Source organism: Haematobia irritans, chromosome 2 (assembly GCF_050003625.1).
Source record: "Haematobia irritans isolate KBUSLIRL chromosome 2, ASM5000362v1, whole genome shotgun sequence".
NCBI lineage: Eukaryota > Metazoa > Arthropoda > Insecta > Diptera > Muscidae > Haematobia > Haematobia irritans.
This window is the reverse complement of record NC_134398.1, coordinates 84,868,162-85,132,800: the sequence shown is the minus strand read 5'-3', so window position 1 is coordinate 85,132,800 and position 264,639 is coordinate 84,868,162. Positions and strand designations below refer to the sequence as shown.

Below are 264,639 nucleotides of genomic sequence, written 5' to 3'. Positions count from 1 at the left end.
ACGTTAGCGGCATATATTTTTTTGACGGCGTGCAACACGGGCAGAAACATATTATTTTTATACCCTAAACAATATTTTGTTCAACATACAGATATATTTAATTCGTAATAATATGTAATGCACACATGAAATATCCTTTCTTAAGCTAAAATTACTTAGCAAAAAATGTGTTATGTTATAGTTTATTTTTTAAATTTTAAAGAAGTTTTTCTCATAACAATTTTTCCATTTCAATTAAGTCTCAATTATGAACAAACGTTGGTATAAATTTCAATTGCCATACAAGTAAGTTCAATCCTAACTAAAGCAGAATTTTGTGACAAGCTTTTGCTTCTTTAATTTTAGTTCAAATACTTTTTATTCCAAAATCACAGTCCATTTCGTTTATACCAAGCAATGTAACATATGACATTAATTCTTTAGTAAGACACATTTTGAAGTTTCATAGTAAAAATTTAATATAGTAGCATGTAGTGCCGAGCATATATTCGGAATCTTGCGAACACTTTTCAGTGACCAACTAATGGGTATGTTTCGATCAAATAAAGTTTCTTTGCATCGACTCGTGGGCGTCCAAAACTATGCTCTATAAATAGAACTGCTTGACTGTATGCGTAAACAGCTAAGTAGCCCAGTGGATAGTGAGTTGGCTTACAAACTGCATGGTTCGCGGTTCGATTCTTCGTCGGGGCGAATGGTAAAATTTTCAAAATTTTCAAAATCAAAAATTTTCCTCGATATTGTTTGTATTACAGAAAAAGGTGATAAGAACGATAAAAACTTCGTGTGAGTGTAATTATCCAGAAAATTAAAAATAAAATTGTGCTAATCTTTATGAAATTGTTTTTCTATCCTGTAAAAGGATCAACGTGTATCACAAAAAGTACATACTTTTCTTCTAAACAAAATTGCTTGCATCGCAAATTGTTAGCGATGCTTGTCTCAAATTTCGTTTGGGACGAAGGAATTATACTTTTGCGTGTACTTAAAAATCCAAAAATGTCTGTATATTTTGACCAAACGATTCATCGGTCTTCATATATTTATACCCTGCTCCACACTGTGGAACAGGGTATTATAAGTTAGTGCATATGTTTGCAACACCCAGAAGGAGACGAGATAGACACATGGTGTGTTTGGCAAAAATGCTCAGGGTGGTTTCCTGAGTCGATATACCGATGTCCGTCTGTCCGTCTGTCCGCGAACACATTTTTGTAATCAAAGTCTAGGTCGCAGTTTTAGTCCAATCGACTTCAAATTTGGCACAAGTATGTGTTTTGGCTCAGAATAGATCCCTATTGATTTTGGAAGAAATCGATTCAGATTTAGATATAGCTCCCATATATATATATTTCGCCAGATATGGACTTATATGGCCACAGAAGCCAGAGTTTTACCCTAATTTGCTTAAAATTTTGCACAAGAAGAACAATTAGTACTATAGTCAAGTGTGCCAAATTTTATTGAAATCGGTTCAGATTAAGATATAGCTCCCATATATATCTTTCGCCCGATATGCACTAATATGGACCCAGCAGCCAGAGTTTTATACGGATTTGCTTGAAATTTTGTATTGGCATAACACTTGGTCGTATAGTCAAGTGTGCAAAATTTGATTGAAATCGGTTCAGATTTAGATATAGCTCCCACATATATCTTTCGCCCGATATGGACTTATATGGCCCCAGAAGCCAGTTTTTTGGCCGAATTTGGTTGAACTTTTGCACTAGGAGTACAATTAGTAGTATAGTCAAGTGTGCAAAATTTGATTGAAATCGGTTCAGATTTAGATATAGCTTCCATATATATTTTTCGCCCGATATGGACTAATATGGTCCTAAAAGCTAGAGTTGTGACCCAATTTGGTTGAAATTTTGCACAGGGAGTAGATTTAGCATTCTAGCTATGCGTGCCAAATTTGATTGAAATCGGTTCAGATTTATATATAGCTCCCATATATAGCTTTCGCCCGATTTACACTCATGTGCCCACAGAGGCCAACTTTTTGCTCCGAATTAGTTGAAATTTTGCACAGGGAGTAGAATTAGCATTGTAGCTATGCGTGCCAAATTTGGATGACATCGGTTCAGATTTAGATATAGCTCCCATATATATGTTTTTCTGATTTCGACAAAAATGGTCAAAATACCAACATTTTCCTTGTAAAATCGCCACTGCTTAGTCGAAAAGTTGTAAAACTGACTCTAATTTTCCTAAACTTGTAATACATATATATCGAGCGATAAATCATAAATAAACTTTTGCGAAGTTTCCTTAAAATTGCTTCAGATTTAAATGTTTCCCATATTTTTTTACTAAAATTGTGTTCCACTCTAGTGCATTAGCCAACTTAAATTTTGAGTCTATAGATTTTGTAAAAGTCTATCAAATTCTGTCCAAATCAACTGATATTTAAATGTATGTATTTGGGACGAACCTTTATATAGCACCCAACACATTTGACGGATGTGATATGGTATCGAAAATTTAGATCTACAAAGTGGTGCAGGGTATAATATAGTCGGTCCCGCCCGACTTTAGACTTTCCTTACTTGTTATTTAGGCAAATACATCTGGCGATTTTAATAAATCGCAATGAAAACACTTCCAAAACCGTGCAACGTCCATTTGAATTAAAAAATGTGTCCAAATGTTAATAAAGTATGCAGTTATTTTTGTCATTAATTTTTTTGTGACAAAAACACTAGATTTTCCTTTCAAAATTACGAGTTTTTATAAAAACCGGTTCAACGGGTTATGGCGGTTATTTGTTTCAAAAAATACCGTCCAACAGTTTTGGAAAAAAGTGCGGTTTTTAAAAACGGTTGAAATAATCAAGATTTTTCATTTTTTGGAAGAGCAAACTGAAAAAACAGTGAATCCTTTTTCATTGCAAAATGAATTAAACTGTAGTAAAAATGACCATGATTTAGCCCTTAAAATTTTTTCTGCTTGTCCATATATATATATATATTCCCCTACCAAGGTAAAATACCTGTATTATTTGGGTTAACTTTTTTTGGAAAACCCGATAATAAAAGTTGGTTAAAATTCTCTTTAAAATGTCGACGAATAAACTATTTATAAATAAATCTTTCCAAAATACAGAGAAATTAAATAACTAAACAAACCGCTATACTATTATGAAAATCTTTATACTTCTTCATAGAAAGTTCTTAATACAATGGTTTTTGTGAATAAAAATTATGGCCACGTGGAACAAGACATCTTTTCAACTTTTCTTTGGTAAACATATCTCATAAAATTCGTACCTGAAACAATTAGAGAAATAATGATGAAATAGTGAAGCTATTTTAACTCAAAAAACTGTGTTGTTGTTGATGTGAAGGACATAAAAAAAAACTAAATATTCTAGTTAAAAGAAAGCCAAAATTTTAAAAGAAAACTTACCAATTCTCTGTTTAATTATACGCTGAGGGATATATAAAAATTTGTCCAAATTTATTTAGGGTTAGGTTAGGTGGCAGCCCGATGTATCAGGCTCACTTAGACTATTCAGTCCATTGTGATACCACATTGGTGAACTTCTCTCTTATCACTGAGTGCTGCCCGATTCCATGTTAAGCTCAATGACAAGGGACCTCCTTTTTATAGCCGAGTCCGAACGGCGTTCCACATTGCAGTGAAACCACTTAGAGAAGCTTTAAAACCCTCAGAAATGTCACCAGCATTACTGAGGTGGGATAATCCACCGCTGAAAAACTTTTTGGTGTTCGGTCGAAGCAGGAATCGAACCCACGACCTTGTGTACGCAAGGCGGGCATGCTAACCATTGCACCACGGTGGCTCATTTAGGGTTACTCTGAAATTAAATATATATTTTTTAACATTAAATAAAAACATTAAAATGGTTTGCAAAAAATTCTAAATAAATATATAATAAAATAAAAAAACTAAATATTCTGGTTAATAGAAAGTGAATTGGTAATCACTGTTAAATTAAGATAAGCAGAGGAGTAATAAAAATTATTCCAATTGTTCTGGGGTTATTCTGAAATTAAATATTTATTTTTTACATTAAAAATATTAAATTGTTTTGATTAAAGAAATAATAAAATATTAAAAACTGTGTTTTTTATATAAGGTCATAAAAGCGTAAATATTTTTGTTAAAAGAAAGCCAACTTTTTAAAAGAAAACTTACCAATTCTGTATTAAACTATACGCCGAAATACAAAAATTTGTCCGAATCCATCTGGGGTTGCTCTGAAATTAAATATTTTTTTTTACAATTAATATAATAATAATAATATGAATAATAACGTCTCTTACCAATTTACGATTACACTATAAGCTGAAGTGTAACAAAAAATGTTCCAAATTCATCTGGGATACTCTGATTTTTTTTTTTTTTTTACATGGAATAATATTAAATTATATTTCTATAAAACAATTTCAATATAATTTCTATTTTAGCATTTTTTCTTATATATTGAACATTCTTGACTTTTTTCTAAGCTTCCGATCACCATCGTACATCTCATCGCTAAAGTATTAATAACTCACTTAAAAGGTTTAATAAGCAAACGCTAATATATCTCAAAAAACCAAAATATTCCATACCTTTATATTCCCTTGTTGCATACCTGCTAAAAAGATACAACAGCCCACGCCAACGCCCATTATACCAAAGACAAGGAAGATAGGAAATTGGCTACTGAGGAGATCAAACCATTTACCGTGTAAGTTTCATACTCGAGCCAAACGCGTATACGACAAGTATTGACATAGCATTAAAATGCAAATAAAAATAAATTAAGTGCACGAAATAAATTTCCATAAAGGGGAAAATGTAATTTTTTTGTTGTAGCCTAAAATTTAACATTGTTTCATTAAGAAAATTAAGTTTTTCATTTAAAAAATAAAAACGAAAACTAAATAAAAAAATTACAAACATGTATGGAACTAACATGGTAAATGCCAATTTCCTATCTTCCTCAAGTTTATTGTCTTTGAATTATACAACTGAAGCATTCCAAACAAAACCGGGCAAAACCCAAACATTCCTACAACAACAAAAACACATATGCCTTCATTGAAAACAACACCTCATCCAGACAAATAAACCATCCGCGAATAACAAATCACTGAAAGAACAAAAGTAAAAACAACACATTATTGCATTTCTCTCACTCTCAAACAAAATTTAAGTATCATCATCTTTACATAAATCACATTTCACTTTGCCGAGAAAGATCTCTGTACTACGCATTAGTACATCGCATCTGCTGACAATTTACTCTTAGAACAATATTCGTAAAGGCACATCAGTTTAAGAACGATGAAAAGTTATCAACCCATTTTTGACAAAAATGTCTATAAATTTAATGACATGTGAACTAAAAATATTAAATTGAGAAATATTCTACCAACTATTATTAACTGTAGTATTTGCCAATAAGAAATTGCTCTCCCCTTTCAAGGTCATTTTTCGTTAAAAAAATATTTTCTCATACAAAAAAAATCTTATAGTAAATTGCACTTCTCATTTGGAAAGTGCTTTACATTTCACAACTAGTTTTATAGTATGTCAAGTTCTTCAACCGTCGAACTGAACGGACGTGTTTTTTAATAGCGGAGTATTTCATCGTAATAAGTACTTATTACGAATTTCACGTGTGGTGGAAATAATAAACCACCATGCAGCGAAATTCAAAGTCATCCACTGGGTTGCTAACTTCAGGGCCCAGTGGACGGGTAACGACTGAAGTTATAAATTTGGGCATCGACCAAGAGTCAGGCCCAATTAGTCGACCTGTAGACGGGTCGACTGGCGGTGACACTTTGGCAAGTCGAACCTTTTCTAAGGTGACGACATCAAAAGGAGGCAATCCCTCTCGAAAGAGATTCAAGGAACGAAGAAATGCTTTGTTTATCCTAAAGAAATTAGGATCAGTCGACCCAAGCACGTTGTCGGCTAAGCAAAGCGATTCCTTAAAATGGGCTCAAGGAATTCTTGAAGCTGGAAAAAGGGAACGATCACCGGATGAGCTGCCATCCTCTAAACGGGATCAAAGATCGTTTGCCTCAGTTGCAAAAGACAGCCTTGTGATGGCTATTATTAATAAAGGAGCATTGGACGGTATGATTCCAAGGCAAAAATGGGGGGAAATTGAGAACGCGATGTCTGGTGTCTACTCAGAGGTGCGAAAAAAGTTTCCCGGACCAAGTCCTCGACGGCAAGATGCTGGATGGTATCAAGGACGATATAAGTTAATAGCTTTTGCAGACCAGAGGTCTATGGATTGCTTTAAAGCTGCATTGATGCTAATTGGTGAAGTTTGGGAAGGAGCCGCTTTGGAGTTAGTCGATAAAAAAGACATACCGGCTAAACCTAGAGCACATGCATGGATACCGGCAAACCCTCCTGATCCTGAGTCAATACTAGAGAGACTAAAAGAATGTAACCCAGATCTTCCAACCGCCGATTGGAAGGTTGGTCGTTTGGATGAGGTGGATGGACCAAGACGGCATGCGGTGTTTATATTAAACATAGAGTCGCTGCCACATCTAGCCCAGACCCAAGGACGCGTAAGTTATGGCTTTCATGATATCCATATGAAGGTATACAAAAGCGATCAGCCAAAGGATTCCGAAACGGACAAGCCTCCGGTAGAGTCAGCAGTGGAAAAATCTCCTAGCGAAGCCAAAGGAGACATAAAACCTGCAGACTATGGCGAAAATCATATGCGGGAAGTTTCTACAGGCTCAAGCCTCACCAAAACTGAACCGCGGATTGTTGCGAGAGTCACCGAGATCTGTGAAGAGGAAGCCCTTGATGACTCAATTGAAGCGGCTGATGTGACGGTGGTTGAAAATTTGGATGGTTCTACGGTTCCTCCAGATAAATCTTCACCATTGTAAGGCCGCTTGTGCTGCCTTAAAAGTTCTCCTGATGAAAGGAGACATAGATATAGTTCTTATTCAAGAACCATACATATATAAGAACAAGATCTGTGAATTAAGCACTCCGGGTTTCAAACTTTTGCATAATACCGGTACCGATATAAATCGAGCATGTATAATTGCTAAAAACGAACTAAACTTGTTTCTGCTTCCTTCATTGAGCAATGCAGACACTGTCGTAGCCAGTCTAGAGATATCCACATGCAAATATTGGGTATCTTCGGTCTACATGGGACATGATAGGGAGATGCCACCCTGTGCCGTTAAGACCTTAGTTGAGGAGTCACTAAAAACAAAGACAAAACTCATTATGGGATGCGATGCAAATGCACATCATAGTATTTGGGGAAGTAGTGATACTAATACAAGGGGAGAGTCGCTAATAGAGTTTATTTTGCGTACTAACCTGGTAGTTTGCAATAAGGGAGATGCACCAACCTTCGTCACCAGGAACAGACAAGAGGTTTTGGACGTAACGTTGACCTCTCCGGAACTGAATGATAAGATATCTGAGTGGCAAGTTTTGAGGGAACATAGCTTCTCAGATCATCGCTACATCAGTTTCAGATTGGCTGTTCGTACTTCAAAGACCATATTTCCGCCAAATGTTAGGAAAGCTGATTGGAATAGGTATAGGGAATCGTTCAATTCGATGATACCGGAAATGCCGGAGACAAATATGAGCACTGTGCAAGATATCGAACACGCAGTGGAGCGGATTACTAAGGCCTTCAACATTTCACTGAAAGCTGCTTGCCCTAGAGGAAAGCCAAGGGGAAAAAATCGGCCGCCATGGTGGACTACGGAGTTAAGTAATATGAGGAAATCCTGCAGGAAGCTCTTTAACAAAGCAAAGTCCACAAGAGCTCCGGAGGATTGGGACACTTACAAGATGAATCTGAGAGAATATAAACGAGAACTGAGAAGGTCTCAACAAAACTCTTGGGATGATTACTGTAGCAGTATTGAGAATACGTCAGAGGCTTCCAGACTACGGAAGGTACTAGCATCCACTAACACCGCTCCAGGTTTCATTAAAACATCGGAGGGAAATTGGACAACGTCCAGTGAGGAGACGTTGGAGGTACTTTTGGACACACACTTCCCTGGAAATCAGACGGTTGAACCATGTTCCGGCGGTGTAACAGAGGCTCAGCGATCATTTCCTATCGAGGAAATTGTGTCGGAATCTAGAATACAATGGGCTTTAAATAGCTTTGGACCATTCAAATCCCCCGGACCTGATGGAATTACTCCGGCGGAGTTACAGGCAGTGGCTGAAAGAGTTATCCCCTGGTTGACGTTCATATATAAACGATGTGTAAACTTAGCATATATTCCAGAAAAGTGGAGGGAAACAAAAGTCGTCTTCATACCTAAAGCAGGAAAAGCCTCTCACTCGAGTGCGAAGGATTTCCGACCAATCAGCTTATCCTCATTCCTACTTAAGACCCTGGAGAGGATGATAGACATGTATCTTAGAACTAGCGTGGATTCAAGTTTGCTCTCGAAACGACAGCATGCATACTCGAAGGGCAGGTCTACTGAGACCGCATTGCATGAACTAGTCAGCTTTATTGAAAGCTCACTATCTGTCAAAGAATACACAATCGTGGCGTTTCTAGACATCGAAGGGGCGTTCAATAATGTCCATCCGAGCTCGATATTAAATGGACTGACAACTCTGAATGTTGATCCAGGTATACTTAGGCTGTTAGACGAACTTCTAATAAAGAGACGTATTTCAGCCACACTAGGGCAAGCAAACATACAAAGGTATGTGAACAGAGGCACTCCCCAAGGAGGAGTTCTATCACCTCTTCTTTGGAATGTTGCTATAAACAACCTTCTGGTTTCCCTAGAAAAAGAAAGGATAAAAGTGGTGGCATACGCAGATGATGTGGCGCTAGCAGTCAGGGGAAAATTCCCATCCACAATCAGAGATATTATACAGAGCTCTCCGGATGACTGAGAAATGGGCGAAAGATAATGGTCTTGGTGTAAATCCAGCAAAGACAGAACTAGTCATGTACTGCAAAGATCGTAAAACTCCCACGGTTAGGCCCATTTCCTTAGGGGGTACTGAAATTCCCTTTGGTGAGTGTGCAAAATACCTTGGCGTTATTTTGGACAGGAAGCTGAATTTTAGGCTTAATATTGAAGAGAGGGCGAGAAAAGCCACGGTAGCTTTGTACTCGTGCAAAAAGGCAATAGGGAAAAAGTGGGGACTAAAACCAAAAATTGTGCATTGGCTATACACTGCAGTAGTTAGACCTATAATGCTATATGGTGTTGTAGTCTGGTGGCCGGCACTTCAGAAACCGACTTGTTTAGATAAAGTTCAGCGTATGGCGAGCTTATGTATCTCAGGCGCATTTAGTAAGACAGGAACAGACTCCCTTAATGTCATGCTACATCTATTGCCTTTAGACATTTTGGCCAAACAGTCAGCTGCAGCAACGGCTGTGCGGTTGCGCGAGCTATCGCTGTGGTCGGAAAAAATGTACGGTCATAGTTCGGTCCTCAAAATAATGCCAGATGTGCCTAACGTAGTGGATTATACCCTGGCAAAACCACTTTTCGACAAAAAGTTTGAAACTCTAATTCCCAACAGTGAGGCGTGGTGTACACAGACCCCGGGGAATAAAAGATATATAGATTTCTATACTGATGGCTCCAAATTGGATGGACAAGTGAGTTTCGGAGTATATTTTAAAGGTATGTAACTTCGAATAGCGAAAAGATTACCTAATCACTGTAGTGTTTTTCAGGCTGAAATATTAGCAATAAGAGAGGTGGCGAATTGGCTGAGAAGTAATGTTCCAACAAATATTGGCATTAATATATACTCAGACAGTCAACCTGCAATAAAATCCTTGGACTCTGTGTTCCTCAACTCGAAAACGGCCATCGACTGCCGCAAATCTCTCAATGAGATGGCTGAGCAGTACAATATTCACCTAATATGGGTGCCTGGCCATAGGAACATACCGGGGAACTGCGAAGCGGATGAGTTGGCAAGGCTAGGGACTACCTTACATATTCCAGGGGAACTGGAATTTGTTGGTATGCCCCTAGCTACCTGATAGCTCATGCTGCGTGAGAAGGCTGTTAGGATGGCAAATGTTCGATGGGAGAATTGCAAGGGTTGTAACGACACCAAGCAAATATGGCCCCATTTCAACTTAAACCGCACACTAGATATGCTAATGTTCTCGAGACGTCAGATATCACTCCTGATATCTGCTATAACGGGTCGCTGCCTGATAGGCGATTTTGCAAAAACTATTGGCGCGAAGTATAATGACTATTGTATGAGCTGTCATGATGCGGAGGAAAAAGAATCAATTAAACACCTCTTGTGTGAGTGTCCTGCATTTTGTGTAAAGCGCAAGCAACTTTTAGGAGCATATAGCTTCAGATTACTGGCGGATCTGGAAAACATTAACTTAAGCAGTCTGCTAATGTTTTTGGAACAATCTGGTTGGTTCAACAAAGAAAAATAATCAAGAAGGTTCAGCGGTTAAAACTAGAAGTGCCCATATGTAATAGGTACTTTTAGTTAATGTGGTATCACAATGGACTGAATAGTCTAAGTGAGCCTGAATCTTAATCGGGCTGCCACTTTAACCTAACCTAGTATGTCAAACGAATTTTTAACTACCACTTAAAGGCCGGTATGCACCTCTAGCGAAAAATTTCATTCCCATAAGAAATGCATTGCTATTTATGCTAACGATATTTTCGGTAGCGTTCAATTTCGTAAGCTGGTACGCACCTCTAATGAAAATAACAGGGTTGTCAAAAGCATATTTTGGCAGCAATCATTTAATTTATTACAATCATTGCGTGCGTAAAAGTTTTAAAAGGTCTGTAAATAATAAACAATTTATTTGAGGAATATTTGGAACATATATTAACAATTTTTAAAAGCGATTAGCTGGTTTAAAATTTGTGTACACAGCCCTGTTTTTTTTGTTGTAGACTTAAATAAATTTTTGCTACCGAAAATTTCGCTAGAGGTGCATACCGGCCTTAAGAAAAATTTTAAGGAAATTTCCATCGAATTTTGTAGCCCATGAACTAAACGATTGCTACTTAAAATTTGTAAAATTTTCTTTGGAGAAGTTAGTTTTCGTTGAAGATACGAAAAATTAACTAAAATTCTTGTAATATATTATTGTAAAAATCTTCTTAAATTTACGAGACACTTTTTTTCTGTGTATGTTTTCTTTGTGTGTAGCAAAAACTTGCAACTTAAAACTTATTTCGTTGAGGAAAACGTGGTAGCATTTGCCGTAAACAATGGTTATTTCCCTTTAACGGAAGAGGTTTAACTGCAAAACAAAGTTTGCTAATCTAAATGTTACACCGAAAAAAATGTATATAATTAATGTACTTACACTCTTTCCAAATATTCCTGATACCCGGATAATTTAAACATTTTTTGGGAAACCTATATTAAGAAATTGGTTTCAAATAAACTATTTGTCAGTATAATTTTCAAAAAAGGAGAGAAATTGAGGATTCAAAGTTACAACAAGCCTGTATACAACTAAGAAATTTTTTGTACAAAACAAGTCAATTTTCTATAATCCTCAGTACTTTATTTCAAAAAATTGTTATTATATTACACAAAACTATGGCTTATGATATACAATAAAGGAAATATTTTTATTCGTACGTTGGACGCAGTTACTTGTCGGTAGTTAGTAATTGCTTCTTCAAAAGAGTAATATTCTATGTTATTAGGTCTAAACTAATTAATTTAAATTTCCACGTTTTCTATCCATATGACAGATATATGTTGCATAAATTGGTATATTCATTGAATTGTTGTCCAATTTCATCGATTTGGCTAATGTTTGTTGTGCGGATTTGGCTTATAAGCATCTAAAATTGCAAAGTCATACAAAATATAAGAAAAATATTATCAAATTCTATTGTACATATTGATTTTTAACTTACGTTTTTCAAGAGTATTTCTTAGAATCAATAAAGATATCAGCTTAGTTAGCATTAAACAGTAAGAATATTCCAAAAAATTACCATTAGAAGGCCTGCAAGTGAAAATAATTATTTTTAATAAATTGAAATTTTGGTTTTAATAAAAACGGACGAAATACCGTTTATAGAAAAACTTACCACATTGAAAAATCCATCCAGTACGTTTTTGAAATTATTTTCAGAACATATTTGAAATATAAAATATTATAAAAATAGACATTATTTACATTTGCCAGTATACCATTTTGTATGTAAGGTGGTTATTAAATTCGATTTTAGCCGCTAAAATCTCCATTTCACGACTACTTTACTTTAATAATCCATTTTAAAGAATATAAACTTTATAAATAAACTTGCTTTGAGTATAAACTTTATAATAAACTTGCTAAGGTAAAATATACTCCAAATTTACGAGGAATATATAAAAAATCATATACACCTGTCAAGGATTATATTAACTACTTTTTTTTTATTCTATTTTACCTAAAATTTTTAATGTGAGGAAAACTACTCCAACTTATAATAAAAAGGGGAATAAGCTGTAGGAAGCCATCATACGAATCGGTAGTGTGGTTAAGTTACTTTTTACTACAATCATTTTTTTCATACAAACTTTTTTCTTAGTAAATTGTCCACATTTCGTACTAAGACTTTTATATTGCCTATGTAGTTTTATAATACAATCAACGATGCATTAACTATCTTACTGTGTTAGAAATTTAATTAAGGAAAAATCCTTCCCATTTCGTAGGTAATGAACTAAAAAACATTTACTGAAATTTTATAAGTTTTCCTTTAAGGCCGGTATGCACCTCAGCGAGGAATTTTTTAGATTTGGGAACAAGTAAAAGCCACTGGTAGCTAAATCAGGAGAATAAGGTGGGTGGTCAAGCAACTTGTACTTTAATTCGTTGATTTTAGCCATTGTTAAAACACTCTTGTGCGCTGGTGCGTTGTCTTGATGAAAAATTATTTTTTGGTTTTGTAAGCCAGGACGTTTTTCTCGAATTACATTTAATTGATCCAAAAGGTTGCAATAGTACTCTGAATTTATTGTTTTACCCTTTTGCAGATAGTCAATCAATAAAATACCTTTGAAGTCCCAAAAACCCGGTGCCATAACCTTACCAGCCGATTGAATTGTTTACGCCTTCTTTGGGCCACTTGTTCCAATTTCAGTCCATTGTTTGGATTGTTTTTTTGTCTCTGGTGAATCCATGTCTCATCAACAGTTATGAAACGACGCTTAAAATCCATTTTATTTCGCTTAAAACGATCCAAACAAGCTTGAGAAATGTTCATTCTTATGCGTTTTTGATCGACTGTTAACAAATGCGGCACCCATCTTGCAGAAAGCTTTTTCATCTGTAGTTCTTCATGCAAAATTAAATGGACTGGATCATTTGAGATGCCCATGATATTAGCAATTTCACGCACTTTTATTCGTCGATCATTTAATACCATATCATGCACTTTGGCTACAATTTCTGTTGTTGTTGCTGTTTTTGGACGTCCACTACGTGGTTCATCTTCAATGCTTGTACGACCACGTTTAAATTTAGCAACCCAATTTTTACAGTTGCATATGAAAGAGCACTTTCACCTAACACATTCACCATATCATTATGAATTTCTTATCCCGATAACCCGTTTTTATGTAAATATTTAATTAGAAGTAGTTTACCTACGTATTGTGGTGCTACCGCACAATTTGACGTTAGCCTGAATTTTCCCATATTGTTATATATTCTTTTTTGAAAAGTTCTTGTACAATATTGTTATTTTTCCTTTGTAGTTTTGAGGTTGGATCTTCTCGTACTTGTTATTGTTAATATATTTTCCTGTCTTTTGGTTAAAAAATATTGGTTTTAGTTTGACTAAGTGGAATATGTGGGGGGCACAACGACATCGATAAAGCGTTTGGGGTGCGCAAAAAAAAATTGGTTTGGCAAGGTCTGAGCTAAGCTGATTAATTTATTGTTCTTTGTTTTAATGAATACGTCAACACAACCTCTCAACACCTTAGAGTTATGTTATGAGTTGACGATTTTTTTTAAATGCTCGACACAAGTGTTTTCCTTTAACGTTTTTAAGACGATTTGATGATTTTTCAAAGTGATGTAGTTATATGTTGACGATTTTCAAAAGTTGTAATGTAAACAAGCTTTTTTAATCTCAATAATATGACTATATGTATGTAGCTTGCTCTCAACCGTCTCCAATGTAGAAAGAAATTTCAAAATAATCAATATAAATAAACCGAAAATGCGGAATTCCTTTTAAACATAAACATAGCTACACAGAAAAAACGTGTCTCGTAAATTTAAGAAGATTTTTACAATAATTTATTACAAGAATTTTCCAGAATTTTAGTTCAGCTTTCGTATCTTCAACGAAAATTAACTACTCGAAAGGAAATTTTACAAATTCTAAGTAGCAATCGTTTTGTTCATGGCCTACAAAATACGATGGAAATTTCCTTACAAAATGTCGTAACTGGCAGTTAAAAATTCGTTTGTCATGTTATAAAACTACTTGTGAAATGTAAAGTACTTTCTAAATAATACGTGCAATTTACTATAAGATTTTTTTGTATGAGAAAATATTTTTTTACGAAAAATGAAATTGAAAGTGGATAGCAATTTCTTACTGACAATTCCTATAGTTAATAATTGTTGGTAGAAAATTACCCAATGAAATATTTTTAGTTCACATGTAATTAAATTTATAGACATTTTCGTCAAAAATTATAGATAACATTTCATGAAGTTTTTGCAAATATTAAGTTAAACATTTCATCGTTCATAAACTGGTGTGCCTTTACGAATATTATTCTTAGAGTAAATTGTCAGCAGATGCGATGAACTAATGCATAGTACAGAGATCTTTGTCGGAATAGTGGAATGTGATTAATGTAAAGATGATGTTACTTGAGTTTTGTTGTGTATACATGAGCGTGGGGTTGTTTTTATTTTTGTTCATTTAGTGGTTTCTGTGTGTGTGTGTTTGTTATTCGCGGATGGTTTATTTGGCTGGATGAGGTGTTGTTTTCAATAAAGGCACATGTGTTTTTGTTGTTGTAGGAATGTTTTGGCTTTGCTTGGTTTTGTTTGGCATGCTTCAGTTGTATAGTTGGCGTCGGCGTGGGTTGTTGCATCTTTTAAGCAGGTATGCAACAAGGGAATATAAAGGCATGGAATATTTTGGATTTTTGGTGTTTGTTTACTAAACCTTTTAAATGAAAGTTATTAATATATTATCGGTAGTTTAGAAAAAAATTATTAAGAATATTTAGGAAAATATGTTGAAATTGAAAGTGTATTTAAATTTTTATTATTCAATGTAAAAAATAATATTCAATTCCAGATGAATTTGGAAAATTTTTGTTATATCTCAGCGTTCAGTTTAGTCATAAATTGGTAAGTATTTTTTAATATGGCTTTCTTTTAAAAATGATATTTTTTATGTATATTATTATTAATTATTTTTTTTTTTTTTTTGGATACCAGTTTAATATTTTTCTTTGTTGTAAAAGCAATATTTAATTTCAGAGCAACTCCAGAGGGATTGGAACAAATTTAAAAAATAGAGAATTGGTAAGTTTTCTTTTACAAATTGGCTTTCTTTCAACTAGAATATTTACCTTTTTATCATAAAAATTACAGGTTTTTAATACCTTATTTTAGTATTTCTTTAATCAAATTTTTTGGAAACGAATGTAATATTTTTAATGTAAAAAACAAATATTTAATTTCAGAATAACCCCTTAAAAATTTGGAAACATTTTTAATACTCCTTTGCTTGCACTCAAAAAAAAGTGAACTCTCTATTTCACTAAAGCCAATTTAACTTTAATTTAGTTCATGGAATTATTATGTCTGAAGAAAGTTTCATTTACTCTAATAATTTTTTGCGTATGTTAGTTAAATGGACTAAAAACCGGGAAAAAATTATCCTCAAATTAAGCAAAAAGATTTACTAAATTCGCACTTCCCACAAAATAGTCCATTATTTCTTAAAATTTGTAAATTTTACCAAAAATGTGTTCATCATGAACTTCGTATGTCACTAAAGACATTCTTGCATTTTTGAACTCAAAGTTTTTCCTTCAAACTACAAAATTTTCTTTGACAAATGAAAAAAATTAATTATGTCTAATAAATTTTCTTGCATTTGTCGAAAAATATTTACTTATTTTTGTGATATCGGGGTAATGTCAGCGTTTGTAATACTGTTTAGTTAAAATTTTCTAAAAATATCCAAAATTTTCTAAAATTAACAAAATGTTTTCATCCTGGTGGGTTCACTGTTTTTTCAGTGTGTAATTTAATAGTGAATTGGTAAGGATTCTTTAACTTTCTTTTAACCCTGGACAGCCATTCTTAGTTTTTGTACATTAACGTCATCCTTCGTCATTTTGATATCGATGCTATAATTTTCATCGTGAGCGAAACTTGATTTTATTTTATTTTCTTATTCAATTTGGTTTTAATTAGTATAAAACAAAAATTCATAAAACGGTCGAATTAGTATAACTTAAATTTACCATTTCCTAATAGACTAAAATGCATTTTAAATCGAAAATGAAATTACGTGTCGTCATTTTGACGAATGATGACTGTCTAGGGTTAACCAGAATATTTGGTTTTTTTTATGCATATTATTATTTTTTTCATTAGATTTTTTGGAAACCTATTTAATAATTTTATTTAATGTAAAAAACAAATATTTAATTTCAGAGTAACCCAAATAAATTTGGACTCTCTGTTCCACGAGGTCATAGTTTTTATTCATAAAAAACATTGTATTAAGAATTTTCATCATAAGTTTTTATAATAAAGTATTTTTGCTTAAAGAAAGTTTAATTTTAATGTATAAAAACTTTCATAATAGTAAAACGGTTTGTTGTTCCTTTAATTATTTAATTTCTCTCTACTGTGGAATGATTGATTTAAAAATAGTTTAGTCGTCGACATTTTAAAGAGACTGTTAACCAATTTTTATTACCGGGTTTCCCAAAAAATAAGCAAGTAAACCAAAATAATACTGACTTTTTAACTTTGTAGGGGTATATAAATCTTATGGTGTTGTAAAAATGAACTAAAATACAATGTTATAGATGAACTAAAATTTAAGAGAATTATAAACTAGACAAGTTGAAAAAATCTTAAGGGCTAAATCATGGTCAATATTACTACAGTTTAGTTAATTTTGCAATGGAAAAGGGTTCACTGTTTTTTCAGTGTAGGTATTCTTTTGTCTAAAAACTATTTAAAACTAAATAATTCTGATTTATATGAAGCCAGTTTAGTTAAATTCCTTTTATTCATTTATTCATTACCGATAATAGTAATAATAATAACAAGTATATTCGGCCAGGCCGAAGCTTATGTACCCTCCACCATGGATTGCGTAGAAACTTCTTCTAAACAATGTCATCCACAATCGAATTACTTGGATTGCGGTAACGTTTGCCGATGGCAAGGTATCTTAAAACCTAACACCGTCTTCTAAATTGTAAGTAAGTCCATACGTAGTATATATTAAAAAAAGACCGATAAAATACGTATATAATTCAGTTTGACAAAATTTTCTATAGAAATTAAATTTTAACAAAATTTTCTATAGAAGTAAAATTTTGGTAGATTATTTTTGGCTCGAGTGGCAACCATGATTATGAACCGATATGGAACAATTTTTGTGTGATTGAGGATCGGCTATATATAACTATAGACCGATTTGGACCAATTTTGGTATGGTTGTTAGCGGCCATATACTAACACCACGTTCCAAATTTGAACCGGATCGGATGTTAGAGACCATATACTAACACCATGTTCCAAATTTCAACCGTATCGGATGAAATTTGCTTCTCTTAGAGGATCCGCAAGCCAAATCTGGGGATCGGTTTATATGGAGGCTATATATAATTATGAATCGATGTGGACAAATTTTTGCACGGTTGTTAGAGACCATATACCAACATTATGCACCAAATTTCAGCCGGATCGAATGAAATTTGTTTCTCTTTGAACCTCCGCAAGCCAAACCTGGGGATCGGTTTATATGGGGGCTAAATATTATTATGAACCGATGTGGACCAATTTTTGCATGGTTGTCAGAGACCATATACCACCATCATGCACCAAATTTCAGCCGGATCGGATGAAATTTGCTTCTCTTTGAGGCTCCGCAAGCCAAATCTGGGGATCGGTTTATATGGGGGCTATATATAATTATGGGCCGATGTGGACCAATTTTTTCACGGTTGTTAGAGACCATATACCAACACCATGTACCAAATTTCAGCCGGATCGGATGAAATATGCTTCTCTTTGAGGCTCCGCAAGCCAAATCTGGGGATCGGTTTATATGGGGGCTATATATAATTATGGACCGATGTGGACCAATTTTTGCACGGTTGTTAGAGACCATATACCAACACCATGTACCAAATTTCAGCCGGATCGGATGAAATATGCTTCTCTTAGAGGCTCCGCAAGCCAAATCTGAGGGTCCGTTTATATGGGGGCTATACGTAAAAGTGGACCGATATGGCCCATTTGCAATACCATCCGACCTACATCAATAACAACTACTTGTGCCAAGTTTGAAGTCGATAGCTTGTTTCGTTCGAAAGTTAGAGTGTTACCACAACTCAGAATATATGTACAGTATGTCAAGAAAGTGTTTTGACAATAGGTTAAAAATTATGTTTTGTTTCAAAATTAAATATAATGAAATTTAAAAAAATATTTTATTATGTATTTTGCAAAGTATACATACGTACACAGCATTGCTGCAAAAAATAAAATATTTAATATTTCAATAATTTCTGGAATTTGAAATATTTGGCAATGTCAAAAGACTTTTTTGACATACTGTATATACTTTATGGGGTCTTAGAGCAATATTTCGATGTGCTACAAACGGAATGACAAAGTTAATATACCCCCCATCCTATGGTGGAGGGTATAAAAAATATACATGAGCAAGTAATAAGGATTTAAATTCGCTTGGAGAATAGGAAATTTTTCTGTCAGGAAAATTTTGTTAAATAATGTTGTAGTCACAATCAGAAATATTAATTTAAATTAATTAAAAATTGAATTCAATTAATCTTCGTTAAAAAAAAAAAAAATGGAAACAAGATGACCTTGTTAGAGAGTTAAACGACATTATTCATGTAAATGTAGATCCTTTTCTTATGTTTTTGTTTGAATAAAACTTTTAATTTGTTCCTAAATATTTTTTTAAGCTGTTTTATAGGTGACGATTTTTTTGGGACGAATTGACGATTTTGACGAAAAATATTTTAAAAATTGATTTTTAGCCCAAAACAGTTGACACCACTGTACGCAAGCCCTTGGCGATGACAATATTTATCTTTGGTAGACGGGCTAACTATTTAGTAGGATATCGATTGGAATACACAACAACGACATCTATTGGAATACACAACAACGTATGTGTGAAATCCTTAGACATTATTGTGTTGGGTTTTGGTCTTCACTATTATTTTAATAACAACCGTTGCCAACTAAACCAAAGAATTATACCCAAAGATGTATATAACAAGATGTCGCACTCACATTGCAGCCAAATCGCAATAGAGGTCGTTGTTGAATATTAGCCCAATCTTCCACTCATTGAAAAATTTATTTCTGAACTTGCACTCAAAATAGCACAGGCACATTTTTAAAGTACAGTAGAATTCGGTTAAAGCGACCGCCAAGGGACCGAAATTATACGTGTTATAACCGAACGTCGTTGTATCCAAATAAGAGTACACAATATTTTTAAGTTTTTTTTTTTATCATGTATATTCATAATTATTGAGATTGCACGGATGAAAAAGACTGTTTTTCATATGTTTGGCTATAAACATTATATGTTTGGAACACAAATTTTTAAACACAATATTTTTGAGTGCAAGCATATAATGTTCATAAACTAGCATAACATGTTTGGGACATATATGTTAATATGTTAGAACATATTATGTTTGGGACATAAAATGTTTGTAAATATAATATGCTTGGATGCAAACATATATTAATTTAGAAATAGCCTATAAACATATATGTGTTTAGTAGCTTGGAGCGCTATTTAACAGGGAGCGATATTGAATTAAGTTGGTGGTTGTTGCTTGTTGTTACAAAATTAACATTTTATTTTTCCTTGGGCAATTGATCAGCTACTTCTTTGATCCTTACAAACTGTGTGGTCCGCTGTTCGAATCCCCGTCCGGCAAAAGATAAAATTAAAATAAAAAAAATCATAAAATTGGATAATTTCTTCTACAATGTTTGTATTACAGAAAAAGGTGCTAAGAACTAAAAAATCTCGTGGAAGTGAGAAAGATGTGTGGGAATATACAATTAGGCAGAAACAAAATTTTGAGCATTCAGGTCGAAAACCTATGTTGTTAGCACCTATATTACCTGTTTATTTTCATAATTCATTATGATTGTAAATATATAAATAAATAAATAAAATTTTGAGCACAATATTGTTTGGGAGAATTTTGTTTAAGCATATAATATTTTTGGGTGCAAAATGCTTCCAAACATATTATATGTTCACATAATAACATATTGTGTTTTGGAAGACAACATTATTGAATTTGGATGCAAAAATACAAAATGTTTGGAACTTAGACTACCCAAACATATATTGTTAAACCAATATGCTTTCAAACATATTATATATTGGAAGAGATCAAACATATAAATGTTTGGGCAATACCCAAAAATGTATATGCTTGAAGCAAAATATGTTTGGGAGTATATGTTACAGAAGCGATTTTTTGTGAGGGTGTAGTTACGAGAGTTTCTATAGAAGTAAAATGGTGAAACATCGATTTATAAATGGTCTATTAGTTACACGCAGAGAAGAAACATGATTGTCACAATCATATTCGAAGAGCAAAATAATATGATAGGAGCTATTTTTGCGGCGACCATGTAACATTTTCACCTACAAGCATGTTGCCTCAATGAACATGGTTCTAAGAAAAATAAAATTGTCCTCATCTAAAATGTTAAAAGACAATGGTCACGACCTAAAATGTTATGGTATTCGTCAAAAATGTTTTTCTTCCAATTAAAGAACATGGTCACAACCAAAAATGTTTTGATCTTTATGAAAAAACTTTTTTCGTCGTCGAAAGAAGGACGCCACGTGAGAAAAGAAAACACAAAATTAACTTTATTTATTTATTTATAAACTAATTCATTGTTTATTTGTATTTATAATGTTGTACAAGCAAACATCACATATTTTTACACGCTATTTTTGTTCATATTCAATAATAAGTAATCATTCCATATTTATTTCGTGCTCATCAAATCAAACTGCAAGCAAATATAAATGATACCATATAGCAAAATGCAGAACAAAAAGCAGGTAAATTTTTTCAATTACACTTCCCTTTTTTGCGTTCACGTGCCACTTCTGAATAAATAAATTAACACAAAACACAATAATTCCGTATTCTCCGTCCATTCCAAGCAACAATCAAAACACGACTGACGTGCAAAATGAAAATCGTGTGTACCTGTTCAATGTTTTTATAAAATTCTTTTCGCTGCAAAAAAGTTGAAAAATTTTCTGTGCGTGTATGGGCATTGGAGACCATTAATTTAATGTAAAGAATTTTAAGTGGCTTTGATGAAACAAACTTTCTCCCAAAAGACCGGCTCAGATGGCACTTTGGCAGAGGTTTTATTTAAAATTACAGCTTCCGCATTTATTTATGGATCTCAAATAACTCTAAATTCGAAATTTCTGACAAATCTTAAGAAAATTTTAGACTGGGAAAAATTCCTTAAAACAAATCGGAAGTTGGGTTTATATGTAGGTGCTATATCACAAAATTTTCCGGTATGACCCATCTTCGAACTCGACATGCCTGCCAAAAAAGAAAAGAACTTTAGGTTCTACTGCTATATTGCCTTAAAGTTATACCTTTATCAAGAGTATATACAGGGTCAAAAATCTATATCTTAATATGTTAAAAATGGACAATACAAGTGATCTATTAAGCCCATATTCTAGTAAAACCTAATTTTTATATCACCGTGAAATTTCACCCATATAAATACAGTTTGAATGGCCTGAAATCCAGTACTTCGTTTTTCGTTGTTCGATTAAAAATCCTAATGGAATCTAATTTGTCGAAATATTTCTTTAGTTACAACGATATGAAGTGTTTTTCAAATTTTGACTCCGGCTCCGACACCGACACCGACTCCAGCAAAATCTTCAGACTCCGGCTCCGACTCCACAGCCCTGGTTCCAAAGTCTTGGCGTCATCCATTTATGTCCCACAAACAAATTCTTAAGTTCTTACTGCACTGAAAAAAAACCGTAGTTAAACTGACGCTTAATTTTACTTATTATACCCACCACCATAGAATGGTGACGGGGGTATAATAAGTTTGTCATTCCGTTTGTAACACATCGAAATATCGATTTTCGACTATATAAAGTATATATATTCTTGATCAGGGGGAAATTCTAAGACGATATAACCATGTCCGTCAGTCTGTTGTAATCACGCTACAGTCTTCAATAATGAAGCAATCGTGCTGAAATTTCGCACAAACTCGTCTTTTGTCTGCAGGCAGGTAAAGTTCGAAGATGGGCTATACCGGTTCAGGTTTTGATATAGTCCCATATAAACCGACCTCCCGATTTCGGGTCTTGGGCTTATAGAAACTTTAGTTTTTATCCTATTTTCCTGAAATTGGAAATCTAGAGGTATTTTAGGACCACAAAGAGGTCTGCCAAAAATGGTGAGTATCGGTCCATGTTTTTATATAGCCCCATTTAAACCGATCTCCAAATTTTACTTCTTGGGCTTATAGAAACGGTAGTTTTTATCCCATAGGTTTTATCCAATTCGCCTGAAATTGGAATCTGATACAGTCTTTGTAGGTAAAATTTTTAGATTTATCTTCGGAGAGTGTACTACACGGACGAAAAAGACTGTTTTTCATATGTTTGGGTATAAACATTATATGTTTGTAACTCAAATTTTTAAACACAATATTTTTGAGTGCAAACATATAATGTTCATAGACTAGCATAATATGTTTGGGACATATATGTTAATATGTTAGAACATATTATGTTTGGGACATAAAATGTTTGTAAATATAATATGCTTGGATGCAAACATATATTAATTTAGAAATAGCCCATAAACATATATGTGTTTACAAAGAGAGACAAAGTGTATGCTGGAAGTAAAATAATGAAAGTAACCAATTGGCGCATTACACATATATATACACAAAGAAAATTTCATTAAATATAGGAAAAATACTATGTGTGAATATAAACAAGTATAAATTTACATATTATGAGTAAAAATATATATGTTGTGATATAAGACTTCGCCAAAAATTGTATATGCTTAAGTAAAATATTAAAATGAGTATTCGGAGAGAAAATTCATTCGGAACCAAGATAAAATATATTTGAAAAAAAGAGCATGAGTTTTGTTTTTCATTTTCGCATTACAGGCACAATTTTTTTGTTTCGTCAAAACAAATCAGAACGTAGGACGAGTAAGTCAAAATATTCAAGCAAAGGTAATTAAAGGGATCTTCATAAAAACTAACGAAAGGGCACTATACACTGAACAAAAAGCATGTCCAGTTCCAAAGATTGTGTCTCCACTTTAACAATTTTGATATTGATTCCGAACCAAAGAAGCGGAGAATACAAGTAAGGATGCTTTTAAGACACAATTCTCTTTTAAATGGGGTTTTGTGTACTTGACTCTACGAAGCACATTTCAATTTTTCGCTTTTTCAGCTTTTTTTCATATGCTATAAAATGTCCGTTAAAAACAAGACTTCCAGTAGAAATTATGCTATGTTTCAAGTAAAAAATGTCTTTAAAATAAAGTATTGAAAAACATATCCTATATTTGAATGATTTTTGCCTTGTAGTCAAGATGCAAATATGCAACAAATTTAAAGATAGTTTCATTAATTTTAAAGAATTTTTCTGAATTATTAAAGTCAAGTTGACCTTAGTCCAAAATTTGTTCTTTCGTGTTATGATACCCATTTTTAAGTCAAATCACTTAATTATAACGACAACACGACTTCATTGAAAGTATCGACCTTTGAAGATCTATAAAAACTAAGATTAGTTCCTCTTTATTAATGAGTAGTCCAAGAGGAGTTGACGGGTTTTTTCGAAAATAAAAGTGGGCATTGAGTTCGAGTTTTGCCGCTAAAATTATTTCTCATTTTAGCGGCAAAACCAGAATAACATTACAACTTTTTCCAGTAAATTGTATTATAACATGGTGGGGAAAGATCCAAAGCAACAATTGAATAAGTTTATTTTCTTTAAAAGAAATTATTAAAGAAAAGTTAAAGGGTAAACATGGCCATTTTAACGTGATAATGTCAATAAGGCCTTAAGAATTAAATTAAGTACAAAATTATTCGTTAATAAAAATTCATATTTATTTGTATTTCTAAATTAATGGTGTTACATGCTAGCAAACAATTGTTCACACCAAAATAAATGTATGTGCTGTTTTTGAATGGTTTTTGAATGGTTATCGTTAACCTTAGGATTCGATGGAAAAATATTTATATATACTCGACTTCACGTTCTTCTTTTGTAAGAGTTTTTGAATTTCTTCGAAAATTTTAAACTTGTATACAAAAACCTTTATTTGTTACACAATTTTTATTGTTGCAATAAAAAAATAATATTTGATGTGAACTCAGTCCAATTCGTTTATATCAAGCACTTCTCTTTTCTGACTTTAAGTCTTTTATAAAACATACTTTACAATTTCGTAGTAAAAATTTAATATAATAGTATGTAATGCTGAACACCTTTTCGGGAACTTCCGAACGTACCTGGAATATATGTTAAAAAATATATTTAAAAAAAAATGGTGTTGCTCGAAGCAGGGATCGAACCCAGGTCCCCTGTCACGCAAGGCGGACGACCAACCACTGCTCCACGCTGCCAACAAATGTATGTTTAAGAATGTTATGTTGTTAAACAATGTTATGTTTGCATCGGCTCGTGGGCGCCGCAAGCTATGCTATATAAATATAACTTATAACGATAATTATCTCTTGATGACCATAACAGCTACGTAGGCCAGTGGTTAGTGTGCTAGCTTACAAACTGTGTAGTCCGCTGTTCGAATCCCCGCCCGACAAAAGGTAAAATTAAAAAAAATTATAAAATATAATAATTTGCTAAAAACTCGTGGAAGTGAGAAAATTGTGAGGGAATATACAATTAGGCAGAAAAAAACATTTGAGCACAATCTTCTTTGGGAGAAAATTCTTCTAAGCATATAATATTTTTGGGTTCAAAATGTTTCCAAACATATTATATGTTCACATAAGAACATATAGTTTTTTGGAAGACAACATTGTTGAATTTGGATGGAAAAATACAAAATGTTTGGAACATAGACTACCCAAACATATTATATTGTTTAGACCAATATGCTTTCAAACATATTATATATTGGAAGAAATCAAACATATAAATGTTTGGGCAATACCCAAAAATTTATATGCTTGAAGCAAAATATGTTTGGGAGTATATGTTACAGAAGCGATTTTTTTTGGAGGGTGTGAAAATAGTTTAGAATTGTGGTTTGTTTTCTATTTACAAGAATTTCTTTTAATAAATTACTTTTAATAATTTCAACGGAACTATATAATAGAGGTGGAGAACTATCGATAGCACTATCGGCACTATCGATTGTTGGGCACTATCGAGCTACTATCGATAGCAACCAGACATTTTCGATAGTACTATCGATAGTTAGTCGATAGTTCGGCTTTCACATCACCAAATATTTTCCTTTTTTGTGACGTCTGCTGCAGCATTAAAAGGAATGGATCGCTTTCTCCAAAGAGGTGTAATATTTACTTTTAAAGTAATTCTGAGTTTTGACTATGTGTTGAATTTCAGCTAAACTTCGGAGCTCCATGACAGTCAGTGAGTCGACCATGTCAGGCATGTGATTACAACAGCACAGACTCAGAGAGAAATTTGGCTACCGAGAGAAAAAAGAAAAATAAAATCTTTCCAGAATGGAAATATTTTAAAAGGTCAGAGGACAAATAATTTTCAAAGTGCCTTAATTGCGGGAAGGAGTATAAAACGAGCAGAAACACATCGAATTTTCACGACCATCTAAAAAGTTACCATTCTGGCTTGGAAATTCTAGCCTCTGATTCCAGCTATTTCGGCGGATACTGCCAATATTGCACCGACAAGCAGAAGTTGTAGATCGTCAATACATTCAGTAGCTTCTTACTTTAAAAGAGCCGTTTTGTACGACACAAAATCCCTGCAACAAAGCGGGACAAATTGTTTTCGAGAGGCAAAAAATGTTACGATAATTTTATTTTTAAACCAAACCTTTTGGATCAAATAACATTAATATCGTAAAATATTCATATTAAAATATTAAACAAATTTTAAATATGAACCAAATATGTATGTTATTGTGGACGATACTATCGTCGAATATCGATAGTACTATCGTCAACTATCGATGGTTGTGAAATTACTATCGTCGACTATCGATGGCGCCGACTATCGATAGTTCTCCACCTCTACTATATAAACTCTCTGATATATCAGAACTCCCTCTCTGATATATCAGTATTTATCCAAGTAAAAGTGCAGCTCGCAACCTTATCTGCGTTTGGTTGAGCCTGGATTACAGAATCTTATGTAAATAAAAAATTTATATAACACCGCTGGTAATTAAAAAGTGAATGTTTATGCGTCCATCAGCTTTTATGACTCAAACTGGTTTGAATATTTCTTCTTTGTCATTTGCACCCCTGCTTGGGATAGTCGATATATGTTTCTTTATTTAGTATTGGCTGACGACAAAAAATGGAATGAAAAAAATAAAAATTAGTACACAGAACTTACATCGTCGTTATAACCGAATGTTCATTCCAAAGCAGACGTGCAAATTGGTCGTTAAAAGCAGATGGTCGCTAAAACCGGAGTCGTTCTAAGCGAATGCTTGCGCATGTACAAACTATTAAGAACCAAACTTGCTCTGAAAATCCGTCGTTATAAACGGATGGTCGTTATAACCGAGGTCGCTATAAATGAATTCTACTGTATTTTTGGGTGATTTTACCTAACACCTGTTTCAATTTTGGTATTCCCTTATTGAGACCACTCGAGATAAATGATCGAAAAATATCAAACATATCATGAAATTGGTTCTACCGTGTTTCCTCAACCATAATAAATAATCTGGTTTACGTGTACATCCTGAAAGTAGAGAGTACAACTTATTGAAACTGTAATTGGATTATCCCACGGTTAAAGGTGAGTATTAATTTCGAGTTTAGCCGCTAAAATCACAATTTTTCCCGATTACTTTTCTTAAATATTCCGTTTTAAAGAATATAAACTTTATGAAAAATTGTTTTGGGCTATGCCCCATCAAGTTATAATAAAATTTACAACAAATATGTATAATGTTATGCCTTTTTTTATTGATTTAGTTTTCACTTTAGCGGCTCAACTAGAACTTAATACTCACCTTTAAATAATAAACCAACCTTGAATAATAAACTTTTAGATGGGCATCAACACTGGTTGAGTGTAATTCGCTAGGGGACACCACCACAATTTGGGCGACCGTGAGTGTCCAACGTATTTGGCGCACTATTTTTTTATTTATTCATGTCTATGGATATAAATTTCCTTACAGACAAACAATAAATGCTTAAAAATAGAAATATTAGTATGTCCAAGAAAGTAGAATTGCCATTTTCGAATTTCGAAAATTGGAAAGTGCTGGATTGTGCTAGGTTTGTGCCGATTTGTGCTGCAATTTGTTTTTTTTTTTTAATTTTATCAAATAGCCGAGATATTTGGAAAAAACATTTTTCAACAAAATTTTTGCCAGAATCGCCATTTTCGAAATTCGACATTTTGACAGTTGTGCTGAGTTGTGCTAGCCGAGTACATTATTGTGCCGTTTAAATAAAAATTCTATCTCTTATAGTTTTCTAAAATTTCGAAAAATTTCCAGAATCGCCATTTTCGAATTTCGAAAATTTTAATATTGTATTAAACCGTTATCGACTTGTGCTAAGTTGTGCCGTTGAGATCACCTTTCTATCTCAAGCCGTTTCCGAGAAACAGCCAAATTAAATTTTTTAAAAAGTTCAAAAATATGTGTTTGAAAAACGCCAAAATTTAAAATTTTCGAATTTCAAAAAACTGAACGTTGTGCCAATTTGTGCTAGGTTAGTACTCATTCGTGCCGTTTGAATCAACTTTCTATCTCAAACCGTTTTTGAGATATTCTTTTCTTTCTTTCTTTCTTCTTTTTTTAAAAATGTCAATTTGTGATTGAAAAACGAAGTTGCTGAAAACGCCAAAAGGGAGTATATGGATATCGACTATGACCTTAATTGATACATGCTTCCCGACTTCGCTATGAAGTTAAAAAATTAATGATGTATTTTCCAATATTTACCGAAATTATGCGTGGTCTTCGTGGAGAAGGAAGAGTAAATGCAACGTCTGCAACGTATTTTAACGATCTGAAGCACAGGCAGTTTCGGGCGGTAGGTCTTCCGCTTCGTGTGGATAAATTCGCCGCAATACACATACGTGAAATTCAAAAAACGTTGTATGAGTCTACAACCGGATGCTTCAAATTAACACAGAAAAAAAAGTGTCTTGTAAATTTAAGGACCATTGTAACTTTCACATAGTTCAACAAATTTACTGTAATATAGTTCATTTTTCGTAACCACAACGAAAATTAACTTAGCTAAAGGAAAACTTATAAAAATTCAGTAAATGTTTTTTAGTTCACTAACTAAGAAATGGGAAAGATTTTTCCTTAAATAAATTTCCAACACAGTAGTTAATGCATCGTTGATTCTATTATAAAAATACATGGACAATATAAAAATCTTACTACGAAATGTGGACAATTTACTAAGAAAAAATTTTGTATGGAAAAACATTTTTGTAGTAAAAATTAACTTAACGACATTACCGATTCGTATGATGGCTTCCTACAGATTATTTCCCTTTTTATTATAAGTTGGAGTGTTTTTCCTCACATTGAACATTTTAGATAAAGTAGAATAAAAAGTAGTTAATATAATCTTTAACGGGTGTATATAATTTTTTATAGATTCCTCATCGATTTGGTATATATTTTACCTTAACTTATAGATAGAATTCCAACTAATCAATAAACGTGCTACTGGAACATGTGAGTGCATCATGTGAGGGAGTTTTTAGAGACATTTTGTGTATATCTCGTATGATTGTTTGTGTTTGTTATTGCGTCATTTATGCTGTTGTTGGTTGTTTTGATTCTAGAGACAATGGAATGTTCCTTGTGTGTTGTTTGTATCTTTTGTGGTGAGAGTTGTTTTCTTGCAATAGCGAGATCAGAAAGGGATCGTGTGTGTGTGTGTGTGTGGAGTTGTTTTTCTTTACGGAATGTATCCTTTATGACTATTTGTGTCTTTGAGTTTTATTGCTGCATTCAGTTCTGTTGATGCATTTATGAAGTGCACACGTGGATTTAATTTTGCAAAATTGTACGTGCGGTATTGGTGTTTATTATTGAAAATATATTTTAGAAACTGAGAAGTGAATGATGTGATATTAGAGTAATCAAAAACGCTTTTTATTTATAAAAAACAAATAACAGATTAAGGAACTGTATATTTCTGTTAATAGCTTAAAATTAGTGCGGATTTTTAATTGATTTACATAAAAAATATACAACATGAGTGGTAATAGGATGATTTATATTTATTCTACATCTGGATCACAGGTTGGAGATGTAACAATTGTTTTTGAATCTATATTTTTTATGTTACAGCAATTCCTACAGGTGAGTACTAAGTTCGAGTTTAGCCGCTAAAATTAAAAAAAATCACTAAGAAAAGTATAAAACTATACGTCTTCGATACAAATTTACATAAAACTTGATGGAGAATAGCCCAAACCAAGTTTTTTATAAAGATTATTTTTTTATAATGGATTATCATGAAAATTTCGATTTTAGCCGCTAAACTCGAAATTAATATCCACCTCAAATATTAAATGCTATACTGAAAAGTGGAAATTATGTCTAATTTTATAATATTTTTTATTTCAAATATATTCTGAGAATAATTTCAATAACGCCCCATTAGTCCATGGATGTGATTCTAATAATGTACCTACTGGATGGATTTTTCAATGTGGTAAGTTTTTCTATAAACCGTATTTTGTCCGTTTTTAATAAAACCAAAATTTCAATTTATTAAAAATAATTATTTTTATTTGCAGGTAGACAGGCCTTGTAATGGTAATTTTTTACTGTTTAATGCTAACTAAGCTGACATCTTTATTGGCTCTAGAAAAACTCTTGACAAATCCGCCCAACAAAAGTTAGCCAAAATCGATGAAATTGGACAACAATTCAATGAATATAGCAACTTATGCCGCATATATCTTTCATATGGATAGAAAACATGGAAATTTAAATTAATTAGCTAGTCCTAATAACATTGAATATTACTCTTTTGAATAAGCAATTACTAACTACCGACAAGTAACTGCATCCAACGTACGAATAAAAATATTTCCTTTATTGTATATCATAAGCCATAGTTTTGTGTAATATAATAATAATTTTTTGAAATAAAATACTGGTGGTTATAGAAAATTGACTTGTTTTGTACGAAAAATTTCTTAGTTGTATACAGGCTTGTTGTACCTTTGATTCCTCAATTTCTCTACTTTTTTGAAAATTATACCGACAAACAGTTTATTTCAAACCAATTTCTTAATACAAGTTTCCCAAAAAATTGTTCATATTCCTGCTATCCTGCTATATAGTTTAACTATATTCTTCCCACAGCATAGTAATAATGAACTAAAATACGATGCAATACATGAACTAATTTATAAGAAAATCATGAACTTATCTAGATGAAAAAAATCTTTGGCGCCAAATCATGGTCATTCTTACTATGGGTTAGTTCATTTTTCATAAAAAATAGTTAACTTTTTTTTTCGGTGTTAAACAAAGATGGAGACGTCGACTATATAGCAAAATCTACCGACATCGAAGGGAAAATAATATTGGAGAATACATCAAAAACATGCCCATCACAACCTAAGCGAATTCAACAAAATGTAAATATTGAGAATGAACTTTCTTTGGAGTTAGATTGGCTGAAGAAAAACAACAAAAGAAATATAAATGAAGCAGAATTTGCAGTTTTGCCGGACGATATGTTTGCCATTTCCTTTCCATTGACACAACATTCAGTTTTTTTTTTTTTTGAAATTCAAAAATTAAAATTTTGGCGTTTTTCAATCACAATGACATTTTTAAAAAAAAGTTTTTGTGAATATCTCCAAAACGGTTTGAGATAGAAAGTTGATTAAATTTTGACTATTTTCAATCATAAATTGGCATTTTTTAAAAAAAGTTTTTGCGAATATCTCCAAAACGGTTTGAGATAGAAAGTTGATTCAAACGGCACAAATGAGTACTAATCTAGCACAAATTGGCACAACATTCAGTTTTTTGAAATTCGAAATTTAAATGTTGGCGTTTTTCAAACACATATTTTTGAACTTTTTAAACTTTTTAATTTGGCTGTTTCTCGGAAACGGCTTGAGATAGAAAGGTGATCTCAACGGCACAACTTAGCACAAGTCGATAACGGTTTAATACAATATTAAAATTTTCGAAATTCGAAAATGGCGATTTTGGACATTTTTCGAAATTTTAGAATTTCTCGAAAACTATAAGAGATAGAATTTTTATTTAAACGGCACAATAATGTACTCGGCTAGCACAACTCAGCACAACTGTCAAAATGTCGAATTTCGAAAATGGCGATTCTGGCAAAAATTTTGTTGAAAAATGTTTTTTCCAAATATCTCGGCTATTTGATAAAATTAAAAAAAAAAACAAATTGCAGCACAAATCGGCACAAACCTAGCACAATCCAGCACAACTTTCAAATTTTCGAAATTCGAAAATGGCAATTCTACTTTCTTGGACATAATATTAGTTGCGGTTTAAAAAGTTTTTCGTTCCTATTTTGTGCAACATTTCTTCGACAGAAGCTTAGAATGCAACTCTAATTGACTTTTCACTCAACAGTCTCTTTTGGTATAATTTATATTGTGCAGTTGTTTCTACAATAGCATAAAATGCAACTCTAAAATGACATTTCACTCAGTTATCTCTTTTGAAATAAAATGGATTTCCCGCTACGACAAAAAGCGACATCTAAACAACCAAAATTATTCCTATTGGAAAATGAATTTGCCTCATCTTTAAAATAAACATCTTTGTATATACCAAAGATGTCTATAACAAGATATCCCAGGCAATACCCAATAGAGGTCATCGTTGAATATTGGTCCAAACTTACTAATGGAAAAGTTCATTTCTGATCTTGCACTCATCGGCAGTATTACCGTTTTCGCAAGTTCTTTACAAAATTGGGCAAACATATTTGTAAATCGAGATAGCAATTTTAAGAAATTTTCTAGAATTGATTTCTGCAAATTAAATGTTAAATGCATATTAAGAATACTCAAGGAGTGCAAACTTTTCTTCAGATTGTCAATTCCTCATACTTGATATAGGTTTACCATCTGCGGTAATACAATGGTTTGTAAGATTCTGGGAAAATTTTGCGTATGAAATACTAAACTTTTATTTGTCGTTATTGATTATCGTTTATTACGAAAGATTACGTATATTAGTGAATTAATATTGCGGTTGTTGAAGAAGAAACAATATAATATCCTAATGGGAACGTATATTGTTCCCAGATTTGAATAAATAACAAAAACTTTTAATTGGCTTAGATTTAATCCACATACTAAATACAAAACTGTTAACCCTAGCTTTGACACTATACACAAATGTAAATATTTCATTTTTGACACTCTTGCCATTTCAACAATATTTATCCAATTTTTATGAAATTTGGACTCAGTGACCAATTTTTCGTGCTCTTTCATAATATGTAAAAATTTAACAATATTTTTTACAATATGGCAACTTTTCAATAAATTTTTGTATTTTTCTTCAAAATCTGCCCCTATTTACAAATGTAAATATTGTGCTTTAAGACACTTTTAGTTGATTTGTTTTGAATTATTTCATATGAAAATAATACAAATAAAAGAGGAGGAAATACAAACTTAAAATATATATATTTTGGGCAACTGTAGCATTTGGTTTGCACCCAGCTGTGCTCCACACAGACTGGTTTTTAACATTGCCCACATTTTTACCTTGAAGGACGCTTCCTTGTTTTCTCACCATGGTATATGTGCTACCATGGTGGTGAGCAAGCGGTTTTTACTTTTGAATATCCTCTATCACCTTCATCAGGCATAAAAGAAATAGCCAACGATTGTATAGGTTCACCGATAATGTGTCTACAATGCTCAATCTGTTTTTTGTAATTGGTTTAGAGCCGTTAAAACAAGATTCACGAAAATTTTCATGTTTTCGCCCCATTGAGGATTTTTATCCAATTGAAATCCGTTTCTACTAACCAAAAATTGCTACCTGTCTAATTCAGATAGTTCACCGTCGTTTTCCATATGATATTCCCACACTTCATTCTCATGTAAATCAGAGTAAAATTTGGCCTCTGTGGTCATATGTGTACACTGTTAGAAAAATATGTTTTTCATATGTTCCGATATAAACAAAATGTGTGTTCGGGCACAATTTTAAAACACAATATATTTAAGTGCAAACATGTAATGTTCCTAAACTAACACTTAATGTTTGGGACATCTATGTTAATATGTTAGAATATATTATGTTTGGGACATGAATGTTTCATAAAAATCATATGTGTGAATGCAAACGTATATAAATTTACAAATTTCGACTAAACATACATATGTTGTGATATTTTATTCAAAGCGACAGAGAGAAATAGAGATGGAAACCGGGAGAGTTGACGAAAGATATCAACATAACACAGCGAGAGAATCAAAAGAGAGCGATTTCTGTGAAACCGCTTGTATGTTGTTTCGGAAAACTGTTTTATGATAAGGCCAAAAATTTGATATGCTTAAGTCTAAATATTATTTAATTTGAATAAAGAGAATGGACATTCGGAACCAAGAAAATAGACATTTGAAAAACAAACAGCATATGTTTTCGCCTTGAGAGCAGCATTTTATGTATGTGTGGACATGTGTTTTGTTTATCATTTTGGCATTATGGGCACAATTTTTTTCTTGGTTCGTTAAAAGGAATCAGGGGTCTTCATAAAAATAACGAAAGGGCACTATACTCTTTTTAGAGTTAGGACAGTAAAATGAAATAAGGAGGAAATAGTGAAAAATTACACAGTAAAATGTATAAAAACAAAGCTTAGTTCCTCTTAATTAATAAGTAGTCCACGAGGAGTTGACGGACACCTTCAAATATAAAAGCGGGCATTAAGTTCGAATTTTGCAGCTAAACAATTTAAAAAGTTTATTTTCTTTAAAATGAATTATTAAAGAAAAATAAAAGGCATTTTAGAGCGATGGTGTTAAATGCTAGTAAAAAACTGTTCACGCCTAAATAAATTTATGTTTATATTATAAAATTATTTATGTACGTTTATACTCGACTCCACGTTCTTCTTTTGTTAGAGTTTTTGAATTCCTTCCAAATTTTAAAGTTTTGTACCAAAAACAGTTTTTTGTTAAAAAATTTTTATTTTTGCAAAAAAAAAAATATTTTATCCAAAAATCAGAATTTAATATAGTATAAATATAAACGTGTAAATTAAAAAAAAAAAAGTTTTCGGTCGGAGCAGGGATTGAACCCACGACCCTTTGCATGCAAGGCTGACTTGCTAACCACTGCTCCACGTGGCAAACAAATGTATGTTTCTGTTAAATAATGTTATGTTTGCATGGGCTCGTGGGCGCTGCAAACTATGCTATATAAATGTAACTTATAACGATAATTATCTGCTGGTGACCATAACAGCTACGTAGCCCAGTGGATAGTGTGTTGGCTTACAAACTGTATGGTCCTCGGTTCGATTCTCCGTGCAGGCGAAAGGTAAAATTTAAAAAATTTATAAAATCTTTAACATTATTTGTATTACAGAAAAAGGTGCCAAGAACTAAAAAATTCGTGGAAGTGAAAATTACGAGTATGTTAGGGAATGAGCACAATCGTCTTTGGGAAAAATTCTTCCAAGCATATAATATTTTTGGGCTCAAAATGCTTCCAAACATATAATATGTTCACATAAAACAAACATATTAATGTTTCGGCAGTATCCAATAATATATGTGCTTCCTGCAAAATATGTTTGGAACATATGTTAAAGAAGCGATTTTTTTTGAGGGTGTATAAATCAGACTAAAGATATACATGAGAGTTATATCTAAATTTGAACCGATTTAAACCAAATTTGGCATGCATAGTAAGAATGTTAAGTCTACATCTTGTGCAAAATTTCACGTAAATCGGAGTAAAATTTAAGCTTCTGTGGCCATATATAAATCGGGGGAAAGAAATATATGTGGGAGCTATATCTAAATCTGAACCGATTTCAACCAAATTTGGCAAGCATAGTAAGAATATTAATTCTACTCTCTGTGCAAAATTTCACGTAGATCGGAGCAAAACTTTGGCGTCTTTTGTAATATGGGTGTATATCGGGCGAAAGATATATATGGGAGCTATATCTAACTCTGAACCGATTTCAATAATGTCGAACAGATAATGTTCAAAAACAACACTATTTTTTCTGTAGCGAATATCAGAATGCAAAACAAACATAAAAAAGCGGTTATGAAATTAAAAATAACAAAGGAAACAAAATATTTACATTTATAAATAGTGGCAGATAATGTAGAAAAACATTGGTGCCTAAGCTAGGGTTAAACATACCATTGGCCAATGTGGTTGATTTTTTAAATTACTTTATACCAAGGCAACACTTTTCATTCAAAAGTTCATTTCAATTTGAGTATTTTAGAATCCAGACCTTCTCTGTTAGATGTTGAAAGAGTTGGTTCCAACCATCTCCCTTTCTCATCTACAAAGCAACATTTTTTTTGCAAATCGTCGTGTTTATTTTATCGCGATTCTTTTATTTTACAAATTACTTCGTCTATTTGGCAATAAATGTCATATCGCGTATCAATCGAGCTATAAATATATATTTTTTAGATGTCGAATATGCCAAGGAGGCCGTGCGCAGAGGATCAAATAAAATGTGAACTGTGTTGTTTTGGGAGTAGAAAAGTCTTTAGGAAAACTTCATGAAGTAGTGTACTGTAATTTCATTTTAATTTAATTATTTATTTTCATTAAAGGGTGATACGGTCAAAATTTGGTCAAGGGAAAACGCGTGTAAATCGGTGAAATCGTTTATTTAAAAAATCAAATTAAATTTCTTTTTCAAGTTCAATTAGTATAAAATTCAGGAAAAATATTCAGTTAGGCTTTCGCTTTTCCAAATCCGAATTGCCGGGCCTCACGCTTGACACCTGCCATCAGATTTTGTACAGCCACCTTGTCCACCTTCTTCGCCGCAGAAAGCCAGTTTGCCTTGAACTGCTGCTCGTCCTTAGCAGTTTTTTGGTCTTCTTTAGGTTCCGCTTGACAATAGCCCAGTGTTTCTCAATTGGGCTGAGCTCTGGCGTGTTGGGAGGGTTCTTGTCCTTGGGAACCACCTGCACGTTGTTGGCGGCGTACCACTCCATGGCCTTTTTACCGTAATGGCAAGATGCCAAATCCGGCCAAAACAGAACGGAACAACCGTGTTTCTTCAGGAAAGACAGCAGACGTTTATTATTTATTCAAACACTCTTTCACGTAAATTTCTTGGTTGACAGTTCCGGAAGCTATGAAAATGCTGCTTTTCAAGCCACAGGTACAGATGGCTTGCCACACCAGATATTTCTTTGCGAACTTTGACAGTTTTATGTGCTTGAACATATCTGCCACCTTTCCCCTTCCTTTTGCCGTATAAAACTCCTGTCCCGGAAGCTGCTTGTAGTCGGCTTTGACGTAGGTTTCGTCGTCCATTACCACGCAGTCAAACTTTGTCAGCATCATCGTGTACAGCCTCCGGGATCGCGCTTTGGCCATCGTATTTTGTTTATCATCGCAATTTGGAGTCACTACCTTCTTGTAAGTCGATAGTCCGGCTCGTTTTTTGGCTCGATGCACGGTTGTAGACGATGCATCCAGCTTATGTGCGGCATCTCGGAGAGAGAGGTTAGGGTTTCGCTTGAAACTACCGGCAACTCTCTTTGTCGCCTCAGCGGCTTCCGGATTTCGATTTCCCCCCGATCCAGACTTCCTGGCTGTCGACAAACGTTCCCCAAACACTTTAATTACATTTGTAACGGTTGATTTGGCAACTTTTAGCGATTTTGCCAGCTTTGCGTGCGAGTAGCCCGGATTTTCGCGATGCGCGAGCAAAATTTTGATACGCTGCTCTTCTTGCTTGGACGGCATTTTGACAACTGAAGAGTGAATTCCAAAATCAAAATAGGAACAACATTCAAAATGAGAGGTGCAAAATTGAAAGAAATACGTCAAGTTTATATTGACCAAATTTTGACCGTATCACCCTTTAACAGGGCTTAAGCGGAATGTCAAAGCCATAAACTCAATGAAAATCTAGTGACATTGGAGTAAATAACGTGATATACCGCCTAATTAATTGGCGATTTCGATATGATTGTACAGTGCATCTATATAAAACTGAATCGAAAACAAACGTGAAGTTGCTAGGGAAAATGGTGGCGTAAAAACTGTATTCTGCTGTGCTCCAGTAGAAAAGTAGTATCTGGATTTCGCTAGATTGTTTGCCGTTCGTTTTTATGAGCCTCTGAAGGTATAATCACATTTGTATGACAAAACACGTATTGTTGCGAATTTAATATTCCTAGATTTGAGTGTATTTAAATTAGTTTCCGATAATTTCAAATTGTAACGATAAAATTACGTCATCACTTGTTAGAATAATCTTTATTTTCTAGTACTTTCGTTAAAATCGTTTGTGTTCTTAGTTTCTCAATCATTGTACAGTAACCCTTTTCGTTTTGTCATCTTCATTGCTTATATAACCATCTGCAGATAAATTACGAGATGCTTGATGGTTGTAGGCAAGGCTATGAGCGACAGCGCGACGATGTGATTGTTCTAGATAGTTGTAGGCAAGACTAGCCAGAATGGTCGAAATTGTCATACTTCGGAGACAGAGGGAGATGTCAGTCGTAAACTAAAAGTTAAAGAGGACACATCGTAGAGAATATAAGTGAAACCTATCAGTTAAGCAAATAAATTGCAGATTGTCGTTATTTGACAAGAATTGTGTTTTAATTATCGGGTTATTAAACACGCCTCAATATAAACACGTAACAATTGGTGTCAGAAGTGAAATAACGAAATAAAAATCTACAATGAAGTTTAATGAGCTTCGAGTGGAAGACCTGAAAATTGAGAAAACTGGAACAGTCTACTACAGGAAACAAGGCTCAATTGCAAAAGCGACTACTGGAAGAATTCGAACGGCGATAAATGGATATCGAGACGCATGAGTTTGATTATAAAGGTTGAGTTACATACCATGCGTTAATGCGTCCGTTGATTGAAGAGTTGAATTTTCTCTTTGAAAGCAACTGTTTTGTTAGAGTGCTTCAAACTGAAAAATGTCAACCCTTCCATCAACGGACGGATTAACACATGATATGTAAAGGGCACCTTATACGGTCGGATAAACCCTACGACACAACACGTTGCAGCGACAAATCCGCTAGTATAAGGCCATGTTCGCGTGTTGCGGGGACGTGTTGGCATAAAATCAAAACAACTTTGATTTTTTCCGGTTGGGAGACACAAATCTTCACGTGTAAGGGGATGTTCGCCAAACATTAGCAAAAACAAATTTATTTTCATAATTAAAACAAGCATTTCTGCAACGAAATTAATGAGGGATCGCTAATTCAGCTTGGAATTTTTATTGTTTCTTCCATTTTTACTGAAAAAATGGCTTTAAACCTAACTTTTCGTCCATCTTCATTGTTTGTGTTTATGCTTCTTCTTATTTCTTCATGTTGTTATCATAATTGTTCGTGCAGTGTGAGGGTAAAACTTTAACGAACACACAACAAATAGGCGAACCTCTGTCGTAGTGTTTATCCGACCGTCTAAGGTCCGCTTAACTCAACCTTAAGGAAGACATGATGATTCAATGCTCGTTAATACCAGCAGCGTAGAAAGTCCATCTGTGGCTTCGAATGTTGTGGATTACACATCAATGCTCAATGTGTTGAGCCAAATTATGGAAGAAAATTCTCGTAAAATGGAAGAAAATTCTAAAAAAATGATGGAAGAAAATTCTAGAAAAATTATGGAAGAGAATTCTTTAAAAATGGAAGAAAATTCTAGAAGAACGGAGGAGAATTCTAGAAAAATAATGGAAGAAAAATTTGACGAAAATTCAAGAAAAATGGATGTAAATTCTAGAATTCTTAATGAAAAATTTCAAGAAATTTCTGAAAGCTTGGAAAAACGTGTGGACCATATAGAAAACCAGATTGGCGAAATGGATAAGAAAATTCTTTCCGTGGATGAGAAAATTATGGTTCATGATGTGATGTTTATACACATCGAGAAAAAAATTTCATAACTAGAAATTAAAGGTGGCCCAGTGCTCAACTTCATTTGATGTATTCAAATCCAATTCGAAATGGTTGCTTGTAGAAATTTGTGGAATGATGGTGACAAAGTAATTGAACTTCTATTGGCATTAAAGGGAAATGCCGCAAAGCATTTCTGCTTCCTCTAGAAATAATTATAATGAAGTAATAGTGGCACTTCAACGTAAGTACGGTGGAGAACATAACCAAGACATCTTTAGAATGGAATTAAGAATAAGAGTTCAGAAATCAAATGAGACTCTACAAGACTTTGCAATGGAAGGTGAGCGGTTGGTGCTATCGGCATACCCTGGAGAGAATCATCTTCTTATAGATCGTATCAAGATTGACCCTTTTGTGAATGGCATTGGAGATCCTGATATAAAATATGCAACATATGCCGCATAAAAAGCTACATTCACAGAAACAGTAACATTTGTACTTGTACAAGAGACTGCGAGAGTGCTTGTACAGCCACAGATGCAGAGTGTATGTAAGGCGGAGACCGATTGTGAAGAATCGAAATCCGTGATTGAGTTGGTAAAAGAGGCTCTGAGCCAGATAATGCAAGAAATTAAGTAGCAGGCAAATAAATCTCGAATAAAATGCTGTAACTGTGATAAGACTGGACATATTGACACGACGGCATTGCAATCTAGAAAGCACACAGTTCTCGAAAGCTGAACCAAGGGAGAAAGTTGCAAATATCAGGCAGTTACACATCGAATCTGGCATAGACTGGTCAATAGAGCAATGTAAAGATCCCATTCTGAGGAAAATTATTTCGACAAAAAAAAAAAAAAATAAGAAACTCAGCAAGAAAGACGTCGCAGCCGAAAGTACACTTATGAAATCATATTTCTGGTCAATGGAACCCTGCATCGTAAATGGGAAAGCGAAGATGGCAACAGCAACCGAAAATTGATCATAGTACCGGATTCCAAAATAAAGGATGTTTTGACGGAATTCCACAATGGTCCCAGTGGAGGTCATCTGGGAATAAATAAAATTGGCTAGAAAGTGAAGAAACGATTTTACTGGATTGGATGTCAGAAATCAATTGCTGAATAGGTAGCAAATTGCGATAAATGCATGAAGGCGAAAGGTCCAAGACGAAAAAGTAGAGGTACATGCAAGAGTATAGGCCAGGAGCTCGATTTGAAAGAATAGAAATAGACGTGGAAGGCCCTTTCCCACACGCAAAGAAAAAAAAACGTTTGGAAAACGTGTACCGAAAACGTTTTTCTTTTGTTAGAGTTTTTTGAATTGCTTCGAAAAGTATACACTTTTATCACCAAAAAAATTCGTTTGTTACAAAATGTTAATTTTTTTAATAAAAAAAGTTATTTTTGAACCAAAAACACAGTCCATTTCGTTTATATCAAACACTGTTCTTTTCTGACTTTAGGTCTTTAATAAGACACATTTTACAGTTCAAAATTTAATATACTACAATGTAATGTTGAACATTTTTTCGGAATCTTCCTAATATAGAATAGAATATATGTAAAAAAAAAAAAAAAAACTTTGGTCGAAGCAGGGATCGAACCCACGACCCTTGGCATGCAAGTCAGACGTAGCAACCACTGCTCCATGGTGCCCAACTAAATGTATTTTTCTGTGAAATAAACTTTGTTTAATCGGCTCGTGGGCGCCGCAAGCTATGCTATATAAATATAACTTATATGGGTAATTGTCTATTGATGACAATAACGGCTACATAGCTCAGTTGGTAGTGTGTTGGCTTACAAATTGCACGGTCCGCGGTTCGATTCTCCGTCCAGGCGAAAGGTAAAAAAAATTTAAGATTTATAAAATCGTATAATTTCTTCTACATTGTTTGTATTACAGAAAAAGGTGCTAAAGAACTAAAAAACTTCGGGGAAGTGAGGAAGATGTGAGGGAAAATGCAATTAGCCAGAAAAAATTTTTTTCAATTAGTCTTTATGAAATTGTTTTTACATCCTGGAAAAGAATAAACGTTTATCACAAAAAGTATATACTTTTCTTCCAAATACACTTCCTTTCAACGAAAAGCAAATGAGAAACGAACTTTGTTTGTCTAAAATTTCGTTTGGGAGGAAAGAATTATTTTTTTGCGTGCAGTAAGTGATTCTGGAAACCGATATGTCCTGGTAGTCATGGATTATTTCAGCAAGTGGCCGGAGGTTTATGCAATTCCAAACCAAGAGGTAAAGACGATTGTGTTTGTTGTCAACAGAAACTGGATGTGTCGCTACACGCAAAAAAATAATTCTTTCCTCCCAAACGAAATTTTAGACAAACAAAGTTCGTTTCTCATTTGCTTTTCGCTGTAAGGAAGTGTCTTTGGAAGAAAAGTATATACTTTTTGTGATAAACGTTTATTCTTTTCCAGGATGTAAAAACAATTTCATAAAGACTAGCTCAAAAAAAAAAACATTATTTTCTTGGTAATTGCATTGTCCCTCACATCTTTCTCACATCCACGAGGATTTTTAGTTCTTAACACCTTTTCCTGTAATACCAACAATGTAGAAGAAATTATACGATTTTATAAATTTTTAAAATTTTTTTTACCTTTCGCCTGGACGGAGAATCGAACCGCGGACCATGCACATTGTAAGCCAACACACTAACCACTGAGCTATGTACCTGTTATGGTCATCAATAGATAAATATCCATATAAGTTATATTTATATAGCATAGCTTGCGGCGCCCACGAACCGAATAAACAAAGTTTATTTAACAGAAACAAACATTTAGTTTGGCACCGTGGAGCAGTGGTAGCTACGTCCGACTCTCATGCCAAGGGTCATGGGTTCGATCCCTGCTTCGGCCAAAGTTTTTTTTTTTTTGCTTTTGTTTTTTTACATATATTCCAGATATATTCGGAAGATTCCGAAAAAATGTTCAACATTACATTGTACTATATTAAATTTTGAACTGTAAAATGTGTCTTATTAAAGACCTAAAGTCAGAAAAGAACAGTGTTTGATATAAACGAAATGGACTGTGTTGTTATTTCAAAAATAACTTTTTTTATTAAAAAAATAAAAATTTTGTAACAAACGAATTTTGTTGGTGATAAAAGTTTAAAATTTTCGAAGCAATTCAAAAAACTCTAACAAAAGAAAAACGTTTTCGGTACACGTTTTCCAAACGTTTTTTTTCTTTGCGTGTACGGGGTGCCGTATGAGATTCACTCTGACCAAGGAAGAAATTTTGAATCGGCCATATTCAAAGAGATGTGTGACTCCCTTGGTATCAAGAATCCAAAGACTACGCCATTGCATCCACAGTCTGATGGCATGGAAGAAAGATTTAATCGCACTCTGGAAGAACATCTTCCAATTGTAGTGGACAACGGCCAGCGAGACTGGGAGGATATACCAACGTATTTGCTGTCCTGGAGATTTGATATTCGGCGTCAAACCTAATCAGCTCGCCATGGATGAAAACAGTAACGATATACCAAACACGTTTGGCGAACAAAATAAAAATGGTCAGCAACAGGATGAAGGCGAAATATAATCGTGCTGCACATACTGAGGGCTTCCAAGAAGGAGAATTGGTTCTGCTTTTTAACCCGTACCGAAAGAAAGGATTGTGTCCCAAGCTGCAAACATAGTGGGAAGGCCCCTACAAAGTCATCAAGAAGATCAATGTTGTATACCTGTTCGGAACAGGCTTAAGCGGTATGCAGTGTTACGAATTTTATAATTTTAGATTTAAGTGTATTGAAATTAGTTTCCGTTAATGTAAAATCTCAAATTGTAACGATAAAATTAAGTCATCACTTGTTAGAGTCATCTCTTTATTTTCTAGTACTTTCCTAAACTTCTTTTATGTTCTTTGTTTCTCAACCGCTCATTGTAAAGTAACCCACTGTTGCCAAATTTTTTCGAGAGAGATCCCCAAAATTTCGACATTATATCCCCAAAAAAATCCTCAACTGAAATATTTTTCCCCATGAAAAATCCCCAAAAGGAAAATTCATATAAATATTGTATGTATGTATATTTAATTCTATAAAAAACAAAAACAATCTCGCATTATCGAATTCTTTAAGGTACGGACTTCAGCAATTCTGTCAGGTGGTCAACAGAAAGATGTCAGAAAGAGGTTAAGGACAATTTTGCGAATTCGTCAGAACTAAAACATGGGGGTATATTTTATTGAAAACATTTATACTAAAATTATGTTATTCCCATTTTAAATTGTTATTTTCTGATAACCGATCGTAGAAAAAAAGTGAAAAAATATCCTCAACCACGAGAAAAATCCCCAGTTTGGGGAAAAATCCCCTAATGTGACAACACTGAAGTTACGCCTTTTGGTTTCTTATTTTCATTGCCTATTTTTATTGTTGTAGTACTAGATGAATATGTGCGATATCTGCCAGATGAATTACGAGATGTTTGTAGATTATTCTAGATGGTTGTAGGCAAGACTATGAGCATAACCAGATGAATACGTGCGACATCTGCCAGATGAATAACGAGATGCTCGTAGATTATTCTAAATGGTTGTACACACACGCAAAAAAATAATTCTTTCCTCCCAAACGAAATTTTAGACAAACAAATTTCGTTTCTCATTTGCTTTTCGCTGTAAGGAAGTGTATTTGGAAGAAAAGTATATACTGTTTGTGATAAACGTTTATTCTTTTCCAGGATGTAAAAACAAGTCCATAAAGACAAAAAAAACATTTTTTCTTGCTAATTGCATTTGCCCTCACATCCTTCTCACATCCACGAGGTTTTTTAGTTCTTAACACCTTTTCCTGTAATACCAACAATGTAGAAGAAATTATACGATTTTATAAATTTTTAAAATTTTTTACCTTTCGCCTGGACGGAGAATCGAACCGCGGACCATGCACTTTGTATGCCAACACACTAACCACTGAGCTATGTACCTGTTATGGTCATCAATAGATAAATATCCATATAAGTTATATTTATATAGCATATCTTGCGGCGCCCACGAACCGAATAAACAAAGTTTATTTGACAGAAACAAACATTTAGTTTGGCACCGTGGAGCAGTGGTTGCTACGTCCGACTTACATGCCAAGGGTAGTGGGTTCGATCCCTGCTTCGACCAAAGTTTTTTTTTTGTTTTTTTTTTTTTGTTTACATATATTCCAGATATGTTCGGAAGATTCCGAAAAAATGCTCAACATTACATTGTAGTATATTAAATTTTGAACTGTAAAATGTGTCTTTTTAAAGACCTAAAGTCAGAAAAGAACAGTGTTTGATATAAACGAAATGGACTGTGTTGTTGTTTCAAAAATAACTTTTTTTATTGAAAAAAATAAAAATTTTGTAACAAACGAATTTTTTTTGTGATAAAAGTTTAAAATTTTCGAAGCAATTCAAAAAACTCTAACAAAAGAAAAACGTTTTCGGTACACGTTTTCCAAACGTTTTTTTTCTTTGCGTGCAAGAGTAGACAAGGCATACAAGATGGATGTAGTCTATTCTACAAATATCTTGCTAGAATATTCAAAATCGTTATGTCTTGGCTATAAAACCTCTGGCAGAAGGAGCTAGTAAGTCAGTCGTAAGCTAAAAGTCAAACAGTACACGTCGTAGAGCAAATAAGTGAAACCTATCAGTTAATAAATCGCAAATAAATTGTAGATTTCCGTTTTTTAAAAGCTCAAAACTAACATATTGTTACGAATTTGATATCTGTACATTTAAGATTATTTAGATTAGTTTCCGTTAATTTAAAATTTCAAATTGTAGCGATAAAATTACGTCATCACATCTATTCATTTTCTGGTACATTCCTACATTTCTTATATGTTCTTTTAATTTTCTTATATCCATATCGAAATGTTGGTTTCTCACTCTTTCATAGTAAAACAATCCTTTTTGTTTTGTTATTCTCATTGTATATTGTTATTGTTGTAGTAATGTGACCATAATTAGATGTATCTCTGTAGTAGCATAGATAACCTAACTAATAGACGGCCCGTCGCTCTCCGACCAGAAAATGTTGAAGAAGCGTAAATGAATTTTCTACCATTTCGTTTTGTGTTTTTCGTAATGAGAAAATTTGCTCAAAATTAAATTTTTTATTTTCGCGGTTTTAGTCGCAATTTTTTGTTCAAATATACACTTTTGAATATTTAATTTGATTATAAATCATCTAGTGTATCAAAAATGTTCAAATTTTGGATAAAATAGGAAAATTCTAAAAACGAATCTATGAGAGAATTTGTAATTCCCCCTATTTTCTTCGTTCATTCCTCATTTTGGGAACTGTCAGACTGCGTTTGATACCGATGGGTCATCTATTACTTAGTTATCTTTAGTAGTAGTAGTACATATTAGTAGTAGTACATACGTTTAGTATTAGTAGTAGTACATACGTTCCACAGCTGCCAGACGAATGACTATATGAGGTCTGTTCGCGTACTTTTCCAGTAAAAAAATATTCAGTAAAAATTGTATATCACTCTCTTTGCTTAGAATTGCTGAAAAGTAAGCGAACCGCATCCAGTAACTATTTGTACATTCAAAATTTCAGCTACTGAAACATTAAAAACGAATCCTGTTTTTTTATACCCTCCACCATAGGATGGGGGTATATTAACTTTGTCATTCCGTTTGTAACACATCGAAATATTGCTCTAAGACCCCATAAAGTATATATATTCTGGGTCGTGGTGAAATTCTGAGTCGATCTAAGCATGTCCGTCCGTCCGTCCGTCTGTCCGTCTGTCCGTCCGTCCGTCTGTCCGGCTGTCCGTCCGTCTGTGGAAATCATGCTAACTTCCGAACGAAACAAGCTATCGACTTGAAACTTGGCACAAGTAGTTGTTATTGATGTAGGTCGGATGGTATTGAAAATGGGCCATATCGGACCACGTTTACGTATAGCCCCCATATAAACCGATCCCCAAATTTGGCTTGGGGAGCCTCCCGGAGCAGCAAAATTCATCCGATCCGGTTGAAATTTGGTACGTGGTCTTAGTATACGGTCTCTAACAACCATGCAAAAATTGGTCCATATCGGTCCATAATTATATATAGCCCCCATATAAACCGATCCCCAGATTTGACCTCCGGAGCCTCTTGGAGGGGCAAAATTCATCCGATCCGATTGAAATTTGGTACCTGATGTAAGTATATGGTCTCTAACAACCATGCAAAAATTGGTCCATATCGGTCCATAATTATATATAGCCCCCATATAAACCGATCCCCAGATTTGACCTCCGGAGACTTTTGGAGGGGCAAAATTCATCCGATCCGGTTGAAATTTGGTACCTGATGTTAGTATACGGCCTCTAACTACCACGCAAAAATTGGTCCATATCGGTCCATAATTATATATAGCTCCCATATAAACCGATCCCCAGATTTGACCACCGGAGCCTCTTGGAGGAGCAAAATTCATCCGATCCGGTTGAAATTTAGTACATGGTCTTAGTATACGGTTTTTAACAACCATGGGAAAATTGGTCCATATCGGTCCATAATTATATATAGCCCCCATATAAACCGATCCCCAGATTTGACCTCCGGAGCCTCTTGGTGGGGCAAAATTCATCCGATCCGGTTGAAATTTGGTACCTGATGTTAGTTTACGGCCTCTAATAACCATGCAAAAATTTGTCCATATAGGTCCATAATTATATATATCACCCATATAAACCGATCCCCAGATTTGACCTCCGGAGCCTCTTGGAAGAGCAAAATTCATCCGATCCAGTTGAAATTTGGTACATGGTGTTAGTATATGGTCTCTAACAACCATGCACAAATTGGTCCATATCGGTCCATAATTATATATAGTTCCCATATAAACCGTCCCCAGATTTGACGTCCGGAACCTCTTGGAGGAGCAAAAGTCATCCGATACGGTTGAAATTTGGTACATTTTGTCAATATATGGCCTCTAACAGCCATGTAAAAATTGGTCCATATCGGTCTTTAGTTATATATAGCCGATGACTTATTACACCGAAAGAATTTTCTTCGTAAAAAGAACGAAAAATTTCGTTAAAAGTACGAAATTTGTCATTGTTTTACAACCAAAGAAACTTTTCATTAAAAGTACGAAATATTTCGTACTTTTTAAGAAGAAAAGTTCTTCCAAAATTTTCGTAGTTTGTAAGAAAAAAATTCGTACTTTTTATGAAAAATCTTCGTACTTTTTATGAAACAATTTCGTTCTTTTTATGAAAATGTTTCGTACTTTTTATGAAAAATTTTCGTAGTTTTTATGAAAAATGTTCGTACTTTTTATGAAAAACTTTCGTCCTTTTTTCTGAAAAATGTTCGAACTTTTAGAAAAAAAATTTATAGTCGAAAGTGCATTTGGTTGTAGTTGCAAGTGTGAAAAATGACATCACTACTTTACATCTTAAGTTTTTGAATAATTTTTAGTTTTATTGCTTCACTTTTATTCATAGCACGCTATCACCCAAATGAGAAGTAGCATAGACTTGCATAAAAAATAGAATAAAGCACACTCAAGCACACTATAAAAGACAATTTAATGCCGCGAACGAAAATTTTACAACTTCAATGAAAATTCTTCGTTATTTCAAAGAAAATGTTTCGTACTTTTTATGAAGAAATTTTAACGCAGAATATTTCGTAAAATATTCGTAAAAACTTCTTCACAAAATTCATGAAATGTGAAGAAAGTTTCGTTAAAAGTACGAACTTTTTACGAAGAAAAGTTAATGTAGAATGTTTCGTAGAAGTTTCGTATGTTCGTAAAATGTTCTTCGTAAAATTTACGAAAATGAATGAAAATTTCGTTATTTTAATGAAGAATTCAGGAAGAATAGTTAATGAAGAATTCTTCGTAAAATTAACGAAGAGAATTCTTTCGGTGTACACAAAAATTGGTCCATATCGCCAAAAATAATCTACCAAAACTTTATTTCCATAGAAAATTTAGTCAAATTTTATTACTATAGAAAGTTTTGTCAAAATTTCATTTCTATAGAAAGTTTTGTCAAAAGTTTATTTCTATACAAATGTTTGTCAAAATTTTATTTCCATAGAAAATTTTGTCAAAATTTTATTTCTATAGAAAATTTTGTAATCTACCAAAACTTTATTTCCATAGAAAATTTTGTCAAATTTTATTACTATAGAAAGTTTTGTTAAAATTTCATTTCTATAGAAAGTTTTGTCAAAAGTTTATTTCTATAGAAATGTTTGTCAAAATTTTATTTCTATAGAAAATTTTGTAAAAAAATTATTTCTGTAGAAAATTTTGTCAAAATTTTATTTCTATACAAAATTTTGTCAAAATTTTATTTCTATACAAAATTTTGTCAACATTTTATTTCTATAGAAATTTTTGTCAAAATTGTATTGCTATAGAAAATTTTGTCAACATTTTACTTCCATAGAAAATTTTGTCAACATTTTATTTCTATAGAAAATTTTGTCAAGTTTTTATTTCTATAGAAAATTTTGTCAAATTTTTATTTCTATAGAAAATTTTGTCAAAATTTTATTTCTATAGAAATTTTTGTCAAGGTTTCATTTCTATAGAAAATTTTGTCAAAATGTTATTTCTATAGAAAATTTTGTCAAACTAGATTATATACGTATTTAATCGGCCTTTTTTTGTTTAATATATACCCCGTATGGGCTAACTTACAATTTAGAAGACAGTGTTAAAAAGTTTTACGATACCTTGCCATCGGCAAGTGTTATCGCAACCCAAGTAATTCGATTGTGGATGACAGCCTTTAGTAGAAGTTCCTACGCAATCCATGGTGGAGGGTACATAAGATTCGGCCTGGCCGAACTTACGGCCGTATATACTTGTTTTAACTTCCAATTGTAGTTGCGGAACATGTACATTGTACTGGTACTTTGTTTGTTATCAACTACCTACTACCTACGTATGCTATGGTTTGCAAGATTTTACTGGGGAAAAAATCTCTAGCAAAAACTTGCAACTTCTCTATCTCATAACTGTCAAATGTGGTCTCTCTCCGGCTCTCTTTTGCTGGCTGTTTGGTGTAAACGAACGACTTCCAGTACAAAATTGTGATAATTATCAAACAATTTCGAGTTCTCGAACGGAGCTATGGTCGTAGATTATTCTAGCGTTGTCAAAGAATGTTCTGGTGTAGCCAGAATATTCCAAAATCGTCATAAAACAAAAGTCAAGCTAACAACATCGAAGTGTGAACTAATAAAATCTAAGTCTAAGTAAAAACGATTATTGTTATAGAAAATAACAGTATTTCAATTGTCGGGTAATTAAAAAAGGTAGGCTTATATTACTTAATGATACATATTTTTTTATTATTTATTAATCGCACATTAAAAAGAACCTCTCGTAAAGGGACACCAAAATTTGGCGGACCGTGAGTGTCCAATTCTAACGTATTTGGTGTACAAATTACTGTAAGATGAATTTGCCTCATATTAATAATGAACATCTCTGATACATATTTTTTTTTAATTTACTTTCCTTTATACAAGAAGCATATCTCTAGAGACAAAATCACAAATTTTTTACCTCCCATATTAGACATTAAATACCATATTTTCAAAAACAATATGGGGATATCAACACCCAGAAAAAAGTGCCTTCGAAACTAAAGGAAAAAAATTTCATCAATATAGTTTATCCATTTTATTTCCATCAAGGTAAATTTTTGTGAAAAATAATAAAATTTACTCGTTTCAGTAAAAAAAATCCTAAACTGTAAGCAGTTAGGAATAGTTCATTAACTAGAATAAGGCATGGAATTTTACTCATACTATTTTCTTCGCTGGGTATAAGAATTTACAACTGAAAAAGAAAATTTTATTCACCGATAACAAAGCATTCGTAAAAATAAACAAAAACCGAACTAAAACCAAGTTTCCTCAAAATTAGTAAAATTTCTTATAAAATGATAATTGCGACTTCCTTTATAATACACGCAAAAAATAATTCTTTCCTCCCAAACGAAATTTTAGACAAACAAAGTTCGTTTCTCATATGCTTTTCGCTGTAAGGAAGTGTATTTGGAAGAAAAGTATATACTTTTTGTGATAAACGTTTATTCTTTTCCAGGATGTAAAAACAATTTCATAAAGACAAACTCACAAAAAAAAAACATAGTTTTCTTGCTAATTGGATTTTCCCTCACATCTTTCTCACATCCACGAGGTTTTTCAGTTCTTAACACCTTTTCCTGTAATACCAACAATGTAGAAGAAATTATACGATTTTATAAATTTTTAAAATTTTTTTACCTTTTGCCTGGACGGAGAATCGAACCGCGGACCATGCACTTTGTAAGCCAACACACTAACCACTGAGCTATGTACCTGTTATGGTCATCAATAGATAAATATCCATATAAGTTATATTTATATAGCATAGCTTGCGGCGCCCACGAACCGAATAAACAAAGTTTATTTAACAGAAACAAACAATTAGTTTGGCATCGTGGAGCAGTGGTTACTACGTCCGACTTGCATGCCAAGGGTCGTGGGTTCGATCCCTGCTTCGACCAAAGTTTTTTTTTGTTTTTTTCTTTTTTTTTACATACATATTTTCCAGATATGTTCGGAAGATTCCGAAAAAATTTTCAACATTACATTGTAGTATATTAAATTTTGAAGTGTAAAATGTGTCTTATTAACGACCTAAAGTCAGAAAAGAACAGTGTTTGATATAAACGAAATGGACTGTGTTGTTGTTTCAAAAATAACTTTTTTTATTGAAAAAATACACATTTTGTAACAAACGAATTTTTTTGGTGATAAAAGTTTAAAATTTTCGACGCAATTCAAAAAACTCTAACAAAAGAAAAACGTTTTCGGTACACGTTTTCCAAACGTTTTTTTTTCTTTGCGTGTAGAAAGTTTTTCATACATACGAACAACACTTGGCATAGAAAAATATTTTAGTTCATTCGTACTAAGAAGTATGCAATCCTTTCAAAACTTAAGGAAACACACTTGTTAGAATATAGGAAATTTTCCTAAATTTCTATTGTCTACCTGTAATCGATACCTGTCATCGTAATCGATGTGTTTGCGCGTGGGTGTAATCGATATGTTTGCGCGTCGGTTGTTTTTTCTAGTTGGAATCGCGTTGTTTTGGTATACGGAGAGATTGTTAAAAAATAATATGGTAAAATAATATAATAAATAACAAATAAAATATATAAAATATTTGTTATTTTAAATTAGTGAGAAAAATTTTCGTTTTTAAAAATAAATCTATCAATGTTCGTGATAGTGTATAAAGGAAGAAAACACCAGCAGAATAACAACCATTTCATTTGTCTTCATTTTGGAATCTTCAATTATCTTCAATATTCAGTGACGCTAACCTTTTGGAACAAAAATGTTTTATGATTTTTTATATTTGTAGGTATTGAAATTGTAAAAGGAGGACAAAATCGTTAGGCAGCAACTTATTAAAAGTGAAAAGTACAAGAAGAAGAAAAAGTGCGTTTTACAGTTGATAATATCACACGGAAATTGGAAATAGTGGAATAATAAACTAATATTTCAAAGAGATTCGATGCTGTTGATTCTTAATAAATATATTCAATATATTAATAAAACATGTCTTTTATTGAAGATAAAGTTGCTTATAGAAATAAGTAAAATTGTATTTAAAAACGAAGGTAAGCAGTTCTAATTATGAAGTAAAAGTTTTACCACAAATGTGTAAGATTTGTCCAAATGAATGAAAAAATTTCAATAAAATCATTCCATATATGAATTCAAATTAGTTAAATTTTTTCATTCTGTAGTATAGTGGTACATAAATATAGGAAAATGTTAACTAATATATGGAATACATTATTCCTAATTTCTACGAAAATCACATCGTTCAAACAAATAAAAATGGCTTTGGCGCTATACGAAGTTCAACTTTCTTCACAATGAGTTCATTTTAACTTAAAGAAGGGGTCACTTTTTTCTGGGTGAATAGTAACATTTCATGATAATGCAGTACTATTGTACTTTTTTTAATACTTTTTTTCCCTGGTTAGTACCGTTGTATCCCCGAATGATTTTGTACCTTTTGTGGATACTGAACTTTTACAAATTAGGCAAAACAATCATATTCATGTGGTAAGAAAATCTCAATCAAATCACGATTTCACGAATATCATAAATAGTTTAGTTCGAAACGCATGTTATCCTATGTTACGTTTCTACACGAACACTTTTTAGAAAATAAGTTATCGAACAATGTAAATCCTCTTTAAAAAAAATTTTTCGGAGGGGGAAAAACATGGAAATAGATTTTTTTTTATTTTAAAGTGTTAAACCAATAAAATCATAATGGCGTTTATAATTTTTGCAGAATGCCAACCTTGTTAAAAATGAATTAGACTAACTCATGGTCATAGTATGCTTTTGTTGAATAAAATCCGAAATTTAGTGAAAAATAGTTTTTCGTTCAAAAAAAGTACCTTTTTGTACTTTCTGAAAAATTTCATTTTCCATCCCTGAGATCTACTGTTAGTTGTTTCTCATTTCTACGTTAAGCTATGTTGGTGAATTGTAGGTGGCAATCTAATTTTTTAAAAAAGAAACGATATTAGTTTTAATCAACCCAAAATACAATTCTGTATACATAATGTTACGGGATCCAATGTTGGACGGAGCTCGCAAATTTCGAATTTTCGATTCAAACTTGATGCAATCTCTTTCTTTTCGCTTCCCAAAAAATACATGTTATATAAACAGTAGTTCGCGTACCGACAGTAGTTGTGATTGTGTTTAAGTAGGTTAGCGAATAAGAACGCATGAAAGCGATTTGAAATCATATAATTCCTAGACTCATTACATTTTAAAATGTGAGTCAAGACGTTAACCACATTGGGCGGATACAGCAATCCCTCGATTTACGTCGTCGATTTTTTGCCAACTTTATCAGAAACGCCTTCCATAAGTGAAAAAAATACCAACGATGATGACATCGAAACATTTATTTCTGAAATTCGTACCGAAAATTTGTCAAATTCTGATTGATATTGCATGTATAACGCAATTGTCGAAGTTGCGATGTTTGTATACCCTGCGCCACACTGTGGAACAGGGTATTATAAGTTAGTGCATATGTTTGCAACACCCAGAAAGAGACGAGATAGACACATGGTGTCTTTGGCAAAAATGCTCTGGTTGGGCTCTTGAGTCTATGTAGCGATGTCCGTCTGTCCGTGAACACATTTTTGTAATCAAAGTCTAGGTCGCAGTTTTAGTCCAATCGACTTCAAATTTGGCACAAGTATGTGTTTTAGCTCAGAATAGATCCCTATTGATTTTGGAAGAAATCGGTTCAGATTTAGATATAGCTCCCATATATATATTTCGCCCGATATGGACTTATATGGCCCCAGAAGCCAGAGTTTTTCCCTAATTTGCTTAAAATTTTGCACAAGAAGAACAATTAGTACTATAGTCAAGTGTGCCAAATTTTATTGAAATCTATTCAGATTTAGATATAGCTCCCAAATATATCTTTCGCCCGATATGGACTAATACGGTCCCAGAAGCCAGAGTTTTACCCCAATTTGGTTGAAATTTTGCACTAGGAGTACCTTTAGTAGTGTGGTCAAGTGTGACAAATTTTATTGAAATCGGTTCAGATTTAGATATAGCTCCCATATATATCGTTCACCCGATTTACACTCATATGACCACAGTGGCCAATCTTTTACTCCGATTTAATTGAAATTTTGCACAGGGAGTAGAATTAGCATTGTAGCAATGCGTGCCAAATTTGGTTGAAATCGGTTCAGATTTATACATAGCTCCCGTATATAGCTTTCGGCCGATTTACACACATATGACCACAGAGGCCAATTTTTAACTCCGATTTAGTTGAAATTTTGCACAGGGAGTAGAATTAGCATTGTAGCTATGCGTGCCAAATTTGGTTGAAATCGGTTCAGATTTATATATATCTCCCATATATAGCTTTCGCCCGATTTACACTCATATGACCACAGAGGCCAATTTTTTGCTCATAAATAAACTTTTGCGAAGTTTCCTTAAAATTGCTTCAGATTTAAATGTTCCCATATTTATACCCTTCACCACTACTGTGGTACAGGGTATAATAAATTTGTGCATTTGTATGTAACGCCAAGAAGGAGTAATCATAGACCAACCTTTTAGTATACGGATCCGCTTAGAATTAAATTCTGAGTCGATTTAGCGATGTCCGTCTGTCTGTCCGTCTGTCTGTTGGCGTATTTTTGTGTGCAAAGTACAGCTCGCAGTTTTAGTCCGATTGTCCTAAAATTTGGTATAGGGTCCTGTTTCGGCTCAAACGATCCCTATTGATTTTGGATATAGCTGCCATAGTAGGAAATAATATATTTTTTACCGATCTGGTCATAATTGGCGTGTATATCAACCGATCTTCCTCAAATTCCGTACATCTGAATATTTTATGAGTCTCGAAAAATTTGCCAAATATCAGCCAAATCGGTTCAGATTTAGATATAGCTCCCATATATAGCTTTCGCCCGATTTACACTCATTTGCCCACAGAGGCCAATTTTTTGCTCCGATTTAGTTGAAATTTTGCATAGGTAGTAGAATTAGCATTGTAACTATGCGTGCCAAATTTGGTTGAAATCGGTTCAGATTTGGATATATCCCCCATATATAGCTTTCGCCCGATTTACACTCATATGACCACAGAGGCCAATTTTTAACTCCGATTTAGTTGAAATTTTGCACAGGGAGTAGAATTAGCATTGTAGCTATGCGTGCCAAATTTGGTTGACATCGGTTCAGATTTAGATATAGCTCCCATATTCGACAAAAATGGTCAAAATACCAACATTTTCCTTGTTAAATCGCCACTGCTTAGTCGAAACTTCTAATACATATATATCGAGCGATAAATCATAAATAAACTTTTGCGAAGTTTCCTTAAAATTGCTTCAGATTTAAATGTTTCCCATATTTATTTTTTACTAAAATTGTGTTCCACCCTAGTGCATTAGCCAACTTAAATTTTGAGTCTATAGATTTTGTAAAAGTCTATCAAATTCTGTCCAGATCGAGTGATATTTAAATGTGTGTATTTGGGACAAACCTTTATATATAGCCCCCAACACATTTGACGGATATGATATGGTATCGAAAATTTAGATCTACAAAGTGGTGCAAGGTATAATATAGTCGGCCCCGCCCGACTTTAGACTTTCCTTACTTGTTTTAATATGTATACAACGTAACGGGTTTTCATTTCTTTATGAACTTAATTTTTAAACTCTTATATTTTTTTAATAATTGTTATTTTTTTGTTTATATGTTTGCTTTATGTACATATATTTATTTTTTTATGAATAAAAGACTGAATTACCTTTATTTTCTAGTTTTTTTTATGTACACGCACATACACCCTCAAAAAAAATCGCTTCTTTAACATATGTTCCAAACATATTTTGCAGGAAGCACATATATTATTGCATACTGCCGAAACATTAATATGTTTGTTTTATGTGAACATATTATATGTTTGGAAGCATTTTGAACCAAAAATATTATATGCTTGGAAGAATTTTTCCCAAACACGATTGTGCTCATTCCCTAACATACTCGTAATTTTCACTTCCACGGAATTTTTTAGTTATTGGCACCTTTCTCTGTAATACAAATAATGTTGAAGAAATTATTCACTTTTATAATTTTTTTAAATTTTACCTTTCGCCTGCACGGAGAATCGAACCGAGGACCATACAGTTTGTAAGCCAACACACTATCCACTGGGCTACGTAGCTGTTATAGTCACCAGTAGATAATTATCGTTTTAAGTTACATTTATATAGCATAGTTTGCAGCGCCCACGAGCCCATGCAAACATAACATTATTTAACAGAAACATACATTTGTTTGCCACGTGGAGCAGTGGTTAGCAAGTCTGCCTTGCATGCAAAGGGTCGTGGGTTCAATCCCTGCTCCGACCGAACATTTTTTTTTTGTTTTTTTTTTTTTTTTTTAATTTACACATTTATATTTATACTATATTAATTTTTTAAATGAAACATCGAAATGTGCGTTATTAAAGATTTATAGTCAGTAACAGTGCTTGATATAAACGAAATTGAATGATTTTTGGATAAAATATTATTTTTTATTTCAAAAATAACAATCTTGTAATAAAAAACTGTTTTTGTACAAAACTTTAAAATTTGGAAGGAATTCAAAAACTAACAAAAGAAGACCATGGAGTCGAGTATAAACATACATACATAATTTTATAATATAAACATAAATTTATTTAGGAGTGAACAGTTTTTTACTAGCATTTAACACCATCGCTCTAAAATTCCTTTTATTTTTCTTTAATAATTCATTTTAAAGAAAATAAACTTTTTAAATTGTTTTAGCTGTAAAAGTCGAACTTAATGCCCGCTTTTATATTTGATGGTGTCCGTCAACTCCTCGTGGACTACTTTTTAATAAAGAGAAACTAAACTTTGTTTTTTTACATTTTACTGTGTAATTTTTCACTATTTCCTCCTTATTTCATTTTACCGTCCCAACTCTAAAAAGAGTATAGTGCCCTTTCGTTATTTTTATGAAGACCCCTGATTTCTTTTAAAGAACCAAGAAAAAAATAATGCCAAAATGATAAACAAAACACATGTCCACACATACATAAAATGCTGCTCTCAAGGCGAAAACATAAGCTGTTTGTTTTTCAAATGTCTATTCTCTTGGTTCAGAATGTATATTCTCTTTATTCAAATTAAATAATATTTAGACTTAAACATATCAAATTTTTGGCCTTATCATACAACAGTTTTCCGAAACAACATACAAGCGGTTGTTCTCTTTTGACTCTTTTGCTGTGTTATATTGATATCTTTCGTCAACTCTCCCGGTTTCCATCTCTATTTCTCTCTATACTCTCCTGTCGCTTTGAATAAAATATCACAACATATGTATGTTTAGTTGAAATTTGTAAATTTATATATGTTTGTATTCACACATATGATTTTTATGAAACATTCATGCCCCAAACATAATATATTCTAACATATTAACATAGATGTCCCAAACATTTAGTGTTAGTTTAGGAAAATTACATGTTCGCACTTAAATATATTGTGGTTTAAAATCGTGCCCGAAACACATTTTGTTTATATCGGAACATATGAAAAACATATTTTTCTAACAGTGTACAAACATAATTAAATGGACTTAGGAGTAAGTATGATGAATTTAATTCGGTTTACGTCGTCAAATTCCGGAACCAATCACGACGTAAATCGAGTGATTACTGTATAATACTACAATGATTTGGTTCCGTTTGGTAGACGCATCTCCAAAATTGATATGGATATGTCTTTTAATGGCTACGTTGAAGTAATAAAATTATTCACGAAAACCAAACTTTAATTACTCATTTCAAAATAAGTTGTGATGTTCTTGTGTACCGGATTTGATTTTATAAAAAAATACAAGAATGTTTGCAACCGAACACATTCACCGGGAATGTCATCTGAAAAATATGAATTAATTTGCGTAATTTATTTGTTCTAACCTGCTCTAAATACATGTACGAAGAATCGGGCCAAATGGCTACCCTGCGAAACCCCTGACTTAACTTAAATTTTCTTAGGGCCGATTTATCAATGTTGTGTTATTATTTATCGTGTCGATAAAACACAAAAAATTTACTAACCGGTGGACTATCCTCTGGCTAAGTATTAACCGGAGAATGAGAAAATAGTCATTGTATAGCGTGTTGCCAAATTTAACATGTTGTATACGTCCAGTTAAGTAAGATCTAATCCAGCTTAATAACGAAGGGCAGAAGCCAAATTTATCAAGTTTCAACATGAGGAACTTTGATTAGCTTTATTAAACGCTTTGCTAAAATCGGTGTATATAGCGTCAGTATATGTTCTCTGTCTGAAGCCATCATTAACTACACGGATAAAAAAGACTGTTTTTCATATGTTTGGCTATAAACAGTATATGTTTGGAACACAAATTTGTAAACACAATATTTTTGAGTGTAAGCATATAATGTTCATAAACTAGCATAACATGTTTGGGACATATATGTTAATATGGTAGAACATATTATGTTTGGGACATAAAATGTTTGTAAATATAATATGCTTGGATGCAAACATATATTAATTTAGAAATAGCCTATAAACATATATGTGTTTAGTAGCTTGGAGCGCTATTTAACAAGAGCGATATTGAATTAAGTTGGTGGTTGTTGCTTGTTATTACAAAATTAACATTTTATTTTCCCTTGGGCAATTGATCAGCTACTTCTTTGATCCTTACAAACTGTGTGGTCCGCTGTTCGAATCCCCGTCCGGCAAAAGGTAAAATTAAAATAAAAAAATCATAAAATTGAATAATTTCTTCTACAATGTTTGTATTACAGAAAAAGGTGCTAAGAACTAAAAAATCTCGTGGAAGTGAGAAAGATGTCGGGGAATATACAATTGGGCAGGAACAAAATTTTGAGCATTCAGGTCGAAAACCTATGTTGTTAGCACCTATATTACCTGTTTATTTTCATAATTCATTATGATTGTAAATATATAAATAAATAAATAAAATTTTGAGCACAATATTGTTTTGGAGAATTTTTTTTAAGCATATAATATTTTTGGGTGCAAAATGCTTCCAAACATATTATATGGTCACATAATAACATATTGTTTTTTGGAAGACACCATTATTGAATTTGGATGCAAAAATACAAAATGTTTGGAACTTAGACTACCCAAACATATATTGTTTAGACCAATATGCTTTCAAACATATTATATATTGGAAGAGATCAAACATATAAATGTTTGGGCAATACCCAAAAATGTATATGCTTGACAAAATATGTTTGGGAGTATATGTTACAGAAGCGATTTTTTGTGAGGGTGTAGAGTTGTTAAATCCTGAATGTTGGTTACAGTGGAACGGGCTTTACGAAATCTATTTGTGAACCTTTATTGCTTTAATTTCATCTTATAGGTGAGTATTAAGTTCGAGTTTAGCCGCTAAAGTCGTCATTTTTACACGATTACTTTTCTGTAATAAACTATTTTAAGGAATACAAACTTTGTAAAAATTTTCTTTGGGCTTTTCCCCATCAAAATTTGCAACAAATATGTATAATTTTATGCCTGTTTCTTACTGATTTAGTTTTCGCTCTAGCGATTTTAGCGGCTAAACTCGAACTTAGTACCCACCTTATTGGACAAATTAAGCACAATAAATAGCTATTAGCAATCAAAGAAGCGTCACTTTATATAACTTCAACCTGGCTACACTAGCTGTTTTTGACAAGTTCAAAAATCGTCATTTCGATTTTTCCAATAAAGGAAATTTTCAGTTTTTCCACCAAAGCACTAAATTAAAAGTGCAAAAATATATACACGCAAAAATATAATTCTTTCTTCCCAAACAAAATTTTAGACAAACAAAGATCGATTCTCATATGCATTTCGCTGTAAGGAAGTTTATTTGGAAGAAAAGTGTGTACTTTTTGTGATAAAAGTTTATTCTTGTCCAGGACAATTTCATAAAGACTAACTCAAAAAAAACCGAGGACCATTGTAATCCAACACACTATCCACTCGGCTACGTAGCTGTTATAGTCATCACTAGCAAATTATCGTTACAAGTTCCCTACGGGAAATTGGTGCAAATAACTACTGACGGACATATCACAGGACTGGTACCGGTACTCCAGTTTGTCGCAATTTTTAAATAGTCATAATTTATTGATTTCCATACTCGCTTGAAATTACATTCTTATTGAATATACACATTTAGTGAAATACGATTATCAGAATAATCTATTATTCAAGATAGTTCGAAAGGTTTTCACTATTGATACGATTCGTTCCAAAAAGGAAACAGATTCTCAATAGTTTGTCCGAGACTGGTTCATGAGTACCTGCCTATGGAGTGCTCCTACTAAATTGTCTCAGGACGTGCCCTTTGGAATGAGTCCAAGACGTGTCCTAAATTGTAAATTTACCCGTCAATGACAAACCCATGTTAAAGTGACCGGTCCCTTCCATACGTTTTGACCAGAACTGGGACTGGGTCCATACACACCAGGGACTAGTCCTGTACCGGTCCTGTGGATGATCCATTTCCCGTAGGGTTACATTTATATATCATAGCTTGCGGCGCCCACGAGCTGTTTAAACAAATTTTATTTAAGAGAAACATACATTTATTTGGGCACCGTAGAGCAGTGGTTGGTACGTCCGCCTTGCTTCGACCGAACACCAAAAAGTTTCTCTATACCCTCCACCATATGAGGGGGGGGGGTATATTAACTTTGTCCTTCCGTTTGTAACACATCGAAATATTGCTCTAAGACCCCATAAAGTATATATATTCTGGGTCGTGGTGAAATTCTGAGTCGATCTGAGCATGTCCGTCCGTCTGTTGAAATCACTCTAACTTCCGAACGAAACAAGCTATCGTCCGATCCGGCTGAAATTTGGTACATGGTGTAAGTAAAGGGTGATACGGTCAAAATTTGGTCAATATAAACTTGACGTATTTCTTTCAATTTCTTCGTAAAAAGAACGAAAAATTTCGTTAAAAGTACGAAATTTGTCATTGTTTTACAACCAAAGAAACTTTTCATTAAAAGTACGAAATATTTCGTACTTTTTAAGAAGAAAAGTTCTTCCAAAATTTTCGTAGTTTGTAAGAAAAAAATTCGTACTTTTTATGAAAAATCTTCGTACTTTTTATGAAACAATTTCGTTCTTTTTATGAAAATGTTTCGTACTTTTTATGAAAAATTTTCGTAGTTTTTATGAAAAATGTTCGTACTTTTTATGAAAAACTTTCGTCCTTTTTTCTGAAAAATGTTCGAACTTTTAGAAAAAAAATTTATAGTCGAAAGTGCATTTGGTTGTAGTTGCAAGTGTGAAAAATGACATCACTACTTTACATCTTAAGTTTTTGAATAATTTTTAGTTTTATTGCTTCACTTTTATTCATAGCACGCTATCACCCAAATGAGAAGTAGCATAGACTTGCATAAAAAATAGAATAAAGGAATACACTCAAGCACACTATAAAAGACAATTTAATGCCGCGAACGAAAATTTTACAACTTCAATGAAAATTCTTCGTTATTTCAAAGAAAATGTTTCGTACTTTTTATGAAGAAATTTTAACGCAGAATATTTCGTAAAATATTCGTAAAAACTTCTTCACAAAATTCATGAAATGTGAAGAAAGTTTCGTTAAAAGTACGAACTTTTTACGAAGAAAAGTTAATGTAGAATGTTTCGTAGAAGTTTCGTATGTTCGTAAAATGTTCTTCGTAAAATTTACGAAAATGAATGAAAATTTCGTTATTTTAATGAAGAATTCAGGAAGAATAGTTAATGAAGAATTCTTCGTAAAATTAACGAAGAGAATTCTTTCGGTGTATCCGCTGAGACGACAAAGAGAGTTGCCGGTAGTTTCAAGCGAAACCCTAACCTCTCTCTCCGAGATGCCGCAACTAAGCTGGGTGTATCGTATACAACCGTGCATCGAGCCAAAAAACGAGCCGGACTATCCGCTGAGACGACAAAGAGAGTTGCCGGTAGTTTCAAGCGAAACCTAACCTCTCTCTCCGAGATGCCGCAAATAAGCTGGGTGTATCGTATACAACCGTGCATCGAGCCAAAAAATGAGCCGGACTATCGACTTACAAGAAGGTAGTGACTCCAAATCGCGATGATAAACAAAATACGACGGCCAAAGCGCGATCCCGGAGGCTGTACACGACGATGCTGACGAAGTTTGACTGCGTGGTAATGGACGACGAAACCTACGTCAAAGCCGACTACAAGCAGCTTCCGGGACAGGAGTTTTATACGGCAAAAGGAAGGGGAAAGGTAGCAGATATTTTCAAGCACATAAAACTGTCAAAGTTCGCAAAGAAATATCTGGTTTGACATGCCATCTGTACCTGTGGCTTGAAAAGCAGCATTTTCATAGCTTCCGGGAAATTTAAGTGAAAGGCAAACTGGCTTTCTGCGGCGAAGAAGGTGGACAAGGTGGCTGTACAAAATCTGATGGCAGGCAATTCGGATTTGGAAAAGCGAAAGCCTAACTAAATGTTTTTCCTGAATTTTATACTAATTGAACTTGAAAAAGAAATTTAATTTGATTTTTTAAATAAACGATTTCACCGATTTACACGCGTTTTCCCTTGACCAAATTTTGACGGTATCACCCTTTATATGGTCTCTAAGGACCATGCAAAAATTGGTCAACATCGGTCCATAATTATATATAGCCGCCATATAAATCGATCGCCAGATTTGACCTCCGCAGCCCCTTGGAAGAGCAAAATTCATCCGATTCGGCTGAAATTTGGTATTTGATGTTAGTATATTGTATCCAACAACCATGCAGGAATTGGTTCATATCAGTCCATAATTATATAGAGCTCCCATATAAACCGATTCCCAGATTTGACCTCCGTTGCCTTATGGAGAAGCAAAATTCATCCGATCTGGTTGAAATTTGGTACGTGGTGGTAGTATGTGATATTTAACAACCATGACAAAAGTGGTCCATATCAGTCCATAATCATATATAGCCGCCATATAAATCGATCGCCAGATTTGACCTCCGGAGCTTCTTGGAAGATTAAAATTCATCTGATTCAGTTCAAATTTGGTACGTGGTGTTAATATATGGCCCCAAACACCCATGCAAAAATTGGTCGAAATCGGTCCATAATTATATATAGGCCCCATATAAACCGATCCCCAGATTTGACCTCCGCAGCCCCTTGGAAGAGCAAAATTCATCCGATTCGGCTGAAATTTGGTATTTGATGTTAGTATACTGTATCCAACAACCATGCAGGAATTGGTTCATATCAGTCCATAATTATATATAGCTCCCATATAAACCGATTCCCAGATTTGACCTCCGTTGCCTTATGGAGAAGCAAAATTCATCCGATCTGGTTGAAATTTGGTACGTGGTGGTAGTATGTGATATTTAACAGCCATGCCAAAAGTGGTCCATATCAGTCCATAATCATATATAGCCCCCATATAAACCGATCCCGAGATTTGGTTTTGGAGCCTCGTGGAGGAGCAAATTTCATCCGAGTCAGTTGAAATTTGGTACATTGTGCTAGTAACTATATGACCGTTAACAACCATGCTTAACTAGGTCCATATCGGTCTATAGTTATATATAGCCCTCAGATAAATCGATGCCCAATCACACAAAAATTGGTCCATATCAAGTTCATAATTGTATATAGCCCCCACATAAGCGACCCTCATATTACAATTCTGGTAGAAGTTTCTACTCAATGCATGGTGGAGGGTACACAAGATTCGGCCTGGCCGAACTTACGGTCGTATATACTTGTTTATTTTATATATATATATATATATATATATATATATATATATATATATATATATATATATATATATATATATATATATATATATATATATATATATATATATATATATATATATATATATATATATATATATATATATATATATATTCAATTTTTACTATGAAACTGTAAAGTGTGTCTTATTAAAGACTTAGTCAGAAAATAACAGTGGTTGATATAAACGAAATGGATAAATATTTTTTTATTGCAAAAATAAAAATTTTGTAACAAACGAATTTTTTGGTGATAAAAGTTTAAAATTTTCGAAGAAATTCAAAAAAACTCTAATAAAAGAAAAATGTTTTCGGTACCCGTTTTCAAAACGTTTTTTTTCTTTGCGTGTTCGAAGACGATTATATTTTTATCATGCCTTGATTCATAAAAGTAACCGTGAAAACAAGCTGGTTTTCAGATTGAAAACTGAACATAGTACTTACCTTAAGATGGGTATTTATTTCGAGTTAAAGGTAAGTACTATGTTCGCATTTTGAGTTGAAATTTTCCCGGTTACTTTATTAAAACAGTTCAATATAAAGCAGATAAATTAACCACAATTGGTGCGCTGTTTCTTATTCCTCGAGATTTTATTATTTCAGTAAAAGAAATTGCGAGATATAGTGATTTTCAATTCGAAAACCAAACTCGTATCCACCTTAAAATCGAACAAAAATCCGCAAAAACAGAATAAAATCATATTTTTTTTTGGCAAATTTTATTATAACTTGGTTGGGAATGACCTAAAGGTGAGTACTCAATTCGAATTTAACCGCTAAAGTGAAAACTAAATCAGTAAAATTATACATATTTGTTGCAAATTTTGTTATAACTTGATGGGGAATAGCCCAAAGCAATTTTAGCGGCTAAACTCGAACTTAATACGCATCTTAAAGCAATAACTGAAAACAGTTCAAGGTTTTTAAGCTGGGTTATTAATGAAAAGTAACCATGATAAAGTGGCTATTTTAGCGCGATAATACCAACCGGCCAATGTGCATTAGGAAGTTTATGTTCGACTTTTTCTAAACTCGACTTTTCGATTTATCAACTTTAATCCCTTATCTCCTATAATATAATATTGTATATTCGAGATAAATTTATTGAAAATTGCAATTCTTTAACACTGCATGTTAGTTTTATCATCCCCATCTTGAAAAACCAAAATACCCTGTTTCGAAAAACCAATAGCAATCTGGCAGCACTAGAAGTTATATGAGGGAGATTGCGAGAGTATGAGAGATATATTGAGAGCGATTCGCTCTCAATATCTCGCTCTGAGCGACGAAACTGCCGGCGCCAAGCACATATCAGCGCCGCTAGAAATACGTAGTCAGTTCAGCTCGGGCCGCAGAATAAGGAGGACGCGTATATGGTGGTTCGGAGTATTGTCGAGATACACCACCAGTATAACAATAACAACAGTATATACTATTGTTTTCATTTGCATTGTATAAAAGAAAAGAACTACAATAACAAATAGTCGAATATCATCTGTTTCTCTGTGTATGTATCTCAAAGGTACACCATAAAATATCTGTAATTTACATCAGCAACACGGGGGATGCATGTAAAATAAAAATAAAATCATCTCCATCGATGCCGCACCATGGTGAATCGCCATACTACAGTATCTTAATTGTCAACAAAGAAATCTACGAAATTATCTGACGATGTGTGCGTGTGTGTTTGGTGTGCATTCTATGTACAAAGATGTGTTAAATTTACCTCACAAATATTAAATGGGCACTTGTAATAAAGTGCAAAAATGATATGGAATTTATGAGTTTGGCCTATAATCGAAACATAAATAAATAAAACGGCTAACTAGAGGGTCATCTCTGATGTCTTGTCAGCAGAGAGGTCAGTCACCTGTTTTCATGTGCGTGTGATGTGTGCCAGAGTATGTGTCTGTGAAAACAAAGAAAAAATCTCATCACCCCCTGCGTCGCGTGAAGGGAATGCGGATTTAGGCAATTATGTTTTTTGCTCATTCTCAATGCAAAAAAAATATATAAATATATATAAATAAATGATTGAAAAAGTAATAAGGTTATTTATACTTATGTACTTGTATAGCTCAACGACGCTCTAACAACTTAGTTTGAATCATGGATACAAAGATTTGCACTCGTGTTTTTGGCCCCCACCTGTCGTTGCCATAAACCATGCAGAGAGAATACCATGAACAACAATGCCAACATCACCAATAACGTAACTCTTTCTTGTTGTTGTTGTTGTCTGCTCTTCTATCTTTCTCCTTCTTCGGATGTGTCACCACCGCTAATGGTGGAGATGGATGATGAATGATTACCAAACAAACATTCACCGCAGCTTTTTACAAAAGAAAGATTGAAAGAATAAAACAGACGGACACCATTGATCGGTCTTTTGAAAAGATACAAAAAATTTGTATGTATGTATATCCATATGCACGTGTGTAAGCCCCAGCATAACTCAAATACGAACACCCATACAATGGCAAAGTAAACACAATTTTGCCATAGTTGTTATTTAATATTAGTGCTATTATTATCCAACCCAGTTTGGAATCGGCTCCCCAGTTTTGGACATGCTTGTCTCCATGGCAACGTTGCACCTATTCTTGCAGAGCTACGTCTCTGCCAATGTAGTTGAAATTGACAAACAGTGCTCATCTGTGTCGATGCTTGTGGTTTTATTTACTTCTTTCCATCTCATCGTGGCGAGTTTAGACTTGCCAGATGGCTGTGGTGTGAAAACCCAGAGAGTTTAAATTTCAATTGCCAATATGGATAGCAATACCCTATGTCAACATAATGGAATATATGCATTTAACACGTGGTGGTAACAGGCACATACTCGATGCAACGGTTGATTTTGTTATTCCACACACTTCAGTACAAAATAAAACAAATTTATGATTTTTTTCAACTGTTCTACACCCACAAAAAAAAAAATCGCTTCTGTAACATATACTCCCAAACACATTTTGCTTCAAGCATATACATTTTTGGGTATTGCCCAAACATTTATATATTTGATTTCTTCCAATATATAATATATTTGAAAGCATATTGGTCTAAACAACATAATATGTTTGGGTAGTCCAAGTTCCAAACATTATGTATTTTTCCATCCTAATTCAATAATGTTGTCTTCCAAAAAACTATATGTTATTATGTGAACATATAATATGTTTGGAAACATTTTGAACCCAAAAATATTATATGCTTAAAAGAATTTTCTCCCAAAGAAGATTGTGCTCCAAAATTTTTTTCTGTCTAATGTATATTCCCTCACATTTTTCTCACTTCCACGAGTTTTTTTAGTTCTTAGCACCTTTTTCTGTAATACAAACATTGTAGAAGAAATTATTCAATTTTATAATTTTTTTAAATTTTACCTTTTCCCGGACGGGGATTCGAACAGCGGACCACACAGTTTGTACACTATCAACTGGGCTACGTAGCTGTTATGGTCATCAAGAGATAATTATCGTTATAAGTTATATTTATATAGCATAGCTTGCGGCGCCCACGAGCCGATGAAAACATAACATTGTTAAACACACATTTGTTGGCGACTTGGAGCAGTTGTTGGTACGTCCCCCTTGCATGCCAAGTGTCCTGAGTTCGATCCCTGCTTCGACCGACACTAATTTTTTAAAATTTTTTTTTACATATATTCCAGATACGTTCGGAATATAGCGAAAAGGTGTTCAACATTACATACTACTATATTAAATTTTTACTACGAAACTGTAAAGTGTGTCTTATAAAATACTTAAAGTCAGAAAAGAACAGTGCTTGATATAAATGAAATGGACTGAGTTCAAATCATATATTATTTTTTTATTGCAAAAATAAAAATTTTGTAACAAAAAAAGGTTTTTGTATACAAGTTTGAAATATTCGAAGAAATTCAAAAACTCTTACAAGAGTAGAACTTGAAGTCGAGTATATATATATAAATATTTTTCCATCGAATCCTAAAGTTAACGATAACCATTCAGAAGCACGTTATATTTAAATTCTAAACAACAATTTTACAACCAACACAAATTTATTTAGGTTTGAACAATTGCTTGCTTTCATTAATAATTTATTTTAAAGAAAATAAACTTATTCAATTGTTGCTTTGGATCATTTCCCACCAAGTTATAATACAATTTGCCGAAAAAATTATAAAGTTATTCTGGTTTTACCGATTCGAGTTTTGCCGCTAAAATGAGAAATAATTTTAGTGGCAAAACCCGAACTCAGTGTCCGCTTTTATTTTCGAAATTATCCGTCAACTCCTCTTGGACTACTCATTAATAAAGAGGAACCAAACTTTGTTTTTATAGATCTTACTGTTTAATTTTTCACTGTTTCCCCAATGTTTTCATTTCACTGTCACAACTCTAAAAAGAGTACACTGAAAAAATATTGTCGTAAGACCAAAGATTTCATGTTCTTAAAATATGAATACAAATTTTGCTTAGCTTAGAAGACGCATGTCTCTAATATAAAATTTTTTTCCATGTGCAAAATCGAAAAACTTTTCAATGAAGTCGTGTTGTCCTTATAATTAAGTGATTTGACTTGAAAATTGCTATCATAACATGAAAGAAAAAAATTCTGGACTAAGCTCAACTTGACACGATATCTCGTGAACTGCAGAAGAAAAATTGAACAAAAAGTAAAGAAGAAAATCATTGACGCCAAATCATGACCATTTTAACCATACAGTATTTCATTATTACTATTTTTGGAAACCGTACGAAAATGTTCATTTGCTTGAGTTCTTATTAAACTTATGTGCACGTTAATTGAACTTTACACCCATGTTTAGTTAATAAAATGTTTGAGGTATACTTAAAAAATGAAAATTTCATTGGGGTGTGGAAAACTTCGCAGAAAATAATTAAATTTAGCGTTAGTTCAACCATGGAATTTTTTTCTGTGTAACGAATGGCTGAAAAAATTTACGGTCGATTTTAGATTTAAAAAATTTACGTTCTGGTGACCCAAGAAGAACTACTTAAAGAGAGAGGATGATCAAGGGCATTAGACAGGGTGAACCATTCGAAATTAATTCAAATACTTCGAACTCAGTTTCATTTCTCTGATACTGCCTGCAGACTTATCTCAAGGTATTTATCTGGGCGATCACAATTTGTCTCTGTGCGTGGTGTTAATTCAGAAATTAGACATATTTCTAGTGGTGTCCCACAAGTATCTGTTCTTGGACCTTTGCTATTTATATTATATGTGAATGATATTTTTGTTTCGTTTCCAATTGAATGAATGTTTTCCGTTTCTTTATGCGGATGATATCCACTTTACAACTTGAGATAAATACTAATCATGTTTTGGAGCATGTTATTCGGTGGGTTTGTGATAATGATTTTGCTATAAATAACTCTAAATCCAGAGCTATGTTCTTTTATCATACAAATGATGAAGAAGAGTTGAATACAAAAGTCAATGGTTATAGAATCTCCTTCGTTACTGAAATGAGATGTCTTGGTCTTGAGTAGGAAACTCGATTTTGATCACCATGTTGACTCTAGTTTTTCGAAAACACACACTTCGTTTTTGATGTTGTTTCATACACACAAAAAAATAACTGCAAATAAATATTAACAACTTTATTTGTATGTAAAATCTGCTGATGCTCAACAAATTTGTCTATTGAATATGAGGCATTTGTTGTTGAAATGTGTGTTGTAGATGCTTGACAGAGGAAATAATAGAAATATTCTGAATTTTCAACAAATTGTTTTGTTGCGAAAATAGTTGACTCTATCGACATGAAAACAAAAACAAAAATACAAGACTGGTTACGCACATCGCTGAGAATATGTACGAAAGCTAAAAGAAGTATGCGAAGAATACCGTTAGAACAAAATGAGTATGAGCACGCAGAGAAGAAACATGATTGCCACAATCATATTCGAAGAGCAAAATAATATGATAGCAGCTATTTTTGCGGCGACCATGTAACATTTTAACCTGCAACCATGTTGGCTCTGTGAACATGGTTCTAAGAAAAATACAATTGTCCTCATCTAAAATGTTATTATATTGATAAAAAGAATTTTGTTTCCATTAAAAGACAATGGTCACGATCTAAAATGTTATGTTATTCGTCAAAAATGTTTTTCTTCTAGTTAAAAGAACATGGTCACAACCTAAAATGTTTTGATTTTTATGAAAAAACTTTTTTCGTCGTCGAAAAAAGGACGCCACTTGAGAAAAGAAAACACAAAATCAACTTTATTTATTTGTTTTTATTTATTTATAAACTAATTCATTGTTTATTTGTATTTATAATGTTGTGCAAGCAAACTTCACATATTTTTACACACTCTAGTTTGGTTCAATTTCAACAATAAGAAATCATTCCATATTTACTTCGTGCCCATCAAATGTACAAACACAGACATCATATAACTGCAAATAAAAATAAATTATACCATATGTCAAAATGCAGAACAAAAACCAGGTACATTTTTTCAATTACACTTTCCTTTTTTGTCTTCACATAAAACCAAGTGTCACTTCTGAATAAATAAATTAACACAAAACACAGTAAATCCGTATTCTCCGTCCATTCCAAGAAACAATCAACACACGACTGACGCGCAAAATGAAAATCGTGTGTACCTGCTCAATGTTTTTATAAAATTCTTGTCGCTGCAAAAAAATTAAAAAATTAAATGGTCACGAAAACAATGTACATGGTCTTTATGGCCATGTAATGCTTGTAGACATATCTATACGTAAACTATAAAAATACTTTTTTCTTTGCAAAAAAGTAAAAAAAATTGAATGGTCAGGTACATGATTTTCCTGACCATATAATGGTCTCAAATTCTATCATTTAAATAATAGAACATGTTTGCGGCATTTGAGAACCATTTAAATGCTTATTGCCAACATATATTTTTCTCCGCTCGAAAATTATTTTTACAAAGACAAAATACATGGTTTTCGCGACAATTAAATACTCTAAATAAGCATTAAATGGATGCGGCAACCATGTCCAAACATGTTTTTTCTGTGCGTGAGCACATACACGTGTATGATAGCAAGCAAAGAGCTCATTCATTAGAGAATACTGAAAAGCGTCTATAAATGTCTGTGAAAAATTTATATTTCTCAATTTGGTAGTTTCTTATATGTTTGTTGTATTAGATAATTAATAAAACCATATTAATATCGGGATTGGAGTTATTACAATTCTAATTAACTAGAATATATATCACTGGGCAAAAAGTTGTCAAAATGCTTGCTAGACCCTGGAATACTCAAATTTAAAATCGTCATACATTTACAAAACTGAGTATAGGATTTTCGACACAAAAATGTTACATGTTCCCCGTCCAAAAATAGCATTTTGATCATATTCCTTCTATGTTTTTTTTTTTTTTCAATACACCAATTTTTTGTCAATACACCAATAAATTTGTTACAGGTCATTGATAGACTCCAACAAACCACACACAATTTTTTTCGTTCAAATTCAAAAATATTTGTTGAGGATTAAACGTAACGTTCAACAACAAATATTTTGTACTGTTGGATGCTCAACAAATTACTTACAAATTATGTTATTGAGAACACAAATTATTTGTTGCCTTCTGATGGTAACGATTGCTAACAACTTTTTTGTAATAATGGTTATAAAAAGTACAAATTAGTTTGTTGCAGGAAAATTAACAAATTTTGTTATTGGTTTTCCAACAAAAGTTATTGGTTCTCAAACTTATTTTTATCTGTGTAGGCTGGGAAATACGGGTTCTCCACCTCTGCTCCGAAGCCGCTTCATTTTTCAAGGTCAATCCTCATCAATCATTTTTCAAGAAATCCGCGGATTTTCTCGAAGACATTTACTTCATTTGAAAGAGATATTTCCTTGATAAAAAATCATTTCTTTCGTTAGTCATCAATAATGGACCATACTTACACACATTTATTTATTTCTTTATTGTTGAAGACTGGGGATACAAAGTTCTTGTTTTTTTTTAATTTTAAATTTATAATTTTTTTATGTTAATTTAAATATTTTAATTTTATATTTATTTATTAGGTTAATTGTTATTAAATCACACTATTACAAAAAGTACTTAGTTTACGTATGTTCGTCGAGTCACAGTTTGCAAATAGTTCACATTAATTACTAAGCAATGTAAACATGAAAAGTTTATGCTGGATAAAAGCTTAAGACCCTAGCAGTCAAATCCTACAATTATATTTATAATTATACCCTAAACCACATAGTGGTCAGGGTATAATAACTTTGATCTGCCAAAAAATGTGCCTACCAGAAATATTGATTTTAGACCTCATAAAATATATATCGATTGACTCAGAATCACCTCCTTAGTCGATCTAGCCCTTGGTGCAAAATTTCATCAAAACCGTTTCGGATGTAGATATAGTTTCCATATACAGTGCTGTTCAAAACATTTGCAACTAGCCCTACCATGAACTTAATCTAGGTATATCTCCCATAGTAATAACTTTTTTGTTTCACTTAAAAATAATCGTTATTGAGTGGTATTTCCAAATTCTAATTGGGAAAATGAATGGGATGTTATTAAAAATTTATATTTCACGAAAGGTAAAGAATCGTATGATTCGACCTGTTCAAAACCTTTATTATTTTCTTCTTTAAGGGCATTATTTTTTGTATTTTTTACCTGTAATAGTTATAAGGACCTATAAGAAGATGGATTAAACGTACAAAAATGGCATTGTAGGAATATCGTTAAGTTCATTGCTAAATTTGGTCACAAACTGATCGCCATAGGCCTTTATGTCCTATTTTTTTAATAATTCGATAAAATTACCGGCAATAAGCATAATCAACATAATAAAAAGCAAAATATCGATGATTTTAAAGTTGAGGTATCACAAAAACGAATTTCGGAAGAGTACAATGTGCAAAAACCAACTGCGTCTCGAGTTATAAACATTGGATGCACCAAAACTGTACACTGGGGTAGAAAAAACCTAAGACTACGCCAAAAGAAGATCAAAAGAACTATGCAACAATTCAATCAAATATCATCGAAAGAAGTCAAAAATTAAATTCAACTGGGTATATCTACCATAACGATCAGAGATAGAGCATTGGAAATCGGAGTGCCATTATACAAAAATGTCAAAAATCACTTATTAGGTTATCGCGCCTTCAATGTTCACAAAAATGTCTTAAATGACCTCAGGAGCAAAATTTAACTTGCATTGATTGGATGATAGAAATTTAGTACGAAGACTGCAAGGAAAGCCGTAATCCAAGAAATACGAAAAGTTACGTCAATCATGGTGGGGCCAATATTAGGGTCTGGAGGTATTTTTCTGGACAAGTTGTTGGCCGCGAAATTTTTGCAAAAGGCTTACGAAATCTATTTGAACCATAACCATAGGATATCATTGACCATTTGATCCTAACCAATGGAAAAAAAATTGCGCACAAGTAATCAAACGGTATGGCTATAGTATCAACTATTAACATTTATCGTTAATATTAGTTGCAAATGTTTTGAAAAGGCGAAAACTCTCATTTTTTAAAAAAATATATAAATTATCAAAAATCTTTATAGTTAGTTCCGTTATTTCTTCGAATCTTTAAAATTGACTTAATAAGCAACAGCACTGCATTAAAATTTTGTTTTTAATATTTTTATTTTCATTATAAATACGGTTTATTTTCAACAGGGAATGTGGTTGCAAATGTTTTGAACATCACTGTATATGTATCGCCCTTTTTTCCCACTTTTGGCCATAACTCCCTTATTTATCAATCGATCTAAATCAAAATTGGCCAAATCTAATTTTCTATAGTACTTACTATATGTGCGAAAAATTATCGAAATCTGTCCAGATTTACCTATAGCTCCCATAAACCATATTTATCAACCGATCTTACTCAAATCTGGCTTACTCGAATCTTCTACAGTACTAACTATGTGTGCAAAAAATCATGGAAAGCTGCTCCGATTTAAATATAGCTCCCATATATATTTATCGCCCGATTTTCCTAAAATAGTCTTATTTATTAACCGATCTTACTCAAATTTAGCACAAAGTAATCTTCTGTGGTATCAACCAAATCTGGAAAATATCATCAAAATCGGTTCAGATTTTATATATTCATCGATCGATTTTCCCAAATTGGGCCATAATACTCTTATTAACCAATGTTGCTCAAATTTCAAATGTACATGTATTAGCCGATCGTATTTAGACTTACATGTAGCTCTTACATAAATATATTGCCATATTTTCACAAATTTGGATTTATTACCCACATTAATTGAACGATTTTTTTTTAATAATGGAATCAATATTAATTAATTATTAACGTATATTAACGTAGGGTATGATATAGTCGGCCTCGCCCGACATTCTACATTACTCACTTGTTTGTTATACCCTCCACCATAGGATGGGGGTATACACGCAAAAAAATAATTCTTTCCTCCCAAACGAAATTTTAGACAAACAAAGTTCGTTTCTCATTTGCTTTTCGCTGTAAGGAAGTGTATTTGGAAGAAAAGTATATACTTTTTGTGATAAACGTTTATTCTTTTCCAGGATGTAAAAACAATTTCATAAAGACTAACTCAAAAAAAAAAAAATTTCTGGCTAATTGCATTTTCCCTCACATCTTTCTCACTTCCACGAAGATTTTTAGTTCTTAACACCTTTTTCTGTAATACAAACAATGTAGAAGAAATTATACGATTTTATAAATTTTTAAAATTTTTTTACCTTTCGCCTGGACGGAGAATCGAACCGCGGACCATGCACTTTGTAAGCCAACACACTAACCACTGAGCTATGTACCTGTTATGGTCATCAATAGATAAATATCCATATAAGTTATATTTATATAGCATAGCTTGCGGCGCCCACGAACCGAATAAACAAAGTTTATTTAACAGAAACAAACATTTAGTTTGGCACCGTGGAGCAGTGGTTGCTACGTCTGACTCTCATGCCAAGGGTCGTGGGTTCGATCCCTGCTTCGACCAAAGTTTTTTTTTTTTACATACATTCTACATATGTTCGGAAGATTCCGAAAAAAATGTTCAACATTACATTGTACTAAAGGGTGATTTGTTAAGAGCTTGATAACTTTTTTTAAAAAAAAAACGCATAAAATTTGCAAAATCTCATCGGTTCTTTATTTGAAACGTTAGATTGGTCCATGACATTTACTTTTTGAAGATAATTTCATTTAAATGTTGACCGCGGCTGCGTCTTAGGTGGTCCATTCGGAAAGTCCAATTTTGGGCAACTTTTTCGAGCATTTCGGCCGGAATAGCCCGAATTTCTTCGGAAATGTTGTCTTCCAAAGCTGGAATAGTTGCTGGCTTATTTCTGTAGACTTTAGACTTGACGTAGCCCCACAAAAAATAGTCTAAAGGCGTCAAATCGCATGATCTTGGTGGCCAACTTACCGGTCCATTTCTTGAGATGAATTGTTCTCCGAAGTTTTCCCTCAAGATGGCCATAGAATCGCGAGCTGTGTGGCATGTAGCGCCATCTTGTTGAAACCACATGTCAACCAAGTTCAGTTCTTCCATTTTTGGCAACAAAAAGTTTGTTAGCATCGAACGATAGCGATCGCCATTCACCGTAACGTTGCGTCCAACAGCATCTTTGAAAAAATACGGTCCAATGATTCCACCAGCGTACAAACCACACCAAACAGTGCATTTTTCGGGATGCATGGGCAGTTCTTGAACGGCTTCTGGTTGCTCTTCACTCCAAATGCGGCAATTTTGCTTATTTACGTAGCCATTCAACCAGAAATGAGCCTCATCGCTGAACAAAATTTGTCGATAAAAAAGCGGATTTTCTGCCACTGATTTTGGTAATAAAATTCAATGATTTGCAAGCGTTGCTCGTTAGTAAGTCTATTCATGATGAAATGTCAAAGCATACTGAGCATCTTTCTCTTTGACACCATGTCTGAAATCCCACGTGATCTGTCAAATACTAATGCATGAAAATCCTAACCTCAAAAGAATCACCCTTTATATTAAATTTTGAACTGTAAAATGTGTTTTATTAAAGACCAAAAGTCAGAAAAGAACAGTGTTTGATATAAACGAAATGGACTCTGTTGTTGTTTCAAAAATAACTTTTTTTATTGAAAAAATAAAAACTTTGTAACAAACGAATTTTTTTGGTGATAAAAGTTTAAAATTTTCGAAGCAATTCAAAAAACTCTAACAAAAGAAAAACGTTTTCGGTACACGTTTTCCAAACGTTTTTTTTCTTTGCGTGTATTAACTTTGTCATTCCGTTTGTAACACATCGAAATATTGCTCTAAGACCCCATAAAGTATATATATTCTGGGTCGTGGTGAAATTCTGAGTCGATCTAAGCATGTCCGTCCGTCTGTCCGGCTGTCCGTCCGTCTGTGGAAATCACGCTAACTTCCGAACGAAACTAGCTATCGACTTGAAACTTGGCACAAGTAGTTGTTATTCATGTAGGTCGGATGGTATTGAAATTGGGCCATATAGGTCCACTTTTACATATAGCCCCAATATAAACGGATCCCCAAATTTGGCTTGCGGAGCCTTCCGGAGCAGCAAAATTCATCCGATCCGGTTGAAATTTGGTACGTGGTCTAAGTATACGGTCTCTAACAACCATGCAAAAATTGGTCCATATCGGTCCATAAATATATATAGCTCCCATATAAACCGATCCCCAGATTTGACCTCCGGAGCCTCTTGGAGGAGCAAACTTCATCCTACCCGATTGAAATTTGGTACGTGGTATTAGTATATGGTCTCTAACAACCATGCAAAAACTGGTCCATATCGGTCCATAATTATATATAGCTCCCATATAAACCGATCCCCAGATTTGACCTCCGGAGCCTCTTGGAGGGGCAAAATTCATCCGATCCATTTGAAATTGGGTACCTGATGTTAGTATACGGTCTCTAACAAGCATGCAAAAATTGGCCCATATCGGTCCATAATTATATATAGCTCCCATATAAACCGATCCCCAGATTTGACCTCCGGAGCCTCTTGGAGGAGCAAATGTCATCCGATGCGGTTGAAATTTGGTACATTTCGTTAGTATATGGCCTCTAACAGCCATGTAAAAATTGTCAAATTTTATTACTATAGAAAGTTTTGTCAAAATTTCATTTCTATAGAAAGTTTTGTAAAAAGTTTATTTCTATAGCAATGTTTGTCAACATTTTATTTCCATAGAAAATTTTGTCAAAATTTTATTTCTATAGAAAATTTTGTAAAAAATTTATTTCTGTAGAAAATTTTGTCAACATTTTAGTTCTATAGACAATTTTGTCAACATTTTATTTCTATAGAACATTTTGTCAACATTTTATTTCTATAGAAAATTTTGTCAACATTTTATTTCTATAGAAAATTTTGTCAAAATTTTATTGCTATAGAAAATTTTGTCAACATTTTACTTCCATAGAAAATTTTGTCAACATTGTATTTCTATAGAAAATTTTGTCAAGTTTTTATTTCTATAGAGAATTTTGTCAAAATTTTATTTCTATAGAAAATTTTGTCAAACTGAATTATATACGTATTTAATCGGCCCCTTATGGACTAACTTACAATTTAGAAGACAGTGTTAAAAAGTTTTACGATACCTTGCCATCGGCAAGTGTTATCGCAACCCAAGTAATTCGATTGTGGATGACAGCCTTTAGTAGAAGTTCCTACGCAATCCATGGTGGAGGGTACATAAGATTCGGCCTGGCCGAACTTACGGCCGTATATACTTGTTTTTATATATACACGCAAAAAAATAATTCTTTCCTCCCAAACGAAATTTTAGATAAACAAACGTTTCTCATTTGCTTTTCGCTGTAAGGAGGTGTATTTGGAAGAAAAGTATATACTTTTTGTGATAAACGTTTATTCTTTTCCAGGCTGTAAAAACAATTTCATAACGACAAACTCAAAAAAAAAAAAAAAAACATTGTTTTCTTGATAATTGCATTTTCCCTCACATCTTTCTCACATCCACGAGGTTTTTTAGTTCTTAACACCTTTTCCTGTAATACCAACAATGTAGAAGAAATTATACGATTTTATAAATTTTTAAAATTTGTTTACCTTTCGCCTGGACGGAGAATCGAACCGCGGAGCATGCACTTTGTAAGCCAACACACTAACCACTGAGCTATGTACCTGTTATGGTCATCAATAGATAAATATCCATATAAGTTATATTTATATAGCATAGCTTGCGGCGCCCACGAACCGAATAAACAAAGTTTATTTAACAGAAGCAAACGTTTAGTTTGGCACCGTGGAGCAGTGGTTGCTACGTCCGACTTGCATGTCAAGGGTCGTGGGTTCGATACCTGCTTCGACCAAAATTTTTTTTTTAACATTATTCCAGATATATTCGGAAGATTCCGAAAAAATGTTCAACATTACACTGTAGTATATTAAATTTTTAACTTTAAAATGTGTCTTATTAAAGACCTAAAGTCAGAAAAGAACAGTGTTTGATATAAACGAAATGGACTGTGTTGTTGTTTCAAAAATAACTTTTTTTTATTGAAAAAATAAAAATTTTTTAACAAACGAATTTTTTTGGTGATAAAAGTTTAAAATTTTCGAAGCAATTCAAAAAACTCTAACAACAGAAAAACGTTTTCGATACACGTTTTCCAAACGTTTTTTTTCTTTGCGTGTATGTTTACATGTACACATATTATATTTATGAACATTTGATGTCCTAAACGTAATATATTTTAAGATATTAACATATGTCTCCCAAACATTTCAAAGTAATTTATGAACATTATAAGTTTTAACTTAAAAATATCGCGTTAAAAATTAACCCCAAATACATATTTTTTGCACCGGAATATATGAAAAAAAAAATAATTTTGTTGTCCGTTCATCTACCAACGAGCAGTTTAATTTTTATCTAAAAGAGACATAACTCATTACACCGAAAAAAGTAAACTGTTTTATAGGAAGAATAAACTACCTCATTGAACTTTATACCCACGTTTAGTTCATTAAACGTTTGAGACATACCTAAAAAAGTAAGATTTCATTAAACCGTGGAAAATTTAGCGTTAGTTTAACTACGGATTTTTTTCTGTGTAATTTCAAAGTAAGCTCATTTTTCAATGAACACACCTTTTTATAATGAAGAGTCCACCAGATTTTGTTATAAATGAAATAAATAGTTTATGTTTTTCTTAAAAAAAAAAAACAATTCCGGCTATATTGATTAAAATTAAGCTTTAACTACAATTGTGCCAATACGCAATAGCTGCGGGTCAACTCACCTTGAAATCAAACATTTCTCCGACAATTTGTCAGTGTCAATTAGGGCACATCGTTATTGCCGAAATATCTTGTCTTTATTTATTTTTGTGATTTTCAACATTTATTAATAGACAACATTTGTATGTACATCAAGGCGATTCGATTTGTATGAAAAGCAAATTTGTATTGACATGCGACTCTCAAGATAAAATTTTACAAATAAATACAGGTGAAAGCTCGGCCAGGCCTAATATTAGCCACCCTCCACCATGGATCGCACCATCATATCATGTGGATGAACATGGAATCGGGCAGCAACCATTGATACGAGATGAATTCAACACCTGCGGTATAACAATAGTGCTGACTCGTTCAATGACAAGGGAAAGGTTGTTGAGTAATCGGTGAAGAGATGTGTATTCTAATTTCAATTTTATAGTGCCCAAATTTAAAGTTAGTTAGGTTCTTTAAATATGTCCTTATTTTGAAAAGTCAGCTTGGGATTAACGTCAAAATTCTTAAGTGAAAGTCAAAATCTTTGGGTTCAAGTAAACTTCTATTGAGCATGTTACATGGTCACCATCCAAAAATAACATTTTGCTCTTGAAACATGTGTGAGGTGATTATATTGCTTCACTCAAAAAAAGTGAACTCTCTATTTCACTAAAGTCAATTTAACTTTATTTAAGTTCATGGAATTATTATGTTTGGAGAAAGTTTCCTTTAATTTTTTACGTACATTAGTTAAATTTACTAAAAAACTGGGAAAAATTATACACAAATTAAGCATAAATATATACATATATATAAATTCGTATTTCTCACAAAATAGTTGATTATTTCTTTAATTTTGTAAATTTTACTACTAACGGATTCATCATGACCTTCGTATGTCACTAAAGATATTCTTGGAATTTTGAACACCAATTTTTTCCTTCAAACTACAAAATTTTCTTTAAGAACCCAGCAAAAAAAGTTGGGTTGTTTGTGGAAGTTGTTATATAAACATTTCTTTTAAAGCCCATCCCAGAACCCCCCAACGATTTTTTTTTTCAACTTCCGATGCAGTCCTTTTGGACAAGTCCACAAACATTTCTTCTAAAGCGCATCATGGGATCCCCCAATGATTTTTTTTCCACTCCCGATGCAGTCCTTTTGGACAAGTATTAGAAAACCTATTTTAAGTGCAAATTTTTAACAATTAATTTTACAAAAAAAAAAAAAAAAAATAGAAAATTAATAAAAAAAAAATAGAAAATTAATAAAAAAGTAAAAAAAAAATAATAATAAACAAAAAATAAATTTCATCCCCGATGGGATTTGAACCTATGCCGTTTGACTTTTTTTGCTTCCATGGAAGTTCTTTTGAGAAGCTTTTGCAAATTACGAGAATTTTTAATTTTTTGTTGATTTTTAATAGAAAAAAATATATTTATACGACAATATATGCCAAAAAAAAAAAAATAATAAAAACGATGCATAATATAAAAAATATTTTTTAGAAAAATATTTGATAAAAAATTTGCCGCTGGTGAGATTTGAACGTGCGTTTCTTATTTTTTCGTTCATACTAATAAAGAACATGTCGAGAAGCAATTAGAATGTTATTCCTTGGTGTCGTATTACGATCATATCACAAACATTTGAATTAACCTTTCGATGGCGTTTGTGGCTGAGTGTGCTAAGGCGTTCTGTTATGGTGCCATCAAACCCAGGTTCAACCCCTGGTCGAAGCGAAAAAGTTTTTCAAATTGTAAAAAATTAGATAAAAATATGGTTGAAATAAAATGAAATTGGTTAAAATTTTTTTTTTTTCGCTTTTTAAATTTCTTCATTCAAATTAACTTCCAGGGCACAACTTCTAAAGCAATGCAAAGGATCCAAAAAGGGAGTACTTCCGTCCTATGACAAGCCCATGTACGATTCATTGGAGATGATCCAAGTTTGCACTACTTCCGGACCACAGATTGGGGATATAAACTACTTTTTTGGAAGCTCTTTTTTTGCTGGGAGCCACCATGGTGCAATGGTTAGCATGCCCGCCTTGCATACACAAGGTCGTGGGTTCGATTCCTGCTTCGGCCGAACACCAAAAAGTTTTTCAGCGGTGGATTATCCCACCTCAGTAATGCTGGTGACATTTCTGAGGGTTTCAAGCTTCTCTAAGTGGTTTCACTGCAATGTGGAACGCCGTTCGGACTCGGTTATAAAAAGGAGGTCCCTTGTCATTGAGCTTAACATGGAATCGGGCAGCACTCAGTAATAAGAGAGAAGTTCACCAATGTGGTATCACAATGGACTGAATAGTCTAAGTGAGCCTGATACGTCGGGCTGCCACCTAACCTAACCTTTGCTGGGAAGTGAAAAAAATTAATTATGTCTAATAAATTTAATTGAATTTGTCGAAAAATATTTACTTATTTTTGTGATATCTGGGTTATGCCAGCGTTTGTAATACTGTTCAGTTAAAATTTTCTAAAAATATTCAAAATTTTCTAAGATTAACCAAAAGTTTTCTTCCTGGTGGGAATCGCTTTCATGTCTTTCATTTTTTACATTTTCTACGACACTGTATGCCTTTAATAAAGGTTTTCCTAATACTCATGACAACTAGAACATGTGGTATAACCCAATTATCTGCATTGGTTGACAGGCAACAATTTGGCAAAATGGCAGCGACAGATGAAACCAAACAAAGATATTCTTCTTTTTTTTTAATTTGTAGTAACTATAAAAAATATTTGGTCTAATTTGCGAATGAGATTTCTTTGTGACATAAAATACTAGTCTTTCTCCTATTTATACACTCGATTTGATAACATTATTAAATTGCCATACCCTGAGTTTTCCCTTTATTCCCCTTGTTCAAAAGTCCTTATAGTTAGAGAGATTCGACTTAAAAATCGGTATCTTATCATGAAGAAAAATTTTACGTTGCTGATAACACATTTTAAAGGACTTTGATAGTACATGAACAAGAAAACAGCTTAAAAACGAACTCAAAACTCAAATTTAAAAAAGAATTGTGTCATAAAAGTATTTTCTTGCATACACTGAAAAACAACATGCCGGTTTCCAAAGATTTTGAATTTATTCGTTTTTTTCAGCCTTTTCTTCATGAGCTATCAAAGTCTTTAAAAACGTGTTAACGACACCTTAAATTTCCAAATTCAGACTCGACTCCAAGAAAACTTTATTCTGGTAGCAAGGGTTAGATGAAAACGCCGTTTTGTCCACATTTCAATAGAAACACGTCGAACATGCCAGAGCAGACCTGAATGTAACTTTAGTTCCATATTTGACATATAGGAATCGCTCGTGTTGTGTTTTTATAACCAGATTAGGGCTGTCACCCGGGATAAATCCCGTCCCGAAATCCCGCGATTTTCGGGACGGAATTAATCCCGAATGCCGGGATTTTTTATTTTGAATCCCGGGATTTTTTTGGGATCTCGAAAAACTAATTTGAAATCGTTAAATTTATGACTTTTTAGCATAATTTATTAATAAATTGAAGTCTTCATTCAGTGCAAACGGTCCTTAGATTTCATACCAGACAAATTGAGTTAATAATCATTTATGGTACACGTCGAGTAAATATTTATTATATATGAGGTATAACATAATCGTTGTATCGCTCTTGAAGGGAACTATGTTGAATAATAAAAACGAATTTTGACCAAAAAATGTGTTTTTCTTTGTTAGATCGGGGACTTATCAGCCAACCTGTTACATAGAAATTGGAAATAGTGGAATAATAAACTAATATTTCAAGGCCAGTCGATGCTGTTAATTTTTAATAAATATATTTAATATATTAATAAAACATGTCTTTATTGAAGGAAAACTGCCTATATAAATAATTAAAACTGTATTTAAAAACGAAGGTAAGCAGTTCTAATTTTGAAGTAAAAGGTTTACCACAAATATGTAAGATTTGTCCAAATGAATGAAAAAAGTTCAATAAAATCATTCCATATATGAATTCAATTCAGTTAAATTTTTTCATTCTGTAGTATAGCGGTACGTAAATATAGGAAAATGTTAACTTATATATGGAATACATTCTACCTGATTTCTATGAAAATCACATCGTTCAAACAAACAAAAAAATGTCTTTGGCGCTATACGAAGTTCAACTTTCTTCACAATGAGTTAATTTTAACTAAAAGAAGTGGTCACTTTTTTCTGGGTGATTATAATTTATTTTCACATACATTTAATACGATTGGATCTGGAAAAGACAGTAAATATGTCATTTCCTATAGGCCGTATTAGACGAACAAGTATCAACTAATGTACACTCAAAAAAAAGTGAACTCTCTATTTCACTAAAGCCATATTAACTTTATATTAGTTCATAGAATCATTATGTTGGAAAAAGTTTATTTTAGTCAAATAATTTTTTGCGTATGTTAGTTAAATGAACTAAAAAATGGGAAAAAGTTATACACAAATAAAGCATAAAGATTTCCTAATTTCGTATTTCTTACAAAATAGTTTATTATTTCTTTAAATTTGTAAATTTTACCAAAAATGTGTCCATCGTGAACTTCGTATGTCACTAAAGACATTCTTGCAATTTTGAACTCCAAGATTTCTCTTAAAACTACAAAATTTTCTTTAACTACTGAAAAAATTTAGTTATGTCTAATAAATTTTCTTGAATTTGTCGAAAAATATTTACTTATTTTTGCCATATCGGAGTGATGCCAGCGCTTGTAATACCGTTTAGTTAAATTTTTCTTAAAAAGTTCCAAATTTTCTAAAATTAATCGAAAGTTATCTTTCCTGGTGGGTTCACTGTTTTTTCAGTGTAAATAAAATTGAATTTAAATTTTATACATAATGTAATTCCCAGCAAAAAATGGAGCACTATTTCAACAGGATTGTAAGGGAGAGAGGCGGTACCGACTGCACTGAAAAAACAGTGAACCCACCAGTAAGAAAACATGTAGTTAATTTTAGAAAATTTTTAATTTTTTTTTTTGAAAATTTTAACTAAACCTTATTATAAACGCTGACATCACGCCGATATCACAAAAGTAAGTAAACAATTTTCAACAAATTCAAGAAAATTTATTGGATATAATTAATTTTTTTCTTTAACAAGTGAAAAAAAATTGTAGTTTGAAAGAAAAAATTGGAGTTCAAAATTGCAAGAATGTCTTTAGTGATATACGAAGTTCATGATGGATACATTTGTAGTAAAATTTACAAATTTAGTGAAATAATAAACTATTTTGTGAGAAGTACGAAATTATGTTAGTAAATATTTTTACTTCATTTATGTATAATTTTTTTCCGTTTTTTAGTTCATTTAACTAACGTACGCAAAAAATATTAGAGTAAAGGAAACTTTCTCCATATGTAATAATTCCATGAACTAATATAAAGTTAAATTGGCTTTAGTGAAATAGAGAGTTCACTTTTTTTTGGAGTGTCCTTACAAAACAACCGAATCAGCGCTGATTTGTGTGGGCGATGTCCCGATTTAGAGCAGCTTCTACATAGCGCTGATATAATTGCTCATTTTAATATAAATATTGCTCAGAAGTGATATAAAGGGTGATTCTTTTGAGGTTAGGATTTTCATGCATTAGTATTTGACAGATCACGTGGGATTTCAGACATGGTGTCAAAGAGAAAGATGCTCAGTATGCTTTGACATTTCATCATGAATAGACTTATTAACGAGCAACGCTTGCAAATCATTGAATTTTATTACCAAAATCAGTGGCAGAAAATCCGCTTTTTTATCGACAAATTTTGTTCAGCGATGAGGCTCATTTCTGGTTGAATGGCTACGTAAATAAGCAAAATTGCCGCATTTGGAGTGAAGAGCAACCAGAAGCCGTTCAAGAACTGCCCATGCATCCTGAAAAATGCACTGTTTGGTGTGGTTTGTACGCTGGTGGAATCATTGGACCGTATTTTTTCAAAGATGCTGTTGGACGCAACGTTACGGTGAATGGCGATCGCTATCGTTCGATGCTAACAAACTTTTTGTTGCCAAAAATGGAAGAACTGAACTTGGTTGACATGTGGTTTCAACAAGATGGCGCTACATGCCACACAGCTCGCGATTCTATGGCCATTTTGAGGGAAAACTTCGGAGAACAATTCATCTCAAGAAATGGACCGGTAAGTTGGCCACCAAGATCATGCGATTTGACGCCTTTAGACTATTTTTTGTGGGGCTACGTCAAGTCTAAAGTCTACAGAAATAAGCCAGCAACTATTCCAGCTTTGGAAGACAACATTTCCGAAGAAATTCGGGCTATTCCGGCCGAAATGCTCGAAAAAGTTGCCCAAAATTGGACTTTCCGAATGGACCACCTAAGACGCAGCCGCGGTCAACATTTAAATGAAATTATCTTCAAAAAGTAAATGTCATGGACCAATCTAACGTTTCAAATAAAGAACCGATGAGATTTTGCAAATTTTATGCGTTTTTTTAAAAAAAAAAAGTTATCAAGCTCTTAACAAATCACCCTATATAATCTTGAGTATAGCATTGTTTGCTTGAAGGAAAACAGCACTACCTTTCATGCATCTATACTGCATCAATTGGTTGCAATAACGTAAACGAATGATCATAAACTAGTTAGATTACTCGTTTACGTTATTGCCACCGATTCATGCAGTGTGAATGCACTGCCTACTTTATTGTATACCAAAAAGCGCAACTAAACTCGTACTGCTGAAGTATTTTTTGCTGGGTTATCGGTATTTGATACGAAAATATTCTAAAAACAGACATTTGCTTTCAAAGGCCTTTTGTATTCAATGCCCCCAGTATGGGTTCGTTCCCTTGCTTGGCTATCAGATGTTTGTATTGTTGTTAGCAAAAAAAAAAAAACAAAAATAGAAATAGAAATAAAGACAAAAAACGCTTACTTTTGTTGAATTGAACAAGGTTTACTCGTTATTAATGTTTGCGGAAAGGTTGCTGGCTGGAAGTCTGGTTTTTGGACTGGTCTAAAACAGGCGGTTGGTTGGATGACTGTTAGCATGGCTTGCACGCTGGTTGTTAGTAGTGTTTTTCTGTGTATGTGTGTGTGTGACGTCTACTTATATTTTTGACAGTTATTTTCTTCTAAGATTCGACGATGGTGTGGGGGCTGATTTGGTGGCTGGTTAATGGCTAACACGGAATTAAAAACCAAAACAAAGTCGACAACATGAAGTGCTTCTTTGTGCTACTTACCACTTACCCCACATATCAAAAACTGCTTACATATGCAGACATCACGATATAAAAAAGGGGCGAAATAGGGGGTATAATGGGTATATTAGAGAAATGTATTTTTTGGAACATACATTTACTCGTGTGTGCCGTGGAGGCATTACAGAAAAATAAATCATTGTTCTTAGATGTTTCAATTCTCTTTTACTAATATCTGCATTTATTGTTTCGTTTTGTTTCTTTACAGTGCTTTTTGTAAAAATAAAGTTAAGAAAAAAATACGGATATCCGCATGTTCTTCATTCCCTTGGCATGAACTACTATATGAAAAAGTTAAATCAATAAAGATTTTCGAAGAAGAGCAAAAGTGATTATTGTGAAATTGAAAGAAATAAGCGAAAAATATAAAAGAGAAAAATAGTGAAATATGGAACAGCCTAAAAGGGGATAAAAGTATATTGCGACATAATTCAAAAGTAAAGAAAACTGGAAAATAAAAAAAATAATAAATAAAAAACAGTAAAAGCTAAACAATAATCTGGTAACCAGCTGAACATTTGATATTTTCCTACAGACGTATCGGAAATTGCAACATCGAAACAAAACCCCAACATTGCTCTATGACATTTGCGTGTGTTTGTGAGGGAGAGAGAGAGATTGACTGAGGTAAGTTTTTTTGAGATTTCATCTCAGTGCCTAGCTACCAGATTTACCGAATTACACAAAAACGGTATTATTACTAGGAATTTAATGAATTACAAACAACAACTGTATGTTAATTTTCCAAAAATGTTGTGTTTCATTTTCTTTTAAAATGGCAAGTGAATTTAATCAATTAACCACAAAACTGGTATTATTACTAGGAATTTAATTAATTACTAACAACAACTTTAATTTTCCAAAAATGTTGTGCTTCATTTTCTTTTGAAATGGCAAGTGAATTTAACCAAAAATTTAGTGCAATTGTACCTATTTTTCAATAATATGATAAAAATTGTTCACATAAGATGTTCAAGTGCAGAGTTACATTTTCGAGGAAAAAAATTCTGAATTAAGTATATTTACTTGCAGATAATTCTTTGGAAGTTTATCAACTTTTGAACTATTATTGTACAATCTGTAACTACAAAAAAAGTATGCCAGATTCCAAAGATGTTCCGTCTTGTTCTGGTTTACGAATTGTCAAAACGCAAACTTTTCCTCAATCGCTAGTTTCCGAACCACAATAATATATTAAGGTGTGTACTATGTTCGGTTTCTTCACCAAAACACTAAATTAAAAGTACAAATATATTTATGAAGACGATTATATTTTGATCGAGTCTTGGCAAATAATGCATGAAAAAGAAATGATTGCAAATAGTTTTATATTTCTAAATTAGTTAATTAAAAAAAGTAACCGTGAATACAAGCTGGTTTTCAGCTTGAAAACTGAACATAGTACTCAGCTTAATACGAAATGTTTACATACTGTTCTTATGGATTAGGAAATTAAATGGAAGAAATTTCTTGGCAAAGTATGAAATGGTTCAAATTTTATTGACATTTTAAAATTTGCGTTTTGGGAATTCGTAAACCAGAACATGGGGGGTAGACTTTACAATAATGATTTTGGTATTGATTCCGAGTCAATGAAGCGGAGAATTGCAGTAATGATACCTTTAAGATACAATTTTCTTTTAGGTTTGAGTTTTGCGCACTTGAAGCATGCCCGCCTTGCATACACAAGGTCATGGGTTCGATTCCTGCTTCGACCAAACACCAAAAAGTTTTTCAGCGGTGAATTATCCCACCTCAGTAATGCTGATGACATTTCTGAGGGTTTCAAAGCTTCTCTAAGTGGCTTCACTGCAATGTGGAACGCCGTTCGGACTCGGCTATAAAACGGAGGTCCCTTGTCATTGAGCTTAACATGGAATCGGGCAGCACTGATAAGAGAGAAGTTCACCAATGTGGTATCACAACCTAACCCCTTTACTATCGATGTCCTAGGAGGACATTCGGAAACGACTCCAAACTCTATTTCCCCATTTAGTTTCGATTTATTTCTCGATGTTGTTTTAAAGAAGAGGCTTTAATCTAAATCAGCTATAAATATTTTCCATAATGGCGAACACACCCAGAGAAGGAATATGATCACCTCAAACATGTTTCAAGAGCAAAATGTTATGTTTGGATGGTGACCATGTAACATTTTTATCGCAACCATGTTATTTTCTCGGAAATTATGTATCTGTTCTCGGAAAGCATTTTTGGTGAGAAAACAACATTTTTGCGATTAACATGTTACATGGTCATCATCAAAAAAAAAAAAAAAAACTTTTGCTCTTGAAACATGGTTGAGGTGATCAAATTCCTTCTCTGCATTTTTATAAACTTATTTAACAATAAACGAAAAATACGAAATTTTTGGGACAAATTTTCTACTCTTTTTCTCCGAAGTTTTGAGACAATTTCTTTCTACTCTACTCTCTAGTAAATGGACATTCATAGAAAAATATAGCTGATATTTTTTCGGGTTATTTTTTGTATTTTTGCACACTCTTCGAAAGATATTATAAGGCAATTTGGTATTATAAGACAATTCAAGAATCAAGTTTTCAGAAAAAAATCATATAGTTCTTGATGTAATAGAGGTAGGTCTTCAAAATTAATATTTTTGTTCTACACGCTGTTATTACAAGTAAAAATACAAGAACATTTAAAGTTTTTAACATTAAGTTTATTTCGGCAGTGAAAGAGTTAATGTGCTATCAAATTCCTTTAAACCCGTTTTAACGACAATTGAAATTTCTAAATTTAAACTTCAAGCAAAAATTATGCTACGTTTCAAGTAAAAAATGAAGCATTAAAACAGTCAAGATGCAAAAAGTCATCAAATTTAAAGACAATTTTATTAATTTGAAAGAATTTTTCAGAATTATTAAAGCCAAGTCGAATTTACTCAAACAAGTTTTTCTTTCATGTAAATATACTCACTTTTAAGATGAATCACTTTATAGTAAGGACAAAATTACTACATCGAAAAGTTTATTGACTTTTTGCAGTCTTGACGACAAAATTTTTTTCGTGTAGTACGGCCAGACATAAAACATTCTTGCAGCTAAATCAGCATTAAAATAACGCTGAAAGAAGTATAAAAATTCCAAAAAAATGAACAGTTTAAAAACGATTTCGATAAACTGATCATAAAAAAGCGTTTATTTTTATTAAGTTTATATAAATTATTTTGTAATTTTATTTAAGTGCTGGAGCACACATGAAGCTGAAATAGAGCCAGTTGACATGACAGCTCCGCTAACTAGTGCCGATGAAATGAGCAGCACATTTTTGAAAACTCTATAGAGTGGGGTTGTTTTGAATTTTCTATTCATAACAGAGCTATATATAATTCGGCAAGTAACATTTTTTTCTTCAAAGTTGATTTTATATTCTTAGATTAGATGATCAAAGTTGTAAACTAAGTGAGGGGTAGAAGGCGGGATTTCCACACGCAAAAAATAATTCTTTCCTCCCAAACGAAATTTTAGACAAACAAATATCGTTTCCTATTTGCTTTTCGCTGTAATGAAGTTTGTTTGATGAAAAGTACACTGACAAAACAGTGAACCCACCAGGAAGAAAACTTTCGGTTGAATTTAGAAAATTTTGAATATTTGTAGAAAATTTTAACTAAACAGTATTACAAACGTTGGCATCACACCGATGTCATAAAAATAAGTAAATATTTTTCGAAAAATTCAAGAAAATTTATTAGACATAACTAAGGGCGTTTTCGTTTCGCAAAAAATATGTTGCCCTGGTGTTACACTACTTTTTCCCTCATTGTATTTTCGCTCAAATAATAGTGTCATTCCAAAGTTATTGTTAATTCATAATATTGTGAGGGATACAGGATTCAAAATCTATGACAGTGTCTTTAATATTTGGCAATCAATTTCGAGAATGTTGCACCTTTTTCCCCAATCGAAATCGCCATAAGTTTTTTCACTAGTTAAAGAAAATTTTGTAGTTTGAAGGAAAAACTTCAAAATTGCAAGAATGTCTGTAGTGACATATGAAGTTCATGATGGACGCATTTTTGGTAAAATTTACAAATGTAAAGAAATTCTGAACTATTTTGTGGAAGACACGAATTTAGTAAATCTTTATGCTTCATTTGAGTATATTTTTTCCTCGGGTTTAGTTAATTTAACTAACGTACACAAAAAATTATTTGAGTAAAGGAAACTTCCTCCAAACATAATAATTCCATGAACTAAAATAAAGTTAAATTGGCCTTAGTGAAATAGAGAGTTCACTTTTTTTTGAGTATATATACTTTTTGCGATAAACGTTGATGTACAAACAATTTCATAAAGACTAACTCAATTTTTTTTATTTTTATGGCTAATTGCGTCTTCCTCACATCTTTCTCAGTTCCACGAGGTATATTAAGTTTTTGCCAACTGATTAAATATTCAATGTTAACGAAACAAAAGCAAGAAAATTAGACATGAAAAATGTATACGGTAAAATTCAGTATATGCTACAAAACCTCTTGAACAGCTTTAACTACCACATTGGTGGACTTCTCTCGTATCACTGAGTGCTGCCCGATTCCATGTTAAGCTCAATGACAACGGGCCTCCTTTTTATAGCCGAGTCCGAACGGCGTTCCACATTGCAGTGAAACCACTTAGGGAAGCTTTGAAACCCTCAGAAATGTCACCAGCATTACTGAGGTGGGATAATCCACCGCTGAAAAACTTTTTGGTGTTCGGTCGAAGCAGGATTCGAACCACGGTGGCTCCCTTACACTTACTAAAACACCTCACACTTACTAAAAGCTTCCTGATTTTATGAAGCACGCCTAAAGGCGGGATTGGGCATTGGATGGTTGAGTTCTAAGCAGTAGAAGAAGTTATTTGCATTTATATATATTTAAATGTTATCTTTTGCCAGGACGGAGAATCGAACCGTGGACCAGAGAACGGCTGCGATCTACCGCAACCGACCAGTGTATTTAGTAAACACCAATATTTGCAATCTTAAAACACCAATTGGTAAAAAAATTTCAACCACCAATATCCAATGCAACCGACGACTGTCGGTGTTTGTTAGTATGAGTGTTGGTCTCTCGAAAACACCGTAATAAAGCAATTACACAAATTGGTTACCCATATCTCAGCAGTTTGGTATTCTCTAATTTGGTACTCTCTCAATTCTCTTCAGCTAATGCCAACTGCTAGTAATTGTTGTTGTTGATTGCAATCATACTTAAGTGCTACACTGGTTTTTTGTTTACCGAGCGTTGTTACGATGTCGATTGGTTTAAGATTGCAAGACACTGCATACGAACTGTTGACGTAGAATGCTTTATTTCAACTTCCAGAAAAATTATACATAATTTCATTAAAAAGAATTTCTAAATCTATGTCTACTTCGTTTAAATTTTGTATAAATGCCACAGTCGTTTTCGACAAAGTGGATTTTTAAGTAATACATACTAAAGAACAGAATAAACACATAACATTCTCCCCCCCGTGAATCAGGCTGATTCACCATCATTCGTAGCAAATACAGCTAATTTTGAAACAGGACGTCGTTTAATTCCACACGACGTCTTTACTTCGGCGGAACGTACTTGTCCATCTTTGGCTGGAAATACTTTTATAATTCGTCCCTTTAACCATTGACTTCTTGGCATTGTTGCATCCACTATGATTACAAAATCATCTATTTTCACGGGTTTTGATTTATCTCTCCATTTTGATATTTGAAGAAGTTGGGGCAGGAATTCGGTCACCCATTGTCTCCAAAAACGATCCTTTAAATTTTGGGCTATTCTCCACTGTTTGCGAAGACATAGATTTTCTTCAGAACTGGTTGGAGTTTGGGTCGAGTTTAAACACCCCAGCAAAAAATGATTAGGTGTAAGCGGTTCATCATCCTCAGAAGATAGTTGAATTTCTGTAAGAGGTCGGGAATTGATTATGTTTTCTGCTTCAATTAATAAACTATTAAGCGTCTCCAATCTGGGAGCATCATTTTGAAGCGTTTTAGACAAAATCCTCTTTATTATTCTTATAAGACGTTCCCAAGCACCTCCAGAGCTTGGATTTTCAGGGCAATTAAAAATCCATTCGATATTCTTGTTAGCAACTTCGTCGTTGATTCTGTCAATATCAATAAGCCGTTCATGTCGCTTCAAAAGTTTTTGGGCACCAATGAAGTTCGTCCCGTTGTCACTTCTTAGTCTTATGGGAATTCCTCGTCTATTAATGAAATTCCTTAGACACAAAATTAAGGCATCGGTTGACAAATCGTGTGCCAGTTCAATGTGGGCAGCTCTGACCGTTAAGCACGTAAAGACTACTGCCCACCTTTTCTCCCTTCTACGACCAATTGAGACATTGAACGGACCACAGAGGTCAACTCCTGTATACGTAAATGGTCTAACATATGGTGTTATTCGATCTGGTGGCAGCTGGCCCATTTGAGGAATTGTTGGTTTCGCTGCATCCATCCTGCAGACAGAGCAGTTTCTTCTGACTCTATTATATAAGGTCTTGATTCGTGGAATCCAGTACCTCTGACGTAATTCATTTATTGTGAGACACATATTCTGGTGATGGTTTTTGATATGATAATGTGTCATTATTAATTGTGAGACCCAATGGCTGTGAGGCAGTATTATGGGTCTGCGTGCACCATATGGCAAATAAAGTGCTTCATCAAGACGTCCTTTAACGCGTAGTAAACCATCCACATCCAGGTAAGGAACTAGCTTGTATATGGAGCTTCTTTTGGAAATTGGCTTACCATGTCTTAAGCAATTGATCTCATCTGAAAAATGTTCCAGTTGAACCCATTTACAAATTTCTCTATCTGCTTGATCAATTTCCGTGGCGATTAAATACGTGGTTTTCTTCGGCGCTAGTTTGGCAAATCGTAGTATCCATGCTACAGTCCTTTTTAATTTGATGTAGGAAGAAAATTTTTGATAATTTACCAATGAATCCTTTTGATTCGTGGATATAAGATAGTTTGGCTTAATTTCTTCTTCTAAAGAAGGGTTGCATAGCACGATATTTTTAGGCGGCCAGTAACTTTCGTTCTCTCTCAAAAATTCCGGACCTTTTATCCACAGACTTTCATTCGTGAACTTCGGTGGATAAACAGTTCTTGTACCAGAATCTGCTGGATTTTGGTTGGTTGGTACATACCTCCACTGATTTGGTTGGGAAAGATTCAAAATTTCTGCAATGCGATGGCTAACAAAGGATTTGAATCGCCTATTGGACGAATTTATCCATTGGAGAACCGTTTGGGAATCAGACCAAAAAGTTACGGATGTTATCTCACATTCATGTCCATCAACAACAGCTTTACTTAGGCGTGCTCCTAGTACAGCAGCCTGCAGTTCAAGACGCGGAATACTCATATGTTTCAGAGGAGCACATCTAATTTTTCCCATAACGAAAGAAATGTCATTTCCAATTTTAAAGTAACAGACAGCTGCATATGCCTCCTGGCTTGCATCAACAAAAACATGTAGCTGTACTTTCATGGTGGATAACGTTGGTGACAAACAGCGTTTTATATGGAAACATTCTATGTTCTTAAATTCTTTCCACCACATATCCCATTTGTTATAGATATGATTTGGAATCGGGTCATCCCAATCGATTTTAAATTTCCATGTCTCTTGAACAAGAGTTTTCGAATACAATAAAAAGTCTGCTATCAGACCATAAGGATCGAATACAGACATCGTGATTTTCAAAAGTTCACGCTTTGTTGGAGGTCGTTCCCCAACGAGAACTTCTTGGGGAAGTGAGTGGAACTTTGTTTTGAACTCGAAGACGTCTCTTGATTTGTTCCAATACATTCCCAAAATTTTGCTTGTCAATATTTGTTTTTCCATATTGACTTCTTCCATACTAGGTGAGGATTGACCGTTCATAATCTCTTCCAGGTTTTGGCTATTTGATATAAAACCTCTTAGTTCAAACCCCGCCATTGAGTGTATTTTAACGACTTGTTGAGAAATCTTGATAGCTTCGTCTTCAGTTTGAAAACTGGCCACAAAATCGTCCACGTAATGTTTCTCTAAAATAGCTGCACATGCTTCTGGATATTCATGCGCATATTCTTCTGCATTAATATTCTTTACGTATTCTGCACTACATGGGGAGCATATAGCACCAAAGGTCATGGAAGTCATTGCGTAATGTTTTATGGGCTGTTTGGTATCGCCATTTCTCCATAGAAACCTTTGCGAATGTTGGTCTTCTTTGCGGATTTTAACTTGACTAAACATTTCACGAATATCTGCGGCAACGGCAATATTTCCTTCACGAAATTTCAACAGAATTTCAAGTAAGGGCTTCACCTGCTCTGGTCCTTTTAATAGAAATGAATTCAATGACGCTCCAGAAGATTTAGCTGCAGCATCAAAAACAACACGTAATTTTTCAGGTTTTTGGGGATTGACCACCCCAAAATGTGGGAGGTACCATACAGGAGAATTTTTGTTAGAAACTTCCTCGCTGCTAAGTTCTTGGGCGTATCCTTTTTCGATATATTTTCGAATCTCATTTTTATATCTTTCTGCATAATGTACATCGTGGGACATCTTTCTTTCAGTTGCCTCTAGCCGTTTATATGCCATTTCATAACTAGGTGGCATTTTCGGTGGAAAACTTTTCCATAAGAGCCCAGTTTCAAACCGATTTCCTATCCTCTTCGTAGTTTTCTCCAATATATCTTTAGCGATTTGTTCCTCAACTGACAAAAGTGGGGGTAAACTCGGGTTTACACCAAAGTTCTCCGTTGCAAGAAATTCTTGAACAATGTTACTAAGATCATCTTCTCTTATATGCAAAACAATAGGCTGGTCAGAATCATTACCTATCGTTCCGTAGGTAAGCCATCCAAGTTTACATTGCATTGCAATCAAACATCCCGCCTGCTGGACTGTGGACGGCACTCCAAGTATGGCGTTGTCCAAACCAAGCAGCAGCATTGGGGTTACGTTCATGTAATCGTTAATCGGTAAGGTTGACAATTCAGGGTGATGTGATTTGAAAAAGGATTGCTGTGGTAAATTTAATGACTTCACTGTGTGTAAGTTCCGCAATGAGTACTTGGCTGTACCACTACCCACACCTTCAATTTCACAATTTACAAGAAAAGACTTTTCTTTGACAACCTTCTCCCCGTACCATTGTAGAGTCAGATTGGATGATTTTCCTTTTAGTCCCAAGAGACGAGCGGTATTTTCTTCAATTAAGGAAAGTGACGATCCTTCATCGAACATAGCATACACTGTAAGAGAACCAGAAGGGCCAGACAATTTTACGGGTAAAATTTTAAAAAGTTTACTCGCCTGCAACTGTTGGTGTCTGCAATTTAGCAACTGATTTGATGCATTTGCTTCGGGAAGATCGGTTTCGTCGTGAAGCGTCTTATGATGGTATAATTTGCAATTATTTATACCGCAAACTTTCTTAAACCGACATTTATTGGAGCTATGACCTTTGTACAGGCAGCAAAAGCATAGTTTCAGCTGTTTAGCATTTTTCCACCGTGAAGATAACGACATTTCTTCGGCAAATCGCTTGCATTTTGCGACTGCATGCTCACCACTGCAAATGTCACACCTAGACTTCGGATTCTTCGATTTGTCAAGCACCATCATTTGGTTTGTTTGTTGTGTAATCGGGTTAGAATTATTCGGCATCATACTTATTACTTTTGCCAAATCTGCAAGCCATGTAGAAAAGTCGCCGACATTTGGAAAAGGTCTAATATTTGCAGCTACCTTTGTCCATTCAAACTGTTGCTCTATAGGAAGCTTGGAAATCATTTCCTCTAATAAAGTTGGGCTCATAAGATGCTGTTGACATCCAGCAGACGTAAGAAATGCGACCACATTACGAACCATCGAGGAAAATGTAATAACTTGTTCCATCTTCCTTTTCGTGATGTTTGGAAATAGTTTAACTTTGTTTAATTGCGAACGTACCAATATATCCGGTCGACCGAACCGGAATTCCAATTCCTCAATTACCTTTGGTACGTCGTTGGGATATATAAGCATGGAAGAGACTGCTTCTCTCGCTGGACCACAAAGGCATTTTTGGAGACGCATCAAATTTTGCCGAAAACTGTATTTAAATGCGTCCGTTGTGTCCTTAAAATTGGCTATAAACAGTGGCCATTCGTCGGCATTGCCTGAGAATAGCGGCAAATCATACAGCTTACAAACCGAATCTGCATTCACTAAAAACTCAGGATTTGGCAAATCCTGTCCGGATACTCTCTCATTTTGTATCAATTGAGGATTTATATTACCTTGGGGTGCAGCTGCGGATTCCTCTTCTCTGTTGGCAATAACGTTTTCCTTTGCATTTTGGATATTGTTCTGGTCAATTCTGACCTCGACTTGATGGAGTTGGTTTTTCAATACTGCAATGTCGCCACGACTTGCCACAACTGCTCTTGTCAATTCTTGAAGGCCCTCCACAATGTCTTTCAGTTGGCTTTCCACAGAGGCTTCCGCAGAGACTTCCACCATCGTAGTATTAAACGCACCATCTCCAATAGGAATGGGAATGGGAGATATCGGTTCCTCCCGATTTGACCGTAAATTATATGGACGAGACATATTTTATTAAAAAACTCCAATTGAAAGCAATCACAAATTATTGGAAAAAATTGTTCCACACAAAATTGACTGCGACAAGAAAATTTAAAACTGTTGACGTAGAATGCTTTATTTCAACTTCCAGAAAAATTATACATAATTTCATTAAAAAGAATTTCTAAATCTATGTCTACTTCGTTTAAATTTTGTATAAATGCCACAGTCGTTTTCGACAAAGTGGATTTTTAAATAATACATACTAAAGAACAGAATAAACACATAACACGAACATTGTTATATATTTACTCACTGCCACCGACATTTTGTGACGAAAAAAGACACCGGTTGCAGTTCTCTGCCGTGGACCGTACAGTTAGTAAGCCAACACACTATCTACGGGTCTACGTAGCTGTTATTATCATCAACAGACAATTATCGCTATAGCCATTAACGCGTAAGCAACGCACACAGTTCAGCAGTTATATTTATAGAGCATAGTTTTGGGCGCCCATGAACCGATATAAAGAAGCTTTTTAACAGAAACATGCCTCTATTAAAAACTTTATGTCACAAAAGAACTGTGCTTGATATAAACGAAATGGACTGAGATTTTGGAGCAAAAATATTTTTTTATTGGAATAATTAAAAATTTGCAACAAATAATTTTTTAGTTACAAAAGTTTGAAATTTTCGAAGCCATTCATAAACCTCTAAAAAAAAAGAAAAAAAGATACACGTTTCCAAACGGGTTTTTTCTTTGCGTTCATATTTTACTTCTTGTACTCATTCGAATAATGGTGGTGAAAAACTACAGAATTTATTTTTTAAATCAATATAATATTTTATCATTTTATTGCAAAGTTACACCAGATGTTTTGGATTTCTATATAACTTACACGAAATTTGTTCAAATCCAGAATTTTAAGTAGCCTGCTTCGACGAGGGGTTTTCAGAGGAAACTATTATATTTTATGCATGGTGGATTCGGCCCAGCTGAACTGTATATACTTGTTTTTATAAAAAAAAAAAACGTGATAAAATAGTTGAAATTTGGTGGATAGAATAAGTAATGAAAATGTTCTTTTTGGATCTGGAAGTGGTGCAAAATTGACTCAGAAGCGATGAATTTAATATGGGCTTGTCATAGGACGGAAGTCCTCCATTTCGACAGCCGTTGCACTGAATTTGAATTACTTTATTAGGTGTGATCCGAATTCAATGTTTTGGATGTAAATTAAAAAATTCTGTGATATTTTGTCAAATAAATTATTTTTATAATTTTTTATAATTTTGGATGTAAATTAAAAAATTCTGTGATATTTTGTTAAATAAATTATTTTTATAATTTTGTATAATTTTTAATGAATTCTAACATTTGGCCTCAAATATTTTCATTTTTTGCATTTTTTCGACAAAATTTAAATGATTTGTACCATTTTATGAATTCTTACTCTGTTTTTAACCTACACTCAAAAAAAAAGTGAACTCTCTATTTCACTAAAGCCAATTTAACTTTATTTTAGTTCATGGAATTATTATGTTTGGAGGAAGTTTCCTTTACTCAAATAATTTTTTGTTTACCTTAGTTAAATTAACTAAAACCGAGGAAAAAAATGAAGCATAATGATTAACTAAATTCGTACCTTCCACAAAATAGTTCAGAATTTCTTTAAATTTGTAAATTTTACCAAAAATGCGTCCATCATGAACTTCGTATATCACTAAAGACATTCTTGCAATTTTGAACTCCAAGTTTTTGCTTCAAACTACAAAATTTTCTTTAACAAGTGAAAAAACTTAGTTATGTCTAAAAAATTTTCTTGAATTTGTCGAAAAATATTTACTTATTTTTATGACATCGGCGTGATGCCAACGTTTGTAATACTGTTTAGTTAAAATTTTCTACAAATGTTCAAAATTTTCTAAAATTAACCGAAACTTTTCTTCCTGGTGGGTTCACTGTTTTTTCAGTGTATTTGAAACAAAAAAAGTTAAAATTACCCATTAAAAATATGAAAAAACTAAGTTCTAAAAAATTGATTTAAAAGAGCTTCCTGGGTAGTTAAAATAAAGAATATCATTGGGAGTGCATCTTCTGGAAGTACTTTTAAAGTTGTGCCTTTGGAAGAACTTCCAATTTTTTTCTGGGTAAGAAAACTGCCAAAATATAGTTTGTGGCTATATACAAAAAATAAATGCTAAAATTAGCTGCAAAAATGCTTATATGGTCACACTGACTGTATTCGTTTTCATTGTTGCAAAGAAAAATGCGCAATGAGAATTAGCGCTCGTCTCTTACACTCTTTTATTATAACGATAGAAACAAGAGTGGTAATGGTATGTTTTCTCTTGCCAACTCACGGCTCTCCGTTGTATGTTTTTGCCGCGCCACTTGCTTGTGCCTCGTGTTTCGTAAATATTTTTGTGATGGTTTTGTTTTCGTTTGCCCAATCTCTGTCGGGTCATTGTTGTCAACAACACGGATTTCCCTCTGGCTGAGACCGTCATTCCGCATAGCGACGATTAATGGCATTTGAAATAAAAATAAAACTTAATATTTTCGGATTTAAGTGAGCATAATTTACATAATTGTCTATGTGTGTGTGTGTATGTGACCAAGTCTATCGAGAATTAGAAGAAGTGAACCAAAAAAGTGAATGCGGCAATACCAAAACACCTCAAACCAGCAACTGTAATGGCTCTGAGTTATATAAACAGAAAACACAGAAAGACGAGTCACTATATGTATTGCATGTGCGTGAGTAGTGACGTTTATTGAGACGGGGAGGAGGGTGCGTGTCTGCCCTTTTATGTGGAGGTGGGTGTCATTTTCCATTTCTGAAAGTTGTGAAAAAGTGTCTGTGTCCCACAAAAGTAAAGTAAACAGCAAGATAGGTACACGCTGTTGGATTGTCGACCAACATTTGAAAAAATTCACCGATTTCCCCCAAGGTAAGAAAGAGTGCCATTGTTCTTGTCCGCTCATTCTCACATCTGAGTTACACGGAAACTTTCACCGAAAAAAAAACTTACCCAAAACAAAAGCCACTTTTGCAAAAAAAAAAAGCAAAAACCGCAAATACATCGCATATGCAAAGGAATTCCTTACACTGAACACAATATTCTTTCCTAGTGCCGATATAAAATAGTTGAATTTATAAAGAAAAATTTGTTGTTTTTGGCGTTTTAGTCGAACGAAAGTGTTGGTTTCGGATATGAGAATTGTCTGCTGAGAAAGGGAAAAGCTATTTTAAGGCTTTATTATACTGGGGAGATATCAATACAATAAAAACATACTTAATACGAACACGACTTTCATTCACGCAGAGAAGGAATATGGTCACCTCAAATATGTTTTAAGAGCAAAATGTTATTTTTGGAAGGGGAACATGGTTTTATTTTATCAATTTTTGGAGCATTATATTTTTGCACTTACATATATTGTGGTTAAACAGTTAAGCCCGAAACATATTTTGTTTTCATATGAAAACCATATTTTTCTATCCGTGTAGTAAATTAATTATTTTTTTTTTTAATTTAATTAATTTTCGAGTGTATTCATGATTTTGTGATGATGTATGAGGTGATATTTATGAATTTAGATTTATAAAAATATATCCAAATGCTTTCATTATACAATTCCAGTTAACATGCTGGTTATGAAAAAGGTCCATAAATAGCGTTTCGATGAATGAATGCCCTTATTAAGCGAATGAAATTGAAAGTGTTCCTCCATGTGAGGAATACCACGCAGTTCGCATGTTAACAAATTTTGCAATTGTCCAACCGACAGATATATTCATATATTTAATTTGGATATTTGTAATCAGATTCGGCAATAATATGATATTTGTGAGATGAAATATCACTAGGAAAATTTCTATTTGATCTTTTTGATACCCTCAAAAATCTTTACACAGATCGAATAATGTACACCCAGAGAAGGAATATGATCACCTCAAACATGTTTTAAGAGCAAAATGTAATTTTTGGATGGTGACCATGTAACATGGTTTTCGCAACCATGTTATTTTCTCGGAAATCATGTATCTAAATTCGGCAAGCAGGTTATATTTGATGAGAAAATAACATTTTAGTGACAAACATGTTACGTGGTCACCACACAAAAATAACATTTTGCTCTTGAAACATGTTTGAGGTGATCATATTCCTTCTCTGCGTGTACTTTCTGTTGATTGTGCCCATTAAATTTTTAATAAAAATTAAACATTTTTTATCTGATTTACGGCCATTTTCATGTATCTCCGTTAGACTTTAACTCCCAGTTAACAGAAAGTAAAATCGAAATATCTTTTCTCCGGATAACTTTAACTGAAACATTTTTAGCAGTTAAGTTCCTAACTGGCATATGGAATATATAGACAAGATGACAGACATGTCCATAGTATGGTTTAAAAGTTCGTTAGCTAACGTAGTACTAACGGAGCTTTCTGAAAATGGTATCAATTATTTTTGTTTTAATTAAAAAAGTTTTCAGCTTAAACCAATCTTTTAATTGAAAATGTTTTGGTGATATTTTTTTGTGTGTATGGAAATTACTTTTCAAAAATTCTTTGTCAGGGCATAATCCACTGCAGTTGGTACATCTGACAAACAAATCGGAGTGATTCTATAATTGAAATACCAAAATACCTTCCTCCCTAACGAAAATTGCTATATAATTTTTAATTTTATTTTATTTTTCTCGCTAATTTCATCTTCCCTACATCTCTCACTTCAACATGATTTATTTAGGTCTCACCATACAACGAATGTAGATGCAAATATCAGATGTTTATAAATTTTTCCTTTTACCCGGATGGAAATACAACCAACGGGTCATGTAGCTTTTATCAAAGACAACAAACGCACATTGATAAGAGAGAAGTTCACCATTTTTGGTATAATAATGGCCTGAATAGTCTAAATAAGACCAAAGCGACGGATTGCAATCATACGTAACCTAACTTAACCTACGCGGTCTCGCATACCTTGAATAACCTGCAAAATCCATACAACACCAAAAAAAAAAAAGTGAACCCACCGTGGAAGAAAATATAGGTTTATTTTAGAAAATTTTAACTAAAATAGTTTTCTAATTGCAACATGTTATAAATAAGTTAATACTTTTTGTCAAACTGAAGAAATTTTTTTTTTAAATATTTAATTTTTTCTGTTGTTTAAGAAAATTTCATATGTTGAAAGAAAAAATTGGATTTAAAAATTGTTCAAATGTCTTTAGCGCTATACGAAGTTCAAGACAGGTACAATTTTAGTAAACTTTACTCATTTGAGTGACTTATGAACTCAATTTAAGCAAACTTCTGCCATTTTAGGAAAATATGAACTATTTTATTTTGTAGTAAAATTGTGCACTATATTTGTATACAACTTTTTTTTTCTTATTTTTAGTTCACGTCATTAAAGTTAGGAAAAAATTATTCAAATAAGGAACATTTACTCACATTGTGCAAAATTTAACTAAAATCAACTAACCTTCATGAACTAAAATAAAGTTCAGTTGGCATTGGAGCCCCTTTTTTCTGGGTGAACGGGACTCAAAAGGCTATGCAAAACTAGTTTTCCAAAATTGCAAATTTTTTTTTTTTTAATATTCACTTTTATTACGACTGAGTTTAACTCATCTAGTAACTTATAGATAATTTACAATATAGTACTAGTAAGTTAATCTAGTATTAAGATATATAGTTGAGAAATAGTACATTAACTACACTCTAATTTAAGTTAATTTCATTAGCTGACTAAGTCCATTGGAGTAGTCCGTTTGATACTTCTTCCAATGGAATAACTGGTAAAGATTTCGTTCAGTTCAGAATTTGAATGATGCTGAAGCTTGGTGGCATGTATTCTAGCATGGAGAGAGATTTCATCTGCTATAGTTCTCACTCCTAAATCACGATGTAAATCACTGTTTCTAATGTACCAGGGTGCGTTAACAATAGTACGTAATATCAAGTTCTGAGTCTTCTGTATGGTATCTATTTCTTTCTTTGCAGCACAGCCCCACAGCTGTATACCGTAACTCCATATTGGTTTTATTACTTGGTTGTATATAAGCATTTTATTTTTCAATGATATCCTGTTGTCGACAAACATCCAGTACAATTGACTGAATTTTAGTTTGATTTTTTTATTCTTTTTCTTCACGTGTTCCTTCCATCTTATTTTAGCGTCCAGTGTCATGCCCAAGTATTTAGCGGTGTTTGCGAATGGAACTATTGAACCATTAAGATACAATGGAATACATTTGGTGTCTTTGTTAGAAAATACCATATGAATAGATTTGTTTTCATTTATGTTCATCCTCCATTTATTTATCCAATCCATGAGAGTGGATAGAACGTGTTGGAGCTTTTTGGTAGCTTCCATTTCTGTTTTAGCAACGGCAAGAACTGCCGTGTCATCAGCAAACGTAGCAATTGTTGCTTCAGGTGGATTTGGAATGTCCCTGGTATATAGGAGGTACAGAACTGGCCCTAGGATACTTCCCTGTGGCACACCTGCTTTTATTGGACGAAGTGTGGAGTGTACGTTTTCGATTTTCACTCTAAAGTGGCGGTATTTTAAATATGATTCTAGTAATTCATAGTATTCAATTGGGAGATCATTGTATAGTTTACAAAGGAGACCATCATACCAGACTTTGTCAAATGCTTGCCCAATGTCCAAAAATATTGCGGAACAAACACTTTTGTTTTCAGTAGCTCTTTCTGCTACATCAACGATACGGTGTACTTGTTGAATTGTTGACTGCTCAGTTCTAAAACCAAATTAATGGTTTGGAATAAGACATCTTCTATTAATAATAGGCTGTAGTCGTTTTAATATTAACTTTTCGAAGATTTTCGACATGATTGGAAGTAGTGATATTGGTCGATATGATGTTAGTTTATTTTCAGGTTTACCTTGCTTTTGTATTATTATTATTTCTGCAACTTTCCATTCTAAAGGAACGTAACGTAGTCTAAAGCATGCATTTATGATGTAAAGCAGTTTCTTTACTGCAATATGTGGTAGATTTTTTAATATCTTGCCAGTTATCAAATCATAACCAGGAGATTTTTTAGTGCTTAAGTCTTTTGAAATTATATTTTTTAGCTCTTTGAGTTTAGCTGGTTTGATTGGAAGACTGTCATTTCTTTCAATTTTAGAAGTCACTTCGTTATTAACTCTGCTCTCTGGGGGTTTAAATATATTTTGGAAATGGTCAGCAAATAGCTCTACTTTGTCCTCGGCTTTCCGGATCAAACATCCACTATCGTTTCTGATTGGAGGAATTTTGGGCGAAGTGTGGTTAAATTGTTTAGTTGCTTTCCATAGGTTATAGTTAGTGGTTTTGGTTGCTGATAAGTTTCCTAGGTACAAAGACATCTCATTATTCTTAGTTTCTCTTGTTAGCACTTTTAGTTCATTATTGAGCTTGTTTAGGATAGCTTTATTTTCAGGTGTTCTTTCTTTTTGCCATTTTTTTTCTTGCTCTCCTCTTTTTTGATACCAAGTCTCTGATTTCCATCGTATATGTAGTATGTTTGTATGTTCCAGTTTCGGATGCATTAGGTGTACTTTCCCATGCGGAAGTTTGTATAGCTTGAATAAACTTATCTAACTCTTCATCGACATTTTCCACAGTTTTAAGTGGAGATTTTAATAGTATTTTTTCAGATAAGGTATACTTAAAAAAGTACCAGTTTGTGCGAATATTAGTTAGGTAGCTAGGGGGTTCAATTTTTATAACGGTGTCACTCACCGTCATTATTATCGCAGAATGATCAGACGATGATAATGCTGCAGAATTTTCTATGTATACATAGTTTTGCGGAATATTTTTTGTAATAAAAAAGTCTATTAAGTCAGGTGAACATGATTGGTTCGATGGCCAGTAGGTAGGTTCGTTTCCGGAATATATTTCACATTTGAGAGCTCTACATGCCTGATAAAGTTGTCTACCCTTTGTTGTGGTGAGTCTCGAGCCCCATAGTTTATTTTTTGCATTAAAGTCTCCCCCTATGATGAAGTGATTGTCCAAAGATTTTAACATATCTGCATACTGATCGCTTTTAAGGTTATGTCTCGGCGGAGAATAGATCGCGGCTATCTTAAACATTTTATTGTGTTTTAGGTGCACTGATACACAAGCTATCTGAAATATTTCCTCTTCGACTTTTTGCTCTTCATAATGTGCTATATTGCAAATGCAACGTGAACTTGTGCTTTAATCCTCAAAAAATTGTTTTGTGTACCACCAAATCTAAATTGAAATAGTAAAATAAATAAACGGCATTTGGAAAAAATCAACTTGTATTTAAATTTATAACATCATTACCTAATGTTGCATGTACGCAACATTCTGAAGCTTTTCAACCAGGACATCTAGGACAATGAAATTTTTGTCAGTTGATATTGAGATTAATTATATTATATATATATATATATATATGCCAGAGAAGATATATGCTTGAAAATGCATATTGCATATGCATTCTGCATATTTGGCACATTAACTCATATTTTGCACTTTCTTACTTATAAAAGCATATATTTGGGGATTGCCAAAACTAAAAGAAAACATGTCCAAATTTTCTACAAAAATTGTACTAATATTGAAAACAAAAAAATCTGGCAACGATTTTTAATACTCAGGCAGAGAGAATAAAAACACAAGAGGACGAAAAGTTCTCTTCTGCGAAGAAAATAAATGTCAACCGTATAGATGTCGCACAATGCCTGCAGCTTTGGTATTACCGACGTTGCGGTCGAAGCGCTGTTTTGATAAATACTTTATAAAGGCATCGGCCCTTGTAATTTCAAATTGTCTGCCATAAATTTTTTAATGGAATGAAAACATTTGTTATAACAAAGTAGGTTCTAAATCCTATTTTTCTTACGTTTCGTATAGCCGGCAGAGAACTGAACTGGGTGACGCCGACGAAAACTGTATGATCTTTGAGAGTAGCGCGCTTTGAGAGTATGATCTTTCCTCATGTCTGCCACCTACTGACGCAGTTTCGCTTCACAGTTTCGTTCTCTTTTATATTCATTCTCTCTGACTTAAAAAGCAACATTTTTTGATCCTGATGAACACAATTGTAAAATTTGAAACTCGAGGATTAGAGCTTAAAGAATCTATTCATATTGTAGAAGAAATTCGAACTTCTGTATCTTCTTTGGAAAACAAAGATTACTCTTAAAACTCAAAGCCATTTTCGGAAGAAATAAGGGGTACGAACCTCATTAAGAAATTAATCAAATTTTTCGTTTTGGTATATATTCCAAGGATCCATATGTCAAAAAACTTTCGCCAACAGAGCTGACAATTTTGTCATCCTGCCCCGCATCGTCTGCAGACGTTGAAAGAAGTTTTTCAGCATATGGAAGTATATTGACAGAAAAAAGGAATACATTTTCTTTTGACAACTTAAAACAACTTATTATAATAGTAAAAACGATAAGAATTGAATTAAATAAAAAACGAATTTCAAAAACTTTTATGTATTTTGCTTATTTTTAATGCATATTTTACAGTTTTAAGAGCATATTCAAAGCACTTATTTTGTCTTTTTTCGTGCTTGAAAATATCTTCTTTGATGTATGCATAATTAAAAAAAAATTGACATGTCAATTTTAATTCGACCATGAGAGGTTTAATGAAAGGATCTTCGTAATGTGTACAGAAACAAATTTCCTTTCATTAATGAAGAATTTATGAAGAAACGTTAACGAAGTAAAAATAGCAAAGGGAGATTTTTCGTTGTGGCCTTAGAACATAAGACCCATTTCCCGGGAATGTAAAAGATATGAAAAGCATATCTTAATAAACCATTTCGAAAGTTATTTGTCGTGATAGATTATATCCATACCCTTTGGGATGTAGTTGTTTTTTAGAATAATTAATCCCCATTTTCATGCATTTTTCAACTGTACGATTTTTAACGATTTTTTAGACCGTACAATGGACATGTCTGTCATCTTGCCTACACCAGTCAGGAACTTAGATGCTAACAATTAAAGTTTGCAGCTAAAGTTAACCAGAGAAAATATATGTGCAATTTAACATTTGCTAACTGACAGTTACAGCCTAACTTAGTTACATGAAAATGGCTCTAAGTGGATTTTCGTTGAAACTAATAAAAAAAAATGTTCCTGTCTTTTGGGAAAATTCCATCACCTCAACTACAAACATCCATTTTTATTATGCATTCTTTTATATATCCCAATGTGTTACTATCGTCTATATTTAACTGACGATGGTTTATTCAATTAGAGAAATGGTAGTCGCCTATCTTTGCTGAATTATTATCATAATTATAACCAGAGATTTCAATGTTTACTTAGTCGATTGCGCAAAGGGAAAATTGACTTTCATGCATTCTCGAGTTTTCTCAGTGGGCTTCTGTTTCATATTAGTTTTTAATTTATTATGAACTTGTCTTGTCTGTCTGTTTGCGACATCTTTTAGATAAGAGCAGATATATGTACATCCGGTAACAATCGGTTCTGTGCTCAAAGACCAGAGTCAGAGTTTATAATTTTCATTTATCAGAAGAACACAAATTCTATTGCCACATTAGTTCCTTACATCTAAGTGTAGAGCTCGCATAGAAAGACTTCTTATCAACGTTTTCAGAAAACAAAATAAAAAAAAAAAAACAAATACATAAAAACAAAGAAAAACAAATACGAAAAAACAACATCGATGTCGATGATGAGAAAGAACAATAAAGAGAAGTCCCATAAGATAGGTTCAAGTAAAAATTAGAAAACGAAAGATAGACCAATTGAAACATTGTGTTTGACGTTATTTATTCCCCATCACTAAATTTGAGAATATAGTTTTCTAAGTTGGACATATTTTTTTTTTCAAGATTCAAAATATCGCGTTGTTGGTATAATTTTGTAAAATAGAAAAAAAGTCTACTAACGATTCAAAAAGATGCGTTGTACTTAAGTCACGGGTTCCATTTTTTAGTAAATAATATATAGAGGACACATTTATTTTCATATAAAGATTTCTTAATCAACTTTTCAGTGGGGAAATTTTATATTTGGTGTGTTTGAGTGAATCAAAATGAACTAAAATGAACTTCATTTTAATCTTGTAAAACAATAGTATTAGTATAGAAGGACTTACACTAGTCCTTCCGTACCATATTCATATAACCGTAAGTAAGTATTTCAAATTTTGTATAATTAAGTTGAAATTTTTCATAAAATTTGCAATAATTTTTTTTACAATACGTATGTGGTGGTTGTAGGCGCAACACCACTCTAACATTTTATTTGAAGGAACGGTTGTGAAATAAAATATTAAATAATTCCCTTTTTGTACCCTTCACCACTACTGTGGTACAGGGTATAATAAGTTTGTGCATTTGTATGTAACGCCAAGATACCCATCGTTTAGTATACCGATCGCCTTAGAATTAAATTCTGAGTCGATTTAGCGATATCCGTCTGTCTGTCTGTATATGTAATTTTGTGTGCAAAGTACAGCTCGCAGTTTAAGTCCGATCGTCCTCAAATTTGGCACAGAGTTTTACTTTGGCTCAAAGAAAATGGCTATTGATTTAGAAATTGATTTTAGGGCTCTCGAAAATTTTGCAAAATATCAGCCAAATCGGTTCAGATTTAGATGTAGCTCCCATATATATTTGTCGTCCGATTTGCACTTATATGGCCTCGAAGCCAGAGTTTTGCCTGATTTGATTCAAATTTTGCACAAGGAATACGTTTAATAGCATCATTAAGTGTGCCAAATTTGGTTGAAATCGGTTCAGACTTAGATATAGCTACCATATATCTTTCGCCCGATTTACTCTCATATGACCACGGAGGCCAAAGATATTCTCCTGTTTGCGGAGAAAGCAGAATTATTATTCTAACTATACATGTCATGGTCGAGTTTTAAATAAAGCTGCGACTTGTGGAAATATCGTCCGACTTGGCCAAATAATATATCACAACCCACAATTGACCAGATACCTTGGTGAGATCTGCTAACTAGGGTTTTTTCTCGGACTTTTTTCATTCCCGGGAAAGCGGGAATTTTTTTCGAATTTCCCGGGATCCCGGTCAAAGGGAAACTTGCTTCGATGTGTCATATATTTGGACACGGTTTAAGTGGCTGTCTGGACAACTAGCAATGTATATTATGTTAATCTCTTATATCAGCCATAAATCACACTAAAATAAGAAATATTTTGTAATAACAAAATACAAGAAGCTTTTACAATGGTCAGTCTCTTCCGATATTATGGGAGTTTTTTGTAACATTAAAAATTGCATGGAAATCAAAGAAACTTATTTCGATGTCACCATCGTAAAACAGTGTCACTATATTTCACTATGATATATGCACATGTTCGCTCAATAATTATGAAAATATTTGAAATTATGCAATTGCAAAAGTGGTTATATAAAATGAAATGACCCATTGTATATAAAAGATTACTTAGTCTACCAGTCTATTGGAATTGCGATTTACGGAAATATGACGATAAAAATTAAGAAGAGCAATCTTCTTTTAACCTATTAGGAGGCCGTTGGAATCTGGACTAGAACCCACGACTATATATGTCGGACAAGGCAACTATTACTACTTGGTACTCAACAAGGAGAATACAATTTCCAAAGTAATTGAAAATGTTTACTTAAATTATTTAATTTCATAGTTTATTTTATCTAAACAAAAATATCAAAAACAATTAAATTATATTACATATTGTTCTCTACACTGAAAAAAATATTGTCGTGAGGTCAAAGATTTCATGTCTTTAAAATACGAATACAAATTTTGCTTACCATAGAAGACGTATTTCTCTAAAATAAAGTTATTTTCCTTATCCAAAAGTCGATAAACTTTTCAATGAAGTCGTATTGTCCTTATAATTAAGCGATTTGACTTAAAAATGGGTATCTTAACATGAAAGAAAAACTTTATAAGCTAAGGTCAACTTGACTTTAATAATTCAGAAAAAATCTTTAAATTTAATGAAATTGTCTTTAAATTTGTTGTCTTTTTGCATCTTGACTACAAAGCAAAAATCGTTCAAATATAGGACATGTTTTTCAAAACTTTATTTTAAAGAAGTTTTTTACTTCAAACATAGCATAATTTCTACTGGAAGTCGAGTCTTAATTTGGAAAATAAAGTTGCCGTTAACTCGTTTTTAAAGGACTTTGATAGCATATGAAGAAAAAAAGCTGAGAAAGCGAAAAATTAAAATTTGCTTCCTAGAAGCAAGTACACAAAACCTAAATTTAAAAGAGAATTGTGTCTTAAAAGTATCCTTACTTGTATTCTCCGCTTCTTTGGCTCGGAATCAATACCAAATTTTTTACAGTAAAGACAAAATCTTTGGAACCGAGTATGCTTTTTTTTCAGTGTACTTAGGTTAAATTATACCCCATTCACATGAGACTGTAACTATATTTGAAGTCCCTTATTTACAATGAAAATAGTTGAAGTAGATTTTGGAAGTGTAATGCGAATGATGATTTACCCAATGGTACTAAAAATAAAATTTGTATAGTAGTTATCCCTGCATTTTGTATAAAAAAATCCCGGGAATAGGTGCGGGAATTCCCGGGAAAGCGGGAGCGAAAAATAGCGAAACCCTACGACTAACCAATATTCGTAAAATCGCCACTGCTAAGTAGCAACAACTGTAAAAATTATTCAAATTGCCCTATATCTCGAGTACATATGTTATGTATCGCCCGATATATCATAAGAGATCTTTTGTACAATTGCATTAAAATTGTTCTAGCTTTATATCTCCCATATTTTTATACCCTCCACCATAGGATGGGGGTATATTATCTTTGTCATTCCGTTTGTAACACATCGAAATATTGCTCTAACACCCCATAAAGTATATATAATCTGGGTCGTGGTGAAATTCTGAGTCGGTCTGAGCATGTCCGTCCGTCCGTCCGTCTGTTGAAATCACGCTAACTTCCGAACGAAACAAGCTATCGACTTGAAACTTGGCACAAGTAGTTGTTATTCATGTAGGTAGGATGGTATTGAAATTGGGCCATATAGGTCCACTTTTACATATAGCCCCAATATAAACGGACCCCCAAATTTGTCTTAAGATTGCTCTAAGAGAAGCAAATTTCATCCGATCCGGCTGAAATTTGGTATATGGTGCTAGTATATGGTCTCTAACAACTATGCAAAAATTGGTCCATATCGGTCTACTTTTACGTATAGCCCCCATATAAATGGACCCCCAAATTTGGCTTGCGATTGCTCTAAGAGAAGCAAATTTCATCCGATCCATAATTACATATAGCCCCCCATATAAACCGATCCCCCGATTTGGCTTGCGGAGCCTCTAAGAGAACCAAATTTCATCCGATCCGGCTGAAATTTGTTACATGGTGTTAGAATATGGTCTCTAATGACCATGCAAAAATTGGTCCACATCGGCCCATAATTATATATAGCCCCCATATAAACCGATCCCCAGATTTGACCTCCGGAGCCTCTTAGAGGAGCAAAAGTCATCCGATCCGATTGAAATTTGGTCCGTGGTGTTAGTATATTGTCTCTAATAACCATGCCAAAATTGGTCCATGTCGGTCCATAATTATATATAGCCCCCATATAAGCCGATCCCCAGATTTGACCTCCGGAGCCTCTTAGAGGAGCAAAATTCATCCGATCCGGTTGAAATTGGGTACGTGATGTTAGTATATGATCTCTAATAACCATGCAAGAATTGGTCCATATCGGTCCATAATTATATATAGCCCCCATATAAATCGATCCCCAGATTTGTCCTCCGGAGCCTCTTGGAGGAGCAAAATTCATCCGATCCGGTTGAAGTTTGGAACGTGGTGTTAGAATGTGGTCTCCAACAAACACGCAAGAATTGGTCCATATCGGTCCATAATTATATATAGCCCCCATATAAACCGTTCCCCAGATTTGATCTCCGGAGCCTCTTAGAGGAGTAAAATTCACCCGATCCGGTTGAAATTTTCAACGTGGTGTTAGTATAAGGCCGCTAATACCCATGCCAAAATTGGTCTATATCGGTCTATAGTTATATATAGCCGATCCCCAATCACACAAAAATTGGTCCTTATCGGTTCATAATCATGGTTGCCACTCGAGCCAAAAATAATCTACCAAAATTTTATTTTTTTAGAAAACATTGTCAAAATGTTATTTCTATAGAAAATTTTGTCAAGATTTTATTTCTATAGAAAATTTTGTCAAAATTTTATTTCTATAGAACATTTTGTCAAAATTTTATTTCTATAGAAAATTTTGTCAAAATTTTATTTCTATAGAAAATTTTATCCAAATTTTATTTCTATAGAAATTTTTTTCCAAATTTTACTTCTATAGCAAATGTTGTCAATATTTTATTTTGTCAAAATTTTATTTCTATAGAAACTTTAAACTTAATTATATACATATTTAATCGGCCTTTGTGGTGTATATTACGGTGTTAGGAAATTTTAAGATACTTTGCCATCGGCAAGTGTTACCGCAACCCAAGTAATTCGATTGTGGATGACAGTCTTCAGTAGAAGTTTCTACGCAATCCATGGTGGAGGGTACATAAGCTTCGACGTGGCCGAACTTACGGCCGTATATACTTGTTATGTAGATCCCTTTGTAATTTTTGTATATTTTACGCCGTTTTTTTGTTTAATTTCCTTTGCCTGAATATTTTGACTTACTCCTCGTACGTTCCGATTTCTTTTAACGAAGCAAAAAAATGCCATATTTTATGTATACTGCTCTCAAGGCGAAAACACATGCTGTTTTCTTTTTTCAAATGTCTATTCTCTTGGTTCCGAATGTCTATTCTCTTTACTTTACTAAAGGGTTAAAAAAATAACCTATATAAATTATTATCTTCCTTATCATGTTAACGATGTCAGCATGTTCCTTCTAATATTTAGGTGCGCCTAGATTTCCAATAAATCAGCAGTCTGTAAGCTAAATTAGTTTTTCTGAACAGAATAATTCGAATTTAATTTTGTTCAATTAAAAGTTAATTTTGTTAAACATTACCTGCATATAATATCAAGTTCAGGGTTGCATATTTATAATCTTCTTTTGCAGTTGTACTCGTTTAGCATAAAAATGTGTATTAAGGAGCTCGGTAATTTAATTTTAGCCAATTCCTTTCCAAAATTTCCACACATTGAAATCGTCTATAAAATTGGAACCAATCAGAGAGAAAAATAATGGCAAAACAATGTAATATTTGGTATTATATTGATGATACTTTGCAAATGCTATATATCAGATATACTGCTCTCTACTTGGGTTCAAACTGAAAAAAAAAACAGGTAAAATAAAAATGCAATTTAATGCCAACGCTACTTCGAAACTTCAAGGTTAATTTTGCAACAGACCCATACCGCTCTTGGTTTTGAGAAAACTAGAAGTGAAAAAAAATTATATTCTTTTATTCTTATATATTTGATAAAATGACGGAGTTGGTCAATTTCACGAAATAAAATTGGACACTAAAAGAAATGAATAAATAATATATTATTTTAGTCCGTTTAATGTAAACAGCTTAGCTTCAATAAACGTAGATTGTTTTACATTTTTACAACACCACAAAACACAAACACAGGTAATTTCAAATACATTCTGTCATATATTTTTTCACACCTTTACCACGTGGCCATTTGTTGTTGCACACTTTATTTATTTCAAATATTTATGCACACATTTTGAATGCAGCAGACAGAATGTCGCCAATCATGTTTTTCAATTTACGCGAAAAACAAAAACACAACCGTTCGTTACGAGTTACTTCAACAGACTGGTCTCTCCATCATACATTGTTGAATAAATACCCATTCTTTTGTTCTCTTTTCGCTCTTTCTATTGCTCAAAGTTATTCAATTTCAATCACAAAGGTGATTGGATCAATCACATGTGTAATTGGAAACCGAAAAATTTTCAATCACGTTTGTAATTGAAAATTATTTTCGAATTGATTAACAATTTGATTGAATCAGTTAATATTTTAATTGGAAACGTAACAAATATCAATTATTTTTTTAATTGGTTTTTATTTGGATTTGATTAAATAATTAATTGAATTAATTAACATATTATTTGAATTAATTAACATATATTTAATTGAAACAAATTCAATTAAGTGATTAATTGAAAAAATTTCGGTAATATTTTTTTGTGTGTACGAGTAGTACAAACAATTTTTGTTTGAAGAAATTCTGAAAATATATGTTCCAGAGACGATTTTTGTTTTGAGGGTCCGTGAAAAATGTGTGGATATTTGTACTAGCGGAAATTGCGTGCGGCATTGTTAATGATTGTTTGGATTTTCCTCTCATACGAAATATATGGCAACACTGTATTAGTGTTCTTTGACACTGAATCAATTTTAAAATCAATAGTGGAAAAATGAAATCTTTGCAAGATGTTTTTTTTTTTCAGTGTACCGGCCTTAAAGGTAGAAGCCATTCCAACCTTAAAACATGGAATTTCTATATATGAATTCAAGTTCGAATTCGGAGTTTTCTGTTATGGTTAACACATTTATAAAAACAATTGTAATTTTATGAAAAAAGGGAAAAGGCCGAAACTTCAAATAAATTTAGAAATGCGTTAAAAAAATTTGATGCGTGTATGGGTTTTATTCGTCCTCATGGAAAATCCAACATTTTGCCATTCAATACGCTGAAAAAGTAAACTGTTTACTAAGTTTTTTCAACTTTCATATATTTATTCGAAATCACAATTTATATTAATTAATTCTTGTTAATTATTAGCTTTTGTTTTTTAATGGGCTTTCAAGGTCACTTTAAAATGCGAATAAAGTAAGAATTGAATTATTCCATTATTTCCATCGAACGTTTCGCTGGGATTATTTCCAGCCTCATCAGGGATGATTTATTTATTGGATCTGGCAACAACATATGGAATTACATTAGAGCTTAGCCTATATTCTGTTAATTTCCATAAAAGTTTAACTTACATTCAATTTTCGTCAATTACTTATGCAAAAAAATATATACGTCTATTAATACGACACTATTACAGCACGACATTGTTAATATTTATTTAAATATTATTTTAATAAAATTAATGTTATTAAATAATACATCATCTTCTAAATTTATGCGTCATAGCCAAATAGGAAATATATGCTATGTTATACACTCAAAAAAAGTGAACTCTCTATTTCACTAAAGCCAATTTAACTTTATTTTAGATATTATGTTTGGAGAAAGTTTCCTTTCCTCTAATAACACTAGTTTACACTCAAAATGTACACTTGGTGAAAATCAACTTTTCTTATGTATTTTGAGCTGCTGAATTCGAAAAAAATGTTTAAAAATTTTTTATGGAACAGTTTTTGAGATATCCCGTTATTTTTAAATTTTCGCTCTTTTTTTACTAAACACAATATATTTCCGATATAAACAAAATGTGTTTCGGGCACAATTTTTAAACACAATATATTTAAGTGCAAACATGTAATGTTCCTCAACTAACTCTAAATGTTTGGGACACATATGTTAGTATGCTAGAATATATTATGTTTGGGGCATGAATGTTTCATAAAACTAATATGTGTGAATGTAAACATATATACATTTACAAATTTCGAGTAAACATATTTATGTTGTGATATTTTATTCAGAGAGCGGAAGAGAGAGAGAGAGATACTATAGAGAAAGAAATAGAGATGGAAACCGGGAGGGTTGACGAAAGATATCAACATAACACAGCGAGAGAATCAAAAGAGAGCAACTTGTGTGAAACCGCTTGTATGTTGTTTCGGAAAACTGTTTTATGACAAGGCCAAAAATTTGATATGCTTAAGTCTAAATATTATTTAATTTATTAGAATGAGTATTCGGAGTAAAGAGAATAGACATTTGAAAAAAAAACAGCATGTGCTTTCGCCTTGAGAGCAGCATTTTATGTATGCGTGGACATGTGTTTTGTTTATCATTTTGGCATTATGGGCACAATTTTTTTCTTGGTTCGTTAAAAGAAATCGGAACGTACGAGGTGTAAGTCAAAAATATTCAGACAAAGGAAATTAAAAAGAAACGGAGAAAAATATACAAAAATTACAAAGGGATCTTCATAAAAATAACGAAAGTGCACTATACTCTTTTTAGAGTTGGGACAGTAAAATTAAAAAAGGAGGAAACAGTGAAAAATTAAACAGTAAAATGTATAAAAACAAAGTTTAGTTCCCCTTTATTAATAAGTAGTCCAAGAGGACTTGACGGACACCTTCAAATATAAAAGCGGACATTAAGTTCGAGTTTTGCAGCTACAACAATTGAACAAGTTTATTTTCTTTAAAATGAATTATTAAAGAAAAGTAAAAGGCATTATTGGTCATTTTAGACCAATAATGCCAACTTAATACCGGCCTTAAAGGTAAAAATGAAATTAAGAGCAAAACACGATAAGTTTTAAATGCATTTAAAATGGTGTTAAATGCTAGTAAAAAACTGTACACGCCTAAATAAATTTATCTGTATATTATAAAATTATTTATGTATGTTTATACTCGACTCCACGTTCTTCTTTTGTTAAGGTTTTTGGATCCCTTCCAAAATTTCAAACTTTTATACCAAAAACAGTTTTTATTACAAAATTGTTATTTCTCCAATAAAAAAAAATAATATTTTATCCAAAAGCTCAGTCCATTTCGTTTATATCAAGCACTGTTTCTGACTGTAAATCTTTAATAACCCACATTTCGAAGTTTCATTATAAAAATTTTATATAGTATAAATATAAATGTGTAAATTTAAAAAAATTGGTGTACGGTCGCAGGGATTGAACCCACGACCCTTTGCATGAAAGGCGGACATGCTAACCATTGCTCCACGTGGCAAATAAATGTGTGTTTCTGTTAAATAATGTTTTGTTTGCATCGGCTCGTGGGCGCTGCAGACTATGCTACATAAATATAACTTATAACGGTAATTGTCTATTGATGGCCATAACTGCTACGTAGCCCAGTGGATAGTGTGATGGCTTACAAACTGTATGGTCCTCGGTTCGATTCTCCGTCCAGGAGAATGGTAAAATTTAAAAAATTTATAAAATTGAATAATTTCTTCAACATTATTTGTATTACAGAAAAAGGTGCCAAGAACTAAAAAATTTTCGTGGAAATAAAAATTATGTGAGGGAATGACCACAATCTTCTTTGGGGAGAATTCTTCCAAGCATATAATATTTTTGGGCTCAAAATGCTTCCAAACATATAATATCTTCACATAAAACAAACATATTAATGTTTCGGCAGTATCCAATAATATATATGCTTCCTGCAAAATATGTTTGGAACATATGTTAGAGAAGCGATTTTTTTTTGAGGGTGCGATTATAGCGTTCTTGGTACTTAACTGAAAGGTAATAAGATGATGAATAATCATATGTTATTGGATCTGTGATAAGTTAAGTGGTTCGAAAAATTTTTTTTAATGTTATTTTACAATGGACCTTTTCCGCCAGAAAAGTATAAACATAATAGCATTTGTAATACTGTTTAGTTAAAATTTTCTAAAAATAATCTAAATTTTGTATAATTAACCAACATTTTTTTCTGGTGGGTTCACTGTTTTTTCAGTGTAAATAAAAAATCGTACTTTAAATTATATCGACATTTGATTCTTAACACAAAAACTTATATTTGTCGGTGAATAATCTTTATTCTCAAGATTTACCAGATAATTATCATTGTCTTCGATGATCACGTATATACTTCCCTGAGGCAAATATGGTTTTATAAAATGGCCATAAAATATCATAGTTGCGATGCCAGCATGATGGCGATTGATATGCATCAGCTATCTTTGTGTAATGAAAATGCTTCCTCTTAATCAGAACTATGATGAGTTATTGCCGAAGAATGAGTTGTAATGAGTTGTAATGTCATTGTACTCTATACTGGGCAAAATATTGGTCTAATATGGAAGATTATATTAGTTTAATATTAAGGAAAATTTTCTTGAAAATAATGCAATTTTTTAATTAAATTTAGGACACAAATCTTCGAAATTTGCGTCCGTCACTCTGTTAAAGTTTGAAGTTATACAAATTTTCCTTAAAGTAAAGAAAATCATTTTTAATTTAAAGAAATCTTTCTTTCTTTAAATTAAAAAATTAAATTAACTGATATATTGAATCTTTAGTTCTAATTATTTTGAAGGTTTTACATATTTGGTTTACCGTTTTTTTGGAATTAATCAATGTACAAAATATTGAAGCCTCCGTTATGATTTGGATATTTTAACAGGAAATTTATTTGCAAGTCAATTAGTTGCAAGAAGAGAATTAAAATTCGATAAATGGATCTGAATCCAAATTATAATTTTATTGATCCCACACTAAAAAAAAAAAATAACCCTATATGAGACTAAAGCCAATTTAATTCTAGTGTTCTTTTAATAATTTTTTGTGTACGTTAGTTAAATTAACTAAAAAACTGAAGCATAAAGACTTACTAAATTCGTGTCTCACACAAAATAGTTTATAATTTCTTAAAATTTGTTTATTTTGCTAATAATACGCCCATCATGAGCATCGTATGGCACTAAAGATATTTTTGCAATTTTAAACTCCAATTTTATGTATAATACATTTTATTTAATTTGCCAAAAAATATTTACTAATTTGTATTAAATCATCGTGATATCTGTGTTTGTAATACAATTTAGTTAAACCTTTCTAATATTACCTTAAATTTTCTAAAATTAAACAAATATTTCCTTCCTGGTGGGTTTACTGGCGTTTGAGATTTGAAGCCAGGAAAGTGTCTTTATTTTAAAGATACCGCAGCTGCGGCTCGGAATCAATACCAGTTATTGTACTACAATAATTATATTAGTTTTGCTAAATTATAATAACACTGAAAAAAAATATACCTTGTTCTAAAGATTTTGTCTGTACATTAATGATTTTGGTATGGATTCCGTAGAAGCCGTAAAAGCGGAGAACTGGAGTAAGTATACACAGATAAAAATAAGTTTGAGAACCAATAACTTTTGTTGGAAAACCAATAACAAAATTTGTTAATTTTCCTGCAACAAACTAATTTGTACTTTTAATAACCATTATTACAAAAAAGTTGTTAGCAATCGTTACCATCATCAGAAGACAACAAATAATTTGTGTTCTCAGTAACATAATTTGTAAGTAATTTGTTGAGCATCCAACAGTACAAAATATTTGTTGTTGAACGTTACGTTTAATCCTTAACAAATATTTTTGAGTTTGAACGAAAAAATTTGTATGTGGTTTGTTGGAGTCTATCAATGACTGTAACAAATTTATTGGTGTATTGACAAAAAAAAAAAATTAATTGAAATTGACAGAATTATTGCACCAAAATTGCCGGAACAATTTTGGAGATATTTTGTTAAGTACACACAGATAAGGAATATGATCAAAATGCTATTTTTGGACGGGGAACATGTAACATTTTTGTGTCGAAAATCCTATACTCAGTTTTGTAAATGTAAGACGATTTTAAATTTGAGTAGTCCAGGGTCTAGCAAGCATGTTGACAACTTTTTGCCCAGTGCTATATATTCTAGTTAATTAGAATTGTAATAACTCTAATCCCAATATTAATATGGGTTTATTAACTATCTCATACAACAAACACATTAAGGAAACTACCAAATTGAAAAATATAAATTTTTCTCAAACATTTATAAATTCTCTGATGAATGAGCTCTTTGCTTGCTATCATACACGTGTATGTGCTCATACTCATTTTGTTCTAACGGTATTCTTCGCATACTTCTTTTAGCTTTCGTACATATTCTCAGCGATGTGCGCGTAACCAGTCTTGTATTTTTATACCCACCACCATAGGATGGGGGATATATTAACTTTGTCATTCCGTTTGTAACACATCGAAATATTGCTCTAAGACCCCATAAAGTATATATATTCTGGGTCGTGGTGAAATTCTGAGTCGATCTGAGCATGTCCGTCCGTCCGTCCGTCCGTCTGTTGAAATCACGCTAACTTCCGAAAGAAACAAGCGACTTGAAACTTGGCACAAGTAGTTGTTATTGATGTAGGTCGGATGGTATTGCAAATGGGCCATATCGGTCCACTTTTACGTATAGCCCCCATATAAACGGACCCCAAAATTTGGCTTGCGAGGCCTCTAAGAGAAGCAAATTTCATCCGATCCGGCTGAAATTTGGTACATGGTGTTAGTATATGGTCTCTAACAACCATGCAAAAATTGATCCACATCGGTCCATAATTATATATAGCCCCCATATAAACCGATCCCCCGATTTGTCTTGCGAGGCCCCTAAGAGAAGCAAATTTCATCCGATCCGACTGAAATTTGGTACATGGTGTCAGTATATGGTCTCTAACAACCAAGCAGAAATTGGTCCACATCGGTCCATAATTATATATAGCCCCCATATAAACCGATCCCCCGATTTGTCTTGCGAGGCCCCTAAGAGAAGCAAATTTCATCCGATCCGACTGAAATTTGGTACATGGTGTCAGTATATGGTCTCTAACAACCAAGCAGAAATTGGTCGACATCGGTCCATAATTATATATAGCCCCCATATAAACCGATCCCCCGATTTGGCTTGCGAGGCCGCTAAGAGAAGCAAATTTCGTCCGATCCGGCTGAAATTTTGTACGTTATGTTAGTATATGGTCTATAGCAACCATGCACAAATTGGTCCACATCGGTTCATAATTATATATAGCCCCCATATAAACCGATCACCAGATTTGACCTCCGGAACCTCTTGGAAGACCAAAATTCATCTGATTCAGTTGAAATTTGGTATGTGGTGTTAATATATGGCCTCAAACTCCCATGCTAAAATTGGTCGATATCGGTCCATAATTATATATAGGCCCCATATAAACCGATCCTCAGATTTGACCTCCAGAGCCCCTTGGAAGAGCAAAATTCTTGCCATTCGGTTGAAATTTGGTACGTGATGTTAGTATATGGTATCCAACAACCATGCAGGAATTGGTTCCTATCAGTCCATAATTATATATAGCTCCCATATAAACCGATCCCCAGATTTGACCTCCGGTGCCTTTTGGAGAAGCAAAATTCATCCGATCTGCTTGAAATTTGGTACGTGGTGGTAGTATATGATATTTAACAACCATGCCAAAAGTGGTCCATATCAGTCCATAATCGTACATAGCCCCATATAAACCGATCCCGAGATTTGGTTTTGGAACCTCTTGGAGGAGCAAATTTCATCCGAGTGAGTTGAAATTTGGTACATTGTGCTAGTATATGGTCGTTAACAACCATGCCTAACTAGGTCCATATCGGTCTATAGTTATATATGGCCCTTAGATAAATCGATCCCCAATTACACAAAAATTGGTCCATATCAAGTTCATAATTGTATATAGCTCCCAAATAAGCGACCCCCATATTTATTTGTAGACTTAACTATACATAACTTTTTTGTCTAATATATACCATGTATGGACTAAATCACAGTCTTTCGTAGAAGTTTCTACGCAATCCATGGTGGTGGGTACATAAGATTCGGCCTGGCCGAACTTGCGGCCGTATGTACTTGTTGTTTTTGTTTTCATATCGATAGCAGTCAATTATTTTCGCAACAAAACAATTTGTTGAAAATTCAGAATATTTCTATTATTTCCTCTGTCAAGCATCTACAAACACATTTCAACAACAAATGCCTCATATTCAATAGACAAATTTGTTGAGCATCAGCAGATTTTACATACAAATAAAGTTGTTAATATATATTTGCAGTTATTTTTGTGTGTGTACTTTTAAGGCACAATTCTCTTTTAAATTTATGGTTTGTGTACTTGTTTCTAGGAAACAACGTTTAGTTTATTTGTTCAGCTTTTTGCTTCATGTGCTATAACAGTCATTTAAAATGTGTTAATGATAGCTTAAATTTCCAATTTGAGTTTCGACTTCAAGTAGAAATTATGCTATGTCAAAAACATCTCCTATTTTTAAACACTTTTTAGCTTTATGGTCAAGGCACAAAACGTCAACCAATTTAAAGATTTCACAAATTTTTCAGAATTATTAAAGACAAGTTGACCGTAGTCAAACAAAATTTTCTTCCAGAGTATGCTGCAAGCAAAAGAATGGAAGTAACCAATTGGCGCCTTAAAAGTATATATATACACAAAGAAAATTTCATTAAATTTTTTTTCTACCAGTGTATGCCTAAAGTGAAACATAATATGTTTGAACAATACAAACAATATTTTGTTCGAACCAATCCTGGAAATATATATGATTGAAGCAAAATGTGTTTAGGGTATATGTTATAGAAGCGATTATTTTTGTGGGTGTACAGTATTTAAATAAATTATAATTCCATCCAATGAATATATAAATTTACTTTTCGTATATTTTTAAGAATATTAATGTAATCAGACCATACATTATAAAACTTAATGCATAACAATTATTACACAACTTATATACATTTGGCAATAGGCTAAATTTTATACCCATTGATGAATAATCACTCTTCTCACGATTCACCACAGTACTCAAAAAATATTAAGAAAAAATTGTATCAAAGTGAATAATTGAAATGAAATTTGAAAATTATCTGTAGTTAAATTACGCGAGCCGTGGTGCAAAAACAGTCTTTTTCGTCTGTGCACTGAAAAAAATATTGTCGTGAGGTCAAAGATTTCATGTCTTTAAAATACGAATACAAATTTTGCTTAGCAAAGAATACGCATTTCTCTAAAATAAAGTTATTTTCCTTGTCCAAAAGTCGATAAACTTTTCAATGAAGTCGTATTGTCCTTATAATTAAGTGATTTGACTTAAAAATGGGTATCTTAACATAAAAGAAAAAATTTATAAGCTAAGGTCAACTTGACTTTAATAATTCAGAAAAATTCTTTAAATTTAATGAAATTGTCTTTAAATTTGTTGTCTTTTTGCATCTTGACTACAAAGCAAAAAATCGTTCAAATATAGGACATGTTTTTCAAAACTTTATTTTCAAGAAGTTTTTTACTTCAAACATAGCATAATTTCTACTGGAAGTCGAGTCCTAATTTGGAAAATAAAGTGGCCGTTAAATCGTTTTTAAAGGACTTTGATAGCATATGAACAAAAAAAAAGCTGAGAAAGCGAAAAATTAAAATTTGCTTCCTAGAAGCAAGTACACAAAACCTAAATTTAAAAGAAAATTGTGTCTTAAAAGTATCCTTACTTGTATTCTCCGCTTCTTTGGCTCGGAATCAATACCAAATTTTTTAAAGTAAAGACAAAATCTTTGGAACCGAGTATGCTTTTTTTCAGTGTGTAGAGATTCGACTGAAACGTCATGTTTCCTTTAGATATTGTTTTTTAAGTTTCCTAAGGACAATGCTAAATAATACTTCTTGCCCTCTGAGTGAAAATGATTAATTTAAGTTTCATATGAACCTATATCATATCGCGTTTTCAATCTTCTGCTTGTTTTGGTATTTTTACTGGATTTGTGATCATAAAATGTTCCATGTCTGGATTATTTCTTTCAGTAAGCAAATTTTAATCACTTAAACCACTTTTTGTGTCAAATTACGGGTATCCTGGCTGTGCTATACGTTGTTTTTCATTATTTCAACGATTTGATTTTGTAGAGAATAAATGTTCTAATTTTTATGAAATATTAAAAATTAATGTAAGAACCACGAAAATTGTCCACTTTTGAGAAGTGTCCGCTTTTCAAAGTGACCAAGTTCTAGAGGTTTCACTGTATATGCTCCTAATTTAAACATTTTCATTTGCAGTTCCAATATTAAATTGTTTTCACCCACCGAGAGTTAGTATATTTTTGGATGGAAGTTATTTATAGCAGATTTTTGCCCATCATCATCATCATTGTAATACTCAGAATGATGGTGAGATTTTTATTATATTTAAGCTGTAGGTATTTGTGACGGTGGGTCGTTGGTCATTTAGGCTTCATTATCTTTAGGGAAACGCTTTTATTTTTGCAATAAATTTCTTATTTTTGGTTGGCAAGTATGGTTTCCTCCAAAAACTTGCCCGTGTTAAGCACTTGTCTGTAATTATACTTAAAAAGTGTTTTTGAGCTACTAAAGGGTGATACGGTCAACATTTGGTCAAGGGAAAACGTGTAAATCGGTGAAATCGTTTATTTAAAAAAAATCAAATTAAATTTCTTTTTCAAGTTCAATTAGTATAAAATTCAGGAAAAATATTCAGTTAGGCTTTCGCTTTTCCAAATCCGAATTACCGGGCCTCACGCTTGACACCTGCCATCAGATTTTGTACAGCCACCTTGTCCACCTTCTTCGCCGCAGAAAGCCAGTTTGCCTTGAACTGCTGCTCGTCCTTAGCAGTTTTTTTGGTCTTCTTTAGGTTCCGCTTGACAATAGCCCAGTATTTCTCAATTGGGCGGAGCTCTGGCGTGTTGGGAGGGTTCTTGTCCTTGGGACCCCCTGCACGTTGTTGGCGGCGTACCACTCCATGGCCTTTTTACCGTAATCGCAAGATGCCAAATCCGGCCAAAACAGTATGGAACATCCGTGTTCTTCAGGAAAGGCAGCAGACGTTTATTCAAACACTCTTTCACGTAAATTTCTTGGTTGACAGTCCCGGAAGCTATGAAAATACTGCTTTTCAAGCCACAGGTACAGATGGCTTGCCAAACCAGATATTTCTTTGCGAACTTTGACAGTTTTATGTGCTTGAAAATATCTTCTACCTTTCCCCTTCCTTTTGCCGTATAAAACGCGGAAGCTGCTTGTAGGCGGCTTTGACGTAGGTTTCGTCGTCCATTACCACGCAGTCAAACTTCGTCAGCATCATCGTGTACAGCCTCCGGGATCGCGCTTTGGCCATCGTATTTTGTTTATCATCGCGATTTGTAGTCACTACCTTCTTGTAAGTCGATAGTCCGGCTCGTTTTTTGGCTCGATGCACGGTTGTAGACGATACACCCAGCTTATTTGCGGCATCTCGGAGAGAGAGGTTAGGGTTTCGCTTGAAACTACCGGCAACTCTCTTTGTCGTCTCAGCGGCTTCCGGATTTCGATTTCCCCCCGATCCAGACTTCCTGGCTGTCGACAAACGTTCCCCAAACACTTTAATTACATTTGTAACGGTTGATTTGGCAACTTTTAGCGATTTTGCCAGCTTTGCGTGCGAGTAGCTCGGATTTTCGCGATGCGCGATACGCTGCTCTTCTTGCTTGGACGGCATTTTGACAACTGATGAGTGAATTCCAAAATCAAAATAGGAGCAACATTCTACACACACACACCTTCAAATTGAGGGGTGTTCAGGTTTTTTAAATGCAAAATTGAAAGAAATACGTCAAGTTTATATTGACCAAATTTTGACCGTATCACCCTTTATCTTTTTGGCAACACTGAATGCTTTCTCTGTTAAGAAAGTTCATTACACGCTTCTTATTTTCAGCGGCCAGTTTTGGCTCAATGGGTACACAGAAAAAAATTTCACGAAAATTTTTCCAATTAAACACTTAATTGAGTTTTGAAAAATATTCAATTAAAAATTTAAATAACAATCAATCACTAACAAAAGCCAATCACAAAATTTAATAGTATTAAAAATACTTTTAATTGGATCTATTAATTTTTTAATTGACTTTCAATTAATTTTTAAATTGATTTCTGTGATTGAAAATATTTCAATTCTTATGTTGAGAGGCGAGTTCGGTGAACATTTTATTTCCCGTTCGGGACCGGTCAATTAGCTGCCAAGATCGTACGATTTAACGTTCATGTTCAGAGAATGAAACCGACCCATTTTTGTCGGCGGCGGCTTGACGGCTAAGCCGATATAAATTTATCCACTCGGCGGCGTCAATCATCCATTATAAAATCGACAGAGCGCCAGAGAGAGAGAGAGAGAGAGTATGGAGAAAGAAAGAGATGGAAACCGGGAGGGTTGACGAAAGATATTAACATAACACAGCGAGAGAATCAAAAGAAACCGCTTGTAACATACAAGCGGTTTCGGAAAACTGTTTTATGATAAGGCCAAACATTTGATATGCTTAAGTCTAAATATTATTTAATTTGAATATTAGAATGAGCAAAGAGGATAGACATTCGGAACCAAGAGAATAGACATAAAAACTGCATGTGTTTTCGCCTTGAGAGCAGCATTTTATTTATGTACGTGTTTTGTTTATCATTATGGGTACAACTTTTTCTTGGTTCGTTAAAAGAAATCGGAACGTACACTGTTAGAAAAATATGTTTTTCATATGTTCCGATATAAACAAAATGTGTGTTCGGGCACAATTTTTAAACACAATATACTTAAGTGCAAACATGTAATGTTCCTAAACTAACACAAAATGTTTGGGACACATATGTTAATATGTTCGAATATATTATGTTTGGGGCATGAATGTTTCATAAAAATAATATGCGTGAATGTAAACATATATAAATTTACAAATTTCGAGTAAACATATATATGTTGTGATACTTTATTCAGAGAGCGACAGAGAGAGAGAGAGAGAGTTAGTATAGAGAAAGAAATAGAGATGGAAACCGGGAGGGTTGAATAAAAAGATATCAACATAACACAGCGAGAGAATGAAATGAGAGCAATTTCTGTGAAACCGCTTGTATGTTGTTTCGGAAAACTGTTTTATAATATGGCCAAAAATTTGGTATGCTTAAGTCTAAATATTATTTAATTTGAATAGTAGATTGAGTATTCGGAATAAAGAGAATAGACATTCGGAACCAAGAAAACAGACATTTGAAAAAAAACAGCGTATTTGTATTACAGAAAAAGATGCGAAGAACTCAAAAATTTCGTGGAAGTTAAAAATATGTGAGGGAATGAACACAATCTTCTTTGGGGAATTCTTCCAAGCATATACTATTTTTGGACTCAAAATGCTTCCAAACATATACTATGCTCACATAAAACAAACATATTAATGTTTCGGCGGTATCCAGTAATATATGTGCTTCCTGCAAAATATGTTTGGAACATATGTTAGAGAAGCGATTTTTTTTGAGGGTGTACGAGAATCAAAATATTCATATTCTTTTTAGAGTTGGGACAGTAAAATGAAAAAAGGAGGAAACAGTGAAAAATGTATAAAAACAAAGTTTAGTTCCTCTTTATTAATAAGTAGCCCAAGAGAGTCGACGGATACCTTCTAATATTAAAGCGAGCATTAATTTCGAGTTTTGCAGCTAAAACAATTGAAAAAGTTTATTTTCTTTCAAATGAATTATTAAAGAAAAGTAAAATGTAAAACATTTTAGAGCGATAATGCTAACTTAATACCGGCCTTAAAGGTAAAAATGAAATTAAGTACAAAACACGATAAGTTTTAAATGCATTTAAAATTGTGTTAAATGCTAGTAAAAAAACTGTTCAAGCCTAAATAAATTTATGTGTATATTATAAAATTATTTATGTATGTTTATACGTTCTTCTTTTGTTAGAGTTTTTGAATTCTTTCCAAAATTTCAAACTTTTATCCCAAAAATAGTTTTTTTTTACAAAATTGTTATTTTTGCAATAAAAAAATAATATTTTATCCAAAAGCTCAGTCCATTTCGTTTATATGAAGCACTGTTCTTTTCTGACTGTAAATATTTAATAACCTACATTTCGAAGTTTCATTATAAAAATTTAATATAGTACAAATGTAAATGTGTGTTCGGTCGGAGCAGGAATTGAACCCACCACCCTTTGCATGCAAGGCGTCTGCCTCCACGTGGCAAACAAATGTATGTTTCTGTTAAATAATATTTTGTTTGCATCGGCTCGTGGGCGCCGCAGACTATGCTATATAAACTTATAACGATAATTGTCTATTGATGACCATAACAGTACCCAGTGGATAGTGTGTTGGCTTACAAACTATATGGTCCTCGGTTCGATTCTCCGTTGAAAGAAATTTCTTCAACATTATTTGTATTACAGAACTAAAAAATTTCGTGGAAGTGAAAATTATGTGAGCGAATGTGCACTCTTCTTCCAAGCATATAATATTTTTGGGCTCAAAATGCTTCCAAACATATAATATGTTCACATAAAACAAACATATTAATGTTTCGGCAGTATCCAATAATATATGTGCTTCCTGCAAAATATGTTTGGAACATATTTTAGAGAGGCGATTTTTTTTTGAGGTGTGGATGGAAGCTTCAAAATTTTGAAAAAAATATGAAAATTAATAATATATTTTTCTGTGGTAAATCGATATTTTGGATTAATTGGCGGCTAGATTTGAGTCGATATAGTCGACATATTCGGCGGCGGCGTCGACTGGCAAAAAATGGTCGGCGGCGACTGAAATCAGCGGCGCGACTCGGCGGCTTCATTCTCCAGTCGAGATGTGTCGACATATTCTGCGGCGGCTTCGAATGGCAAAAACTGGTCGGCGGCGGCGCAACTAGGCGGCTTCATTCTCTGTTCATGTTTATACAGACAATTCCACTTCAATTGAACATTGAAGCATTTGTGTTGTGAGATTCAGGCGGAAATGTCAATGTATGTTAAAATTGAACTAAGCGGTTGAACCATTTGAGGCGCAGTCGTGTTCAACATTTGCATGAAATAATTTTCAAACATGATGGATTCAAATAAAGATTTCATGCATTTTTCTGCGAATTTTTTACATTTTCTTATAGCTTATATATGTAAGCTACATATATAAATATATAGCTTTCTATGTAAGTCTATAGTCTATGACAAGTGCTGCCCGATTCTATGTTTAGTTCAACAACAAGGGACATGCGTTTTTACTTGACTTTGGAGGCGTTCTTTTAAGAGTTAACTTAGCATTAAAAATAGCTATATTTACCTGGAAAATGAATAGATCTGAAACAATTATCTAATACTCGTATTAAATAAAAAACAAATACATGCAAATGTGTCTCCCTGTATCTAGTAAACCCTAAATGAAAAAGTGAATTACATCTTAAAAGCGTCCTTCGAGTAATTGCTCGCATCTTTGGTACCAAAATCATAAAAGTAACGACAAAATAATATTTATGTTAGCCTGATATCAATGCTGGCTGGGTTTTCGTCCATATTAATTACATTAAATACACTGGAAAAACAGTGAACCTACCAGGAAGAAAACTTTCGGTTAATTTTAAAAAATTTTGAATATTTTAACTAAACATTATTACAAACGTTGACATCACGCCGATGTCATAAAAATAAGTAAATATTTTTCGACAAATTCAAGAAAATTTATTAGACATAACTAAGTTTTTCACTTGTTAAAGAAAATTTTGTAGTTTGAAGGAAAAACTTGGAGTTCAAAATTGCAAGAATGTCGTTAGTGATATACGAAGTTCATGGTGGACGCATTTTTGGTAAAATTTACAAATTTAAAGAAATTCTGAACTATTTTGTGGAAGACACGAATTTAGTTCATCTTTATGCTTCATTTGAGTATATTTTTTCGTCGGTTTTAGTTAATTTAACTAAAGTACACAAAAAGTTATTAGAGTAAAGGAAACTTTCTCCAAACATAATAATTCCATGAACTAAAATAAAGTTAAATTGGCTTTAGTGAAATAGAGAGTTCATTTTTTTTTTGAGTGTATTATTACAATTTTAGTATGAGTTTATTGGACATGAATATTAAAGAATTGGTATTATTAAGTTATTGAAAAGCAAATACCAGATACCAATCTTTTGACTATACACACTGAAAAAAACATGCCCAGTTCCAAAGATTTTGTCTTTATTGATATATATTATGGTATTGATTCCGATCCAAAGAAGCAGAGAATTCAAGTAAGAATACTTTTAAAACACAATTCTCTTTGATATTAGAGTTTTGCGTACTTGATTCTAGGAAACAAATTTTAATTTATTCGTTTTTTCAGCTTTTGTCTTCATGTGCTATCAAAGTCCTTTAAAAACGTGTTAACAACAACTTCAACAACTTTCCAAATTCGGGGTCAACTTCAAGTAGAAATTGTGCTATGGGTCAGTGTTGAACAATTTTTCTATTTTTAAACGCTTAAAAAAATACTTTACACCAGAGAAATATGCATATTCTATACTAAGCAAAATTTGCATTCGTATTTTAAAGACACAAAATTTTTGGCCTCACGACAATATTTTTTCAGTGCACATGTTTCATCGCTGGCTAAGACGAATTTCCATAGTCTTTAGTGTATATCTGACGGGAGCTTATATCCTTGGATTCTCTATCTCCCTCTTTGCATATTTATAAAAAATAGGTTTTATTTTATCTTCTCCGAAGATAATTCATTTGACTATTTTTGTTTCACATTTGCTTAGTGTAACATTTTATTCGCGCAATACATATGGCAACAACTATAGTATTTCTTTTGTGCGTCTGTTCAAAAGTATGACAAGGAAACTATTATGAAATTCAATCAGCATTCGATGATAACATTGTGGTCTGACTTTAAAAAGGTTGGAAGAAATATAAACCTTGAGTACAACAGTGCGCAGTCAAATAGTGTCTGCGATAAAATAAATTTTAGAAATTTTTATTACGAACTGTAACTTACAGAAATTGCTACATGTAGAAAAAAAAAAACAAACAAATATTTCAGAATGTTTGGTTTCCAAAACAAGTGAGTAAAGTAGAAAGTCGGGCGGGGCCGACAAAATTATACCCTAAACCATCCCTACTGAAGTAGTCACCGTAAGCAATTGTCGGGTATCATTGACCTACACCCTCAAAAAAAAAAAAATCGCTTCTGTAACATATACTCCCAAACACATTTTGCTTCAAGCATATAAATTTTTGGGTATTGCCCAAACATTTATATATTTGATTGTTATTCTGGTTTTACCGATTCGAATTTTGACGCTAAAACGAGAAAAAATTTTAGTGCAAAACTCGAACTCAATGTCCGCTTTTATTTTCGAAAGTATCCGTCAACTCCTCTTGGACTACTCATTAATAAAGAGGAACCAAACTTTGTTTTTATATATCTTACTGTTTAATTTGTCACTGTTTCCCCCTGTTTTCATTTTACTGTCACAACTCTAAAAAGAGTACATTGAAAAAAATATTGTTGTGAGGCCAAAGAGTTCATGTCCTTAAAATAAGAATACAAATTTTGCTTAGCTTAGAAGACGCATTTCTCTAATATAGTTTTTTCCATGTTCAAAAGTCGATAAACTTTTCAATGAAGTTGTGTTGTCCTTATAATTAGGTGATTTAACTTAAAATGGGTATTATAACATGAAAGAAAGCAAAAAATCGTTCAAAAAATCTACAAAGCAAACAATCGTTCAAATATGGGACATGTTTTTTAACACTTTATTTTAAAGGCGTGTTTTACTTGAAACATAACATAATTTCTACTGGAAGTCGAGTCTTAATTTTGAAAATAAAGTTGTCGTTAACTCGTTTTTAAAGGACTTTGATAGCATATGAAGAAAAAAAAAGACGAAAAATTAAAATTAGCTTCCTAGAAGCAAATACACAAAACCCAAATTTAAAAGAGAATTGTGTCCTAAAAATATCGTTACTTGTATTCTGCGATTCTTTGGCTCGGAATCAATACCAAAAATTCTAAAATAAAGACAAAATCTTTGGAACCGGGCATGCTTTTTGTTCATTGTAACAAACGTCGGGTGGGGGGTGTTCCCTTTCAACCAATTTTTTGTTTTTTAGTTGATCTGTATTCAAATCATTGGACAATCTTCTACATTTCCAAGGAATTTCAAGCGTGGTTTGTCAAGGGGAGGTATACTTCTCATCAACATAGATTTTTCTTTACTTTTTGAAAAGGGACGTCACTTTCTTTTCAAATTCCAAGAAAATCTGTAAACTTTCCTTAAAGTTTTTTAGTGTGGGGCAAGGAGAAGGTTCCCGTCGAAATACCCAAAAATCAAGAACACCATATTGATTTTATAACCAATATCGAAAAATGATATAGCATGTATTGTGTAGACGTCTCAGAAAATCTCAAGCAAAATATATGCCCAATTATTGGACAGCAGGGCAAGGGAAGGCCCCTCTTCCCTTCCGAATATCACAAAATCAGATATCCATATAACCTACCCCGGCATGTACTTGAGGACCAAATATTAAAAAATCATATACCTCATATAAATTACATAATCTCCCCCGAAGTTCTCCGTTTTTTTCACTGTACTTTAAAAAAGTCGGACAAAAGGTAGTCCCCCCTCCCCGACCAAATATCAAAAAATAAAGTAGCTAGATGTCCCCTTCCACCTTTCCTGAATATTTCAAGCAAATCGGATAATTTTGTTCCAATTTTCAAAAAGTCGGGCAAGGGGGAGGCCCTCTTCCCGTCCAAATATTAAAAAATCAGGTAGCCTATAATAAATTCATAACCTCACGTCCAGTTCTCTGTAAATCTCAAGTAAATCAGAGAATTTTTGTTTTTGTAGTGTACTTTAAACATAAATCGTATAAAGGGGTGGTACACCTCCGTGACCAAATATCGAAAAATAAAGTAGCAGGTCTTTGTATAGACATTACCCCTAATATTCCTTGAAAATTTCACCCAAATCGGAGAACTTTGGCCCAATTTTGAAAAAGTCGGGCAAGGGGGACATCCTCCCCCACCAGATATCAAAAAATGAGGTACCCTATTTTCATCACATGATTACCCTCTACGTTCTCCGAACATTTCTCATGTGAAACAGGTAAGGAAAGTCTAAAGTCGGGCGGGGCCGACTATATTATACCCTGCACCACTTTGTAAATCCACATTTTCGATACTATATCAAATCCGTCAAATATGTTGGCTGCTATATACAGTAGAATTCATTTATAGCGACCTCGGTTATAACGACCATCCGTTAATAACGACGGATTTTCAAAGCAAGTTTGGTTCTTAATAGTTTGTACATGCGCAAGCATTCGCTTAGAACGACTCCGGTTTTAGCGACCATCTGCTTTTAACGACCAAGTTGCACGTCTGCTTTGGAATGGACATTCGGTTATAACGACGATGTAAGTTCTGTGTACTAATTTTTATCTCAACTATCTCAAACAGAGGTGCAAATGACAAAGAAGAAATATTGAAACCAGTTTGGGATGAGTTCGAGTTCAAACCAGGACTGGGATGAGTTCGTAAATGTCGATGACAACGTCGTGACATCAGAAGAGCCATCATTGAGAGAAATAGTGGAGAACACAAAAGAAAATGATGAAACTCACAGCGATAATGAACCAGATGACGAAGATGAGTCAATCAAAATTCCAACTAGGACAGAAACCTTGAGTGCGGTGCACACATTAAAACAGTATTTACGATTTGCGGGTTCTGATATATCAGAGAGTTTATATAGTTCCGTTGAAATTATTGAAAGTAAATTATTTAAAGAAATTCTTGTAAATAGAAAACAAACCACAATTCTAAACTATTTGCAATCTCAATAAATATGAATATACATGATAAAAAAAACTTAAAAATATTGTGTACACTTATTTGGATACAACGTCGTTCGGATATAACGACGTATAATTTCGCCCCTTGACCGTCGCTATAACCGAATTCTACTGTATATAAAGGTTTATGTCCCAAATACATTCATTTCAATCTGACTCCATCTGAACAAAATTTGTAATCTATAGACTTAAAATTTAAGTCGGCTAATGCCCTGGGATGTTACACTACGTTAGTAAAAAATATGGGAAACATTTTAATCTGAACCAATTTTGAGGCAACTTCGCAAAAGTGTGTTTATGATTTATCGGTCGATAGATATGTATTAGAAATAAAGGCAAATTTGAGTCACTTTTACAAGTTTTCGACTTAGAAGTGGCGATTTTATAAGGAAAATGTGGGTATTTTGGTAATTTTTGCCGAAATCGGAAAATCATATATGTGGAAGCTATATAGAAATCTGAACCGATTTCAACCAAATTTGACATGCATACTTAGTATTTTAATTCTACTCCCTGTGCAAAATTTCACGTATCGGGTGAAAGATGTATATGGGGGCTATATCTAAATCTGAACCGATTTCAATCAAATTTTGCACACTTGACTATACGACCAAGTGTTATGTTTGTGCAAAATTGCAAGCAAATCAGGGTAAAACTCTGGCTTCAGGGCCCATATAAGTGCATGTCGGGCGAAAGATATATATGGGAGCTATATCTAAATCTGAACCGATTTCTTCCAAAATCAATAGGGTTCTATTCTGACCCAAAACAGGAACTTGCGCCTATTTTGGAGGTGATTGGACTTAAACTGCGACTTAGACTTTGATCACAAAAATGTGTTCACAGACAGACGCACTGAAAAAAAAGCATAGTCGATTCCAAAGATTTTGTCTTTACTTTAAAAAATTTAGTATTGATTCCGAGCCAAAGAAGCGGAGAATACAAGTAAGGATACTTTTAAGACACAATTCTCTTTTAAATTTAGGTTTTGTGTACTTGCTTCTAGGAAGCAAATTTTAATTTTTCGCTTTCTCAGCTTTTTTTCTTCATATGCTATCAAAGTCCTTTAAAAACGAGTTAACGACAACTTTATTTTCCAAATTAAGACCCGACTTCCAGTAGAAATTATGCTATGTTTCAAGTAAAAACTTCTTTAAAATAAAGTTTTCAAAAACATGTCCTATATCTGAACGATTTTTGCTTTGTAGTCAAGATGCAAAAAGACAACAAATTTAAAGACAATTTCATTAAATTTAAAGAATTTTTCTGAATTATTAAAGTCAAGTTGACCTTAGCCTATAAATGTTTTCTTTCATGTTAAGATACCCATTTTTAAGTCAAATCACTTTATTATAAGGACAATACGACTTCATTGAAAAGTTTATCGACTTTTGGACAAGGAAAATAACTTTATTGTAGAGAAATGCGCCTTCTATGCTAAGCATTTGTATTCGTATTTTAAAGACATGAAATCTTCGACCTCACGACAATATTTTTTTCAGTGCGGACATGGCTAGATCGACTCAGGGACCCATCCTGAGCATTATTGCCAAAAACACCATGTGTCTATCTCGTCTCCTGCTGGGTCTTGCAAACATATGCACTAACTTATAATACCCTGTTCCACAGTGTGGCGCAGGGTATACAAATAAAATTATTTTATAAAAAAAAACAACTGCGATGAATTCAAATTATATTTTTTTCTAATGTACGTTCTGGAGTTATTGCGTCAGGAAGGAAACCCGACTTATTTTTATATAGTAGAAGATAAGCCAGAATAATTTAAAGTTTTTTTTTGGGTAATAATGGTAATGTGTTGGTTGATAATTTTTCTCACCCTAGGCGAGGAATGGGACACATATGTTCCTTTTTAGAAAAACTATGTAACCGAATTAGTTCATTTAAACCTGTATCGATAGAGGATGAGTTGATACACATTATACCAAAAATACAGCCACCTCAGACAAACAATACTTGAAATATAAAAAAAAAATATTTAGTGAAAAAATCCATATTTTTCATGTTTATAACTTTCCCACACACAAAGTACGCACAAATACCCCAATTTTGATTTACAACTTCATAGCTACATGTGTCCTACGTCGATAGAATCTATTTTTTGTAAATTGGTTGATAAATGCAGATTTTACAACGGAAATACGAATGGGACATATATGTCAAAGGGTTAAGAAAATTAAGTGGACATGTTTATAGGAGCTTTATTTTAATCTCAATCAGAAATTCATGATAACAACAAATACATGGATAGACGGACACCTAGTGGTATGGTAGATCGACTCTGCAGGTGATTCTGTGTCGATCGGTATATATGTTATGGTGTCTAAAATCAATATTTTTGGTAGGCATATTTTTTTGGCAGATCAAAGTTATTATTGCCTGTGGTTTAGCGTATAAATATAGGTTGCCACGTTTGTCTCCAGATCGATAATAAATTCGTTGTCAGGGAATCAAATGTGAAAGAATTTAATTCTTTTCAGTTGCAATGGTTAGCATGTCTGCTATTGGTGATTTACATTCGGTTTTTGGTAGTAGAATTTGTCTATGTCACCGACTTAATTCTAATAATTCAAAGGACTGCTTTGCAGTACAGTGTATTTTTACTTTTAAGAACCATCTTTATTAGGAAATTGTTTTATTAGGAAATCCTTAATCTGATATCTTTTGCCTCTAATGAAAAATTGGTGTGACTTTAATTCTTTAAAAAAGAGGAAACAGGCCCGTTTAAGTACAAACAAGTATATACGGCCGTAAGTTCGGCCAGGCCGAAGCTTATGTACCCTCCACCATGGATTGCGTAGAAACTTCTACTGAAGACTGTCATCCACAATCGAATTACTTGGGTTGCGGTAACACTTGCTGATGGCAAGGTATCTTAAAACTTCCTAACACCGTAATATACACCACATACTCCATACGTGGTATATATTAAACTAAAAAAGGCCGATTAAATACGTATATAATTAAGTTTAAAGTTTCTGTAGAAATAAAATTTTGACAAAATAAAATTTTGACAACATTTTCTATAGAAGTAAAATTTGGAAAAAAAATTCTATAGAAATAAAATTTGGATAAAATATTCTATAGAAATAAAATTCTGACAAAATTTTCTATAGAAATAAAATTTTGACAAAATTTTCTATAGAAATAAAATTTTGACAAAATGTTCTATAGAAATAAAAATTTGACAAAATTTTCTATACACCCTCACAAAAAATCGCTTCTGTAACATATACTCCCAAACATATTTTGCTTCAAGCATATACATTTTTGGGTATTGCCCAAACATTTATATGTTTGATCTCTACCAATATATAATATGTTTGAAAGCATATTGGTCTAAACAATATATGTTTGGGTAGTCTAAGTTCCAAACATTTTGTATTTTTGCATCCAAATTCAATAATGTTGTCTTCCAAAAAACAATATGTTATTATGTGGACCATATAATATGTTTGGAAGCATTTTGCACCCAAAAATATTATATGCTTAAAAAAAATTCTCCCAAACAATATTGTGCTCAAAATTTTATTTATTTATTTATATATTTACAATCATAATGAATTATGAATATAAACAGGTAATATAGGTGCTAACAACATAGGTTTTCGACCTGAATGCTCAAAATTTTGTTTCTGCCCAATTGTATATTCCCCGACATCTTTCTTACTTCCACTAGATTTTTTAGTTCTTAGCACCTTTTTCTGTAATACAAACATTGTAGAAGAAATTATTCAATTTAATTTTACCTTTTGCCGGACGGGGGTTCGAACAGCGGACCACACAGTTTGTAAGGATCAAAGAAGCAGCTGATCAATTGCCCAAGGAAAAATAAAATATTAATTTTGTAATAACAAGCAACAACCACCATCTTAATTCAATATCGCTCCCTGTTAAATAGCGCTCCAAGCTACTAAACACATATATGTTTATAGGCTATTTCTAAATTAATATATGTTTGCATCCAAGCATATTATATTTGCAAACATTTTATGTCCCAAACATAATATGTTCTAACATATATGTTCCAAACATGTTATGCTAGTTTATGAACATTATATGCTTGCACTCAAAAATATTGTGTTTAAAAATTTGTGTTCCAAACATATAATGTTTATAGCCAAACATATGAAAAACAGTCTTTTTCATCCGTGTAGAAATAAAATGTTGACAAAATTTATAGAAATAACATTTTGACAATGTTTTCTATAAAAATAAAATTTTCGTAGATTATTTTTGGCTCGAGTGGCAACCATGATTATGAACCGATAAGGACCAATTTTTGTGTGAATGGGGATCGGCTATATATAACTATAGACCGATATAGACCAATTTTGGCATGGGTATTAGCGGCCTTATACTAACACCACGTTGCAAATTTCAACCGGATCGGATGAATTTTGCTCCTCCAAGAGGCTCCGGAGGACAAATCTAGGGATCGATTTATATGGGGCTATATATAATTATGGACCGATATGGACCAATTCTTGCATGATTGTTAGAGATCGTATACTAACACCACGTACCCAATTTCAACCGGATCGGATGAATTTTGCTCCTCTAAGAGGCTCCGGAGGTCAAATCTGGGGATCGGCTTATATGGGGGATATATATAATTATGGACCGATATGGACCAATTTTGTCATGGTTATTAGAGACAATATACTAACACCACGGACCAAATTTCAATCGGATCGGATGACTTTTGCTCCTCTAAGAGGATCCGGAGGTCAAATCTGGGATCGGTTTATATGGGGGCTATATATAATTATGGGCCGATGTGGACCAATTTTTGCATGGTCATTAGAGACCATATACTAACACCATGTACCAAATTTCAGCCGGATCGGATGAAATTAGAGGCTCCGCAAGCCAAATCGGGGGATCAGATTATATGGGGGCTATACGTAAAAGTGGACCGATATGGCCCATTTTCAATACCATCTGACCTACATCAATAACAACTACTTGTGCCAAGTTTCAAGTCGATAGCTTCTTTCGTTCGGAATTTAGCGTGATTTCAACAGACGGACGGACGGATGGACATGCTCAGATCGACTCAGAATTTCACCACGACCCAGAATATATATACTTTATGGGGTCTTAGAGCAATATTTCGATGTGTTACAAACGGAATGCAAAGTTAATATACCCCCATCCTATGGTGGAGGGTATAAAAATAATATAATATCCATCTTTGAATACAAAATTTACAACTTCATAGCGCAAAAAAATATGTTGGAAACAAGCGTATCAAATTTTTTTGGACATGTGTTTTGTATTACAGATTTATATATTTGTTATACCAACCACCATAGGATGGGGGGTATATTAACTTTGTCATTCCGTTTGTAACACATCGAAATATTGCTCTAAGACCCCATAAAGTATATATATTCTGGGTCGTGGTGAAATTCTGAGTCGATCTGAGCATGTCCGTCCGTCTGTTGAAATCACGCTAACTTCCGAACGAAACAAGCTATCGACTTGAAACTTGGCACAAGTAGTTGTTATTGATGTAGGTCGGATGGTATTGCAAATGGGCCATATCGGTCCACTTTTACGTATAGCCCCCATATTAACGGACCCCAAAATTTGACTTGCGAGGCCTATAAGAGAAGCAAATTTCATCCGATCCGGCTGAAATTTGGTACATGGTGTTAGTATATGGTCTCTAACAACCATGCAAAAATTGGTCCACATCGGTCCATAATTATATATAGCCCCCATATAAACCGATCCCCCGATTTTGCTTGCGAGGCCCCTAAGAGAAGCAAATTTCATCCGATCCGGCTGAAATTTGGTACATGGTGTTAGTATATGGTCTCTAACAACCATGCAGAAATTGGTCCACATCGGTCCATAATTATATATAGCCCCCATATAAACCAATCCCCCGATTTTGCTTGCGAGGCCCCTAAGAGAAGCAAATTTCATCCGATCCGGCTGAAATTTGGTACATGGTGTCAGTATATGGTCTCTAAGAACCATGCAAAAATTGGTCCACATCGGTCCATAATTATATATAGCCCCCATATAAACCGATCCCCCGATTTTGCTTGCGAAGCCCCTAAGAGAAGCAAATTTCATCCGATCCGGCTGAAATTTGGTGCATGGTGTCAGTATATGGTCTCTAAGAACCATGCAAAAATTGGTCCACATCGGTCCATAATTATATATAGCCTCCATATAAACCGATCCACCGATTTGGCTTGCGAGGCCTCTAAGAGAAGCAAATTTCATCCGATCCGGCTGAAATTTGGTACATGGTGTTGGTATATGGTCTCGAACAACCATGCAAAAATTGGTCCACATCGGTCCATAATTATATATAGGCCCCATATAAACCGATCCCCAGATTTGACCTCCAGAGCCCCTTGGAAGAGCAAAATTCTTCCCATTCGGTTGAAATTTGGTACGTGATGTTAGTATATGGTATCCAACAACCATGCAGGAATAAGAAGTTTTAAGATACCACAACCCAAGTAATTCGATTGTGGATGACAGTCTTTCGTAGAAGTTTCTACGCAATCCATGGTGGTGGGTACATAAGATTCGGCCTGGCCGAACTTGCGGCCGTATATACTTTTTTTTTTTTTTTATTTTTTTATTTTATATAGTTGCAGAGAAGAATTACTATTATTGTGACCATATTTGTGTGGGAATATTCTATATATACTTAGGCACATTTTCACTGCAATCATGTTAAAAAAAGGTATAAATAAAACAACATCCTAACCATAAAATGCATATATTTGAATGCATATACACTCAAAAAACAGTTTACTTGGATCCAAAGATTTTGACCTTCCCTTAAGGATTTTGGTATTGATTCTGAGCCAAAGATGAGGCTTCTTTAAAATAAAGACATTTTTTACGGACCTCCCTGTCTTTAAATCTAGGATCAATAAAATTAAAATTGAATACAGATATCATTCATTTTTATTTTATTTTCCTTTTGCGATATATTAATAAAGGTATTTATGTACAACCAAATTCGAGTTTCAAAATCCAAATTATGCCCGGTACTTCAAAGTGAAAACAGTTTTCTGAATGCCAAAAAAAAATTTTAACCAAAGATTCAAATCCTTAAAATAAGTCTTAGCCTATATTTGAAGCGTGTTTATCTTAAATTTAAAAATTCAATATGTCAGTTGAGTTAAAGACGATTTCTTTAAATTAAAAATGTTTTTCTTTATTTTAAGGAAAATTTGCCTTACTTCAAAGATCTACAACTTCAGCAGAGGGACACAAAATTTCAAGATTTGTGTCCTAAATTTAATGAAAAAAATTTTTGAATCAAGGATTATAATCTTTTCTTTTAATTAAAATGTCATTGTTTTAAAGAATTTTGTCCTTAGCATTGCGTAAATTTTGAGTCCTAAAATTTAAGTTGCATAATCTTCCATATTAGGTCAATATTTTTTTCAGTGTATACATCTATGAAGATTTCCAAGTATCTGAAGTAGTTAACGTCGTCATTCGGTATTGAATCACTGACAGCAATTACAGTGTACGAGAAAGTCGAATTTAATTCTTTAAGGAATAATTAAAAACGCCATTAAAATTAGTCATAGCACAAGTCATCAAGGCAATAACTTCAGCATAAGAGTTCATTTTAATGCATTTCATCTTTCATATTTGGGTTATTGTATAATAAAACAAAGCAAGAACTAAAGGAAGTAGGACGATGACAGTGAAGTAATGCATTGATGTTGGATGACTCTGAGTTGACATCACGAAATTTCTCTGAAAAATTGCTTACGCATATTTGTCAGATGATTTGTTTTACTTTTGATACAAATGGCGAGGAAAATATGAATAAATCTTTTCCTTAAAATGCGAATGAGACATTTGCTTAGCCTATAGTGGAAAAACATCTTGACCCAACATTGAAGATTACACAACCTAAAATTTAGGCAAAAAAAAATTACACAGTAATAAACACAACTAGTTTTGTTTGTATATTGCAAAAAAAAATAAAAATTCAGGAAATGAGCTCTTATCCAAAATTTCTATTTACGGTAGGCTTCGAAAAAAAAATGACTTTATTTTAAAGTCTTTGGCTCGAAATAAGTGATGGTCAAAAACTATGATTTGAAGTAAACTTTTTTCTTTGAGTGTAGAGATTCATTTCGCATTTGAATGAAAGCGATTTTTCCCTTAAAGTTAGGCAATTCGACTTCAAAATGAACTTTAATTTAAAGACGCTGTTTTCTTTAATCACGGCATCATCTATACTTGAAATCGAGTCTAAATTTCGAAATCCAATAATCCGAAAAAACGAATTATTTAAAATTTGAGTATGCAAAACTCAAATTCTGAACCATACTGGTTGTCTCTTAAATGTACCATTAGTGCAATTCCCCCTTCTTTGCCACGGAATCAATAATAAAATCATTGGAATAAAGACAAAATAATTGGAACAAGACAAGTTTTTTTTTTTCAGTGTTGAAAAATCGTTTTTTTTGAGTGATTCATCAAATATATTCAAAAGTATAATATCTTTTTTTGTTTTTAAATGTCCTCATTATTTGCATTTAAATTGGACTCTGATTCTTTCATTGTCCTGTTGATGACGTCATTCATTGGGGTCATTAAAGTTGATATTGGACAATGGAGCTTTGGCAATGTTTTGTTTAATTTAATACAGTGAGAAGAGGATACAGGATATTTGTAAGACAATGCCTTTATTTAGAATATGGCGAGTTCAACGCGGTTGCGTGAAATTTACAAACATTCAATATTCCCATTGTTTTGAGGCATTTGATTGATATTTATGATGCTTTATTTCCCATTTTATGCAGACAAAAACGAAGGCAAAAAAAGTGTGCCATTATAAATTTTTACAGATTCAAAGAATTAATTCACAATGCAAGTTTAAAAGACTCAAGCCGAACATTTCGACCTCTTAAACTTGGCCACCTTCTAAACATTGACGAAATTTAGAGCCTTGCAATTTGGTATGAGAGAGTCTCGTAACAGGTTGGCTGATAAGTCCTCGGTCTAACATAGAAAAACACATTTTTTGTCAAAATTCGTTTTTATTATTCAACATAGTTCCATTCAAGAGCGATACAACGATTATAACGACCTTCCAATTTTTTGATACCATTTTGGTAGTACTCGTTCGGTTTTGCCTCAAAATAGGCCTCAGTTTCGGCGATCGCCTCTTCATTGCAGCCAAATTTTTTCCCTGCGAGCATCCTTTTGAGGTCTGAGAACATGAAAACGTCGCTGGGGGCCAGATCTGGAGAATACGGTAGGTGGGGAAGTAATTCGAAACCCAATTCATGAATTTTTGCCATTGTTCTCAATGACTTGTGGCACGGTGCGTTGTCTTGGTGGAACAACACTTATTTCTTCTTCATATGGGGCCGCACAGTGTGTCCTTCCCATACATTCGATGGCCAAAAATAGAAGGAGTTGTACGAGAGTAATGAAATTTGGCACGAGTTCCTAATATAATAGAATTAAGAAAATTTCAAAGTATCGACAAAATTGACCACGCCCATCGCCCACCGCCCATACAAACTAAAATCATTTTTGGCTGTTAAAAATTAACTATTGCTACAAATTTCCTGAAAATTGCTGGAAGAACATATCTATGCAACACCTTTTAAAAAAAAAAATTATTTCTTCAACATTGACCACGCCCATCGCCCACATCCCATACAAATGATATTTCAAAAATGCCATATCTTCTGTAAATTTATAACTAGAATGTTTATTTTTCGCAAAAATGCATACAGCATCTATTAAATGCTGTTTTGAAAATATGAAGAAAATCAGCCCACTGTAACACCCGTCCCCCATACAACCCCCATATAAAAATTGTACAGTTCACTCTATTTAATTTATTAACAACATTTTCACATCTTCGTGATAATCTAATTTTTTAAGCTTCAATTTCGTTCTTAATGAATTGATGTATGGGTCGGAGGATATCAACAAATGATGCATTACGTCTTCGTTAGTAGAACAGCGCCCAGTCTTGCGCGAGTTATATAGCCTATAACGTTTATATTCCTTTATTCCTCGCTTCCTGCGCTTCTTCTGATAACATTTCTTTGAAAAATAAACCATATGTTAATTCAAAATGTATGAAACAAATCGTATCTTTAACCTACCTATAGGTAGAATGGCCTCAGATACAATTTTGCTACCATGTATCAAAACTTTATGCACTGTGATAGGCATGTAGTACCATCCATACAAATCAATGTACAATTTTGCCGTGTCTAAACAATATATATATGGAACTTCTCAGAGTCTATTGCCTGACTGCAACTTATTGTGGATAATATAATTTTTAACCTATTGAACTTTGTAATATAGTTTAACCAACTGTGCAAAAATCATCAAAATCGGAGAGCAGGTCCAAAATGATTTATTGCCGCAGCGGACACAGTGTGGGCCGCTTTGCCGCGATTTCGACCTTCAAACGCTCCAATAACGCCATATAATAGTCACTTTTGATGGTTTTTCCGTTCTCAAGATAATCGATAAAAATTATTCCATGCGCATCCCAAAAAACAGAGGCCATTACTTTGCCAGCGGACTTTTGAGTCTTTCCACGCTTCGGAGACGGTTCACCGGTCGCTGTCCACTCAGCCGACTGTCGATTGGACTCAGGAGTGTAGTGATGGAGCCATGTTTCATCCATTGTCACATATCGACGGAAAAACTCGGATGTATTACGAGTTAACAGCTGCAAACACCGCTCAGAATCATCAACACGTTGTTGTTTTTGGTCAAATGTGAGCTCGCGCGGCACCCATTTTGCACAGAGCTTCCGCATATCCATATTTATTATTTATTTTGATGAATGATATGACCAACACGTTCCTTTGATATCTTTAAGGCCTCTGCTATCTCGATCAACTTAATTTTACGGTCATTCAAAATCATTTTGTGGATTTTTTTGATGTTTTCGTCGGTAACCACCTCTTTCGGGCGTCCACTGCGTTCACCGTCCTCCGTGCTCATTTCACCACGCTTGAATTTTGCATATCAATCAATTAATGTTGATTTCCCTGGGGCAGAGTCCGGAAACTCATTATCAAGCCAAGTTTTTGTTTCCACCGTATTTTTTCCCTTCAGAAAACAGTATTTGATCAAAACACGAAATTAATTTTTTTCCATTTTTTCACAATAACAAAACTTGCTTCACAAAAGACGCTCTATCTCACAAACTAATTGACTTACAGACGTCAAATTTTAACACGAATCATTTGAAGGTTGGTACTATATAAAAACAAGTATATACGGCCGTAAGTTCGGCCAGGCCGAATCTTATGTACCCTCCACCATGGATTGCGTAGGAACTTCTACTAAAGGCTGTCATCCACAATCGAATTACTTGGGTTGCGATAACACTTGCCGATGGCAAGGTATCGTAAAACTTTTTAACACTGTCTTCTAAATTGTAAGTTAGTCCATAAGGGGTATATATTAAACAAAAAAAAAAGGCCGATTAAATACGTATATAATTCAGTTTGACAAAATTTTCTATAGAAATAAAATTTTGACAAAATTCTCTATAGAAATAAAAACTTGACAAAATTTTCTATAGAAATACAATGTTGACAAAATTTTCTATGGAAGTAAAATGTTGACAAAATTTTCTATAGCAATAAAATTTTGACAAAATTTTCTATAGAAATAAAATGTTGACAAAATTTTCTATAGAAATAAAATGTTGACAAAATGTTCTATAGAAATAAAATGTTGACAAAATTGTCTATAGAACTAAAATGTTGACAAAATTTTCTACAGAAATAAATTTTTTACAAAATTTTCTATAGAAATAAAATTTTGACAAAATTTTCTATGGAAATAAAATGTTGACAAACATTGCCAAGAGGCTCCGGAGGTCAAATCTGGGGATCGGTTTATATGGGAGCTATATATAATTATGGACCGATATGGACCAATTTTTGCATGCTTGTTAGAGACCGTATACTAACATCAGGTACCCAATTTCAAACGGATCGGATGAATTTTGCCCCTCCAAGAGGCTCCGGAGGTCAAATCTGGGGATCGGTTTATATGGGAGCTATATATAATTATGGACCGATATGGACCAGTTTTTGCATGGTTGTTAGAGACCATATACTAATACCACGTACCAAATTTCAATCGGGTAGGATGAAGTTTGCTCCTCCAAGAGGCTCCGGAGGTCAAATCTGGGGATCGGTTTATATGGGAGCTATATATATTTATGGACCGATATGGACCAATTTTTGCAGGGTTGTTAGAGACCGTATACTAACATCAGGTACCAAATTTCAACCGGATCGGATGAATTTTGCCCCTCCAAGAGGCTCCGGAGGTCAAATCTGGGGATCGGTTTATATGGGGGCTATATATAATTATGGACCGATATGGACCAATTTTTGCATGGTTGTTAGAGACCGTATACATAGACCACGTACCAAATTTCAACCGAATCGGATGAATTTTGCTGCTCCGGAAGGCTCCGCAAGCCAAATTTGGGGATCGGTTTATATGGGGGCTATACGTAAACGTGGGCCGATATGGCCCATTTTCAATACCATCCGACCTACATCAATAACAACTACTTGTGCCAAGTTTCAAGTCGATAGCTAGTTTCGTTCGGAAGTTAGCGTGATTTCCACAGACGGACGGACAGCCGGACAGACGGACAGACGGACGGACGGACGGACATGCTTAGATCGACTCAGAATTTCACCACGACCCAGAATATATATACTTTATGGTGTCTTAGAGCAATATTTCGATGTGTTACAAACGGAATGACAAAGTTAATATACCCCCATCCTATGGTGGAGGGTATAATAATATGCATTTAATACTAGCGACGCATCTATGTGTCAGACCGGGGACTTATCAGGCAACCTGTTAATATTATAAAATAAATGCTGCATATAATATTTTGTACGGATGGAGATTCGTCCTCATACGTACTTTTGCGGACGGAGACCTTGATATAGGTTAACGCGTAACGTTATTGCGTTTATTTTTATTTCATTGTGTTTCAAGTTTAGATTTATTTCGTAATATTATTTTTCCTAATACATGTATTCTAATATTCAATAAATTCTTCAATTGATTTTATTTTTAGATAACATCAACATCGATAGAGTGATTGCGACTATCATCAGTTTCAGCACACCATTTGACACAATTGTTACAAAGTGAGTGAAATTTATAATGCATGCTGTACTCGTATATTCATATTCCAATATGAGTCATTCTAAATAAAAATGTAATCACTCTGTTTTTCAAATTTGAAATACAGTCGAAGCTCTGTTTAACGAATAAACCATTTAGCGAAAATCCAATTTAACGAACGTCCAAATTCCTAACATTGGGTATTCTAAATAATGAACGGTTGAACAAAATTTACGTTCGATTTATCGAAAACACTTTTAGTCTTAAGAAAATTGACAACTAAAAACCAGCAATATTTCACGATTGTGAGAGTGGCTTAAGTCCTTCGGAAATGTCCACAAAGTACGGCATTCCCAAGATATTTAGATTCCATCAAATGTTTGGAAACACAAATTCAATGGCCGGATAACTAGGTAAACTTAGGTTAGATAGAGAGACAGCTCCGCTACGGAAAATGGATATATCCCAGAACTGGTACAGGACTACTCTCTGATGTGAATGGACCAGTCCCAGACCTGGTCGAAACGTATGGACGGGACCGATCATTTTAACACGGTTTTGTCATTGACGGTGTACATTTACACTGTAGGACACGGCTTGAACTCATTCCAAAGGACATGACCTAGGAAAACTTAGTAGGACTAGACAGGTCCTCATTAACCAGTCTGGACCAAACCCTTATTTTGCGCATCCCAATTGCACAAGGAAGGAAAAAATTTGGAATATGCTGACCCATTGTTAAATGTCTAGATCCAATAAGATTTTAAAATCAATAGAGAATATAAATCAATAAATTATATGCAAATTTAAAACCTGCGACAAACTGGAGCACTGGTACTAGTCCTGTGATAGGTGGTAATATGCACCAAATTTTCGTAGGAACGCCAGTTGGGCAGGTGGTTCATTTTCCTCTTATTAATGAGTGCTACCCGATTGTATATTTATCTCAATGACAAAGTACCTCCTTCTTATAGCTGAAGAGAAACTATGAAATGCACAGGAATATCATCATAATTACATAGAGGGATAAATTACCGCTGAAAAACTTTCTTGGTGTTCGGCCGAAACTGTAATCTAGCGTTGAGAGTACATCTATGCCGACAGGAGCAGCAGAGTAATAGTGTAATAGACATGCCTGGCCCATCTTGAAACTGGGGACTGGAAACAAATCAGGGAATTCGTCTAAGAAGGTATTTTCATGGGTGTATACACGCTCTCCTGAGACAGCGAATCTTGGATCCTCTTTTCAACCTAACCTAACCTAGATATGTATATCAAGCTCATCAGTTTTTAAAGATTATTTAAAGTAATATTTTTTAAATGCCTGTGTAGTTTAATTTTGCCACATGCTTCTGAATTTTTACTCATCTGGTAAAAAAACTACGATTTTCAATAAAAGTTAACATTTAATATTCCCGTTCGATTTAACGAATATTTCTAAATAACGAAAGGGCCTGACAATATATCGTTCGTTAAACCGAGCTTCAACTGTATTTTGAAATATTTTCATTTTATTTTATACAGCTTTAAGGGATTAGGTAGGTATGATTATCCTTCCTCTTTTCCTAATGTTGTTGATGTTAGCATTCTATATTTCAACTAGAGGTGTGCGCGTGACACGAAATTGTCGTGACACGCGTGAATCACGTGAGTCGTGAATAAAATCTAAAACAACTTTCGTGAATATGCGTGAATGGTACTAAAAATAATATGTTGTGCGTGAGTGTGCGTGAGTAATAAAATCGGTTCGTGAATGTGCGTGAATAAAATTTCTGCAAAATCACGCTCACGAAAAAAATCAAGATTTAATTCTTACTCGTATGTTAACTGAAATTGATTTATCTGTCGAACTATATTTTATTTATGAATTTTGTTACCTTGCTCATTCCCGGTTGGAAAATGTCGTGAGTCTCGTGAATTTGTCGTGAATTGTCGTGATTCGTGCGTGAACGTGAGTCTTTAAAAGTAGTTCGTGCGTGAATACTGGTTTTCATTTCGTGAATGTGTGTGAGTGGGATTGGCTACCACACGTATCGTGCGTAAATAAATATTTGTCTTCGTGAATGTGCGTGAGTGTGAGTGAAATTTCACTCACGCGCACACCTCTAATTTCAACTGAATAAAAATATGAAATTTCTGGTTATTTGAATTTAAAATTAATTTCACGCCTAGTGGCATTGTTGCCGATGTCAATTTTCAATATTATCTATACCGATATTTTGGTATTGTTATTTACACTTTATGCCATGCCATAGGGTCGGAACGGTCTACGGTCCATATTGCTTTAGCATTCAATTCAATATGTCCAATAATTACGATTTTCCCATATGCTCTATACCACATAATAGTTTGATTCATTCGTTGTGGGTCATGCAGAATGTTGGCTTTATTCCATATCTTTTTGGTGGATATCAAATATCATATTTTTGAAGACATCTCGCCAAGGAAAGTCTTTATGAAATTTTATTGATTTAATTTTTTGTACCTACAACCGTGGTTGCACTGCCCACAATTATGGCTTAGAGTAAAAGTAAATATTTCCATCACGTTTTCTCTTTATTGCCACCACCTGAAGCAAAAAATGATTCCTTTTACTTTGGAGGTTAGACGGCACTTGGCATCGGGTATTGTTTTGGCATTTTCAATGTTGCGGAATAATAGGCGACTATCTCACATCATGTGCACTGTCATTGGAATGTCAAGGACGGAATTTTCATAGGTGCTAGGTTGCAATGCAGAAGAATTTCATGGACACAGTATTTCATCTGTTGGAATCTGCATAGTACATGTGTAATGGGCGGTTCATACGAAATGAGATAGGTCGTGCGAATGTGTTTGCCAAGCCCACGAACTTTGTGGCAATGAGTGTTGATGTCCTTCCTTTGCATTGGTTTCAATATTTCAACTTTTGACGACATTGCATTGGCCTTTAAGATATTTAAGACATTGGGACATTTGTATACCCTTCCCTGTCATTTAATACACTGGTGAAATCCTTTGTGAGATCGAATGATTTTTGTCTGTATTAGTGATTATAATCAGAAGCAAAAATACCACTTTTGGTCTGTTTTGGGAAAGTTGATTTTTTTGAAAATTCCATTCGAAAGTTTTTCACTTGGGGTATCGTTTGCTTGCATGACTTTCGCGATTTTCGATTTGTAAGTTCTGATCTCTGTGCAATCTGGCGAAACGTTGGTGAAGTGAAAAATACGTAGACGGGTAGAAAATATGTTTTTTCATTATATGCTCGGATATAAACATGTTGTTCGGATATAAATATGTTATTCATCGGGATGAATTTTTTAAACACAATCTATTTAAGTGCAAACATATAATTTTCCTAAATTAGCATAAAATGTTTAGGACACATATGTTAATATGTTAGAATATATTATATTTGGGACTTCAATGTTTCATAAAAATAATATATGTGAATGTAAACATATGTTAATTTAGAAATTTCTGAGATGTTGCGATATTTTATTCAGCGAGAGAGATGGTAAAGAGAAAGAAATAGAAATGAAAATCGGGAGAGTTCAAAAGTTTCTTATTTCGGATGCGATTCGGTTGTCCAAAATGAAACAGATTTCTAAGAGTTTGTCCGGGACTGGTTCCTCAGGACCTGTCTATGGAATGCTCCTGCTAAATTATCCCAGGACGTGTCCTTTGGAATGAGTCCAAGCCGTGTCCTAAAGTGTAAATTTACACCGTCAATGACAAACCCATGTTAAAGTGACTGGTCCCTTCCATAAGTTTTGACCAAAACTGGGACTGGTCCATACACACCAAGGACTAGTCCTGTACCGATCCTGTGGTTGATCCATTTCCCGTAGGGAATATTATGAATTAATAATAACTTTGGAATGACACTATCATTTGGGCGAAAATACAATGAGCGAGAAAGTAGTGTAACACCTACGCCACATATTTTTTGTGAAACGAAATCGTCCTAAGTAAACGCTATAAACAGTGGTTCATTTTAGCTTACATATGTGCCCTATGTTTGTATTTATTTGTTTATTTAGTCTATAGAATACATATCCTTACAGACATTTTTGATTTAAAGTAACAATCTTTAAATCAAAAAAGATATTGAACCTTTGCACTAAAGATTAAAAAATGGATTTTTAAACTGAAATTTTTTTATACATTAATACCGTTGTTGATATGTCGCAGAAATGAGTCCAAGCCGTGTCCTAAAGTGTAAATTTACCCCGTCAATGACAAACCCATGTTAAAGTGACTGGTACCTTCCATAAGTTTTGACCAGAACTGGGACTGGTCCATACAAACCAGGGACTAGTCCTGTACCGATCCTGTGGTTGATCCATTTCCCGTAGGGAATATTATGAATTAAGAATAACTTTGGAATGACACTATCATTTGGGCGAAAATACAATGAGTGAGAAAGTAGTGTAACACCTACGGCACATATTTTTTGCGAAACGAAATCGTCCTAAGTAAACGCTATAAACAGTGGTTCATTTTAGCTTACATATGTGCCCTATGTTTGTATTTATTTGTTTATTTAGTCTATAGAATACATATCCTTACAAACATTTTTGATTTAAAGTAATAATCTTTAAATCAAAAAAGATATTGAATCTTTGCACTAAAGATTAAAAAATGGATTTTTAAACTGAAATTTTTTTATACATTAATACCGTTGTTGATATGTCGCAAAAAGAGAACGAAAATTGAATAAATGAGATCAGAATCCTAAGTTTAAATTTAAAGAGCCTACACTGACAGTGAACCCACCAGGAAAGAAGATTTGAGTAAATTATAGAAAAAGTAAATTAATTTTAGAATTTTTTTTTTACAATATTTTTTTTACAATATTTTTTTTACAATATTAAATATTGAACAATTTTTTTTAGTTTTTAAAGAAAATTTCCAAGCTTGGATGAAAAAATTAAAGTTCTAAATTGCAAAAATGTCGTTAGTGTCATACGAAGTTCAAGATGGATACATTATTGGTAAAACTTATAAATTTTAAGAAATTCTGAACTATTTTGTGGTTGACGCGAATCTAGTTAATCTTTATGCTTCATTTGTGTATAATGTTTTCCTCTGTTTTAGTTCATTTAACTAACGTACACAAAAATTTATTAGAGTAAATAAAATAGGCTCCAAACATAATAATTCCATGAACTAAAATAAAGTTAAATTGGCTTTAGTGAAATAGGAACTATCAAAGCTACATAGTTTCCTAAAAAAATATCTTTCTCTGGTTTAAACTTATTTCCTTATCCAAAAGTCGAAAACTTTTCAATGAAGTCGTTTTATCCTTATTGCTTAATAATTCGACTTAAAAATGGGTATCTTTGGATGAAAGAAAATTTGGTTATACTATGTTCAACTTAGCTTTAATAATTCTAACAAATTCTTCAAAGTTAATTAAATCATCTTTAAATTTGTTGACTTTTTCTTTTCTTGACTACAAAGCAAAAACAGCATTCCAAAATAGCAAGTGTCTTTCAACACTTTATTTCAAAGACTTTTGGTACTTCAAACATAGCTTCATTTGTACTTGAATTCGAGTCTGAATTTGAATATTTAAATTGTCGTTAAACCATATTTAAAGAACTCTGAAAAATTTTCAAATTTGTCTCCCAATATCAAGTATTTAAAAATCAAATTTCAAAGAGAACTGCACCTTAAATGTCCCCTCGCTACAATTCTACGCTTCATAGTCTAGGAACCATTATCACAAATCATTGGACAAAATCTTTGGAACCGGGCAAGCTTTTTTCAGTGAATATTGCGATAACTTTATATCAGATGTGAGTGTCCCAAGCAAGGCCGTATTCAGGGGGGGGGTGAGGGGGATCAAACCCCCCCCGAAATGAAAGAATATTTTTATATAAATAAATATATATTTTTAGCTGCATAGAAAAATCTTATCGAAGATGTTGAAGGAAAGCTGAAGGTTTTATTTTGAAAACGCTTACCTATAAAACTTGCACAAATCCTAGAATACTAAAGGGTGATTCTTTTGAGGTTAGGATTTTCATGCATTAGTATTTGACAGATCACGTGGGATTTCAGACATGGTGTCAAAGAGAAAGATGCTCAGTATGCTTTGACATTTCATCATGAATAGACTTACGATCTGCCACAACGTCGAATTTTCAGTGAATGGGCCCTAGAAAAGTTGGCAGAAAATCCGCTTTTTTATCGACAAATTTTGTTCAGCGATGAGGCTCATTTCTGGTTGAATGGCTACGTAAATAAGCAAAATTGCCGCATTTGGAGTGAAGAGCAACCAGAAGCCGTTCAAGAACTGCCCATGCATCCTGAAAAATGCACTGTTTGGTGTGGTTTGTACGCTGGTGGAATCATTGGACCGTATTTTTTCAAAGATGCTGTTGGACGCAACGTTACGGTGAATGGCGATCGCTATCGTTCGATGCTAACAAACTTTTTGTTGCCAAAAATGGAAGAACTGAACTTGGTTGACATGTGGTTTCAACAAGATGGCGCTACATGCCACACAGCTCGCGATTCTATGGCCATTTTGAGGGAAACTTCGGAGAACAATTCATCTCAAGAAATGGACCGGTAAGTTGGCCACCAAGATCATGCGATTTGACGCCTTTAGACTATTTTTTGTGGGGCTACGTCAAGTCTAAAGTCTACAGAAATAAGCCAGCAACTATTCCAGCTTTGGAAGACAACATTTCCGAAGAAATTCGGGCTATTCCGGCCGAAATGCTCGAAAAAGTTGCCCAAAATTGGACTTTCCGAATGGACCACCTAAGACGCAGCCGCGGTCAACATTTAAATGAAATTATCTTCAAAAAGTAAATGTCATGGACCAATCTAACGTTTCAAATAAAGAACCGATGAGATTTTGCAAATTTTATGCGTTTTTTTTTTTTAAAAAAGTTATCAAGCTCTTAACAAATCACCCTTTAGTTGAAAAACCCGTCAAACGACGGTCGAAAAAAACAAATTGTTTTTGTTCTCGCACCACAAATTTCAATTTTGGAAAATGTATTTCTGCTTTTTATGTGTGTTTGTTGTTCTTTTTGTGAACATGACTCGCTTTGTTTGGCCATAGCAACAACAACGAAACAGCCAAACACATATGTGTAAATGAAAGGCGCAAAACCTGCGAAAAGAACCTGCCTAATTCAGCGATGGAAGCACTTGGAGAGTGCAATAAAGAGATATTTCCAAACGTGCATATTCTTTAAAAAATTTGGTCACTTTGACAGTAACTCAGGGATGGAAAATACAATTTTTAAGAAAGTACAAAAAAGGTATTTTTTGAGCGGAAAGGTACTTTTTACTAAATTTCAACAAACTTTTCACTGGAAGATTATTGTCAAGAGACTGAATTTTAAAGATTTAAAGAAAAATTTTGAAAAAATTTTCTATATAAATAAAATTTTGCAAAAATTTTCTATAGCCGGCTATCATACAAAAACCTTTTTATCGGAAGGTTCAAGTGTGGTTTATTGTTGGGTTTAATGATCTGCCTGAATTTATTCTTATAATTGGTTGATAGTTTTGCTGCAAGTAGGGGATGCTGATGAGGAATGTGGTAATGCCGAAACGTTCGTCCATCCAATCATCTTACAGTCTATAGGGCTTTGCCCAAATAAATTTGACAAACATTCTTTTCCTCTGTTGGTTAAGCTGCACTTGTAGTTTAGTCAATGTATGGTTCTAAGCTGCAATAAAAAACAACAACAATGCTTAAAGAACAAAATCAACAATAACAAAACAAAACGAAGGGAAATAAAATTTTGCAAAAAAAAATCTATATAAAAAAAATTTTGCAAAATTTTTTCTATAGAAATAAAGTTTTGCCAAAATTTTCTATAGAAATAACATTTTTACAAAATTTTCAATTGAAATAAAATTTTGACAAAATTATCTATAAAAATAAAATTTTGCAAAAATTCTATATAGAAATAAAATGTAGACAACATTTTCTACCGAAATAAAAAATTGATAATATAGAATCGCATTCTTTTTTCGACTAAAACATTCTTGAAGTTTAAAAAAATCCTGTTTTTGACTATATCTTTTACAAAATCGAGATTTTCTTCCCACATGAACATGTCTGTTTTGCATTTTTGTAAAAGACTATTAGCAAATAAGGTTGATAAAGACTTTCTCCAAATATTAAAATATTTTGTCAAAGCTATTGTACCATAAATCTGATATCGACTCAAAAATGTCTACACAAAAGGTACTAAATCATTCGCGGGGGTACTACGGTACTGACCGGGGTGAAAAAGTATTGAAAAAAGTAATTTAGTACTGCATTTTCCATCCCTGCAGTTACTACGAACGTTCAAATGAAGAGATTAAAGACGTATCTTAGAAATTCGACTGGCGAGAGTAGACTCAATGGATTGGCATTAATGTTGGTTCATTGCCGAATAAATGTGCCGACTGAAGAAGTCATTGATTTATTTGCTGCCCAAAAAGCCCGTCGGCTCAATTTAATATTATAAAAATATTGTATATTTACCTTTGCATAAATAAAATTTTCTACACATGAGATTATATGAATATTTTTTTTAAAGTTCTTTGCCCACATTCAGGTCTTGGAAACACACGATACCGCTTTGAGACTCTCCAGTGATTAGGTGAAACTGAGATAAGTAATTTAAAATTAATATGGGTCATATCCGTTAATTGCGCCTATGCATTGGGACAATGATTCATATTTATTGTATATTAGGAATGTTCGAATCTGAAATAAAAGTTAAAAGTACTATTTTGTATATTTAATAATAATCAATTATTGTTATTATTAAAAGGAATACCAAGTTTCGAAATCCCATAAAGTATATATTCAGCACTTCAAAAATATTTACGTGATATTAAAGATTACGTAACCTAAATTGTAGGAAGCGAAATTTACAAAATATTAAGGACAAATTTCTTTAAAAAAATGAAATTTTTATTAAAATAAAGTTTATAATCTTTGCTTCAAAACTTGTTTCCATTAAATTTAGGACACACATTTTGTAAATTAGGCGTACCTGCGTTAAAGTCGCATGTCTTTGAACTAAGGGTTATTTTCCTTAAAGTAAAGAAACACATTTTTGACTTAAAGAAATCGTCCTTAAATTAAGTGAAATATTGAAACTTTAGATTTAAGATAAAAGCGCTTCAAATATAGGCTAAGACTTATTTTGAGGATTTAGCGTCTTCGGTTCAAAGTTTTTTTGGAATTAAGAAAACATTTTTTACTTTTAAGTATCCGTTATAATTTGGATTTTTAAACTGACATATGTTTGTACGTGAGTACCTTTATTCAAAATTGCAAAAATGTCTTTAGTGCCATACGAAGTTCAAGATGAGCGCAATATTGGTAAAATTTACAAATTTTAAGAAGGTTTAAACTATTTTAGTAAATCTTTTAGGGAAACCCATGCACAAGCATCGCGAGTCCTAAATTCAAATCTACATCTAAGGGAAAAAAGTTTGTAAAACGTTGTTCTTCAGTTGGAGTTTTTGAATTTCTTCCTAAATGTTAAACTTTTATAACCAAGAAAATTTTGTTACATAATTTTTATTTTTTCAATTCGATTCAATTATATTAGGCACAGTTACTTTCAGAATTTAAGTTTTTTCTAAGACACATTTGTGAGTTTCATTGTAAAAATTTAATATAGTATGTTAGTATGTAGTGTTGAACATATTTTCGAACTCTTGCGATCTTTTTTTTTTTGGAATATAATGAAAATTTCGTTATTTCCAAAATTTCATTTCCAAAAGTTGTATTTTTGAAAAATGGGTTTCTTTTTTAAACTATTTATTTATACTTAAAGGGTAGAGACAATATTAGTAAAAAAAATTTTTGTTACTATCACAGAAAAAAATATCACCAAAATATTTCCAATTAAAAAGTTAATTGAAGTTGAAAATGTTTTCAATTAATAAATTAATTGATACAATTAACTTTTTAATCAAGGTAGAAACATTAAGTTAATTAAGTAAATGATTGAAAATTTTAAAATGCTTAATTAAAAAATTAATTGATACAATTAACTTTTTAATCAAGTTCGAAAGACAAAGTCAGTTAAAAAAAGTGATGAACATTTTTTTTTATTTTATAATGAAAAATGTATTTCAAACAATCGTTTGTTATTCCAAATAAAAACTCTAAGCCAGTTCAGAAAGTAATTGAAAATATTGACCTTTTGTAATTAAAAAACTAATTGAGTTTTGCAATCAACATCAATTAAATTTTTAATTGAATCGATTAAAAAATTAATTGAAATTTGCTAATGAAATCAATTATTTTTTTAATCAAGAATTTTTTCTATGGCCAATTAAAACTGTGATTGATTCTATTATTTTCGTGATTGAAGACATTTCAATTAAAAAATTAATTGGATCAATTAATTTCGTGATTGAATCAGATTTTTTTTTTTGTGTGATTGTACGAGTAATTCGATATTTTTGTTATTTGTTCTAAATTGACATGATTTACGTGTGAAAAAAATAAGGAAACTTCATGAAAGTTTAAACGTATTACCATATTAAATAAAGCTATATACACCGAAAAAAATATTGTCATGTCTTTAAAATACGAATGGAAATTTTGCTTAGCATAGAGGACGCATTTCTTTAATATAAAGTTTGTTTCTTTGTCCAAAAGTCGATAAGCTTTTCAATGAAGTCGTATTGTCCTTACAATTAAGTGATTTGACTTAAAAATGGGTATCATAACATGAAAGAAAATGTTTGGGCTAAGGTCAACTTGATTTTAATAATTCAGAAAAATTCTTTAAATTTAATGAAATTGTCTTTAAATTTGTTGTATTTTTGCATCTTGACTACAAAGCAAAAAATCGGTCAAATATAGGACATGTTTTTCAAAAGAAGTTTTTTACTTGAAACCTAGCATATGAAGAAAAAAAAAAGCTGAAAAAGCGAAAAATTAAAATTTGCTTCCTAGAAGCAAGTACACCAAACCCAAATTTAAAAGAGAATTGTGTCTTAAAAGTATCCTTACTTGTATTCTCCGCTTCTTTGGCTCGGAATCAATACCAAATTTTTTAAAGTAAAGACAAAATCTTTGAAACCGGACATGCTTTTTTTCAGTGTAGATATTTATACTGAATATTATTCCATAAAGACGTAGTGTTACATTAGTACATATTTGCGGATCCTTTGTTATCCAGAAAAGTAGCACATCTTCTAGGTATTGAACCGACCAAATTTTGGAAAAAAATATATTTCGTTGCACGAATCCTGTATTAGATTCAAGAGCTCAAATTGATGTATTGATGATTGCTTGTTTAACTTCGTTGCACAAATTTTCTATAGGGTTCAATTTTGGGGACTGTACCGCTCATTCTGGCACATTGATTTTATTTATTTATTTATTTACAAAATTAGACTTATAGTAAAATATAAGAATAATATTAGAATAATATTAAAATAGTAGCATTGGCTACAGAGGCCATCAGCTGGAACCACTTCTTTTTGTATCTTACTGTATGTTTTGGGTTATTATCCTCATGGAAGATCTATTTGAGTGGCATATTTTCTTCGGCATAAGGCAACATTGTTTTTTTGCAAAATATCTTTGAAATCAGCTAATTTCATTGTATTCTGTATATGATAAAGTGGGCCCACACTATAATCCGAGAATGACCTCTATACCATGATGCTGTCACCACCGTTTTGGACTGTCTTTAACAAAATATTTGAGATTGAATTCTTGGTGGATGGGATACAGAAGTGCAAATTTATTTAGCAATTAATGTGAAGATATGAATATGAGTATGAATTTATGGATTTACTTACAAAAAGAAAAGGGTTATTAATTTTTAGTATCGTTGTTTTACAAAAAAGCAAAACTGTTTTTTTTTCACAGCAGAAATCACTCATTTTGCAAAAGGAAGAGAAATGAAATTTCTAACAATATTATTATCGTCTACAAGCATTGCATGCCATTAATCTTAATTTTTCAAAAATTCTTTAATTTTATATGAATTCGTAAACACAAAAGACGGCGAATGCGACTGTCCTTATTATTTTTCACACAACTGTATATGTGAATGTGCGTGAGTGTGAGTGGCTACCACACATATCGCGCTTGGGCGTGCGTGAATATTTTGCTTCGTGAATGTGCGTAAGTGATATTTCACTCACGGAAACACCTCTAGTACCTATAAAACCACACTCAATTTTTTGTTTTTCATTTTGCACGTTACGCACAGAAAAAATGTGTCTTGTAAATTTGCGGACCATTTTAACTTCCAACCAGTTCAAAAAAAAAAATACTGTAAAGGGTGATACGGTCAAAATTTGGTCAAGGGAAAACGCATGTAAATCGGTGAAATCGTTTATTTAAAAACTCAAATTAAATTTCTTTTTCAAGTTCAATTAGTAAAATAGAAAAATATGTTTTTCATATGTTCCGATATAAACAAAATGTGTTTCGGGCACAATTTTAAAACACAATATATTTAAGTGCAAACATGTAATGTTCCTAAACTAACACTAAATGTTTGGGACATCTATGTTAATATGTTAGAATATATTATGTTTGGGACATGAATGTTTCATAAAAATCATATGTGTGAATGCAAACATGTATAAATTTACAAAGTTCGACTAAACATACATATGTTGTGATATTTTATTCAAAGCAAAAACAATGGAAGATGAAGATGAAGATGGGAAAATGGGCGACGTCATACCAAAAGTTGCATTTACGGTGTTCGATACATACACGTTCGTTCATTTTTAATTTGCAATATTTTTTGTTAAAAACTCACAAATGATGTTACATTTTGTGTAAATAATAATGAGAAACTTTTGACCGATTGTTCTACGTCTTTCCCTGATATAAATTTCTTTTTATTCTTAGTTTAATTTGTGGAACAAAAAATCATAAACGACACGTTTGATACCCTCTGCTGCCATTTTCCCATCTTCATCTTCCATTTGCTTCAAGCATATACATTTTTGGGTATTGGCCAAACATTTATATGTTTGATCTCTTCCAATATATAATATGTTTGAAAGCATATTAGTCTAAACAATATATGTTTGGGTAGTCTAAGTTCCAGACATTTTGCACCCAAAAATATTACATGCTTAAAAAAAATTCTCCCAAACAATATTGTGCTCAAAATTTTATTTATTTATTTATATATTTACAATCATAATGAATTATGAAAATAAACAGGTAATATAGGTGCTAACAACATAGGTTTTCGACCTGATTGCTCAAAATTTTGTTTCTGCCCAATTGTATATTCCCCGACATCTTTCTTACTTCCACGAGATTTTTTAGTTCTTAGCACCTTTTTCTGTAATACAAACATTGTAGAAGAAATTATTCAATTTTATGATTTTTTTTATTTTAATTTTACCTTTTGCCGGACGGGGATTCGAACAGCGGACCACACAGTTTGTAAGGATCAAAGAAGTAGCTGATCAATTGCCCAAGGAAAAATAAAATGTTAATTTTGTAATAACAAGCAACAACCACCAACTTAATTCAATATCGCTCCCTGTTAAATAGCGCTCCAAGCTACTAAACACATATATGTTTATAGGCTATTTCTAAATTAATATATGTTTGCATCCAAGCATATTATATTTACAAACATTTTATGTCCCAAACATAATATGTTCTAACATATTAACATATATGTCCCAAACATGTTATGCTGGTTTATGAACATTATATGCTTGCACTCAAAAATATTGTGTTTAAAAATTTGTGTTCCAAACATATAATGTTTATAGCCAAACATATGAAAAACAGTCTTTTTCATCCGTGTGGAAACCGGGAGAGTTGACAAAAGATATCAACATAACACAGCGAAAGCATCAAAAGAGAACAATTTCTATGAAACCGCTTGTATGTTGTTTCGGAAAACTGGTTTATGATAACGCCAAAAATTTGATATGCTTAAGTCTAAATATTATTTAATTTGAATAAAGAGAATAGACATTCGGAACCAAGAGAATAGACATTAAAAAAAACAGCATGTGTTTTCGCCGTGAGAGCAGCATTATATGTATGTGTGGACATGTGTTTTGTTTATCATTTTGGCATTATGGGCACAATTTTTTTTCTTGGTTCGTTAAAAGGAATCAGGGGTCTTCATAAAAATAACGAAAGGGCACTATACTCTTTTTACAGTTGGACCAGTAAAATGAAATAAGGAGGAAATAGTGAAAAATTACACAGTAAAATGTATAAAAACAAAGTTTAGTTCCTCTTTATTAATAAGTAGTCCACGAGGAGTTGACGGACACCTTCAAATATAAAAACGAGCATTAAGTTCGAGTTTTGCAGCTAAAACAATTTAAAAAGTTTATTTTTTTTTAATGAATTATTAAAGAAAAATAAAAGGCATTTTAGAGCGATGGTGTTAAATGCTAGTAAAAAAACTGTTCACGCCTAAATAAATTTATGTTTATATTATAAAATTATATATGTATGTTTATACTCGACTCCACATTCTTCTTTTGTTAGAGTTTTTGAATTCCTTCCAAATTTTAAAGCTTTGTACCAAAAACAGGTTTTTGTTACAAAATTGTTATTTTGCAATAAAAAAATAATATGTTATCCACAAATCAGTCAATTTCGTTTATATCAAGCACTGTTACTGACTATAAATCTTTAATAACCCACATTTCGAAGTTTCATTATAAAAATTTAATATAGTATAAATATAAATGCGTAAATTAAAAAAAACCAATGGTGTTCGGTCGGAGCAGGGATTGAACCCACGACCCTTTGCATGCAAGGCAGACATGCTAACCACTGCTCCACGTGGCAAACAAATGTATGTTTCTGTTAAATAATATTATGTTTGCATGGGCTCGTGGGCGCTGCAAACTATGCTATATAAATGTAACTTATAACGATATTTATCTGCTGGTGACTATAACAGCTACGTAGCCCAGTGGATAGTGTGTTGGCTTACACACTGTATGGTCCTCGGTTCGATTCTCCGTGCGGGCGAAAGGTAAAATTTAAATAGTTTATAAAAGTGAATAATTTCTTCAACATTATTTGTATTACAGAAAAAGGTGCCAAGAACTAAAATATTTCGTGGAAGTGAGAATTACGAGTATGTTAGGGAATGAGCACAATCGTCTTTGGGAAAAATTCTTCCAAGCATATAATATTTTTGGGCTCAAAATGCTTCCAAACATATAATATGTTCACATAAAACAAATATGTTAATGTTTCGGCAGTATCCAATAATATATGTGCTTCCTGCAAAATATGTTTGGAACATATGTTAAAGAGGCGTTTTTTTTTTGAGGGTGTAGGCTTTCGCTTTTCCAAATCCGAATTGCCGGGCCTCACGCTTGACACCTGCCATCAGATTTTGTACAGCCACCTTCTTCGCCGCAGAAAGCCAGTTTGCCTTGAACTGCTGCTCGTCCTTAGCAGTTTTTTTGGTCTTCTTTAGGCGGAGCTCTGGCGTGTTGGGAGGGTTCTTGTCCTTGGGAACCACCTGCACGTTGTTGGCGGCGTACCACTCCATGGCCTTTTTACCGTAATGGCAAGATGCCAAATCCGGCCAAAACAGTACGGAACAACCGTGTTTCTTAAGGAAAGGCAGCAGACGTTTATTCAAACACTCTTTCACGTAAATTTCTTGGTTGACAGTCCCGGAAGCTATGAAAATGCTACTTTTCAAGTCACAGGTACAGATGGCTTGCCAAACCAGATATTTCTTTGCGAACTTTGACAGTTTTATGTGCTTGAAAATATCTGCTACCTTTCCCCTTCCTTTTGCCGTATAAAACTCCTGTCCCGGAAGCTGCTTGTAGTCGGCTTTGACGTAGGTTTCGTCGTCCATTACCACGCAGTCAAACTTCGTCAGCATCGTCGTGAACAGCCTCCGGGATCGCGCTTTGGCCGTCGTATTTTGTTTATCATCGCGATTTGGAATCACTACCTTCTTGTAAGTCGGTAGTCCGGCTCGTTTTTTGGCTCGATGCACGGTTGTGGACGATACACCCAGCTTATTTGCGGCATCTCGGAGAGAGAGGTTAGGGTTTCGCTTGAAACTACCGGCAACTCTCTTTGTCGTCTCAGCGGCTTCCGGTTTTCGATTGCCCCCCGATCCAGACTTCCTGGCTGTCGACAAACGTTCCCCAAACACTTTAATTACATTTGTAACGGTTGATTTGGCAACTTTTAGCGATTTTGCCAGCTTTGCGTGCGAGTAGCTCGGATTTTCGCGATGCGCGAGCAAAATTTTGATACGCTGCTCTTCTTGCTTGGACGGCATTTTGACAACTGAAGAGTGAATTCCAAAATCAAAATAGGAGTAACATTCTACACACACACACCTTCAAAATGAGGGTTGTTCAGGTTTTTTAAATGCAAAATTGAAAGAAATACGTCAAGTTTATATTGACCAAATTTTGACCGTATCACCCTTTAATATGGTTCATTTTTCGTAACCACAACGAAAATTAATTTAGCTAAAGGAAAACTTATAAAATTTCAGTAAATGTTTTTTAGTTCACTAACTGCGTAATGGAAAGGATTTTTCCTTAATTAAATTTCCAACACAGTAGTTAATGCATCGTTGATTGTAAAGGGTGATTTGTTAAGAGCTTGATAACTTAAAAAAAAAAAAACGCATAAAATTTGCAAAATCTCATCGGTTCTTTATTTGAAACGTTAGATTGGTCCATGACATTTACTTTTTGAAGATAATTTCATTTAAATGTTGACCGCGGCTGCGTCTTAGGTGGTCCATTCGGAAAGTCCAATTTTGGGCAACTTTTTCGAGCATTTCGGCCGGAATAGCCCGAATTTCTTCGGAAATGTTGTCTTCCAAAGCTGGAATAGTTGCTGGCTTATTTCTGTAGACTTTAGACTTGACGTAGCCCTACAAAAAATAGTCTAAAGGCGTCAAATCGCATGATCTTGGTGGCCAACTTACCGGTCCATTTCTTGAGATGAATTGTTCTCCGAAGTTTTCCCTCAAAATGGCCATAGAATCGCGAGCTGTGTGGCATGTAGCGCCATCTTGTTGAAACCACATGTCAACCAAGTTCAGTTCTTCCATTTTTGGCAACAAAAAGTTTGTTAGCATCGAACGATAGCGATCGCCATTCACCGTAACGTTGCGTCCAACAGCATCTTTGAAAAAATACGGTCCAATGATTCCACCAGCGTACAAACCACACCAAACAGTGCATTTTTCAGGATGCATGGGCAGTTCTTGAACGGCTTCTGGTTGCTCTTCACTCCAATTTTGCTTATTTACGTAGCCGTTCAACCAGAAATGAGCCTCATCGCTGAACAAAATTTGTCGATAAAAAAGCGGATTTTCTGCCAACTTTTCTAGGGCCCATTCACTGAAAATTCGACGTTGTGGCAGATCGTAAGTCTATTCATGATGAAATGTCAAAGCATACTGAGCATCTTTCTCTTTGACACCATGTCTGAAATCCCACGTGATCTGTCAAATACTAATGCATGAAAATCCTAACCTCAAAAGAATCACCCTTTATTATAAAAATACATAGGCAATATAAAAATTCGTATAGCGCCAAAGACATTTTTATTTGTTTGAACGATGTGATTTTCGTAGAAATTAGGTAGAATGCATTCCATATATTAGTTAACATTTCCCTATATTTATGTACCCTTATACTACAGAATGAAAAAATTTAACTGAATTGAATTCATATGTGGATTGATTTTATTGAACGTTTTTCATTCAGTTGGACAAATCTTACATATTTGTGGTAAACCTTTTACTTCAAAATTAGAACTGCTTACCTTCGTTTTGAATACAATTTATTTATTTATATAAGCAATTTTTTCTTCTATAAAATACATGTTTTATTAATATATTAAATATACTTATTTAAAATCAACAGCATCGACTGGTCTTGAAATATTAGTTTATTATTCCACTATTTCCAATTTCCATGTAATGTTATCAACTGTAAACCTCATATTTCTTCTTCTTGTACCTTTCACTTTTAATAAGTTGCTGCCTAACGATTTTGTCCTCCTCTTACAATTTCAATACAAATATAAAAAATCATAAACCAACTTTTGTCACAAAAGGTTAGCGTCACTGACTATTACCTGATAATTGAACACTAATTAAGGGGTTGTTCTTCTGGTATTTTCTTACTAATTTAAAATAACAAATATTTTATATAACAGGTTGGCTGATAAGTCCCCGGTCTAACAAAGAAAAATAATTTTTTTTTGTCAAAATTCGTTTTTATTATTCAACTTAGTTCCCTTCAAGAGCGATACAACGATTATAACGATCTTCAAATTTTTTGATACCATTTTGGTAGTACTCCTTCGGTTTTGCCTCAAAATAGGCCTCAGTTTCGGCGGTCACCTTTTCATTGAAGCCAAATTTTTTCCCTGCGAGCATCCTTTTGAGGTCTGAGAACAAGAAAAAGTCGCTCGGGGCCAGATCTGGAGAATACGGTGGGTGGGGAAGCAATTGGAAGCCCAATTCATGAATTTTTGCCATCGTTCTCAATGACTTGTGGCACGGTCTTGGTGAAACAACACTTTTTTCTTCTTCACATGGGGCCGTTTTGCCGCGATTTCGACCTTCAAACGCTCCAATAAAGCCTTATAATAGCCACTGTTGATGGTTTTTCCCTTCTCAAGATAATCGATAAAAATTATTCCATGCGCATCCCAAAAAACAAGGGCCATTACTTTGCCAGCGGACTTTTGAGTCTTTCCACGCTTCGGAGACGGTTCACCGGTCGCTGTCCACTCAGCCGACTGTCGATTGGACTCAGTGATGGAGCCAAGTTTCATCCATTGTCACATATCGACGGAAAAACTCGGGTGCATTACGAGTTAATAGCTGCAAACACCGCTCAGAATCATCAACACGTTGTTGTTGTTGGTCAAATGTGAGCTCGCGCGCCACCCATTTTGCACAGAGCTTCCGCATATCCATATTTATTATTTATTTTGATGAATGATATGACCAACACGTTCCTTTGATATCATTAAGGCCTCTGCTATCTCGGTCAACTTCATTTTACGGTCATTCAAAATCATTTTGTGGATTTTTTTGATGTTTTCGTCGGTAACCACCTCTTTCGGGCGTCCACCGTCCTCCGTGCTCATTTCACCACGCTTGAATTTTGCATACCAATCAATTATTGTTGATTTCCCTGGGGCAGAGTCCGGAAACTCATTATCAAGCCAAGTTTTTGCTTCCACTGTATATTTTCCCTTCAGAAAACAGTATTTTATCAAAACACGAAATTCCTGTTTTTCCATTTTTTCACAATAACAAAAGTGCTTCACAAAACACGCTCTATCTCACAAACTAATTGACTTACACGCGTCAAATTTTGACACGAATCATTTGAAGGTTGGTACTATATAAAAATAATATGCATTTAATACTAGCGACGCCATCTATGTATCAGACCGGGGACTTATCAGCCAACCTGTTATTTTAGTTGTTATTTATTATTTTACTAAATTATTTTTTTAGCTATCTCTCCGTTTATCATAACAACACGATTCCAACTAAACAAACAACCCACGCGCAAACATATCGATTACATCGATGACAGGTATCGATTAAAGGTAGATACAAGAAATATAGGAAAATTTCCTATATTCTAATAAGTGTGTTTCCTTAAGTTTTGAAAGGATTGAATACTTCTTAGTACGAATGAACTAAAATATTTTTCTATGCCAAGTGTTATTCGTATGTATGATAAGCTTTATATAATAAAGGAAGTCAGAATTATCATTTTATAGGAAATTTTACTAAATTTGAGGAAACGTGGGTTTAGTTCGGGGTTTGTTTATTTTTACGAATGCTTTGTTATCAGTGAATAAAATTTTCTTTTTCAGTAGTAAATTCTTATACCCAACGAAGAAAACAGTATTAGTAAAATTCCATGCCTTATTCTTTTAGGATTTTTTTTTACGATTTTATTATTTCACACAAAAATTTAACTTAATGGAAATAGAATGGCTAAATTAAATTGGTGAACATTTTTTCCTTTAGTTTCGAAGGCTCTTTTTTCTGGGTGTATGATTGTTTGTGTTTGTTATTGCGTGTTTTATGCTATTGTTTTGATTCTAGAGACAGTGTGGATAGGGTTGCCAGATGATGGTTGCCGAAATCCGGGACATTGCGCCGTACATTCCGGGATTTGTCGGGACAAGCAAAAACAGTCATATTTTTCGATATTAGTTCCCCATATTTTATCACTTGGTAAATTTGCATAAACGCCATGGCGTAGTCGTAATTGTCAGCAAGCTTTGAAATTCCCAAATATATTGGAGCCTCTGAAACTTTCTCCCAAGATGGCTGCGACGATTTTATATAAAACGTAAATAATTTTGGGAATATTTTTTTAAACGGAAACCGAAACTCATATTTACTGGCATATTACTTTCGGGTTTGGCAAGCAAACTCAAGCTCTGAGGTGACAATCGCTGATTCTTTTGTAGTGGCTTTCGACTGGACTGGGAATTTGGATATCGCCATGGACATGGTTTTAGGTATATTTCGTATCCGAATTGGGGATTGTTATAGTGTCACTAAAGGGTCTATGGTAATCATAGGATAAAATCGAACTTTGAAATGATGGTAGGGAGCACAAACTTGACTTATAATTTGTTAAAATGCATTTTGCAGAAAAACGTGAATTGGATATTTGCGTATATTTTTTTTACATTTACTACTCAAGTGACAGCTGATGATTCGCAAGACAGTGATTTAATTTTTTTCTCAAAGTGGTGAGATTAAATGAAATGGTACAAAATCGGACAAACAAATGTACATTTAAAATGTATGAAAATCCAAAACCAAAAATATTTTTGAAAGCGATTTAATTTTAAATCGTTTTCATTTTTAAGAAATGTAAAAAAAATAAAACATATGCATTGAGTAATTGAAATTCCGGGATATTTGGTAAATTTTGTGAAAGATCCGGGACACTTCATAGAGACGAAATTCCGGGACAATCCAGGCGAATCCCGGCCATCTGGCAAGCCTAAGTGTGGATGAATTTCTTGAATGTTCCTTGTGTGTTGTTGGTATCTTTTGTGGCGATAGTTGTTTTGTTGCAATCAAAGATAATAAAAGAGGAAGATGGGAGATTGGCTACTGAGCACATCAAACCATTTACCACATTAGTTTAATACTCGAACCAAACGCGTATACGACAAGTATTGACATAGCATTAAAATGCACATAAAAACAAAATTAAGAGCACGAAATAAATTTCCATAAATGGGAAAATGTAATTTTTTTGTTGTTGCCTAAAATTTATCATTGTTTCATTAAGAAAATTAAATTTTTCATTTAAAAAATAAAAACTAAAAACAACTAAAAGGTTACAAAGGGATCGTGTGTTTGGAGTTGTTGTTTTTTTTGCTGCTTTTGTTTTTCTTTACGGTAGGTATGTGTCCTTTTATGACTATTTGTGTCTTTGAGTTTTATTGCTGCATTCAGTTCTGTTGATGTATTTATAAAGTGTACACGTGGTTTTTATTTTGCAAAATTTTGCGTGCGTTTTAAAAACTGAGAAGTGAATGGTGTGATGTTAAAGAAAACAAAAACGCTTTATATTGGTACAAAACTCAAAAACAAATCACAGCTTATTTCTGTTAATAGTTTAAAATTAGTGCGGATTTAAAATTGATTTACATGAAAAATATACATAATGAGTGGTAATAGGATGATCTATATTTACTCTACATCTGAAAACACTTTTTTGAATATCTTTTTTATGTTACGGAAATTCCTTGAGAACTTGAGAGTTCGAGCTTTGCCGCTAAAATAAAAAAAAAAAATCAGCAAACAAGTATAACATATTACGTCTTTGACGCAAATTTCAATATAACTAAATGGGGAATAGCCCAAAGCAGTTTTTTTTCATAAAGTTTATACTCTTTAACCGTTTCGGGACGACAGGGATGTTTTTATCCCAGAAAAATTTAAAAAATCATATCTCTGAAAATTCTCACACGATTTGGTTGAAAACCGACCCAAATCATAATTTATATTTTTCTCTACAAAAAAATTTAATACAGCTGTCATCATAACACATGAAGCTTATGTCAAAAGTCATAAATCAGTTCGCGCGGTTTGAGTTGCTAATAAGACCATCGACAAAAGCTCAAAAAACAAGTTTTTTAATTGTGGAAAAAAGTGTCATTTAGTAAAGTTTTACTCAAACAGTTGTTATTTCATAGAAAATATAATCGAAAACCAATAAAATGATATTTTTCTGAAGTTGCGGCTAAGGTAAGTTTCGTGGGATAAAATCATCCCAAAACTGTTTATTTGTGGAACGTTAACATCCCAACCAAAGACAATAAACTCTAGGAAGATAGGAAATTGGCTACTGAGGAGATCAAACCATTTACCGTGTTAGTTTCATACTCGAACCAAACGCGTATACGACAAGTATTGACATAGCATTAAAATGCAAATAAGAAGAAATTAAGTGCACGAAATAAATTTCCTTAAACGGGAAAATGTAATTTTTTGTTATTGCCTAAAATTTAACATTGTTTCATTAAGAAAATTAATTTTTTCGTTTAAAAAATAAAAACGAAAAACAAATAAAAAATTACAAACATGTATGGAATTAACATGGTAAATGCAACATTTGGTATGACGCAAGCCAATTTCCTATCTTCCTCAAGTTTATTGTCTTTGTTCCCAACCGTACTCATTCACATTATTTTTCTTAGAAAGAAGGAAGCAAGCATTGACGAAGGAAGCATGTAAGCGAAAATACGACGCAAAGTTCGAACAGGACCCCTCAGCACTATGAAAAAACGTATCAAACAAAATCTGGGGGATCATTTACCAACACGAACAAAAAAGCGACAACGGTGCGTAAATTGGAAAGAAAGTCGCACAAATCAGCTTTGCATTGCCTGCAACTTGGCGTTTTGTAAAAAATGTTTCACACCTTGCCATAGAAACTAATTAAAATAATTTTATGCTACAATAAATATTATAAAAGAATAAAATAAATTGAAATAAAGTAAAATATATTCTGATTTTATTATTCAAATTTTGCTTTTCAGGTGTGTTTGGGATGTTTTTGTCCCAGGACGATATCTCCTTTTCGGAACGTCCTAAAAATATATTATGAAATGACTTTTCTTAAAACAACATTAGGAGAATATATCTAAACTTTTTTTGATGGCTACAAAAGTTCTCGTCCCGAAACGGATAAAATGGAATATTAGTAATCGTGAAAAAATGGCGATTTAACGGATAAACTCGAACTTAGTACCCATCTTTAATACTAAATGCTATACTGGCTAGTGGAATTTATGTCTAATTTTACTATTTTAATATTTTTTATTTCAAATATATTCTGAGATGAATTTCAAAAATTTCCCATTAGTCCATGGATATGATTCCAATAATGTACCTTCTGGATGCTAAGTTTTCTTTCTATAAACGGTATTCCGTCCGTTTTTAATAAAACCAAAATTTCAATTTATTTAAAATAATAAGGTAGACATTAACTGCAGGCCTTCTAATGATAATTTTTTGCAATAGAGAGGTAATAATGAACTAAAATACGATGCAATACAAGAACTATTTTATAAGAAAATCATGAACTTATCTAGATGAAAAAAATCGTTGGCGCCAAATCATGGTCATTCTTACTATGGATTCGTTTATGTTTCGTAAACAATAGTTCATTTTTTTTCGGTGAGAAATTCTAACAAAAAATTTGCACTGTATTCCTCAAAAAAAATAATTATGAAAGTTAAAATAATTGACAAATTTATAATGGTATGATGTTATAAATACTTCATCCGCAGGTTTTGTTTTCCGATTGATATTATTAAAGGATGTCTAATTCAGCAATATTCCGTAGTCGGCAAGATCCCCCTACCTCAATCCCATCGAAAATTCTTGATTGATTCTGAAAAGACTGCTAAGAATATACCAACCATACGTTCCGACAAATTTGCACCAAATAAGGTAAAAACATGGCAACAAAATTTAATTTGATAAAAAATTAAGCAAAGATTACGAACATTCTTTTAATTATTTAATTTATATTTATTTACAAAATTAGACTTATAGTATAATATAAGAATAATGTTAGAAGGAAAAGTAGCATTGACTACAGTGGCCATCAGCTGTTCTTTTAATTAAAGTTTCATTTTTTTAAAGAAATTTGTCATTAATATTTTGTAAATTGCGTGTCCTGAAATTTAGGTTTCACAATCTTTTAAAATGCAAATAAAGAAGAATAAGTGTAGCCTACATTTATAGACATTTTCATTCTATTGTTTACATGTCAATGACTTATGTGGAATGTTTTTCTAATAACTTAAAAATACAGATTTAAAAAACAACAATTGTTTTTCTTCTGGTTTTGTAATTAAATCAGTAGTTAACATTTCTTTGCATTTTTGTACTGACGTAAACATGGCCACATTATATTATTGTTAAAGTTAACGCATTACTTTCGTATGAGCTTCAGTATAAAAGTTTTCTCAATTTCTATCTCGCGTCCCATTTTAAAGCAATTTAATAAAAATTTCATGTTATGGATGGTTGCCACTTTGTAATTTGCGAATGGCGTTCAGAGACCAATCTAACTGCAAAACTTAGACAGACCACTGTGTATTTAATCACTATGGCCTTTTTAAAATATGTTAACTATTGGCACGATACAAATAAAGTGGTTATGCGGCGTAAAAGATACGAAATGCAAACAATGAATGCTCCAGTTAATTTTTAATTCAGGCCTTTCTAAATCTCTTTGGAATTATTTCATCAATAACACAGGGGAACAAAATTGAACTTGTTTTGTGTTGATTTGAAATTTATCGCAAATTTTTAGTAATTTGAGGTCGCTGAATCCAAATCTGCACTTGGTTTTTTTCTATCTGCTCGATTTTTCGAGATATACCGTTATGTTCAAAATTAAGGCCCTTTCCCTACATATATTGGAATAACTTGAAAACTATACAACATATTAAATTAAAAAAAAAAAAAACAAGTAAGGAAAGTCTAAAGTCGGGCGGGGCCGACTATTTTATACCCTTCACCACTTTGTAAGTCCACATTTCCGATACCATATCAAATCCGTCCAATGTGTTGGATGCTATATGAATCCATACACATATATTCTGTATATCTTCGCAGATCTGTACAGAGTTCTGCAATACTTATAGATTTTACATTTAAGTCGGCTAATGCGCTGAGGTGGAACACAATGTTAGTAAAAAAAATATAGGAAACATTAAATATGAACCAATTTTGAGGCAACTTCGCAAAGGTGTATTTATGATTTATCGGTCGATAGATGTGTAATAGAGTAATAGGAAAATTTGAGTCATTTTGATAAGTTTTCGACTTGGCAGTGGCGATTTGATAAGGAAAATTGAGGTATTTCGTCCAATTTTGCCTAAATAGGAAAAACATATATATGGAATCTATATCGAAATCTGAACCGATTGCAATCAAATTTCACATGCATAGTTACTATGTTGAATCTACTCCCTGTGCAAAATTTCACGTAAATCGGATAAGAACTTTGACCTCTGTGGTCATATGACGGAAAATTGGGCGAAAGATATATATGGGAGCTATATCAAAATCTGAACCGATTTCAACCAAAATAAACACGCATATGCAGAACCTTAATTCTACTGCCTGTGCAAAGTTTCAAGTTCAATTCTACTCCCTCTGCAAAATTTCACGTAAATCAGAGTAGCACTTTTCCCTCTGTGGGCATATTAGTCCAAATCGGGCGAATGATATATATGGGAGCTATATCTAAATCTGAACCGACTTCAACTAAATTTTGCACAATTAACGATACTATAAAACGTACTCCTTGTGCAAAATTTCAAGCAACTCAGGGCAAAACTCTGGCTTTTGAGGCCATATAAATCCAAATCGGACGAAAGATATATATGGGAGCTATATCTTAATCGGAACCGATTTTAACCAAATTAAGCACACTTAACGATACTATTAAACGTACTTGTTGTGCAAAATTTGAAGCAAGTCAGGACAAAACTCTGGCTTTTGGGGCCATATAAGTCCAAATCGGTCGAAAGATATATATATGGGAGCTATATCTAAATCTGAACCGATTTCAACTAAATTTGGCACAATTAACGATACTATTAAACGTACTCGTTGTGCAAAATTTTAAGCAAATCAGGGCAAAACTCTCGCTTTTGGGGTCATATAAGTCCAAATCGGACGAAAGATATATATGGGAGCTATATATAAATCTGAACCGATTTAGCTGATATTTGGCAGTTTTGACGGGACTGACAAAACATTCAGATGTACAAAATTTGAAGAACATCGGTTCATAAATACGTGAATTATGATCAAATCGGTGATAACTATATATGGCAGCTATATCTAAATCTGAACCGATTTTTTCCAAAATCAATAGCGATTGTCTTCTACCCGAAGAAAGACGTTATGTCAAATTTGAGGACGATCGGACTTAAACTGCGACCTGTACTTTGTGCACAAAATTACATATACAGACAGACGGACGGACAGACAGACAGACGGACATCGCTAAATCGACTCAGAATTTAATTCTAAGCCGATCGGTATACTAAAAGATGGGTCTATGACAATTATTTCTTGGCGTTACATACAAATGCACAAACTTATTATACCCTGTACCACAGTAGTGGTGAAGGGTATAAATATCGGAAAATCCCTAACATTTTTGCTCTATTCCTCTATGATATTCTATAATATTTCATGAAAGTACTTACAACAAAAAAAGAAAATCACTTGGTTCCAAAGACCTTGACCATTTTGTAATTGATTCCGAGCCATAGACGAGGCTTTTTTAAAATTAAAGGCTATCTTTTTTGGGAGCTATATACCTTTATACCTACAAAAAAAAACTGTTTTATAGGATGAATGATTTACCTCTTGTGAAAATTGAACTAAATTGTATTCCACATTTTGAGATTTCCACAAAGCGTTCTTAAAACCAGGAAAATTTAATGTCTTTGTGTACTGCTTTAATGTAATTCACGAATTAAATCCATTGGAGCCAAATCGTACCAACATTTTCTTCTGTTTTAGTTCATATTGAACTTATGTGTACGGTCATTGAACTTAGTACCTACGTTTAGTTCATAAAATGTTTGAGCCGTACTTAAGAAGAGGAAAATTTCATTGGGCTGTAGAAAATTTCTCAAAACAATAATAAAAACAAGTAAGTAAAGTAGAAAGTCGGGCGGGGCCGACTATATCATACCCTAAACCACCATTACAGAATTAGTAATCATAAGCATTTGTGGGGTAACATATAGGTCTGGGAGATAAACCGCAGTTGCATATTTAAGAAAATTAAGGGGTACATGTCTATGGGTGCTTTGTGTCAATCTGACTATAGCTCATAGTCAATGTTGCCAGGGAAAATGTTCGGTTTACCCTACAAGGACAAAAACAGTTCCCTACTTTCCCATACATTCCCAAACAATTTTCCCTACTATATTTTTCGTTAAATTTAAAAAATTTTACAAAACAAAAATGGTTGTTAGTAGTTTATTATCTTAAAACATGAATATGCTACGTACACAGAAAAAAAAGTGTCTCGTAAATTTAAGAAGATTTTTAAAATAATTTATTACAAGAATTTTCCAGAATTTTAGTTCATTTTTCGTATCTTCAACGAAAATTAACTACTCGAAAGGAAATTTTACAAATTCTAAGTAGCAATCGTTTAGTTCATGGCCTACAAAATACGATGGAAATTTCCTTAAAAAATTTCTTAACTGGTAGTTAAAAATTCGTTTGTCATGCTATAAAACTACTTGTGAAATGTAAAGTATTTTCTAAATAATAAGTGCAATTTACTATAAGATTTTTTTGTATGAGAAAATATTTTTTTACGAAAAATGAACTTGAAAGTGGATAGGAATTTCTTACTGACAATTCCTATAGTTAATAATTGTTGGTAAAAATTACCCAATGAAATATTTTTAGTTCACATGTAATTAAATTTATATACATTTTCGTCAAAAATGGTAGATAACATTCCATGAAAATTTTGCAAATTTTAAGTTAAACGTTTCATCGTTCATAAACTGGTGTGCCTTTACGAATATTATTCTTAGAGTAAATTGTCAGCAGATGCGATGAACTAATGCATAGTACAGAGATCTTTATCGGAATAGTGGAATGTGATTAATGTAAAGATGATGTTACTTGAGTTTTGTTGTGTATACATGAGCGTGGGGTTGTTTTTATTTTTGTTCATTTAGTGGTTTGTGTGTGCGTGTGTTTGTTATTCGTTGATGGTTTTTGGCTGGATGAGGTGTTGTTTTCAATAAAGGCACATGTGTTTTTGTTGTTGTAGGGATGTTTTGGCTTTGCTTGGTTTTGTTTGGCATGCTTCAGTTGTACAGTTGGCGTTGGCGTGGGTTGTTGCATCTTTTAAGCAGGTATGCAACAAGGGAATATAAAGGCATGGAATATTTTGGATTTTTGAGACATATTATTATTGGTGTTTGTTTATTAAACCTTTTAAATGAAAGTTATTAATATTTTATCGGTAGTTTAGAAAAAAGTTATTAAGAATATTTAGTAAAATATGTTGGAGTTGAAGGTGTATTGAAATTTTCATTATTCAATGTAAAAAATTAATATTCAATTCCAGATGAATTTGGAAAATTTTTGTTATATCTCAGCGTACAGTTTAGTCATAAATTGGTAAGTATTTTTTTAATATGGCTTTCTTTTAAAAAGAATATTTTTTATGTATATTATTATTTGTTAATTAATTTTTTTTTGGAAACCAGTTTAATGTTTTTCTTTGTTGTAAAAGCAATATTTAATTTCAGAGCAACTCCACATGGATACAAATAAATTAAAAAAATAGAGAATTGGTAAGTTTTGCTAAAAATTGGCTTTCTTTCAACTAGAATATTTACGTTTTTATGACCTTTTTATCATCAAAATTACAGGTAATACCATATGTTAGTATTTCTTTAATCAAATTTTTTGGAAACCAATGTTATATTTTTAATGTAAAAAAGAAATATTTAATTTCAGAATAACCCCTTAAAAATTTGGAAACATTTTTAGTACTCCTTTGCTTGTAATTTAATAGTGAATTGGTAAGGATTCTCCAACTTTCTTTTAGCCCTGGACAGTCATCCTTATTTTTTTGTACATTAACGTCATCCTTCGTCATTTTGACTACGGCTCATTTCAAGACGCTATAATTTTCATCGTGAGCGAAAAAGTGAACCAAACTTGAATTTATTTTCTTATTCAATTTGGTTTTAAGTAGTATAACACAAAAATTCCTAAAACGGTCGAATTAGTATAACTTAAATTTACCATTTCCCAATAGACTAAAATGCATTTTAAATCGAAAATGAAATTATTTTTGGAAACCTATTAAATAATTTTAATTAATGTAAAAAATATATATTTAATTTCAGAGTAACCCAAATAAATTTGGACAACTTTTTATATTTCCCCTCAGCGTACAATTTAATAGAGAATTGGTAAGTTTTATATTAAAACTTTGTCTTTCTTTCAACTAGAATATTTATTTTATTATATCCTTCACATCGATAACAACACAGTTTTTTTTATATAGAATACTTCATTATTTCTCTAATTGTTTCAGGTACAAATTTTATGAGATACGTTTTCCAAAGAAAAGTTGAATTCCTTACACCATTTGATAAAATGCCCCCAAATATGGTAAGTTACAAGCAAATATAAAGAATTAAAAACTTGCATTTCATTACACGGTGTTAATTTTTAACAATTTTCATTATTGTTCCATTTTTTTCCAGCAAGATATGTGAAAAATTACCTACGATGAATAAAAAAAGGATAAGTCAAAATGTCCAAACAGCGAGTTCAAATGAACTACTCTCTATTCCACGTGGTCATAATTTTTATTCACAAAAAACATTGTATTAAGAACTTTCATCATAAGTTTTTAAATAAAGTACTTTTGCTTAAAGAAAGTTTAATTTTAATGTATGAACATTTTCATAATAGTAAAACGATTTGTTGTTCCTTTAATTATTTAATTTCTCTGTACTGTGGAAGGAGTGATTTAAAACTAGTTTAGTTGTCGACATTTTAAAGAGACTGTAAACCAATTTTTATTATCGGGTTTCCCACAAAATAAGCAAGTAAACCAAAAGAATATTGACTTTTTAACTTGGTAGGGGTATATAAATCTTATGGTGTTGTAAAAATGAACTAAAATACAATGTTATAGATGAATTAAAATTTAAGAGAATTATAAACTAGACAAGTTGAAAAAAATCTTAAGGGCTAAATCATGGTCAATATTACTACAGTTTAGTTCATTTTGCAATGGAAATGGGTTCACTGTTTTTTCAGTGTATATAACTTAGAATATAAATTTGTATTACTACCACGTTTGCCACACTTGGTAGAATTCTACCCAAATTAGTAATCTTTTTTGTTAAATCTCTTTAAAAATAAAATTTTGGAAAAAGTTTCTATACACAGAAAAAAAGTGTCTCGTAAATTTAAGAAGATTTTTACAATAATTTATTACAAGAATTTTCCAGAATTTTAGTTCATTTTTCGTATCTTCAACGAAAATTAACTACACGAAAGGAAATTTTACAAATTCTAAGTAGCAATCGTTTAGTTCATGGCCTACAAAATACGATGGAAATTTCCTTAAAAAATTTCTTAACTGGTAGTTAAAAATTCGTTTGTCATGCTATAAAACTACTTCTGAAATGTAAAGTATTTTCTAAATAATAAGTGCCATTTACTATAAGATTTTTTTGTATGAGAAAATATTTTTTTACGAAAAATGAACTTGAAAGTGGATAGCAATTTCTTACTGACAATTCCTATAGTTAATAATTGTTGGTAAAAAATTACCCAATGAAATATTTTTAGTTCACATGTAATTAAATTTATAGATATTTTCGTCAAAAATGGTAGATAACATTTCATGAAAATTTTGCAAATTTTAAGTTAAACGTTTCATCGTTCATAAACTGGTGTGCCTTTACGAATATTATTCTTAGAGTAAATTGTCAGCAGATGCGATGAACTAATGCATAGTACAGAGATCTTTATCGGTATAGTGGAATGTGATTAATGTGAAGATGATGTTACTTGAGTTTTGTTGTGTATACATGAGCGTGGGGTTGTTTTTATTTTTGTTCATTTAGTGGTTTGTGTGTGTGTTTGTTATTCGTGGATGGTTTATTTGGCTGGATGAGGTGTTGTTTTCAATAAAGGCACATGTGTTTTTGTTGTTATAGGAATGTTTTGGCTTTGCTTGGTTTTGTTTGGCATGCTTCAGTTGTATAGTTGGCGTTGGCGTGGGTTGTTGCATCTTTTAAGCAGGCATGCAACAGGGGAATATAAAGGCATGGAATATTTTGGATTTTTGAGACATATGTATATTGGTGTTTGTTTATTAAACCTTTTAAATGAAAGTTATTAATATTTTATCGGTAGTTTAGAAAAAAAGTTATTAAGAATATTTAGTAAAATATGTTGAAATTGAAAGTGTATTGAAATTTTTATTATACAATGTAAAAAATTAATATTCAATTCCAGATGAATTTGGAAAATTGTTGTTATATTTCAGCGTATAGTTTATTCATAAATTGGTAAGTATTTTTTAATATGACATTCTTTTAAAAAGAATATTTTTTATGTATATTATTATTTGTTATTTTTTTTGGAAACAAGTTTAATGTTTTCTTTGTTGTAAAAACAATATTTAATTTCAGAGCAACTCCAGATGGATTCGAACAAATTTAAAAAATAGAGAATTGGTAAGTTTTCTTTTAAAAATTGGCTTTATTTCAACTAGAATATTTACGTTTTTGTGACCTTTTTATCATCAAAATTACAGGTTTTTAATACCTTATTTAAGTATTTCTTTAATCATTTTTTTTGGAAACCAATGTAATAGTTTTAATGTAAAAAACAAATATTTAATTTCAGAATAACCCCTTAAAAATTTGGACAAATTTTTAGTACTCCTTTGCCTGTAATTTAATAGTGAATTGGTAAGGATTCTTTAACTTTCTTTTAACCCTCGACAGTCATCCTTATTTTTTGTACATTAACGTCATCCTTCGTCATTTTGACTACGGCTGATTTCAAGACGCTATAATTTTCATCGTGAGCGAAAAAGTGAACCAAACATGAATTTATTTTTTTATTCAATTTGGTTTTAAGCAGTATAAAACAAAAATTCATAAAACGGTCGAATTAGTATAACTTAAATTTACCATTTCCCAATAGACTAAAATGCATTTTAAATCGAAAATCGTCATTTTGACGAATAATGACTGTCTAGGGTTATCAAGAATATTTGGGTTTTTAAGCATATTATTATTTTTTTCATTAGATTTTTTGAAACCCTATTTAATAATTTTATTTAATGTAAAAAATAAATATTTAATTTCAGAGTAACACAAATAAATTTGGACAGCTTTTTATATTTCCCCTCAGCGTATAATTTAATAGAGAATTGGTAAGTTTTATATTAAAACTTTGGCTTTCTTTCAACTAGAATATTTATTTTATTATATCCTTCACATCGATAACAACACAGTTTTATGAGCTTATTTAGAATACTTCATTATTTCTCTAATTGTTTCAGGTACACATTTTATGAGATACGTTTTCCAAAGAAAAGTTGAATTCCTTACACCAGTTGATAAAATGCCCCCAAATATGGTAAGTTTCAAGCTAAAATGAAGAATTAAAAATTATATTTCATTACATTGTGTTAATTTTTAACAATTTTAATTTTTGTTTCCATTTTTCCAGCAAGATATGTGAAAAAATTACCTACGATGAATAAAAAAAGGATAAGTCAAAATGTCCAAACAGCGGGTTCAAATGAACTACTCTCTATTCCACGTGGTCATAATTTTTATTCACAAAAAACATTCTATTAAGAACTTTCATCATAAGTTTTTATAATAAAGTACTTTTGCTTAAAGAAAGTTTAATTTTAATGTATGGAAATGTTCATAATTGTAAGACGGTTTGTTCTTCCTTTAATTATTTTATTTCTCTGTACTGTGGAATGATTGATTTATTTATAGTTTAGTCGTCGACATTTTTAAGAGACTGTTAACCAATTCTTATTATCGGGTTTCCCACAAAATAAGCAAGTAAACCAAAATAATACTGACTTTTTAACTTGGTAGGGGTATATAAATCTTATGGTGTTGTAAAAATGAACTAAACTACAATGTTATAGATGAACTAAATTTTAAGAGAATTATAAACTAGACAATTTGAAAAAAATCTTAAGGGCTAAATCATGGTCAATATTACTACAGTTTAGTTCATTTTGCAATGGAAAAGGGTTCAATGTTTTTTCAGTGTAAACAAATTTTTGTGAGAAATTTTTCTATAGAAATAAAATTTTGACAATAAATTCTACAGAAATAAAATTTTGAGAAAAAATTCCACAGAAATAAAATTTTGAGAAAATTTTTTATAGAAATAATATTTTGAAAAAAATTTCTATAGAAATACAATTTTGAAAAATGTTCTATAGAAATAAAATGTTGACAAAATTTTCTACAGGAATAAAGTTTACCACACATTGTTAAAGATCAAGCCTTGCCGGCTTCTAATTTCCTCCTCTAGAGCCACCAAAATGTAAAAATTCTAACAAATTGTGTCGAGTGAAAATGTCCTACATTGTGGCCCTACGTCCCTACAAGACGCTAAATATTAGAAAAACCCTACATATAGGGAATTTCCCCTACTTCTAGCAACACAGGCTGTGTTGATATTGCGCCTACGGAGCTAGTATGCCACTAATATTGGACCCATTATTAAAAAATAAAATTTTGGAAAAAGTTTCTATAAACAAATTTTTGTGAGAAATTTTTCTATAGAAATAAAATTTTGACAATAAATTCTACAGAAATAAAATTTTGAGAAAAAATTCCACAGAAATAAAATTTTGAGAAAATTTTTTATAGAAATAATATTTTGAAAAAAATTTCTATAGAAATACAATTTTGAAAAATGTTCTATAGAAATAAAATGTTGACAAAATTTTCTACAGGAATAAAGTTTACCACACATTGTTAAAGATCAAGCCTTGCCGGCTTCTAATTTCCTCCTCTAGAGCCACCAACATGTAAAAATTCTAACAAATTGTGTTGAGTGAAAATGTTCTACATTGTGGCCCTACGTCCCTACAAGACGCTAAATATTAGAAAAACCCTACATATAGGGAATTTCCCCTACTTCTATCAACACAGGCTGTGTTGATATTGCGCCTACGGAGCTAGTATGCCACTAATATTGAGCCCATTATTAAAAAAGAGAAAATCGTTAAATTAGTGTGGGTAATAAATACAAATTTGTAAAAATCGAGCAATATTCTTATGTAAGAGCTACAAGTACGTATAAGTACGATCGGCTAGTACATCAAAATTTGAAATTTGAGTAACATTGGTTAATAAATAAGAGTACTATGGCCAAATTTGGGAAAATCGAGCGATGCATATATATGGAAGCTATATCTAAATCTGAACCAATTTGCATAATAGTTTGCGGGTTTGATTAATACCACAAAAGGTTACCTTGTGCAAGATTTGAGTAAGATCAGTTAAGAAATGAGGCCTGTATGGTCAAACATAAGGTTATTAGGGGCGAATTTTTCAAAATCGGGTGATACATATATGGGAGCTATATCTACATCTGAACCGATTTCGATGAAATTTTGCACATATAATTAGTACTGTAGGGGACTGGATCTAGCCAACTTTTAGTAAGATCGGTTAATAAATAAGGGTTCTATGGCCAAATTTGAGAAAATCGGGATATACATATATATGGGAGCTATATCTAAATCTGAACCGATTTCGATGATTTTTTGCACATATAGTTAGTGCTATAGAAGACTACATTTAGCTAAATTTGGGTAAGATCGGTTAATAAATAAGGGTTTTATGGCCAAATTTAGAAAAATCGGGCGGTACATATATATGGGAGCTATGTGTGTGAAGATAAATTTTAAAACTTAACTTTAACAGAGCAATTTTAACAGGTTAACAGAGCTATGTTAACGGTTAACAGAGCTCTTTTATGTAAAAAAATTGGAAATTTGAATTTAATTTTAGATTAAAACTTAAAAAATGGCGTTGTATGTGCATTAAAATTAAAAAAACAACTCAATAATAATAGAAAACACAATGAGTAATAACTAACTTAAAGGAATATTAGGAGTATATATCTCAGAACTGTTAAAGAATGGCTGGTTGCAAAAATAAGTGGTAATAAATTGATTTGTTTAAAGTATGAAATTGGAGATAGATAGGTTGATAAAACTGGTACCACATATAGCTCTCGTCGAGTGCTATCAGAAAGTACAAGAGTTATATTCCAAATTCATTTCAGATGCGAGAAATTTTGAAATTTTAGAAATCTGGAATGGCCCACTGTGCTGGAATGGCCCACTGTGCTAAATCTGAACCGATTTCGATGAGCTTTTGCACATATAGTTAGTGCTATAGAATATTATATTTAGCCAACTTTGAGTAAGATCGGTTGATAAATAAAGGTTTTGTGGCCAAATTTGGGAAAATCGGGCGATACATATATATGAGAGCTATATCTAAATCTGAACCGATTTGGATGAAATTTTGCAGACTTGAAGGGCCATGGAAAAGATAACCTTTTGCCAAATTTGGTGACGATCGGTTTGAAAAAACGCGCAGTGTGACCCCATTTGTCGAAATCGGGCGATACATATATATGGGAGCTATATCTAAATTTGATCCGATTTCTTCCAAATTCAATAGCGTTCGTCCTTGTGCCCGAAAAACTCCCTGTTCCAAATTTCATCAAAATCGGTTAATAATTGCGACCGGAATCCTGTGAACAACAAATACATGGACAGACGGACGGACGGACGGACACCAAGCGCTAGATCGACTCAGGAGGTGATTCTGAGTCGATCGGTATATATTTTATGGGGTCTAAAATCAATATTTCTGGTAGGCACATTTTTTGGCCGATCAAACTTATTATACCCTGACCACTATGTGGTTTAGGGTATAATGAACTATAAACAAATAATTTTTTGAAATAAAAATAAATTCAAATTAGCGTTAGTTTAACCACGGACTTTTTTTCCGAGTAGGCTATATACTAAAATTAAAATAGGGAATTAGATCTTATTCATTGTATCCAAATTTTAATTTTATTAATGGTAGATTTAAAGCTACATAGGTCCCTAAAAATGTCTTGTTTTTAAAGAAGCGAATTTGGATGCTAATAAACTTTTCTTTGGGGTTAGGTTAGGTTAGATGGCACCCCGATATATCAGGCTCGCATGACATAGACTATTCAGTCCTAAGATTATAGAAGAGGAAGATGGGAGATTGGCTACTGAGCACATCAAACCATTTACCACATTAGTTTAATACTCGAACCAAACGCGTATACGACAATTATTGACATAGCATTAAAATGCAAATAAAAAGAAATTAAGAGTACGAAATAAATTTCCATAAAGGGAAATGAAACAATGTTAAATTTCCTAAAATTTAACATTGTTTCATTAACCCCCATTTTCTGGAAGCTCCGTTAGTGCTACGTTAGCTAACGAACTTTTAAACCGTACTATGGACATGTTTGTCATCTTGCCTATATATTCCCTACGGCAGTTAGGAACTTAACTGCTAAAAATTTTTCTGTTAAAGTTAACCGGAGAGAAGATATTTCGATTTTACTTTCTGTTAACTGGGAGTTAAAGTCTAACCGAGATACATGAAAATGCCCGTAAGAAAATTAAATTTTTCATTTAAAAAATAAAAACTAAAAACAACTAAAAGATTACAAACATGTATTAAACTAATCTGGTAAATGCAACATTTGGTACACTGTTAGAAAAATATGTTTTTCATATGTTCCGATATAAACAAAATATTTTTCGGGCACAATTTTTAAACACAATATATTTAAGTGCCAACATGTAATGTTCCTAAACTAACACTAAATGTTTGGGACACATATGTTAATATGTTAAAATATATTATGTTTGGGACATGAATGTTTCATAAAAATAATATGTGTGAATGTAAACATATATAAATTTACAAATTTCGAGTAAACATATATATGTTTACAATTTCTGTGAACCGGTTGTATCTTGTTTCGGGAAACTGCTTTATGATAAGGCCAAAAATTTGATATGCTTAAGTCTAAATATTATTTAATTTGAATATTAGAATGAGTATTTGGAGTAAAGAGAATAGACATTCGGAACCAAGAGCATAGAGATTTGAAAAAACAGCATGTGTTTTCGCCTTGAGAGGAGCATTTTATGTATGCGTGGACAAGTGTTTTGTTTATCATTTTGGCATTATGGACACACATTTTTAACGGCCTTAAAGGTAAAAATGAAATTAAGTACAAAACACGATAAGTTTTAAAGGCATTTAAAATGGTGTAAAATGCTAGTAAAAAAAACGGCTCACACCTAAATAAATTTATGTGTACATTATAAAATTATTTATGTATATTTATACACACAAAAAAATATTTTTCTGATTCAATCACGAAATTAATTGATCCAATTAATTTTTTAATTGAAATGTCTTCAATCACGAAAATGATAGTATCAATCACAGTTTTAATTGGGCATAGAAAAAATCCTTGATTAAAAAATTAATTGATGTCATTAGCAATTTTCAATTAATTTTTTAATTGACTCAATTAAAAATTTAATTGATTTTGAATGCAAACGCCAATTAATTGTTTATTTAAAAAGGTAACTATTTTCAACTACTTTCTGAATTGGCTTAGAGTTTTTATTTTGATTAAGAAATGTTCATCACTTTTTTTAACTGACTTAGTCTTCTGAATTTGATTAAAAAGTTAATTCTATCAATTAATTTTTTAATTAAAAATTTTAAAATTTTCAATCATACACTTAATTAACCTAATGTTTCTTGATTAAAAAGTTAATTGTATCAATTAATTTATTAATTGAAAAAACATTCAACTTCAATTAACTTTTTAATTGGAAATATTCTGGTGATATTTTTTTCTGTGTACTCTTCTTTTGTTAGAGTTTTTGATTTTCTTCCAAAATTTCAAACTTTTATACCAAAAAAAGTTTTTTGTTATAAAATTGTTCTTTTTGCAATAAAAAAAAATAATATTTTATTCAAAAGCCATTTCGTTTATATCAAGCACTGTTTCTGACTGTAAATATTTAATAACCCACATTTCGAAGTTTCATATAAAAATTTAATATAGTATAAATGTCTAAATTACAAAAAAAAATTGGTTCGGTCGGAGCAGGAATTGAACCCACGACCCCTTGCATGCAAGGCAGACATGCTAACCACTGCTCCACGTGGCCAATAAATGTATGTTTCTTTTAAATAATGTTATGTTTGCATGGGCTCGTGGGCGCTGCAAACTATGCTATATAAATGTAACTTATGACGATAATTGTCTACTGGTGACTATAACTGCTACGTAGCCCAGTGGATAGTGTGTTGGCTTACAAACTGTATGGCCCTCGGTTCGATTCTCCGTCCAGGTGAAAGGTCAAATTTAAAAAATTTATAAAATTGAATAATTTCTTCAACATTATTTGTATTACAGAAAAAGGTACCAAGAACTAAAAATTTCGTGGAAGTGAAAATTATGTGAGGGAATGAGCACAATCTTCTTTGGGGAAAATTCTTCCAAGCATATAATATTTTTGGGTTCAAACGCTTCCAAACATATAATATGTTCACATAAAACAAACATATTAATGTTTCGGCAGTATCCAATAATATATGTGCTTCCTGCAAAATATGTTTGGAACATATGTTAGAGAAGCGATTTTTTTTGAGGGTGTATGACGCAAGCCAATCTCCCATCTTCCTCAAATCTATAATCTTTGATTCAGTCCACTGTGGTAGTGAACTTCTCTCTTATCACTGAGTGCTGCCCGATTTCATGTTATGCTCAATGACAATGGACCTCCTTTTTATAGCCGAGTTCAAACGGCGTTTCACATTGCTGTCAAACCACTTAGAGAAACTTTGAAACACTCAGAAATGTCACCACCGCTGAAAAACTTTTTGGTGTTCGGTTGAAGCAGGAATCGAATCCACGACCTTGTGCATGCAAGGCGGGCATGCTAACCATTGCACCACGGTGGCTCCCACACTTTTTGTTGTTTTCTAGGCAAACATATACATGATTGGCTAGATTTGATAAATAATTTTCGAGAAAATTACAGGTTTGCGACAAACATGTTTCATTTTCACCGTGCAAAATAACATTTTGCCCTTCAAATAGGTTTGGGGTGATGATATTCCTTCTCTGCGTCTGGTAAAGTGTTATGCATGTTTGCTGAGAACGAGCTTATAATATAAGATTATATCTAAGGCGTTAGATCTAGGCCAATATTGAGATCCGATCAGATATAATTCTATAGCATATATAATTAGAAATAATCATATCTTACCAATATTCAGGTCTGCTCAGATCTAATTAAATCTCTCAATTTTTACTCGGGCAATAACATACCATAACAATTTAAATGGGGATCATTTTCTTTTAATTCAATCAAGATTCTCTTTGTGTATATCATAACATTGTACATGAGAAAAATATTATTTTTCATAGCACTGTGTTCACTGGACCAACACGATTGCAGGCGAAAATGTTACATGGTCCTATCATACTATTTTGATCTTCGAATATGATCGTGACAATCATGTTTCACTTCAGCGTGTATACCCAAATGAATCTTGTGGAATATATTTGGCAGCATATGCTACAAAAGTTATGAGTGTTGAAGCTAAATAATAATAACTCTTATTTTTCCTTATCCAATAATGTATTTGCGTAGAAACCGAATGTGCTGGATAAAATATTTACTAGAACAACCTGATCTTTACGTCCATATTTACTATGCAAAGTCACAACCGTCAGAATATTCCTGCTAAATAGCGTTGAGTGGACACGTAACTTTAATATGATTCTCTAAAAACTTTACAATCGAAAGCTATTTCGCGAATTTGTTTTAACAAATGGCGTAATTACAATTCATGGCACAACTGCCAGTGTAGTCATATTTAGGCAATGAAGTGAGTTCTTTTATTGTCATTCTGCATTTCATGCCTGCATTTAAATACCAACTTAATCAGATAAAATAATCGCTTATTTTGATATCAGCGTAAAACCAAAAATGCAGATCTAGTAGGTCTGTCCCATTCTGAATCATTGCAGAACATCGTTTGTCATTTGCTTTTCGATGTAGGAAGAATGATAAACAGAAAGTCTCTAGCTAATTATTTTTAATTTTCTGGCTAATTACATCTTTACTCACATCTTCCTCCCAAACGAAATTTTAGACAAACAAATATCGTTTGAATTGTTTGTAAGAAAAGTATAGATTTTTTGCGATAAACATTGACTCTTTTACACGATGTGAAAGCAAGTTAACCCTCTAATGCCCAATCACGCCTTTAGGCGGGCTTCATTTAATAAGGAAGCTTTTAGTAAAACGCACTTTAAGACAACAAAAATGGGTAAAATAAAAAGAAAACTTAGTTTAAACTGTTCAAGAGGCTTTGCTGCATATACTGAATTTTACCGTATAAATTTTTCTTGTTTAGTTTTCTTGCTTTTGTGTCGTTATCATTGAAAATTTAATCAGCTAGCAAAAAAAAATTGGGACATTAGAGGGTTAATAAAGGCTGATACAAAAAAGTTTTGTTTTTTTGGAATAATTGCATCATCCCCCCTATTTTTCTCACTTCCACTTATTTACTCTCAGTACATTTTTTCTATAAATACAACAAATATAGAAGAAGAAATTCGATTTTTTTTATTTATAACTTTACCATCTTTCGAACCTAGGGTTAGTAGCTCTTATTAACTCTGTTTGCCTACTTATCCAGTAAAAATTTGCAGAGAGCAAAAATGGATTTTATCCTTTTTAGTAAAATTAGCAGAAATGTACAATAAATCTATTTACAGTTTGTAAACCAATTAAAACAATAAATATATTCACATTTTGAAATATATCTCACTTAGGATTTGTTTTCGACTAAAAACCAGCTAGTAATCATGTGCAAGTTTTTACTGGGAAAACATCTTCAGCAAAAACTTGCAACTTCTCTATTTCTTAAATGACAAATTTCATTTCTCTCTCTAACTCGTGTTTGTTGGCATTTTTGAGTACACGAACGACTTCCAGTAAAAATGTGTGATTATTATCAAAAAATAGCGGGTACTCGAATGGATCTATTGTCATCAACAGACAATTATCGCTGCACGGACGACTGTTTTTCATATGTTTGGGTGTAAAAATTGTATGTTTGGAACTCACATTTTTTAACAAAATATTTTTAAGTGCAAGCATATAATATTTGTAAATATAATATGTTTGAATGCAAACATATATTATTTTAGAAATAGCCTAGTATGCTGCAAGCAAAAGACTGGTAGTAACCAATTGGTGCTTTAAAAATATATACACACAAAACAAAATTCATTAAAAGTTTTATCTACCAGCATATGCCTAAGGAGAAACACAATGCGTTTGAACAATACAAACAATATATTGTTTGGACCAATCCTGAAAATATACATGCTTCAAGCAAAATGTTTGTTTGGAGTATATGTTGCAGAAGCTTTTTCTACCCTCCACCATAGGATGGGGGGTATATTAACTTTGTCATTCCGTTTGTAACACATCGAAATATTGCTCTAAGACCCCATAAAGTATATATATTCTGGGTCGTGGTGAAATTCTGAGTCGATCTGAGCATGTCCGTCCGTCCGTCTGTTGAAATCACGCTAACTTCCGAACGAAACAAGCTATCGACTTGAAACTTAGCACAAGTAGTTGTTATTGATGTAGGTCGGATGGTATTGAAAATGGGCCATATCGGTCCACTTTTACATATAGCCCCCATATAAACGGACCCCCAAATTTGGCTTGCGAGGCCTCTAAGAGAAGCAAATCTTATCCGATCCGGCTGAAATTTGGTACACGGATTTAGTATATGGTCTCTAACAACTATGCAAAAATTGGTCGACATCGGTGCATAATTATATATAGCCCCCATATAAACCGATCCCCCGATTTGGCTTGCGAGGCCTCTAAGAGAAGCAAATTTCATCCGATCAGGCTGTAATTTGGTACATAATGTTAGTATATGGTCTCTAACAACCATGCAAAAATTGGTCCACATCGGTGCATAATTATATATAGCCCCCATATAAACCGATCCTCCGATTTGGCTTGCGAGGCCTCTAAGAGAAGCAAATTTCATCCGATCAGGCTGCAATTTGGTACATAATGTTAGTATATGGTCTCTAACAACCATGCAAAAATTGGTCCACATCGGTGCATAATTATATATAGCCCCCATATAAACCGATCCCCCGATTTGGCTTGCGAGGCCTCTAAGAGAAGCAAATTTGATCCGATCAGGCTGTAATTTGGTACATAATGTTAGTATATGGTCTCTAACAACCATGCAAAAATTGGTCCACATCGGTGCATAATTATATATAGCCCCCATATAAACCGATCCCCCGATTTGGCTTGCGAGGCCTCTAAGAGAAGCAAATTTCATCCGATCAGGCTGTAATTTGGTACATAATGTTAGTATATGGTCTCTAACAACCATGCAAAAATTGGTCCACATCGGTCAATAATTATATAAAGCCCCCATATAAACGGACCCCCAAATTTGGCTTGGGAGGCCTCTAAGAGAAGCAAATTTCATCCGATCCGGCTGAAATTTGGTACATGGTATTAATATATGGTCTCTAACAACCATGCAAAAATTGGTCCACATCGGTCCATAATTATATATAGCCCCCATATAAACCGATCACCAGATTTGACCTCCGGACCCTCTTGGAAGACCAAAATTCATCAGTTGAAATTTGGCACGTGGTGTTAATATATGGCCTCAAACTCCCATGCAAAAATTGGTCGAAATCGGTCCATAATTATATATAGGCCCCATATAAACCGATCCGCAGATTTGGCCTCCAGAGCCCCTTGGAAAAGCAAAATTCTTCCCATTCGGTTGAAATGTGGTACGTGATGTTAGTATATGGTATCCAACAACCATGCAGGAATTGGTTCCTATAAGCCCATAATTATATATAGGTCCCATATAAACCGATCCCCAGCTTTGACCTCCGGTGCCTTTTGGAGAAGCAAAATTCATCCGATCTGCTTGAAATTTGATACGTGGTGATCGTATATGATATTTAACAACCATGCCAAAAGTGGTCCACAACCCAAGGAGGGTACATAAGATTCGGCCTGGCCGAACTTACGGCCGTATATACTTGTTTTTTTTTTTTTTTAGGGTGTGTAGCCATCAACACAGTCGTATTTTGTTAGACACACACAAGCCGATTTATAGAAACTTTATTTCAGGAAAGAAAACCATTTTAGTAGGTTCCTTTTCTACAAACGACGAAATATATTTAATTTAAGATTTCGAAAGGATGTTCGACATTGCTACTATAAGGATTATTTTAATAAAATTCCGTTTAATTGCAATGTCAGTAACAGAATGAATTTATTATTTTTCTACAATCATTCATAAATTGTCAACTCGGCCATGCTCCTTTGCACACGTCCGCGTGATGCATCTGAAATTGAGAAATACAATCTTTTAATTTAAATAAAACAATTTTATTCATCATCTTCCTCCAAAAATGATTTATATATTTTAATTTTATCGGCCGATACGATTCCCTCGTATGGCTTTTGAGTCCTCTTCGATCCTGGCATGTCTTGCACGACATATCTGTCATTTCCCAAATATTTCACTATTTGAAATGAACCACAGAATTTAGGAAGTAATTTGCGACCTCCATCAACTGTTTTCGTCTTCTTAACAAGTACCAATTGACCTCTTTCATAACTTTCTACCCTGATCGAATTTTGTTTTCTGATATCTCTGTAGCTTTTCTATTGAAGTTTTAGCTTGCTTAAATTTTAACTGCTTTATAAGGATTATTTTAATAAAACTTCCGTTTACTTGAAATGTCAGTAACACAATGAATTTATTATTTTTCTACAATCATTCATAAATTGTAAAATAATTCTCTTGGCTTTTTTCGAAAAATAATATTTAAAATATTTTTATTATATAAAGTGCCTACAGTACTATATTAAATGTTTACTACAAAACATCAAAATGTGTCTTATTTATGACAAAAATTCATAAAAGTGCTTGATGAACTTCTCGATATACACGAACAAAATTTGTGACATCCGTTTTCCAAAAGTTTTAATTGTTAATATTAAAACAATTTTTAAATTGAATATTGGCTTCTTCATTCTTTATATTAACAGATGGTTTCGGTTACCAGACATCAGATTTTCACGATAACTACAACGCAGAGAAGTACTTTTCTAATAGGACATAACCATGTGAAAGTAAAAAAGATTCCATTTAAATGTAATTGCGTACCAATTTTGAACTAAGTTACCTCCAAGATTATTTGGTAATGACAGTTTTTGCTGGTTTGCTTCTTCTTCTGCCAAAAATAATGAACATTCCTTTTACCCTCCAAACTTTCATCCTGTTTTTAACATTGTCTAAACTACTATTTAAACGAATCTATTTATACCCTTCACCACTACTGTGGTACAGGGTATAATAAGTTTGTGCATTTGTATGTAACGCCAAGAAGGAAAAGTCTGAGACCCATCGTTTAGTATACCGATCGTCTTAGAATTAAATTCTGAGTCGATTTAGCGATGTCCGTCTGTCTGTCTGTCTGTCCGTCTGTCTGTTGATGTATTTTTGTGTGCAAAGTACAGCTCGCAGTCCGATTGTCCTAAAATTTGGTATAGGGTCCTGTTTCGGCTCAAAGACGATCCCTATTGATTTTGGAAAAAATCGGTTCAGATTTAGATATAGCTGCCATATATATTTTTCACCGATCTGGTCATAATTGGCGTGAATATCAACCGATCTTCCTCAAATTCCGTACATCCGAATATTTTATAAGTCTCGAAAAACTTGCAAAATATCAGCCAAATCGGTTCAGATTTAGATATAGCTCCCATATATAGCTTTCGCCCGATTTACACTCATTTGCCCACAGAGGCCAATTTTTTGCTCCGATTTAGTTGAAATTTTGCACAGGGAGTAGAATTAGCATTGTAGCGATGCGAGTCAAATTTGGTTGAAATCGGTTCAGATTTAGATATAGCTCCCATATATAGCTTTCGCCCGATTTACACTCATATGACCACAGAGGCCAATTTTTAACTCCGATTTAGTTGAAATTTTGCACAGGGAGTAGAATTAGCATTGTAGCTATACGTGCCAAATTTGGTTGAAATCGGTTCAGATTTAGATATAGCTCCCATATATAGCTTTCGCCCGATTTACACTCATATGACCACAGAGGCCAATTTTTATCTCCGATTTAGTTGAAATTTTGCACAGGGAGTAGAATTAGCATTGTAACTATGCGTGCCAAATTTGGTTGACAGCGGTTCAGATTTAGATTTAGCTCCCATATATATGTTTTTCTGATTTCGACCAACATTTTCCTTGTAAAATCGCCATTGCTTAGTCGAAAAGTTGTAAAAATGACTCTAATTTTCCTAAACTTCTAATACATATATATCAAGCGATATATCATAAATAAACTTTTGCGAAGTTTCCTTAAAATTGCTTCAGATTTGAATGTATCCCATATTTTTTTACTAAAATTTTGTTCCACCCTAGTGCATTAGCCAACTTAAATTTTGAGTCTATAGATATTGTAGAAGTCTATCAAATTCTGTCCAAATCGAGTGATATTTAAATGTATGTATTTGGGACAAACTTTTATATATAGCCCCCAACACATTTGACGGATGTGATATGGTATCGAAAATTTAGATGTACAAAGTGGTGCAGGGTATAATATAGTCGGCCCCGCCCGACTTTAGACTTTCCTTACTTGTTTTTTTTTTTTTATATATTTGCGTAACTTAAAATATGTGCAGGTTAGGTATAGTCACAGCCCGATATTTCAGGCTCACTTAGACTATTCAGTCCATTGTGATACCACAGTGGTGAATTTCTCTCTTTTCACTGCGTGCTACCCGATTCTATGTTAAGCTCAATGACAAAAACATCCTTTTTTATAGCCGAGTCCGAACGGCGTTCCACATTGCAGTGAACCCACTGTGAACCCACAAATGTAATCAGCATTACTGAGGTGGGAGAATCCACCACAGAAAAACTTTTTGGTGTTTAGTCGATACTGGGCTTGAACCCACGACCCTGTGTATTCAAGGCGGACATACTACCATTGCACCACGGTGGCTCCCCGTGTGTATAGAAGTTTAAAAGTCACTACAGAATTATCGATTATTTTCCCAAATACATTACATTGTGAATCATCATCAGCTTAAAAATGTATGTAAAAGCTGTTTTGGTAGGCTTACTCACATAAAAGTTTATATCTCAAACGGTGAGCATAGACAATAAACCAAACCCTATATGATTTTTTTCTTTTTTTTTATTCCTTCCAAATAACCACAAATACAGTCCACACACTAAAGGAATTCCATTAAGAAAGAAGAAGTTCCATTACTGAAAGTTCTTGAATTGGTACTACAGATCCTAAAAAGTGGTGCAGTCAATTTTAATCTCCATCAGTATAATATTGGTTTTTATGTTGTTTTGAAGTTTGTTGGAGAAAAACGTTCTGTTTTGGGTACAACTCTCTTCAACTTTATCATGTTTTTGTTAGGTTTTTGGAGAAATTTTCAATCTGCCGAAATTTGGAAGAAAGAGGAGAATTTTGTTTTGGAAGTGAGATCTCCCGAACATTTTTCTACTTTTTTTTCGAAATATCATAGCATTTTTATACCCTCCATCATAGGATGGGGGGTATATTAACTTTGTCATTGCGTTTGTAACACATCGAAATATTGCTCTAAGATCCCATAAAGTATATATATTCTGGGTCGTGGTGAAATTCTGAGTCGATCTGAGCATGTCCGTCCGTCCGTCTGTTGAAATCACGCTAACTTCCGAACGAAACAAGCTATCGACTTGAAACTTGGCACAGTTAGTTGTTATTGATGTAGGTCGGATGGTATTGCAAATGGGCCATATCGGTCCACTTTTACGTATAGCCCCCATATAAACGGACCCCCAAATTTGGCTTGCGGCTCCTCTAAGAGAAGCAAATTTCATCCGATCCGGGTGAAATTTGGTACATGGTGTTGGTATATGGGCTCTAACAACCATGCAAAAATTGGTCCACATCGGTCAATAATTATATAAACCGATCCCCCGATTTGGCTTGTGGAGCCTCTAAAGAAGCAAATTTTATCCGATCCGCCTGAAATTTGGTACATGGTGTTAGTATATGGTCTCTAATGACCCCATATAAACCGATCACCAGATTTGACCTCCGGAGCTTCTTGGAAGACCAAAATTCATCTGGTTCAGTTGAAATTTGGTACGTGGTGTTAATATATGGCCTCAAACACCCATGCAAAACTTGGTCTTAATCGGTCCATAATTATATATAGGCCCCATATAAACCGATCCCCAGATTTGACCTCCGAAGCCCCTTGGAAGAGCAAAATTCATCCGATTCGGTTGAAATTATGTACGTGATGTTAGTATATGGTATCCAACGACCATGCAGGAATTGGTTCATATCAGTCCATAATTATATATAGGTCCCATATAAATCGATCCCCAGATTTGACCTCGGTGCCTTTTGGAGAAGCAAAATTCATCCGATCTGGTTGAAATTTGGTTCGTGGTGGTAATATATGATATTTAACAATCATGCAAAAAGTTGTCCATATCATTCCATAATCATATATAGCCCCCATATAAACCGATCCCGAGATTTGGTTTTGGAGCCTCTTGGAGGAGCAAATTTCATCCGAGTCAGTTGAAATTTGGTACATTGTGCTAGTATCTGGTCGTTAACAAACATGCCTAACCAGGTCCATATCGGTCTATAGTTATATATAGCCCTCAGAATAAACGATCCCCAATGACACAGAAATTGGTCCATATCAAGTTCATAATTGTATATAGCCCCCATATAAGCGACCCCCATGTTTCAATTCTGGCTGTCTACGTATCGTGCAAAAGTCCATATCGATTCGTAATTATTTGTAGACTTACCTATACATACCTTTTTTGTCTAATATATACCACGTATGGACTAACTCACAATTTAGAAAACGATGTTAAGGAGTTTTAAGGTACCACAACCCAAGTAATTCGATTGTGGATGACAGTCTTTCATAGAAGTTTCTACGCAATCCATGGTGGAGGGTACATAAGATTCGGCCTGGCCGAACTTACGGCCGTATATACTTGTTATTAATCTAAACTATGTAGGTTAGGTTAGGCGACAGCCCGATGTATCAGGCTCACTTAGACTATTCAGTCCATTGAGTGCTGCCCGATTCCATGTTAAGCTCAATGACAAGGGACCTCCTTCTTATAGCCGAGTCCGAACGGCGTTCCACATTGCAGTGAAACCACTTAGAGAAGCTTTGCTTTCACATAGAGAAGTAATTTATATTTCGGATGGTCAAGAAATTGGACACTGGAATAAAGTAGCACTTTATCTTAAATACAATCTAAGATACAGAAAATTTTTGATATCAGAATACAGTGCACTCACGGTAACGTAAACACCGCCTAACGTGAACACGCTTTTTCTGACTCTAACTGCTCCGTAACGCTGAAAAACATGAAATTTTACGCTAATTCCAGTTTCACAATGCCAAATACACCTACGAAATTTTTTTGTGATCTAGTTTGTTTTTTTCGTGAATTTTAATTATTAATTTAAATTGCTTTATAATTCCATACCCAATGATATTTTTTCGATCTCTTGTTTAATTTTTTTCGTGAAATTAAATTAAGTTTTTAGTATTACTAATAACAAAAATAAAAGACTATCACGCTAGAACATGTGAAACTCCCGAATATGGCGAAATTTTTTTTCTGAAATTTGATGAAGTTCACTAACGTGAACTCTCTTGGTTTTAATTACGAGGGCGGTGCGGAAACTTCTTAGCCTATCAATGAAAGAGAATAGTTAGTTTTTCAAAAATATTTTTATTTTTCAATATTATCTCCTGAAACTTCAATACACTTAGTCCAACGGTTTTCTAGCAATTATATCCCTTGATTAAAATAGTTTTCCTCAAGGTCTTCAAAATAGTGGTTAAAACTGTAATTGCATCTTCATTTGAGGTAAAACACTTGCCAGCAAGGATTTTTTTTTAGATTTGGGAACAAGTAAAAGTAACTCGTACTTTAATTCGTTGATTTTAGCCATTGTTAAAACACTCTTGTGCGCTGGTGCGTTGTCTTGATGAAAAATTATTTTTTTGTGTTGTAAGCCAGGACGTTTTTCTCGAATTTGTACATTCAATTGATCCAAAAGGTTGCAATAGTACTCTGAATTTGTTGTTTTACCCTTTTGCAGATAGTCAATCAATAAAATACCTTTGAAGTCCCAAGAAACCGTTGCCATAACCTTACCAGCCAATTGAATTGTTTTTGCCTTCTTTGCGGCACTTCCTCCAGCTTCAGTCCATTGTTTGGATTGTTCTTTTGTATAGGGTGGATCCATGTCTCATCAACAATTATGAAACGACGCTTAAAATCCATTTTATTTCGCTTAAAGCGATCGAAAGAAGCTTGATAAATGTTCATTTGTATGCGTTTTTGATCGACTGTTAACAAACGCGGCACCCATCTTGCAGAAAGCTTTTTCATCTGTAGTTCTTCATGCAAAATTAAATGGACTCGATCATTTGAGATGCCCATGATATCCCAGCAAAAAAGAGTTTCCAAAAAAGTAGTTTGGATCCCCAATCTGTGATCCGGAAGTAGTGCAAACTTGGATCATCTCCAATGAATTTTACATGGGCTTGTCATAGGACGGAAGTACTCCCTTTTTGGATCCTTTGCATTGCTTTAGAAGTTGTGCCCTGGAAGTTAATTTGAATGAAGAAATTTAAAAAGCGAAAAAAATTTTTTTTTTTCAACCAATTTCACTTCTTTTTATCAATATGTTTTATTACACAATTATTTTCCTATTATCTAATTTTTACAATTTGAAAAACTTTTTCGCTCCGACCAGGGGTTGAACCTGGGTTTGCTGGCACAATTAAAGACAGACGTTACCCTGTAGCATTGTTATTACAAACAATATGTTATGCACATCTTTATGACAAACTCTTTAAAATTTTCAAATTGGTATAAAATCTTTGTAATGAATTCAATAAAGAAGAACTACAACTACAAAATGAAAACTATTTTCCAATTTCCGTGTCTGATTATATTCGATTTTTGTTTACTTGTATATAATATATCCGTAGAGTTTTGTTGAAAGTTTTCAATGTTTATTATTCATGTCCACATTGGCAAAGTTCAATATTGTGGAATGGTTAAAGAACAGTTTTTTTTACGTCGGGCGAGAGTTTTTATTTGACTTAAGTTTATTGGTTTACACCCATTTTCTTTCATTTCCATACCGTTCATCGTGACGAATATTATCTGTTATATATTCCAATTAAATTATTTATCACAACAAACCCAAGCCAAGGAGGAGACTTAAAAAAGGCCTATTGAAGGCCTTTGTTAGTTAATACTGTAGAAAAGTGTGCCTAGTATCAGAACCGTAAATATTTAATAATGAAAGAACTCATTGACGAAATCATATAGGGATATGAATGTACACTGCAAACAAAGCTTACCCAATTTCAAAGTTTATGTCTCCGATGACTTTGGTATTGTTTCCGAGACAAATAAACTGGAAATTACACTAAGGATACATTTGAATGCAAGGGTTGCAACGAGACTAAGCAAATATGGCCCCATCAGAACTTAAACCGCTCACTAGATACACTGAAAAAAAGCATGCCCGGTTCCAAAGATTTTGTCTTTACTTTAACAATTTTTGTATTGATTCCGAGCCAAAGAAGCGGAGAATTCAAGTAAGGATACTTTTAAGACACAATTCTCTTTTAAATTTGGGTTTTGTGTACTTGCTTCTAGGAAGCTAATTTTAATTTTTCGCGTTTTCAGCTTTTTTTCTTCATATGCTATCAAAGTCCTTTAAAGACGAGTTAACGACAACTTTATTTTCCAAATTAAGAATCGACTTCCAGTAGAAATTATGCTATGTTTCAAGTAAAAAACGTCTTTAATATAAAGTTGTGTCCTTTATTTGAACGATTTGTTGCTTTGTAGTCAAGATGCAAAAAGACAACAAATTTAAAGACAATTTCATTAAATTTAAAGAATTTTGCTGAATTATTAAAGTCAAGTTGACCTTAGCCCAAACATTTTTTCTGTCATGTTATGATACCCATTTTTAAGTGAAATCACTTAATTATAAGGACAATACGACTTAATTGAAAAGTTTATCGACTTTTGGACAAGGAAAAAAACTTTATATTAGAGAAATGCGTCTTCTATGCTAAGCAAAATTTGCATTCGTATTTTAAAGACATGAAATCTTTGACATCACGACAATATTTTTTTCAGTGTATGTTGGTGTTTTCAAGACGTCAGACTTATTTACTTGTGTTCGAATCATTCTCTCAAAGACGTCAACTGGATGTAATCTATACGGATTTCAGCAAGGCGTTCGATATGGTGAATCATAGGCTGTTGTTGTACAAATTAGATGTTTTGGGACTTCCACCTATTCTTCTCCGCTGGATCGATTGCTACTTGCATGGCAGAACTCAGAGAGTTGCATTTAAAGATAGTTTAACTACACTGAAAAAAATATTGGCCTAATATGTAAGATTATGCAGCTTAAATTTTAGGACTCAAAATTTACGCAATGCGAAATTCTTTAAAGCAATGACATTTTAATTAAAAGAAAGTTTATAATCCTTGCTTCAAAATTTTTTTTCATTAAATTTAGGACACAAATCTTGAAATTTTGCGTCTCTCTGCTGAAGTTGTTGATCTTTGACGTAAGGAAAATTTTCCTTAAAATAAAGAAAAACATTTTTAATTTAAAGAAATCGTCTTTAATCAACTGACATATTGAATTTTTAAATTTAAGGTAAAAATGCTTCAAATATAGGCTAAGACTTATTTTAAGGATTTGCATCTTTGGTTTAAAGTTTTTTTTTAGCATTAAGAAAACTGTTTTTACTTTGAAGTACCTGGAATAATTTGGATTTTGCAATTGGAATTTGTTTGTACATAAATACCTTTATTAATATATCGCAAAAAGAAAATAAAAACTCGATGAATGAGATCTGTATCCAATTTTAATTTTATTGATCCAGATTTAAAGCTAGGGAGGTCCGTAAAAATTGTCTTTATTTTAAAGAAGCCGCATCTTTGGCTCGGAATCAATACCAAAATCCTTAAGGGAAGGTCAAAATCTTTGGATCCAAGTAAACTTTTTTATTTCCTGTGTAACAAAAAAATAACATTTTCGGTACTCATTTTCATGAGGAAGAGCGAAAAACTAAAAAACGCATACGTCTCTCTGACGTAGATAAACTGTCTAGGGTTAAAAAACTCATTAAGCACGAATTAATAAAATGTGCAGGTAGTGTGGTACACCATAATGTAGATTTTTTGCAAAAAATAAAAATATATCGCATACATTTTATGCTTATTTAGTACTGTATCCGAAAATTATTTAATTGAATATATTCCTTCACACAAAACGAAATTAAGAACCAAAAAAAAAAAAACATTTGAGCATAGGTAAATGTTTTTTTTTTTTTTTTTCAACTGGCACAAAGAAAGAGGTCCAAAAATCAAACTGATCTTTGATTGCTTCATTCTCGGACAGCCACAATCTATTCAGCTTGATGTAGTTATTCGTATGTTGTTAGATAGAGAAAAAAAGCTACTATACCACATTACCAGCCTGTACCACATTTTTTGATTTTTTAATTGACATTTCAATTTCACGAAAATGATAGTATCAATCGCCCATTTTGATTGAAAACCAACACGATTTTCAATTAAAAATTTAATTGAATGCTGCCACGGAATCAATTAATTGTGTGATTGAACCAATTAAAAATGTGATTGGTTTTTAACATAAAATTCAATCACAGTTTTAATTGAATCAATTGAAATTTTAATTAATTTCGCGAAAAAAATCAATCAACTATTTGATTGATTCAATTAAATTATTAATTGATATGGGCAATAAATTTCAATCAAACAAGTAAAGAAAGTCTAAAGTCGGGCGAGGCCGACTATATTATACCCTGCACCACTTTGTAGATCTAAATTTTCGATACCATATCACATTCGTCAAATGTGTTGGGGGCTATATATAAAGGTTTGTCCCAAATACATACATTTGAATATCACTCGATCTGGACAGAATTTGATAGACTTCTCCAAAATCTATAGACTCAAAATTTAAGTCGGCTAATGCACTAGGGTGGAACACAATGTTAGTAAAAAAATATGGGAAACATTTAAATCTGAAGCAATTTTAAGGAAACTTCTCAAAAGTTTATTTATGATTTATCGCTCGATATATATGTATTAGAAGTTTAGGAAAATTAGAGTCATTTTTACAACTTTTCGACTAAGCAGTGGCGATTTAACAAGGAAAATGTTGGTATTTTGACCATTTTTGTCGAAATCAGGAAAACATATATATATATATGGGAGCTATATCTAAATCTGGCGGTCTGGAGAAGCCAGACGCAGACAATTGATCATATAACAATGCATTACGTACATCACTGACAAAGAAAAGGTCAAGAAGAGTTCCTCTAGAGGATGAGAAGTGCGTAGGAGTGAAAGTATTAGTGGGGTAAAGACCAATAGAAGCCATTTGTAAGATGAGTCCTGAATCCAAAAGTACATTGGAATTAAAATCCCCCGCAATTATCAGATCCGTGAAAGAAACGGTAAAATCCTCAATGACATCAAAAAGTGCCTGCATGTCAATGGTATTATTTGGCCTATAAACGCTGCCGACCATCAGTCTTCCCCCGAAAGATGAAATCTCAATGGGATCACCTATACCTGTTTTGACAAACATATGGAACCGCAAATAATTTCTCACATATATCGCAGCAGCACCACCACCCCGATGCAATCTATCAGCCCTATACACTTTATACCCCGAAAGGTAAATGAACGAGTCTGGAGTCGACTTCTTCAGCCAAGTCACAGAGACGCAAATAACATCCATGTCAGAATTCTCAAAAATAAATCTAAACTCATCTAGCTTGTTATTCAAGCTCTGTGCATTAATGTGGCAAATGTTAAAGCCATTCCTTTGTCCAGTCAAAATCCGAATCATGTTCGCCGTTACGTCTCTGCACACAGAGAATAGAATGGGTGGAAATCGGTTGTAATAATTTAAATTCCATATTTGGAACAATAAGTCGTTTGTGTCTACCTACTCTCTCTATTTTCAACTATATTTTCATCTACTCAACCATTAGACAACTGTTTTAACAGATTTTCCTTCGTGTTTTACGATAAATAGTTGTAGCAACCAAATGTATCTATTTTGAAATTGTTTGCATGAAATTGGTTGGTACAACCTTCCTTAATAGAATATCATGGCTGTAATTTAATAATTATAATTTACATATGGTTGCCACAGTCGAATGTAAATTGAATATTTTCAAATGTCAATATTAAAATTTCTTAAGTCGAGAAAAGTCATATGTTTATAAATAGAAAAATATAACGACGAATTTTCTGCCCGGCCTTATTTTTTCGGCATTTACTATGGATCTCATTTCATTAAAAAAGTATTACTGCTAATTCCCGGAATTTGCTTATATTTGCCAAATGGATTAATTTAATGTAATACGCAAAATTTCATGGATCCGGCGAAGAACTCAAAAGTGAACTTTAGTATCTAATTTTATGAGGACCTAATGAAAAATCCGCCCTAAGGAATGTATAGAAGAACTTGCAAGAAGTTAACAGTGGAAGCAAATTGGGTAGGTTTAATTTGTTTTTATGTATTTGTCTATTTTGATGCAATGCACCAGTTTTGGTCAGAGTATAAATACTTTTATTCTCAATAAAATCTGGCTACACGAAGTATCGTTTCTGACATGTTGAGATAGATTCCTACCATTTATTCCTTTGGGAAGATCCTGCTAATCATGAATGGAAACTTTGGTTCCCATTTATGTATATCACACAGATTTCAGATTACGATTAATTTACTTATGTCCCACCAAAAAATACTTCAGCAGTAAGAGTTTAGTTGCGCTTTTTGGCATACAATAAATTAGGCAGTGCATCCACACTGCATGAATCGGTGGCAATAACGTAAACGAGTAATCAAAGTAGTTTATGATCATTCGTTCATGCAGTATAGATGCATGAAAGGTAGTGTTATTTTCCTTCACGCCATCAATGCTTTACTCAATATTTTATATCACTTCTGACCAATATTGCTATTAAAATGAGCAATTATATCAGCGCTATGTAGAAGCTGCTTTAAATCGGGACATCGCCCACAAAAATCAGCGCTGATTCAGTTGTTTTGTAAGCAGTTGGTATTGCCTCTCTCCCTTACAATCCTACTGAAATACTGCTCCATTTTTTGCTGGGGTGGCATAATAATGGTCTAATATTTCACCATTTTATTACAGATTAAAGTTTTTCCTCAATGTATATATACTATGTTTTTTTTTTTATTTTAGAAAAATTATTTGCGCAGATGCTGATGAGTCCTATCTCTGCTGGGTGGTATATATGGTACACTTTCTCAATAACAATTTTAATTTAGATTTTAACAGATGTAAAATATTATATAATAGTATAATATGTATATTTATTTATATTCTAAAATAAATATATTTAAACTAAGTTGTAATATTTTAATAAATTAAAATATAATATTAACTGGGACAAAATTGGTTTCTAATTTGGTAACGAGCACTATTAAGATCGGGCAGCACAATCGAATGATGAAGGTAGCAACAACCGATATCGTCGGCAGACCCAACCAACACCATATGAGATATTGGTTGTGTCGTCCGAATCAGTCGGGTGGCACAATTGACAACTGGTAGTTGCTACAACTGCCAAAAGGAGGTTGGCAATAAATTCGATTGTCACAACCAATCTGTATTCTCTGCACACAGAAAACAAATTTGTTATGCCAACCAATTTTTTTGCCAACCAAATTATTTGGCCCCATCTACTATCAGAATATAACCAACAAAATTTGTTGAAGCAACCAATTGTTGTCTGACACAACAGTATATAAAATAGTTTGAAGAACTACATTTTGGGCACATTAACAGTCTAATTGGCAATCACAACCAATAAAATTGAATTCGTTTGTTAAAGCAACTAACTATTTGCCCGATAACCAATGCTTGCGAATTTAAAGAAAAAATCCGTTGAATTCATTTTAGTTTTTATTTTATTATAACATATATTAATGTATATTGTAGTTATTGACCAAAAAGGATAACCCCATGAAATAGCTAAGGTGGAGATTTGCAAAATCTTCAAAAGCACAATGAAATATTTCCAGTTGCTGTTGTAGTAGCATATTATCATCATTGGAAGCGTCCCATAGCAAATGAATAACATGGATTTTCCCAACTTCCGCCAATACTCACGCCCATACATTAACTTTGTTAGTTCGACCACTCACAATCACGTGATCAATTTTCAGTGTGACTTGGGATTCAATCAGGCTCATGAAATTTTTCTTATATATCGGCAGCAGGGGAATGTTGAGATTTTGAGACCGATGATGAGGCAGACAAACCCTATATATACCTTTCCCAACCTCGGTAATGGTCACATTTGCTAAGATATCTCTACATATTTTATGGAAATTAAGAGAAATAGTGAAGAGTGAGTTGTAATTTGATGTTTATCTTACTTACCTTGAAAAAAATCTAACTTGATTTTTTAAATTTTATGTAATTAATGAAACAAAAGATTATTTGTTGTCATAACACATATGTAGTCCATAGCAACAAGTTCCCTTTATAACTATCAAATCTGTTAACACAACCAACTTATTGGCCAGACAGACTTTCTGTTGGGTTTGGTTACACATTGGCAAAACAAATTAGTTATCGCAACAATATGGAATATATTGAAATGGTTGCTTACTTCAATATATAAGTAACGACCAATATTTGGTCGGGTGTACGAACATTTAGTCACACAGCTATTATATTGGTTATAGAAACCATTAAACAAGGGAAGTAACTAACATTTATTCCAAACAACTAAAAATTGTAGGTCTCCACTATCTATTTGTTGTCGTACTCGAATTCCAACCAATCATTTCTCTGGGTGTGTGTGGAATCAATATCAGCAGGAGAAACCATGATTTAAGATATAACCAATAGATATCCCCTCATCCTTATTCTCTCTCATTTTTTTTCTTTGTGAGAGAGACATCGTCTCTCCTATCGATTTCATACTCAACTGGTAATGCTGAATATAGTCTATCGGTCATTTAATATATTACTTTATGGTGCTAAATTGGGTGAAATAAAATGATACATTATATGCATTTAGAAAGGGGTCTTTAGTACTTTTTGGAGTCATTGTATACCAAAATAACCACCTGCACATGGAGAGTGCTTATGTAAGCATGAGGGGTGCGTTTAACTTATGGCGATTTCGATTGGGAAAAAAGGTGCATCATTCTCGAAATTGATTGCCAAATATAAAGAACACTGTCGTAGATTTGGGATCCTGTCTCCCTCACAATATTATGAAATAATAATAACTTGGTAATGGCACTATCACTTGAGCGAAAATACAATGAAGGAAAAAGTAGTGTAAATTATTTTTCGCGAAACGAAAACGACATTAAGCTAAACGAGATCATAGGTGTATTTGAAATTGTATTTGGCATTGTGAATATGCCTTTAACGTCAAATTTTATGTATTTCTGCGTTGGCCAACACTTTATGACAAAAGAATTTTTCATGTTATAGATCTTTCAAGTTTATATAACAAAGATTCATTACTCCAAAACTAAATTTTAGACCAACAAAGCTCCTACATCACAACACTAGCAACATAATGCAATATAAAACAATTTTTTTTAATATCTAAAAATATGGCAAATGAAATATGTCGATGTTTGCTCCATTCCAAATATTGTAAAATAATTTTTCCTCAAAAATGTTGTATATTTAATTGTTGATAGTTGCTACAATTTTTGTTTTGCATAATGGCTTTTTCAACCCACTGTGTACTACATCTACACATTATTCGCTGGCAATTACAATCATGCAATTATTGGGAACACATTTCAATTGATCTTGATCAGAAGTTTGTAGTTTAAAATAACAATTTCTAAAAAAAAAATGTTATGGTGCAAATTATAGTTATTGTTTTATTGGGAAATCCCTTAATCATGGTTTTTAAATTTGTCATTTCAGGAAATGCTGTAGTTGAACTTGAAAGCCATCAGCATTTAATTTGAAAAATTTGTTTCCACTGAAGTGCTAAACGAATGCGGTAATTATGACGGGAAAGAAACCGGAAAAGTCCGGCCACTGTAGCTGCAATACAGACCAACAATATGTGAACCCATCATTTGAACAGGACACAAACATCGGACCCTCGTATACCTCGAGGAGGTACAGTGATAATCTCAACCAAACTGGCGATAACACTTTCGGAGGGACATGTAATGCTACTGCCGACAATGGATGCTGCGCCATACACAGTAACGTGGGATCGCATCGGAAGGGTCACAGGTAAGTCAATGGAGGTAAACAGTTTTACAATGACATTAGGTATATATCTGCGATAGACCTAAATAATTGACTTATAAGAAATTAGGAAAGTAAACAGAAAAACAAGAGTACACAAATATCACAAAAATGTTATATCCTCAAAAAACGTTAATCACGGAAGATTGTATTTATTGTAAACTGTAAAACACGTTATACGTTTACTGTAAAATATTGCAGATATTTCCATCAATTCAATACTGCGGAAAGAAAATCGGGAACGATGTTCGTTGGTCTGAAATTTCCGTAAGGGAAATGAATTATGCACTATCCGCACTTTGACAAAATATCATATCTACTATATAAAAATAAGTCAGATTTTCCTTCCTGACGCAATAACTCCAGAACGCACGAACCTATTTTGCACGGTTTTGCATTCGTTGGAAAGGTCTCAAGAAAAGTTTCAACGGAAAAGCGGGAAAGTCTTTTTTTTATATACAGCGCCATTTCGGATGCATCTTCGGAACGCACGAACCGATTTCCACGATTTGTTTGAAATCCGCGGGATATCTGCATTTGCAATTAGGGTGTCCCAAACCGACTCCGGTTACTCGGTTTCAATGCCACAACCCGAAACTAGTTAGTGCAAAAATTGGCATTTTCGGTCACCTGCGGGTTTTGGCCATCGGTTAAGCGGTTTTCTGTATTTCAATGCAATTTCCATCCATTTTGTCATATGTTTCATCGGAAAGTCGAACTTTTCGTAAAGATGTACTGAAGCTGAGCTGTCTCTAACATGTTTTCGCATTCTTCGTCAAAACTGAAGAGATAAACAAAAAATATTTTCCTCAAGAACGAAATTTTAAACAAGTCCTTTTCCTTGAGAGCAAATAGGGACTAATTTGTGTAGAAGGGTTTCAAAGCTTTTTTATTTGAGTTAAAAGAACTTTTTTAACGTCAAACAAGTATATATAAAGGTTTGTCCCAAATACATACATTTAAATATCGCTCGATCTGGACAGAATTTGATAGACTTCTACAAAATCTATAGACTCAAAATTTAAGTCGGCTAATGCACTAGGGTGGAACACAATGTTAGTAAAAAAATATGGGAAACATTTAAATCTGAAGCAATTTTAAGGAAACTTCGCAAAAGTTTATTTATGATTTATCGCTCGATATATATGTATTAGAAGTTTAGGAAAATTAGAGTCATTTTTACAACTATTCGACTAAGCAGTGTCGATTTTACAAGGAAAATGTTGGTATTTTGACCATTTTTGTCGAAATCAGAAAAACATATATATGAGAGCTATATCTAAATCTGAACCGATTTCAACCAAATTTGGGACGCATAGCTACAATGCTAATTCTACTCCCTGTGCAAAATTTCAACTAAATCGGAGCAAAAAATTGACCTCTGTAGTCATATGAGTGTAAATCGGGAGAAAGATATATATGGGAGCTACATCTAAATCTGAACCGATTTCAATAAAATTTGGCACACTTGAATACAGTACTAATTGTTCTTCTTGTGCAAAATTTTAAGCAAATTAAAGTAAAACTCTGGCTTCTGCTGCCATATAAGTCCATATCGGGCGAAATATGTATATGGGAGCTATATCTAAATCTGAACCGATTTCTTCCAAAATCAATAGGGTTCTATTCTGAGCCAAAACACATACTTGTGCCAAATTTGAAGTCGATTGGACTAAAACTGCGACCTAGACGTTGATTACAAAAATGTGTTCACGGACAGACGGACATGGCTATATCGACTCAGGAGCCCATCCTGAGCATTTTTGCCAAAGACACCATGTCGTCTCCTTCTGGGTGTTGCAAACATATGCACTAACTTATAATACCCTGTTCCACAGTGTGGCGCAGGATATAACTATGGCTTCTGGAAACTCAAGAAGTAAACTCGGGAGATCAGGCTATATGGGGGCTATAGCAAACCATAGACCGATACACACCATATTCGGCACATCTGTTTGTAGTCCTAACATACCTTTAGATTTCTAATTTCAGGAAAATCGGATTGGAAATACGGGTTTTACACGCAGAGAAGAAACATGATTGTCACAATCATTTTCGAAGAGCAAAATAATATGATAGGAGCTATTTTTGTTTTTTTTTGGAAAAAAAAGGTTTCTAGAATCCCAAGACCCCAAATCTGGGGGTCGGTTTATGTGGGGGCTATACTAAAACATGGGACAAATCTTTTGGTCCTAAAATGCCTGTGGAGTTCCAATTTCAAGAAAATTGGATTGGAAATACGGGTGTTACACGCAGAGAAGAAACATGATTGTCACAATCATATTCGAAGAGCAAAATAATATGATAGGAGCTATTTTTGCGGCGACCATGTAACTTTTTCACCTGCAACCATGTCAGTGATCATGGTTCTAAGAAAAATAAAATTGTCCTCATCTAAAATGGACCGATAGGCACCATTTTCGGCACACTTTTTGATGGTCCTAAAATACCTCTAGGTTTCCAATTTCAGGCAAATCGGATAGAAAATACGGTTTCTAGAAGCATAAAACCCCAAATCGGGGGGTCGGTTTATATGGGGGCTAAACCAAAACATGGACCGATATAGCCCATCTTGGAACTTGACCTGCTTGGGGACAAAACACGAGTTTGTGCAAAAATTAAACAAGAAATCGATATTTCGATGTGTTATAAACGAAATGACAAACTTATTATACCCATTCTATGGGTGGGTATAAAAATGAACCCAACAGTATGAATATTTTTGGTTAATAGGGTGTCCAAAAACCGAGATTTTTGAAAAGTAGTTTTTCGGTTTATCCGAAAAAAGTTTGTCATTCCGTTTGTAACACATCGAAATATCGATTTCCGACTATATAAAGTATATATATTCTTGATCAGGGAGAAATTCTAAGACGATATAACGATGTCCGTCTGTCTGTCTGTCTGTTGCAATCACGCTACAGTCTTCAATAATGAAGCAATCGTGCTGAAATTTTGCACAAACTCGTCTTTCGTCTGCAGGCCGATTTGGGGTCTTGGGCTTATAGAAATCGTAGTTTTTATCCAATTTGCCTGAAGTTTGAAATCTAGAGGTATTTTATGACCATAAAGAGGTGTGCCAAAACTGGTGAGTATCGGTCCATGTTTTGGTATAGCCCCCATATAGACCGATCTCCCGATTTTACTTCTTGGGCTTATAGAAACCGCAGTTTTTACTCAATTTACCTGAAATTGGAAATCTAGAGGTATTGTAGGACCACAAATACGTGTGCCAGAAATTGTGAGTATCGGTCCATATTTTGGTATAGCCCCCATATAGACCGATCTCCCGATTTTACTTCTTGGGCTTATAGAAACCGCGGTTTTTATTCAATTTACCTGAAATTGGAAATCTAGAGGTATTGTAGGACCACAAATACGTGTCCAAAAATTGTGAGTATCGGTCCATGTTTTGGTATGGTCCCCATATAAAACGACCTCCCGATTTGGTGTCTTGGGCTTATAGAAACCGTAAATTTTATCCAATTTGTCTGAAATTGGAAATCTAGAGGTATTTTCGGGTCATAAAGAGGTGTGCCGAAAATGGTGAGTATCGGTCCATATTTTGGTATAGCCCCCATATAGACCGATTTCCCGATTTTACTTCTTGGGCTTCTAGAATCCGACGTTTTTATCCTATTTGCCTGAAATTGGAAATCTAGAGGTATTTTCGGGTCATAAAGAGGTGTGCCGAAAACGGTGAGTATCGGTCGATATTTTAGTATAGCCCCCATAAGAACGATCTCCCGATTTAACTCCTTGGGTTTCTAGAAACCGTAGTTTCTATCTGATTTGCCTGAAATTGTAAATATTCTGGTATTTTAGGCTCACAAAAACGTGTATCAGATTAAGTTTTTATCGGTCCATTTGGTAATGCCTCCATATGGACCGACTTCACTTCTTGAGGGTGTAGAAGGCGCGCAAAATTTCCAGATTTTACTTCTACAGATTTAAGATTTCAAATCAAGACGTTATTTTATAATTTTCTTGCACACTTACAAGAGATGTTAATGATTCCTCTAAAACTCAAACAAAAATGGTTCTTATAAATCCAGAATCTGATATAGTCCTCATAGGTGAAATCTTTAAATTTATCTTCGGGAAGTGTCCTCAAGCCCTCCTGAAATTTCAAAGGAAACCCTAATATTTGGTTCATGGTGGTGGGTATTTTAGATTCGGCCCGGCCGAACTTAGTGCTGTATATACTTGTTTTATGAGTGTATAGAGGATTTCGAATAGGATTGGAAAATAATATTTACTATATAATAATAATAGAATTTCAATCATGGGGAAATCACCCACGCCAATTAAAAATTAAAAGATCCAATTATAAATTTAATTGATTCATTAATGTAGGTAATTGTGAAGTGTTCATTGATTCATTGTTTAAGTCAATTCCGTAGAGTCAAACCGTTTTCCCCATAGTTATGTTTTTTGAACAGCCAGACGTCACACGGAGCTAAATAAGGAGAGTACGATGTTTGTATCGTATGAAGCGGCGGATTCTCTTGGAAAAAATCCAAAAGTTGTCGAAAAAATGTCAGAAGAAAACTGTCAAAAATAGCATTGACACGATACCCGGCCGATTAACTGTGCGTTACCGGTTCGTAAGCTTAGATCCAAGACTCGTTGTCATTTACACAGGAAAAAAACTATTTTTTGTCTTCAATCACGAAATTAATTGTTCCAATTTTGTGATAGATTTTTGTTTCAATTAAAAATTTAGTTGAACCAATAACAATTTTTAATTGAATATTTTTTAAAATTTAATTTTAATTTGAAAAATTTTGGTGATATTTTTTTCTGTGTATAATACGGTTCATGATATGCTGATTGTCTTAAAGCGTTGTTTGAAAGACGATAATGTGACCCTCTTTTTTCAAGAAAATAGAGAGATTTTGCCTTTACACTAATGATTTTGGTATTGATTCCGAGCCAAAAAAGAGGAGAATTGTTTTGAGTTTTACGTACATGATTCTAGGAAACAAATTTGAATTTACTCGATTTTTAAAAGCTTTTTTTCATTTCAGAGTCCTTTAAGCATGTATTAACGACAATGTAAATTTTAAAATTCAGACACGATTTCATGTAAAAATTATGCTATGTTCCAAATAAATATGTTCTTAAAATTAGGGGTTGAGAGATATATGCTATTTTTTGAACGATTTTTAGCTTTTTTATCAAGAAGAAAAATACCATGAAAATGACGAGTTAGGATACAAAACAAGCCAAAAAAGTTATATTTCGTGACTGACATGAGGCAGGTAAACTTGGACCCTCTTTTCAGCCTATCCTGACCTGCAAGAATCTTCGATATCCCCAATTCAAAAGGCCTTTCCATCATAAATCCTTATTTATGCTAGACTATCCTCTATCAGTCAGTTATTATGGCCTGAGATATTCGTCCTCCGTTAATAATTAAGTGGTAGATATGGATATGAGCAATGTAAAATCGATATCGACATTGTCGTGTTTTTGGTTTTTTTTTGGGATACCGGTGTACACTGAGGACGGTGGGCATGTCAGTAGTAAGGAAACCACGATTACCATGGGTGGCGTGTGAGCGTCTCCACTTCAGTTTCCGTCGGTCGTTACTTAGTGGTTTACAAACTAAAATGTGAAAGCAAAAAAAAAAATATATATATCATTCCATAATTTCGTATTTGATAGAAGTTCATGTATCATTTGCAATGTCCTTAATATTAATATTTCGTGCAGTTTGACTTAAAACACTTGCTCTTTGATGTTGTCATAGCAGTTTTCCACTGTAGGTCACAAACTACAGCAATTGTGGAAGATTTACATTTTAATTTTACATTTATTAAAGCTTGAAATTTATTAATTGGAAATAAATAAATATTTAATTACAGTACACGATGTCAGCAGTGTGATTGAAAAAAAAAGAAGGAAAGTGTCAAAATATTCATTGAGTTTTCTATCAAATTCATTGTGAACTTTGCGATAGCTACATGCTTCGCACGAACATACCATGATGGTCGTGGGAAACTTACCTGATCTCATAAATAGCGTATTATTAAATATGTTGGAAATATTTAAATCTAAATGGAAATAAAAATATTTCATTCATAAACGAAATTAAACACTCATAGAAAACTTTCTGAATATACTGAGAATCCCCGGCAGCAGTTGTTCAGCACTCGAATTACTATCACTTTGCCAGTTTTAATTTATTTAACAGACTAGCTGCTAAAAAGTGTAAACACGCAAAAAAGAAATAATTCTTTCCTTCCAAACGAAATTTTAGACAAACAAATATCGTTTGTCATTTGTTTTTTGCTATAAGGAAGTATATTCTGAAGAAATGTATATAATTTTTGTATAAACGTTTATTCTTTTCCAGGATGTAAAAACAATTTCATAAAGACTAACTACAAAAAGAAACAATGTTTTCTGGCTAATTGCATTTTCCCTCACATCTTTCTCAATTCCACGAGGAAGTGCACCTTGTTTTTGTAATACAAACAATGTAGATGAAATTATTCGATTTTTATAAATTTTTTCAATTTTACCTTTCGACTAAACGGAGAATCGAGCCTATTAACCAAATTTTATTTAACGGAAACATACATTTAGTTGGGCACCGTGGAGCAATGGTTAGTATGTCCGCCTTGCATACCAAGGGTCGATCCCTGCTTCAACCGAAAACCGAAAAGTTTTTTTTTACATATACTAGCGCAACCCGGCACGCTCTGCGCTTCCCGAAGCATATTTTCGTTAACTTAGTCAACCATATTCTTCGATCTGAAAACAAATTCGAAAAGATTTGAACTCTTTTAAAGAGTAGGGTCAGGGGAAGTCTGGCACAAAAACTGAAGTACCGATTAATCACTCCATGGTTTCTACATACGTGTCCCAGCGTTGCCAATTTAGCTATTTTCCCGCTAGATTTGGCTTTTTTTGAAGTTGTTTAGCGGGACAAAATGAAATCTTTAAATTTGTGGAATTTTTGTATCTTGCCAGCAAACCAAAAAAGCGTTCAAAAATAGAAGATGTTTTTCAACACTTTATTTTAAAAACGTATACATAGAATAATTTATACTTGAAGTCGAGTCTGAATTTGGAAATTTAAATTGTCGTTAGCGCGTTTTTAAAGCTCTTTGATAGCTCATGAAGAAAAAGCTGAAAAAACGAATAAATTCCAATTCGGAATCAATACCAAAATCATTAGTGTACAAAATCTTTGGAACCGGACATGCTTTTTTTCAATGTATATAAGAAAAAATTGGAGCATTAAAGGTTTAATGGAATGGATTTACTTTTACGAAAATTGGACAACAATAGATTTGTTTAGGTAATTTTCCAATAAAATTTATTCAGTATAAACTTGCAAGATAGTAAGAATGAGTTTTATTCTCTTGGGTAAAATTAGTAGAAGTGTATACGTTTTCGAATTTATCATTAATTCAGCGGTTTTAAACCAATTAAAACCAAAAATATTTATATTTTCCATTGGATTTTTTTATTATTAACCAGCTGGTAATTGCAAGTTTTTACTGGGAAAAATGTCTTTACTGTGAAATGTAAACGAAGGACTACCAATAAAAATTTGTGATAGTAATCAAAATGTATCGAGTACGCAAACAGAGCTAATATGATTTAAATGTTGTTATAGTCTCACAGAAGTAGAATTAAAATGAATACAATTAAAATAATATGCATTTTAAGTGAAATAAGGCCTTTGAGTTTGATAAATTTCAATCAAAAATTTAACTTTTGATACAAAAAAAAATTAGCCTTTTTCTAGCTATTTTTTAGAATTTTTTAGCTTTTTTTGGCAAATCTAGCGGTTTTTAGTGAAACAATTCTGGCAACGCTGTACAAACGCAGACATCATGTAACTGCAAATAAAAATAAATGATCCATATAGCAAAATTCAGAACAAAAAACAGGTATATTTTTCAATTACACTTTCCTTTTTTGTGTTCACATAAAACCACGTGCCACTTATGAATAAATAAATTAACACAAAACACAGTAAATCCGTATTCTCCGTCCATTCCAAGAAACAATCAACACATGACTGACGCGCAAAATGAAAATCGTGCTCAATGTTTTTATAAAATTCTTTTCGCTGAAAAAAAGTTAAAAAATTAAATGGTCACGAAAAAAATGTAAATGGTCTTTATGGCCATGTAATGGTTCTAGACATATCTATACTTAACCTATAAAAATACTTATTTCCCTGTAAAAAAGTAAAAAAAATGAATGGTCAGTTACATGATTTTCCCGACCATTTAATGGTCTCAAATTCTATCATTTAAATGGTAGAACATGTTTGCGGTATTTGAGAACCATTCAAATGCTTATTGCCACCATACATTTTTCTCCGCTCGAAAACTATTTTTACAAAGACAAAATACATGGTTTTCGCGGCAATTACATGCTCTAGATAAACATTAAATGGATGCGGCAACCATTTCCAACCATGGTTTTTCTGTGCGTGGGGCAAATGGGAACACCCCTCCTTCGCCCCTCCCCGACCAGATATCGTAAATTCACGTACCCTATATTCATTTCACAAACTACTCAACTTCACTATTCCCCTTCCCCAATCAGACATCGAAAAATCATGTATAAATTTAATCATCTTCTCCCAATTTCAAGTAAATCGGGTTGTCAAGTTCCAAAAACAAACTGTAAACTTTGCAAATTCCAGGAAAATCTGTAAACTTTCCTTTAAGCTTCATAGTGTGGGGCAAGGAGAATGTTCCCGTCCAAATACCCAAATATGAAGTACACCATATTGATTTCATAACATTACCCTGCGGCCTTTGTAAATTTCAAGTAAACTTGAGAATTCTATTTTTTTTTTGTCAGTTTTAGAGGAGGTCTCCCTCGCCGTCCCAATATCGAAAAATGATATAACGTATATTAAAATCAGGTATCCCATAATAAATTCATAACCTCACGGCGTTTTCTTTGTAAATCTCAAGTAAATCAGAGAATTTTTGTTTTTTTTTTTACTGTACTTTAAACAAAAATCGTATAAAGGGGTGGTCCACCTCCGCGACCAAATATCGAAAAATAAAGTAGCGGGTCTTTGTCACCTATATCCTTCTTTGGAAATTTCCCCCAAATCGGAGAACTTTGGCCCAATTTTGAAATAGTCGGGCAAGGGGGATGTCTCCCTCCACACCAGATATTAAAAAAATGAGGTACCCTATTTTCATCACATGATTACCCTCTACGCTCTCCGAACATTTTTCATGTGAAAAAATAATTTTATAACAAAAGCAACTGCGATGAATTCAAATTATAAATTGTTGTAATGTGCGCAGTATGTAAAAAAAGATTTTGAATTTCCTGTGCAATAAACTTCACAGAGCCCGAGACTTTTCCAATGAATGCAAAACCGTGGAAATGGGTTCGTCCATTTTGGGGTTGCATCAGAGATGATGCTGTATATAAAAAATATTTTCCCGCTTTTCCGTTGAATAATTTTCCCGCCGTTCCGTTAGATAAATACTTAGTGGAAGTAGATTTCTTATTTTATAAATACTGCCATATCTCATCGAAGGCATGATATATATCAAAGAATTCATCTGAACAATATTCTTTTTATTCAAACTCATTGTTTATTGTTTCTACTAAGCGTTGAGCTTATTCTATTGTGCCATGTTTTTACCTAAACCCCACTGATGATCCGGAATAAGCATCCTTTTGCCCCTCACACCAGAGATGCTTAAGAGATCCACTTATCCTACTCATGTAGTAGTCATTGCGCTTCACACGAATTGTTTTCTTAAACTCGCTTATCAGGCAGAGGCCCTTTATGTATCAAGATTGATCTGATGTCTTGAAAACACTAGTGTTTGGTTTAAGTTTAGATGGGACATGCTTGGTATCAAGCAATTCTCTTACCGGACGTCTGCCATCATAATAGGCTTCTAACCAGCGTTACCGTTGAGAATTTCTAGAAAGTGGCACAAAAAGTGTCACAAGCCATAAAAAGTGGCACACTGATTTAAAAAAAAAAGTGGCGCAGAAAGTCGCACACGGTTTCATAAAGAAAATTCAACAATTAAACGCATATATTTCAGAGAATTAGTGAATTATTTTTTTATTTAGATCTACACTAGTGAAACATTAGTTTTATCTCCATTTAGATGAAAATCTTTGAAATTTGATATTCAGAAAATTAACCCGATTTATCTACTATAGAAAATTTGTTCATGCATACTTTTAGGCGGTACAATTATACACTGATAAAATAATATTCGTCTCGTGAACTTTAGTATTAGCGAAGAATCCAAACATATCTGTAATCTTAACGCTATTTGCTATCGAAATGCGCAAAATATACAACAGTAAAATGAACATAATTAAAAAGTGGCACAGTATGACAAAAAAGTGGCGCAAAATAGCAAAACGTATCACATTTAGTGGCACAGAAAAAAGGTGGCACAAAAGTATCACCGCTTGAAAAAAGTGGCAAATTTCCCAATAAAGTGGTACAACGGTAACGCTGCTTCTAAAACAGTATGGGAGGTAGCTACACAATCTAGTTCCGTGTCCCAGCAAAAAAATTTGGAAGTTCTTCCAACGGCACAACTTTAAAAGCACTTCCAGAAGATGCACTCTCCATGATGTTCTTTATTTTAACTACCCAGGAAGTTCTTTAATTTCAATTTTTTAATTTTAATGGGTAATTTTAACTTTTTTTGTTTCAAATAGGTTAAAAACAGAGTAAAAAATGTGAATTTTTGAAAATATTTGAGGTCAAACGTTTCCGACAAGCGTTGAATCCATTAAAAAAAAATATAAAAAATATTTATTTGACAAAGTATCACAGAATTTTTTAATTTACATCCAAAACATTGAATTCGGATCACACCTAAAAAAGTAATGCAAATTCTGTGCAACGGCTGTTGAAATGGAGGGCTTCCGTCCTATGACAAGCCCGTTAAATTCATCGCTTCTGCCTCAATTTTGCACCACTTCCGGATCCAAAAAGAACATTTTCTGTACTTTTTTTGCGACGCTTTTTTTGCTGGGGTGGTAGATCCTAGCCTTGCCAACTCATGTGCTCTGCAGTTGCCTGTTATGTTTTTGTGACCAGTACAATATCCACTAATATTAGGTGAATATTAGGTTACATTCAGAAAATTGAATGTCATAACTACAAGTAAATTCCATAATATTGAATAGTTCAAAATTTTACTCACAATTAGGTTAGGCTAGGTTAAGGTGGCAGCCCGACTAAGTTTCAGGCTCACTTAGACCATTCAGTCCATTGTGATACCTCAAGAGGTGCTTAATTGATTCCTTTTCCTCCGCATCATGACAGCTCATACAATAGTCATTATACTTCGCGCCAATAGTTTTTGCAGAATTTCCTATCAGGCAGCGACCCGTTATAGCAGGGGTGATATCTGGCGTCTTGAGAACACTAGCATATCTTGTGTGCGGTTTAAGTTTAAATGGGGCCATAACATATTTGCTTGGTGTCGTTACGACCCTTTCAATTCTCCCATCGATCATTTGCCATCATTACAGGCTTTTCACGCAATAAGAGCTTGCAGGTAGCCAGACGCATACCAACAGATTCTAGTTCCCCTGGAATATGTAAGGTAGTCCCTAGCCTTGTTAATGAATCCGCTTCACAGTTCCCCGGTGTGTTCCCATGGCCAAGCACCATTTAGAGTTGATAGTTAATTTACTAAATTTAAATTTGATTTTTACGTATTTCTAAGAACCATTTCATTATGTGCTATAAAAGTGCTTTAAAAACGTGTTAAGGGCAATCTAAATTTCCAAATTCAGACACAACTCGAGTAAAAATAATACTATGTTCCAAATAAATAAGGCTTTAAAATAAAGTGTTGAACGACATGTTCTACTTTGAACGATTTGAAAGACAATTTAATTAATTTTGAATAGTTTTTCATACTTATTAAAGCCAAGTTGACCTTCATTAAATAAGATTTTCTTTAATGAAATTTTGCCCATTTTTAAGTCGAATCACATAAATATAAGGACAAAACGACTTTATTGATAAGTTTATCGACTTTTGGGCAAGGAAGTAAACTCTCAGAGCAAAAGAACTGGAGTTGGAACAAGCTGATAGAGGATCCTGGGTACGCTGTGAAGATTTCTTGTAGTTGTAGCTTAAGACCAAGTTAACAAAAAATAGTTTAGATAACTGTTTCGTATTTATTATTGATAATATTGAGTTAATATCAAAGATTATTACTAAAAACAAAAATTTTTCAAATAAAGAAGTTTTAATTAAATGAAAGTTCATACTCTTCGTTTCAATAGTTTTTCATAAATTTTGGATACTCATATCGAAAAAAATCATTTCTCTTCGTTAAATACAAATGTCTTTGAATCAAGACATTTGTCTTAATGTAAAGAAAAAGTAGTATAAATATGTCATACGAGTATTAAAAATTATCACTGACAATACCGTTTTTTAATAGTCCTTGTATTTGATTTTCTGTTTATTTTAGACGGCAAGAGTCCATGTACCAAATGACTGGATTGTATTCAGAAACGAATAGCGGTGATGACAGCAGTATAGATATGGCTGAAGACCCCGCTGTGGGTGGCCCTGCTAATGCAATTGGCAGTACAGCCACTACAACAACATCCACAGTACTTACCAACAATGTCCGAAATCTCCAAGCCAAAACCTCATCCTGCTCCGATTCAGTAATCAAATGTCACAGCCGTCAATCATCGGCCGTTCTAGGAAATAACCCGCATAACCATAGTAACCTCCACGGTACCCAGAATGCGTATGCGATGGCAAGCAATAATGCGCCTTGTGGTCTTAATGATGACGACGACGATTTACATTCTCAAGACTGTGGCATATTGGCGTGTCGGCCTAGAAGCATACAAAAGTTTGCCCGCATTAAGATATTCGTCTTGCTACTATCCATGTTGGTCACCCTGCAACAGGCCCTGAGTTCCGGTTACATAAACTCTGTAATAACGACCATAGAGAAACGATTCGAAATACCGTCCAGCTATTCGGGTCTAATTGCGTCCAGTTACGAGATAGGCAATGTCATCACTGTCATATTTGTGAGTTATTTGGGAAGCAGGCGTCACATACCCGTATGGATTGGAATCGGTGAGTCATTTATGCAATAGTCGTTGTTTGAAATCTCTTTCATGTTGGATTTTGTCTTGCATTTATAGGAGCTGTAATCATGGGCATTGGGTCTTTGGTGTTTATGGTACCGCATTTTACTGGGGAACCCAATCCTGGAGTTAGCATAGCCAATGAGACCAGCGATAATATTTGTCGAAGCGCCTTAGTGCGCAATCAAGATATGGATTTGGGAAGATTGTCAAGTGGCCTCTCGAATCCTCCTTTGGCTCCGCACACATTGCGAGAGGACAATTGTCTCGAGGGCAAGTTGTCAACGTTTGGGCCAGTGCTGTTGTTCGTTATAGCCCAATTACTACTGGGCTGTGGGGGAAGTCCTTTGTTCACATTGGGCACGACATACGTTGATGACCATGTTAAAACCGAAAGCTCTTCCATGTATATTGGTTGCATGTATAGTATGGCGGCATTTGGTCCTGTCGTTGGCTTCCTTTTGGGCGCTTATTTACTGTCGTTTCACATGGACTCGTTGTCGTCCTCAATCATTTCTATTGGTATGACACCAGGCAAGCATGTGTGCATTTTTGCATACATGTGCATGACTTTCCTCGTAATGATTTGCATTTTATTTTGATCCTTTTAGATCCGGGTGACCGTCGCTGGGTTGGAATGTGGTGGGGAGGATTTTTGTTGTGTGGCGTTTTATTGCTGATTGTTGCTATACCCTTTTTTTCGTTTCCCAAGGTAAGTTAACTACATAGATTGGCCTTAAACACGGCCACGATTTGGTTTTGCGTAAATAAGAGCAATAATAAAGAGAGTTGAAAATGGATACACTAAACAATTTTTTGTGGTGATGAGACCAAAATATCGAAAACTCGGCCGAAATCATTCGGCAACTGAAATGCTATTCACACGCAAAGAAAAAAAACGTTTGGAAAACGTGTACCGAAAACGTTTTTCTTTTGTTAGAGTTTTTTGAATTGCTTCGAAAATTTTAAACTTTTATCACCAAAAAAATTCGTTTGTTACAAAATTTTTATTTTTTCTATAAAAAAATTTATTTTTGAAATAACAACACAGTCCATTTCGTTTATATCAAACACTGTTCTTTTCTGACTTTAGGTCTTTAATAAGACACATTTTACAGTTCAAAATTTAATATAGTACAATGTAATGTTGAACATTTTTTTCGGAATCTTCCGAATATATCTGGAATATATGTAAAAAAAAAAAAAACAAAAGCAAAAAAAACTTTGGCCGAAGCAGGGATCGAACCCACGACCCTTGGCATGAGAGTCGGACGTAGCTACCACTGCTCCACGGTGCCAAACTAAATGTTTGTTTCTGTTAAATAAACTTTGTTTATTCGGTTCGTGGGCGCCGCAAGCTATGCTATATAAATATAACTTATATGGATATTTATCTATTGATGACCATAACAGGTACATAGCTCAGTGGTTAGTGTGTTGGCTTACAATGTGCATGGTCCGCGGTTCGATTCTCCGTCCAGGCGAAAGGTAAAAAAAATTTTAAAAATTTATAAAATCGTATAATTTCTTCTACATTGTTGGTATTACAGGAAAAGGTGTTAAGAACTAAAAATCCTCGTGGATGTGAGAAAAATGTGAGGGACAATGCAATTAGCAAGAAAATAATGTTTTTTTTTTTTGAGCTAGTCTTTATGAAATTGTTTTTACATCCTGGAAAAGAATAAACGTTTATCACAAAAAGTATATACTTTTCTTCCAAATACACTTCCTTACAGCGAAAAGCAAATGAGAAACGAACTTTGTTTGTCTAAAATTTCGTTTGGGAGGAAAGAATTATTTTTTTGCGTGCAGAAGTTAGTTTACAGCTCTAATGCATTACTTAGTTTACATCGATACATTTTTATACCCACCACCATAGAATGGTGACGGGGGTATAATAAGTTTGTCATTCCGTTTGTAACACATCGAAATATCGATTTCCGACTATATAAAGTATATATATTCTTGATCAGGGAGAAATTCTAAGACGATATAACGATGTCCGTCTGTCTGGCTGTCTGTCTGTCTGTTGTAATCACGCTACAGTCTTCAATAATGAAGCAATCGTGCTGAAATTTTGCACAAATTCGTCTTTTGTCTGCAGGCAGGTCAAGTTCGAAGATGGGCTATATCGGTCCAGGTTTTGATATAGTCCCCATATAAACCGACCTCCCGATTTGGGGTCTTGGGCTTATAGAAATCGAAGTTTTTATCCAATTTGCCTGAAATTTGAAATCTAGAGGTATTTTATGACCATAAAGAGGTGTGCCAAAAATGGTGAGTATCGGTCCATGTTTTGGTATAGCCCCCATATAGACCGATCTCCCGATTTTACTTCTTGGGCTTATAGAAACTGCAGTTTTTATTCAATTTACCTGAAATTGGAAATCTAGAGGTATTGTAGGACCACAAATGCGTGTGCCAAAAATTGTGAGTATCGGTCCATATTTTGGTATAGCCCCCATATAGACCGATCTCCCGATTTTACTTCTTGGGCTTATAGAAACTGCAGTTTTTATTCAATTTACCTGAAATTGGAAATCTAGGGGTATTGTAGGACCACAAATACGTATGCCAAAAATTGTGAGTATCGGTCCATGTTTTGGTATGGTCCCCATATAAAACGACCTCCCGATTTGGGGTCTTGGGCTTATAGAAACCGCAGTTTTTATTCAATTTACCTGAAATTGGAAATCTAGGGGTATTGTAGGACCACAAATACGTATGCCAAAAATTGTGAGTATCGGTCCATGTTTTGGTATGGTCCCCATATAAAACGACCTCCCGATTTGGGGTCTTGGGCTTATAGAAACCGCAGTTTTTATTCAATTTACCTGAAATTGGAAATCTAGGGGTATTGTAGGACCACAAATACGTATGCCAAAAATTGTGAGTATCGGTCCATGTTTTGGTATGGTCCCCATATAAAACGACCTCCCGATTTGGGGTCTTGGGCTTACAGAAACCGTAGTTTTTATCCAATTTGTCTGAAATTGAAAATCTGGAGGTATTTTAGGACCATAAAGAGGTGTGCCGAAAATGGTGAGTATCGGTCCATATTTTGGTATCGTCCCCATATAGACCGATTTCCCGATTTTACTTCTTGGGCTTCTAGAATCCGAACTTTTTATCCTATTTGCCTGAAATTGGAATTCTAGAGGTATTTTCGGGTCATAATGAGGTGTGCCGAAAACGGTGAGTATCGGTCCATATTTTAGTATAGCCCCCGTAAGAACGATCTCCCGATTTAACTCCTTGGGTTTCCAGAAACCGTAGTTTTTATCTAATTTGCCTGAAATTGTAAATATTCTGGTATTTTAGGCTCACAAAAACGTGTATCGGATTAAGTTTTTATCGGTCCGTTTGGTAATGCACACTTACAAGAGATGTTAATGATTCCTCTAAAACTCAAACAAAAATGGTTCTTATAAATCCAGAATCTGATATAGTCCTCATAGGTGAAATCTTTAAATTTATCTTCGGGAAGTGTCCTCAAGTCCTCAAGCCCTCCTGAAATTTCAAAGGAAACCCTAATATTTGGTTCATGGTGGTGGGTATTTAAGATTCGGCCCGGCCGAACTTAGTGCTGTATATACTTGTTAATTGTAAATTTTGAGAATATTTAGATTCTATATGGGGATTAACTATACTCAAAAAAAGTTTACTTGGATCCAAAGATTTTGACCTTCCTTTAAGAATTTTGGTATTGATTCCGAGCCAAAGATACGGGTTCTTTAAAATAAGGACATTTTTTGAGACCTATCTGGTTTTAAATCTAGGACCTATAAAATAAAATTAGAATACAGACATAATTTATCGAATTTTCATTCTATTTTTCCGTTATATTAATAAAGCTATTCACGTACAAACAAAGTCCAGTTTAAAAATTCAATCTATGACGGATACTTCGAAGTAAAAAATGTTTTCTTAACTCCAAAACAATTTTAAACCAAAGATGCTAAATCCTCAAAATAAGTCTTAGCCTATATTTGAAGCGTTTTTATCTTAAATCTAAAGATTCAATATTTCAGTTAATTTAAGGACGATTTCATTAAATCAAATATGTGTTTTTTTACTTTAAGTTAAATTTGCCTCAGTTTAAAGACATACAACTTTAACGAAGGGATGCAAATTTTCACAATGTGTGTCCTAAATTTAAGGAAAAAAGTTTTTGAAGCAAAGATTATAAACTTTCTTTTAATTAAAATTTCACTGGTTTAATAAAAATGGTCCTTAATAGTGTGTAAATTGCGCATCCTAAAATTTAAAATCATGTAAATATTTTTTCAGTGTAGGATGTCCAAATAAGTATCTTTTAAGGTCAGTTTAAAAAAAAAATGGTTTTCTAACAGTTTTTTTTTGCTCTAAACCGTTTAAAATTAGTGTAAATGAGTTTTAAACACTAATTTTATTAAAGAAATAACAATTCCTTGTAATAAAATGAAGCATTTAAAACAAATTTGGGATTAATTCATGTTGTACTTCCAGTGTCATAGAAAAAATGAAAGCCGTTAAGGTACTCCCTTTCGGACTAAAATTTTCAATCGTCACAACCCTTCTAATAAATTCAGATATTTGGTCTTAAAGAAAGAACTTTACAATGTTTCGTTTTACTAATATTTCATTCCTAAGGAAAATATTTTATCTTTAGGTTAAAGACAAAAATATATCTCTTCAATTATATCGAATAATGCGGAACCGTCCTATAGAGATTTTACTACGATTATTTTGTACTACAAGCTCGGTTGCCACAGTTAGTAGAATTCTACTAAAAATTTTCGATTTTTTACTGTTTGGTAGATTGGTAGAATTCTTTAACTAAGAAGTAACATACTTCACAAATATTCTATACACCCATAGAAATTTGTTAGTAGAAACAGCAGAAAAGTCTGCTAAAACAGCAAAAATCTGCTGAAATAGCAATTATTGTCTGCTATTAAAACAAAAAAAAAACATGTTTACTAAAATATGTTTTAGTTAGGCTGAACCAAATAAAAATGTCAACTTTGGGGCTATCATAACACAATTAAAACAATATTTAGCAAAAAACTGTAAAAAAACAGCACATTTTTGTGTGCCAAATTCATTGTTTGCTGGGGCCCCAACCTTGATTGTAATTTCTAATTATCTTCGATTTTTTTTCAAACTTTATTTTAGGTTTTGACACATGAAAAGAAGAAAATCAGAAAGGCATCAGTAATAGTGCAACCGGCAGTTCCCAACAATTCAAACAGCTTGCCACGAAACACTGATGAAATAGGGAAGGTGAAAAAGGAAATTGTTTCGGTGGCTCCAAAGGACGAACCAGAAAAGCCCAAAGTCGATACAGGCTATGGAAAGGATATTAAAGGTAAAGGCATATCTTTGTGGCTTCCATCGAAAAGACTACATCATCTATTGCTTTCTTCTAGATATACCACAGTCGATGCTGCGATTGGTTACTAATCCCATTTACATAGTCACATGTCTTGGAGCTTGTATGGAACTGATGATTGTATCGGGATTCGTTGTATTCCTACCCAAATATCTTGAGACTCAATTTAGTGTTGGTAAAAGTCAGGCCAGTGTCTTCACAGGCTCAATTGCCATTCCGGGAGCATGTATTGGCATCTTTATTGGCGGCTGTGTACTAAAGCGATTCCAGCTGAAACCTAAAGGAGCTGTAACTTTTGTCCTAATTTCCAATATCATATGTCTGGGTTGCTATGCTCTGTTATTCTTTTTGGGTTGTGACAATCTGAAGATGGCAGGAACCACCATGCCATACTACAACTCAAAACATGGAGCTTTGGAACCCTTCCAAGTAAACCTAACGGCAGCTTGTAATTTTGGGTGCGAATGTTTGACCAGTGATGTGGAGCCCGTGTGTGGCAATAATGGATTGACGTACTTTAGTCCTTGCCATGCTGGATGCACTGCGTTTTCGTCTAGTTCAAATTACACAAATTGTGCATGTAAGTGAGAATGTCATGGTGGTGTCCCTGTCGAAATGATGATATTGATTGGGTATTCTATTTATTCATTTTAGGTGTTCATGCCAATATTTCCAGCAGCATTTATTTGGGAGCTGGTGGCAGTCAAGCTCAAGCCTTGAATGCCAATGAAAATTTCGCCGAAGTCACTGTAGTTCCTGTCGCCACTGCCGGTCCCTGTGCCAATCCCTGCCGTAATATTTATCCATTCCTTATACTATTATTCTTTATGACGTTTATAGTTGCGGCCACTCAAATGCCTCTTCTAATGATTGTGCTACGATCCGTTTCTGAAGAGGAGCGATCATTTGCTTTGGGCATGCAATTTGTCATATTTCGCCTCTTTGGTTATATCCCCGCACCCATTTTGTTTGGTAATCTCATCGATTCAACTTGCTTGCTGTGGAAGTCTTCATGTGGGGAAAAAGGAGGACGATGTCTCATTTATGACATTGAGAAGTTTCGATATAAGTAAGTAAGCAACGGAAGCGACGGTCGTACAATGCTTCCCTTAAAGCAAGATATAATAGGAGTCTGAGATTACGTGATGTTAATCTAATCTTACTGTTGTTGGTGAGAAGTGGATGTGGATCTACTCCATAAATAGAACTCCTTTTCATTAAAATCGACAGCCATTCTTTGTCTGCTCAAAAAGGGAGCAGCCATTCTTTGTCTGCTCAAAAGGAGTCAATGAAGAACTGGCAAAGAAATTCGTTCTGAATTTAAATTCGGCCAAATTTGATTAATCAGAAAAAACTGTTAATGCTGAAAAATTGCTATGCTGAATGTCACTCTTTGCTAAAATATCAAACAAGCAGTTGGGAGAAGCTAACGTGAAAATCCTTAAGTTCTCCTAATGGAAATAATACTGCAACTTATGAATCAACATGAAATTGGTATGGGCCACTAGTGGCTCCTCAATCTGCCCTATAGGCGTTGAAAGTTTTTTTTTTAGTGTAAATTAATTTACAAAAAATATAAAAAGGACATTAGGACTAGTTGCCAAGACATTCGCCTATAATATCTAATAATTTGCTTATTGGGAGTAAGAAAAATGTTAAAATATCACTGCTTAGTAATATTTCAGTTGGGAGTAGTCGATTTCTTGGATGGATGCAGCAAGCGATTTTGAGTTGTTATGGATGTTCAAGCAGGAAAATAAGTAGTTCATGTTTATAGGACTATTACAGTTTTGACAAGCCGGAGGCTGATATTTATGTTTTTTATATGTTCGTGAGTCAACTTAGAATGGCCTAAATGTAATCTGATGTTGTCTAGAGAGATAGCTCGGATAAACGGATTTTTTTTTGGAAAAATTGGGATTGATTGACATGATACCATGCATTCACAGCGACTTGGGTTTCTTGCTTTAATTGTGGTTATATTAGTTTTTTTCACATATTCATTTTACGGGTAAATTGGTTGCTAATTTGTCGGCCTTATCGGCATGTTCTGGTGTACATAACATTTGGTATTTATATTTGAAATAAAAAATAAACTAAGAATCGGAGTTGCGCGTATGTACTTTTTAACATTTTACCCAACCAATTTTCAAAAACCAAAAAAAAAAAAAAAACAATTTAGGACGAAATATCCCAAGTCAAACGTTGGGTTTCATAACATTCCTTGTGCCATATATATATACCCTGCGTCACACTGTGGAAAAGGGTATTATAAGTTAGTGCATATGTTTGCAACACCCAGAAGGAGACGAGATAGACACATGGTGTCTTTGGTACAAATGCTCAGGGTGGGTTCCTGAGTCGATCTAGCCATGTCCGTCTGTCTTTGAACACATTTTTGTGATCAAAGTCTAGGTCGGAGTTTAAGTCCAATCGCCTTCAAATTTTGGCACAAGTTCCTGTTTTGGGTCAGAATAGAACCCTATTGATTTTGGAAGAAATCGGTTCAGATTTAGATATACCTCCCATGTATATATTTCGCCCGATATGCACTTATATGGACCCAGAAGCCAGAGTTTTACCCTGATTTGCTTGAAATTTTGCACAAACATAACACTTGGTTGTATAGTCAAGGTGGGTATTAAGTTCGAGTTTAGCCGCTAAAAACGCCATTTTTTCACGATTACTTTTCTTTAATAATCCATTTTAAGGAATACAAACTTTGTGAAAATTTGCTTTGGGCTTTTCCCCATCAGGTTATAATAAAATTTGCAACAAATATGTATAATTTCATGCATTTTTATACCCTTCACCACTACTGTGGTACAGGGTATAATAAGTTTGTGCATTTGTATGTAACGCCAAGAAGGAAAAGTCTGAGACCCATCGTTTAGTATACCGATCGTCTTAGAATTAAATTCTGAGTCGATTTAGCGATGTCCGTCTGTCCGCCTGTCTGTCTGTCTGTCCGTCTGTCTGTCTGTTGATGTATTTTTGTGTGCAAAGTACAGCTCGCAGTTTTAGTCCGATTGTTCTAAAATTTGGTATAGGGTCCTATTTCGGCTCAAAGACGATCCCTATTGATGTTGGAAAAAATCGGTTCAGATATAGATATAGCTGCCATATATATTTTTCACCGATCTGGTCATAATTGGCGTGTATATCAACCGATCTTCCTCAAATTCCGTACATCGGAATATTTGATGAGTCTCGAAAAACTTGCACAATATCGTCCAAATCGGTTCAGATTTAGATATAGCTCCCATATATAGCTTTCGCCCGATTTACACTCATTTGCCCACAGAGGCCAATTTTTTGCTCCGATTTAGTTGACATTTTGAACAGGGAGTAGAATTAGCATTATAGCCATGCGTGTCAAATTTGGTGGAAATCGGTTCAGATTTAGATATAGCTCCAATATATATAGCTTTCGCCCGATTTACACTCAAATGACCACAGAGGCCAATTTTTTGCTCCGATTTAGTTGAAATTTTGTAGAATTAGCGTTGTAGCTGTGTGTGCCAAATTTGGTTGAAATCGGTTCAGATTTAGATATAGCTCCCATATATAGCTTTCGCCCGATTTACACTCATATGACCACAGAGGCCAATTTTTAACTCCGATTTAGTTGAAATTTTGCACAGGGAGTAGAATTAGCATTATAGCTATGCGTGTCAAATTTGGTGGAAATCGGTTCAGACTTAGATATAGCTTCCATATATAGCTTTCGCCCGATTTACACTCAAATGACCACAGAGACCAATTTTTTGCTCCGATTTAGTTGAAATTTTGCACAGGGAGTAGAATTAGCATTATAGCTATGCGTGTCAAATTTGGTGGAAATCGGTTCAGATTTAGATATAGCTTCCATATATAGCTTTCGCCCGATTTGCACTCATATGACCACAGAGGCCAATTTTTAACTCCGATTTAGTTGAAATTTTGCACAGGGAGTATAATTAGCATTGTAGTTATGCGTGCCAAATTTGGTTGAAATCGGTTCAGATTTAGATATAGCTCCCATATATACATTTCGCCCGATTTACACTCATATGACCACAGAGGCTACTTTTTTGCTCCGATTTAGTTGAAATTTTGCACAGGGAGTAGAATTAGCATTATTGCTATGCGTGCCAAATTTGGTTGAAATCGGTTCATATAGCTCCCATATATATGTTTTTCTGATTTTGACAAAAATGGTCAAAATACCAACATTTTCCTTGTAAAATCGCCACTGCTTAGTCCAAAAGTTGTAAAAATGACTCTAATTTTCCTAAACTTCTAATACATATATATCGAGCGATAAATCATAAATAAACTTTTTCGAAGTTTCCTTAAAATTGCTTCAGATTTAAATGTTTCCCATATTTTTATACCCACCACCATAGAATGGTGACGGGGGTATAATAAGTTTGTCATTCCGTTTGTAACGCATCGAAATATCGATTTCCGACTATATAAAGTATATATATTCTTGATCAGGGAGAAATTCTAAGACGATATAACGATGTCCGTCTGTCCGTCTGTCTGTCTGTCTGTCTGTCTGTCTGTCTGTCTGTTGTAATCACGCTACAGTCTTCAATAATGAAGCAATCGTGCTGAAATTTTGCACAAACTCGTCTTTTGTCTGCAGGCAGGTCAAGTTCGAAGATGGGCTGTATCGGTCCAGGTTTTGATATAGTCCCCATATAAACCGACCTCCCGATTTGGGGTCTTGGGCTTATAGAAACCGTAGTTTTTATCCAATTTGCCTGAAATTTGAAATCTGGAGGTATTTTGTGACCGTAAAGAGGTGTGCCAAAAATGGTGAGTATCGGTCCACGTTTTGGCATAGCCCCCATATAGACCGATCTCCCGATTTTACTTCTTGGGCTTATAGAAACCGCAGTTTTTATTCAATTTACCTGAAATTGGAAATCTAGAGGTATTGTCGGACCACAAATACGTGTGCCGAAAATTGTGAGTATTGGTCCATATTTTGGTATAGCCCCCATATAGACCCATCTCCCGATTTTACTTCTTTGGCTTATAGAAATCGCAGTTTTTATTCAATTTACCGGAAATTGGAAATCTAGAGGTATTGTAGGACCACAAATACGTGTGCCAAAAATTGTGAGTATCGGTCCATATTTTGGTATAGCCCCCATATAGACCGATCTCCCGATTTTACTTCTTGGGCTTATAGAAACCGCAGTTTCTATTCAATTTACCTGAAAATGGAAATCTAGAGGTATTGTAGGACCACAAATACGTGTGCCAAAAATTGTGAGTATCGGTCCATATTTTGGTATAGCCCCCATAAAGACCCATCTCCCGATTTTACTTCTTTGGCTTATAGAAATCGCAGTTTTTATTCAATTTACCGGAAATTGGAAATTTAGAGGTATTGTAGGACCACAAATACGTGTGCCAAAAATTGTGAGTATCGGTCCATGTTTTGGTATGTTCCCCATATAAAACGACCCCCCGATTTGGGGTCTTGGGCTTATAGAAACCTTATTTTTTATCCAATTTGTCTGAAATTGGAAATCTAGAGGTATTTTAGGACCATAAAGAAGTGTGCCGAAAATGGTGAGGATCGGTCCATATTTTGGTATAGCCCCCATATAGACCGATTTCCCGATTTTACTTCTTGGGCTTCTAGAATCCGAAGTTTTTATCCTATTGGCCTGAAATTGGAAATCTAGAGGTATTTTCGGGTCATAAAGAGGTGTGCCGAAAACGGTGAGCATCGGTCCATATTTCAGTATAGCCCCCATAAGAACGATCTCCCGATTTAACTCCTTGGGTTTCTAGAAACCGTAGTTTTTATCTGATTTGCCTGAAATTGTAAATATTCTGGTATTTTAGGCTCACAATAACGTGTATCGGATTAGGTTTTTATAGGTCCATTTGGTAATGCCTCCATATAGACCGACTTCACTTCTTGAGGGTGTAGAAGGCGCACTGATGATGAAAATTTCTTGAAACTCAATGTAAAATTTCCAGATTTTACTTCTACAGATTTAAGATTTCAAATCAAGACGTTATTTTATAATTTTCTTGCACACTTACAAGAGATGTTAATGATTCCTCTAAAACAAAACAAAACAACAAAAATGGTTCTTATAAATCCAGAATCTGATATAGTCCTCATGGATGAAATCTTTAAATTTATCTTCGGGAAGTGTCCTCAAGTCCTCAAGCCCTCCTGAAATTTCAAAGGACACCCTAATATTTGGTTCATGGTGGTGGGTATTTAAGATTCGGCCCGGCCGAACTTACTGCTGTATATACTTGTTTTTTACTAACATTGTGTTCCACCCTAGTGCATTAGCCGACTTAAATTTTGAGTCTATAGATTTTGTAGAAGTCTATCAAATTCTTCCAGATCGAGTGATATTTAAATGTATGTATTTGGGACAAACCTTTATATATAGCCCCCAACACATTTGACGGATGTGATATGGTATCGAAAATTTAGATCTACAAAGTGGTGCAGGGTATAATATAGTCGGCACCGCCCGACTTTAGACTTTCCTTACTTGTTTTTGTTTGTTTTGGTGTTGCTATTTATCAATGAAATTTCCATTTGTGATTGCTTTCAGATATGTTGGACTTTGCGCAACCGTAAAGATAGTGGCCTTGGTCATATTTATAATTGATTGGTGGCTAGTTAGACGCCGTAAGCAATTGGACAAAGCCAAACCACTTAATCTAGGAGATCCGGTGATTGGATCCATTATAAGTCTAGACAAACGTAAGTATTTCTTCTGTTCGTCCGATGAAAACGATCGATTATTGCAATATTTCTTTTTTCTCATCACTCTCAAGTATTCGAGGAAAAGTTAGCTGCCAATGACTCAAACTTGAATTACGATGATGGCGAATTGGCATTGAAATCTGATTCCTACCGTCATTCCCGCAATAATTCGCGAACAGTTCAACTGGAATATGGGTTAGTAAACAATGGATGGAATTATTTATTAGATTCTTTTATTGATTTGACAATTTTTCATGCCACAGTTATGACAAGTGCAACAATACTCTGGCAGCTAATAGTCCAAGTATTCCTCAAACCAAATCAAAGAAACATTTCCGCAGTGCGTCTTGTGATGTGAAAATGATACGTAGCTTTGCCAAGGATCACAATACCAATGCTCCAGCCATGGATGCCTGTGAAACAACGAAATTTAAGAATTTGAAAAAATTGCACACACATTCACGTAACAATTCAAGTGACCTTAATACGGAATTCCGACATAAACTGGTTGCTCATTCCAATTCCTGTTCACGAGATGATCCAAACTTCAGCATACGATTTATACAGAACCAACTGAAGCCCCATGAAGACGAAGAGGATGAAGATGAACTGACCACTGGCTGCGGTCATTTTGTACGTAAGCATTCGCGTAACCACTCCTACGACCAAATCTATATGCCGAACAATATCCGATTCGATCCAGACTTCTTCCGTGGACATCATCATCACCACAACCATCCCAATAATAAGAAAAACGTTAATTTGCTCAAAAATGTGGTGGAGAATAAGGTGAAGAACTCGAATGAGATAAATGAAAGTGCTGGATCGGCAACAGGCTCCCGAGGTCATTCGCGTAATAATTCTAAAGATTTAAATATTAAACTTGCTCAAAATGCCACTGGCACCAGCACAACCAGTACGTCCGGTACACTAATCAATGACTCGGCCTTAAGTATTCTTAGACATCGTCGCACCAACTCCAAGGACTTAAATCACACTGCGAATGCCACAAATATCAATGATACGACGACCGTAATTAATGCCACCACAGCTTCCTCGAACCACAAGAAACATTCTCGCAATCCGTCACATCAAAAGATACAGATCGATGATGATCGCAGCGGCCTCATCGACCACCAAGACGAAGATGACGAGGATCAACAAAAGGTTGATAATATATAAGTGCTTGACATCAACAAGGACATTGAGTTGTTCCCACTATGGTTTCCAAATACTACTACAACTAGTCAAGCACTTTGCGAATCTATCTCTTTCCCATAGAGTGCAATACATTCCCTTTTGTTTCTTGTTTTTGGTTTATCTCAATTTACGGAAAGACAATAATGAATAATCATTGGCTATAATGTGGGTGTTCTGCCATATCTTGATAGGATTTCTTATTGGTGGCGCGATCTTCTGTTTTTCGAAACGGACAAGGATTTCCGCTTCCATCCATTTTACGGATGTTTAGATATATGTATATTCGATCTAAAAGATATTTCTCAATATAGCCAATGACTTGTACTTAATCATAGCTTAACTCTTATTACGAAGAATTCTTACACCCGCAATAAGCTAATGTAGGAACCAGCCCATGCACTCTAGTTGTGATGCGATTGCTGAAGGAAAATGTTTGGAGGGCGAGTGGGGACCAGAGGTGAAAGGATGCTGGTGCATTGAGAGCAGTTCACACAATAACTAATTAATATTAAGACCTTAGGTATACCTACGTAGTTCTAATTGAAACCAAGAGAAAATAAGTACATATATGAACCCTATTATCAATTACCGTATTTAGATACACGAGTCGATGACTAATTTTATGTACACAACAAAAACAACAACAGCAAGTAAACATTATTACCTTCTAAGCAAATAGACGAACTTTGATTAACATGAAACCCATATAAGAATGTTTTGCAAAATGATAAATGGAATATATACGTAGCGGATCGTATCGTCCTCCAGCTCATTGTAATCAAAGAAAAATGCTGTAAACCGACTGCTCTAGTCGCTGACTACTTTAATTGGTGAAGTTTTAGGATTTTAAATGTCAACCAAAGAATTGTCTTTATTGAGCTACGATATGCCCTAGATTACATTTTTTCAGTCAAACTTAAACATGTTTTAGGGTAAACGACTGTATTTGCGTTTTTAGCAAATAGTGACTAATGTCCCTTTTTCATCAGACTTTTTGCATTTCTATTGCGATTGTTAACAAATTTCTTTGGGTACATGGATAAAGACTGCCAGAAAAGGAGCAGTTGTGAATGTTTTAACTTTTATTACTACACTGAAAAAAAAAATACTGTCGTGAGTACAAAGATTAAATGCGAATGCAAGTTTTGCTTAGCATAGCTCTCATACAAAGATTTTCTGCTTGACCTAAAGTCTATAAACTTTTCGTTTCAACTTGAAGATAAAAGATAATTCTCTAGAACTGAGATCAATTTGTCCTTAAAATAAAAAATTAAACTAATTCTTCGAAAATTATTGAAATCGATGATGTTTTGTAACTAGACTATAAAGCTAAAACGTATTCAGAAATTGGGGGCGTTTTCCTAAACTATTGGACCAGTTCTAAACATTCCCTGGGGAATGCGTTCCTTGGGAATTCATTTTCCTCGGGAATAAAATCATCTTATTCTAAACGGTAGGGGAAGGGAATAACAAGGAAGAAATAATTTAGAGTACTCGAAGTCAGCTTTTTTACTTTTTTACTATTTTATTTTAGTACAAATTTTGAATTGAAAATGTTTAGTGCCGTGTTTGTGATAGAAGAGATGCATCAACGTAACAATGTCCAAAGGATAGAAAGGAGAAAGATGACATCAACCTACTTGAATTGCCTGAAACGTTGTAACTACAATGGGATGTTTGGCTTTTGAAGGTTTCACAAATATTATTGGGTAAATAACATAAGCCTGCCATCAAATGCCTGTAGGACATGTTGGCAACCCACATTCCACCTCAAGTCATTTGGATTATCCCTGCTAGTAAAATTAAGTGCCGCCCTCGTTTATTTGCCGAAGGTGGCTACCAAAAGGCATAGGAAAAGATCGAGACGTATCTGTGGCCCACACTGAAAAAAATATTGTCGTGAGGTCAAAGATTTCATGCCTTTAAAATACGAATACAAATTTTGCTTAGCATAGAAGACGCATTTCTCTAAAATAAAGTTATTTTCCTTGTCCAAAAGTCGATAAACTTTTCAATGAAGTCGTATTGTCCTTATAATTAAGTGATTTGACTTACAAATGGGTATCTTAACATGAAAGAAAAAATTTATAGGCTAAAGTCAACTTGACTTTAATAATTCAGAAAAATTCTTTAAATTTAATGAAATTGTCTTTAAATTTGTTGTCTTTTTGCATCTTGACTACAAAGCAAAAAATCGTTCAAATATAGGACATGTTTTTCAAAACTTTATTTTAAAGAAGTTTTTTACTTCAAACATAGCATAATTTCTACTGGAAGTCGAGTCCTAATTTGGAAAATAAAGTTGCCGTTAACTCGTTTTTAAAGGACTTTGATAGCATATGAAGAAAAAAAGCTGAGAAAGCGAACAATTAAAATTTGCTTCCTAGAAGCAAGTGCACAAAACCTAAATTTAAAAGAGAATTGTGTCTTAAAAGTACCCTTACTTGTATTCTCCGCTTCTTTGGCTCGGAATCAATACCAAATTTTTTAAAGTAAAGACAAAATCTTTGGAACGGAGTATGCTTTTTTATCAGTGCAGTGTAGCCAAAGTTCTTAAAGAAGTCATATACAATCAAAACGGGAAGAGTTTTCCCATTTTCAAAGTTGGTTTAGAATAAGGGAAAAGGAAAAAAGAGAAAAATCACAGGGAGTTGATATTCAGAATTGGACTATATATTTTTAACGACTCGTTTTACTTGAAACATTGCATTATTTGTATATAAAGTCAAGTTTGAATTTTAATATTAAAGTTTTGTTTAACAAGTTTTTGAAGGACTTTGAAATCACAAACAGACGGAAAACAAATCATAAACGTGAATTGCGTCTAAAAATATCATTAGTGTTATTCTCCGCTCCTTCGGCTCAGAATCAATATCAAAATCCTTACTTTTAAGACAAAATCTTTGGAAGCGAGCAAGTTTTTTTCAGTGTAGTGATAGTTACTAGCAAAGACAATAAACTCTAGAATGTTGCATTTACCATGTTAGTTCAATACATGTTTGTAATTTGTTAGTTGTTTTTCGTTTTTATTTTTAAATGAAAAATTTAATTTTCTTAATGAAACAATGTTAAATTTTAGGCAACAACAAAAAATTACATTTTCCCCTTTATGGAAATTTATTTCGTTCACTTAATTTCTTTTTATTTGCATTTTAGTGCTATGTCAATACTTGTCGTATACGCGTTTGGTTCGATAAACGAAAAGTATGAAAATAACACGGTAAATGGTTTGATCTCCTCAGTAGCCAATTTCCTATCTTCTTAGAGTTTATTGTCTTTGGCTACTAGCACAAACTGTGCCTTCAGTAGTCATTTTCTTGAGTATCGCACGACATTACAATAAAAAGTCCATCGCTAAATTAATGCTACAATTATTTGTCTTTTATGGAATTAACAAAATTTCCTCAGCTCAATGAATTTTTTTCTTGTTTCAAGTATATCTCAAAAATTTGAATTGATATATTTTTCAGAGATTTTTTTTGTCATTTTTGCATTTTACAATTGGTTGAATAATATAATCTATTGATTATAATGTAAAATAATTCCAAATACGATATATTCCATTACAACAACAAACTTATATAGATATACACCTTCTGTTATCCTGTTTGTGTGATATACAATTTAAAAGCAAAGCAGATGAGTCCTTAATTTTATTTTAATAAATAAAAAAACGATAAAAGGAACTGAGACTACTATACACAAAAATACGTATAGTAAACGATAGAGAATGCAAGCTAAACAATAAAATGTAAAATTGCATAAGAATTTTGCAACAATAATTATAAAAAAAAACACTATTTTACATTTTAATAGAAATTATATGGAGATAAGTAATTTCACAAACCTACGACCCTGCAACAATCCAGATGTTGTGAGTAATTGAATTTGCAGTCTGTATGTGTACGTATGCTATAAACATTTGATTTTCTGCTCCGTATTCTATTCATGACATTTTTTGCACATCCAGTATGTGTAAAAAACAGCGTAGACAAAAAACAACAATGTTCTTTTAGAATCCAGAAGTGATGCAAATTTGGATCAGAAGCAATGTATTTTACAAGGGTTTGTCATAGGACGGAAGTCATGCTTAACATTGATCTACTAAATAACTACTAAATAAACAGATTTAAATAAAAAATTGACTCTTTTTAGAAAAAAGGGTAGTCCCCATGTGGAGACATAGGGCAGATTAAGTATGAAATTCTCCAAAAATCTCCATTACCTGGTAGTACAATTTTAAACTTTTTATTACAATAAACTTAACAGTTTTATCTACACACAATCGAGATATATGAGAAGAATTATAGATTTTAGATCATTTGGTACACATAAAACTATTGACAGTATTTTACGAAAGTTATCCAAATAATAACAAGAATATAACGCTCTGAATATGACATTTATTTATCAAATGCGTCTAAATGTTTTGTTGATAGATCAGATGCAGTATAGAGCTGTCATGCGGGTATTTAAATTGCAAAAATAACAGGTAGCTCATAGTTGTTTGACTTTAAACAGTTGTCCCCATATGGGGACTGAGGGCGGTAATGGGTTAAAATTAAAATTATTTTGGAAGTTTCCAATGGTTTGGCTGGGTTATTATGGACTCGCTGTTCCTGATTTAATTTTCTCAAGAGCTGGTTTTAAAATTCGGTTTAAGCAAAAACACTCCGTAATTTGAAATATAATGGACAGGATTATCCTGTCATCCAAGGTTTCGTTGGATTAGAGATGGCTAAATCATCTCTAAACAGCAGTTTACTTGTGCAAGACTTAACTAGTGATTTTCCTTCGCTGTCAGTTTCTGCGGAAATTTGCTTCATTCGTGCCAGAACAGACTGTGAATGACTGAAGTCATGTGAACCCCTCTCTGATTAGTGGAAATTTCGCCAGAAGCCTCAGTTATAGTCTTAAGTTTTCTACTTATGCAGTGAACTATGTTTTTATAGGGCTCAGTTCAATTCCACACAAATCTTAAGTTGGTACTTGAAATTGGAATCTCCACGTAGTGTAAATATAAAGAATACGAAGTGTTCCAAATAGTTTTGAACATTTAGCACGGGTGACACGACAAGACATGATACAGAATGTTATTTAATTGAAATAATAAACTTGTTTTGTTTTAGTACTGGATAACCCAGCAGTGAAGGTCTAGAAGTTTTGTCCAACATTGGCATCAGCTGTTTAAACAAAGCAACAGAAATTAAATGAAATAATACATTTTTTAATGCACAATTTGTTAAAATATTAACACATATTTGCTATTCAATTTTATTGGGCAAATTAATGACAATAAATTGCAATTGCGAATCAAAGAAATGTCACTTTAAAAAATTCATCCTACACTCATAAAAAAGTCTGCTGAAAGCAGCAGTCGTTGTCTGTTGTTAAGGTTACTAACGAACAACAAATTATAAAATTTTTAGGTTATAAATTTTTTCCCAAAGAACCAAAAGTAGTGTTTGGTATATTTTTTGTTTGTTTGCTATTATGCCTCAATTTGATAAATATTCAGATTTTTCGACAAATACTATAAAATATTGTTTTAATTGTGTTATGATTATAGTTGACATTTTTATTTGTTTCAGCCAAAGTAAAACATGTTTTGTGTAATCGAGCTTGAAAAATATCAGACATTGTTTGCTACTTCAGCAATGTTGTGGATATCCCTTACAAGTGTGGCGTCCAGTACTAAATAAAAAACAGTTCTAATTTTGTCTTGAATTTTAGTTAACTGGACTCTTTTCAATATTTTTATATATTGCAATGTCTCAAAGTTCAAGCATACATACATATGTACTCTGTATTTTCCATTGCTTATATACAGGAAAATCCCCAAATATTCTAATAATACATATTTACATAAAATGCATAGACCTATTTTAGATATTTAAGTAGAAAAAATAAATAAACTATTAACATTAATATTTTTAAAATTGAAAAGAGGTTAAAACATAAAATACAAACACGAAGGAAATCATGTCTCCTCAGTGACGCGATGTTTTATTTTAATGTTTGCCAATCCTCCTCAAAAAAGCAAAGGGAGATATACATAAATGAATGAAAATTTAGATGTACGTAGGTGGAAACTCTGAACCATGAATAAATATAAAACTGAAAAAAAAAATTAAATAAACAATTGTCAATGAAATATGTGCTGTGAAATGACAACTGCGTTAAACAGATTTAACCAGTAGAGTAAATTTAGAAGAAAATAAATTCAACAATAACAAAAATACACACACCAAACCACATCTAACAAGTTCACACGTATAAATAAACGAAATGGAATATTAATTGGCTGCAAGTGAAAAACGAACCTGATTTATACGACAATTCAATGCTGACGAAAAATCAAAAAAAAAAGAAAACAATTTTTCGACATGCTATATTGATTTTCTCATCCAAACTCATGTAACGAAAATCAATTATGGAAAGTAAAAATTTTCACAAAGTTTTCTTTTCGTTTTTGTTTAGAATACAAGATAAAAATTCGAAAAAAAATACATACACGCGTATACACAACAATAACAATAACATCATACACATATGAATAATAGAAGGATATAGAAAATGTGGATATTTTGTAATTAGTTGAAAATTATGCCTTAAAGAAAACTAATTTATATGCATATTAAATAAATAAAAATATTTTTAAGCAACCCATTAGCCAACTTATATTGTGATTTATTTTTTTATGGTGGACATGCAAAAATCGAGTTGGAAGTAAAATAATTAATTTCGGCTTAACTGCATTTTACTGGCTCCTCACTAAATTGTTAAAATTTCAAGTATGCTACGTAAACTGGTGTGCTGATTCTAATAAAGTTTCGAACCGGAATTACCCGAGTCTTGAGAAATAAAAGTCAATAAAAATGTTGCAATATCTCAATCGATTATGGATCAATATGAACAAACTTGATGTCGTTGTATAGCTTGTTCCTAGTGCTATTAACTGAGTTAGTGTTTTTAGTATGATTTAAAAATTGATTGGTTCAAATAAGTTTTTTTTAATTTTAAGAATTACCGTTATTTTTTTCTAACTGATTTAGTCGTCCGAATTTGATTAAAACTATAATTGTATCAATTAATTTTTTTAATGATCAATCCATTTTTTAATTGGAAATATTTTGGCGTTATATTTTTAGAAATAAAATTATTCCTCTGGTCAAAGCTTTCAAAGTCGGTGTGTTTGTTAATTAATATTCGGAGATTTGTAATAGGTATGTGTTTTGTTAAACTATATCCACTAAAAAAACAGTAAACCCACCAGGAACAAAAATTTTGGTAAAGTTTAGAAAATGTGTAATATTTAAAAAAAAAGAAAAAATAACTAAATAGTATTACAAACGCTGGCATCACGCCGATATCACAAAAATAAGTAAATATTTTTCGACAAATTCATGAAAATTTATTAGACATAAATAATTTTTTTCACTTATTAAAGAAAATTTTGAATTTTGAAGGAAAAAATTGGAGTTCAAAATTGCAAGAATTTCTTTAGTGACATATGAATTTCATGATGAACGCATTTGTAGTAAAATTTTCAAATTTAAAGAAATAATGTACTATTTTGTGAGAAATACGAATTTAGTAAATCTTTATGCTTACTTTGTGTATAATTTTAGTTCATTTAACTAACGCACGCAAAAATTTATTAGAGTAAAGGTAACTTTCTCTAAACATAATAATTCCATGAACTAAAATAAAGTTAAATTGGCTTTAGTGAAATAGACGGTTCACTTTGTTTTGAGTGTCGGCTTAATTTTTTTCTTCACGGAATAAAAATGTGTTTTTTATATGTTTTTAAAAACTAGTAAAGGGTGATTTGTTAAGAGCTTGATAACTTTTTTTTTTTAAAAAAAACGCATAAAATTTGCAAAATCTCATCGGTTCTTTATTTGAAACGTTAGATTGGTCCATGACATTTACTTTTTGAAGATAATTTCATTTAAATGTTGACCGCGGCTGCGTCTTAGGTGGTCCATTCGGAAAGTCCAATTTTGGGCAACTTTTTCGAGCATTTCGGCCGGAATAGCCCGAATTTCTTCGGAAATGTTGTCTTCCAAAGCTGGAATAGTTGCTGGCTTATTTCTGTAGACTTTAGACTTGACGTAGCCCCACAAAAAATAGTCTAAAGGCGTCAAATCGCATGATCTTGGTGGCCAACTTACCGGTCCATTTCTTGAGATGAATTGTTCTCCGAAGTTTTCCCTCAAAATGGCCATAGAATCGCGAGCTGTGTGGCATGTAGCGCCATCTTGTTGAAACCACATGTCAACCAAGTTCAGTTCTTCCATTTTTGGCAACAAAAAGTTTGTTAGCATCGAACGATAGCGATCGCCATTCACCGTAACGTTGCGTCCAACAGCATCTTTGAAAAAATACGGTCCAATGATTCCACCAGCGTACAAACCACACCAAACAGTGCATTTTTCGGGATGCATGGGCAGTTCTTGAACGGCTTCTGGTTGCTCTTCACTCCAAATGCGGCAATTTTGCTTATTTACGTAGCCATTCAACCAGAAATGAGCCTCATCGCTGAACAAAATTTGTCGATAAAAAAGCGGATTTTCTGCCAACTTTTCTAGGGCCCATTCACTGAAAATTCGACGTTGTGGCAGATCGTTCGTCTATTCATGATGAAATGTCAAAGCATACTGAGCATCTTTCTCTTTGACACCATGTCTGAAATCCCACGTGATCTGTCAAATACTAATGCATGAAAATCCTAACCTCAAAAGAATCACCCTTTATATAACACTAGTATATAAAAACAAGTAAGTAACGTCTAAAGTCGGGCGGGGCTGACTATATTATACCCTTCACCATTATGTAGACCAAAATTTGTGTTACCATCCCAAATCCTTCAAATTTGTTGGGAGTTATTATCAAGGTTTATATTCCCATATACAAATATTTATATCTGAAACGAGTTGGAGACAATTTTTTGTACTTCTACAAAATCGCTAGAATTAAAAACAAGTAAGTAAAGTCTAAAGTCGGGCGGGGACGACTATATTATACCCTTCACCCCTATGTAGGCCAAAATGTGTGTTACCATCTCAACTACTTCACATTAGCTGGAAGCTATATAACATAAAGGAGACAATTTTTTTACTTCTAAAAAATCTCTAGAATAAAAATTTAAATCGGCTAATGCTATCCAGTTAATTGGAGGACACTTCCATTGAAAATGGGTCTAAAATGTGTAACAGTCTACCATATTTCCCCAACTCTGGTATACATATATATGGGAGCTATATATAATCTGAACCGATTTTGACTAAATTTGACATGTATAGTTAGAATAATAATTCTGCTATCTATGCGAAATTTCACGTAAATGGCAGTATAACTTTGGCCCCCTGGTCATATGAGTGCAAATCGGACGGAAGATATATATGGGAGCCATATCTAAATCTGAACCGATTTCAACCAAATTTGGCACAATTACCGATACTTCCAAACGTACTCCTTGTGCGAAATTTGTAGCAAATCACGGCAAATCCCTGGATTTTGAGGCCATATAAGTTCAAATCGGACGAAAGATATATATGGGAGCTATATCTAAATCTGAATCGATTTTGACCATATTTGGCACATGCAAAGTACCGCTTGTGCAAAATTTGAAGTAAGTCAGTGCAAAACTCTGGCTTTTGAGAGCATATAAGTCCAAATCGGGCGAAAGATATATATGTGAGCTATATCTAAATCTGAACCGATTTTAACAAAAATTGACACACTTACGATACTATTAAACGTACCCCTTGTGCAAAATTTGAAGCAAATCACGGCAAAACTCTGGCTTTTGTAGCCATATAAGTTCAAATCGGACGAAAGATATATATGGGAGCTATATCTAAATTTGAACCGATTTCAATCAAATTTACCAAGCATTGGTAGAATGTCAATTCTACCCTCTGTGCAAAATTTCACGAAGATCGGTAGTAAACTTTGGCCTCTGTGGTCATATGAGTCTAAATCGGACGAAAGATATATATGGGAGCTATATCTAAATCTAAACCGATTTGGCTGATATTTTGCAAGATTTTCGAGATTTATAAAATATTTCAATGTACCGTATTTCAAGAAAATCGGTTGATAAACACGCTAACTATGACCAAATCGGGGATAAATATATATGGCAGCTATATCTAAATCTGAACCGATTTTTTCCAAAACCAATAGCGATTATCTCTGTCCCAAGAAACGGCCCTGTGCCAAAATTGAGGACGATCGGACTTAAATTGCGAGCTGTACTTTGTGCACAAAATTACATATAAAGGGTGATTTGTTAAGAGCTTGATAACTTTAAAAAAAAAAAAAAAAACGCATAAAATTTGCAAAATCTCATCGGTTCTTTATTTGAAACGTTAGATTGGTCCATGACATTTACTTTTTGAAGATAATTTCATTTAAATGTTGACCGCGGCTGCGTCTTAGGTGGTCCATTCGGAAAGTCCAATTTTGGGCAACTTTTTCGAGCATTTCGGCCGGAATAGCCCGAATTTCTTCGGAAATGTTGTCTTCCAAAGCTGGAATAGTTGCTGGCTTATTTCTGTAGACTTTCGACTTGACGTAGCCCCACAAAAAATAGTCTAAAGGCGTCAAATCGCATGATCTTGGTGGCCAACTTACCGGTCCATTTCTTGAGATGAATTGTTCTCCGAAGTTTTCCCTCAAAATGGCCATAGAATCGCGAGCTGTGTGGCATGTAGCGCCATCTTGTTGAAACCACATGTCAACCAAGTTCAGTTCTTCCATTTTTGGCAACAAAAAGTTTGTTAGCATCGAACGATAGCGATCGCCATTCACCGTAACGTTGCGTCCAACAGCATCTTTGAAAAAATACGGTCCAATGATTCCACCAGCGTACAAACCACACCAAACAGTGCATTTTTCGGGACGCATGGGCAGTTCTTGAACGGCTTCTGGTTGCTCTTCACTCCAAATGCGGCAATTTTGCTTATTTACGTAGCCATTCAACCAGAAATGAGCCTCATCGCTGAACAAAATTTGTCGATAAAAAAGCGGATTTTCTGCCAACTTTTCTAGGGCCCATTCACTGAAAATTCGACGTTGTGGCTCGTTAGTAAGTCTATTCATGATGAAATGTCAAAGCATACTGAGCATCTTTCTCTTTGACACCATGTCTGAAATCCCACGTGATCTGTCAAATACTAATGCATGAAAATCCTAACCTCAAAAGAATCACCCTTTACAAACAGACGGACGGACAGACGGACATCGCTAAATCGACTCAGAATTTAATTCTAAGCCGATCGGTATACTAAAAGATGGGTCTATGACCACTATTTCTTGGCGTTACATACAAATGCACAAACTTATTATACCCTGTACCACAGTAGTGGTGAAGGGTATAAATATGGGAAATATAAAGCTAGAGCAATTTTGATGCAATTGTACAAAAGAGCATTTACCCAGCAAAAACTCTCATTACCCGGTAATCTTGTAGGTAAGCCTATTTAAAAATTAATAACCACTTATTAATTGGCATCGCTTCGGATTACATTTACATACGCATGTCCTAGAAGGAAAGTACTTCTCCCCAGGCATACTTTCGGCCATAAAATAAGTAGTGCATTTAAAGCATATAATCACCTAATATGTAATGACTTATTCGTAGATACACCAAAGTTTGCAAAATAGCCACTTATTGTCTCAGCCAACCAAATCTCGAAAATATTGATTTCTATCGCCGATTACAATGGATCAAAATATGGCGAGTGATGCTGTATTAGGAGAACTACTTGAATAGAAACGATTATTGTATAAATAAACAAAAAATCTAATAAATAATCTAAATAAGATTACACGCAAATTAATTTCACACTTAAAATATAAATAAATGTAGGTTGTTTAAGGGAGTTGGAATCGTGAATTACGTTATAATATATCCAATAGCCAATTCACATAAGGTTCGAAATCTACTACAAGTGTATTTTAAGTCTCTTTTTATAAGGCAAATGGCATTTGAAATTTAGTTTAAGCGCATTTTGGAAGTGTAATGTGAATGAGGTATAAAAAAGCATTTATTTAAAACATAATATGATAATGTCATTAAACACAATTATTATTAAATATTTGTGATAAAAATTTCTTAACGGAAAAATTTTCAGAATTACCGTTACATTACATATTCTTTTTAATTTTTTATGTAAGTGCTCGATTATGTTAATAATTATACCTAATGGTACCAACATTTATTCTATTTTATTAATTCGTTAACTACAACTGCCTAAAAATTTGAGAATAACAATTCGAAAATTACCGAGAAGTATTTATTTTTGTCATTGCAAGTTAGTCATTATAACTCGCCGCAATGTAATGCAACGTGTAATGACAGCTTTACTCCTGGTAATGTCAATTGTAATGAGATGTGGTTACCTAGTTTTTGCTGGGTATGTATTCGAGATATAGGATTTTACAAGGATATTGGTTAAATCTCGCCAAGATATATGGTCAATTGTGGGTTGTGATATATTATTTGACCACTTCGGACGATATTTCCACAAGTCGGAGTCTTATTTAAAATTCGACCATTCAGTGGAAAGTTTGGCATTACAGCGTGTAGGATATGACTACGAATTGTACTTTGGCCATATTAGATCCAGATGACGCACTTAAATAGCATATTAAATGTATTCTCTGTGGAATCTATCTTGTCAGTTGGAGGAAACTCCCATTGAAAATGGGTCTAAAATATGAAACATTCTACCATATTTCCCCTACTCTGGCGTACATATATATGGAAGCTGTTTATGCCAAATAGGACAACCCTACAATCTTCCCCTCAGAATCAGATCCCTAAAATATTAATGAAAATATCCAGATACTAGCACTAAAAAAGTACGATATGTTTGACATTTATTAACGAAAAATTTTTTAATTCTCCACTAAACCATACCACGTCAAACAGATAATCTGTCTCATTCAATTTGTTAGGTTCTTACTGGTAAGAATCAATCCGAAAATAAATCTTGAATTCCAAAACCAAATATAACTCCCTTGTTTTTCCTTCTTATTTCTCGGTTCATATGTTCATTGGGAACATATTCTCCTCTAATTCTTTTGGATTTGCAAAGCCAACCGTCATCTGTGACTTTCTGCTCTTTGCATCATCCACCACTTCCCCCGTGCATCAACAGGAGCTATATTTTAATATGAACCGACCCAGCAAAAAATAGAGCACTATTTCAGCAGGATTGTAAGGGAGAGAGGCAGTACCAACTGCTTACAAAACAACCGAATCAGCGCTGATTTTTGTGGGCGATGTCCCGATTTAGAGCAGCTTCTACATAGCGCTGATATAATTGCTCATTTTAATAGAAATATTGTGCAGAAGCGATATATAATCTTGAGTTTCCTATTTTATAGCATTGTTGGTATGAAGCAAAACATCACTATCTTTCATGCATCTATACTGCATGAATTGGTTGCAATAACGTAAACGAATGATCATAAACTGGTTTGATTACTCGTTTACGTTATTGACACCGATACATGCAGTGTGGATGCTCTGCCTACTTTATTGTATACCAAAAAGCGCAACTAAACTCTTACTGCTGAAGTATTTTTTGCTGGGGATTTTGACCAAATTTGACATGCATAGTTAGAATAATAATCCTGCTATCTCAGCAAAAACCGTGAATGGGAGAATAATTTTGGCCTCCGTGGTCATACGGGTGTAAATCGGGCGACAGACATACATATATGGGAGCTATATATAAATCTGATCCAACTTCAACCAAATTTGGCACACTTAACAATACTATTAAACGTACTCCTTATGCCAAATTTGAAGCAACGCAGGGCAAAACTCTGGCTTTTGAAGCCATATAAGGGCAAATCGAACGAAAGATATATATGGGAGCTATATCAAAATCTGAACCGATTTGAACCAAATTTGGCACGCTTAACGATACTATTAAACGTACTCCTTGTGCAAAATTTGAAGCAAATCAGGACAAACATCTGGCTTTTTTGCCCATATAAGTTCACATCGGCGAAAGATATATATGGCAGCTATGTTAAAATCTAAACCGATTTGAACCAAATTTGGCACGCTTAACGATACCATTAAACGTACACCTTGTGCAAAATTTGAAGCAAATCAGGGCAAAACTCTGGCTTTTTTGCCCATATAAGTTCACATCGGACGAAAAATATATATGGGAGCTATATCAAAATCTGAACCGATTTGAACCAAATTTGGCACGCTTAACGATACCATTAAACGTACACCTTGCGCAAAACTTGAAGCAAATCGGGGCAAACCTCTGGCTTTTGAGGCCATATTAGTCGAAATCGGACGAAAGATATATATGGGAGCTATATCTAAATCTGAATCGATTTGGCTGATATTTTGCATATCTCACGAAAGCCCCAAAATATTTGGCTGCCCGAAATTTTGATAAATACGTCAATTATGGCCAGATCGGAGATAAATATATATGGCAGCTATATCTAAATCTGAACCCATTTTTTCAAAATCAATAGCGATTGTCTTTGTGCCAATGCAAAACTCTGTGCCAAATTTGAGGACGATCGGACTTAAACTGCGAGCTGTACTTTGCACACAAAATTACATATACAGACAGACGGATGGACGGACGGACGGACGGAGGACAGACGGACATCGCTAAATCGACTCAGAATTTAATTCCAAGACGATCGGTATACTAAACGATGGGTCTCTGACTTTTCCTTCTTGGCGTTACATACAAATGCACAAACTTATTATACCCTGTACCACAGTAGTGGTGAAGGGTATAAAAAATGTGCCCATAATGCCAAAATGATAAACAAACCACATCTCCACACATACTTGAATGTCTGCTCTGAAGGCAAAAACACATGCTGTTTTTTTAAATGTCTATTCTCTTGTTTCCGATTATCCATTCTCTTTTCTCCGAATACGCAATTTAATATTCAAATTAAATAATATTTAGACTTAAGCATATCAAATTGTTGGCGAAGCCTTATTAACATACATTTAATGCTAGTTTAGGAACATTACATTTTTACACTTAAATATATTGTGATTAAAAAATTGTGCCCGAAACACATTTTGTTTATATCGGAACATATGAAATTTAATGCCCTGTTGTTTAACTGCAGTTCACGAAATTAAACCTTCTTATAAAAGAAAAAAATAACTAAAAGTAAAGAAGAAAATCATTGGGGCCCAAACATGACCATTTTAACCATACAGTAGTTAATTCTTACTATTTTTGGGAATCGTACGAAAAAGTTATTTTGCTTCAGTTCATATTGAACTTATTTGTACGGTCATTGAACTTTATGCCCACGTTAAGTTCATAAAATATTTGAGACATACTTAAAAAAAGAAAATTTCGCATAAAAGAGTAAAATTTAACTACAAACAAATAATTTTTTGCAATATGCTACCAATGTCGTGTTAACGAAAACTTCAATTTCCATATTTAGACTCGACTTCAGACATTATGCTATGTTTCAAGTAAAAATCCTCTTAAAATTAAGAAAGGCTAGGCACAAAATAATTAAATTAATATGAGGTAGTTTAGAAAATTTAATGAATTTTATTTTTATAGAAAACAAAACTTATGTTTAAATGCCGTAAAAATATGTTGTTTAGCGGCAAGTATTAATTCTATTATCATGATTAACTTTCCCAAACATATCGAGTTTGGACGTTTGTTGAAATACTTTTATGGTTCTATGCAAATATTATTTCCACTAAACCATTTATTCAACTAAACATATTATTTTGTAACATATTACAAACATACACCCAGAAAAAAGTGAAGTCACCATGAAAGAAATAGTAGGTTTAGACAATTTTAAGTAAAATATTTTACTAATTGCAATTATTTCTATCATAACTTAATAATATTTGTCAAATTAAAGAAAATTTATTAAAAATATAAAATTTTTTCTATTGTTTAAGAAAATTTAATATTTTGAAGAGTTAAAAACTGTTAAAATTTATAAGAAGTTCAAGACAGATCCAAATTAGGAAAAATTTACTCATTTGAGAAACGTATGAACACAATTTAAGTAAACTTCACCAATTTTAGTAAATTGTGAACAATTTTCCAATTTAGTAAAATTGTGCACTTCATTTGTATAAAACTTTTTTTTCTCATTTTTTGTTCGCGTCATTAATGTAAACGAAAAATATTTAAAATATGAAAAAATGTTGTGCCATTTAATAAGTTAAATCGGATATAAAAATTTCGTTGATATTTTTCTGCGTGTAATATACTAGTTATACCCTTCACCACTACTGTGGTACAGGGTATTTGTATGTAACGCCAAGAAGGAAAAGTCTGAGACCCATCGTCGATCGTCTGAGTCGATTGATCGATGTCCGTCTGTCCGTCCGTCTGTCTGTATATGTAATTTTGTGTGCAAGGTACAGCTCGCAGTTTAAGTCCGATCGTCCTCAAATTTGGCACAGAGTTTTGCATTGGCTCAAAGACAATCGCTATTGATTTTGAAAAAAATGGGTTCAGATTTAGATATTGCTGCCATATATATTTATCTCCGATCTGGTCATGATTGACGTATTTATCAACATATTTTATCAAAATTTCGGGCAGCCAAATATTTTGGGGCTTTCGTGAGATATGCAAAATATCAGCCAAATCGATTCAGATTTAGATATAGCTCCCATATACACCCTCATATAAAAACCGCTTCTGCAACATATACTCCCAAACATATTTTGCTTCAAGCATGTACATTTTTGGGTATTGCCCAAACATTTATATGTTTGATCTCTTCCAATATATAATATGTTTGAAAGCATATTGGTCTAAACAATATATGTTTGGGTAGTCTAAGTTCCAAACATTTTGTATTTTTGCACCCAAATTCAATAATGTTGTCTTCCAAAAAACTATATGTTATTATGTGAACATATAATATGTTTGGAGGCATTTTGAACCCAAAAATATTATATGCTGAGAAGAATTTTCTCCCAAAGAATATTGTGCTCAAAATTTTATTTATTTATTTATATATTTACAATCATAATGTATTATGAAAATAAACAGGTAATATAGGTGCTAACAACATAGGTTTTCGACCTGAATGCTCAAAATTTTGTTTCTGCCTAATTGTATATTCCCCCACATCTTTCTCACTTCCACGACATTTTTTAGTTCTTAGCACCTTTTTCTGTAATACAAACATTGTAGAAGAAATTATTCAATTGTATAATTTTTTTATTTTAATTTTACCTTTTGCCGGACGGGGATTCGAACAGCGGACCACACAGTTTGTAAGGATCAAAGAAGTAGCTGATCAATTGCCCAAGGAAAAATAAAATGTTAATTTTGTAATAACAAGCAACAACCACCAACTTAATTCAATATCGCTCCCTGTTAAATAGCGCTCCAAGCTACTAAACACATATATGTTTATAGGCTATTTCTAAATTAATATATGTTTGCATCCAAGCATATTATATTTACAAACATTTTATGTCCCAAACATAATATGTTCTAACATATTAACATATATGTCCCAAACATGTTACGCTCCGAGAAAAAAAAATCGCTCCGCTCCGCGCTCCGCTCCGCTCCTCTTCGAGAAAATTATAGTATATTATATAATTATATAATCTGAACCAATTTGCAGAATATTTTGCTGATTTAATTAATACCACAAAAGGTTATCTTGTGCAAATTTTAAAAAAGATCAGTTAAGAAATGAGGCCTCTTCGGTCATAAATAAGGTTATTAGGGGCGAATTTTTCAAAATCGGGCGATACATACATGGGAGCTATATCTACATCTGAACCGATTTCGATGAAATTTTGCACATACCGTTAGTACTATAGTGGACTGGATCTAGCCAACTTTGAGTAAGATCGGTTAGTAAATAAGGGTTCTATGGTCAAATTTGGGAAAATCGGGCTATACATATATATGAGAGCTATATCTAAATCTGAACCGATTTCGATGATATTTCGCACATATAGTTAGTGCTATAGAAGATTACATTTAGCAAACATTGAGTAAGATCGGTTGATAAATAAGGGTTTTATGGCCAAATTTAGAAAAAATCGGGCGGTACATATATATGGGAGCTCTAGCTAAATCTAGGAAAATCGGGTGATACATATATATGAGAGCTATATCTAAATCTGAAGCGATTTGGATGAAATTTTGCAGACATGAAGGGCGATGAAAAAGATAACCTTTTGCCAAATTTGGCGACGATCCGTTTGAAAAAAAGCACAGCGTGACCCCATTTGCCGAAATCGGGCGATACATATATATGGGAGCTATATCTAAATTTGATCCGATTTCTTCCAAATTCAATAGCGTTCGTCCTTGTGCTCAAAAAACTGCCTGTACCAAATTTCATCATAATCGTTTAATAATTGCGATCGGAATCCTGTGAACAACAAATACATGGACGGACGGACGGACGGACACCAAGCGCTAGATCGACTCAGGGGCCAAATCACCGCAGTCGAAATCGAGTAATTCGTCATCGTAGTGTAGTTTACGCGGATCACCGCAGTCGTTATCGAATTGTTTCTACTCGAAGTTGAACACGATAGGTAGCATGCTATCGAACACGAAGTTTGTAGTGATTTTTGAGCAGAAAAAAGGTAAACAAAAAGAAAAAAGTTGGTGAAAATGTAATTATTATTCCATTTTGGCAAAATACATTTAAGAAAATATAATATTACTTGCATTTAGGGAATCGGATCAAAGAAAGGAATGCTCAGTAGCCGCTTCAAAAAAAAACTTATTTTTTCAAGAACATATTTAAAAGCTTCTTTTGACATATGAAAACGTCTTTTAAATCTATGGATGTTAAAAACACAATTTACTCTTACTCTACTTCAGGCAATGCTAAAGGACTGCTTTTGTCACGAATATTTTTCCTTATTAATGCCACTTTGTACTCATCGTCTGAATCCGAAAACGAGGAAAAAAACACTTGGATTCATAATATATTTTTACACATATATTTTAACACACAAAAACACTATAAATATCTCAGAAATAACGTAATTTGATAACAAAACATTATTTTGAAATTCTACTCTCTTTCAATTTCTTATTACCATATGTTTACAGCAATGTAAAAAAAAGTAGTAGACAAAATAAATTACGATCGAATGCGGTGATCCAAAAATTTAATGCGATCGAAATGTTTCTCTATACGAAACAGAACTCGATGACGAATGCGGTGATTTGGCCCCAGGAGGTGATTCTGAGTCGATCGGCATATATTTTATGGTTAAAATCAATATTTCTGGTAGGCACATTTTTTGGCAGATCAAACTTATTATATCCTAACCACTATGTGGTTTAGGGTATAATGACTTTAAAACAATGTGTTGAAACATTTTATTAATTTTGAAGATTTTTTCAGAAATATTAAATCCATTTTTACTTCATTAAAACGAAATTGTCATTCATGTTAGGATACACATTTTTATGTCGAATCACTTAGCTATAAGGACAAACAGACTTCATTGAAAAGTTTACAGACTTTTAGACAAGGAAAAAACTTTATTTCAGATAAATACGTCTTCTATTCTAAGCAAAATTAGTATTCGTATTTTAAGCATGTGCAATATTTGGCCTCCCGACAATATTCTTTTCGGTGCACTATCTACTATTTAATATGTGATAGAAACCAAATTTATGAAAATGGACCAAAATGGACCAAATTCTGTTTGGTCCGACAATCGGACCAAATTTAAAAATTAGAAATCTTTTGGACCAATTTTAGTCCGATCGGACCAAACCGGCAACGCTGATTGGAATTGAAAGTCTATACACAGAGTAGAAGTAACTACTCTCCGAAATTTTTTTTTGTGTTTTGTAGCAGACGTAGAGAAGAGGTTTTGTTATATTTGTATATTTATAACAAAATAATACAAATCAAGTCATTAGTTTTCAATGTGAGAAAAAATTAAAATAAATGTATATGCGCACATTTTTCAACCAAAATTCAAACTATCCATAATCCTAGGATATAGCACTGAAAAAAAGCATGCCCGGTTCCAAAGATTTTGTCTTTACTTTAACAGTTTGGGTATTAATTCCGAGCCAAAGAAGCGGAGAATACAAGTAAGGATACTATAAAGACGCAATTCTCTTTTAAATTTGGGGGTTATGTACTTGCTTCTAGGAAGCAAATGTTAAGTTTTAATTTTTTTTTAGATTTTTTTCGGCAGTTGTTATCAAAATCCTTTAAAAACGAGTTAACGACAATTTTATTTTCCATATTAAGACTCGACTTCCAGTAGAAATTTTGCTATGTTTCAAGTAAAAAGCGTCTTTAAAATAAAGTGTTGAAAAACATGTCTTATTTTTTAACGATTTTTTGCTTTGTAGGCAGATGCAAAAAGGAAACAAATTTAAAGACAATTTTATTAATTTTAAAGAATTTTTTCTTAATTATTAAAGTCACGTTGACCTTACCTCAAAAATTTTTATCTTTCATGTTATGATACACATTTTTAAGTAAAATCACTTAATTATAAGGACATTACAACTTCATTCAAAAGTTTATTGACATTTGGACAAGGAAAAAACTTTATTTTGGAGAAATGCGTCTTCCATGCTAAGCAAAATTTGCGTTCTTATTCTAAGGACATGAAATCTTTGACTTCACGACAATATTTTTTTCAGTGTAGAAAACTAAAAAATTAAATATAAATAAGATATATAAATAAGATCGTTTAATTGCATTTATTTGACGTTCATTACAAACATCTTTGTAGTAATACGGGATTAAATTGATCGAAGGTACTGCTGTTACTTTTACAACACATACACCCTCAAAAAAAATCGCCTCTCTAACATATGTTCCAAACATATTTTGCAGGAAGCACATATATTATTGGATACTGCCGAAACATTAATATGTTTGTTTTATGTGAACATATTCTATTTTTGGAAGCATTTTGAGCCAAAAATATTATATGCTTGGAAGAATTTTCCACAAAGAAGATTGTGCTCATTCCCTAACATAATTTTCACTTCCACGAAATTTTTTAGTTCTTGGCACCTTTTTCTTTAATACAAATAATGTTGAAGAAATTATTCAATTTTATAATTTTTTTAAATTTTACCTTTCGCCTGGACGGAGAATCGAACCGAGGACCATACAGTTTATAAGCCAACACACTACCACTGAGCTACGTAGCTGTTATAGTCACCAGAAGACAATTATCGTTATAAGTTACATTTATATAGCATAGTTTGCAGCGCCCACGAGCCCATGCAAACATAACATTATTTAACAGAAACATACATGTGTTGGCAACGTGGAGCAGTGGTTAGCATGTCTTCCGTACATGCAAAGGGTCGTGGGTTCAATCCCTGCTCCGACCAAACACCAATTGTTTTTTTTAATGTACGCATTTATATTTATACTATATTAAATTTTTATAATGAAACTTCGAAATGTGGGTTATTAAAGATTTACAGTCAGAAACAGTGCTTGATATAAACGAAATGGACTGAGCTTTTGGATAAAATATTATTTTTTTATTGCAAAAATAACAATTTTGTAATAAAAAACTGGTTTTGGTATAAAAGTTTGATATTTTGGAAGGAATTCAAAAACTCTAACAAAGGAAGAACGTGGGGTCGAGTATAAACATACATAAATAATTTTATAATATACACAAATTAAATAATATTTAGACTTAAATTAAATAATATTTAGACTTAAGCGTATAAAATGTTTGGCCTTATCATAAAGCAGTTTCCGAAACAACATATAAGCGGTTTCACAGAAATTGCTCTCTTTCGATTCTCTCGCTGTGTTAATTTGATATCTTTCGTCAACCCTCCCGGTTTTTATCTCTATTTCTTTCTCTATACTCTCTCTCTCTTTCGCTCTCTGAATAAAATATCACAACATATATATGTTTAATCGAAATTTGTAAATTTATATATGTTTACATTCACACATATAATTTTTATGAAACATGCATGCCCCAAACATAATATATTCTAACATATTAACATATGTGTTCCAAACATTTAGTGTTAGTTTGAGAACATTACATGTTTGCACTTAAATATATTGTGTTTAAAAATTGTGCCCGAAACACATTTTGTTTATATCGAAGCATATGAAAAACATATTTTTCTAACAGTGTACTAGAGATATAGTTTGACATTTGCCGTTTTTGAAAACAATTACTAAAAAACACGTTGTGTTTTCCCCAATGTACGTACGTACAAAAATACATATCGTAAATTTTAAACGTTTACTCACACTACGCTAAGTACTAGCTATATTTGAAATTACCTACACAGTGTAATTTCAAAGTTACACATTTCATTCAAGTAATATTTTATTCGGACCGGAGCGGCTTTTCATTTGGAAACCGCTCCGCTCCCGCTCCGCTCCGGATTTTAGAAATGCCGCTCCCGCTCCGCTCCCGCTCCGGCAAAAAAAGGGCTTGCTCCGCTCCGCTCCACGCTCCGCTCCGGATCCCTGGTTCCAAACATATAATATTTATAGCCAAACATATGAAAGACAGTCTTTTTCATCCGTGTATATCTTTCGTCCGATTTCGACTAATATGGCCTCAAAAGCCAGAGGTTTGCCCTGATTTGCTTCAAATTTTGCACAAGGTGTACGTTTAATGGTACCGTTAAGCGTGCCAAATTTGGTTCAAATCGGTTCAGATTTTGATATAGTCCCCATATATATCTTTCGTCCGATGTGAACTTATATGGGCAAAAAAGCCAGATTTTTGTCCTGATTTGCTTCAAATTTTGCACAAGGAGTACGTTTAATAGTATTGTTAAGTGTGCCAAATTTGGTTGAAATTGGTTCATATTTAGATATAGCTCCCATATATGTATGTCTTTCGCCCGATTTAAACCCATACGACCACGGAGGCCAAAATTATTCTCCCATTCACGTTTTTTGCTGAGATAGCAGGATTATTATTCTAACTATGCATGTCAAATTTGGTCAAAATCGATTCATATTAAGATATAGCTCCTGTTGATGCACGGGGGAAGTGGTGGATGGCTTTGCAAATCCAAAAGAATTCGTTCCCAATGAACATATGAACCGATAAATAAGAAGGAAAAACAAGGAAGTTAGATTTGGTTTTGGAATTCAATATTTATTTTCGGATTGATTCTTACCAGTAAGAACTTAACAAATTGAATGCGACAGATTAGCGGAAATTGCTGTATGACGTGGTATGTTTTAGTGGAGAATTAAAAAATTGTTCGTTAATAAATGTCAAACATATCGTACTTTTTTTAGTGCGAGTATCTGGATATTTTCATTAATATTTTAGGGATCTGATTCTGAGGGGAAGATTGTAGGGTTGTCCTATTTGGCATAAACAGCTTCCATATATATGTACGCCAGAGTAGGGGAAATATGGTAGAATGTTTCATATTTTAGACCCATTTTCAATGGGAGTTTCCTCCAACTGACACGATAGTTTCCACAGAGAATACATTTAATATGCTATTTAAGTGCGTCATCTTGATCTAATATGGCCAAAATACCCACATTTTACACAAAATTCTGTGATGATTTCCACAATTCGTAGTCATATCCTACACGCTGTAATGCCAAACTTTCCACTGAATGGTCGAATTTTAAATAAGACTCCGACTTGTGGAAATATCGTCCGAATTGGCCAAATAATATATCACAACCCACAATTGACCATATATCTTGGCGAGATTTAACCAATATCCTTGTAAAATCCTATATCTCGAATACATTTGTATCGCCCGATAAATCATAAATGCTCTTTTGTACAATTGAATCAAAATTGCTCTAGCTTTATACTTCCCATATTTTTTACTAACATTGTGTTTCACCCCGGGTGTTAGCCGATTTCATTTTTAATTCTACACGCTCACAAAAAATCGCTTCTGTAACATATACTCCCAAACATATTTTGCTTCAATCATATACATTTTTGGGTATTGCCCAAACATTTATATGTTTGATCTCTTCCAATATATAATATATTTGAAAGCATATTGGTCTAAACAATATATGTTTTGGGTAGTCTAAGTTCCAAACATTTTGTATTTTTGCATCCAAATTCAATAATGTTGTCTTCCAAAACACAATATGTTATTATGTGAACATATAATATGTTTGGAAGCATTTTGCACCCAAAAATATTATATGCTTAAAAAAAATTCTCCCAAACAATATTGTGCTCAAAATTTTATTTATTTATTTATATATTTACAATCATAATGAATTATGAAAATAAACAGGTAATATAGGTGCTAACAACATAGGTTTTCGACCTGAATGCTCAAAATTTTGTTTCTGCCCAATTGTATATTCCCCCACATCTTTCTCACTTCCACGAGATTTTTTAGTTCTTAGCACCTTTTTCTGTAATACAAACATTGTAGAAGAAATTATTCAATTGTATAATTTTTATACCCTCCACCATAGGATGGGGGTATATTAACTTTGTCATTCCGTTTGTAACACATCGAAATATTGCTCTAAGACCCCATAAAGTATATATATTCTGGGTCGTGGTGAAATTCTGAGTCGATCTAAGCATGTCCGTCCGTCCGTCCGTCTGTCCGTCCGTCCGTCTGTCCGTCTGTCCGGCTGTCCGTCCGTCTGTGGAAATCACGCTAACTTCCGAACGAAACAAGCTATCGACTTGAAACTTGGCACAAGTAGTTGTTATTGATGTAGGTCGGATGGTATTGAAAATGGGCCATATCGGACCACGTTTACGTATAGCCCCCATATAAACCGATCCCCAAATTTGGCTTGGGGAGCCTCCCGGAGCAGCAAAATTCATCCGATCCGGTTGAAATTTGGTACGTGGTCTTAGTATACGGTCTCTAACAACCATGCAAAAATTGGTCCATATCGGTCCGTAATTATATATAGCCCCCATATAAACCGATCCCCAGATTTGACCTCCGGAGCCTCTTGGAGGGGCAAAATTCATCCGATCCGATTGAAATTTGGTACCTGATGTTAGTATATGGTCTCTAACAACCATGCAAAAATTGGTCCATATCGGTCCATAATTATATATAGCCCCCATATAAACCGATCCCCAGATTTGACCTCCGGAGACTTTTGGAGGAGCAAAATTCATCCGATCCGGTTGAAATTTGGTACCTGATGTTAGTATACGGCCTCTAACAACCATGCAAAAATTGGCCCATATCGGTCCGTAATTATATATAGCCCCCATATAAACCGATCCCCAGATTTGACCACCGGAGCCTCTTGGAGGAGCAAAATTCATCCGATCCGGTTGAAATTTAGTACGTGGTCTTAGTATACGGTTTTTAACAACCATGCAAAAATTGGTCCATATCGGTCCATAATTATATATAGCCCCCATATAAACCGATCCCCAGATTTGACCTCCGGAGCCTCTTGGAGGGGCAAAATTCATCCGATCCGGTTGAAATTTGGTACCTGATGTTAGTTTACGGCCTCTAATAACCATGCAAAAATTGGTCCATATCGGTCCATAATTATATATAGCCCCCATATAAACCGATCCCCAGATTTGACCTCCGGAGCCTCTTGGAAGAGCAAAATTCATCCGATCCAGTTGAAATTTGGTACATGGTGTTAGTATATGGTCTCTAAAAACATGCAAAAATTGGTCCATATCGGTCCATTATTATATATAGTTCCCATATAAACCGTCCCCAGATTTGACGTCCGTTGAAATTTGGTACATTTTGCCAATATATGGCCTCTAACAGCCATGTAAAAATTGGTCCATATCGGTCTTTAGTTATATATAGCCGATGACTTATTACACAAAAATTGGTCCATATCGCCAAAAATAATCTACCAAAACTTTATTTCCATAGAAAATTTTGTCAAATTTTATTACTATAGAAAGTTTTGTCAAAATTTCATTTCTATAGAAAGTTTTGTCAAAAGTTTATTTCTATACAAATGTTTGTCAAAATTTTATTTCCATAGAAAATTTTGTCAAAATTTTATTTCTATAGAAAATTTTGTAATCTACCAAAACTTTATTTCCATAGAAAATATTGTCAAATTTTATTACTATAGAAAGTTTTGTTAAAATTTCATTTCTATAGAAAGTTTTGTCAAAAGTTTATTTCTATAGAAATGTTTGTCAAAATTTTATTTCTATAGAAAATTTTGTAAAAAATTTATTTCTGTAGAAAATTTTGTCAACATTTTATTTCTATACAAAATTTTGTCAAAATTTCATTTCTATACAAAATTTTGTCAACATTTTATTTCTATAGACATTTTTGTCAAAATTGTATTGCTATAGAAAATTTTGTCAACATTTTACTTCCATAGAAAATTTTGTCAACATTTTATTTCTATAGAAAATTTTGTCAAGTTTTTATTTCTATAGAAAATTTTGTCAAATTTTTATTTCTATAGAAAATTTTGTCAAACTAGATTATATACGTATTTAATCGGCCTTTTTTTGTTTAATATATACCCCGTATGGGCTAACTTACAATTTAAAAGACAGTGTTAAAAAGTTTTACGATACCTTGCCATCGGCAAGTGTTATCGCAACCCAAGTAATTCGATTGTGGATGACAGCCTTTAGTAGAAGTTCCTACGCAATCCATGGTGGAGCGTACATAAGATTCGGCCTGGCCGAACTTACGGCCGTATATACTTGTTTTATTTTAATTTTACCTTTTGCCGGACGGGAATTCGAACAGCGGACCACACAGTTTGTAAGGATCAAAGAAGTAGCTGATCAATTGCCCAAGGAAAAATAAAATGTTAATTTTGTAATAACAAGCAACAACCACCAACTAAATTCAATATCGCTCCCTGTTAAATAGCGCTCCAAGCTACTAAACACATATATGTTTATAGGCTATTTCTAAATTAATATATGTTTGCATCCAAGGATATTATATTTACAAACATTTTATGTCCCAAACATAATATGTTCTAACAAATTAACATATATGTCCCAAACATGTTATGCTAGTTTATGAACATTATATGATTGCACTCAAAAATATTGTGTTTAAAAATTTGTGTTCCAAACATATAATGTTTATAGCCAAACATATGAAAAACAGTCTTTTTCATCCGTGTAGCGATTTTGTAGAAGTACAATAAATTGTCTCCAAATCGTTTCAGAATATAAACCTTGATAATAACTCCCAACAAATTTGAAGGATTTGGGATGGTAACACAAATGTTGGTCTACATAATGGTGAAGGGTATATAGACGTTACTTACTTGTTTTTAATTTAATATGTTGAACCGTTTTCAAGTTATTCCAATATAACAAGTAATATTGGTTATACGCACATGTGTACAAATATTACTATTACACCCTCAAAAAAAAATCGCTTCTGTACTCCCAAACATATTTTGCTTCAAGCATATACATTTTTGGGTATTGCCCAAACATTCATATGTTTGATTTCTTCCAATATATAATATGTTTGAAAGCATATTGGTCTAAACAAAATAAGATGTTTGGGTAGTCTAAGTTCCAAACATTTTGTATTTTTCCATCCAAATTCAATAATGTTGTCTTCCAAAAAACTATATGTTCTTATGTGAACATATAATATGTTTAGAAACATTTTGAACCCAAACATATTATATGCTTAGAAGAATTTTCTCCCAAAGAAGAGTGTGCCCAAATTTTTTTTTCTGCCTAATTGTATATTCCCTCACATTTTTCTCACTTCCACGAGTTTTTAGCACCTTTTTCTGTAATACAAACATTTTAGAAGAAATTATTATATTTTATAATTTTTTTTAATTTTACCTTTTGCCGGACGGGGATTCGAACAGCGGACCACACAGTTTGTAAGCCAGCACACTAACCACTGGCCTACGTAGCTGTTATGGTCATCAAGAGATAGCCGATGCAAACATAACATTGTTTAACAACATAACATTGTTAAACACACATTTGTTGGCAGCGTGGAGCAGTGGTTGGTCGTCCGCCTTGCGTGACAGGGGACCTGGGTTCGATCCCTGCTTCGACCAACACCATTTTTTTTTAATATATTTTTTAACATATATTCCAGATTCGTTCGGAAGTTCCCGAAAAGGTGTTCAGCATTACATACTATTATATTAAATTTTTACTACGAAATTCTAAAGTGTGTTTTATAAAAGACTTAAAGTCAGAAAAGAAAAATGCTTGATATAAACGAAATGGACTGAGTTCAAATCAAATATTATTTTTTTATTGCAAAAATAAAAATTGTGTAACAAATAAAGGTTTTTGTATACAAGTTTAAAATTTTCGAAGAAATTCAAAAACTCTTACAAAAGAAGAACGTGAAGTCGAGTATATATATATATATTTTTCCATCGAATCCTAAGGTTAACGATAACCATTCAAAAGCACATTATATTTAAATTCTAAACAGTAATTTTAAAACAGCACATAAATTTATTTTGGTGTGAAGAATTTTGCTAGCATGTAACACCATTAATTTAGAAATACAAATAAATATGAATTTTTATTAACGAATAATTTTGTACTTAATTTAATTCTTAAGGCCGGTATAAATTCACACAAAAAAATTTTTTTCTGATTCAATCACGAAATTAATTGATCCAATTAATTTTTAATTGAAATGTCTTCAATCACAGAAATGATAGTATCAATTAAAAAATTAATTGAAGGTCAATTAAAAAGTTAATCGATCCAATTAAAAAATTAATTGATACTATTATTTTTGTGATTGATTTTTGTTTCAATTAAAAAATTTGTTGAATCAATTAAATTTTTAATTGAATATTTTTTAAAACTCAATTAAAATTTTAATTGGAAAAAATTTCGTGAAATTTTTTTGTGTGTTGGCATTATCACGTTAAAATGGCCATGTTTACCCTTTTACTTTTCTTTAATAATTTCTTTTAAAGAAAATAAACTAATTCAATTGTTGCTTTGGATCTTTCCTCACCATGTTATAAAACAATTTACCGGAAAAAGTTGTAATGTTATTCTGGTTTTGCCGCTAAAATGAGAAATAATTTTAGCGGCAAAACTCGAACTCAATGCCCACTTTTATTTTCGAAAAAATCCGCCAACTCCTCTTGGACTACTCATTTATAAAGAGGAACTAATCTTTGTTTTTATAGATCTTCAAAGGTCGATACTATCAATGAAGTCGTGTTGTCGTTATAATTAAGTGGTTTGACTTAAAAATGGGTATCATAACATGAAAGAACAAATTTTGGACTAAGGTCAACTTGACTTTAATAATTCAGAAAAATTCTTTAAAATTAATGAAACTGTCTTTAAATTTGTTGCATTTTTGCATCTTGACTACAAGGCAAAAATCATTCAAATATAGGATATGTTTTTCAATACTTTATTTTAAAGACATTTTTTACTTGAAACATAGCATAATTTCTACTGGAAGTCTTGTTTTTAACGGACATTTTATAGCATATGAAAAAAAAAACCGAAAAAGCGAAAAATTGAAATGTGCTTCGTAGAGTCAAGTACACAAACCCCCATTTAAAAGAGATTTGTGTCTTAAAAGCATCCTTTACTTGTATTCTCCGCTTCTTTGGTTCGGAATCAATATCAAAATTGTTAAAGTGGAGACACAATCTTTGGAACCGGATATGCTTTTTGTTCAGTGTATAGTGCCCTTTCGTTAGTTTTTATGAAGATCCCTTTTATTACCTTTGTTTGAATATTTTGACTTACTCGTCCTACATTCCGATTTGTTTTGACGAAACAAAAAATTGTGCCCGTAATGCGAAAATGATAAACAAAACTCATGCTCTTTTTTTCAAATATATTTTATCTTGGTTCCGAATGAATTTTCTCTCCGAATACTCATTTTAATATTTTACTTAAGCATATACAATTTTTGGCGAAGTCTTATATCGCGACATATATATTTTTACTCATAATATGTAAATTTATGCTTGCTTATATTCACACATAGTATTTTTCCTATATTTAATGAAATTTTCTTTGTGCATATATATTTGTAATGCGCCAATTGGTTACTTTCATTATTTTACTTCCAGCATACACTTTGTCTCTCTTTGTAAACACATATATGTTTATGGGCTATTTCTAAATTGATATATGTTTGCATCCAAGCATATTATATTTACAAACATTTTATGTCCCAAACATAATAAGTTCTAACATATTAACATATATGTCCCAAACATATTATGCTAGTTTATGAACATTATATGTTTGCACTCAAAAATATTGTGTTTAAAAATTTGAGTTCCAAACATATAATGTTTATACCCAAACAGTCTTTTTCGTCCGTGTAGTCATACGTAGGGTAGAACACACAATTTTATTAGAGAAATATTATATATAATTATCTGATATTCTTCTTTCAATTGTCGTCTGATTAACAATAAGTAATTACAAAATGTAAAAATTTTTTAATAAAGTTCAGGCGAATAGATTTTAGTTCGTTATTTCCAGAAAATAAAATATATCTCTTCTTTATCAAAAATAGAGCAAACTTGTGTCAATGTCATTTTACAACACATCAACAGAACATTAACCAGTATAAAGGCTCAAACAAACACTGTCAAAATTATATTATGTCATTCAACCCACGAATTAGTTTATACTTCCTATAAAACAGTTTATTTTTTTATTATTAACGTCGTCTTTGCAGTAACAGCTTAAACTAAATAGTATTAAAATGGAAACAATTTTTTTGTATTAACTAATGACACAATTTACTACATTTGCGACAAGATTTGGATGGAAAATTTCAAAATGTTTGGAACTTGGACTACTTAATTATATGATATTGTTTAAATCAATATGCTTTCAAACATATTGTATATTTGCTTTAAGCAAAATATGTTTGGGAATACAGTAGGTAACGGATATAGGCACATCTCATATAACAAAAAAACGCATATAAGGAAATGTAGTAAAAGCACCATTTTTTTGCTGTGTTTTGGTGCGTAAAATGTTTCATAAAAGAAAAACGTGTATATGAAACAACTTATAAAAGAACAATCTTATATGCAATAATTGTCTATAAGAAAAAACAGCATATAAGAACAAATTTTGCGGGATTTTGTGAGTTTCTCATATCCGTTACTCACTATATAACATAGTGAGTAACATACAGAAGCGAGAGGCCCCACCGAGAGGTCCCACACGGACGAAAAAGAGTGTTATTCATATGTTTGGGTGTAAAAATTATATGTTTTGGAACTCAAACAACACAATATTTTTAAGTGCAAGCATACAATATTCATAAACTAGCATAACCTATATGGGACATATATGTTAATATGTTACAACAATTATGTTTGGGACATAAAATGTTTGTAAATAAAATATGCTTGGATGCAAACATATATTAATTTAGAAATAGCCTATAAACATATATGTGTTTAGAAAGAGATACCTAGAGAGTATGCTGCAAGTAAAAGAATGGAAGTAACCAATTTGCGCATTATATTTATATATATATATATATATATATATATATATATATATATATATATATATATATATATATATATATATATATATATATATATATATATATATATATATATATATATATATATATATATATATATATATATATATATATATATATATATATATATATATATATATATATATATATATATATATATATATATATATATATATATATATATAACTTTAATTAATTTTTTTTTCTACTCGTGTATGTCTAAGGTGAAATATTATATGTTTGTTATTATATGTTATTTTGTTGGGACCAATCCTGAAAATACATATGCTTGAAGCAAAATGTGTGTTGGGATATATGTTACAGAAGCAATTTCTTTCGAGGGTGCAGGGTGAGTCAAAATGTTCACACAAAGGAAATTAAAAATAACACTACTTTACACTGAAAATGTACACTTGATGAGAGTCGACTTTTCTTATGTATTTTGATCTGCTGAATTCGAAAAAAAAAAATAAAAAATTTTTAATGGTACAGTTTTTGAGATGTCCCGTTATTTTCAGTTTTTCAATTTTTTTTCACTAAACAAATTATATCTCGAGTTAGAAATATCCGATATCGTTGTTGGTACTTTATTTTATTTATTTATTTATTCAGCTATGGCAAGCCAGTTCGAAGGTAAATTCATAAATACAATAAGTTTATATAGTTACGTTAGATGATCTAAATAAATTCAACTTCTTTAGAGTATAAAAAAGTGACTATTACAACCAGAAAAAAAGAAGTGGAGAAGAAGAAGTGGTGTACGTTGGCATAATAAAGGGGTAGTAACAAACAGGAACGTAAATTGTAAGCCGGTGACAGGAACAATTGAAGCGATCAGATTGCGGGAATCGGTGAGACGACAATCAGGAAACAATAAATAGAAGAAAATAATAGAACGGTAGTGGCAGGAACAATTCGGTGGCAGAGGAGATAGGTTAACAGGAACCACTTGGAAGGCAGGAACAGTGATACGTTCAGAGCAGGACAGAAGTGAACTGGAACAATTGCCGAGACAGTAAATTTGTCCAAGGTATGAGGAAAAAATACCTAGGTAGAATTATAACAAAGTTTCATGGCAAAGCTTAAAGTGGTGTTCAATGCTGGGTGACGTGTAGCAAACTCCGTTTAACAGTATGTATCGGATCAGATAAATCAAATACGTTGCTAAATTCATTATAATGTTTATAGAGGCGATAAAGGGAACTGTGTTCCTCGTTATGGTTTCTACTGACGGGTACTTTTAATGGAA

The 264,639-nt window shown here is 33.2% G+C and overlaps 2 protein-coding genes across 6 annotated transcripts; one reads left to right on the top strand and one right to left on the bottom strand.

Moving 5' to 3' along the window:
• Positions 1–65,405: 65,405 nt before the first annotated feature.
• Positions 65,406–238,596, top strand: Oatp30B (Organic anion transporting polypeptide 30B). Of its 5 annotated transcripts, none has more exons than XM_075295500.1 (13): positions 65,406–65,556; positions 86,768–87,186; positions 146,700–146,772; positions 205,151–205,471; positions 217,960–218,588; positions 218,657–219,121; positions 219,211–219,311; positions 223,757–223,949; positions 224,011–224,553; positions 224,628–225,042; positions 230,561–230,712; positions 230,787–230,910; positions 230,979–238,596. In XM_075295500.1, the coding sequence occupies exons 4-13, from the start codon at positions 205,236–205,238 to the stop codon at positions 231,895–231,897; spliced, it is 3,777 nt and encodes a 1,258-aa protein (XP_075151615.1). In that variant the 5' UTR covers positions 65,406–65,556; positions 86,768–87,186; positions 146,700–146,772; positions 205,151–205,235; the 3' UTR covers positions 231,898–238,596. The 5 variants fall into 5 exon arrangements, with proteins under 5 accessions (XP_075151615.1, XP_075151616.1, XP_075151618.1 ...); XM_075295501.1 differs by having other exon boundaries at positions 65,406–65,571; XM_075295503.1 differs by lacking the exon at positions 146,700–146,772.
• On the bottom strand, positions 92,051–97,084 carry LOC142224719 (uncharacterized). Its single transcript, XM_075294506.1, has one exon. It carries the CDS (start codon positions 97,082–97,084, stop codon positions 92,051–92,053), a length of 5,034 nt encoding a protein of 1,677 aa, XP_075150621.1.
• Positions 238,597–264,639: the final 26,043 nt, after the last annotated feature.

Coding starts and splice junctions, on each gene's coding strand:
- LOC142224719 (XM_075294506.1), bottom strand. CDS start 97,084: ATGGTGGAAGTCTCTGCGGAAGCCTCTGTGGAAAGCCAACTGAAAGAC.
- Oatp30B (XM_075295503.1), top strand. CDS start 205,236: ATGACGGGAAAGAAACCGGAAAAGTCCGGCCACTGTAGCTGCAATACA. Junction 219,312..223,756: donor CCTTTTTTTCGTTTCCCAAG/GTAAGTTAACTA, acceptor ACTTTATTTTAG/GTTTTGACACATGAAAAGAA. Junction 223,950..224,010: donor CTATGGAAAGGATATTAAAG/GTAAAGGCATAT, acceptor GCTTTCTTCTAG/ATATACCACAGTCGATGCTG.